This window comes from Drosophila innubila, assembly GCF_004354385.1.
Source record: "Drosophila innubila isolate TH190305 chromosome 3L unlocalized genomic scaffold, UK_Dinn_1.0 0_D_3L, whole genome shotgun sequence".
NCBI lineage: Eukaryota > Metazoa > Arthropoda > Insecta > Diptera > Drosophilidae > Drosophila > Drosophila innubila.
The window spans coordinates 24,011,556-24,292,115 of NW_022995376.1; the positions used below are offsets into that span (position 1 = coordinate 24,011,556).

The 280,560-nt window shown below is 36.2% G+C and overlaps 36 protein-coding genes and 3 long non-coding RNA genes across 59 annotated transcripts in view; 19 read left to right on the forward strand and 20 right to left on the reverse strand.

Moving 5' to 3' along the window:
• The first annotated feature begins 972 nt into the window (after positions 1-972).
• LOC117787031 (adenylate cyclase type 2) lies at positions 973-28,325 on the forward strand. 2 transcript variants are annotated; one of them, XM_034625471.1, is made up of 21 exons: positions 973-1,150; positions 14,405-14,538; positions 14,619-14,816; positions 14,877-14,999; positions 16,019-16,213; positions 16,766-16,993; positions 17,053-17,180; positions 19,431-19,589; positions 20,800-20,932; positions 20,997-21,594; positions 22,419-22,517; positions 23,763-23,881; positions 24,209-24,438; positions 24,500-24,707; positions 24,964-25,271; positions 25,329-25,491; positions 25,551-25,763; positions 25,827-25,931; positions 26,059-26,073; positions 26,956-27,198; positions 27,267-28,325. In XM_034625471.1, the coding sequence occupies exons 1-21, from the start codon at positions 973-975 to the stop codon at positions 27,396-27,398; spliced, it is 3,909 nt and encodes a 1,302-aa protein (XP_034481362.1). In that variant the 3' UTR covers positions 27,399-28,325. The 2 variants fall into 2 exon arrangements, with proteins under 2 accessions (XP_034481362.1, XP_034481363.1); XM_034625472.1 differs by lacking the exon at positions 26,059-26,073 and having other exon boundaries at positions 27,267-27,404.
• On the reverse strand, positions 6,017-7,200 carry LOC117787033. The gene is made up of 5 exons (XM_034625477.1): positions 7,026-7,200; positions 6,932-6,967; positions 6,776-6,858; positions 6,553-6,715; positions 6,017-6,494 (listed from the first exon to the last, which is right to left on the reverse strand). The coding sequence occupies exons 1-5, from the start codon at positions 7,144-7,146 to the stop codon at positions 6,412-6,414; spliced, it is 486 nt and encodes a 161-aa protein (XP_034481368.1). The 5' UTR covers positions 7,147-7,200; the 3' UTR covers positions 6,017-6,411.
• Positions 10,217-11,434, reverse strand: LOC117787032. 4 transcript variants are annotated; one of them, XM_034625476.1, is made up of 4 exons: positions 11,297-11,433; positions 10,998-11,241; positions 10,872-10,934; positions 10,217-10,806 (listed from the first exon to the last, which is right to left on the reverse strand). In XM_034625476.1, the coding sequence occupies exons 1-4, from the start codon at positions 11,372-11,374 to the stop codon at positions 10,301-10,303; spliced, it is 891 nt and encodes a 296-aa protein (XP_034481367.1). In that variant the 5' UTR covers positions 11,375-11,433; the 3' UTR covers positions 10,217-10,300. The 4 variants fall into 4 exon arrangements, with proteins under 4 accessions (XP_034481367.1, XP_034481366.1, XP_034481365.1 ...); XM_034625475.1 differs by having other exon boundaries at positions 10,217-10,821; XM_034625474.1 differs by having other exon boundaries at positions 10,872-11,241; positions 11,297-11,434.
• Positions 28,326-29,719: 1,394 nt separating the features above from the next.
• LOC117787449 (uncharacterized protein C16orf52 homolog A) lies at positions 29,720-30,679 on the reverse strand. The gene is made up of 2 exons (XM_034625981.1): positions 30,485-30,679; positions 29,720-30,412 (listed from the first exon to the last, which is right to left on the reverse strand). Exons 1-2 carry the CDS (start codon positions 30,585-30,587, stop codon positions 30,012-30,014), a joined length of 504 nt encoding a protein of 167 aa, XP_034481872.1. The 5' UTR covers positions 30,588-30,679; the 3' UTR covers positions 29,720-30,011.
• Positions 30,680-32,678: 1,999 nt separating this feature from the next.
• On the forward strand, positions 32,679-35,688 carry LOC117788515 (trichohyalin). Its single transcript, XM_034627299.1, has 8 exons — positions 32,679-32,812; positions 33,056-33,166; positions 33,230-33,322; positions 33,393-33,491; positions 33,562-34,056; positions 34,117-34,330; positions 34,460-35,228; positions 35,573-35,688. The coding sequence occupies exons 1-8, from the start codon at positions 32,700-32,702 to the stop codon at positions 35,686-35,688; spliced, it is 2,010 nt and encodes a 669-aa protein (XP_034483190.1). The 5' UTR covers positions 32,679-32,699.
• Positions 35,689-36,592: 904 nt separating this feature from the next.
• Positions 36,593-38,370, reverse strand: LOC117787020 (ras guanine nucleotide exchange factor P). Its single transcript, XM_034625456.1, has 2 exons — positions 37,933-38,370; positions 36,593-37,864 (listed from the first exon to the last, which is right to left on the reverse strand). The coding sequence occupies exons 1-2, from the start codon at positions 38,226-38,228 to the stop codon at positions 36,661-36,663; spliced, it is 1,500 nt and encodes a 499-aa protein (XP_034481347.1). The 5' UTR covers positions 38,229-38,370; the 3' UTR covers positions 36,593-36,660.
• Positions 38,371-38,926: 556 nt separating this feature from the next.
• On the forward strand, positions 38,927-40,613 carry LOC117787021 (angiopoietin-related protein 1-like). Of its 4 annotated transcripts, none has more exons than XM_034625460.1 (5): positions 38,927-39,085; positions 39,153-39,545; positions 39,609-39,725; positions 39,789-40,282; positions 40,378-40,613. In XM_034625460.1, the coding sequence occupies exons 1-4, from the start codon at positions 39,017-39,019 to the stop codon at positions 40,275-40,277; spliced, it is 1,068 nt and encodes a 355-aa protein (XP_034481351.1). In that variant the 5' UTR covers positions 38,927-39,016; the 3' UTR covers positions 40,278-40,282; positions 40,378-40,613. The 4 variants fall into 4 exon arrangements, with proteins under 4 accessions (XP_034481351.1, XP_034481348.1, XP_034481349.1 ...); XM_034625457.1 differs by having other exon boundaries at positions 38,928-39,085; positions 39,789-40,273; positions 40,341-40,613; XM_034625458.1 differs by having other exon boundaries at positions 38,928-39,085; positions 39,153-39,492; positions 39,598-39,725; positions 39,789-40,273; positions 40,341-40,613.
• Positions 40,614-40,734: 121 nt separating this feature from the next.
• On the forward strand, positions 40,735-42,505 carry LOC117787019. Its single transcript, XM_034625455.1, has one exon. It carries the CDS (start codon positions 40,866-40,868, stop codon positions 42,450-42,452), a length of 1,587 nt encoding a protein of 528 aa, XP_034481346.1. The 5' UTR covers positions 40,735-40,865; the 3' UTR covers positions 42,453-42,505.
• Positions 42,506-44,880: 2,375 nt separating this feature from the next.
• Positions 44,881-49,594, reverse strand: LOC117788516. Its single transcript, XM_034627300.1, has 9 exons — positions 49,576-49,594; positions 49,348-49,514; positions 49,163-49,278; positions 48,977-49,106; positions 46,901-46,992; positions 45,991-46,433; positions 45,820-45,918; positions 45,739-45,770; positions 44,881-45,341 (listed from the first exon to the last, which is right to left on the reverse strand). Exons 2-9 carry the CDS (start codon positions 49,394-49,396, stop codon positions 44,881-44,883), a joined length of 1,422 nt encoding a protein of 473 aa, XP_034483191.1. The 5' UTR covers positions 49,397-49,514; positions 49,576-49,594.
• A 1,556-nt stretch (positions 49,595-51,150) lies between these two features.
• On the reverse strand, positions 51,151-54,547 carry LOC117788517 (transcription initiation factor TFIID subunit 12). Its single transcript, XM_034627301.1, has 2 exons — positions 53,361-54,547; positions 51,151-52,442 (listed from the first exon to the last, which is right to left on the reverse strand). The coding sequence occupies exons 1-2, from the start codon at positions 54,545-54,547 to the stop codon at positions 51,347-51,349; spliced, it is 2,283 nt and encodes a 760-aa protein (XP_034483192.1). The 3' UTR covers positions 51,151-51,346.
• A 1,242-nt stretch (positions 54,548-55,789) lies between these two features.
• On the forward strand, positions 55,790-58,725 carry LOC117788784. The gene is made up of 7 exons (XM_034627650.1): positions 55,790-55,794; positions 55,855-55,887; positions 55,944-56,894; positions 57,518-57,658; positions 57,782-58,045; positions 58,103-58,568; positions 58,626-58,725. The coding sequence occupies exons 3-7, from the start codon at positions 56,257-56,259 to the stop codon at positions 58,707-58,709; spliced, it is 1,593 nt and encodes a 530-aa protein (XP_034483541.1). The 5' UTR covers positions 55,790-55,794; positions 55,855-55,887; positions 55,944-56,256; the 3' UTR covers positions 58,710-58,725.
• A 917-nt stretch (positions 58,726-59,642) lies between these two features.
• LOC117787975 (serine/threonine-protein kinase ULK2) lies at positions 59,643-82,997 on the reverse strand. The gene is made up of 12 exons (XM_034626619.1): positions 82,326-82,997; positions 73,948-74,121; positions 62,887-62,974; positions 62,693-62,818; positions 62,211-62,284; positions 61,986-62,146; positions 61,786-61,922; positions 61,578-61,733; positions 60,317-61,507; positions 60,117-60,253; positions 59,927-60,062; positions 59,643-59,863 (listed from the first exon to the last, which is right to left on the reverse strand). The coding sequence occupies exons 1-12, from the start codon at positions 82,413-82,415 to the stop codon at positions 59,787-59,789; spliced, it is 2,547 nt and encodes an 848-aa protein (XP_034482510.1). The 5' UTR covers positions 82,416-82,997; the 3' UTR covers positions 59,643-59,786.
• LOC117787977 (opsin Rh4) lies at positions 63,808-65,227 on the forward strand. Its single transcript, XM_034626622.1, has one exon. The coding sequence runs from the start codon at positions 63,841-63,843 to the stop codon at positions 64,993-64,995; it is 1,155 nt and encodes a 384-aa protein (XP_034482513.1). The 5' UTR covers positions 63,808-63,840; the 3' UTR covers positions 64,996-65,227.
• On the forward strand, positions 67,592-72,393 carry LOC117787976 (leucine-rich repeat-containing G-protein coupled receptor 6). Of its 2 annotated transcripts, XM_034626620.1 has the most exons (8): positions 67,592-67,728; positions 68,194-68,355; positions 70,158-70,345; positions 70,510-70,763; positions 70,823-71,098; positions 71,262-71,529; positions 71,593-71,757; positions 71,819-72,393. In XM_034626620.1, the coding sequence occupies exons 2-8, from the start codon at positions 68,303-68,305 to the stop codon at positions 71,971-71,973; spliced, it is 1,359 nt and encodes a 452-aa protein (XP_034482511.1). In that variant the 5' UTR covers positions 67,592-67,728; positions 68,194-68,302; the 3' UTR covers positions 71,974-72,393. The 2 variants fall into 2 exon arrangements, with proteins under 2 accessions (XP_034482511.1, XP_034482512.1); XM_034626621.1 differs by lacking the exons at positions 67,592-67,728; positions 68,194-68,355 and adding an exon at positions 69,471-69,535.
• A 1,221-nt stretch (positions 82,998-84,218) lies between the features above and the next one.
• LOC117787974 (pneumococcal serine-rich repeat protein) lies at positions 84,219-91,439 on the forward strand. The gene is made up of 10 exons (XM_034626618.1): positions 84,219-84,372; positions 84,576-84,691; positions 85,305-86,015; positions 86,079-86,705; positions 87,878-89,385; positions 89,923-90,134; positions 90,199-90,604; positions 90,663-90,833; positions 90,890-90,997; positions 91,060-91,439. Exons 2-10 carry the CDS (start codon positions 84,613-84,615, stop codon positions 91,207-91,209), a joined length of 3,972 nt encoding a protein of 1,323 aa, XP_034482509.1. The 5' UTR covers positions 84,219-84,372; positions 84,576-84,612; the 3' UTR covers positions 91,210-91,439.
• A 229-nt stretch (positions 91,440-91,668) lies between these two features.
• LOC117787978 (splicing factor 3A subunit 2) lies at positions 91,669-92,585 on the reverse strand. Its single transcript, XM_034626623.1, has one exon. It carries the CDS (start codon positions 92,503-92,505, stop codon positions 91,723-91,725), a length of 783 nt encoding a protein of 260 aa, XP_034482514.1. The 5' UTR covers positions 92,506-92,585; the 3' UTR covers positions 91,669-91,722.
• Positions 92,586-92,992: 407 nt separating this feature from the next.
• Positions 92,993-101,993, forward strand: LOC117787400. Its single transcript, XM_034625912.1, has 11 exons — positions 92,993-93,627; positions 94,536-96,194; positions 96,240-98,617; positions 98,678-99,000; positions 99,556-99,830; positions 99,895-99,949; positions 100,027-100,220; positions 100,279-100,769; positions 100,837-100,993; positions 101,065-101,271; positions 101,334-101,993. The coding sequence occupies exons 1-11, from the start codon at positions 93,222-93,224 to the stop codon at positions 101,825-101,827; spliced, it is 6,639 nt and encodes a 2,212-aa protein (XP_034481803.1). The 5' UTR covers positions 92,993-93,221; the 3' UTR covers positions 101,828-101,993.
• Positions 101,994-102,384: 391 nt separating this feature from the next.
• Positions 102,385-103,164, forward strand: LOC117789230. The gene is made up of 2 exons (XR_004617846.1): positions 102,385-102,858; positions 102,985-103,164. It is a non-coding gene; the product is annotated as an uncharacterized LOC117789230 (long non-coding RNA).
• A 130-nt stretch (positions 103,165-103,294) lies between these two features.
• Positions 103,295-121,561, reverse strand: LOC117789229 (facilitated trehalose transporter Tret1-2 homolog). Of its 3 annotated transcripts, XM_034628325.1 has the most exons (5): positions 121,194-121,561; positions 114,024-114,073; positions 105,250-105,867; positions 104,390-104,641; positions 103,295-104,324 (listed from the first exon to the last, which is right to left on the reverse strand). In XM_034628325.1, the coding sequence occupies exons 3-5, from the start codon at positions 105,841-105,843 to the stop codon at positions 103,749-103,751; spliced, it is 1,422 nt and encodes a 473-aa protein (XP_034484216.1). In that variant the 5' UTR covers positions 105,844-105,867; positions 114,024-114,073; positions 121,194-121,561; the 3' UTR covers positions 103,295-103,748. The 3 variants fall into 3 exon arrangements, with proteins under 3 accessions (XP_034484216.1, XP_034484214.1, XP_034484215.1); XM_034628323.1 differs by lacking the exons at positions 114,024-114,073; positions 121,194-121,561 and adding an exon at positions 109,840-110,485; XM_034628324.1 differs by lacking the exons at positions 114,024-114,073; positions 121,194-121,561 and adding an exon at positions 109,891-110,483.
• Positions 121,562-124,273: 2,712 nt separating this feature from the next.
• Positions 124,274-127,357, forward strand: LOC117786962 (angiopoietin-related protein 7-like). Its single transcript, XM_034625393.1, has 5 exons — positions 124,274-124,379; positions 124,438-125,477; positions 125,539-125,960; positions 126,019-127,067; positions 127,124-127,357. Exons 1-3 carry the CDS (start codon positions 124,293-124,295, stop codon positions 125,648-125,650), a joined length of 1,239 nt encoding a protein of 412 aa, XP_034481284.1. The 5' UTR covers positions 124,274-124,292; the 3' UTR covers positions 125,651-125,960; positions 126,019-127,067; positions 127,124-127,357.
• Positions 127,358-127,705: 348 nt separating this feature from the next.
• On the reverse strand, positions 127,706-134,125 carry LOC117786961 (ecto-NOX disulfide-thiol exchanger 1). 2 transcript variants are annotated; one of them, XM_034625392.1, is made up of 7 exons: positions 133,845-134,125; positions 132,952-133,548; positions 132,164-132,886; positions 130,805-130,911; positions 128,734-128,835; positions 128,082-128,672; positions 127,706-128,023 (listed from the first exon to the last, which is right to left on the reverse strand). In XM_034625392.1, the coding sequence occupies exons 1-7, from the start codon at positions 133,879-133,881 to the stop codon at positions 127,754-127,756; spliced, it is 2,427 nt and encodes an 808-aa protein (XP_034481283.1). In that variant the 5' UTR covers positions 133,882-134,125; the 3' UTR covers positions 127,706-127,753. The 2 variants fall into 2 exon arrangements, 1 of the variants encoding a protein (XP_034481283.1); XR_004617656.1 differs by lacking the exons at positions 127,706-128,023; positions 130,805-130,911 and having other exon boundaries at positions 128,649-128,672.
• A 620-nt stretch (positions 134,126-134,745) lies between these two features.
• On the forward strand, positions 134,746-138,156 carry LOC117787812 (WW domain-binding protein 2). 5 transcript variants are annotated; one of them, XR_004617702.1, is made up of 7 exons: positions 134,751-134,943; positions 135,411-135,585; positions 135,641-136,004; positions 136,161-136,640; positions 136,983-137,020; positions 137,363-137,463; positions 137,520-137,546. XR_004617702.1 is itself a non-coding variant. In XM_034626429.1 (6 exons), exons 1-5 carry the CDS (start codon positions 134,888-134,890, stop codon positions 136,985-136,987), a joined length of 1,080 nt encoding a protein of 359 aa, XP_034482320.1. In that variant the 5' UTR covers positions 134,751-134,887; the 3' UTR covers positions 136,988-137,020; positions 137,176-137,191. The 5 variants fall into 5 exon arrangements, 3 of the variants coding, with proteins under 3 accessions (XP_034482321.1, XP_034482320.1, XP_034482319.1); XR_004617703.1 differs by lacking the exons at positions 136,161-136,640; positions 136,983-137,020 and adding an exon at positions 137,176-137,276 and having other exon boundaries at positions 134,746-134,943; XM_034626429.1 differs by lacking the exons at positions 137,363-137,463; positions 137,520-137,546 and adding an exon at positions 137,176-137,191.
• A 2,040-nt stretch (positions 138,157-140,196) lies between these two features.
• LOC117787878 (equilibrative nucleoside transporter 4) lies at positions 140,197-144,280 on the forward strand. Of its 2 annotated transcripts, none has more exons than XM_034626501.1 (3): positions 140,197-140,390; positions 141,129-141,690; positions 142,162-144,280. In XM_034626501.1, the coding sequence occupies exons 1-3, from the start codon at positions 140,197-140,199 to the stop codon at positions 143,371-143,373; spliced, it is 1,968 nt and encodes a 655-aa protein (XP_034482392.1). In that variant the 3' UTR covers positions 143,374-144,280. The 2 variants fall into 2 exon arrangements, with proteins under 2 accessions (XP_034482392.1, XP_034482393.1); XM_034626502.1 differs by having other exon boundaries at positions 142,165-144,280.
• Positions 144,281-149,569: 5,289 nt separating this feature from the next.
• LOC117787401 (cyclin-H-like) lies at positions 149,570-150,890 on the forward strand. Its single transcript, XM_034625913.1, has 5 exons — positions 149,570-149,938; positions 150,000-150,201; positions 150,262-150,490; positions 150,547-150,658; positions 150,723-150,890. Exons 1-5 carry the CDS (start codon positions 149,622-149,624, stop codon positions 150,838-150,840), a joined length of 978 nt encoding a protein of 325 aa, XP_034481804.1. The 5' UTR covers positions 149,570-149,621; the 3' UTR covers positions 150,841-150,890.
• Positions 150,891-151,015: 125 nt separating this feature from the next.
• Positions 151,016-157,636, forward strand: LOC117787913. The gene is made up of 9 exons (XM_034626543.1): positions 151,016-151,111; positions 151,174-151,256; positions 151,323-151,782; positions 151,842-151,992; positions 152,046-155,250; positions 155,317-156,306; positions 156,380-156,627; positions 156,687-156,888; positions 156,950-157,636. The coding sequence occupies exons 1-9, from the start codon at positions 151,082-151,084 to the stop codon at positions 157,209-157,211; spliced, it is 5,631 nt and encodes a 1,876-aa protein (XP_034482434.1). The 5' UTR covers positions 151,016-151,081; the 3' UTR covers positions 157,212-157,636.
• LOC117787914 (angiopoietin-2-like) lies at positions 157,230-158,652 on the forward strand. Its single transcript, XM_034626544.1, has 2 exons — positions 157,230-158,395; positions 158,462-158,652. The coding sequence occupies exons 1-2, from the start codon at positions 157,581-157,583 to the stop codon at positions 158,592-158,594; spliced, it is 948 nt and encodes a 315-aa protein (XP_034482435.1). The 5' UTR covers positions 157,230-157,580; the 3' UTR covers positions 158,595-158,652.
• Positions 158,653-162,490: 3,838 nt separating this feature from the next.
• On the reverse strand, positions 162,491-164,186 carry LOC117787895 (bromodomain testis-specific protein-like). Of its 2 annotated transcripts, XM_034626522.1 has the most exons (3): positions 164,080-164,186; positions 163,460-164,019; positions 162,491-163,402 (listed from the first exon to the last, which is right to left on the reverse strand). In XM_034626522.1, exons 1-3 carry the CDS (start codon positions 164,080-164,082, stop codon positions 162,577-162,579), a joined length of 1,389 nt encoding a protein of 462 aa, XP_034482413.1. In that variant the 5' UTR covers positions 164,083-164,186; the 3' UTR covers positions 162,491-162,576. The 2 variants fall into 2 exon arrangements, with proteins under 2 accessions (XP_034482413.1, XP_034482412.1); XM_034626521.1 differs by having other exon boundaries at positions 162,491-164,019.
• Positions 164,187-186,773: 22,587 nt separating this feature from the next.
• On the forward strand, positions 186,774-189,677 carry LOC117787556 (aspartate aminotransferase, cytoplasmic-like). Its single transcript, XM_034626105.1, has 4 exons — positions 186,774-187,214; positions 187,293-187,767; positions 187,826-187,994; positions 189,289-189,677. Exons 1-4 carry the CDS (start codon positions 186,837-186,839, stop codon positions 189,623-189,625), a joined length of 1,359 nt encoding a protein of 452 aa, XP_034481996.1. The 5' UTR covers positions 186,774-186,836; the 3' UTR covers positions 189,626-189,677.
• Positions 189,678-197,628: 7,951 nt separating this feature from the next.
• On the reverse strand, positions 197,629-199,840 carry LOC117787921. The gene is made up of 2 exons (XM_034626554.1): positions 199,663-199,840; positions 197,629-199,010 (listed from the first exon to the last, which is right to left on the reverse strand). The coding sequence occupies exons 1-2, from the start codon at positions 199,802-199,804 to the stop codon at positions 197,791-197,793; spliced, it is 1,362 nt and encodes a 453-aa protein (XP_034482445.1). The 5' UTR covers positions 199,805-199,840; the 3' UTR covers positions 197,629-197,790.
• Positions 199,841-202,587: 2,747 nt separating this feature from the next.
• LOC117788518 lies at positions 202,588-203,460 on the reverse strand. The gene is made up of 3 exons (XM_034627302.1): positions 203,373-203,460; positions 203,168-203,308; positions 202,588-203,111 (listed from the first exon to the last, which is right to left on the reverse strand). Exons 1-3 carry the CDS (start codon positions 203,458-203,460, stop codon positions 202,588-202,590), a joined length of 753 nt encoding a protein of 250 aa, XP_034483193.1.
• A 675-nt stretch (positions 203,461-204,135) lies between these two features.
• On the reverse strand, positions 204,136-208,762 carry LOC117787545. 3 transcript variants are annotated; one of them, XM_034626093.1, is made up of 3 exons: positions 207,297-208,762; positions 206,885-207,008; positions 204,136-206,623 (listed from the first exon to the last, which is right to left on the reverse strand). In XM_034626093.1, exons 1-3 carry the CDS (start codon positions 208,752-208,754, stop codon positions 204,225-204,227), a joined length of 3,981 nt encoding a protein of 1,326 aa, XP_034481984.1. In that variant the 5' UTR covers positions 208,755-208,762; the 3' UTR covers positions 204,136-204,224. The 3 variants fall into 3 exon arrangements, with proteins under 3 accessions (XP_034481984.1, XP_034481983.1, XP_034481981.1); XM_034626092.1 differs by having other exon boundaries at positions 206,669-207,008; XM_034626090.1 differs by having other exon boundaries at positions 204,136-207,008.
• Positions 208,763-212,938: 4,176 nt separating this feature from the next.
• LOC117788460 lies at positions 212,939-215,794 on the reverse strand. Its single transcript, XM_034627236.1, has 4 exons — positions 215,298-215,794; positions 214,121-214,818; positions 213,950-214,062; positions 212,939-213,887 (listed from the first exon to the last, which is right to left on the reverse strand). The coding sequence occupies exons 1-3, from the start codon at positions 215,749-215,751 to the stop codon at positions 213,997-213,999; spliced, it is 1,218 nt and encodes a 405-aa protein (XP_034483127.1). The 5' UTR covers positions 215,752-215,794; the 3' UTR covers positions 212,939-213,887; positions 213,950-213,996.
• Positions 215,795-218,067: 2,273 nt separating this feature from the next.
• LOC117788463 lies at positions 218,068-218,487 on the reverse strand. The gene is made up of 2 exons (XR_004617772.1): positions 218,396-218,487; positions 218,068-218,298 (listed from the first exon to the last, which is right to left on the reverse strand). It is a non-coding gene; the product is annotated as an uncharacterized LOC117788463 (long non-coding RNA).
• A 1,120-nt stretch (positions 218,488-219,607) lies between these two features.
• On the reverse strand, positions 219,608-220,642 carry LOC117787380. The gene is made up of 2 exons (XM_034625889.1): positions 220,511-220,642; positions 219,608-220,438 (listed from the first exon to the last, which is right to left on the reverse strand). Exon 2 carries the CDS (start codon positions 220,435-220,437, stop codon positions 219,742-219,744), a length of 696 nt encoding a protein of 231 aa, XP_034481780.1. The 5' UTR covers position 220,438; positions 220,511-220,642; the 3' UTR covers positions 219,608-219,741.
• A 16,821-nt stretch (positions 220,643-237,463) lies between these two features.
• On the forward strand, positions 237,464-238,430 carry LOC117787604. 2 transcript variants are annotated; one of them, XM_034626172.1, is made up of 2 exons: positions 237,464-238,029; positions 238,089-238,246. In XM_034626172.1, exons 1-2 carry the CDS (start codon positions 237,492-237,494, stop codon positions 238,151-238,153), a joined length of 603 nt encoding a protein of 200 aa, XP_034482063.1. In that variant the 5' UTR covers positions 237,464-237,491; the 3' UTR covers positions 238,154-238,246. The 2 variants fall into 2 exon arrangements, with proteins under 2 accessions (XP_034482063.1, XP_034482062.1); XM_034626171.1 differs by having other exon boundaries at positions 237,472-238,430.
• Positions 238,431-239,827: 1,397 nt separating this feature from the next.
• Positions 239,828-241,198, reverse strand: LOC117788519. Its single transcript, XM_034627303.1, has 3 exons — positions 240,709-241,198; positions 239,965-240,647; positions 239,828-239,900 (listed from the first exon to the last, which is right to left on the reverse strand). Exons 1-3 carry the CDS (start codon positions 241,196-241,198, stop codon positions 239,853-239,855), a joined length of 1,221 nt encoding a protein of 406 aa, XP_034483194.1. The 3' UTR covers positions 239,828-239,852.
• Positions 241,199-241,531: 333 nt separating this feature from the next.
• On the forward strand, positions 241,532-241,859 carry LOC117788133. The gene is made up of 2 exons (XR_004617728.1): positions 241,532-241,564; positions 241,741-241,859. It is a non-coding gene; the product is annotated as an uncharacterized LOC117788133 (long non-coding RNA).
• Positions 241,860-265,705: 23,846 nt separating this feature from the next.
• On the reverse strand, positions 265,706-266,794 carry LOC117788521. The gene has a single exon (XM_034627304.1). The coding sequence runs from the start codon at positions 266,792-266,794 to the stop codon at positions 265,706-265,708; it is 1,089 nt and encodes a 362-aa protein (XP_034483195.1).
• Positions 266,795-279,751: 12,957 nt separating this feature from the next.
• LOC117788522 (putative odorant receptor 69a) overlaps positions 279,752-280,560 on the reverse strand; it is a 1,316-nt gene continuing 507 nt past the window's right edge. Inside the window, exons 1-3 of the mRNA XM_034627305.1 lie at positions 280,081-280,560; positions 279,869-280,024; positions 279,752-279,805 (exon numbers count right to left, since the gene is read on the reverse strand). The exon at positions 280,081-280,560 is cut by the window's right edge and continues 507 nt beyond it. Of these exons, the coding sequence (XP_034483196.1) occupies positions 279,752-279,805; positions 279,869-280,024; positions 280,081-280,560 (690 nt within the window). The remainder of the gene's footprint in view (positions 279,806-279,868; positions 280,025-280,080) is intronic.

Genomic DNA, 280,560 nt, shown 5'->3' on the forward strand with positions numbered 1-280,560 from the left:
CGAAACGTACTGAATACGTGTCGTATTCATTTTGTACAAAAGTTGGCAAATCCTTGCCAGAACGTTGCTGAGCAAGTAGAATTTTAATTTAAAATTTTTTTACATTCTTTGCAACCTTTGAAATGCTGTCGCCATAAAAAAGAAGATAGAGAATGTGTAAGATTTTCAGCTAAAGCTATCTACAGTTGCAGAAATGCTCCGCATATCCTTTGACAACATTCTGTAAGGTCTCACCCATAGAAATGTCCTTTGTGTACTTCGTGTGCTACGCTTACCCCATCGGCATCCCATCGCCGCAGGAGCGCAACTGTGTTAAACTGAAACTTTTCTAATTGAGGCAAAGAGATTGTCAAGTGTAGCACACAGTACACACATACATAATGTATCTATGTTACTTATTTATGCTTGTGTATATATGTGTGTGTGTTGATATTACAGTTAAGTTAAACTAACGGATGTAACAAAGCGACAAATGAAACTTTGCACAGATTTTGCTCTCGTTGCTTTTGGACTTCATGTAAAAAATAGATACACTTTTTGTGCATGTCCTTGGGAAATTCTTAGAATTTGACTTTTTGATTTTAAACAACTTTTGCCTTCCAAGTTGGAACGGAAAATATTTGCAAATTTTGTTTTTGAATTCAATTTACTACTTTACAATTCTTATCTGAATTCAATATTAATTTTTTCTTAAATTAATTTTTTCGCAAAAGGTTAGATTTCGTTTTACGACCTATTGATGTAGGCAAGCAAATATAATTCAATTTCGGTTGCACCCATTTGTACACTTAATTGCGTGTCATTTTACCGGAAGGAAACCCATTTTCATGCCATCTCTTTCAATCTCGCTCAATTTCCTTTTCAGGGGTCGGCAACAAGTGAGTCGTCTTGCCTGCATTGGGCAGACAATCATAGCGTGCAGCTGGCGGCTGTGAGTTTTCGTTGTCGGTTTTCTGACTTTCCTCTTTGGCCATGGTAAGCAACAAGGCGCAAATTGTGAAAGCGGAAAATGGCACGAACGCGTCCATTATTGTAACAGACAGCGGAAATGCAACGCAACCTATGAAGACAACGACAGAAATGACGACCATGGCGACAGCTCTGTCGACATCCCTCGACGACTTGAGCGACCAGGAAAATGGTACAACTGGTAAGTGTGAAAAGTTTTTTTTACCTTCAAGCCCTAATGCCTCTTCTATCTAATCCTTGACAACAAGTCAGGCAAAAGGGAACAAAAAGCAGTAGCGGCTTCAAATCAAATTAGTTTCATAGAGGATTCTTTCTAAATTATTGCAATTTTTGCGAGCTTATTTCTTATCTAGATCAAACGTCTGAATACCCTGTTATCACAGACTGAAAGTGTTTTCTACAAACTACTTCAAAATAATAATTTTTATATATATACGAAAAGATACTTTTACACTTAGGTAAATTATACAACTTATTTTAATATATATAGTTTAATTGAAATTAAATAAAAGTCATCCGACTAATTAAATTTAAATAATTTTCTTAGCTATCGTGTCAACCCTATCCGCGATTTTATTATTTCATCAGTTAGTTAACCTTTGTCCTTGGTTTACGCATTGACCGCAGGTTTCCATCCCAACCGCTTTGGGCTGATGTAATCCCAGTGCTACTTTATTTGGGCTTGTCACGATAACATCAGCCCATGCCCCTTTAACTGCCCACGCCCATTTATTCTGCGCAGTTCCTTTGACAGTCCTGCTCATGTTAATTAAATTCGCTAGAGTTGTAATAATTATAATGCTAGTTCGGTTTTGATCGGCCTACGCTGTCTGCAACCAAAAAGTGGAATTTATATTAAAAATAATTAAAACAGTTGCTTAAGACTTTTACTTTGATTTTCCATAAATTAATGAAGTTTAAATTGTTAAAATTTATCAATTCAATACATGAAATTCATTTGTCATATTATAATAATTTAAACTTTAATTAAAATACAAATCGTATTTATTTTATTTTTAACAAATTATTTAATGACGAGTTAAATTTTTGTGGCATTTCTCTAGGCAACCTGTTGACTTGTCGGTTTATTATTGATTGAAGCGTGAGGGCAAAAGTAAAAGTTTTATGAATGAACAGGCGTCGGAGCCTTCGACTTGTTTATTGATTGAAAATTCGTATGCTTTAAATAGGCGATCCAAAAAATAAAACACGACTTCAGCGAATAATTTGTGTGGGTGTCAGCGTGTATGATGTTCATGACACATTTCAAGGAGCTCGTTAAACCAAATAAGTCAAAAAGTTTATTGAAAGCATTTCGTTAATTGCTTCAATTACTTTAAAAACATTTAAAAAGCAAGAGAAATACCAAACAAAAGTTTTTGGGCTTATTGGGCAAAATTAAGTGATGTTTATGGATTGGGAGGCAACAGGCAAATTCCAAACCGGTATTAATAAAATAAAATAGGCTGCAAATATTTTAATTTGGACAAAGAAAATAACGCTTTGGGGCAATTACAAGTAAAGCATCCAGCCATTCAATGCGACAAGTCTATTAATTTATGTCTGAACAAGGCAACGGGTCAATTGGGTATTATCAAAAATAAACAAATACCCAATGCATGTTTATTGATTAACATTTTGTGACCTTAGAAAACGAACCAAAAATAACAAGAGAATATGCTTGTAACTGTGTGAGTTTAGTCTCTGGACACATATAATCTGTGGGATATTAAGATGTAAATACTTTTCTTATATACACAATATTTATTCATTTTGGTACTCCTTTATCTTTTCCAAATAATAGCAGACAGTAATATAAATAAAATATATCGAAAGACCTATAATTACGTAATGAAACTATTATTAGCAAATATATTTAAATAGATTTAACTTACAACACGAAAATGTCACAAAAAGCCAGTATGTAATGCAGGCAAATATACTAATATTCGCCATAACATTGATATGTTTGATGCAAGAAATTAGACTATAAACTAATAAACAACAAGTTTGCACTGCTTCAAGGACAATATAAATAACCACAGAATATGCCTTTTTCTGAAACAAAATGAATTGTTATTTAGTAAGCATGTTGCAGGTATTTTGACTTACCGTTACAGTGGAGACTATCAAAATTATTGAGGCTACTAACATTAGAAATTCAGATGTAAACAGAAATGCTGTGTGTTTGTTTTGACTATTTGGTATACTTTTAATTTGTAAAATTGTTGTTAGGTTCCATATGTTGCATCCAGACCAAAGTATTCCAAAGATTCCAATGATCATACTTCCAATTCTTAGCGACAAGCAACCGCAGCACTTTTGGACTAAACACATTTCTTAAATTTGAAATTTTTATAGATAATTTGGATTTAATTTGATTGAAAATGCTTAGAGAACTGGAAATGGAAGTTTCTTATCTACTACATAATGCCAACAGATTCCTCTACTTATTAGGAGCATCCACATCAATGTCAACGTGTTGATAACCAAATTTCACAGTCATTGCCCCTGTTGCCTATTACCGACTCCCACTCTGTGTATTGAGTGTGTTAATATTGTTGACTCAATTTTCATTTTAATTCCATTAGCATCTTGATGAGAGAACTCAAAGCTCTGCCACATGGAACTCACATACGCATACATTTACACGATGCTAATGAGGCTATAATATAAATTGCTTAAATTGAGAATAATGCAAAAAGTTAATATTTAAGCTGACAGCACAACAACAAAAAATACAACAACAGCAGCACAGAACTGGCATTGGCATACAGGCATAAAGGAGACGTTGCGCATACGCCGCGTATCCGCATAGGATTCGTGCTGCTATTAACAACAAATTGCTTAAATTGCATATCAACAGCTGAACAAGCAATAAAACATATAGTCTTCCTGTATCTGAGGGTGCGTGTGAAGATTATATATTATGTATACGCCATGTGGAAGACAAGTGAAAAAAATGGCAGATAAAATATAATATTTACTATATAATATGGTATCTACTGTCCGTACTGTCATTATAAAGAAACTTAGCCTCAGATAAATGTGTCGATTTATTTTGTGTGCTTCAGGATGAGTCGCTGAACTATTACCATTTTGGCTACATAATTTAATTTAAATTTAAATTAAGCAATTTATCTTTGGGGCCATAAGACGTTTTATATTTTAAATGCACTGCTTCAAAATAGCTACTTAGCCTTGACAAACTGCATAGCTGTTGGAGCTACTCTTCTTTGGGGAAGTAACTTGGCCTTAAACTTTCTTGCTTAACTTCGCTGTGCTGCGAAAAGTTCAACAACGTCCAAGTTCTTGCCACCGCTTGCACTTTGTTTTAGGGCTTTGGTCTGCTTCTTCGTTACTTTCTTTATTGTTTTAATTGAAGGCAGCTGCTCGGTTGTCGCCTCTGGTGGTTTTACAAATTATGTGCGCAATCAACAGGAAGAAAGTAGATTATCTTTGGTTAATAGACGCCAAATCAGATAGAAAACCTATCCAAAAGTTTCTTTAAAAATGAACAGATTAACAGCTGTGGCTGCTTGCTAAAATTGTATTTATTAAAGTAACTACATAAGGTAAAAGTAATTGTTGAACGATATAAAAAGATTTAGTCCTCTTCTGGTTTTCACTTTCAGCAAGATTTAATCTAAATGAATTTCTTTAACATATATTTAGCTTTAACCAGTAGAGGCCTAATAAAAATTAACAACTGTAAATGTTTAACATTTCTCTGCTTTTTGACATTGTTTTTAACAGAAGCTTATGCTTACATTTTAATTAACAGCGTAACAAGCAAGCGACTGTTATCATTATAAATTTTATAGTAAAAATTATAATATAATTATTATGTTTAATTTTTATTGATTTACTTACAATAATATGATTAATTTTTATATATACTTAAAATATCAAGAAAATAATAACAATTTTTAGCAAAAAATTCAAGTGTTTTATAAAGCATTGTTCCTCATTTTTGGATAAAATATATAAATAAAGTTTTTTTTATTAACATGATATTTTCATTAAAAATATTAAATATTCATTACTAACACACCCCGCATATAACCTTTACTGTTCAGTTTCAAATTAAGAAGAGAGCCTGTAAGATTTTTAAGGTCCTTTTCTTCTCATTAAAAATATCTTAGAAATCTGTTAGTCTCATTTGAACAACAGTCCAGTTGAGTTAAGAATTAATGTTCTATCTTAATTAGTGCACGCGCATGCCAAATGCCCGCTTTCATGATTGATTGCAGTATCAATTTATTTGCCATCAATACTCCAACATCAAATTGAAAGAGCAAAGTGTTGATGAGCCATTAAAAACCAGACAAAAATAAAGAATAAAGAAATCCCTGGCGACACATATGCACACTGTACATACATAGATAACCGCATGGACGCCGCGCAGCAGCAGCTCATCTATCATCACTCGATGGTTGCTTGTTGTATACAGGAATGCTTTTACAGTTTGCACTCTCTGTCTCTCTCTCTCTCTCTCTCTCTCTCTCTCTGTCGCTGTACACACATACATATTGAGCAGCTCACACCCAACGTATTTATAGCATCTTAATTGAATTTCAATTTTCAATTTCGCCTTTTAATTGAATTCAATGAAAAAGTGTCGATGAAACGGTATTCAGTGCTTCGTGCGATGTTTCTCCCACTGTCACTCAGTGGATGCCCACATCATCATCGCCGTTGCTGTTATTGCTGTTTATTCAGCTGTTGCTGCCATTGGGAGCCCTGTCGCCAGTGAATCCCCGTCTGGCGCCAGAGTTGCCCCCCAACTGGCATTGCCATTGGACCCACAATTGGCTTGGTCTGATTGCGCTCATAATTTTTTCACTGGGATTGGTTTGTGACTGACTGAAAAGTTGTAAATTGATTGGGCTGTAAATGTGTGTGCACCACGATAAACAAACCATTTGCCCAGTTTATTGGTAAAATGTTTGCAATTGAACTACATTTAATAATTATCAATAATTTTGCCACTATAAAGAGTTAAACAAGTAATTTCATTGATTTTTCTGTCGTGATTCGTTTTGTAAAAGTACTTTTTAACACTTTTTCATTACTAAGTTATTTATGTATACTATATTTTAAAGTTCTGGTAATATTTAGTGATTTCTTTAAAGCCCAATAAAAGATACATACATAGTAAAAAACACGTTAGGTGTATAAATTGTCGTCGACAGTATAAATAAGAATTTAAATAAATGCAACTTGCATACGAAATGAGTATTCTATTTGTATCTGTTAAAGCAGCTACATCTATGAAATTGCACATATGCTCAGTAAGCTCGAGAAAGTCTCGATATATTAAATGAACTGACTGAGGAAATCCATCATTTATAAAATCTACACTGGGCTATATAAGAATTTGTGAGATATGGCAATTTCTTCGACTTATATCCATTTATATTTACTTTTGTTACACATATTTTATGGAACGGTTTCAACATTGTCCTCCGATGTCTTCAGCTTGTAATAGGAAATAGCAATATAAATGAAATATGGTGAAGTACCTATGATTACATTACGAAACTTTGATTAATAATTTAATGTTAAAATAAATTAACTTACCAAAGGAAAGTACTACCCATAGCCAATATGCAATGCAGGCGCTTAAACTGAAATTTGCAATAACGTTAATACTCATTATGCAAGAAACTATGCTATAAATTAATAAATAGAGAGTTTGCAGAGCAGCAATCACTACATAGACAATTATGAGAAATGACCATTTCTGAAATAAAAATAAAGTTTCTTTAAAAAACTGTCCTAAATTTTTTATGTAGGTTCTTACCACCATGGTGGATATTAATAGAATTATTGACGCAAGCATCATTACAAATTCAGATGCAAGCTGACATGCTCCATTTGGATCATCTATATTCAACAGAAATTCCGAATTTTATTCAATATTGTAATTAAAATACGAGTGAATACAAAAATCTTTTACCTGTAAATACATATTTACGCTGGATAGGAGGATAGTCTAAGAAATAAAACAATTTAAAAATAATTTTGATACATTTTAAGAAAACGCATATTACTATTTAAGATTGATAATATGAATTCTATATTTAACCCGGAGCAGAATATTCCAAATAACGCTATGAAAATGCATCCATTTCTTAAAGATAAGTAATAACAACACTTTACAGCTGGAAACATATTGTATTATTTCTTATTTAAATTTAATTCATACTTTGATTTGATTTGAAAGAAAATGCTCAGGTAGCCAATTATCAAAAGTGTCTATAAATAATTCGAATGAAGCTCTAATTGTTATACAATAAACCTTATTTATCCTATAGTCTTCCAATTTATTCCTAAAGTATTGGTATTCTTATTATTTTATTTATTTTATATTTGATAAACGTTGACAACACGTTAGGTGTGAAAATTGTCACCAGTAGAACAAATAAGACAAATAGAAATTCAAACGCAAATTGCATGCGAAATGAACAGTCCATTTATATCTATGCATATCTTTATAAGAGTATATATCTACCATATATCTACAAATGTACTATATATCCATAACTGGGTCGGTTTGTGTGACTTATTATGCGACACAATGCGTCATGTGGCAACCATTGCTGAAGCCTATACTCACACAAATGCACCCTTGTTTGCATTCATGATGCATGTTCGTGAATTGCTGGCTTATACCACATGAGATATGTTGTACTTAGTGATGGAAATATCAAACAATACTGACGGATTTGCATGACGGGGTTACGTGTATTAGGCGGCATTGCCTAAAGATAGAACGAAACAAGCAGGAGTGCTCTAGTAAACAATGCTCGACTAGCAGATACGATTTACTCACAGCAAATAAAATATTAATGGTACTCGTATGTCTTACAGATTTATTTGTATACTGTATCAAATCGATCTTGCGCTCATTTTATCATAACAGTAGTACACAAAACAGAATCTATAAGAACAGAAGAGAGTGATGTTATTACTTTGAAATTTTAAGATTGTTAAAAGCATCACTTCAGCTTAACTATATGTTTAACAGAATGTTATAAGGCTATGTTATGTTTCAGAATGTTATAATCGGTTCCGGTGCAGGTTAATCGCATGCTGTTATTGCAAAAATTCTACTATAATGTGGGCAGACACAGTTCAGTTTCCATCATGGTTACAGGGTATACAAAGAAATATATGTCTACACATATATAAATATGTAAATTGCTTTGACAGTGAAAATACGACCCAAGCTGAAGCATTGTTGAGATTTCTTTTATTACTAAAATATGCATATTACTTACAATTTGAGGTTGACGATGATCTGTGATTCTGCTTGTTACGCTCGCATTTAAATGCGTACAATGCATGCCTTTTGATTGCGGCGTCTGATTTGAACAGCTTAGGCCACAAAAAAAAGTGTATTTCTATAGATAAACTCTCAAATCTAATTTGTATTGCAAAGCGTTTGTTGCTCGTGGCAAATTCAATTTGCATTGTCACTGATTTTTCATATTAAATTCACATTTGTCACTAAATGCGCATCGCATGTCCTTGTGGGAAGGAAAGTGACGGGATGCAAGGCTATCTATAACAATAGAGAGTAAATGCCACGCTGATGCTACTCTTTCTCCATAAGCTTCTACCATATCTCCATCTCTATTCTACACCACTATGTTGCCTCTGTGCACTTACCATTTTCATGTTCACTTTGCATATTGTGAAAGACTTAAGTTATAACAGCCTGAAAGTGGCTACCTTAATGGACGCAGTTATGGAAATAGCTGTTGAGTAAGTGCATCTGTGTGAAGAGCTTTAAAATTAGAATTTGCTTGAAACTTGATATACGAGTAGCAGCTCTATGTATGAAAAAAGAAAGAATGATAGGAACAAAATATAAAATTCCTTAAAGTTTTCAACTAAGAATAGTTCTTCAACTTTTTAAGGCCATTTGCCAAATAGAAAACTCCGACGTTTTGGCTGATTGACTTCTGCCGAAGACAATGCATAAAGGTAACAAATGTGAAAAGACTATCCTCAGTAAATTGGAAAAAATACTTTGGCAGTCGAATGTCAACGGATGCTCACTGAGCCTTGTCTTTTGTCTTAGGTGGCTATTATTTAGGAGCAACCACACACAACAACAATAACAAATAAGCAGGAAGGAAGCCAGCTTCTGGCTCTAAGAAGAAATTGCAAAATGGTCGCACATTGTGCAAGAGAAATAAGCGAACTACGTGCGCTGAGTGTCGACATACTGGCACAGTGAACCAAATAGAAGAATTTTCTGGTAAACAACAGACATGAGCTAAAGTATATCTAATAAATATAACTGCTTAATGCGATTTGTATATGTATTTTTAGCAACTATTTCCTTTATTTAATTTTACATTAATAAAGCTTTTATTTCCACTGTGCGCAGCTACGGAAATTTTGTTTGGCAATTTGATGTTAACACTCCCCATGGCCAAAAGGCTTCTACTGCTCCTTGATTAATGCGATGGCATGACATCCTCTTACTCTCTACTCACCTGCCATTAGCTGATTCTGTGTAACATCATTTTTTTTTTTATTGTTTTGACTTGTTGTGTCCCCAATTTGTGAGCCACTTGGTGCTGTTGATTTTCGGTCAGCATGAGCGTTATTTATTTGGGTAAAGGTGTTGATTACTTTTGTCTTAACTGCTTGAGCATTTGATTTATTTTGTGGCCGACAGTTAAATCCTAAACGAGTTGGCCGCCAATTAAATCTGTTGGTTTAACAGCATTACAAAATGAAATGTCCGAAGGAAGAAGAAAATTCGGGTTACAAATGTTAATTCATGAAGAAAAATGTACAGTTTAACTTTAATTCAATTTAAAAAATGCAATAAATTTAAATCGAGTGGGAAGTTGTTCGGGAAATCTACTGCAATATTTGCCACGTTAAGTCGAGGCGACTAAAACGTGTTGCTAGACCATTTTGTTGGCCTTGACAGGCGGCACACGAAGCCACGTAAAGCTTGTAATACTTGCCCCGTCTTGAAGCACGTAATTTACAATGTTGCAGCAGGTGGCTGTTGCGTGGGTGAAACAGAAACAGAAACAGAACCAGAAGTAGCACCAGAGCCCGAACAAGGAGTTGCAGTAGCAGCAGTTGCTGCTGTCCTTCAGCATTTTTCTTGTATATTGTTGCATTTTATGTTGCAACCACCGCAAGCCATGGCGTATGTGTAATATTATCATTTTGCCATTTTGAAATGGCGACTGATAATAAAATCGCAGCATACTTTCGTGCGCGCACACTTGAAATTTATTGGAATTGTTGATACAAAAGAAAATAATTAGTTGTAACCCATAATTATCGTTGCTCAAATATAAATTCGAAGAATCTGACGCGTTGTCATCAATCTTTGGCACACGGGGCACTTGCATGTGGTGCGCAGTGCGGTCTTAATGCAACTGCTGCAAAATACATGACCACATAAGGTTGATGCTGGCTTCCGTTGTCGCACACAGTTCCAGCACACGGGGCATCTATAGGGCTCTGTATTAGATCCAGAAACGGGAACCGAAATGGATTCCAACTGTTTTCTCACTTCCTGCTGAAAATTTTGAGGCTCAGTTGGCAATGAAGGAACCACTTCAGTGTTGCTATCTCTAACGAGTTCAGCAACTGTTGGCAGTTGGTAGGTAGAAGGGATTTCGGTTATAGCAGGACTATGATGACATCGTTGCCTAAGATTGGTAGACAGTGTTGTTGAGCGAGAATTCAAATTCCAGTCAGGCCCTGCGCCCGGAGCATGAGATGGCGAATGGCCAGTTGTTGTGAATGCAGAGCCAACCAGATTTAGATCTTGGCTAGTGTCATCTGGGACTTTGGGGCGATTGTCTATAAATTGAAAGCAATTATTTTAAACCAACTCTACAAATCGAACTTACCATTTTGAGCAGCTATTTCAACCCTCGCCAGATTATTCTCTATGGCCTCACAGTCGCGTTGTACTAGAGTTGAAAGAATTAACACTTCGGATCTCTTAGGATCCATATGTTGAATACTCTGCTTACTGCGAGATAGCTCAGCATCCATTTGTGTATAGTCTAAAAGACTTGATCTCCATGCCTTATCGGTTTCATTTCTTTGCAAGTTCAAGGTACTCCGATTAGCATTGAAATGGCCTGTGCTGCCAAAATTGTTGATTCGTTGGGTGATACCATGATCACTGTTGTCGTACGTCTTGTACAATAAATTGAAATAGCGATCGTCTCTCATACATTGCTCTTCCACTGAGGAAGTGCTTTCCAAGTATAACTGTAAGAAATGGAACTTTAATTTTTTTCAATTTCAAGCAGCAGATTCGACTTACCTGTGGTGGCTGCGGCCCGTATGCTCGGCGTATTGAGTGGGACATATTATTATTTGAGTCTCCGTTCGTTCTATACATGGTAATTACTGCAATTTATTACCAAAAAAAAAAAACTTAGAATTTAACTGTTGCCTACTGCTAACTAATTTGTCATTTATATTAAAATTTACAATGTTGCTATGACAGAAAACACTTTTGGAACAGAAAGCTATTGCTTTATTCAAATTAATGTTAAATAATATAATAGAAGGGCACACTGTAATTTAACAGCATACTCTTCAACTTAACAGAATGAATTGAAGGCATTGTAAGCTGACTGTAAATTAACAGCGAAACTGTTATACTTTACATTCTTATTTTAGTTAACAGTGTCTTAAAAGAGATGTGTATGTGTGCTAAAGTATCGACTATCTCGACGCGAAATATTTGATTTGAGGTACTTTGATTAGCACTCAAACTTCAATTTTGTGTGACTTAAGACCACAATTCACAATATCAGACGTTGGCGCCTTAACCCCACATGTTGTCAATCCGAATACAAGTATAGCGCATTAATATTTTGTTGGATATGTGCAATACCTCATATCCCTTCACGTGTCGTGACCTGTCTGTGCAAGCTTTGACATGTGTCTGCACGTACTTAATCACATGGAATTCTATCAAAAGCCGTTGTGGCTTTACATTCACCATTCACCGCATCGTCGTATAAAATCTATGCCAAAAGCCTCGCAAGTCAACAACGCTCTGTTGTCAGCCACTGTCTTCAACTGTTTCGCTTTAGACGCTTTACTTTTTATGACCTACAGCACAGCAATGCCGTAGACATATGAGGGAGCATCTGTCATCCTTTCACACTCACGCACACACAAACACATCGAAACACAGAGACACACCTTCATCTGTGTATGTTCAGCAACGCTTTCAGTTGATGTCAAAAGAATTTCTGTTTGATTGCAGAGAATAAACAAGTGAAGGCAGCCACAGTACACGGCATAGTCTTATTGCGAGGGTTGTTTATAAAACTCTTATACTTAAAAAAAATTTACTCGAAAGCTAAATATCTTTCCTCTCCTGTTACTGAAAAATAATTTTTAAAATTTTAAAATAATTAAATGTATAAAATAAAAATTGTTTTCTACATTATAAATGCTGTTCTGCTGAATTTTATTAATAACAATTAATTTCTAACTATAACTATTTATATTTTAGCTAATTTAAGATGCAATGTACTTTAATATTTAACCTCGTTTTCAAGCTATACTGTTGATTTAGGTTGTGCTCTTTATATTGCTTGTAGTACATGTAAAATTTTACATTCATCCGGTCTTTTGGCGTGGGATTCTTATCCTTAATGCGCGCCTCAAGTTTGTGGTTAAATGCGTTTCATTTTGTTTGTAACGTCCTAATAAAAATTTTGAAATGTCACATTTATTAATAATCATGCACTTGAAATCATTTTATATTGTTTGTTCTTATCTTGTCAATAGGCTATTATTGTGAAGGAGCTCAGGCTCAGGGTTTTTTTTTTGCAGAATCTTGGTCGACAAAAGTTACAAATGATTTTGTTTTCCTCTTCTGTGTTGCTTTGTGTACCTCATTTACCAAATTTGAGTTCCATTAATTAGCTTGACCTGTGTGTTTCAACAGCAGAAGGTCGTCGACAGCCAGACACACTTGACCCTTCAAGTTTATTTGGTCATTCGCCTTTAATATGCCTAAAACGCACTTCAATAGATTCTGTTAAATTTAAATATAAGTATCTTAAAAAATCAATGCTTTAGAGAGCGCATAGACGCAAATTTGAGCATCTGTTACAGGTATGAGTTACTATAAATAACCATAACTCATCCCACAACTTGCGAAGAAAAGATATCGTACACTGTCCAACAATGTTTTTTGTGCCATAAATAAATCAAAGACTTTAAGTGCCACCAATTAGCAGGCCACATGGTTACTATCCATATCGATTTACACACATTCACACTAAAAACTTAACAGAAAACCGAAAAAATATAATAGTTTTGACGTGTTTGGCAATCGAAAGTGCGTGTTGACCTTTTGATTTTAAAGTATTGAGGCGCTCATGAGATATATATTAGTGTGGAAAGACGTGCCTTAGAGGGATATTATAATTTTACAATATACGAATAAGTAATGATTGATTTATCAATCTGCTATTATACAATTTCCATTTTTTTATTTAAAAAGTTAACGACAAGGAAGACAGAAAATAGATTTTTATTTTAATAAAAATCTAAGTGATGATTATATGTTATTTTTATGTTTTTACTCAAAAATAATCATTACACAAGGAAACAAAATTGAACTTTTTGTGTGTTGATTTGAAATTGCAGTTTACTGATAAAACGGCAATTTTTTGTTACTAATAATACATAGAATAATATGGAGAGCATAACATTTACTATATGATTCTCTCTATGTAATAATAATAAAATCATAATTAAATTTTCTATTATATTTTGCATTTTTCTATGTATTTTTGTATTTATTATTGTATTTATTTACAAATTAAAATGTCTTATTCAAAATTAATTTCAAATTTCCAATAAGTTTAAGAAAATAGATTTTTTGTTTATAAATACGAAAGGAAAATATTGAAAGATAAAATGGTTCATTTGTGAAATTAAAAATACCTGACATTTTTGTAAAATTTCCCCAAGTCCAATATTGTGCAAAAAAGAACCATTTATCGTGGAGTTTATAACTTAGGTCGCATTAAGATGCCATATAAATTTTATTTTCGCTTTCAGTTAATGATGCTTTTTATTAATGCAGATTTATGGATGGAAAATGAAATCACGTTCCTATGTATAGTATGTCTATCGATATAAACGGTTTTCATTTGTTATGGTATAATTTTATTAAACAGATTTCTCCTGCAATTAAAGTCAATTGAGGAGAACCAATTGCGGGGCTTGAGTTTCAGGTGTGTTCAGTGTGGAAACGGCTTTCATTTCATAAATGCCACAGTGAAGATAGCTTTTAAGCGAAAATAACATCTGTATTGTACTTGTACTTGAAACTGAAATTGCCCATTTAATGCTGTGCACTAATGTCCAAAGCACTTGACTTTTCTGTACATTGCAGCTGAGGATATACACCTGAACGATTTATATACACGCTATCGTCAGAGGCTGCGTAAGTCGTTGTTCAGATCGGGATTGCTGACATCGCTGGTGGCATGCGTCGTATCCATAATAATTGGAATCGTTTACGAGCAGGTAAGTGCACCACACACTTAGTCCTCCCATTCTCAGTGGAAATGTTAATTTATATTGTGTGGGTCGGGTGGGAATTATAGCACCTGCTGCAGACACTGTTGCTCGTATTGGCGGCCCTAATCTCTGGCTCAATACTGACGGCTCTACAGTCTCCGGCGGTGCTTAGTTCACCAGCAGCTGCTCTGGCTTTTGCCATTGTTACCACCTTCTCACTGGGCACCATTGCGGCCATCACTGGCAACGAGTTGGCTCCTCTGCCAATGTATGCCCTGTTTCTGGTAAGCAACTATCTGAATTGTTGGCAAGGATTTGTTGGACTTATGCCATTGTTTTTGCAGGGGATTCATACAATGCTGCCCATTTCCTGGCCGGTCTCTGTGGTCCTGGCCCTATTTATGACTGCCATTCATATAGTTTATAGAATCGGCACCAGTCCGGATTATGCACCCAATTTACCCATGGTAAGTTATTCCATACGCTATTTACACTAAACTGTGCCATCCTTTGGGATTACAATTACTTGCATCTGGGTATTTAGTTTATTCGCGTATTAACATAGTCAAATATGTCGAAAATTTAAACAAGCTTTTTTCATCCTTTAATTTAAAAGTGTATATATCAACAAAAATTATTTCAATTTTTTTATTTAAAAACCGTATTTGAATTTTATCGTTAATTTTATGATGTCGTCTTCATTGGTTTAAATTTACAATTTTATATTCGTAAATAGTATTAAATTATATTTAAGATATCTGAATTCATTCATCTCACTTTTTACTTTTAATTTGAATTTTATCCTTTAATTAATGTCGGGTATAAACTGCCTTAGTTTAAATTATAAATTACATATATATTTTTGAACAAGTTTAATATATTTATTTTAAATTTCAGATATTTTTTTTTATTTATTTGATTTTAAAAGTTTAACTAATTTTTGTTGTCGACTTTAGCTGACGATAAATAAATTAAATAAATAAATTTACCGCCACTTTACAAGTCAAGTGTGGCTCCCAATTGCCACTTTAACTATTTGTAAATTACAAGTGCCGTCAATTTTTAGTCCGTATTTTCAGTTAGTTTTTCATGTAAACTTTATATGCGAAATATGTTAATTATATAAATTTTCATGTTGCCCAAATGAATAGCCTGGCATTTCAAGAGCAATATCAAATTAAGCACTTGGTTAGTTTTTTTTCTCACCAACAAAATGTTGTGTGTGTGGGTGTGTGTGTGTGCATGTGTTTGTGGCTGCCACACAACACACATTCAGAATGCCAAATGGGCTGCCTGGTATTGTGGCAGCGTTAATTCGCTGCGGCACACACAATTGTATGTTGGGAATTTCGATTACAGGCCAGTGGTCTGAATGGTCTAACACAACTGGTTGTTGGTTTTTGTTGCCGCCTTCCAATTGACTCTTTTATTCATTGCCCTTTCTCACTAAATCTGTCGACATGACCTCGTTTTATTGCTCTGTCAGCTCTTTGGCGAGATTGTGATGCTGGCCAGCGCATCCGTTTCCGGCCTGTACTATCGCATCATGTCGGATGCGGCACATAATCGCACTGTGGATGGCACACGCACCGGGATCGAGCAGCGTGTGAAACTCGAGTGCGAAAAGGAGCAACAGGAGCAGCTTCTGCTGAGCGTCATACCCGCCTATATAGCTGCCGAGGTAAGTTCTGAATTTATATATAGATGTTAAAATTAAAATTTAATATTTTGGGTGCCGATGCAGTTGGTATTTATAAACACAAACAAAATTTCGGAAAAATGCCGCTTTCATCATTTTTGCAAATAGGACTCGATATTATAGTAAGAATGTATTGTTTTTCTTACTAATCATTAGTACAATAAAATATTAAAGCATTATCAATTTTTCCCTTCGTCTTACATGATTTTGTAAGTAAATTACCTGTCCACATGTTTTTGCTTCCCTAAAGAAGATTTGATCGTCCGTCTTTATAGACACCTAGATTTTAGAGAATATAAGAGCTATAGCATTCAAATTTGGATGACAGTCTCCTACAAGACACACGCAAATAGAGATGGTTACATAATGTTTTTACCCCCTTTTTTTGGCTGCAAACTTACTCAATTATTACAATCAATTAACCTACTGAATCGTGTTTAGATCGAATTAATATAGCAGCAGTATTGGCTGTTTTAAATCTTGGAGATTAAAAAATAATTATTTAATGTCTTACATTTTTTTTTTTTTTTTAAGGTTAAACGTAGCATCATGCTGAAGATGGCGGATGCATGTCAGCGTGCTGGCGGTCAAGCTTCCACATCGGCCACTCGCTTCCACGAGCTGCATGTGCAACGGCACACGAATGTCACAATACTTTTTGCAGACATTGTTAACTTTACGCCCTTGTCATCCTCATTGACGGCCAGTGATTTGGTCAAGACACTCAACGATCTCTTCGGCCGCTTCGATCAAATTGCACAGGTGAGTGAATGAATTGTGTGTCATTTATTGACCATATTCTGATACGTTATCTATTGCAGGAGAATCAATGTTTGCGTATTAAGATTTTGGGAGACTGTTATTACTGTGTCTCGGGGTTGCCAATTTCACGACCACAGCATGCCACCAATTGCGTCAACATGGGCCTGCAAATGATCGATGCCATCAGGTGAATTTCTCTCTTTCTCTTTATAAAGTCAACATTGTCGCGCGTTGCGTATACGACATGTATGCCCTTGGCAATCCCTTTTGACACTCAATGTTTGGTGTGTGGTTTTTTTTGTGTGGGAGTGTGTGTCAATGTAGTTGCTGTCAGGACTTGTATAAACATTTGTTTTACTTTCAGCACTTTGATAGTTTCTCTGCTCCTTCGGGTTATAGGGAGATAAGTACATACGCACACACAAGTGTAAACAGAATTGTAAACACACTTTTGCATTGCCGCTGACACATGCAACAATAAATTGAAAAATGCATTGACATTGTTCTCAGCTTTAAAATGGATTTAAATGGATGTCAGCATATCACTTTATAGCCTCTTCTCCTCCTTTTATCATGCCAAATTTAATTGCCCCCAGATAGACACGAGCACATGCAGGCTATGGCTTTATGGCGCCTATTAAAAGCGTATTATGCAATAAAAAAACCTACAAAAAAAAAAACAATATAAAAAAAGAGATAGGCAAGTGCAAAAATGAAATAACATAAAGTACAATACACAATATCGACACAAAAGCAATTTTACTACATGCAAGAATTTATGCTCAAGCAGCAAGTACATAATGCCTCTAAAAGTTGCTCAATTCTATCGCGTATATACCCTAAGTGTAAATGTACTTCGGCAACTTAAAGCTTTTGATTGAATTTCTTTAGAAAATGTATGTATATTTAAATCAATAAACTAAAAGTATTTTCATCATTGCAATAATCGTTCTGATAAATAATTATACTACCCGAGTAGAGTAACAAATGTTCGTTGTGCATTTGTTTATCTTATTATTCTGTTTTTTATTCGATACTGCACAATCATTTCTATTGTGTTGAATATTTGGCTCTGGCTCAGTTGCTTTCTTTCCCTACATTTTATTTAATTTTTCTTTCCTTTCCTTTTCTTTTATTTTTTTCTTTTGTTCTTGGCTCAAAAGGCATTTGGTTTTTCAATCTCTGAGCGACTGTTGCTTTGCTCTTTGGCTTTGTTTTTGCCATGCAACTATGCAGCCCATTGAGCACAAGCTGAGTTTGCAAAAGGCAAGTTTTTCACTTAGCCGTTGTTTTAATCGCCAGTCTCCTTATGAAAATGCCAACTTTTCGCTTGCCACTTGAGTTTCTTTGTGTGTGGCAGAGCAAGGTGAAAGTTTAATTCTGCAGCATAGCAGCAGACGGTCTTTTGTATTCGTTTTTGCATCTCCTTTTGTTGCTGATTGCCGAGCAATGCGACAACGTTAAGTACAAGCAACAATTTGCCGCAAAAGTAGGCAACACTTTTTTTCATTAAGCTGTGCAGCATTATTGCGAGATATTGCTCTTTAAATTAGAATAACTTTAAATTTAAATTTAAAAAAATTATTTGAATTTAATTTTGACAAGAATATAATGCTTAGTTACAAGGTCCTCGGGAAATTATATTAATTCCATGAACTTTACAAAATATGAGTATTGTCTTGTACATATTTCCGAATAATTAAAGAAATTTGGAAACCTTTAGTTTCTTATATAATTTTAAGTGTATAAAAAGCTTTAGAGTGCATCTTATATTGAAGAGTTTAAAAATAAATAAGCTTATATGAACAAACTTCCCTTGTGACTTTGCATAATTAAAGTAAATTTCACAAGTCTTACAAATTAAAAGGTCACGTTTTGAAGATGAACTTCGCACTAAAGAAATCTCATGTTATGCGTATATTCCAGCAAAATCAACAGCCACATCCGTTTGCTCTTTTTGTTGTTATTTTTGTAAGAGTGTCTAAGTATTACACTCGTAAAACAAACAGAACCCAATGACCCACAGAAGAACAAAAGCAAATAAACCAAAAGGGCTCCCAAGTGATTTGTTTTCTAAGACGATTTGTTGCTTTTGCTGCGGCTCATTTGGCCCAGAAAACACACACAATACACTATACTACAGAAACTACCATTTAATGTTAATAACTCAAGGACCTGTTAGCCAAGCTATTACCACTGTGTGTTAACCTGGTCCAGCCGCGTGCCGTATACGAGTAGAGTCATAAAACACTGAATGTGGCAGGTTGTTTTGTTTTATGCCTCATGAAATTGTACTCGGTATATAAACTATATACAACGAGTTGTTAAATATACATGCATACGGTATGACATTCATTGTTTGTACCATTTCCGTTCATTCCGTATTCCTTATGTGTGTTTTTTTAAATATATATTATTTCTATTTCTATTCCGGCAGACACGTGCGTGAGGCGACGGGCATAAATGTTGACATGCGAATTGGCATACACACGGGCAATGTGCTCTGCGGTGTCCTTGGCCTACGCAAGTGGCAATTTGATGTTTGGAGCGATGATGTTACCCTGGCCAACCACATGGAGAGCGGCGGCGTTGCGGGGTGAGTTTCTCTTCTACATTTCTACAACGTGTTGATGACACACTTCCAGCTTGAAAGAAGAAGGAAAGGTGAACTGGTGGGCAGGTGTCAAGGTAGACTTTATAATGGCAATTTAAACGAGTCTCCATCAACGTTGCAATTAAGCCCGTCTCTGGCTTCAGGCTTTACCTTCAACTAGTTGGCAACACAAGGTCAATTTAAGTGGCGAGTGCCTCCTGCAATTAGAGTAACGCCCGCTCTAATAATAGCTTATAAACTGAGACAGCTGACAACTGTCTGTGATTATATTGCTAATAAAGGTTTCTTTCGGAAAAAAGTTTGTACTTATTGTAACCAAAAAGATTTACTTAAGTGCAGAATGTGCTAGATAAATGAAGAGTTTTTCTTTGAATTTTTACTAGGCCAAAAATTTGACAAAAAACATCTTATTTTTCTATAGTTTTTTTTTAATTTTAAAAATTTCTGGCTGTTGTCTAGTGCAATCAGTCAATTAATAGTTTTTATAAAAATAATATATAAGGTGAAGGTAAAGCATTAAATATTGAAAAGCTCAGCATTGGGCTTTTGTATTTTTAAATATTTTACGGATGTACATTAGAAAGTGGAGACAAGTATAGGAAGGCGGAAAAAATACATAGTTTTGTTGTGTAAAAATAATTCAGTTTTTTTTTCAATATGTATTTATTTTTTATAATAAAACAGCTCTTTATCGAATTATATTTAACAACATTCAGAAAAAAGGTAAACTTAGTTTAAATATCAAATGGCTTACAAGGCTAACGTTTGGATCTCATTTCGTCAACTTGCAAATTTACTGGATTTTCAATCATTTTATGAGCTTAAATTACTTAAAAAATAAAAGAACAGGAAGGTGGAAAACTTCCATTTCTGTTCAATTGTCATGCATTTGAGTATCACGTAGATTACAATTATTCGAAATTGAATTGAAATGTGCTCAATGAGCTGAATAAAACTTAGGGGCACATTTCGCGTTTTATGCACGAATTATTTGCAAATGCGTAACAAAGGCATAAATAAAATTACAATCAAAAAACGGAAGTGGCGAGAAAAACAGGAAAATAGAGAGAGATAGAGAGAGAGAGAGAGTAGGTGAAAAAGAAGTCTTCATTTACATGTGAAACAAGAAAGAAATAATATACGGATATAGTATCTAAATACATACATTACTCATACGCACTGTTGTTTACAGTCGCGTGCACATCACAAAGCAAACTTTGGACTTTCTGGGCGATAAATTTGAGGTGGAACAGGGAGAGGGTGGTGGTCGCGATGCATATCTGGCGGATCATAAAATAGAAACCTATCTCATTGTGCCGCCCAAGGTAAGTGTAATGTTTTCATTCCAAGCATTCGGATTTCTAACCAACCTGTCGGCCAACATGACAGCCCGCCTACATGCACAGTGTGCCACGCGTGGTCGAGTGCATCGAGCAAACGGAGCCGGCAGTGGAGCCGGCGACACCGGTGAAGGAGGACGGCGATGTAAACGAGAAGCTTTTGCCCACCGAGTCGCGGTGTCCGGTGTCAACTGCCGTTGATGGAGCCGAGAAACTTTCACCCACCTCGACGAACAGCCAGGATGCAGCGTTGCATGCACCGTTGACCTCTGCCGCGTCCATGTCCATCAAGGAGCTGTCCGAAGAGGAGGAGGATGCGGCTGCCACAGAGCCACTGGTTGCCAAACACTCTGAGCAGGAGATCAACAATGAGCCCATACCAACTATAATCCATCGTGGTAGCGGCGACTCTGCTGCCTCCGAGTCTGCGCCAAAATCGACAGCATTATCGCTGCCTGCCGAGGATCTGTTGAGCATGAGCGGCAGCGAGAGTGGCATCTCCACCAGCGGTACCCCGGCAATAACAACATCCAATGCGGTGAATGCCACGCCCCCAACAACAACGTCAGCTGCTAACACCGCAGGCACAAATAGTTTAACAGTGGCCGACGCTCCTGAGCGCTCTCGTCGCAAGTTGTCCGTTCAAGGTAAGGGAATATATTTCAATCTTTATATAATACGATCGATATCGATGTTAATAATACTTTGGAAAAATTTAAACCAAGAAAACAAACTTCATATAATTACGAATATAAAAATATATTGAAAATTGCATTTAAATAAGAGAGACAATAACAGAAACATAATAACAGACGCAGAATATCAAAGATTGAGAATAACAGAGACATTTTGTAATAGACGAACCAATATACTTGTATATATCGACTTGGATGTTGCTCATTAAAAATATATATATAATGAAATTATCATAGGTATATTGTGTCTCCAAATTTCAAGCTTCAAATTTCAGTCAGTCAGTTGGACAAAGAGATTTATATATATATATGTATTATATATCCTGTTAACAATGAACTCAGATACTTTTTGCTTACTGAGAATAAAAATAAATAGTTTAGATACTATTAAGAATGTCACTGTATAAATATTTAATATAGTTAAGATTAAATTTAATTTAAACTCCAATTTTCCATATTTAATTAAGGTATGTAAAACGTACAGAAATAATTGTCAAAATAAAAAAATATCATTGTTAAAACTTAACTGCACTATTTAAAAACAGACCCAAGTAAATTCTAAATTAAATTATATTGTTTATAAATGTGCAACATAAATATAGACATGTTAATATAATATACAAATTTTAATCTACAAGTAAAAAGTTAAAAGTTTGTATTATCGGACTAAGTTTAGGCTGTAATAGTTCAACTTTAGTAAGAGTATTTCAACTTTGCATAGTCGTTAACTTGTTGAAATTTCTTATTACCATTTTCCATCTTCATCTTTAATGCAGGTCTAATGTCCTTTGCCGACAGACGACGCTCCTCCGGCGCCTTCATCGAGGGACGCAAACTGTCCATCCACAGCGGTGAAAGCTTTCGCAGTCATGCGGGTAAGTCGACTACTTCCATGTGGTTGAGTGGGTGGCTGAGGCTGTGATTGTGATTGTGGTTTGAGGTGTGCTTGCCCATAAAACGCAACAGTTGAAAATCACTTTCGCAAATGAGCTGCGGCTTATGCATAATTTTATCGCTGCTGTCGCAACTTTTGCATCGTAAATTTGATGTGCCTGCAGTACAATTTTTTTTTACGGATTGGCCTCTCTTGACCATGTTCAGAGTATGCGTTGATCAGGTGGTGCACAGCCCAAAGTCTGGACCACACAGTTCCAATGGTAATTAAGCTTCTTTGACAGCCAGCTGAGCTTTGTTCCCCTTGCAGCTGCTGTGGTTTTATATAGGTTTTTATATGCTTTAATCATGCCAAGGACAGAAACGTCACATCTCCAGCTTAAAAATGGCCAATTTGATGGCCTTTTTAATACGAATCTACAGCATGGAACTTGCCGTTGCACATGTTTAATGAATGAAGCTGTCAAAATGTGGTACAAAAAATTTAAAAATATATTAAAAATTGACTATAAAGTCAAGGATTAAATTGAATTACATAATCGTATGATAAGATATCAGGATCTGTAATCATTATAGGTTTTACTATAAAAATTTCTATTTTTTTATTTATAATTCTTTTTGAGAAAAAAAAATAAAACTCACAAATTAATGATTATTTTTATAGTAATATATATTTTTGCTTATAAATAGTCATAATTTTATGAGTTAAATAATAAAATCATAAATTTGAAGATTATTTTAAAATAGAAAAATTTTGGTATACTTCACGCTCTTTGTTTTAACCTTCACATGGATATGTTTTTCTCTGTATTGAACTTTATTATTATTTTTTTTTTTGCCAATTTATGGGATTTACGATAAATAACTTTATTAAAGTCTATAAAGTTTGCCAAATATTAAAGAATATAAAAACAGTCCGCAATTGTGTTTACTAATTGTTTTTTTTTTTCTTCTAAAAATTGAATTGAATTAATAAATCAAAGCCAAGTATTAAAGTCAAAAACAATATAATAAACAATCTAAAAGTGTAATATATTCAATATTCGTTCTCTGAATTACATTTTATACACCATTTTTTTTTATTACTATAAATTAGAAAACACTATTCATTTTTTGTTCTGTTTTATTTTTCGCTAAATTGAATTGACCTGAATTTTATTTTATTTTTGGATTTGTTTTGTGGGTTGACTTTATTCAATAATCCAATGATTGCTTTATGATTTTAGGTCATGTCACACGCAATCGCCCCTCATCGAAGATGACCAAATATGTGGAATGCTGGGGTGCCGATCGACCCTTTGCCAATATTGCCGAGTCCAAGCTGGTGAAGAACATTGGCCTGGCGGTGAGTGGTTTTGCCTGGTGCCAAGGGTCAAGAGTTCAGCAACAGCAGCAGTAGCAGCAGCTGTGCACAAAATTAAAATCAAGTTTCAATTGTCAGGAAATGTCACACAACTGGCTGAAAAATGATTTATACGAATTGGACCAAGTTTTGTAGCTTTGGTCAAAATGGTTTGCCAAATTAAATAAAACAAAAACAAGTTCAGAATTTGAAACCATTGTGTGCCGGCTGCTGTTCCTGTTGCCGCTCCAACTTCTCCCTCTCACCTTATGGTTGCTTGGAGCAACAAGTTAAGTAAACTCTATTATCCCTTACCCTCCCGTTTTGCAGAGTATTGCCATGATTGAATCAAATTTGTTGCCGCCGGAGCGTAAATGTTTTTTTAATTTCAACTTCTTGGGGCCGCCCACGGAGCTAAAGCCATTGACCATGTGGTACCGCAATACGCCTCGGGAGGCCATGTACCGGGAGCAGCCGGATACGCACTTCCGCTATGACCTGATATGCGCCTTTGTCCTCTTCCTGTCGCTCGCCATCGTCCAGTTGATTGTAATTGAATTGTAGGTGAGGTCTAATTCCGTAGTCGATTTGTTTAACTCAGATTTGTATGCAACTCAACAGGAATCTGGCATTACTGGGCTCTCTGTTGGCCAGCTTTATATCGTTGGCTCTGTTCCTCTATCTGAGCAACATGTCCGTGCCGGATATGCATGCCTCGACCACAGAGCGCAATGGTCCTGGCCAGGTTGTGGCCAGCAGCCGCTTTCTTCGCTTGGCCATGTTCATCATTGTCAATATACTCATCTCATCCTGTGCCGTATTCAGCGTGGTAAGTTCAAGGATACTAAAAAGTCTATATATCTACAAAATATTTGATTCAAAAAACTCTTATTTTCACAATTTAAAAATCATACTTAGGGTAATAGATTTATTATTACTTTTCAACTGGGTTAAAACTAAGCTAAAAAGATTGAAAAAAAAATTTTAATTTATATAAATGTGTTCTTGTTTTTACGTAACCATTAAAAATAAATGGATGTAATGATTGCAATGATAAGATAAACTTAAGCATCCTCTATATACAGATCAACTATACGCAGCCCGATTATGAACCGCCCTATGGTTACAGCAATAGCACGAATACCACCGAGGGTAGCTTCAATAGTAGTATAATCCCGGAGGATATGCAAACACTGGACATTGACTATGCCGTACCCAAGGCTCCGATTTTCCTCTTCTGCTGCGCCGTCAGCTTGGCTGCCATTTCAGCTTTCCTACGATCTGGATTTATACTCAAGCTCATAACCATGTTGCTGGCACTGATTGGACAGATGATTGTGCTTCATTATAGCGATCTCTATGTCCAGTACAATCTGGTCCACTCCTACAATGTGTAAGTGTTGACAGAGCAACTTACATTTTATTTATTTTAAATCCATCCAATTATCAGCTTGCCGCTTGAGGTGAAGGGTTTCTTGTTGTTGCTACTCGTGATTGCCGTGTTGCATACGCTGGATCGTCAGGGTGAATATGTGGCACGCACCGATTTTCTGTGGAAGGCCAAGTTGAAGGTCGAACAGGAGGAAGTGGAAACAATGAGAGGCATCAATAAGGTTGCATATACGTTAACCAATTAGCACATTCAATGCTCATCTAATTTTCTCCTTCATAGATTCTATTGGAGAACATTCTGCCGGCTCACGTTGCCACACATTTTCTGCATCTGGAACGGTCCACGGAGCTGTATCACGAGAGTTATTCCTGTGTCGCGGTCATGTTTGCCTCCATACCCAATTACAAGGAGTTCTACGATGAGACGGATGTCAATAAACAAGGCCTGGAGTGTCTGCGTCTCTTGAATGAAATCATTTGTGATTTCGATAAGGTAAATTAAGATCTTCTATATATTTCTTACACCGATCTTTAATTTACCTTCATTATTTTCTAGTTACTTCTGAAACCAAAGTTCAGTGGCATCGAAAAGATTAAAACAATTGCCAGCACCTATATGTGTGCATCGGGTCTAAGACCTGGAAAAGAGGATGGAGCCACGGTAAGTTGTAGCTGTATTCTTTAACCGTCTGTTCAACTGTCTATCTTGAATTAATCAATGTTTCTTTAATGCTTCTTACTAATCCTGTAAATATTCATTATTCGCATTCCGGGCTTTACCAAAATAGTCGCGTAGCTTTGCGGTAAGTTTAATTCACAAAATATCGTTAATATAATAGAGTAAGAAGAAGTCTATAAGCTTACAGTTTATTTAAGTACTTCAAAATAAAATGCATTTCTAGTTTCTTTTAATTTCAAAACTAATTTGGAAGTGTTCTTATTGCAGCTTATTGAAAAGCTGAAATACTTTTCAAATAGTTTTAGTGTAGATAAATCTTACAAATTACCTATAGAAATTTACTATAATTACTGGTTGTACTTATGACATATTTTTCAGATAATCTGAAGAGCTATAAATTTTATTAGATATTTATTTAATATTGTTAAAATTTTTAAAAATCAAAAATGTTTGTGCTACTTTGCTACACATATTTGAAATAAAAAACTTTAATATATTCATTATATTATTTTCCATTTCCTTAAAAGTAAATGCTCCAAAACTTAAACCTTTCTTATCGACCAATACAAATCTCTGTGATTCAGCAACACATTGCAATAAATGCCAAATTTCAATTGGCAGAATGTTATTTACTGTTTAAATGTCTTTTAATCGCTGCTTATAAGTTTAATTAAACTTTTGGTCCACACACACAAATAGAGTGAGAAAGTAAAAGGGCACTTACTAGAGAAAAAGAGAAAAAAAAGGTAGTTAACCCAGCAGTTAAATCAAACAATGACCCTTCATACAAAAGAATCAGGACATGAAAAAAAGGAAAGTGAAAGGGCTTTAAATGAGGGCTGCCATTTGGCAGGGATTAGCCAAAGTTTAGTCGGCACACGCTCAATTGGCTTTCACGTTGGCTGACCAGGCCAATAAAGGCGAATGCGAGCATAATAGAATACCCAAAAGCCAAATAAATGTAACTTTTGTATTCTTTTTTGCTTGTCCCATTTTATTGTCACAGGATGAGAAACGCACCGAAGAGCACAACGTGGTCATATTGGTTGAATTTGCGATTGCTTTGATGTCCATATTGGATTCGATTAATCGCGAATCATTCCAACGTTTTCGCCTGCGCATCGGGCTGAATCACGGCCCAGTAATTGCGGGCGTAATTGGAGCCCAGAAGCCACAATATGATATCTGGAGCAATACCGTCAATGTGGCATCCCGCATGGATTCATGCGGCGTCATGGGACGACTTCAGGTAAACAACATCAATATGGAAATACTATAAAAGACATATGCTTATTTTATATACTTCTTCACTTACAGACTACAGAGAATACAGCTAAGATATTAATGGCCGCCGGTTACGAGTGCGAGTGCCGGGGCCTCACCTATGTCAAGGGCAAAGGAAATCTAGTCACATATTTTGTAAAGACACCATTCGATGGTAAATTGTAATTGAATGCGGCCAGTTAGTAGCACAATTTGTTGTTAATAATGCTATTTATCTATATGTTTAGAAAATATATGTTAAGGCATGTTGTTATTTATTTTGAAATAATTTTAAGAATTTTAAGCATTTAAATCTACGTTGCACATTAGAGCTTATTTTAAGTATTTGTTTTAGTTAGTATTTTATTGTTATGTAGCACAATTTGTTGGAAATTAGAATTCAGATTTTAAAAAAGCTCACTTAAACAGCGAATAATTATATAAATATATAGAATATGACGACTACTCAAACATACTATATAGAATAATGCTATAAGATATTTATTAATTCAAAATTAACACAACAAAAGGAAAAAACAAATGCAATTTAGCCCACCCCGAAAAGAAATAATCAACGCTAATAATAATAATAATAATGACACATAGAATTTAACCATATTTATTGTACAATTATGTTCCAATAGATTTTTCTCGAGTATTTAAATATATTGAATTTAGAACTTGCATCTCTAACGAAATCTATTGGAACAGCGCTTTAATTTATAGATTGTTAACTAAAATATGTGCCATCACAGGTCGAACACAACGCGGTTAATCTTATAATCAACGACCTTAAGCGAAATCCTATCTATTTCTATATGATATTGTATATTTTATATAAATTTTCTACTGTCACATTTTAATATACCAGATGGATCTGCTAACTATTTTGAATATGAAACTTTTTGAATATTTTTTGTTGGTTTTTTTTCGGCAGCTTTAGTGTACAAACAATTCTTATCTGAACATATCCCATCAAATATGGTATACCTCCGATTCTTACTTATGGAAACTGAACCCTATGCATATCTTTGTAATTACTATCCAAAATTTACTATAAACAACAATATAATCGAAATATTTACGAATATAAATAAAATACATTTCTTTGAATATGACAAAGTAACATTTTCTTAACTTACAGTGAACGTGAAGCAATGTGGCAAGGGGGTGCAAGGGGGCAACTGCCCCGGGTGCTAAGATATTAAGAGCGCCGAATTAACAACTTTTGAAATATTTTAAAAGGACAGTGTTGCCAAAAGTTAGGGTGTTGAGCTTTAAATAAAATTAATAAGGAATCGAAAAGCGCTAGGAAATCAAAATTGAATAAAATTAAATTAAATTAAAATAAAAGCTGGCAGGCAATTTTAATACGAGGATGCTAATAAAAACCAAATATTAGAAACTGATAAATAAAACATGAATTAAATTTGTCAATTAAATATGCAGCTTTTTTAATTTCAGACGAACGGTCAAGTGAAGTTCTTAATGATAAACAGTTATTTCTATTATGTGTACGTTTTTAAAAATTGAACATTTTTAAATTCTTCAATGTATTCGTTCTTTTTAATTCAGTGATCGCAAATAATAATCTTCATTCCGGAAACAACTTTCCTCGCCAAGACGCTGTACCCATACTTGGAATAAAGGATACTGGGGACTTGTTTCTCAGTATTGTTTTTTAGCTCATGAATAAACATTATTTCTGACTCTGTATTTTTATAACAGCCCTCGCTGATCGACCGATAATAAAATCCACTTGAAACGTGTCGACTGTCTTCTCATCTTGCACACAGATGTAGTTAAATCTTAACCCACCCTTATACATATGAAATATAGTTTGTATGTTTTCTCGTCTTCATCGGGTCCAAACACCCAACAAAAATCTTGATTCAATTAAAATTTTTTTAGAATACTTTTAATTTTTCTACGTTGGTTAGTTAGTCACGTTGGTCCCAATAACTTTTTGGCTGTTGCCTAGTGTAATAAATACATTTTTGTCTTGATTGCGTCATTAACATGATTCATTTAATGCTGTAGACTAATTATCAACATTACAATAGCAACTTTATCTGCCGAACGGACTACTTAATTAGTTAATAGAAAAAAAAAAAAATGCGAGTGGAACCGAATTGAACAGAACCAAAGGCTGCGACTTTGTCTTATCAATATGGTAATTTCATATATTTTTTTAAATGACGAATTGCGCTGAACCATCAAGTGGTTTCCAGTTGCGATCGCCTTCTATGAGCAAAATGTTAAACGACAACGTGGCAGGGCCTTTTAACGAAGTCAGCAAATATTCCCAGAGATCGGATTTCTGAAACTGTAACACAACTCAAGTGGAGCTCATAATATTGTTTATACAACGCAGGCGCGGACTTGAATTAGTTGCCTTCAATGCGTTCATGATGTGGGTACGATATTACAATTTATCTTCGTGTTCCAAAATATATAAAATAAATCCGTTAAGTTGTATGTGAGTAAATTTATAAAGTTAAGCGGGATGTTTTTTTAATCATCAGTATAAAATATATTTAAAAGAACATACACGTACATTTTAATACAAAAGTGAATACGATTAGGTCTAAGGAGATTTCTATAGTTGCTTCGAGACGGTTTTGTAGTGTTCATATGGCTTACATGTTAAATAATATACATAAACTATACATACAAGAGCAGTACGAATAAAAACAAAACATTTAACAAATCACAGAAGAAAACTGCAAACAAATTGAACTTAATGAGCTAATTATTACAAATCTATATACACACGAACCGTAAGTTAAGGTGCACGTTTTAAAAGTGGGGCAAACAGACTTTGCCTGCAAATAATTCAGACACAACTGTTATCCACAGTGCCAGCACAAACATTATATAGGAAATGCCGATTTTAAACGTATTTGGCAACTGATATGCTTGTCCGCCAATCTCTTCGATGTGAAAACCGAGTGGAAAGACAACAGCTGCCATGCAGAATAGTACCATTGCCGCAAATCCCACCCAGCGGGCATATGGAATAACATTGCGGTCCCAAGTGCTGGAAGCGAGCAGTATTACGGTCGTCGTGATGCAAATGCACCCAATGAAAATGCAGACAAGCGCTATTAGCCATTCCGGTTGCAGGTCAGGCGTATAGCAAACTTGCGGCCGATTGTACAACGTCATGCAGGTCCACATAAGTCCTAGGCGGATATCACCTGCAATACACAAATACAAAACAATTTGTTATTGTTTTGCATATGTTTTGTGTGTTTGTAAATAATACATACCAGCCTCCTCCGTAATTATCCAATCGGGCAGCGCCAGACTCACAATGGCAAATACATCGGCAGCCATGAACAGCGTGGCACTGATTGTTGTTAACTTGTCCATAACTATTCACAATATGCAGTTTTTAAGCAAATCAAAGTCTTATTTTTCTTTTTATTTCCTCTGAGCTCTGCTGCCAGCTTAGCTATTTTATAGCTAGTCTGGCTATTTTCAGAATTAGATGCTATCCAGACAGAAACAGCTATTGTTCCCCCTAAAAACTCGCCAGCACTGGTGTGGAAGTTTGTCACCCGGTCCAAAGGCTGCCACCCTGCAAAGTTTCCCAATCTGGCTAGATTTTTTGTACTTAAAAAAACAAGTACATTTTCGAAATTGGGTGTTTTTCATTTTTGTACTTAATTTCGGATTTTTTTTTGCTAGAATTTTTAAAATTTTTTCAAAATTTTTGTAAGAGTTTTCTCGATGTTTTGATATATTTTTTTTTTCAGAATAAAATTTCTTAACTTCTTTTCCCGAGGGCTGACGAATTTCAAACCTTTATTAAAATATTTACCTTAATTTTGTCTAATTCCCAATTTTTAATTTTCATCAAATAATTAATTGATTTCGAAGTTTTTTTATTTTAAATTTGCAAATTTAAATTTAAATTTTTCAGTGTGGCCACACGCGATCTCTTGTCAAAATAGCTATTTTATAGCTAGCTCTAGTCCAAACGTCCTACAATATGTGTGGGTGCTGCCAACTGACTCAAATATGGAGACGAGCTATCGATTTTTTGTTGGCCGCGCAAATTTTAAAAAAGTCGCCGGTTGCTTTTGAATGGTTTTGCAGGCAACATAATAAATATAATAATGTTACACAGAGCAAGTAGTATTAGAAAAGAACAATAGAATAATTATAAAAATAGTGTAAATCAAATAGATTCATAATTGATATAATTTCGCAAACTGTTGATAATTTTAAATTAATTTACACTAGCTGAAATAAGAATCGCTATTACGGCAAGGTAAAGAAAATACATTATGCGCGTTGTCTACACACTAAGCAGTTAGGTTCAAAGACATTACAAAACAATTACAGTTGCAAGCAAAGGAATTACCAGTGGTCAGACTTAATACGACTGCGGCCGATGGCCATCAATGGGGCCGGGAATTGGGGCGACATTTATAGCGGACACGAACTACGCTGACGTGTCCCTAACGATAGCCAAGCGCTGTTTATCCAGCTTGTGTTATACGTGTTCAATTCCATGTTGATTATTAACTTATTTTTGTACTATCTAACGGATATCTTAAATTAGTTATTCTGTTTTTAGACATTTTGTGCGCCATAATTGTTCGGTCTACGGGTAAAGGTGACGCAGTAGTCACACTTGCATTCATATATCAAACAATATTTTATTATTAGTTGATTTCCGTTGCACTCATTCAGTTTTTGGCTGTGCAACGCGACGCTTGTTTATTTTAAGCGTCGGCTATAAATTCGTAAACACACGAGGTTCTAAACTCAAATTAAACTTCAAAGCGTCGATTCGGGATTGCAAATAAACAGAATTATGCATAACCAATCGAATTTTTTTAGATTAAGACAAGAGCGAAAGTAAGAAGAAAATTAAAAATATATAGCTTCATATAAATTATTTAATTATAAAAATAAATCACAATTAAACACAATTAAGTTAAATAAAAAAAATTGAAAAGCAAATTGTATGCTAATGCTAGACTAAAAAATACCCTGCTACCAATTCTGTAATATAAGTATATTTAATAGAGACGAAGATGAGTGTAAAGTTCTTTAGTATTTTTTGGCCAAGTATAAAAGCCCGAAAAAAAGTAAAGATCAGCTTCTGTTATTGCTGACGTGGGCAAAATTTCGATTGAGATTTGAGGTACAAATTTGTAAAGCGAAACTGTAAAATTCCAGCTAAATTTTAAGAATAACAAGTTTCATAAAAGAATATGCTTCGTTTCCATCAACAAATCTACATATATGAGAAAAAGAGTCTGAGGATTGGTCTGTTTCTTTGATTATAGCACGGACGATAAGCCGCAACAGTTTACATTTGGAGGAACGCTTTGCTTGGCGAATATTACGAAAGCAATATCGAATTTCAAAGCCCAAGAGTCAGACAATTGAATAACTCCGTCAGTTGAATGTGAGTTTTATTGTAAACATTGATATAGAAGCGGTTAGCGCGCTATAAAAGATGAAAGCATGGTTCCCAGTGAATGCAGTTGCCAACCCGACATGAAGGCGTTTGAATCAAGCTCAGACTCTGAGTCCAATTCTACTGTAATGGTAAAAGACGGAAAACTGTCAAGCGATGGGTAAGTTAATGGTATTTAATTGTAATCATAATAACCATTAACAATTGCACAGCAATCTAAAGGAAATTGAACTAAAAAATGGGGATAAACATGATGAGAATAGAATCGATACTGTACCAACGACAGATGGGAGGGAAGAGAATAAATCTGCAGAAAATGCACTTGTGTTTCAAGAGATATCAGCTTCGTAAGCTCTCTCAGGTATAAAGAGTATATATATTTTAACTATGGTTGAATTCACAGATTCGAAGAAGATCAGACATCTGGGAAGGTGGATGAAAGTCAAGTACAGTCTTCAGAACAGAATAATGACGATAGTCCAAATGTTCCACAGAAAATACACTCACTTCCTATGTAAGTTAAATCACAAATTAAATATAGTGAATACTTAAAATTAATGAATTTTCTGGTTCCCAGCATCGAGGAAGATCAGACATCGGAAAAGAAGAAAGAAAATCGATCAAAAGAACGGGAGGTTAGACAACTTGTTGTGGAAGAAAGGCTAACTTTGTAAGATTTATATAAAAGTACTGAAAAGCTGATGGGAAAATAATAAACTTATTAATTTTCCTTTTACCAGAATCAACGAAGATCAGACGTCGGGGAAGAAGGAAGAAAGTCGCTTAAGGGAACGGGAAGACAGACCACTTGTTTTAGAAGCAAGACACTCACTTTCAATGTAAGTACTTTTTAAGATACGTATTATATATTGTAAGCCAAAATAAAAAAAAAATATTCTGGTATTGCAGAGCCGAGACGAAGAAACGTCGTGCGAGTGTTTATTGTGACGGAAATTTATTTATTCCCAAAGAACTGGCTCGAAGTGAGGTGCATCAGCGCAGATATTCCTCAGCTGTGAATACCCTAGATCAAATTAGCAGTAACCGTGATTACTGCATACGTATGCTAAAGTTTCCCGTAGGATTAGGTCGGGCTCGTTATGTGGCCCAACAACTGAGAAGGAAAAAGTCAAAAGAGCGAAAGCTGAGAACAGAAATTGAACTTGAGAGGCACGTGGACACATCGGAAACGGAATTAGGAATTAAAGAAGAACCTATTAGCATTCCCAATATAACTCCAGAGCAATCGGATACAAATCAACTGTACAGTGATGACGAATGTTGCATTGTTCTGGAAGAAATTGTTGAAGCAAATGCGTCAGAGACTGAGGACGATGGGACTGACGAATTGATTGACCGATTGTCCCAGCAGCAGCTTAAGAAAGCCTCTAGCTTGGAGTTAAGGTATGAAAAATATAGATAAATAATACGAAAATTCTTTTACCTAATTACGATTCCTTAAAGACGTCCCAAGGATAATGAATTGCTAGCGGATATACAGGCTGAGCAACATTTACCCATGTTTCGTTGGCATTTTCCAGTCTGCGACGGCAGCAGTATTAAAATGGGTCTCATGGAAGATTCACACAATATGAATGCTGAAATTTGCGTGGGCTTCAGCGAAGTGGATGCCACAGCAACTGTTGCAGCGGCTGAACAACAGGAGAGTGTAGAAGAAGTACCCGAAGTGTCTGCAATTGAATTGGAGCAACAGTCGCAGCAACAGCAACAGCCGCTTCAGCTGTCAGGATCAGCAACAGTAGAGCAACAACACTGTCCAGTCGAACATATTATGGATACTCCGCAGCAACAACGTCAGCAACATGTTGCTGCTGTTCCAAACCGCATGCCAACAGCAACATCCTGCTCTCAATCGTTTGAACCACAAGTTGAAAACTTGGCACTGCGACAACATTTAATGCATCGCATTATTTTGCCACGCATTCACACCGAGGAGTTTCCACAATCGACTAGAGTAAACAATAATACTATAAGTCTGCTGAATCAAAACCTGCAGCAGCACTATGTGGAATCTTTGCTGCCAAGCGAACTGCTGCAGCAATATGAGAAATATGCATTTATACAGACAGCACCACAGGAGCAACAGCAGTCACATACTTTGCGGCAGCAACAATCAGATTCCTTGTGGCAGCAACAGCAATATCAAACCGCATATCAAGAGCAACAGCATTTGGAAGCTAGGCGAGAGGAGCTGCAGCAACTAAACGCGCATTATCAGCGCTTAAAGTGTCAGGAGGATGAGCAGCTAAGGAGCCTAAATAAAACCCTTAAGGATGTCTATGCTGATCGATTGCTCAGTGAGCGACAACATGCCGACTATCATCGAATGTTCATGCACAAAATGGTCGAGAGTAAAAAACAGGAGGAACACTTGCAATCACAGAAGGAGCACATAAAGAGGCAGTTAAAGGCTGAACTTGGCAATTTGGAGCAACGTATTGCAGAAAAGCGACTACAGTTGCAGGAGCGCAACAGGGCATGGCAATGCCAACAACACCAATATCATCAGCAGCAGCGACATCATCAGCAGCAGCAACATCAACAGCAGCAGCAACATCAACAGCAGCAGCAACATCAACAGCTGCAGCAGCAGCATCATGAGCTTGCATTTAATCAGCAGCAACACCAACATTTTCTGCGCCATCTGCAACCTCCTGCATATCAGCCAAGTTTGCAATGTTTTCATTACAATGATGCACCGATTACACATAGTGTTCCCACTGTGGAGGTGCACCGTGGTTCAATGGCACCGCCAGTGAAATCTTTCGAAATCTTGCAACCTGCTGTGGCACTTGGATCGAATCTGCGTACTGAACGTAGCAAAATGCGACGCCGTCATACCATTGATCACAGAGACAACAATGTGATGTTATATGCTCATCCAACGTCGTCATTTCAGACTCTACCACAGCAACAACGGCAGAATCCTCGCAGGACACATGCCACAGCCACAAACGTCATGAATCCTGCTACACAACACTTTGCACTGAAGGAGACGACAAGAATCTCATCTAGGAGCACAGAAGTGAATCAAGCCATTGAACAAACTGCTATAACATCTATCATAAGCAATTATGTAACAAATTATTTAAATGATATGGAATCAAGAAATCCATAAGCTGTTTGGTCAAATATGTTGGCGAATACTAAGTATGCTTCATGTGATTTTGTATTTTATAATTATAATTAATTAATTATATTTTTTTATTATTAAAAATTTAAGCTAATTTAAAAACTAAGCCGTGAGACGTTCGTAACTTTAGAATTTTTAAAACAAAACTTTGCAATTTTTTACCTAAAAAACATTGAACAATTATAAATCAAACAAAAACTGTTTTCAGGTTTTCGTGCCGGGCTGTTTCGACTCGGTCTTTACAAAACAAGTGTCGCGCGTGTTCGTGCTTTTTTTTTAAAAGGGACTTCCAGTCTGGGCCCGACCACAGAGCGTAAAAAATGAAGCCCGAGCCCACCTCTATCTCAATGTGTGAGCTTTCAGCCCCAATTTGACCACCTTGGAATTCGAATTTTGCAGAGCGCCGTCTTATTGCACGGATAAATGATCTCAGCTATGTTGCGTGAACATTTCAGTTTCCTAGGTCTAATGGTTTGGGCTGTGCATTGATCAGTCAGGACAAAGAGTTTAACACATATAGAAGATATTCTTTATATTCAATGAAATTGGAGAAAAGTGATAATATTATACACTACTCTTATTGTAAATTGTCCGAATTATAGACTATTTAACCCTACAACTTTTCAAGATTTTAAGAAATTATTAAACTGAAAAGGATATTGCTTTACTTCGTTCCCTATGAGCAAAATGAAATCTTTTTATGTAATATACTACTTACCAAAGAAATCAGGTTTAATTTATGGTTTACCTAATTATAACAAGTGTAGTTAATGCAACTAATTGCAATTATTATTGATTCCATTTTGACTATATTTAAAAAATTCAGTTTCATTGTATTTATTTTACATTATATATTATCTTCGCTGATGCTGATCGGCACTCAGACGCATTGATGGATGGCAACAGTAATGAGAGCAGCAGGGACAGTGCCAACCTTGGGTCATGAAGCAATTGCCATTTCCATTGCCAGTTCCATTGCCATTTCGATTCCAATTTCCATTGATATTATCCGTTGAGTTGGGAGTCCTACGTGCATAAGAGTATTGCGTCTCTATATTGTTGCGAGAAGCCGCCTTCTTATTGACCAGAATTGGTTTTTTAGGCCCAGTTGCTGGAATCGTACAAGGAATCTTACACGACGATTGCGGCGGAGGTGGAGGCGGAGGTGGAGGCGTCGGCATTGGCGGCTTTGGAGTTGAAGTAGACGAACACTTTGAAGATAGTGATGTTGCTGGGGATATTGTTGATTGTGGAATACAAGGCATAGATATGGCACCGGGCAATGACAACAGCTGTAGGGCAAAAGGCGGCTGTGACTGTAACTGCAACTCTGGGCAGGCCTGTGAAGATCTGAATCCCGTGAGCATGCAGGGCAATTCAAATCGCAATAATGGCTGAGAATGAGGAGCAAATGTTGACTGATGTTGCTGCTGTTGTTGTTGTTGCTGTTGTTGCTGCTGTTGTTGCTGTTGTGACAGCTGTGATTGAAACTGTTGCTGTTGCTGAAACTGTTGCTGTTGCTGAAACTGTTGCTGCTGTTGTTGCTGCTGTTGTTGCTGCTGCTGTTGCTGTTGCTGCAGTGGCATAAAACTGTGAACTTCAATAAGACAGCATGACGGCGCTGTTTGCAAATTTTGATAGGGTGTGGTTGCTGCCGCCTGCATGGGAGCAATTAAGCCACTTAAGTAAGCCAACAACTGATTATCCGCCATAACATTCACTGCAGGAGCTATATTCATTTGTGAATTTATATCCGGCGAAGGTTGATAAGCTGTCGGATAAAAATTGCACTCAGAGGATGTTGGTTGTTGCTGTTGCGCAGATTTTCTACGGCTTCGTTCAAACTTTGCTTGTTTGTTGGACTTTAACAAATGCTCATCAAGGCAGGAGTTTTCAGCAGAAGCTGCTGACTGTGGCTGAGGCTGGGGCATGCAACATGGCATGCAGTCATTACGTGGCATGCCATTGTTGTTACCAGGCGATGCAAAGAATGATAGCATCTGACTCTTATACTCATCCAAATTAAAAGAGTTCGGTATGGGCACATTACAGTCGATGCTGTGAGCAGGCGATATTCAATTGTAGTTATACATATATGTAGTTAGTTAGCTAAATTTGACTTTTACCTTAAACCCTCTGGTCCCTCGGTTACAAAGCACATGCCCACTCGCGGTGTCTCCGACTCACAATTCTGCAACCACAAATCTGCTGGTGGCATTGGACCGTAATACATGTTGCAACACGGCTGTTGTGTTAACAATTGCTGCTGTTGTTGCTGCTGCTGTTGCTGCTGCTGTTGTTGCTGCTGTTGCCCCATCTGAGCTGATTCCTGCTGCACCTGTGCAGACGACTTTCGTAAGTCCAAAATGCGACCAGATGAGGTCGCATTAATACAGTGCTCACAACTTTCAGTGCAGAACATTTTAGCTCGCTCTTTTTTATTTTAGCACAATTTCGTAAACGTTGCCCCACTGTAGTTGTGGCCTGTGCCTGCCGGGCAGCAAGAATTCTCAACTTCTATAATATATCCTATTAATTTAGCTCATTTTAAGACTACAAATTTTGTAATTTAATGTGCACAGTTAAACTATCGCCTACTCAAATAGTTCAATTATGTAAAGTATTCGACTACGAAATACCCGGTAGCTCCATCTTGGCTCTTTAGGTTAATTAATTAGCTATCGCCTACTCAAATAGTTCAATTATGTTAAGTATTCGACTACGAAATACCCGGTAGCTCCATCTTGGCTCTTTAGGTTAACTTACATATGTTAGTTTCAAAGCATTAGAGATCGTGAGAAAATTTTAAATTGTTGTAATGTTATCGCTTGTAACTTATACCCAACCCCAAGACTAGACAAAAGATTTATCCAAATTTCTTAATTTTTAGCTATTAAATGTTTTAAGTTTAGGTTTTTATCTATCAGCATTTCGCGTACAGTTCAAAACTCTTGAAGAAAGAAAAATTAAATAAATAAATAAAAGATTATATTATCGCAAGTGAAATCAGCAGAGAAAGTAAATAAAAGACAGATAGAGAATTGTTTGTCACACGATGAAAGATAGATATCTTATCGATCCACAATTACCTAGTGATTAATATTTAAAGCTGATTCATTAGCTCACTCTGTTTTGGATCATTGCAATAAGTGGACGTGCGCTTATTTAACTGTCTAACAAAAGAATAAAGAAAAGGTAAAATTATAAATAATGGAAGAAAATAAGTCGAATATCCAGTGCAATGAAAATATTTCGGGATCTGACCCAGAGAAGAATTGGGTAAGATAATCTAATTTAATTTAACGAAGCTAGTCCAGAATTATATGATTATTAATAATTTACACAGGTAAATGATTCAATTAAATGTATGATTCAGCTACTAAACATTTTCTTTTCCGCAATCGAAAAGAAATGGCTTAACTTATTGACCTCTACTGATAACTCAATAAAAACCAATATGTATGAATTGTGTCATCTATTATCCACAATCATACATGATATAGATCCAGATACAGAAATAGCTGAACAAATAGCGTGGATGGAACCCAAACTCGAGAAAGAAAACGATCATATTGCGATGATAGAAGGCAAAGAACTTCAGATAGCATTACTAGAATCGAAAATATCGGAAAATGATAAGCTAATAGCAGAGATAGAACCCAAAATTAAGGACCAAGACAAACAAATATCTATGCTGGAGGCCCAAATAAAACTCATGATCAATGAGAAAGATGATCTAATAGCTATGCTAAAATCCAAAATAGAAGATAAAAATGAGCATTTAATTAATGCTGAACCTAAAATAGAGAACCATGAAGAGCACAAGGCGATTATTAAAAACAAGGATGATCAGATAGCAATGCTAATATCAGACATAAAAGATATCAATAGACAAATAAATAAAAAAGATCAAACAATAATCAATATGGAGGCGAAAATAAGATTTGTCGAGATTAAATATAATGAAAAGACTTCACAAATTAGTAAATTAAATAAACAAATCCAAGTATATTACAAAATGCATACTAAATACGAACCTAAAATAAAACTAATACGTTTTCCTAGTCTTGAGCCGTTTAAGCCAACCTGGGACAATAAAATCGCTGGACCAGGTTGGATTGTCATACAGCGTCGAACTGATGGAAGTATCAGCTTTGATAAAAATTGGAATGCTTGGAAAGATGGATTTGGTGATCCTAATGGAGATTTTTGGCTTGGACTGGAAAGGTTGCACAGAATAACAACATATCAACAACATGAGCTTTATATACACATGGTTAATCACAATATGAAAACAAGATTTGCGCAATATAACAACTTTGTTGTGGGCAGCGTTGATGAGAAATATGAACTAAAGTCATTGGGTTCTTATAAAGGAGATGCTGGTGATGAGATGCGGGCTTGTGAAAAATCAGTCTTTTCTGTCTACTATGGTCTGTGGAATCCATATAACTCTCGTCCTCAAATGTAAGTAATTGATTGTTTCATTTTTTCCCTAGAATCACTTAACTTTTATCCATATAAATTTTTCTAGTAACTTCAATGGGAAATTTTACGAAAGAACCCCTACATCGGACGATCCGAAAGATTACCTTTTTTGGGGACGCAAATGTATACAATCTGTACAAATGTTGGTAAGACCGATAGAAAATTCCAATTGACGGTCAAAACATTCTTTGTTAGTTTTATCCAATTATCCTACTTAACCGCATCACTATCGGATAAATATAACTGTAGTTTTAAGCAACATAATCGCCTCAAAGTATGCAGCATATTTTTAACCATTAAAAGTCATGTATAATATGAATAAATGTATGTATATCTAAATTGAGTAAGGGGTATCTAGTAGTCGGTGGACACTTGACGATCTTACTTGTTAAATATTGTCACGCGTTTTTCATATTTTAAATTTTCTTTAATCTAAGTGGCTGGGTCAAATTAATTCCTGTTTGATTGGGTAAGTAGTCCGGTTTTTATTCTCAGCTTGATATTTACAAAAATTCTGATGTCGTAATACCAAAAAAAATTGTTTTTTTCGGATCATAAAAAAAGTACATAAATGTCAGACGGGGCTCTGAATTTTGTGTCCATGGACGCCGTTAATAAAACAGATCAGCGCAATAGGAAACGCAGCTTTCTCATCACTGTAGACGATAATGGGAAGATCGAAGTCAACCCTAAAGATGAGACGCTGAAGGAAACTTGCAACTTCCAACAAAAAAAAAGCAATCTCAAAATAAAGAAGGCATCGCGAACAGGAAAACAGCGGATACGTATAGCACTGATCGAGGAGAATGCGGACAGCTCTGAGGAGGATCAGGAGGTGGCTGAAGACAAGAACGATGTGCTGAGCCTTGATGCGCAGTCCTTTGAGGCAATGCATGATCGGTTTATTAGAATCTACAATAAGAATCTCCACGGCAAGCCGAGCTTTGTGGTGCTGGAGGATGCTCTGGTGCGCAAGCGTATCGAGGATACGCTGCAGGATCACTACAGTCGCACCACCTGCCATTGCCATGCCCAGCAACAGACATCGTCCTGCGACATTGGCGCCCACACAGGATCCCAGACCGATGAGTTCTTGCTGCAATACGCTCTGCGCTCTCAGATCAAGGGACACAGCAGAGGCTGCCAGGCAACCGATGTCAATATTGGGAGTCCCCAGGCCAACAACAGCAAAAGGAACCTCCAGGTACCCTCCCTACGTCGGCTGAACCAAGTGCACCACAGCAATCAATCAGAAGCAACAGCAACGAGCAATACCACTGCACCACATGTAACCATCAGTTTTGTACCACCGAATGCAGCAACCGTGCCTGCTGTTGTCCAACCACAGCAACAGCCACTACAACAACAATTATTGCTGCCAGCAACCAGTCAGAGTCAAGTCCATTGTTGCAGTAGCCACTGCGCTTGTGGTAACTGCAACAATTGCTGTCTGCAATTGCCAGCAAATAGTAGCAGCTGCGCCGCCTGCTTTTTGAAGTCGCAACAGCAACACCCCCAACAGCAGCACCTTGGAATATCATCAAATTATGTAAACAATTGTCACAGTAATTGTTGCTTGTTGAGGCCATCGTTGGCACAGGCCACACTCGGATATTGCATGCCCGGCCATTGCAGCCAGCAGATGTTGCTAGTACCGGAAACATCGACCCAGCAGCAACGTCTGGATTATTCCATTTCCAATTGGCCTACACAATCCTATAATCCCTGTCACTACTATCCGATGCCCACATGCAACATGGCTGCATTCGGAGTGCCACATTGTGCTAGTTGCCACATGCCACAAGCGCAACAACAGCTACAGCAGCAACATGTCTCTCAAACTGACAGCAGCAACATGGATAACAGTTTTGCAACCTCTCATCCTTTAAATCCAACCACTACGGAGCCACAATCTAAATCAGGACTTTCTAAAATGAAGGAGAGCAACAAGCTGGAGCAACCAAAGGAGTTGGGAAACAGTGTCTCCCAGAAAATTAATAAGAAAGAGCGTTCCAAGGCGACGCCATCTAAACTCTACATGGCACGTTTTGGACGCACCTGCTTGATACTGAAACCCAACGTATCTTCAATGCCACCCCGTCTGCACACAAAGCCCATTAGTCGTACCACCTCGGATATGGCTTTGTCACAGAAGTGACAACAGTAAAAATGATTACTTTTTTCTAATAAACATCAAATAGATCCGAAAAATTTCTTAACTATTTTCATAATTAACAATAATAATACTATATATTTAGCAACCGTATCGGGGCACATTACGCTTCCGCCAGTTGATAACACCAAGGATTGATAGATAGGATAGTCCAAAGTTTTTAAGAGATAGTAATTGTTATTATAGGCTTTTAGTTACTATTACACGTAATTGCACACGTAGTAGACAAGCATACTTCAAACAATGAATCCTTTTTATACCCTGAGCCCATTGTTTGGCAGAAGGTATGTAACAGCGGAAGGGGACAGACCCCCCAAGTATTCTTGATCAGGATCAACAGTCGATTCGATTGAGCCATGTCCGTTTGTCTGTCCGTCTGTCTGACCGTCCGTCTATCTGTTTGATCGCGTCGAACTCAGAGACCATAAGAGCTAGAGACTTCAAACTTGGTAAGTAGTTTTCTGGATATCGTACGCAGATCAATTTTGTTTTTTTTTTTTTGGATCGGACCTCTATATCATATAGCTGCCAAATGAACGATAGATTGAAAATGAAGTTTTAGTACGAAAAACTTTTTGGTTTTTTGAGATATCTCGACAAATCTAATACAATATACATCTGGTATTATACATCCTGCCCAAATTTGGTTCAAATCGGAGCACTTATCATATAGCTATCAGTCGAAAATCAAATTTTAAAAAGCTTTTTGTTTTTTGAGATATCTTAACCAAATTGATAGAATATGCATTTTAGTTGGTGTTATACATCCGGGCCAAGTTTGGTTCAGATCGGTTTCCTATATCATATAGCTGCTATAGGGTCAATCGGTTGTAAATCCACTTTCAGTACAGAGTACCTGGGCACAGGGTATCCTTCTGTCCAGCGCGACCGACTTTAATTTTTAATTTTTCTGAAATGCGAATAGAATTCTCTCATAACTTTGTATATTGCTTCTCGCGCTTTGACAACACTAATATAAAATGATTTATTGAATAACTCCCAAATCTATTATCCGCATCCTTATGCCTGCTACGTACATTTGCATAATACCCATTGTGCCCAGTTTCAATGGGCATTTAAAGTTTATAATATAAAAAAATATGTTATCAAAAAATTTTATTCTCAAAGCTAGTAAAATGTTTTCTTATTTGTTCCGTTGACGTCTACTGCGAATGTTGCTATTGTTGTTGTTGCTGCTGTTGCTGACCGTACGCATATGGACAACATGTGCAACATGAACATGGCACACAACAAACAGATTCAGGCGGCTGAAGATAATTCTCAGGTAAACGTTGTATGCCATATTTAAATAAAGTTTGCTGATAAAAACTAGAACGTATATTGCTCAAATCAGGTGCAGGGGCAATATTGCAGTAGCAACATGGCAAACACTGCATTTGTTGTTGCGGCGAAGCTACTAAGCAATTAGTATAGTTGAATAATGCCTTGTTCTGTACATTATTCTCCGGAAGCCTTATGATCTGTGATTGCTGTTGTTGCTCTTGGGGATTTTGCCAACAATTGTTATTGCAAGTATTCTCTTCTTGTTGTTGTAGCTGCTGCTGCATAAGTTGCTGTTGCTGTATCGGTTGTTGCTGAAAGCTCGATAATGTCCGATTGTTCATAAACGGTACATGTTGCTGTTGCTGTGGTGCTATTTGCTGCTGTTGATAGTTCTCCGAGCATCTACCACAACAAATGTATTCGTCCTCTTGTTGTCTCTGTGGCGGTTGCTGCTGTTGTTGATCCTGCTGCTGCTGTTGCTGTTGTATATTTTTTTGATGTATCAGTTGCTGTTGCTGCTGCTGTTGTTCGTGTTGCCTCTGCTGTTGTTTTCGGTGCAGTTGTTGCTCTGAATGCCCACAACAGCAAATACGTTCTGCCTCTTCCCGTCTCTTTTGACCACACTGTGCTCTCTCATATTCATCCAATTGTTGCTGTTGTCTTCTGTCGAATTCGTAATTTGCCTGTTTCAGCTTCTGCTGCAGTTGATGCTGAAGATCTTGAGACATGTTGGTACTGCAGGGGTAAGTGCAGTGATCTACACAGCTCCTTGATTGACGTATTCCTTGTAAACTTCTCATTTGATAATTTCCAAGCAATCCACTTGACGATGGTCCCTTCACATTATGTGAGATTTTAATTACTGAGACTTCTTCTTGATGCCTTAGATCTTTGCTTTTGGAACGGAACACGCGTGGTTTTAAATGCATTACAATATCTTCGTTTGTTGCTTCAATTTGCTGCACATCCTCAAATATTGGGATTTTCTGGTGTTCTGTTTTCGGTCGATTTTTTCTTTCCGAGGCATTTGATTGTGTACGACTGCGGGTTGGCCTTTCATCAGCTCGATCATAAATAGGACTAGGGGACTTAGAACGGTTGGAAGTATCGTTTGTTCTTAGAGAAACTTTTACCGGAGATTCGTCTTTAGGACGATAGTTTCTCTCTGAGACCTTTGGTGGAGATTGGAACGATCGTGACTTTGGGGATTCAGAACGGATTTGAACAACATTTTCCCTATGAGATACTTCTCTGACATCTTCTCGAGAAGTTCTTGGTCTAGGAGATTTGGAACGATTTGATGAACTGCGTGTTCTTGATGGTTCCTGCGGTTTAGATTTGGAGCGAGACGTCCTTTCTGATTCATCAAAATGCGTACGATTACGAGATATTCTCTCATCTGCCAAGGATGAACGTGATTTAAGGGAATCAGAACGGCTTGGAATACCTTTTGGCTTTGAAAAAGATTTAAGTTCGGCCTTATAGGATCTCTCTGGATCTTTAGACTGACTGCGATTGTGGTGTTTTCTTCTTTCATCTTGGTAATAACGTGACTTCGGCGATTGAAATCGGTTTGGAACACCCTTTTCCCTAGAAGATTTTCGAGATTCGAGTTTAAAATGAATAGATTTATCTGATGGTTTGAATGTAGCACGATTAGTTTGATAATTTCGTTCTGAAATTTTAATCTCAGGACGATTTTGACGTGATCTGTATGATTCTTGCGTTTCAGTTCGGCAAGATTCTGTTTTAGGGGATTTTAAACAATTTGATACGTTGTTTTTCATTAGGAACTCGTTAACCTCTGATTCAACTTTACAACATTTGCAGCAAGTACTTTTTTTAAATTCACCTTGGGATCTTGAAGGAGCGACCCAACATTCCTCTGAAAATTTTTCATATTTATATGACTTATCAAATGCCTTTGGATTTATGGAATGCAGTCTTTTAGCGTCATAGTCGGAACGTCGACTATTATTATTCCTACAGGAATTTTGCCTTGGGAATTTAAATTCTTTCCTAGATACGGTGAATTAGCAACTGATTTAACATGAATCTTTGTACTTACCATTCATCAGGCTTGCACATGCCCACCATTTGTCCATTGTCTTCGCTGTCCGGTCGAAATGGCACCAAAACAACAGGTTTTCTCGACATATCATCGTATCTATGGAAGACATTTGAAATTGTTGTTAATTGATGCAACAAATCAATACCATATCTTAAAGCCCGCACTTACTTGGCACAGTTTTTCTGGCAAAACCGTTTGAGGTCACTCCAAACGGTTTTAAAATTTTCTTCATTTATTGCATGAAGTTTTTCCATGTCCCTGTCTCTAGACAATTGCGACTTTTTATCACTCTTTTGTGCAGGATGCGAACTGGGTCTACGAATAAATGCCGCCACATTGTATTCCTCTAAAACAGCAGGCGAATTGTGAGTCTCCTGCCTTAAAAGACGTATCTTTAACTCCTTGACTCCCTTCTTATCATCCAAAACATGATTATCCCCATTCTTAATCCACTCATTAACATTGGGATAATTGTGACGTTTGTTTTTCCTATCACACTTTGTGGCTTGGACATGATCACCTTTCCGCAAATTATTCTGACCATAAACTTTCTTTCGACTCATAGATAGTTTATTACCATCCATATCTGCGGGATTATGATCACGTCCAAGCTGTTTTTTAATTTGTAACATTGGTGATTTATGGGATACTGTAGGAAGACTTGAAAGGAGGGTAAATAACTGCGATTTATTCTCGTTCAACCATTGAAGATGCGTTTCTTTAATAACATCTGAAGATCTCTGACTTTCCTTACTCTTCTTGAAATTATCTTGATTTTCTTGCTTTAACAAGTCAATAAGGCAATTAGCACTTTGTGGCGGCATATCAGCTATAATATTCTGAAGTGTTTCGGATTCTACAGGCTTTCCTTGATATTCTTTAAATTCTGTTTTCTCGGGCTGCGTAGGCGATACGTACTTAGGATGTGTGTTCGTCTTAAGATTTTGGTGCAAACATATTGTCTTATTTTTGTCAATGGTTCTAACATAGGTGGACTTATCAAAAAGACGCGTAGTATGTTTTTCCGAAAACAATTTTATAAATTGCTCTAAGATATTCCAATCCAATTCTGATTTACTTCGTCCTCCAGCATTTCGTTTTTGGATATCGACGTCTGAAACCCTTGGACTAGTAACTGATTCATCTGATTTACTTGTTTGATCATTGGTTCTATGGGAATTCAGCGATTCGTAAGAGTTATTCTTAGTACTGCTATTTCTTAAATCAAAATGTGATGAAGGGTTTTCCGCAAATGAAGCCCTTTTTATGCTACTACTCTTCCCCGATTCATCTGAGGCACTTCCTTTACTAAAAGTATGGAATAACATTGATTCATCTACATTCATTCTTGGTTCTGCACTTATTGAACCAGTTTCTACTGAAGGGTCTACTAGAGTTGCCTGCGATACGGTTGGTTTATACGATCTTCGAGATACCATTGACGTAATCGAGTACTTCTTCTGAGTAACTTTCAATCTTTTCGGTGAAGGGTATACATTTTCTACGTAGCTCCGCGGTCTTCTTCTGACCTGTGATTCACTCGACTTGCTCTGCTTCGATGATGAATAGGATGGTTCTTTTCGGATTTTCTTCGGTACTTCGTTCGTAGACTGAGATTGTGGTGTAGGGCTCTTTTGAGATGGAACCGGATTTTCAGTTAGCGGATAATGTTTAGATTCTTTCTGTGGTTTCTTGATGTCCCCTTCAAGTGGTTTTGGATTATCTTCGGATCCTTTTCGGTAACCCTTATTTGGCCCATCTGGATTATCGCATTCACAATTCTTGGGATTATCTTCGGATCCTCTTCGGTAACCCTTATGTGGCCCATCTGGATTGTCGCATTCACAATTCTTGGGATGATCTTCCAATCCTCTTCGGTAACCGTTATTTTTCCCATCTCGATTATTGCATTCACAACTTTTGGGATTATCTTTGGGGCCTCTTCGGTAACCTTTGTTTTCCCCATCTGAATTATTGGAATGATCGCAATGACAGCCTTGGGGATTATCTGTATCTTCCTTTAATTTATAATTTGTTTGCCCTTTTCGATTATCTTCGAATCCTTTTTGGTAACCCTTATATTTTCCATCTGGATTATTGCACTTACAATTCTTGGGATTATCTTCATACCCTTTTCTGCAACCCTTATTATCCCCATCTGGATTATTGCAATGTTCGCAATGACAGCCTTGGGGACTATCTGTATCTTCCTTTAATAGATAACCTTTTGGCCCTTTGCGATGAACCTTGTTTTCCCCCTCGCTCCACGGTTTTCTTTTTTCAATAACTTTGCATTGACAATTCTTTGGACTATCCATATCTTCGGATTCACTTTTAGGACCCCTATTCTTTCGATTTTTGTTCATACTACAATGACAGCTTTGGTGAGTAACAATATCTTCATTCAATGGATAAGTTTTGTATCCTTTTCGAGGAGTAAAGTCCCCATTGTCTCTTTCGGTCGAATGTCTCAACTCGCGATTTTTACCCATAATGCAATGACAGCTTCTACGATTGGCCATATTTAAATAATCTTCACTTGACTTAAGGAACGACGGTTCTTGCATTCCGATCATACTGCAATGACAGCTTTGGAGACAATCCCAATCTTCAATAATAGAATAATTTTCGGGCCCGTTTCGAGAAGTATAATTTCTTCGCTGGCCATTTGTCATATCTTCAGTTGTTGCGTAATCTTTAGACCCCCTTGAAAAAGTATAATCTGCTTGCTTGGTAGTGGCCATGTTTTCACATTTTGAATAATCTTTAGAATCTCTTGTCTTGCTTTTGATCATATCTTCACTTATCGAATATTCTATGGACCCGTTTCGAGAAGTGTAATCCCTTGGCCTGCTTTTGGCCATATCTTCACTTATTGAAGAATCTGTGGACCCTTCTGGACAAGCGCAACCCTCTGGGTTGGTTTTTGCCATGTCTTCACTTATTGAACAATCTTTGGATCTTTTTCTAGAACAATAATCACTTGTCTTGTCCTTGGTGATATCTTCACTTACTGGAGAATATTGGGAGCCTTTTTTAGAAGTATAATTCCTTGCCTTTGTCTGGGTCATGTCTTCACTTATTGAAGAATTTTTGGACCCTTCTCGAGAGGGATTATTCCGTAACTTGGTTTTGGGCATAGATTTGGTCTTACCATCCCTTCGAGATGTATTAGCCCTGTTTTCTCTATCGACCAACTTGCGATTCTCTTCAGATTGATTTCTATTACTGTTTTTGCAACAAGGACACAGGTATCCTTTTTGAGAAGAATTATTCGATTTTTCCTAAAAATTAAAATGTTGAACGATTATTTATTAATTGAAAAAAACGTTCTACAAACCTTTTTCTTTGAACTAAGCTTTTTCTTCTTCTTTGGTGGTCCAGGTTCTACAGGAGGGGGCTCTTCAATTTCTTCAGTAGGTAGAGGTACACTTGGTCTATACCCCAAAGGACGAACTGTAATGCATAATTTACGTGTCGGCTTGGGTATTATTGGAGCTGGCTTTGGTGGTGGCAAGTTGCGACCTGATTTGGCCAAGACCTTGTTGTTATTGTCAGGAGCTGGCAACGCCATTAGTTCTTGGTTGTTGTTGGTGGGCAAACTGTTTGGAGCAGATGATAAAATATCCCAAGGAGATCCCAAGCAAAGTGCAGTAGGTATGGTAACATGGATTGGCACATTACACTCAAACCTGTGAGGAGATGTTTATATTTAAATTTCCAAGTAATTCAATAACTATGATAACAGCTTACCATAGATCCTTACCTTCAACCGGTTGTGGTGCAGGCTGACTTACTACTAAAGCTTTCCTTTTAAATTTTCCCTTTGGTTTGCTCTTTGGTTTAACCTTTTCCAACAGTCCTGACATAGTAAAACAGGAACCCTGTTTGGATTTTATGGTTCTCAAGTTACTTCTGTCATTGGGTTTAATTTCAGCACGAGATATGTTCGAACCCGATTTTTTCAGCGTGTCTTTTTGCATTTCGATTAACTGATTGATTTGATCCAATTGATTGCAATTGCAATTACAACAGTTCTGAAAAAATAGACAGAGTTAAGGGTAATGTATTTATTTCTATTTTTCAAGGCTGCAAACCCCCAAAATTTTGTTAAAGGTTGGGCTCGGAGGTTCGAGCCATAGAACAAGACATCGGTTCGGTTCGCGAATTATTTTATATACCCCCTGAACCCAAGGTTTGGGTTCGAACCTTAGTTCGCTTTTATGAACAAACAATTTTTTTAACGTTATACATTTTTTTCAACATTTTGAACTAATTTCTATTTATAGGAAATAAAATTTTGATGGAAAATTAAATTTATTTAAAGATTTAAATATTACTTGTTTTTAGTCCGAAGTCGCAAATAATTGCGTAATATTAGAAAATCATAAAATTTATGTTATTACTTTTTTTTCGACGCGAACCTTTAATTTTAGAAAGCGGTTCGGCTTAGGTTCGGGCTCGCAAATGTAAATCATTTCAAAGGATCGCTTCATGATCCGGTTCATGCTTAAAAGCCCGAACCGAACCGGTTCTACGAGGTTCGGTTCAGAAACGGTTTGCAGCAGATTATACCAGAGATTTTACTCTCTATAAGACTTGATTTGACCACTCACCATTCCGAGGGGCCAACATCTCTGATACACCTGATTGATTAGTCGTTCAACTAGAAAGTCATTATCTTTCAGCACATCTATGGGATTTACTGGACTTTGATTTGTAGGTAAAATACATTCGCAAAAACATTTCCGCTGAGGCTCATCAGAATTGGGCGATAAAGCCTTGGAACCTATTGCAGAGCTTGCTGAAATGGATCCCGTTCGGGATGGCGCCTTAGAGGATCTGACGGTGCTCGTATCTGGACACTTTAATTCAAGGTTCGTAGATGGGGATGTTGATGGTGAGGACCCTAAAATAATTTCATTAGTCGGGAGATTAATCGTTGCTTCACTTGATCGAGTCACGATCTCTGAATCATTCAACAGCTGTGCACCACTTTTCTCTAAATTCGTGTCCATAGTGGAAGGTTGACCGCAGTAACAGTTTTTTTTACGATGGCAGCATATTGCATTGAAATTACACATTTTGTATTAAAATAAAAATATGATTACGATAACGCTTTTTGTTTTAATGAAGAATCTGTAATTTGAACGGAATATGTCATCAATCTCATTCAGCCAAGGTAAATCTTTTTGCAGTCCAAAAAAGAAAACTTAAATTTTGTCACCAAATTGTACAAAAATTATTATTTGTACGATTGACAACAAATTCAAGTGATGAACGCTGAAATCCCCAGTGGGTCCTTAAAAAGCTAGACTAGTTTGGATGTACATGACATATCTTAGTGAGTTTATTGGATTAACATTGTATCTTCAATTTTATTAGAGTTGTAAAATGAAACTGGAATTCTTTAACGGTGTACCGAGTTTGTAATGTACCGTACTTTGTACATGAGATTTGTACCGTTCTGCCTCTCAAATTGTACATGGCACGTTACCTTACGAACTCTCCTCCGGAAACAGTTCTAATGACGCTGCCAGCAACGTGGCATCATGAAACGCATCTGGGCATAACGCTGCCGGCAACAGGGACTATAGAAACAATTGCCAGGACACTGTGAAGAAAGCATTCCGGGCGGTTGCTGACTGGGATGCTGAAATTGTTGTTGCTGTTGTTGCTGCTGCTGCTGTTGTGACTGAAACTGTTGCTGTTGTTGTGACTGAAACTGTTGCTGCGGTGCAAGTAACGTTTGGTTCACTGGTACAGTTGCTCCGCTCAATTCGGATTGTGGGGGCATGGAACTGAAACCCAACGACAACACTGTTGGCTGAGGTGGTGCCGGCAATGTTGGGACCACATTGCCACACTGTGGTTGACAAACGGACGGTGGCTGTGAGCAGAATGATACATTGGGCTTTCCAGCACAAGATAACGTTGGTTGCTCCACATATCCGTTTGTTGTCCGTGCATCTGGTTGCGATTCGCACTCGCACTCGCATTCGCACTTCTCCTCTCGTTTATTGCCCTGCACTTGACCTGACGTAGAGGCTTCAGCCGCATCAATTGATTGTGTTTGTTCGTTTGGCTCCTTGGAGCAACCACAAATGTTGAACAGTTGCATTTGCACCTGAGTAATTTGTGCCTGAGCCTGCTGCATCTGTTGCTGCAACTGCTGAGCCAACAGTTCCGTGAGACCATGTTGTTGCTGCATCTGTTGCTGTGACAACTGTTGCTGTTGTTGCTGCAGTGGCTGTAGTTGCTGCTGTTGCCGTTGTTGCATACTCATCGCTAGCTGTTGCGGATTAAACATGCTGTAGCTAGAGTTGCGCTGCATCTGTGGATTTGCATAATTATGTTGTTGTTGCTGCTGCAGTTGCTGTTGCTGTCGGCAACTTGGCCTATTGCAGCCATTGCAGCCATTGCGTCCATTGAGACTCATTCTTGTTGCTGGTTGCGTCTGCATCATCGCCTGTGAATATGGACACTGCAAATTGGAATGCCAACTGGCCCGATGTTGTTGTCCATCGCTGATCGGATACATGTAATGAGAGATTCCAAATTGTGGTACACTATTCCAGCAATTACCCGCAGTTGGCTGCAATCCCGAATCCGCATCAAAGCTTCAAATTAAAGAATTAAATAAATATTAGTTCACTGTTTCAATAATAAAATTAGCACCAATTATTAACTAGAGAAATCTATCGGCAATTCCTTTCACGTTTGGTCCTCGGAAGTGAATAATTTGTACCATATTTTTAATGAAAAATGTACCAGTTTTAATAAAAGTGCACCAAAGAAAATGATGTAACGAATAAAAAAGGAAAAAAAATGTATTTTGAGCACGCTGGAGATTTGATGCTTTAGTAGACTTCTGAATTTCATTTTCGATAGTTTTCCGGCAAGATGTTAAGGACTATGCCAAATAAACAGTCTGTGCGGTTGGTTAAGATATCTTTGTATTTATTAATTTACTTAACGTTGTCTAAAAGTAGTTAACAGGGTAAAAATTATTCATTAAGTGTTAAATACAATTATAAAATAAAAATGGTAATTACACCAAACCCACTTTTTTGGATAGATTTGGGGCCCCATATGTCAGTTTTTTTTAGAATTTTTTTAAATTTGGCTTATTTTTTATTTTTCTTTTAGAAGAGCGCCCACATTTATCATTATGACTTGTTAATATCAAAACCGAACAAGAGCTTTAATTTTTCTAAAAGCTAATGCACATATCTATAATTCATTCATACACAGTTTTAGATTTAAACCAGTAGTTACAGAGCCATCAATTTTTTAATTAAAAAAATGATTATTTATTGCTAAGCTTTTTTTTTCGATTTTTTTTTCTTTAAAATTTAAGGAAAAGAATTATAATTCCTAACTGAATAAAATTGATTTTAAGAAGGAGGTATTCAAAAATGTCATGGATTTATATACTTATGGGTCTGCCAAGTATGCTTTAATGTGTTACACATTCCGTGAAAATTAAAAGTGCCCTTTGCAATGTAATTGAAATGTAAGTTAGGTTTTGACTTTACCTTAAGTAATGCTCCTCGGTTACTGAACAGGACGTGACCAAATTGCTCCCGTTGAGGAGGTTGTTGTTTTTATTGCACTCTTCGCACATCATGACACCGAGATCAGGAATACGTGGTGGACATTCATTGGGATAGCATTGATATACCTTTATATTAGGGAATTCCATGTTCATATTTTGATTCTGTACTTGCTCTTCATCCTCGAAAGCTGCAACATTTTCAGAGCTGAGTTCAATTCCAGGTGCTCCGGCTGCAGACCTAACTACGGGCTCATCTACTAACTCATCTGCCGCATCATCCACTTGAACTGCCTCTTGCTGCTCTATTGTTTCTGTTACTTCCTCCTGCTGCACTTGCTCCGTTGGCTGTACAACAATCTCCGGTTTTTGTGGTGTCTTACTGTTGCTAGTTCTCGACAATTTACCTATCTGACTTGGCACACTTGCAGTTGACATGCGTTCCTTTTTAACACCATGGATTTTCTGCACAGGAGAATTGGATTTTGTATTGGGCTCTACCATTATAAGCTGCATAATATTTGATCCCATCTGAGATTGTTTTGTGCCCACAGCGACCACTTTAACTTGATTATCGTTGTCCTCTTCTGATTCCACATTTACGGGATACTTCGATATGGAACTAAGTTTTGTAGGCAAGGTTGACTTCAAGCTACTGCGTTTACCCAACGGATCTGTGGACAAATGAAGAGGCACTTGGACGTCTCCCTTAATGTTGGGTTTCTTCGTTGGAGGAACATCACTTTTAAAGGGATTGCGTAGAGTGTTACGTGAGGGGGAACCACTTCTGCTGGGCTCCCTGATTAAGCCACCTGTAGATCGTAATGTGGGAGCAACAGTTCCCCTAGTCACATTCGTTGGGGATTTGCTTCTGGTTATGTTCCTATTTTGATTGAATTTGTAGGAACCAGCACCAAATCTAGATGTCGGCACCACAGTACCCCGTACTAAAATCTCGGGGGATCTAATTCTATTCGGAGGAGGCGTTAAAGAATTCCTACCAAATCTAGAGGTCGGAACCACAGAGCCCTGTTTCGGATTCAGCACGTTGCCATTTCCAAAAAACCTACTACGTCTTTCAAATTCAGCTAACTCATCATCAATGGTCGTCGTCGGTCGATGGGCAATACGTTTCTTATGTGAATACTCCGCAGCCGCAGTATACCACATGGGGGTGGTACTCCTCTCCCTACTTGACCTGACATTTTTGCGCATTTTGCTGGCCGCATGCAACAAATTCAACAATACTTCCGTACAAATTTATTTGTCGACATGTTCCGAAATATTATGTACATCTATCGACAACTTTGATCGTCGGAAAAAACTATCGAAGTGATTTTGTACCTTCAAATTCGGTAATTATTGCTACGAACTAATTATAACGAACTTAGATAAAATACATTTTATGACTGTATTGAGGCGTCTAATAAAACATTTAGGAATAAGGCACAAAAAGAGAAAAAAGTAGCGACAAAGCATCTTATAACTTGGTTCTTGAAAACAAACTTACAAATTAGTTTTAACCTTAACATATGGGCATTTCCACGGGTCACTTACGTACATACGTTCGCACGCTTTTAATGTTCAAAAAGATAGAAAACGATAATTTTCCCCACCTTTTTTTTTAGCTTTCTATCGAGTATATACTCAAAGAAATTATCTCTGTTGGTTTTTTTAAATTAAACAAAGTACCGGTCACTAACGTACGATTTTTCCATATGTTTTCCTTTGACTTTTTATGAAATATATTAAATCTTCTTTAGTCATTAACTAGCTTTATTATCTAAACTTAAATGTTTTCTTTTGCATTTTGATTAATTTGTTGTTTCTGAAAGAGATATTTCGTCAAATATTCGTTATAATACATAACCTCCGTTTAAGGAAATGGTAAAAAAAATATAGAAATACTGAATTTAGTCAAAGATGCTTTCGGTATATTCATCCAAGTGAATTAATTTCATGTGTAAATTAATAAATAGCTATTAATAAATATTTAGATTTTGGCTCTGGTTGACATTTCTATGGAAATGCCCATATGCTAAAAAAAAATATGTGTGTAATTTTTGCCTGAAAAACATTTAAAAATATGGTACAAATGGAGAAAGGTGTAGGATAAATCGAATTTTACACTTAACATATGGAAGTTAATATTTTTCAATTTTGAAAGAAGAAAAAAGTCTATTAGATATTGTCAGATGTTTAATAAAAAATGATAAAAAAATATTCCAAATATTTAATCAATATAAGGTAATGTTTTTTATTATTTTCTTATAGAAAACATTATTCATTATGGATCCCCCTAGACTTAAACATCAAATTATTGTTTTAATAATTGATCAAATTTTCTTTTAATGACTTCACGATGAAATTTTAAGTGGACAAATCGGTTTTAAAATGTTTGCCTGTTGTACGAATAAGTAAGTTCAATTAGCTGTCTGATCCATCAAATCAATAACTAATATTAACGTTCCTTAAAGTCGTTTCGACTGTGGCCCATGTTACAGTGGATGGTAACTGTATTTAGTACTGTGTTTTTAAAGCTTTTGACTAATGTCCTGTTATATAGCCCTCCGACGAATTGTTGTTGTAGACGTTCACGTTCTACGGAGTTTCCGAAACAAAGAGGACCCTTTGTTGAGGAAAAGTTTTCAAATTATAATCCGCCTAGTTTTCTGTGCAATACTGATCCTCCAAAACCAAGAGTGAAAGCAAGATCTTGCAGTTGTTCTATTAAAAGTCCAAGGGTTTCTATCATTTGCAAATGTAAAGACAAAGGAATTACGGATTGTAGAAAAATTGGAAAGGATGGCAAACGAGTTTGTGAAAAAACATGCGGAGTCAAAGACAAAGATGCTTCTGACAGCGAATCACCTGAAGGAATGTTTGGCAACGGTCCTGGATCAGTACCTTCTGGCACGAATTCAGGTTACGCACCGGGATCGACGGAATCTGATGGAGACTTAGGCAATGGTCTTGGAGCAAGAACCCCTGGCATGTATTCGGAGAACCCCCCTGAAACGATGGGAAATGGGCCAACAAATGCCGTTTGGCAAGGTCCAGTTGATGGTGCTAATCCTGTAATACCTGTATACGATTTGATTGGACCAAGAAATCTAACAAGCCAAGGACCTGGAAAAAATCAACAACTATCCGATATGCCAGCAGCAGGACTTCCCACCCGACAAATTCCACGGTTTGATCCATGTACGGGCAGAGAATGCCAACCTACACCTGCACAGCTGGCAACTTATGGGCCTGGTCAACCTGGGCAAAGTGGAGCATATGGAATGCCAATGACCTGTATGTATCCCTGCTTTTGTCCACTTCAGTGTTATCCCTGTCCCCCAGCTATGAACGTCTGCCCGCCAATGCAACAAGGTTTCGGACAATCATACACCACAAATCAAACAAGCAACATCAATGATAATGCGAATAACAAAGACAAAGGGGAGAGGGTCGATAAGACCAATTCTAAAAGTACCCTAAAGGAGAGATCGGAAAGATCAAAGGATGTCCGGTAAGTTCATAGTAATGTTGAGGCGAGTTTTCAGGAAAAGTTTTCAATAATGGTAAAAATAAATTAGAGCAAGGTCTACAATCTCCCTCAAAGATCGCAAGAAATTATTATTTTAATTTTTTTGTTAAAAAATGAAAGGAATTTCACTACATTTAACGACGATTTTACAATTAAGAAGTTTTAAATTTTTTTTTTTTTAATGATAATATTTGTTTTATTGTGTCTTGAGTGGTTTCTCTTGCTTTCTTTTATACAAGCAATCAAAAAAAAATGAGTAAATAATGACACTGTTATAGTTGTTTTCCGAAATAATAAAAAGGCGATCCATTTTTTACTATTTTACGAAGTTTAAAAAAGGAAAGCATAGTAATTATGTAGAAATTCTTACAACATTACGAAAAATTTTAAAAAAAAGTCTTAACAATTTCCCAAAATTTGTAGCCTAAAGTATTCTAATAGACTTTGAGGAAGAAATTTTACCAAAGAAAAACAACGCCTTACAAGTTAGAGACCCTAGAAAAATAACCTTCATAATAAACATAATAAAACATATTTTGTATGAAACAATGATTGAAACCCAAATCAAAACAGCTTTTTAAGATTACGATCCTTGGTTTCCTTAGCATTACATCGCGTTCGCCGGATAGTGAAAAGTCGTCGGCCAAGGAGAGAAATATTGCCAAGGCGAGCAAGCCTAATAAGAGAGATAATCAGGAGTTGGAACTTATCAATTGCAGCAATGCCAGTCCGGAACTCATCAAGCGGTGAGTTCAATGTCATATCGGATCTCGGATCGTATCAAAATAGCACATATAAACACTATAATGAAATAGCCCCGTGTACGGGATTGTCATATGTAGGCTCATGTAGACTTTTTATCTCGGCAGCATTTGTGATTCGCTGCAGGTTCCAAATCCGCCAAACAGTTGCTACATCCTGTTGCCCATTGCAATGGCGTCCAAGAGCAAGGACAAGGGTGAGCAGCCTGAGAAGAAGTCTAAGAAGAAACCGGAGATGGAATCGCCCAGCGTGGATGATCCTAAAGTTTCCGTTCCAGCTGAGCCGAAAACCAACGAAAAAGAAAATCCTCCGGCAACGAATGTGTGTAAACTAACCCGTAATTGTGGCTGTAATACGCTAATAACTGGAAAGTAAGTTCCCTTCCAATTGTTAGCCACTTCATTTCACCAATCTTGATTTATTTGCAGATTCGGGGAGAAATCGGAAAAACCTGAAGATTCTTCAGCTAAAAATAGCTGCAGTCCCGGTGCCAACGGTGCTTGCTGCAGTTCAGCCTGCTGCTATAGACCCTGTTATACTTACTGCTATAATCCCTGCACGGGTTGCTTCTATTGGCGTAAAAAGTGTTGTTGCTGCAATGGCTGCTGCAACAATGGCGGCTCCTGTCCCATGCCAAAACAAGCCTCGAGCCCTGGCACAACTTCGGGATCAAATGGATCAAAGGGACCAACGGCATCGCCGCCTGCCAAACAGAAAGTTCCAACTGACTCCGCCAAGGGCACAAGTTCAGGTTCGGCTAGTGACCAACGATTTGCGGCAGGTGCCGTATCGGCATTTCAGCCAGGTGTCCAGGAGCTATACGATCAATGGGTCGGATTTCAACAGCATGCCGTATTCCCTCCAATGTTGCCACCAAGGCAACAACCGCCATTTGTAAGCTCCGGTCCAATTTATTACCGTTCGACACGGATTTATCCATCGCCGTTGCAGATGCACCGAAGGTTCACCTCACAGTCACGTGACCGGGATGAGTCACAATATCGATCGCCGGACATAGATTGGACCCCTCAATAGTGATAACAACAAAAAATTAAAATTTCTAAAATTATTGACAAATTTGAAAGTGAAAATGTTTGAAAATCAACAACTTGCTAGAGCTATACAGCTATCGATAGTTCCGATATCACATGATGCAATTATCGACACTATCGATAGTAGAAATAACTCGTGATTTAAATTTCAAAAATATTTTTAATTGTATCTCAATAAATCAATTCGTTTAAAAATGTAAATTAAATAGATTGTATATTTATTGTTTATTAGTTTTTAATTTGCGTTTGTTTACTTTATTTTATACACTTTCGTATGTGTTTTGTTGTTGTTGTTGTCTGCATATCAGATACATTTGTATATTTATAAGTATAGATCGATCTTATTAAATTTGTGGGCTTTTTGTAGAAAAACTTAAGCTTGTTTAAAATTAATAATTTGTTTTGTTTCTATCGCGAAACCTAACTAAAAACTATGAACATAGCACATTTATATATTTTCTTTGTGTATAGTGCAGCCATAAATATGCGTGTTCTAAATATAAAGTAATACCAAGATGAAATTTTAAATGGAAATGGAAAAAGATATTAATTAAACTCTGCCTGCACCTATGTTCGCATGATTTATAAACATACTTGTAGTTTCAACTGAGTTTGGCTTGCAAATTGCCCTCTAAACATTATCAATGATTATCTGTATCATTTGTGTATCATTTACATATATTAATCATAATAATAATAATATATATATTTTATGTATATACGTTTAGCTTAATTACTATATGGGCGTCGAGCAGGCGTTTTTTTTTTCTTTTTTTAAAGAATTAACAAAAATTATAAAAGATGAACAAAAACTACGTACATACTTCAAACTATTTACATTGGACATTTGTCAATTTGTTTTGTTTTGTTTAAACATTGCTCAAGGTTAAATGATATTGTTAAATATGTGTATGTCTATGTATGTGTGTAGTTCTGCTTTAATCACATGTTTTACGACTCAACTCAACTTATCAGGGTTTAAATAACTTAAGGAATTGTCGACAATTGATGCTGCTTCATCTTTCTCTTGCTTCTCCTCCTTCTTCTCCTCTCTCTTTCCTTAGGCATTCTCATCGGTTACATAGATATATCCATGCTGTTGCAATATGCTCAAACGTTTCTCCACTGCATCACGATCTGCAAAAATGAGAAGACAGTTAATACAGGAGGAATATTAATTTATAAATTAATTGAAATTACATTTATTCAACAGCAATTTGTCCTGTGGATGATTGCATTTCTGCACCAAAGAGTGAAGGAGAATGTGTGCGGTATTATAGCGTTCAAAGCAATTCTTTGTATTCTTCAGCAGTTCATCCAGCGCTGCTGCCTGACACTGCAAGACGAGATTAATTAAAATCAAATTCAACTATCTTATGAAATCACTTACCATATCCAGCGCATAGTCGTAGAGTATTTTATCCGCGGTTATGTTAAATGCATTCGCCTTTTGGAGCAGGCCGCTGCCATTAAGACGCTTCGACTCGAACAATATGCTCCGATATTTGGCGTTCATGGTGAGCAGCGCTGGAAGCATAAAGTTGAGACATTAGAGGGAAGTGTAGAAGTAGTTTAAGTAAGTTTAATTACCATTTTTAACGTTTGATGATGGCTTCAACTGCCCATTTCGCAGCTGCTGTGAGGCCAAATTGAGGCCGGACGATAGCAACTGCAGGGCGCGCACAAGGAGCACCAAACGCTCCGCTCGCTTGCAATGCTCCGGAGCATGGGGTGGTATCTGATGCTGCTCGGCCGCCGTCTGGCTGCCGGCAACCATGAGCGTGGAAAGCGGTGCACAGCGCGAATCGGCGACCTCCTGGATGCAGTCGGTTAAGGCCAGCACAAAGTTGAGTTTGGAAAGGGTTTCGTTGTGCTCGCGATCCATGAGGGTCTCCTCCGACAATTCGGGTGCCTGGAATGCATGCGGCTCACTGCCTGGTCCGCCGGCACCAACAGCCGTATCCAACAGACTCTGCAGTCCGCCCGTTGCACCCAATTCGGGCAAGGTGAATGCACGTGGCCCCAACATGTGATGCTGATTGTTATTCTCCGATCCGCTGCCCGCCGAGCCAATGGAGCCCAGTGAACCAGGCGCTACTAGCAACGTTGGGCTGCCCAGAGTTGGCAATTTGGTCAACGCTGCGGACGGAAGCACCGGCGAACTGTTGCCACTCCTGCGCAACGGCGACTGCGAGTGTCCGGGCGACACCTGCCACGTGCTGGGCGCATGCGGCGGTGGCGTCTCCGACAGCGAGCCACCAGACGCGGATCGCACCCGTGTCGGTGGTGTACCAATGGCAAACTGCACCGCTGGCGGCGAGATTGAATTGATGTCACTGCTCACGCTGCTCTTACGCTGATCCGCCCGAGGCTGCTTCACGCTGATGGGCTGCGAGCGTGGGATTTGATGTCCACCTGCCGCCAATGTGGCCACTGTCAATGGCACGCCACTCTGTCTCCCTGGCGATCCAATGGCAGCTCCAGCCCCAGCATTTGTCAGCTGTCGTCGCGCCGGTGCCGGCACTGGTTTTGGCTCCGAGATGGGCAAACTACTGGGACGTGGTGGACTGGATTGGTTCTGTGTTGCTGGCTGCTGTTGCTGGCGTGCTTGGGCAGCCTGTCCTTGAGCCTGACGCTGATCCTCGGGCAGATTCTTGGGCACCAACACAAAGTCATCCGAATCCTCATGGGAGCTGCAGGAGGCGCTGTTGTTCTCACTATCACAGAGCACACCCACGTTGGTAATGGTGGCACATATGGCCGGATTAGCCACCACAGAAACTGTAATAACAAGTAAAAACGCATTAGTCGAGAAGGCAAGACTACGAGATAGGTTTGCTATTAGATTTACCGGTATTTTCCTCTTCCTGTGCCGCCTCCTGTTCCTCACGCTCCTTCTGCTGCTGCTCGGCCAGCTTGACCAGCTGTAATTCCTGCTCCAGCTGCTGTTGCAATGGACTCTTGGCCTTAACAGGCGGCGTGCCGCTCGACAACGGTGGCATGTCAACTACAATCGACATCGTAAGTTACAGAAATTTATAGACTTCTTAAAAACTTACCCGGCGACACAGCCGCTTTCTTGCCCTGCAGAAATGAATGTACAAAGAAGCTCTCATAGGATATACGATCCTTGGAATTGCGACGCAACAGGCACAGCAACAAATCACGCAAATCCGGCGATACACCATGTGGTATTCTACAATCAAATCAGAGTTACAGATAACAATATCCTTAACTTTTAAAATCTCTTGCAACATACTTGGGCGCCAGATTGGCATTCTGCTCGTAGTAGAACTTCAGTTCGTTGGGTGTTTGTGCATAGAATGGCGCCTTGCCCGTCAGACACTGATAGACAATGGTGCCCAGCGACCAGAGATCGGCCTTGGCATCATACTGCAACGACATGATGACTTCCGGGGCCTGTCAAGCAAAATTAAACAAGATTAGAAACTGAAAATCAGGTCATACAAACAATTTCTCTTACCATATACATGGGAGATCCGCACAAAGTGGCCGCCATGACGCCTTCATTTAGAAAACGCGCAAAGCCAAAGTCAGCTGTAATGATAATAAAAATTATATATTATTTATAAACTTTACTACTCAAAATCTTACTCTAACAAAAAAATAAAAAATGAAAACAAAATAAATAAAAAATATAAATAATATTATATAAAAAAGATTTGCAATAAAATAAAGTTACAAAAATAAATTACTAATTCAAAAAAATAAATAAATGAAATATATTATAAAAAGTTTGCAGTAAAGTAAAGCTAAAAAATAAATAAATAATTAAAGTTAAATAAAGAATTAATCAAAAAAAATATTAAATTTTTTAAAATAATAAATTGCCAATAAAAAATTAAATTTTAAAAGTAGTCATATTTTTGTATACATTTCGTTAACTTAATACTTTTAAAGCAAAATAATTCTTATTTAAGCCAGGTTTTTTAGTATAAGTCGTACCAATTTTTAGCGTTATTTTCGATGGCGCTGGCAGAGTTTTGCCATAATTGTGCGATAGAAGAATGTTTTGTGGCTTGAGATCACGGTGCACAATTCCTTTGGTATAAAGTGCTTTCATGGCACCAGCTGCAATTTAAATAATTTAGATAATTAGATAACCATTTTTATGATAATCATCTATTTGATTAACTTACCTAGTTGTATGAGAAACAGCCTGACAGTATCCTCGCTAAGAGTGCCTTTAACGCTTAGATAATCCGCCAAATCGCCGCCATTGCAATACTACAAAAAGAGAAGAGAAGAAAGCGATGAAGAGAGTTGTAAATAAACAGTAAAAGAAATTATAATTGCAAGTTTAGAGACAAGTTAAACGTAATCACGGTTACCAAGCTTTGGTACAAACGTTTCCCAAAGCTGGTACATTCGTTGGTACACTGTCTCTGTTTTTGCAAAATTTTATTTTTTTAAACAAGAGACGATGATGTTTATATAGTTGGCACACAATTCTCTAAAATGGTATTGTACATTTTCTTTACAAATGTGGTAGGAATTTGGTAATTGAAATAAGTATATAAAAACCAAAATTTTTGTAATAATTTAAGTTTGGAAAGTCATAAAAATAATATAGACACTCGTATAATCAATTTAGAAATCGAATAATGATCAAATTGACATTCTGGATTAAAATCGGTTAAGCGAGTTCAAAACTTTGAAAAAAGTTGACAATCTTCCAAAAAAAAAACTGGTAAACTGGTGCAAACACATACTATATTTTAGATGTTAATTATGATTATAAGGTACTAAATATATTTATCTTAAACGATTTTTACAATACTAGCATAATTACGAACTAGGCTTATTGAAATACTTTAGTAAATGTATCTATGCTATGTTTCTACAAGAGCTTTAAGAATCTGTGGTTCTGGCCTTGTTGGCTCATTGTTAATCTCTGCGAATTGTGGTGGCGTTTGAGCTCGGTTGTTGGCCATTTTAACAAACTGCACAGTTGGCAATAAAAAGTATTTGGCGTCACGCAAGGCCCAAATGCAATTAGCCAAATGTTGACCTGCTAAAAGGTATAAAATCTGCCGTATGTTGAATAGATAGAGCATATAGTAAAAGTTTGAACTGCGGTTTGCAGATACGAAATGGTGGACGACGCAGGGAGGGCGTTGTGTAATGCCAGCGAGACTCCACTGCTGAGGCCGGAGGCGCGAGTCTCGGGCAACGGGGATCTGCAGTTTCTGGGCTGGAATGTGCCACCGGATCAGATACAATATATACCGGAGCATTGGCTGACACAATTGGAGCCGCCGGCATCGATGCATTACATGCTCGGCGTATTCTATGTATTTCTATTCTGCGCCTCGACCGTTGGCAATGGCATGGTCATCTGGATATTCAGTACTTCGAAATCCTTGCGCACACCATCGAATATGTTTGTGCTGAACCTGGCCGTATTCGATTTAATAATGTGCCTTAAGGCGCCCATCTTCATCTACAATAGTTTCCATCGAGGCTTCGCATTGGGCAACACAGGATGTCAACTTTTTGCTGCCATTGGTTCGTATTCTGGAATCGGAGCCGGAATGACAAATGCGGCGATTGGTTATGATCGTTTCAATGTCATAACGAAGCCAATGAATCGCAACATGACCTTTACCAAGGCCGTCGTCATGAACGTTATCATATGGCTTTACTGTACTCCATGGGTAGTCCTACCATTGACGCAGTTTTGGGATCGATTTGTGCCGGAGGGATATCTAACTTCCTGCTCATTTGATTATCTCACGGATAACTTTGACACACGTCTATTTGTGGGCACCATATTTTTCTTTAGCTTTGTGTGCCCCACACTGATGATAATGTACTATTATAGCCAAATTGTGGGACATGTTTTCAGCCACGAGAAAGCACTACGCGAACAGGCCAAGAAGATGAATGTGGAATCACTGAGATCCAATGTGGACAAGAGCAAGGAAACCGCTGAGATACGAGTTGCCAAGACAGCCATAACCATCTGTTTTCTATTCTTTGTTTCCTGGACACCTTATGGTGTAATGTCCCTAATCGGAGCATTCGGAGACCGAAGTTTGTTGACACCTGGAGCAACAATGATACCAGCTTGCACCTGCAAGCTGGTGGCCTGCATAGATCCATTTGTGTACGCCATCAGTCACCCGAGGTACCGCCTGGAGTTGCAGAAACGTTGCCCCTGGTTGGCCATCAATGAGAAGGCTCCCGAAGGCAGCTCAGCGGCATCCATAGCCACACAGGAACAACAACAAACAACTTCAGCCTAAATAATGACAATAGACTAACGACTTTTGATCACGTTGAACCCGTAAACTATCCGGAACTGACATGAAACTGGAAATCTCTATGAATTCGTAATATTTATGCCACTGTCTTATTATAACAAATCAACAATCAATCTTATTTTGTAGAGTAAATATTAATGGTAGTGAATTATTGCAAGTTGTGAGAAGAAAAATACAAAAAAAAAAAAGATATAAATAAATGAAAGCAAAAGAATATGAAGATAAATAAAATCTCTTCTATAATCAAATTGCCTACTATGCGAATGAATTAAGTCAATCAAGAGATGCTCAGATGCGATTGTATCTGAATTATGCATTGGATTGTACTTCCAGTTTTCTTTACGTACAGTTCAACGAGGTCTGTTCTCGTTCCGCCATTCAATTATGGAACACATATTTTAAGTCGTCTCTCTAAATGTTGTCGCAAGGTTAGAGTAAAATGATTTATGACAATTTCTAAGTCAAAAATCAGAAATTTAATGAGCTATTTGTATGGTTTACTTTTATAAGGGTTTGTGATAAAGTTCCTCTTTTGTATTCGACCCCTTTCAATTGCTTAAAGCTTATAAAAGCAGCTGTCCACAGTTCCAGCTTTTGAATCTTGAAAAGTTGAATAGTGGTTACTTTCTGTCATATTATTGTTGAGCTTTATAATTAAAAAGGGATGTAAATGAAATTTTATTTTATAAATATAAATCCAAGATATGAGGATAATTTAGATATTAGAAAAGCAAAATAAATTCTAATACTGTATATTTTAATTTTTTTTTTGATTCAAAGTCAAAGATATTTGATGGTGAGGAAATTTTTACTTATGACAATTTCTTTAACATGGCAAGTCGGCGACCCCAACCAATTATTTAAAAAATTTATTTAATTAATAATTATAAAAATCGTTAAAAATTCATTCAAAATTAATGCTAAGATAAATAATATAGTCTGCGAAAAATTAAAATTTTCACTAATATAATAATTATTTGACTTCTAAATGCTTTGCTTGCTTCAAAAACTACTTTAACAGCCCTCGGCAAATCAAAAGATTTTATTGAATGGATAAAAAACTTGGCAAAGGTAAGAAGCAGATACGAGTTGTTTTTATTTGTGGTGACAAAGAGGATTTGCGGTTGACCTTCAAGTTGCGGACTGCGGTAAAAAGGGATAACAACCGAAACCGAAAGAGAGATACAAAAGACACAGGGAAAGACGGAGAAATGTTTGCCTTGCAAACAGAAAAAGCATTCATGCATAATAAGCACAGAAAAATGTTCATAAATTTGAACGGCCAAATGGGTGGGCTACTTACACTGTAATGAGTAAACAAAGCGCTACTAATAGTAATAATAAAAGTAGCTAGCACAACAACAACAGCAACAACATTAGGCAATTAAAATGACAAAAGATTCTACTTTGGGTTGCGCGGATAAGCAACACACCAAAAGCACAAAAAATGAAACAAATGAACCAAATTAAACAGATACAAAAAAGTCATTGACATGTAAAGCGCACAGCAACAAAAAAGAGAATTGCAGCTAAGAGATAAAAAGAGAAATTATGATAATCAATAAAATTTACCATAAACAGAAAGAATAATGCAAAGACAGCGCATGAGTCAGCGCATTATTGACATATCCAATTGCCAAATTCAAATGCAAGCCATCTAAAGAGAACGAGAGAGGGAGAGTGCCAGTCAGTCGAAAAGCTTGGTCTCTCTTAAGCTTCAACGATTTCAGCATCGCCATCGACGTCGCGAGCGCACTTAGCTCAGTTTGTCAGGGACACTCGTGGTATTCGTTCGGTATCGCGCTGTAAATGTATAATAGCACGCATTCCAAACAAGCAAATAAAATGTTCAAAGCTCGCGGAATTTAAAGTATTCAAACATCAAGCGCTTTATAAAAACACTTTGACAAGGGTAATTCCGACTATAAGCAACTTAATACGACAGCCCCGACTAAAGGTCAACATTTTTCTATCGCCTGTGTAGCGATAAAAACTACATATGTAGTACATATATGTACTTCTCAATCTCTAACTGGGAATTCATTCAAAGAAAGCAACTAAAACAAGTAGACAAAACAACATTTTGGATTACGAAATGGAATTATCTACATAAATGTCAATAATTAAAATAAACAGCCTACAATTAATGAAATATCTCAAAAATCAGTTCGAAATAAGCATAATAACTGGTGAACAAATACAAAATCAGCTGACCACACAGCAAGAACCTTTTGTTTTTATTTAATAAAAGCACAACCACATCAATTTGATAAGATTATGTGATTAAACATTCAAATAAACATTCTAGCAGACAAGTACAAGTAAAACGCGTAATGCAAGGGGAGCAAAAGAAATATGCAAATCAAATATTGACAGAAGACAAAAGACGCGAAAATGTGCCGACACAAAACGTCACTGAAGCGCAGCCGTAAGAAGCTCACTCTCACTTGCTCTCTGCTTTCATACTCAAAGACACCTGCTCAGCGCAAAAGAAATAAAAACAAAAGTTCACTCTCTTTCTTTCTCTCTCTCTCTCTCTGTCTGCTACTGTTGCTACTGCCGCATTTGGCAGCTTTTGAGTTCGCTCAGTCATAAGTTGTCAGTGTACGCGTTAAGTTTGCCTCGCGTTAGTCGAAGTTGCGTTTAACTTGCGCGTCTTTAGTGACGAAAGCTTCAAAATTGTTATTTCTTTTATGTCAGCAAATCATAGAATATGTATGCAGTATTATATATATAAAAATATTTGGCAGATGTTGTGTTGGATAAAAGTAAACAGAAAGTGATTCTCAGTGAATCAGAATCAGGAACTCAACGAAATTGCAAAACTGAGCTATAAAATGAAATGTGATTAAATACGCACATACATACACATGTGTATATGTATGTTACACAGTACATCTCTGTCTTAATGCAGTAATCTTTGTTGTGAGCGGCTCTCTTAGAAATCTTTACTGTTTCAGTTGATCACTCAACATGATACGCCTTTCTATGAAGTTCCCATGAGTCTAAGGCTTAGAATTCCCCATATTTGCTAACAATTTAAAAGATTTAATGAGATTTATATCGTTTAAGTAGTTTGTGTTATACGTGTATATTAAATATGTGCACATAATTTTAAGTGGTTCACTTGGTTTAATTACGGTATTATATAATCAAAATTTCTGCAACTTTTTTCAACAGCATAAAAAGTGAATTAACAATTTCGACAATGACATGAGTTTATATAAACTTGCATAAGAAAAGTTATAATAAATATCTAAAATAATAAAAAATAATAAACAATAACAAAATGCACGTGTATTATAAATTTGGATTACTTTTAATATTTCTGCTGAGCGTAAGGTAAATAATATAAATTAAGACATTTCTTGTTTTTTCCCATTGCCAATTTGCTTAGCCAGTAATATATGCAACTTTTTACCATGTTTCTGATATTGAATTTAATTCATCAAAATTTTGACATAGGGGTTTATTCGTGAGATTCTCCATGACAAATTGATAAAGCTTTTGTATTGGTAATGGGAGTGCTATGTTTTATTTATAGAAACCGAGTGAGGGCAATTACAAAACAGCAAAACAAAGTACAAAGTTCTACATTGCATAAAATTCACGCAATGAAATCAAGTGAGAACTTGTTGAAAAACTTCGGTACACCGAATACTCCCGGACCTTGAACCGGTATTATATCAAATTTTATTTCTTATTTTCTTTTATTTAACAACTGACAACACGGTAACAGTAACAAAAGTTCCACTCGTAATTATTGTTATTATACTTATGGGAACACTTGCCTAATCGAAGAGTTGATAAGGCAAACAGTTGCAACGATAACATATAGCTGTTGATGTATGTATAGATTCACGTACTTATCGATATGTTTACCCAATGCGGCAAGCATTCAAAGTACTCAAGAATACATTTTATGACTCACATATGACTATATATACTTACAGACAACTGGCGCTAGTCAGAAGTTTACTTATATTGATTTACTCCATACATGTATGTACTACCAAAGTCTCAGAATTGTGGGGCATAACAGTTTCAAGAGTCGAATCGGTTGCTTTAATCTATTTACTGCAGTTCTAAATTTAATAATCGTATGTCGTCATCCTTGGCACATATGATAGTCGATTAAGCCATAAAAACTGAACAATTGTAAGATTAGTTACAGTCTATAAAAGATAATATTTACAAGCGGAAGAAATATGATTGGTTAAGGCAAATATGTACTTTAGTAAAGCTCAGATCTATAATCTTTAATTTCTCTCATTCATAATAGATGAACTTTAAGCTCAGACATAGTTTAATATAGTATTTCATTACATTCCGTAGAATCAAAAGTCACGCAATTTAGACAAGTTGTATGTCGCGATTATAAGTCGTACTTGAACTGTCGCCACAGTTAATCACCTCGTAACATTTAAACAAAAATCCAACTGAATGAATAACCTAAATCTAAATCGCTGCTAATGAAGGATTCAACTTGGTCAAAATCTCGACATGCCAAGCAAAAACGAAAGTGAGAGTGAGAATAAAAAGAGACACACTAAGAGAAGAAACAAGCCTCTTGGCAAGTTGTCGTATTTTAGCCATGACGTAAACCGGTTTCCCGTCGGTTTTCATTCAAGCGGTTCCAATAACAAACAAAAGCGAATAATGATAAACAGCGAAACTTAAAAAAAAAAACTATAACAACACAATGTGCAAGAATACAGTATTCTTACGGGCTCGACTTTAATATATCCCTTAATTCGCATACACATTAGAAATTTATAGCAGAATACATTCTATACGTCAATTAAACTAAGAATACATTTATCTATAGACCCCACCCATCATACCCTGTGTGATTTTTACTACAGGGTATTACCGCCTTCATTTGTGTGTCCGTCATGTTTAAATAGGTCAAGTACGGTTTCAGGACAAATTGCTAGGTGCGTTTTTGCTGCCGTTCAAAATGTAATCTTACGTCACTTAAAAATAGGCAAAAAACATTTTCAGCCAATTTTAGAGTATTTTGGCTAAACAACTTGGCAAAAACTGTTGCTAATCAACTGCGGCTTAGCCCAGTTAATTACCCAATATGTGCTATGAGTTCTCATTCTCCTTATATACATTTTTTTTTTTTTAATTTTCAATAGTATTAGTTATACGGCGCCTGCGGAGAACAACGAAAATGGCAACAACAACAATAGCAACGATATCAATGATGATTACGAATATAATGATGATGATTATGATGATACGGATAAAAATCCGGAGACTGCCGCTAATCGACAATTGGATATAACACCATCAACAACAACAACAACATTTCGACCTATTTTTAGTAAGTTCTAAATATAACATTTTCCTATGTTCAAATATGCTCAAGATAAGTTATAAACTCAAACTATTATAATTAAAGTTTAACCATCTTGCACGTTATTTACCATGTTTTATGATTAACAAGTTGTTAAGCTATTTTCAAACTATTTATTTATACTTTTCTAGGTATTCCTCGTCGCAGCAGCCATGTGTTAGAGCCAAGTTGTCCACGCAGCTGCCTTTGCATGGAGGATTTCAAGTATGTCCAGTGCACACATGCTCAACTGACCCATGTGCCACTGGACTTGCCCAAAATGGTAGCAATAATTGATTTGAGCCACAATGACATTGCTGAGCTGCGTGCCGAGGATTTTGCCAATTTATCCAAAGTGGTGGAAATCAATTTAAGTCACAATTTGCTCAAACATGTGGACAAGGAGGTAAGTTAAATAGGTAATTTGAAATGAATTAGTTAATTAACTATTTCTATTCTTTGTAGGCATTCAATGGCTTGGAGCGTTTGCTTCGCCTGCGTTTGGCCAACAATCAATTGACCAATATCGAACCCGACACTTTTGCTGGTGCCACAGACTTGAAATTATTGGATCTGAGCAATAATACCATTTTACAACACACAGATGGCTCATTTGTGAATCAACCCAGTTTAACTGAATTCAGCTGCTCGAATTGCAGCTGGACGTCATTGCCAGAGCAGATATTCATGAATATAAGTGGCTTAAAGGTCCTGCGCTTGGATCACAACGAATTCAAACGGGTAAGTTGCGCGCCAAATGCTAAAGTTATCGATAGTCGAAGGCAGCTGGATATCAAGTTGGCAGCACCGCATACATGCCAGACATGTCTGTATAGTTGTCTCCCTCTATCTGCCGCATGCGCAGCTGACACAAATACTGATGCTTGTTCTTCTCGTTTGACAGCAAATCAATACGAAAGCTTTAACACCGCTAAAGAATATAATTAAATTGAAACTGCCCGAATTGGAACAAGCTAACATTGAGGAGCTTTGCAAACAACTCAAATCAATTGATACCATCAGCTTTAAAAACTTTGATGTTAGCTGCTTTGAGCTCGTTCTCGGTACACCGTTTAACGAGAGTCTCATTCAGGCGACAGACTCGTCAATTAAGCGTGTGACGGCGTTGACCAGCACTCCGAGGCCAGCAACGCCCTTGCCGCCGCGCACAGGTGACAAATAAATAGAATAACTCTCAATTTGAAAGTGGAAAAATTCATATATCGTTTCAACAGCGAACCGCAATCGTAACAACAACAACAGACACATGGCCAACAACGGGACGGCAATTGTGGCCAAAGCGGGCATCATGACTGAAGCAGATGTGAAATCAACCACGGATAAGGAGGAGCCCTACAAGGTGCCCATCTCGCAGGAGACCATTAACACACTGCTCATCTGTAAGTGCCTGTCACAAATTATATAGTTAAATATATAAAAATTTTGTTGAATTCCTTGCAGGCATTTTGGTACTTGCCATTGTCGGCATCGTTGTGGGCTTAATTTGTCGGAAAGACATCGGTGGCATTAAGACAAAATGTTGCCGCACCAGCAAACCAGAGCCAAAGGATCAGGTGCATCCCACTGAGGAAATACCGCTTAATAAGTTAGCCTAAGACGCATGCTCGCTGCCTTAAACTAATTATTTACAATTTACAAATAACAATTCCAAAAAATTTCATTTGTTAAATCAACATTTGCAGCATTTGCCAAACGTTACGAGACTTGCACTCTGTTTGCATATTGTAGTTTGATCCAGAGAAGATAATTGAATTGTAGATGGGATTATAGCATTAGTCACTTAGTTTAAGTCGCTTAGACCACTGTTATTTAGAACATACTCCTCCTACTCACACCTCGTTTTGGGTAACATGAAAACAATATATTTATTATGTATTCTATGGTTACGTTTGGAGCACACATCATATCAATAATATTGACATAAATGTTAGTTCTTAGATTCTTTCGTAATCTTAACATAGACACTTTGCCAATTTATACAATAAACAACAATTATTGTAAATAGTTTAAAGAAATGAATGTCTTTTACTAATGTCAAAATCATTATTAAAGATGATTTGACAAAGTTGAATAGGGAAACAATTCAGATTTTTATTTGCTCGTACGCGTTATCTAAATGTTTGTATCTTATCCTCTCCTACAACATTATCTAGACTTTCTATCATTAAATGCTTTTAATCTCATTAAGTTGGATTATAAAAAAAAACTTGCCAGACAAGTGGGCACAGCTATAAGTGTTTTATATACAATACAATTGTTTATATTCCAGGTAAGGGGAAGTCAACGCGTGCAATTAAATCAATAAATAACACGAGAATAAACTGATTACATTAGAAATTAGAACACAGGGGCAGGAGTTGAAGGGTTCCGGAGTAAAATAAATACACGGAACCGGGTCAAAGTCACACAAAATATACAAAACTAATCGCATGTTCAGTTGCAATTTGAATAAAATACATTTGGAAACTCCAATTTAATTATATCACAGACTTATACATATGCATATTAGAAAGTATTTACAGGAAAAATTAATTCTATATCAAGTTAAATGGGGATGATACCAAACTTTAATGATCATGTCATGATAACACTATCTTATCGAGGTAAATAACTAATGCGTCGCAAAAGACTTTGACCTATTTAAGAAATCGAAATGCCTAACATTTAATCAATGAACATTGCTCGCTAAAAGTATGCAAACACCTGTAGAAAGCCACAAAAAAATAAATAGAAGGAAATTCATTGGGATGAGACTCTAGGAAGTAAACAAGCCAATACGTTAATCAATAAACAAGTAGGTCAACAAATTTAAGTTGAAGGCGGCAAAATTACACTTCAGATTGTGAAATAACAAATACCCTAAAAAGATCGATTAGTCAGATAAGTAATTTTTGTTATTCCATACTCTTAGTTCGATTCAATCGAGAACCTTTTATAAAATACATAACAATTTAAATTAATTAATTAACAGAGTGAGACGGAAAACGTAGTGAGAGTGTTTATAAACAATCTAGAGTTATTTTTATTAGGAATTTCTTAATGATAAATATTTTAAAGGATCATATCAATTTAATTATCGATTAAATAAATATGGACAGATCCAACAATATTTTGATAGTATCATTTATAATTTAGCAAGATAAGTTTTATTTGAAAGTAACTTCCAATTTATAATATCAGATCTACAGGGTATGCGATAGTAGGAGAAGACTATTTAATGACGTTTCGGTATATTTATTTTGTTTTCGTGTAGACTTTGCAACTTCCGCATTTAATTGCGTAGCGTTTTAGCTGAAAGTGGAATGGCGAGGGGGGAACGAGGAGTATGTCATGACGTTAAACTTGACTACGTGCACTTCGGGTGCAATAATGAATATCGGAACAACAACAGAACTGAGTCATACGATGGTGCCATATATCATTAATATTAATCAAATATATACAAGGGTTCTACTCTACAAACGTAAGCATACTATATATGTAAACAACAGCAATGCCAAAGACATAAACAATGATGTAGCAAATATTGGCCAAACTGTTGATAAGGTTTTGTTAAATACTGTACTCACCTCCATGACCAGATTGACACAATCCTGGGACTCCTTGCAATCCAAAAGAGCAACAACATTCTCATGATGCAGCTCCGTTAATTCCTTGAGAATTTTAATCTCCTTGCCGAGTAAATTCTGCGTCTTGATGAGTCCCTTCTTGGTAATGCATTTAATGGCTACCGGCATGTGTTTCTGAAATGTTAAATTAAACAAAAAGTGTTAATTAGCGTTCATGAGTGTTGGTTAACGAACTAAAGCCATTGAACCCTATCAGGGAATGCCTTTTAAATCAAAAGATCAACTCATTGAACTGTTTGATTTATTTCAACAAATTACAAAATATTAAATCTTATATGAGATTATGTATGTATGTTCGAAAAGTTTATTCCACGTAACCACAAATTAAATGCTGATCGCAAAGTTAACACAATTACCGTAAATCCGATTGACACAATGAACAGGTACATAGTCAGTGCAGTCATAGACATATTTGAAGTTTACAATGTGTTTTGAAGTGATTTAATAGTGTGCTCTTAGTAAATCATTAATTATGGCAATCATTAAATTTAGCTAATTTTATAAATTAACATTTGCATTAACTTTTTCGTTTAACATTTTTTACACCAAAAATCTCTAGAGATTTTTTAAAGAAATGCTTTTAAGAATTTTAAAATTTTGGAGTTTACAAAATGTCAGTGATTTCATATTTTTGATATACAATATGTATTTCCAAAGTCACTGAAGTCGACTGCCATAAAATTATTTTAAATTTCAACTATCATTATTTATTAGTAGTCGTGAATTTTTGAAACTGTATAAGTTAAAACTTTTTCGGTTAAGTTAAATTTTTCATACATAATCTTAAAAGAGCATTCAGGCATGTTCTAAAAATGTTCTATAAAAAAGCATAGAAAAAGCAATATTTTATGCCCCAAAATTATTGACTAAAATAAAATTGATTTTCAAATAAAATTAAAATGCCTATCAGGTGTGTTCTACAAATTTATAAGAGCGATAAAGCAACCGAAAAGCAATTGTTGGTCTTCCTGACAAAAAAAAACATTGCTTTCAATATTTATTAAAATGAACTAAAATATCTTTAAATTGAATAAGAATGCAAAGAAAAAAAGTTTGAAAATATTAAATTTGAGAAACAAGAACATTTGATACGGTGGTTTTCAAAAACATTTATCTTCAAAATCCCTAGAGATTTCTGGAACACACGTGTATAGCAAATTTTAAATTTTTCAGTTGTCCCCTGCACCCCCTGCCTACGCGCTTGTTTATTAAAATGTTATATTTGTTATAATAATTTATATTATTGCAATTTTCAATTAATTATTCAATATTACTCGAAGCACACATTGTGAGAATCGCTAAGAAAGGCAGTAAACCAAAAGCTGCGTGTGTTTTGCAGCACTAAATGTGTAAAAACAGTTTATGGTAGCTATGTATACATAACTTAAGAGACTAATAAAGTCAAAAGATACTTGGAAGATTTATTAAATTAAATTAGTACTTGTTGTAAGAGAAGCATTAAAAGCAGCAGCTGCTTGCGTTTTGCAACACTGAGCAATTTCAAAGCTAATTTTATCGCAAAGCTGCCAACACACGCACAGCACACTCGATAATTTCAACTGATGCCATAAATATACGCATAAATAATTAACAACAAGTGCCGCTTGCAACTCAACTGCGTCTACTTACAAATGCAAATTACGGCGTGCAAAATGATACTTGTTCCGTCTACAAAGTCCCATTGCCTGGTTATTAATAGATACGCAAAAACGCATTGAGCCATTGCAGACCTTCAGACTTGGTTAAGATCCTCACTTTACCGTTTAACAGGGGTTTAGTTTAGCATTTAGCGATAAGAGTCAGAGACAGAGGTCCCCAACTCCCCTGTTCACATAACGTTATTTACCTGGCACTTAACCAGCGACAATGACTCTTTGTCTGTGTTTACCTGTCCAACAAAAGAGAGAAGTGTAAATTTGTGTAACAACCTTCCATTTTGCACTTGTATAAAATATGGAATGACGCGATAACTTACCACATTCGATACCTAAATTGACTTTCATCCGCTTAAATAACCTTTAAATCAAATGAAGCTTTAAGACCATATTGAACTCATTCCATTAGCTATTTTCAATATCTCTGCTTTCCTTTCAAAGCTCCCTTATCAAACCAAATGAAGCTGCATATTTATATTTAAAATAATTGATATATGCATTTACTCCACTTTTTTTTATTAAACATGTTTACAATCAATAAATACTCGCAACTTGACCGATAACAGACATTATTTATTAAATGCATCTTTTTGTTTGTTGAAAGTCTATAAATATAAATATAGTAGGGAATTGCTACAGTTTTTGATTAAAAATGTTTAATTGTCGTTGGGTCCTTAGCTGCAGCTTCATTTTGAGATACGATGTTTTATTGAACTGATTACAGACTCTGTCCTATGTCAAAGTCATGAAATGACAAAAAAAAAAGTACCAGTAGCTTACAATAATAAACAGAGATTAAATTCATCTTGTTCCAAAGTAATAAAAATAAAACATTACAGGCAGCAGAATTAAAAAAAAAAAAGTTATAATAGAAAGTTTTAGAGAATCATAGAAACTACTGTTCATTTATATTTTGTAATTTCTCAGAGTGAAAATGTGTTTTTTGCAATGATTTACAATAACTAATCCAGCTGAATTTGCATTATTTCCATTCATTTTATTGCATGTTACTGTTTACGTTTTTAGCAAACGGAAGTTACAACTGTTTTCATTATACAATCAAGAAAACAAAAAGTCATTAGAATAATCTTAATGTGCCTTTCATTAATTAACAACAAAAACTATCGTATTTCAGTCATGTCTCAGAGCTTACACGTGCAGACTAATTTTTTAAAATATGCGCATAAATTGTTCGTTATTGATACGAATGTGGGTACACTTCAGAATCACGAATCCCAAAGAAATATCATAATTCTCACGCAAAACTGGTTTAACGAGCATTTCAGACTAGTTCCAGTTCGGTGACGTTCTATAGATTCTTATTACCAAGTCATAATATGATGACAAGTCCATTTTTTATAATACCCTCTTTTTCAAATGTAATAACATTTCGCATTATCTTCAAGTTTATCTGTAGAGGGTATATGATAGTCGTATGCATTTTATATATATGTTTTGTATTTTCATATCCAGTCAATCACGCGTTGTGCGAAATTAAAAACCTGCGACGTAGTTTTGCCAAAAGAGTTTTCCGCCTGGCGTTTCGAGTTGCTTTCCAGCTACATTTTCACCAGCCAAACCAGTTAGACCTCGTACTATATCTTCCTCAGCCTTAGTGTAAGAGTGTGTGTATGTGTGCGTGTACGAGTGTATATTTGAGTGTATCTGTCAGACACTTTTTGCTGCTGTTTTGTTTTGTTTTTCGAATTTTCTGCGCAATTATTATTTTTTTTTGTTTGCTATTTCTGTCCAAATTTGGTTGTTGTTGTTTTCCTCTTTTAGTTGGCGGCCGTTGCACTGTGGCATACTCATTTCTTTCATTTCCTTTTACACTCCCCGCTTTTGCTTTAGCCTGTGCCTTTTGGCCTTATCACACAGAAAAAAAATAATAATAAAGTCATACGGTACATTGAACTCCACTGAACCCAAATTTCCATTTGTCATATGTGCAAACTAATTTCCCCTCGTCACAAATTGCGCAAATTGTTTGAGTTTGAGGGGTGTGGTGGAGTGAGGATCGTGGAGTGAAGTGTTCTCAGCTTCCGTTTGGCCTCCAAGCGAATCGTCAACTTTCACATTCGCTTCAACACAATTTGTGCCATTTATACAATTTTTTTTTGCATACGCTTTAGATTCGTTTTTATATTGTTTGTTAAATTGGGTGATTGGGTCACGAACTTTGTTATCTTTGTGGGTAAATAAACTTTTGGGATGGCATTGAAGTTAATCGATTGAACAGCCTAGAATTCTAATCTGAATATATATAGATACATTTACTATTAACCATATAATTTTTTAGTTATCTCTAATAACATTTGTCATACTTTGTTAAATTATCAATATTATTAATAAACAGTTTCAACAATTCAGATATTTTTAGCTTATTGAATATGTATATTTTGATATTGGCTTGTGTCCGTTTTCGATAACTCTTTGATAGCATCTGATTCAGTTAATCCAAAACTATATTTTTCGCTTACTAAATGTTTAACAACATCAACAAACCTCTACTAATTTATTATTTTACCAAAAAGAACAACGAAAACTTTTTTTAAGCTGAGAATTCAAATAAACTAATTTATTTTTAGCGACAACAATTCAACAACTTGGCACTATTCTAACAAATTTACAACTGATTAAACCCTTTTAAATGAAATAAAATATGTCTGAGAGGTTTATTAAAACGGTTGAATAATTCTGATTCGATTAGACACACGAGTACCGCCGTCTGATAATTTTCAAAACGCATTTAATGCGGTTGAATAATGCAAAATGATTGCAATACAAATATAATATACAGCTACAATAATAATATTAATAATAACAGACGGCGACAAAATCAAATGCAAAATGCAATTGCACACAATTGTGAGAAGTAAATATGTTAAAAATTATACAACAACGCGAAATGAAACGCGTGCAGTCAAAGTGTCAGACAGATAGCCGGGGTTCAAAGGGGGTCTAACGGCTATTAAAAAAAAACAATGCCACAATACGTGGGTGGTCCGACAAGTAATGAGCCTTACAATGTTAAACAGTTTTAAAATTGTTTATTTATTTTATTTTTCAACCTAGTCTTATTATAAGTCACCACACTTTTTCAAAAGACGCTCCCACAATTCTAATCCCTTCAAAAGTTATTTGCCGTCCGGGTCCTTCAAATGGTTGATATCGAAGGTAATAGCGATCACATTTGATGAAAATTTCTGTCCGTCAAGCGGAACTTTAAGTTTATGATGTAAAAAGAAGTCACTATTGGTTAGGTCTAAAGAGTAAGGAGAGTTCCGAATCAGTTCAAAGCATTATTCAAGAAATTTTGCCATTTCCTTTGTGATGGCACATCATAGCATATTGTTGCGATTTTGTCTGCTGTATCGGTTTGAGGGACATCTGTAAGGTGAATTCATCCACGTTTGAATTCATTAAACCAATTGCATTTGACATTCGCAAACGAAGGAGAAGAGTCACCGTATACAGCATCCAAACGCTCTTTGATTTAGCTGTGCGATTTCTCTTTAAAAACAAAAATCGAAACACCGATCGATATTACTCTTTTTAGATTTTTATAAAACCCGCAAACATGTTTTTTGGATACGATGTCAAATGATCCGAATCGGCTGAAATTTTGACGATAGTAAATGTCTCTTGCGATAGTGGCGACCACAGGGGAAAAGGCTCACTACTTGTCGGACTGCTCAAGTATTTGCTGAAAAGAATAGCGAGGGCATCCACTACTAATTACTGAAATAAAAGATTATACAGCTGAAACTATTAATATTAACTTCGCTCTAAAGTCTATACTATTAAAAAACTATAAGCAACAGCTTTTTTATTTAAAATAGTGCATAAGCGATCGAAAATTTCTGATATCGGTTTTAAAAAATCGTTAGGAATTTAAAAAGCCTTCATATAATGCAGTTATGTTTCAGAGAAAATAAAAGTTATTACTACAATATTCCCATTTATTGGAAATTCGATTAGTTTTGAACTACTCTCGTCTCTTTGCATACGTACTATCACAATATAATGGCATTTTGCATGATTCTTACTCAATATGTGTGCGGTTGTGACTTATGCAATGCAACGAGCACAAAGAGTATCGAATGGAAAGAATATAGAATAAACAGGAACAAAGCGATGAAAATGTTGGAACACGTGTCATGAGTGAAACACTTTGCACATGTGTGTGCGCTTGTGTGTGTATTTGTGAGTGCATCCAAACGATGTACATTAATTTTCATTCATTCATTTTGGTTTCCACAGCTGTAGACGGGGCTACAAATCTGTAGAATTGTGTTTATTTTAGGTAACATGTCTCGCATTGTCTGTTTACAGGGCTGCACTCTGCAGTAGCGAATGTATTTGTATCTGTGGCCAATGTATCTCTAGCCATTGAATCTTTGACATCGTATCTGTATCTTTTGTTGTCTGATATCTGCCTGCACATGCTCCATGCGGTTGACTATTTTTAGAGTTTATAGGCCTTTGTGCATCTGCCTGGCGACAAACTTCTGAGATTAGCGATATTCTGGGTCTGTCTATTGTGCCGTAGATAAATCGAAGGAAAACTGTGTATACAAAGCTCAAAAATCTCAATTTTAACGAGCTACATTGCCTAGACTGGAAATTAGATTTGTATTAAAACTATCAATGCAATAAGTCTTCTTAAATGAAGATTGAATAAACACATAATGCATGAAACAAAACTAAAAAAAAGTTGTATACTTTAAAAATAAACTACATATATAACTTTAGTATCAATTTAATTATATTCAATTCCTGTCTAAAAAACAATAACTTGAATCAAATTAATTAAAGCATAAATACATACATAAATAACTTAACAACGTATTCGAATAAATGGCAAAAATTTAACGTTAATTTTATAATACAAAAGTCACGTAAAAATCAAAGCAAAACTGCAAAAACACATAAACAAACAGAAAGCAAAGCAAATCCGAAAAGCGAATAAAAATGAAAACTTTTGCGGCAACAGCTGCCCGTTATTGCATCAGCTGTTTTCTGTATCCATAAGATACGCATCTTCGTATACAAGCATATCTATATAAATATTTATGTCTTTACCTTAAATAAACACACATGTGTACATATTATATATAACGATTATATGAACAAACAAATTGGTGTGACGCTCGCAATTCAATTTGTTTATAGGAAAAGCTGTGCAAAATCAAAAAGAAAACGAAAGAAAAAAACAATGTCAGCGCTTATCAACCGTAATTTGTTTTGCTTTTGATGTTTTGATTTTGTTTGCTTTTTTTACAGTTGCTCAAGTTCATTTCGGCGTTCTCTTAATTACAATGCAATTACAACAACAATCACCTATAGCACCCACAACAACAACAACAACAACAACAATGTGTCCCATTTATTTTACACCGACTCTAACCGACTATCATTTATGTATTTCTCTTTCAATACGACCTGCCTGTATTGCCATCTCTTTTTCTTCGACTTGGTCTTCTCATTGATTTGTTAATCACTTTTTCATTGTGTTTTCGAAAGAGCTGTAACTTTTGATTTTATTTTGATTTCTTTTTATTGTATGTATTTCTGGCATTTCTGTTGTGTAATTTCCATTAATAATAAGATTTTTTAATTAATTAGTTAAATACAAAACTGTTAAAAGAAATGAGTCCGCAAAGAAAAATCGTTTCACAATTTATTGCAACAGCTGACTCACACACTATACATATTAATATGTTCTCAAGCTATACATATTAATCTGACTCTTTACTTTATATAAAAAAAGAAAACTATTACTTTTAACTTTTTATCATTGATAATTTTTTTGATTTCATTTTGTAGATAAAGTTGTCTAAATCGAACTCAAACGTCACATTCTATTTTGGTATAAAAAAGTGTGTACCTACGCCCAAAACATACGCCTACGAACAGAAATGAAGTGAAGCACATGTAAAATATTTGTATGGCGTTTGACCCTGAAATAGTTCAAAAAACTATTGAAACATACATACACACACACATACAACCATATCTGACAATAATCGTAAAAAGGCCTCAGAGAAGCGTCGCAAAAAGGAAAAAGCGCAGGCAGAAAAAATAAAAATAACAAACGCACGTGTTTGAGTTTGAATAAAAAGAATTCTCTTGAAATATACATTTAACAATAAAACTAATAAGAGATAAGGGGCGCCAAAGTAAGGAAATGAAAACATAAACAAAACAGCTCTGTCAAATTGAGAGAGTGAAAGAGAAAGATTGATAGAAAGGAATTCGCAGTAGTGAGGCAATAAACACAAACAAATGCCTGTTGTTGTTGCTGCTGCTGCTGCGACGCATCAGCTGACGTCCCTCTGCTCCTGCGCTGTCACTTTGTAGGCTGCCTTTTGACATTTGCCAAGACCAAGTGAAAAATGTAGTACTATTAATGTTGGTGTGGGTACACTTTTGTTTTTTTTTTTAAATTGCGTTTTATGCGAATTTTGCATGGCGCATTGGCCCCCTGTGTTCATATTTACTTTGACAATGGCGCATTGTTAATAACTTTGTTGTTATTTTTACAAATTCGAGCCAATCCCACACACTCAAAACAACAATAACACAATACATATACATATGCATATACCAGATAAACAAGTTATTAGACGCATTACATGGCGAGAAATGACGTTTGCTTACCTTGCGATGACGTCCTTTGTAGACCACAGCAAAGGCGCCATGGCCAAGCATATCCTTGGAGCTGTATTCATATTCCCCGACAATATTCATTGCATGCGCCGGCAGCGACGCTCGTCTAATTTCTTTGTCGGATCCTTTCTTTCACTTGCAGCAGCAGCAATAATCGTTCTCTAACATTCACACACACACACACGCGCACTCACACCAACACAATTGATTGGGGGTGTTGTTGGGTGAGGGTTTCCTTTTTCAGCTGCTTTTCGCTGACTTTCAGTTGCAATCCGTTGTGGAAAATCAATTTTTTCGCATAACTCACAGCCACAGCAAGGGATTTTTTGAACTTTATTAAGACTGCTGCTACTTGCCAGCTGTTTATCAACGAGCACTAGCTATAAACAATTATCGAGCGCACACACACACCTGCTCTTTGCTATATTTTTGCTTGTAATTAAATTAAACTCGGTGTTGCTTTGTGTGCTAGTACTGCTGTGTGTGTAATTATTTATTCAGTTTGCAACACACACACTCACACTGACACACGCGCACACAATAAAGATTATTAGCTCACTCCCTGTCGGTCTTTCGTTATTAATTAAACCTTTTTTCCTTAAATTTGGATTTTTTCTTCTCCAAATATTTTGTGTATGTCTTTTTCACTTCGCGATTGGCAATGTTATGAAGTGCTGCCAGTGTGCGAAGGCTGCCACCCGGTGCAAAAGGTTGGTCCCAAAAAAAATTTTCGATCTGGCAATTTGTACCATTTTAGTCAAATTGCAAAAATAGGGTGGCAGCCTTGAATATGAGAAAAAAAATTACCGAGTGCTCGAAAATATTTAGAGGATGAATGCTGTTTTTGTCTGGAAAGCATCTAAAATTTATTTTTACGGTCACTTTAGCAGAGTTTTTGAAAAAATATTAAAAGCTGGAAATATATTTTAAAGTTTTTTAAGCATTACAATCTTGAAAATAGCCAAGGCTAGCTACAAAATAGCTAATTTAGCAACAGTGCTGGGAATTAACATTTATCTACTTTCTTGGGCAGCAAGTATTAATGTTAAGTTACTGTTATACTCGGTAAGAACTGTTCATAAGGGACACCCAGAGTTGTCATACAAGAAATGGTAGGCGATGAATGGGTTAATCGAACTTAATTGAAACGATATGATCAATTTAATTCTTACACAAAAATCCGAAATTCCAAAAAAAAATTTAACAAATAATCTGCAACAATTTTCAAAACTCCAGCTTCAACATTTAGAAAACTGCTCAAAATTTATTACGCAATCCACAGTCTGGCAACGCTTAAATGTATGTTAACGTTTCGTGCCAAGTGGTAAGGTCGTCGATAAGTTTCTGGCTGTTTCCAACCAAAATAAGAGACTTTAAACTGCTCGCGTTAATTGAGGAGCATTTTGCTAATGAGGAGTAATTAATAAATACTGAATCAGTATTAATAACAACACGTTATTGGTCGCTTGTGGCCACACTGGATAATTTAAATTTAGTTAAATTCAAATTTCAAAATGCAATAACATTAAAATAAATAAATAATTTGATAAGAATTTTAAATTCGACAAAAATTCTGCGAAAATTTAAAAATTCTATCTTCATTATTACGAAAAATTCAAAATTATTTGATTTTTCGTGGGTGCAACAAAATTAGCATTTTGATTAAAATGGTAAATGTTGCCAGATCGAGAAATCTGGCAGGGTGGCAGACTTCCACACCAGTGCTGTTAAGTTTTTAGGGGGAGCAATAGCAGTTTCTGTTAACTTCTGTTAACTGGCTGGAAATCATCTAAATTAGCTGAATATATATTTAATATAACCAGATTTCCAGCTAACAGCAATTTTGAAATTTTTCTGGCAAACGAACTCGGAAAGTAGCCAGATTCAACCATAAAAAAGCTAAGCTGGCAACAGTGGTTTACAGCGATATGCATACGTCTCTCGAAAAACGCATTACAATTGTTAAAATAAACAGAAGTGTACACAAAAAATAGTGAAAATCGTGAATTGTACATATAGTACAATAACTAAAAACAAGGCAAGTAAATTGTTTGAAAAGTGCCTTGATTTTAATCGCCGAGCTATTTTTTTTATGCGTGTGCTTGAAACACTCGACACATACATATGTACATATCTATGTATATACGTATTAATATACCACTGTGCATTGATAAGAAAACGCAACAGCATAAAAACGTAGCATTAATTTGTGGTTTGTTTTTGTTTTAATTGTTTTTACAGTATTTTTATCAATAAATACACTGCGTTCTTAGACGGTATGAGTGCGTCGAGTGAAGGTGGAGCGGGCGGTGCGGTGGGTGGAGGAGCTGGTGGTACAGCTACGACAACGGCGCCAGGTAGGTATTTCAAGCGATATCTACTTAGTGTATATGTGTACATAAGTACTTGTTTGTGTATACATAGGTAGATATAAATTATATGTGTTGGCATTAGTATATATACATAACATTTTTCTGCTTTCCGATTGCACGTGTAGGTGTGTGTGCGTGTGTATCAGTGTGCTTTCTTGTTAGTTCTCTTTTGTGCTCGCATACGCGCGCAGTGTTTGTTACAATTTTCTTTTACGTCTCACATTCGCAGCATATGGCTGTGTGTATGTATGTGTATAGTTGTGTTTTCGTGTGTGTGTGCTTATATGTCTGTTTTGTTGTTACTGTGAATTCGTTGTAATGATGCCAGTAAGCCGTAGTATTCGTGGCGTTGCCAATAAGCTCAAATTAGAAAAGTGTTGCTCCATGCATTTTTTATTTTCTCAACATACAGCAACACTAAAAGCCGTTAAGATTCGCACTCATCCACATCCAAATACAAAGCACTTGATAACAAATACAACAACAACAGCAACAACCACAACAACATCATCAAATGTCATGGCATCACCCACATATTCGCACGTGCAATTTCGTGGCGCAATAAACCGATACTCATTACCCCATTTGACACCCTCAGGGCATTCCACAGTGGCCGCCAAAATCACGCACGTAAAGGCGGACGGCGGCATTTCAATAAGCGGCACGCCCATCCTAAGCGGTGGCACAATTAAAGTCGCCACCGCCGGCAATTCGGTTCAAACATCGCTCGGCGGCACACCGATATCCCTGAACACGGGACAAGCAACAACAGCAGCCTCGATCCGAGCCATTGGAGCAGGCGGTCAATCCACCCAGGTGCGTGTCGTCATGCCGATGATAAAGCAACTGGAGAATGTTACCGCCACGGGTCGCACCCAAATCACAGCCATACCAGCGGCTCCAGCACGCAGTGTCTCTAATGCATCGATTACAGTCACCAGGCCGGTGACCCAGGCCACCTACTTGCCACGGGCCAGCGTCACGGCCACACAGATGGGCGGAGTGGGAGTCGGAGTGGCTGGTGCACAACGTCTGGTCACTCCATTGCGTGCCACATCCACGGCCAGTGTCGGTCCAGCGGCACCTACGGGTCTCAGCAGCACGGGAAGCTTCGTTCGCACCTCGCAACCATCGACGGTTATTTCGTCCGCCAACAGCGCCGCTGCAGCCGCCTGGATGCAGAGTCCCACTGGTCAGGTGCAGTTAATACGGGCCATTCATCAGCCCCGGCAAAGGATCATCACCACATCGGCAGGTGTGAGCAGCGCAAGTGTTTCCACCACAGCCACGCCTATCCAGACGCCCACAGGTGAGTGAGCTTTTCCCTATAGGTTATAAACACAATTTAATATTCTCCTGCATTTGATTACAGCGCTTTCCGTTACCGCTGCACAGCCAATGCCTCCACAGCAATCGGGTCCCACGGGTGTTCCTCAAGCTTATGTGGCCACCGTGCTGCCTCCACGACAGCATCAGGCGACACTTGTCTACTCCTCCAATGTATCAGCTGCCGGCTCGCCCAACACAAATCCCAATGCTGGTCCACAGTTTAATCCACGCTTTGCCGTTGCCACACCTCTGGGCAGCGCCACAAATGCTGGTGGCATTGCAACCACAACTCCTGGTGGCACCACCGTAACACCACGTCAGGTGCGTCCCATACCGCTTGGAAAGAGTTTCTCCACCGCCAAGCTGAACACCACAAGCATCAGCATTCGTGCCCCCAGCATACCACAACTCAGCTCCAGCGTTGCACCACCCACACCGGTGAGTGTCTCCGGTGGCGTGACAGTCGCAGGTCGTGGTCCTGTCGGCGCTGGTGGTTCAGCCAACGTTGCTCCCGTCGCCCTAACCGCCAATCTGCCCACCACTCGCATTATTCAACTCCAACAGCCGGCAACTGGCGGTGCCCAGCAAATAATTGGCTCCGCTGCCCGCCTGGCCGGGAATGTCATGCTTCAGCCCTTTCTCATGAGCACCAGCGCTGCTGCTAAAATGGGTGAGTTCCAGTCGATTATGAATATCTCAGGGCATAGTAATAGCATCACTATATATGTAAATCAAATTTCCACTAAAAGTTTGTTTTACATTTCTAAGAAATGTACATTTGTTGCCAATAATCAACAAATTTACATATTTTTAGACAATCAATAAAATGTGTGAGCAAGATAAAAGAAAAAAAAATAAGAAGAAAAATCTTTGTAGTAGAAATAGGTTTTAAATTTATTTATTTTCAACTTAAAACAGTAGACAAAAAGTTATTAAAAGTTTAAACTAATATTTAAAAAAAAAAATTGGATTTTAATTAAGAATTAAATTATATAAATTTTTAAAATCCAAACTAAAAAGAAGTAAAATCAATATATCTGAAGTTCTTTCTACGAGTAACTTATGTCGATAACTTTTTAATATGACTAGTAAATATCATTTCAAATAGTAAAATAGTTATTAGTTAACTTTCATTATTTAAATAAAATTGTATCTAAAACAGCTCTAAAAAACTTTAAATTATAGTATTTAAATGGTTTGTGATATAATTGAATGTTTGTTTATTTCTTTATTCTGACCTGGGATCTTAACGAATATAATTTTTCAAATATAAATTGATAAATAACCACAATTTGGTGGATAATTTACTTTCATTTTTTATTTAAAAGTCACAGAAAAATCTTGTTTTCAATGTTTACAATTAATTTAAATTACAAAAATTATAAATATATTTAATTTTAATTTTTTGTTTTATTGGATTATTATAGTGAAAATTGAAATAGGAGTTTTAAAATAATATTAAAAGTTAAATATTTTTTTTTTAACGATAAAGTTAAAATTAGCTTAAATAATTTTATTAGTTATTAATTGTCATCCCTGTTCAAAACAGACTTTGTTTTATAAATCTTTTATTCAAATAGTTATTTATATTACACATAAAATAGTTATTCCTTTTCACTTTCATCGTGTAAACTTCGTACATGTACTTTCATTTCATGGTATATTTTATACTTGAGGGTTCAGTTGACAGCTCATTTAAAGCGTGTGTGTGTTGTTGTGTGTGTGCATCTAAATGCCACTGGAAATCTTTGAGTATGTCATGAGTTTTGCATTTTCTTTAAAGACCAGTTGAAAATTGAGGAAAACTGAAATTGTTTCAATTGTCTGTTGATTCATCTACAGGAATACGACCGCCGGTGACGATGACCGCAAAGGTGCAACCCTCGTTGACCATCACTCAACTGAATCCAATTAACAAACTGTCGGCGGCAGGCGGGGCAGGTGGACCCACAATGACGCCACAGGGCGTGGCAAGCATCCAGGCTGTGCCGAGTGTTACGGCCAGTGTGACGAGCAGTTCGGTGCCAACTGTGGGCACAACAGGAGCAGGATCAGCGACAGGTGGCGCCACAGTGCTGCCATTGACCCTGGGAGCACGTGGTGGACCCGCCAGCAGCATCTTGACGGGCACACTGACTCCTATTAAGAACGCCAGCGGCATTACTGTGGGCAAAATGATGATGACGCAATCGGCTGGCATCGAGACGGGATCGGGTGGTGGCTTACCACCCGGTGGCACACCCACCAATGTATTTATTCAGCAACGCGGTGGCGGAGGCGGTGGCGTTAGTGTCTCAGCAGCGACAGGCACATCTGTGGCCACATCCTCAGCGGGAGCATCCTTCCTTCCACCGGGCAGCTCTGCCATCTACTACGAATCGATGCCGGCCTCAACGGGCGTCCTATCACTGACCACGACAACGGTGACGCAGAGCACACATACCCATGGACAGACGCAGGCTCAGGTGCAGGCACAGGCCCAATTGGTGAGCAGCGGGGGAAGCAGTCTATCCGTCTCCTCGTTACCTTTTGCCAGCCATGCGCAGTCAGTTGGATCAGCTGGAGGTGGTTCCACGGCCACTTTTACAGTGCTGCCTTCGTCAGCTGGAGCAGGTGGCAGTCGCACCATTGGACATCAGCAGCTCATCATACCAGCGGGAGCTGCTCATGGAAGCGGAGCACCGCCTCAACATATGGTCATACCATTGCACACATCCGTCAAGGTGACAACGGGCGCTGCACCAACAACAACGGGCGGTGGCGCCACAGTCAGTGCACTGCCCATGTCGGTTCCTGTGCCAGTGGCAGCCAACACACTAGTGTCCAACTTTATGCGTAAACGCGACGCAGAAGGATCACCTATACGGGGTGTCAAGAATCTGGCGCCCACTCTGCTCTCCATGAGCAGCAACCCCAACTCCACGGCTTCGGGTGCGAGTGTGACAGCTGTAAATCTAGCTGGTGGCTCCGCCTTCAATTTACAGCCAGTTTCGGTGGCAGCAGCACCACCACAACCATCCACCACGACTGTGAGCTCGGCGCTGACTGTGGAGGCATTAGCCAAAAAGGAAAGAGAGCGTGCCAGTTCCGCCATTGTGGGTGCAACAGCTGGTGCATCCTCTGCATCCACCGCATCGGCATCGACAACTGCGGGCAGCATTGTCAGCACTAGAAATATGCGTGCCGAATCGCCGGCTTCCTCTGATGGATCCACCACAGTGTCGGCAAACTCTTCGCCTGGTGTGGATCAACAGATCCAGGACAGCAACATGAGCGTTAATCGCATGGGAGATGACGCAAGCGGAGCCAATGCTCGTGACAATGCTACACACTTTAATCCAATCAACGAGGTAAGATTTTTAAATGTGGAATCTGCTGATTATATGCATTAAGGATATATTGTAGCAAAGTATGTGCCAGATAGATGCAACACTGTAAAGTATAAAGGTTTTTTTTTTTTTTTATCATGTTATCATACTTTTAGTGTTTTTAGTCCGATCTTTACAATAATGGTATCAAATTTTTTGATTTGAACTACGACTTTTAAAAAATGTTGCCCAAAAAGCGGGGTCTAGGAATTGTAAAAAAAAAACCAAGCACCCAAATAAATATTTTTGATGAGCATTAACAGGCGAGTTAATTTAAAGCTCAGCGACTATAAAAGCCAAAGCTACAAATTTTTAATAACAAGGACATTGCACTGTTTTTAAAAATTTTATAGTTGTCCTTTTTTTAACTATCACACTTCATCTAGATTGGATAAATATTGAAGTAGTAATGGCAAAGTTGTATACTCTTGAAGATAAAATGTATGTAACGGGTATCTTATAGTCGTGTAATTGATTAAAGCGTTCCTACTTGTTAATTTCTCTGTATGTTCTTTTCAGCTTTACGCATCGCATTCATCAACGCTGGCGCAGAACGTGACGCATGCCGCACTGGGAACACGTGTGGGCAGCGCATTTGTGGATGTATCACAGCAAGCGGGTGCACATCATGGGGCAACACCAGGACAGGTGCAACAGACGCGCATGAATGGCACCAGCGGCAGCAGCAGCAGCTACGATGGCTTGGCACGCAAGAAACCGCGACGATCCACGTGAGTTGTGATGGGAATTATGTGAGAAATGTATACTAAATGCTATTTCTTTGTATTTCATCAGCAACGACAGTCAACACTCGAATCAGAGTCAGGCGTCGTTATCGCTGTCGCTGCCACCGCCAACGGGCAGCGTGAGTAGTCACAGCAGCACCACCACACAGGAGGCGGCATCGATGTTCCTGCAACACCAACACCAACAACAACAACAGCAGCAACAACAACAGCAGCAACAACAACAGCAGCAGCAAAATCAGCAGCTGCCACATCCGCAGCTTAACAATGGTGGACTGCTCCTAACCGCAGCTGGCAGTGTTGCCGTTGGCACTACGAACACGGCCAGTGTTCCTGGCGATGTCAACAATCATCGCCTGGTTGGCAGCGCTGCTCCTGCCGTTGCCGGCAACAAGGAGAATGCCAATCCTGTCGACTTTGTGCTCCGACGTCCACGGAATTGTGCGCTGCTCAATGTGAGTTTATCTAAATAATCGAATGTAACTATAATTAATATTATAATCTCCTATATAGACATATAAGCCAACTCACAAGCTGGCCAACAATCATTTCCATCGATACACGGATGTAAAGCCGCGCGAGGAGCGACGTGCTACAGTTATTGATCTGGCCAATCAACCAAATGTTCAGGGCAAAATCAGCGGCTGGAAGCTATATCATTTACGCTCACAAATGGAGGATCTAGTATGAATAATTAAACTACCTTCAAGTAATATAAACTAATATGGATTTTTGTTTAGAATGATTCGGAAATGGTTAGTTTGGGTCAGCTGGAAACCATGTTGAAAGAGCTTGAAAAGGACAAGGAGGCGCATGGTGAAATCGAGCGTGTCAGTGAGCTTCTAAAGGTAAACTCCATTCACTTTAACAAATATTACAACTACTTGATATATATTTATTTTCATTGCAGGGCAACATACAACGCAGCAAGATTATTACCGATGGCATCAACGAGGCACAGAATCAATTGATGAAGATCTTTGATCATAAACCTCACGTCTCGGACATTATCAATCGATTGCAATCGAAACGCAATTTCAAGAAACGTGAAAAGCTATAAAAAACGGATGAAAACACTTTAGCAAAAAATGTGTAAAATGTAAAGCAAATCGAAGCATTCAACAACACGTTGAGCCTTTAGGTATAGACTTGATGTATTTGATAGGGATTGTATATTGCTTAACCTTAACTATGTATGTCATTAGTTTAAAATTAGTCTAATAATTTTAACATTTGTAAGATACAACTTTACAAATACCAAACACCACAAAAAAAAAAAACAAAACAAAACGGAAAAACAACAACAACACACCATATGCAATATTTTTTCAAGTTCTTAAGCAAAAAATACAATTTAACTGAGATTTATATACTTGGCGGTTTTTTAAATGAGAAATTTGAATGGATTTGGGAATGATCTAAATCGTATGCTCATCTCTGTTAAGTGATCTGCCGCTGAAGACTTCTTAGCCTTGACCAGTTCTGTCAACTAATTCCCCCTCGAATAAAAATTATTTTATTTTATATTGATAGAAATTTATTAATAGAAAAGATGTTTACAAATGTGTGACGACTACATGGGTGGTGGCGGCGGAACTCCGTTGAACATGGGATGCATGGCCGGACGTGGTGGTCCAGGCATTGGAAAGCCGCCTGGTGGCCCCAGAGCACGATGTAGGTTCGGTGGCGGTGGTGGTAATATTTTAGGCTCAAATTTGAATGCAAATTGCAAGAAGAATTGTTTGGTATCTCGATTCCAGTGCGTCCAGAATTTGCCCTCTGCTTTTTCCACTTCACGAGACGGCACCTTGAATCCAATCGTCTCGTATGGCTCGGCAGCGTAGAGTAGATACTGCCACTTGCGATCTGGTGGCTCGATCTTTTGCTCATAGGCGGACATGAAACGATGTCGTGGCACAATTCCCTCGCTTATCTCGGGATAGTCGATCTGGAAGAGTAGCGACTGCTGGCCATTGGTAGGCTCACGTTGTTTGGTCACTCGATAACCGGGTCGACCGATTTTTACAAACTTCTTGGGCTCCACTCGCGGCTTCTCCGGTGCCAGCAGCGATGAGGGCGCTTCCTTGGCTTCTTTTGCTGCACGTCGGGCCAAATTCTCTTGATGCTTCTTGCCCTGAGTATGCGCCAAATAGCTGCCCTCGTTGTTGTGCAGTGTTAGACAAAGTTTGCACTCATAGGAGCCAAGATGATTTTTCATAAAATATGGATCCTTGTTCAAATCAATAGTCTCGAGCGCCAGCTGCCGCAGACGTTCCTTACGCTCCCGATTCGTCTCCGACCATGAGGCGACGCCACCGCTACCGGTCTTGCCGCCGGCCCGATTTTGAAAATCCATACTTTCTGTTAATTATTTATAAAAAACACTTTTTTACAGAAAAAAGAGGTAAACGCTGTTTCTGCAAAATGGGGTAGGGTTGTCAGGCAGAGCCAGAATTCGATATGTAGTCAACGCCGATACTTTCAGTTGAGATTCTATTGTTGCAATGAAAAATATCGATTGCCAGTGTTGCACAGGGAGAATAATTTTCCGATATTAGGTGTTGCCAACTTAGCTATTTTATAGCTAGTTGGAAAAATTTTGTATTGCTAGTATCCGAAAATATGGCGATATTAAATAAATTTTCAGCTGAATATACTGCTATGTTTTGCTATTTGTACTTTAAAATCTATGCAAAAGAGCACATAAACAGTTATTTTTCTCTAAAAAGTTGGCAGCACTGTTAACAGCACTAATTGTTAAAGTCGATAAATACTGTGCATCGACCTATCGAGTTGCACATGCTTCAGTCTTTTGTATTCTGTACAAATGTTTAACAAATTTAAAGGTTTTTTTAATTATAGACACTATACAAGTGAGAGTGGAAAGTTATTATAAAAAGAGTATAGATTAATTTAGTTATCTGTGATCTAGAACGTGGCGGCAGCCAGATATTTACAAATGTCACCAGATGTTAATGTAAAATTTACATTGTAAATTGAAGTGTATTGATATTTTAACATTTTGCTGCGTAATTTGCCACTGTACGCTTGACACCAAGTGAAATTGATAAAATGGATAATGATTGTTTTAAAACACCACCAAATATGGTTAATTCAAATCACGCTAAACAGGGCCAGCCCAAAAACAACAATAACGAGATTCCGATGTCTTTGCCGTCGTTAACGCAGTCGCCGTCGCCGTCACAGAAAGCAGCAACAGCGTCCAAACGGATTATTAATAAAATACCATTGGATTTTAAAAAATTAAAAGAAGCGGGCTTAGATAGGAAACTGGCGGAAGTATTGAGCAAGCAAAATTTGTCTTCGACAAAGAAAATTGCATCAGCAACAACATCGTCGGCGTCAAGTTCTGCATCTACTTCCTCCGCTGCCGCTGTCGCTGTCCCTGCCTCTGCAAAGCTGTCAACTGAGACAGCATCCCTAACACAAGCGCAACGACAACATGGACGTCAGTCGGGTAATTAAATTAAATTATTGTCATATTTGACACAAAGCTATAAACAAGAAACTCGAGCCAGATTTTTGTAAAATTGTCTTAGACATATGTCTTCTTATGTCTCTGTTTTGGCTGCATGATTCAGTGATTGCTCGGTGGCGCTGCTCACTGAGTTCGCGCACGTTTTTACAGCAGCTGATTTTTGGTTAGGACCGGGTTCGATTCGGGACATCCCTATGAATAAAAAAAATAAAAATTTTTAAAGCCACACAAATATAAAAAAAATTTCAATTTATTTTTGTTGATTGTATTTATAATACATGATTTTATACAACTCTCAGCACTAACCGCATTTATTAAAAATAAAAAATAACAGATTTTTAGATTAATTAAATTGAATGTTTTATAATTAAAATATAAAAACGTATAAGATTTTATTGACTGCTTGGTAAAGTATACTTTTTAAAAATTTAATCTAAACTTATATCATGCAAGAGCTAAATAAAACTATTTACCATTTGTTTGAAAAATAAATCCATTCCTGGATATATAATATTACCGCATAACCCTATGTGGCATATTAATTTTTTTTTTGAGCCCCATTATCGTTTAATTTGTTCAAGTTGTCACTCCCGACATATTGATGAGGTTTCTTTCAGTGGTGTAGCATGTTAATGTGCGGGTTGGGATGTTACACTTTTTAAAAGTAGACCGTTGGCCAGGGTTCAATTCTCAGTGTAGGTGAGGTCATGATTTTCACTTGAAGTGACTTCTATAAATAAATAAATAAATGTTTTTGTTTTTAAATTGTTAGTAAATTAAATTATAAATTATAGCATATTTAATAAATTAGATTTTAATTTTAAAATTAATAATAAACACCTATATAAATTTATTTTAAATTTGTTCTTGTGTTAATTAAATTACAGCTGCTTTGCCTGTCAGAAAAAAAACAGCTCCTAATTTGGTTGTCGTGGATGAACAAACGCTGCACGTTAAGGCCCTGATTAAAAATAAAATACTTAATAAATTGGCAAAATCTCCTGTGACAACAGCAACAACAACAACAACGACAGCAGCATTGCCGATTATCAGCTCTTCACCAAAAAGCAGCTTTTCGGCACCTATTGCAAAAGCGGATTTAACAGCGCCTCCCAAGTTGCTGCTCAATCTAGTGAATCAGTTGCCCAAACATCGGGCAATGTGTGGCGTCAGGAGTCCACCGACAAGGGCAAGACAACCGGAGTCAACATTACATCCAAAAGTACATCAGCATCCATCATCATCATCAACACAACAAAGGCCACCACGACAGCAGCATACTCAGCCAGTGGAAAGTCCAAATCCAAAACCCTTAATTGTGCTGGAAAACAAGGTATTGGCGCCCAATGAAAAGATCGATGTGAGCGTTTTGCGTCTGCCCAAGATGCACTCGACTGAATTGACTTCCATAGCTGTTCCTTTTCCGGAAAAACTGAGCGAAATGCCGGAGAAGTCCACCGTGAAGGCTAAGAGTGCTCCCCGCTTGGGCGCAAAGAAGATTATACTTAATGCCAACAAGCTGAAGGTGCCACGCGAGCAGCTCGCTCAAATGGCCAAGGACATTAGCAATCAGGCGATGCAACGGATGCCACAGTCTGTCGCAAAACCCATTGAAGATGTCCATTCAATTTCCAGTAACATTACAGGAATGTCTTCCCCAACAAATATTGAAACATCGTTGATTACTTCAAATTCCAAAACGACAAATATTCAAACATCTTCGATAAGTTCAGTCGTAGCTGATGCTTTACCAACTCCCAAGTCGACGTCAGCTAATGTAACGTTAACCACTCCCGCTGAGGTTGCAACTGCTCCAAGCAATAGTAAATCTTCATCATCATCATCTTCCGATTGCTCAAATAATGTAATCTCTGCCGTAGATTTCATAGCACAGCTTAAAGCCAACAATTCCCTGAATCTAACCAAATATATGAATCTATCTGCTGAGGAGATGAGCATGAATGCGCTATTTAGTGGCTGTGAAACTGCTCTGCCACTTCCAGGGGAAAGCAAAGCTGAGGAGGAGTTCCCTATTGGAAAAATATTGAAAATGGAGGACATGGATATACTGCATTCCACAATGAATGTAGATGAGAATGAGTCGAATGTCTTGTGCATCAGTCCGAATGCCATTAAACTGCAGAAAAGCATAGAAATTGAAGAACCAACTGTTGATAATAAAACTGCATCTTGGGAACAAGAATCTGTTTCTCTGAAGGAAACCTCAGAACCGCTTAGTTTAAAAGACAATCCTAGCTTGGCGGCAGCTCCAACTTTGATGGTAACTTCGCCTCAAGAGGAGACTAAGAAGTCTGAGGAGCAAGAAGAGGAAACGCCCTTAGCTCAGTTAACGCCTCTAGCTCCACGACTACCCCTTAGACCCAAAAAAGGTAAAATCAATTTGGTGCAGCGGAATAAGAGAGCAAGTGCTGAAAAATTTAAGAGCCCTGAGGAGACTGTCAAAAAAACAGACATGGAGACTGATCATGAAAAAGATCACGTTAGCAAAGCGGATATCCCAGAAGACTTAAATACAAAACACAATGTAAACTCTGTTAAAAACGAGGAAAATGTAAAGGAAAAATGTAATTCTAATTTAGATAAATTCAGTGAAGAGAATATATCAAATATAGCACATGATCAGGATAAAATATGTGCAGAAAGCAGTACAAAATCTCTTGTTGAAGAGCAAAATATAAAGGAAATAGAAAAAACAAATTTAGATAAAGCTATTGAAAACGAATTTAACATAATGAAAATAGATAACATCACAAAAAATAATATGTCGAAAAAGGAAGAAGTTCAGGATAAATCCGGAGCAAATAAATCTGTTTATAAAAATACAAATGCAGAAATTGTTAAGAATGAAAGAACAACTAACATAGATACAACTATCAATAGCGTTGTAAATATAGTTTATAATATTAGCGAACAACAAATTCCAAAACAGGTAGAATTAAAAAATCAGACGGATAATAGAGAAATTAATTATGAAGTTGTACAGAAAAGGAGTAAAATTAACTTAGATACAGAAATTGAAAGCGAAGTAAATATTGATACTATAATCACCAAGGAAAATGCCCCAAGAGAGGCAGAAGTTCAGAGCAAAATAGATGCACATCGCAAAAATTCTGTAGATAAAGAAGAAATTGAAGAAATTGTAAAACAAAATATTAAAAATAACTTAAATGTAAATGAAGATATCCAGGTAGATCCAGTAAAGATAACTACATGTATAAAAACTGAGAATAGTTTAAGCAATCAAGAGTTGGGCCCTAATGACAATGTGATCACGTCCAATAAAGATCCAGACATAGAGCTCACAGCTTCTGAAGAAATTGCAATTGAAGCAGAATCGGAAGACGCAGCTTTAAATACCACAAAAGAAAGAGACCTAACGCAATTCTATCATCCACCGAAAATGCCAAAGCTTAAAAAAAAGATTAACAATAATGATGAAGTGATCAATTGCAATGATATCATAGCTGAAACAGAACCTACCATATCGCTGGTAAGGATTCTCTCACAGGAGGAACCAACTCCACAGGGTGAAGCTCAATTGCCATTTCGTCAAGATCCCAAGAAGATCATTTCCGCAGAGAATAGTTCTAAGGAAGTAACGGGAATTCAAAACTTGTTGAACAAACTGACAGCGGAAAATGTGATGCCGCCGAGCAAGGAGATCAAAACGGAGGAGCCTGTAAAAGCGCCCAGGAAGAAACTGGTGAAAACAAGGCCTGTTCTGAGTGCCAAGAGAGCATCGAAGGCTGTTTCATCCAAGGCGGAAGCACTGCACCCACGAAAGCGAGCTCTGCTTGCGGAAAGTAAAGCAAATGGAGCACATCGAGTACCAACATCGAGCACAAGTGATGATGATGGGGATATGTTTCATGGTTTCGATAATGAAGCTTCAAGCAGTAAAATAGTTACGGATTTAAAGAATATTGGAACAGACATTAGTGATGATGCCACGCCCGATTACGACGAGACTGAGGAGGATCCTCAGCCAGAGGAAATATCGCTGACCAAGAAACCAAAGACTAATCCAGAGCAAAAGCTAGAGAAAATCATAGAGCAAACCGAAAGCAAGGAAATAGAGGAGAAATCAGAGCCGGAATTGAGGAATGATACTACAGAATCTCTGGATAATTCTCAGCTGGTGGATCCGGTAGACGTCAAGAAAAAGCGAGGTCGTCCATTTAAAAATGCCAACAAAAAGCCAGAGGAAGCTTTGACTGTGCAAGAGACTAAAGACAACGCAACGCCTTTAACGCGTAAACGCAAGCGTCAGAGTAAAGATATTAACAAAGATGATGCACAGTCCGAGTCTATGGAGGTTTTGCCATTAGTTCAGCCGGATTCATTGAGTGCAGGTGAGGAAACTCCTGTGGCAAAGCGACCACGTAAAAGACGCTCTAAAAATGCAACTGTGGTGATAACAACCAATGAACTGGACACAATTACGGAACCGGAACCAGAATCAGAGATAAAGACTGTAAAACGACGTGGACGAAAACCAAAGACGACACCAGATGCCATTGAATCCACCCCAGACACTATGACGACATCCACACCAGATGCATTGATGACATCCACACTAGATGCAATGATAACATCCACACCAACAGATATGGTCACGCCCAAGAAACGGGGTCGTAAACCAAAATACCTTGATCTATTGTCAAAAAAAGTAAAATCCGAGGAAATGGCTGAGAATACAGATGAAACGGTGGGAATTGCGAAACATGAGGGTCCAAATAACTGGCCACATGCACCGGACTTTGATCTCCGTCTGCTGCTGATACGTAATCGCGATCAGATGGAGAGCGGCGAGGATGTGCGCGAGGATGGTCGAGGCGAGGGATCGGAACAATGTGGATTGTGTTTGGTGCGCTGTGATAAGAATGATTGGCAGATGCATCTCAGTGAACACTACGGCGTTGGCTGGACAACTGACAAGACTCCTATGGTGAGTAACAATATCTAATAATAGTTGCAACACAGAGAACTTATCTTAAATTTTCTGTAGATTATTACAAGGGGTATATTGATTAACTGGATGACCAAATATGCGAAAAGAGGCATTCGCTTGAAATGTCGTCTCTGCGAACGATCGTTTGGATCAGGTCTGGGTATGCTGTTGCATCTAGAGGGCTGTGGTGTAATACAGGAGCGCGTTGAGTGCGAGATATGCAAGAGAAGCTACTCCAAGTTATTTATTGTGACGCATTCTCGCACTTGTTCCCAAAGTAAAGAGCTGAGGGAAACCAGCGTTGAGGCAAAACCTGATGAAAGTATTAAAGCAACAGTTTTCAGTAATGCTGGACGCGCCAAGCGACAATCCACAATTAAGTAAGTACGCATTTGACCCTTTAGGACTTACTTTAAAAGTAATGAACTGAAATAAGTCAAATAATTTTTTCTGAGATGAATTTGGGCCACTGAACACAAAAATGAGCTTAGAAACTGTGTAGCAGGTTTTGTTTACCTGTAAAGTGAGAAAATGTAAATAAAATTCAAATATTTATTTTACTATTTAGACAAATATGCCATTTAATTTAACTTGTAATTAAATTTACCTTTCACGAAAAATTAATAGGTTCAATTTATCGGCTAATTTTTAAGTTTTATTCATACAAAAAACTCACATTGTAAAAGATAAAATTAAACGCGGAAAAAATCACATGGCATGTGCAAGAAAAAAAGTACATTTAAAAGCTTTTGAAAGACTTAAAGCATTTGCGAATTATAAGCTGCACTTATAAACAACAGTCAAAAATAATGAAATTTTGAATGAAAAATGATAAACTACTTTTAAGTTATTGCAATTAAAAGGATGAGGCACGCTTAGAATTAGAGGGTTAACGATATCACAGTCGTGCTTATCTCAAATCTCTTCTTTTGCAGAGCTGAAACGAAACTCCAGAAGATTGCGGAACACTTGAAGAAACCAGATGAGAAGGCTAACAAAGATTTCGATGCCGATTCATCGGATTATGATGTAGCCGCCGATAAGGAATCTTCGGAGGAATATGAATCGGAAGGCGTTGACTCCAATGAGGATGCTGATCAAACTAACGACGATAACAAATCGACTGCGGATAGCAGTACTATAAAAAAAAACCGGAAAAAAGGGAAAAAACGATGCTCAAGTGAAGCTAGTGTAACAACATCAAAGCCTTGTAAGTTATTTTTAATTAACGGAAATGAATTAATTTAATAATTTTATTTAATTTATTGTTGCAGCAGTAGTAAAAATCATAAAATCGGGAATTGAGACAGGAGATCGCTGGAAATATTTGTAAGTTTTCAAATCAATAAAATAACTTGTTAACCTTTTTTTTATATCTTTAAAATGTAATATCTTTCTTTATGTAGCATCAAAAAGAACTATACCTGTGATGCGCTATATACTCATCTGTTGCCACGTTTTGAGCAGCTGTTGCCTGCCGCTGCCACAAAACTTTTACCGTCCAGGGAGTCCACCTCAATGCGCTATGCCTATGCCTATGATAACGAAGATAACAACGAATGGATACAGCTGGCGCCGCTTGAGAGTTTTAATACGAAATGTAAGTGAATTCTTTTGTAACTTTAGCACTTTATTAATGTATTTCATGTTTATTTTAGCTGAATATTTTTGCCATTTGGGTAAACCCGTTAAGGAGGTGGCATGGGTTCCGTTGCCTCCGTCTGTTAAAACGCAATACTTGTTGTGCTCACAGCGCTCCAGGATTCATGGATTTACTCGTCAGTTTAAGCACAAGCAAGAGGATGATCTATTGCTGCTTCTGGAGTGTTCAATGTCGTCAACTGAGAAGGACAACACATGGCCATTGCAGACACGTCTACATTATGGCATACATGTGCTGCAGGGACCAGTTAATACCTTTGCATTTATGCCCAGTGGTGGATATGATAAGTCTGCCAATCGCATGGCCCTTCTCGCCGTGGGCAGCTCATCAAGTGCGGTAATTTATGCACTTCCCTTAGAGTTGGCCCATTTAGACAACAATGTCACGTCAAAAGATGCAGTTGTCGTCTTAGAACCTGTGATTACACTCACGCTCGATATAGATAATCCTGTTCAGGATCCGTGTACCAAAATATGCTGGTCACAGGTAAGAGGCATTAAAAAATAGACAGACTTACGGCGTTTATAAAAAATCAAATCTTATTTGCTTTTAGGCCTCCGGTCATAATCTGCTTGTGACTGGCTATGCCAGTGGAAACATTGCTTTCTGGGACATTGCGGATGAAGATGGATTCAATTGCTTTACGCAGAATAATCAACGTCACTTACTTCCAGCAAGTTTCTTTTACTTCGGCGAACGGAACATACAATGTAGACAAAAATAGTTATAGTTTAATTATTTTTTTCTCTTTCTTTATTAATTTAAATTAATTGTATTGTAGTTTTGGATCTGCATTATGATAGCAATGGAGCACACTGGCTGGCGGCTGGCGCGGCAGTTCGTAAATTCTGGGTCTATGACATTTCCAATTGGTCACAACCAGTATCAGTTCTTGGTGATGTTCTTTACTATTTATATATGGGCTGCGTTAGTTGGTCTCCTTTGTGGGAGTCATTGACTATTGGATTTTCCGAATTGACCAGAGCTCGTAAGTTCCTTATCTAGTTAAATAATCAGCATATGTTATATGGTTTTATTATTATTTTGTAGAATTTACACGTTTGGCATCGGTGCATCCTGTGGATATTTCCTCGAGTTCAGTTACACTTGATGTGATGCTTAACAGCATACGTGCTACGCATTTTAACTGCGATCAAATTCTGCTCGCATCCATCGCCGACAATGGAGATGTCAAAGTTTTAAAAACTAATGAATCCAATTCGCAAAAGACGTTAAGACAAAATAGCGACTGCAGCCGTTTAAGCACCACTGAGGCGTGTTGTTTAAGCGACGTTGCAGAACAAAACTTCGTTACACCAGAAGTATTTCAGCGAGATTATGGTCTGATATTCAGACCACTTATACTTGAACGCAAGAAGGAAACGAGTTCCGTTTACCAAAACCCAAAGCGACAACCCAGCTACAATCTAAGAAGCATGATGCGTCTTAATTGTGTGCGCTGGAATTGGAATGCTCCAGCGAGCTACTGGTTGGCCATCGGTGCTGAGCATGGATTACTACGGATCATAAATTGCGAATCATGAGCTACAAACAATGTTAGAGCGCAGAGCTTTTATGATAATGATCGTATTTATGAGATTTTATTTATAACAACGTTGATTGCATTGTAAAACCATTACTGAAATCATTTACATAATATGAATTAATTTATTAGTATTCGTTAGACATTTGATATTGTATATAAAATATATTAAATATGTGTATTTAAAATAGTGTACAAAATATATAGCATTACTAAAAGTATGAAATATATTTAAAAATCAATTAAAAATGTTTATTACATTCATACAAAATATGCGAATAAAAACAAAGAAATTGTTGACATATGAATTTATAATGGAATAAATAATAACTTCAGATTATTTTAGAGAAAACATATAAATATTTAGTAAGTTATAAAAGCTTGCGGAATTTCAGATTTGGGTAGGTAAATTCTTTAATTATATGTTTCGAATCCGCTTAATGATAAAACTATATACTTTTTTTTTGAAACAGATTAAAATTAGGAGTACTACTCGTATTTGACATTAGAAAAACTTACTCAATCACATAAGCTTTGTGAGATAAAGCTTGCTGATATTTCAGAAAATTTATAGAGTGTAGTTCCGGATCAGTGTTGTCCGAACAAATCAAAATTTTAAAACACGAATTTAATGTACAATTTTTACTTATAAAAAATATCACTAAAAGGGACTCTGTAACAATGGATGCGAGACAACAAAATGCTCTAAGTGGCGATGTGGTCACTTTGAACGAGTATCATAAGCGCTTGTCGAATTTACTGGATCGTATGGACAGGCTGGAACAAGCCCTAAAAGCGATTCCGTTAGTTCGTCCTCGACATGATAATGCTATAAAAGGTGACGAAGAATTGGAAGGGAATTCTGTAGAATATCAACAGCTGAAAGAAGATAATGAAGATGTGGTGTCGGTAGAGAAGATGGAGTTCGATGACGAAGAAAAAGATAATGTTAAAGAGAAATTTGAGGGATTAAAAGAATCTGTCGAATAAGGATGACGATGCCTTGTATGTGCTGAAATCGGTATCGACATGGTACGAGTATTAAAAACGACATTTCAAATTTATTTACAACATACATATATTTAATATATTTTTTACTACAAATATATCTGCATCGTGTGTGATATATACACACATGTATATATATAATTTTTTTAGATAGAATTTACATCAATATTTTCAAAATGGATGCAGATATTTTAACAATGATATAACGCATAGACTTTTGAGCTGTGATACGAGTAAGCAGCGAACGCTTTGAATATGTTAATATTGTTGTGTTGTTTAAAAAATTATAAAAATCGATTAGTTAATAAATATCTGTGTCTTAAAATAAAACAGGCTATTAATGCTTAATTACAAAAAAACTGAATGTTTCGAATTGTACACAACAGACAGTTGTTTATCATTGACCTTTGTATTTTAATACACACAAAGCTTTCGAATACACTGCTATAAATACCAAAAAAGAGTTGAGTATGTGTGTATATATTTATAGCACTTACTGTTACAATCTATTGTCTTTTCTTATGGCCGCGTGAAGTTAGCAGAGAAAAACATACAGCTAGTCAAGGTATTTCTTTTTTTTTTTAACTTGTTCTAAGAACCACATTTATAGAAAATAAGTAAAAAACCAAGAAAATGTTTTTCTTTTGCACTGTTATACTTGACTAACTGTATGATGGCGAAAAGTGTACAATGCGCTAACAGTAACTTAACAGAGCCCTAACATACATATATTTATATCTGTCTATTATGCACTTCACCTTCAGTCTTCATTCTTGCAAACTCTCCCTCTCTGTCTTTCCTGCTGTGCACATACATACATAAATAGATTAAATTCTATTGAAAACGGAACTTGACCTGCACTTAACATAACGTAAAATGTAAAAATAATGTAATTTAACAGAGCTCGACTTTGTTTACTTCTTTGCACCATCTGCTGGCTGCAAATCGGAGACATTGCGATTTCCTGCCAGCTCCTGTTGAATCTCGTTCAGACTCTTGCCCTTCGTCTCGGGCACGATAAAGAAGACAAAGACGACACCGACAACGGTAAGACCAGCGAAAAGCCAGAAGGTGGGGCCACTGCCCAAGCCATCGGTAAGATTCTTAAATGTTTTCGTAATCACAAAGGCCAGCACCCAGTTGGTAGTACCGGCAATCGAACCAGCAAATCCTTTGATATCGGTGGCAAACAATTCGCCCATCATCAACCATGGAACCGGACCGTAGCCAATGGAGAACATGATTATGAATATGCACAAACTGGCCACAGGCAGCCAGCCCAGATTCAACACGTTTTCCTCATTCTGGTCCTTCAAAAAGAAGTACACACCGATTGCGGTTGTTGACAGAGCCATTACGATTCCGGATGCGAGGAGGAGAATGCGACGTCCCAGCTTATCGACGACAATTGTGGAAGCAAATGTGGCCACCACTTGCATGATACCAATCAAAATTGTCGACAGACCGGTGCTGATTCCAGTATTTGCATCCTGAAAGTTAAAATAAAATAAAATATTAAATATTGTCGAGTCTTTTTGGCTTTAGTATTACTTACCTTAAAGATGCTCTCGGAGTAGAAGATAACAGCGTTAATACCACTCACTTGCTGGAAGAACATGAGGCCCAAACTGATGCTCATTGCCTTAATGGTAACGGGACGGCTGAGTGCTGCAAAGATATTGACTTGTTGTGCTCGAATCTCGCGATCACTCTGTTGCAGTTCTTCCAATTCAGGTGCATAATCGTATTCCTTGCCACGCAGCCATTGAATCGATTGTACAGCAGCCTCCGAGCGATTCTTTGAAACCTTTTTAATTAAAAAAAAAATAATTTAGTTATGGTAGTAGTGGAGTATTTTGGTAAAAAGTTATTTTTTCAATTGTCTACTTTTTAAAACTTTTCAATTGTTCAGAAACAAATTTGTACAGGACTTAAAAAATTTATAAATTTCGTAAGCTACGGTCAATTGTAAGATGTTTTCACTAAGAAACCATAGTTTCAAAATCAATTCCTGGTCCCAGCATTTTGAATTGAAATATATTTTTTTTTTTTTAATTTTTAGCATGCTATTATTAGTATATCGTTAGTGTTTTAAGTCCGATCATGACAAGATTTGTATAAAAACTCTTGTTAGAACCGGGACTTTCAAACTTTCATAGAATCAAAGAACCAATTGTCCTTAAAAACATAATTATCGTCCGTGCAAGGACTTAAATCATAAAAACTTTTCATCTAAAATAGTAGGGACTGAGAATTGATTTTATCCATATACTATAGTTTCTTGGTAAAAAACTCTTAGAATTGGCCGTAGATTACGAATTTGGGTTACCATATTTTGTGAAAGAATTCCATTCATCCTAATTCACATATTCCCTTTTTTTTTTTTGAGAGTTTCAACTATTGTTTGATACTTACCAAATAAGTGGGTGATTCCGGCATAAAGAAGAAGATGACACCGAAGATAATTGGCAAAATGCCGCAAACGATGCTCATCCACATGACATCGAGACCGGCACCAATGCCATAAACAAACAGGATACCAATGGTGATCATCAATTGAAAGAAGCTTCCGAGGGTGCCGCGAATATCCTTTTGGGCAATCTCACCCGTGTACATGGGAGCTGTGACACAGAAGGCACCGCCAGCGATGCCCAGAATGAAACGTGCAATATACATCATGACCACATTCTGTGCCCAAATCAACAGGGCCCAGCCAAGGATGAAGGGTAGCACCAACAAGAGCATTGTCCATTTCCGTCCAATTTGATTGATGAGAAACCCAATAGGTATGCACACACAGGCGGCACCCAGAGTCATGAATGCGCCGACCCAAGAGAATTCCTCTTTGGTGACATCGAAATTATAGTGGGTGGAACCGTTAACGATTGGGGTCTCTGCTGGCGAGGTCCAGCCGAGGAGTGTACCGGCCGCGAAGGCGCCGCCAGCTGCTGCCAAGGCTGCAACATATTGTGGCAAGACCCTCGACCTATTCTCCGCCGTGTGCACCATGTTGCCAAGTAGATTCTCCTGATCCTGTAAACAAAACGAGACGCGTTAACCAATTGCAACATCAACTCTTCAACTACTCGTAGTTGATATGTGGGTCGTTCTACGAACTAAATTGGACTGTTGGCCGCATCGCATTATCAAATCAATCGAATCGCAACGGCAATAAGTCGTGATAATGCCTCTCTCCCGGCGATTAGAAGCCTTACGGCGATATGATATTGTTGCCTTTACAAGTTTGAGACAAATTTTTCCATTTACCCACAGCTGTCAATTTTAAAATCAAGCCCAAAGCTACAGTTTAATCGAAAGGACTGACTGCTGTTATTTAAGACCCTGGCTTATTGATAAAAACAAATAATTAAAGGGTATTACCAATATTCTGATAGCTCTGATAACCAACAAGTAGTAATTTCCTCAATTGGCCGAGTGCAACAATTTGAGTTTAATGAATTGGTGCTAAATTTGTCGCTATTAAACAATAATTATGTTATGTGCCGTTAATAACCTTTAAAAGACCCCAAAATTGCGAAAATATGAGGCAAAGGAATGTTCAAGATTAGTTTCAACCAATTAATCAAGAGAAATATATTTGTATTGTATGTATTTAAGATAGCCTAATCATACACTATCAAAATGCACTCTAAATAATCCATTGATATTGACTAGCATATGATTAAACATACATAAGTGGTATATTATTAGAATTTTAAGCTGACGATTTATTTTGAGATATCATTTCACAGGTAATCAGTCTGTAATGATTACCTTAACATCAACAGCGTCACTTTAAATATCGTAAAAGAAAAACTAAATAAACTAAATGAAGACAACATTTGCCAGTAGCTCTCGTCGATAAACTAAACTAAATTAAAATAAAACTAAGTAGAGGGCCCCTCCTTTTAATATTTATGTCCATTAAAACTTATTAATTTCTTCATTGATATTATATACGATATGGGGAGCTTTTGGCCACTGAAGCGGAACCAATTAAACAATTGCTGCCTTGGCCCTGGCATACTTCCTGTCCATGAATTATCTATCAATAATTGGTAAATATGTTATCGCGTACTTAATCAAAATGCCGATTACCTAGGTAGTATTTGGAGTAACTGGAATGGTCGTAATTCTACCAATTAATAAACGATAATTCAGAGACACTTTTAAATTTCAGTCAATGGAAAGCTTTAAGTCTGTTTATAAGCAATTAGAAGTCTAAGATTGGGCTCAAGTATTTTATACTTTGATGTAGAAAGATGCAGATAATTATTTAATATAAGTGAGCTTTCTAATTTATTATTACGAGTATAGTCTTCAAAAAATCTCTTCTTTTTATTAACATTTGCCATATTCCATTTCATATTTTCCGCACACAGTCGTTAGGTATCTGGTTCCACTCTCTTTCTCTTACTGCTTTCCTTTTAGCCATTTACTTTATCTTCCTGTCCGCCCACTGAGAGTATGTGGTTAAATCACAACTTCAATCTCATAAATTCACTGCATATGTATCCAATCAATGCCCACGTCTAAGTAAAACGCAATATCCATTTCCGCATATGGCAAATGCTGGCCGAGAATTGCAACCGCCAAGAGTCGTGCCCACGCCCGCTGCCATAACTGTTAACGTGGCTGGGGACACACCTCCAGCTTGGCTGTAACTAAGTCTGCGCCTGAAATCGATATTTGCCAAGCTGTTGGCATATGCGGTCAATTGCGACTGCTGTCAGGGCGCTCTCAACTATATTTAGATTAACGTTAGCCGGGTAGTTAATCGGGCTAAATACTTGTTGGCCACCTACGCTACTACGCCCAAGTGGTCTGAGCCGGGTCTAAATTATAGTCGAATGTCATTGTCATTGTCCTAGACCCAAGTTCATTTCAATGTCACTTAAGAAAAACCTAACATTACTTTAACTACACTTTAATTCGGAGAGGAAAACTTTTCCCGAGCGAACTTTATTTAAATAGCTTTTAAATTCACAACAACTGTCTTTTAGAAACACCTGAATAAATTAATGAACATAAAATTTTATATCAAATGCATAACAAGTTTATTTTTACTCCAATAAAAATTCCTGGATATTTTCAAAATGCAAATATTACATTTACGCATTTAGAACCGGTTATACAGGGTGTCTTATTTTTACGAATAAGAATTTTCTGCTATGCTGAGACTAAAAGTAACCGCAACGCATTGGGAAATTTTTAAAAAAATACTTTAATCTATTATTAGTCGAGTTGAGAGAGATAAATAGATGCATATATATATATATATTAATTATTTATGTTCTGCTGTAAATCTTAATGTTTACCCAAGTTTGTGCTATTCTTAGACAGCTTAACTTTCGAATGTACATGGTGACGCAAATATTTATAGTTATTTTAGTACTCAATCAATTGAATAGTTTCTATAACTAGGTATATCTGTTAATAATAAAATATTTATATTAAATTTAATTCTCTATTTTATATCTATTTTATAAAGTTTGTTTTTTGTTTTCATAAACAAAATAGATGAATTTTACCAAATGTTCATAGCAGTGGCAAAATCATTAGCGTCAATCTTTTAAATGATATTGTAACTTGGCCCTGCCGACTTCATTTTGAATATGTCAGCATTTTTCATATCTATCTTTTGGGCTTATCAGTTATTTGTATAGGGGCACAAGTATACCAAAAAACTTTCTATTTTTGTTTAGTTTTTTTTTATGTTGGACAAGGTCGCAAGACACAAAGATATGACAAACAAAATCATTCATTAATAACAAAAGGAACTATTTACAAAAGCAAAAACGATTTTGCTGAAGCCCCAAAACCGATAAGAGACCTTATCGCAAGAGCTTGCCTAAACGAGGGGCGTACAGATCACAAATATGTGTCTCATTAACAAAGAAAATAATAATATGTGGCTGGGTAATTTTACAATAACAAAATTACAAAAAACGAAATGAAATTTAATTAATCAAAACTTGTTCCGCGCAATGCGTTCAGAGAAATGACAGTTCAATTTTTTGTTTTGAGACATTTTGAATTACATCCGTAAAGTGGATTACGGTTGGGATCGTTTTTGAATGCATGAACTTGTACAGACGAAGTTCTGTACAATACCATTTAGGGGATAGATACAAAAAGAAGGGATAAATCAATGTAACAACATCATAAAAACTGTTCACTCGAAAATTTTTTTGTTTTCGTTGGACACATCTTAAAAGACTTGTACGATGATGTTTTGATAAATTTTTCTCAGACTTTACACATTTTTATATTATATTATTTATTAATACTCTACTACAAGCAGTTGACTATAAAAAAACATATTCAGATAATAAAATAAGACTAAACATTATATTGAGAGTTAACAATCAAAATTAATATTACATTAAATTATGAACTGCAATGAGAATAAGAATTATAAATTTGTCTGGGATATACAAAAATTATAATTGATCCAACATTTGTTGCAAGAATTGAGAAGAACCCAATCAGATCAATAAAGATTAAAAAGGGAAAAAAGAAAAACGCGATAAATTTTCGATCCAATGGTCTTGTATTTTCCATAGGATTAGTTACGAATAAAATGTGTAAATTTGTATTTCTAAGTAAATTTTTTAAAAAATAAGACAAGAACATTAACTTTTTATTCTTAAACATCTGCATTTATTTGTAATGAAGATAAAATTTCAAAAATCTGTCTTATCGATAAAAAATCGCTTAAATTTTAATAAGATCAGTTTGAAATATTTGTTAACTTTCCCGCTGAGAAATAATACTAAGTAAATATTTATGATATTTCCGGTAAAGCTAATGATTTAAGTTTAACACGGTTCACACAGCGCTAATTGTATGCATTAGGTAAACTTCATTTTTTTCTCTGTCAAGGTCAAACATAGACAAACTCTTAGATAGAGAAACATGTGTGACTAAAATAAATAAAGTTATTTTTTGGGGTTTAGTACCAGCACCAGTTAGCAAATATTTTTATATAATTTGGATCTTTACTTGTAGACTGGCATTGTCACTTTGATTGGCATTAGTTTTGACTATTTTTACCGCTTGCCGGGAACCATATTTGGCACCATTTTCGGTGGCCTCCAGCAGGTGGGAGCTCTCCTCATTCTGGGCGTCGGCCTTTTTATTAGGCTCATCGCCACTTGAATTGCTGTAAGATGCGGTTGACATATTGCCGGATATGTATTTGTTAAAATTATTTGTTTTATAAATAAATTGATATTTAATTTATGCTTTTGTTTTTATTTTGATGTGTATTATGTCACTTGTGGATATGTGTTTTCTTTTTATTTAACGCGTTGCTTTTGTTTAGGTTCGTTAACTGATGAAATTAGTTAGTTTTCTTTTGATTTTGCAATGCCAAAGTTGTTGAATAATACGCTAGAAATTTCAATGTCCTTTAACTGTTCCCGACAGACGTTTGTCCTTTAAATGCGTTGCCCACCCACGTAGCACATAGGTCGTGTATACTTTTAGGCGCATGCGCAGTGTGTGGCAAACATGTTGCTGTCCATTAACTGCATTTGGTTGGCCAAGACAAACACGCCGCTTATACGCAATACACACACGAAATGTTCACAGCGAATGTATCTCAGATGTTCAAAAGTATCTGTATATCTTTTTTAACCGCACGCATCGACTGTTGGCTAGCAAATGACGCGCCAAATCATAAAACCAGCAACGCCGGGCTCTGCACTGGATATGGACTTCCTCTCTCGCTCTCTCAGTCTGATTCTCTCTCTCTCTGTCTGAACTGGTCTCTCTCCCTTTCTCTCTCTCTCTCTGTTTCTGGTCCGTTATAAGGTAGGGTGGCCACTGACGCTGTTCCGAGGCTATTGACTTGCAACGGCGGCAACAGAAACTGGAAATTGTAAGCGCCTTTGATTTGTTTTCTCTGCTTATTTTTCGTTCTGCTTGAAAATGCTTTCTTATTTTTGCATCAACAAGAACAACAACATGTGAGTAGTGCAGTTCGCTTTTTACATTCTCTTCAAGTTTCGAGGCAATCTACGAGTTCGCTATAGGGCTAACGATCCTCAGTTTTGTTCCCTTCCATATGACCTCAATTAAGTTACAATGTATGTAAATGCAGGTTTATATGTAAAACTGCACTTACTTAAATAACAGGGATCAATATAACCTACATAAATCAATAGCTAAAATGATCTTCAATTGAGAAACTTGGATAACCTAAAGTCAAGTAATTGAAGCTATTAAAACTCATTTAAATATCATTCATATTATTTATTTCCGCTGTAGAGAAATTTTAGTAAAAGCTTCCATCACATAAATAAATTAAAAATATTTTTTATAATATTATTTTCGAACTCAGTGAACTTGACCTATGAACGTATGGTGTTAACCCCTCAGTTTGCCTTACTTCAATGTCGTATAAACCCTGTCATTGTAATTTGTTCACCGTATAAACATCACAAAGAGAACTACAGGGTTATTTTTATTTAACGAAATCCTTTTATATGTATTTAATACTGTATTTATTAATTTATTTACTCGTTAAACTTTGTTGGTCAAATTTGTTATGCATTTAATTTAAATGTTTCAGATTCTTCCCATTCCATTAGTATATTCGCCACCAGAAAGATGAAAATTAAAAATACCTATAATCCACATGAATTGGAGATAGATATATGTGAACGTGTGTATACGTATGCGGTGACAGTGTAAATATACTCGCACATGCATTTCCATATACAAACACATACGTGCACACATTTCCAGCTATTTACATTGTTTGCATACGATACGAAAATGTATTCGAGAACGAGAATGAGAATTTTCTTTTATGTACTCTTCGATAAAGGCACTCATTCTGTCAGTCTTAAGGCAATATCTGTTTTTCTTTTTATGCACCGATGCATGTGTTCAATGGATCACGTTTGTCTTCCTGATATACTTACAAGAAAACCTAACATAAAAAAAAAATATTTCATAATGAAAATGCGGTATTGAATGAATGAGTGCATGTAAAAACATTTATATAGCTGAATGTGAGTGTGTGAAGAGTGTAAATATTTTCAATTACTTTGTTTTTTTCCATAGTCAACAAATAGGTGAATGCCCTATAGCGACTAAAATATACCCTGCAAATTAAATGTAACCAAGTAGCATATTTAAAAAATCATCAAATTAAAATTTAAAGAATACTTTCATTACGCATATCAAGTCTACCTGCAATAAATTGTTACAGGGTATAATAGGCAAATGAATAAACATGAAAATGCTACAAACGTAAACTGTGGGTTAGGTAATGAGCTCATTATACACGCACATCACATAAATAGGAGACAAACAACAAAGAAACTATAAAAAATAAACTTTCAATTGTACAAAAAACAGTATGTTAGACATGGATAGATAATCGATTTGTTTTGGGACCATAGTAAGCTATAGACCTCATCATTTTTAGCAACTTGGAAAGCTTCTTCAAACTTTGCTCTTGATTTAATTAAATATAAATATTTGAATGATGTTTATGTTTTTAAATAAATATAATATCTTAAATATTTACTCAATTCAAAATATTTGTTACAAGATTTTATTTTTTTAACACTATGGTGACTTAAATTTGTAATGTGCCGTAAATTCTAAAATGTTTTCACCAAGAGTTTTTAGTCCTTCCATAATCAAAAAAAAAGTTTAAGGACAATTGGTCTTTTGAATCTAAAAGATTCTATAAGTCTATAAGTATAAGTTTTGATACCTTTCTAGTCAGGATTGGACTAAAGACACTATAGATATGCTAATAATTAAAAGCGTAAAATTTAAAAAAAAAAACATTTTTCATTTCAAATTGCGTGGACCAGGAATTGATTTTAGAACTATAGTTTCTTGGTGAAAACATCTTAAAATTGATCGTAGACTACCAATTTGGGTTACCATATGTCAAGTTTTTTTTGGGTCCATACAAGTCGACGCATCCTACTGTACAAGCTGTAATTTATTAGATTGTTCAATTTGTGCCCTTTAAGAAGTTTTTTTTTAATGACGTAGTTAATGCATGGGCAGTGAAAGTGAGTACCCCTATATCTTGAATCCACGTTTATTGATAACATAGCCAAGTTGCGTGCAAAGCTGAGACTGAAATACAACCAAACATTTGGCACGCTCCAAGCTTGGGCCAGGCGCACAGAGCGCCTAAAAGCATGCTAGCATTCCACACTCGCATAACAAGTACTCTGAATATATCTGTATCTGTATCTTTTGGTATGTACCCATGGGGCATGACCAGAGCACGCAATGATGCACTCTTGTGTATGTATACTAATTACGGAGCACAGACGAACAGTCAACGGCTAAACGAAGCGAAGGCGAAACTCTAGACTCTGTTACGTAAAGAGCTCATTAGGTTGAAAGAGTCGTAGAATTTAATTTGTGAGCGGTGCGAACGGCGCGCACTCGGAAATACGTCAATGCCAGCGACGTCATGCGAAATGTATCTCACAGATACATTTACATATTTTCATACATTTCGGTTAGTTGTGCGTGTGACGTCACAAGAGCCAGGCCCCAAAACGCTTAGCCAATCGGCAAACAGCAGCGAACGTGCCCCTCAGCATATACACACTCACTCACACGCACACACACATATATTGTATTTATGTGTATGCATTTACATATACGAGTTTCAAAATTTGAGCTAAAATTTCAGTGCTGCTTATTTAGTTGCTGTTGCCCCACACAAATCACGCGATTTTCTGGCGGTTCAAGTGCAACTATTTATGAGATTTTTGCTGAATTGTCACTATTTTATTTAGTTTGACCTACATTTGAACTTGCCATAAAACACGCGTCCATTTATTCGATAAATCTTATTTACTTATTTTCTGTTTTCGGCTTAACTTAAAAATCAATAATCCGCCCTCACCAGGCTGAAGGTCAATGTATCTACGTGTAACATCGGCTGATGTGTCCTCAAGTATGAAAACGAAATGAATGTGGCATAAAAACCAATAACAATATCAAGACATGTCTGCCAAAAATTGTTTAAATTATCACAACGACTTTAATTTTTTGTTTAACCATCTGTAAGTAATTTTGTACGGATGCTAGTACTTTATAACTTTCTTAAGGCAATGAACATTTTTTAAACATAATTAATTTTTTCTTAGAATGTTGAACAAATTTAATTATAAATTAAACTGCAATATATTTACCTTTAATTAAAGATGCAATTAAAATTGCCGTTTGTATGACGTCAGAGTTTCTGTAATTAAAAATAATTATTTAGTTTAAAATAATTTTTAAGTTTATTTATTGTTGTTCATATTTTCATATTGGTTGTGCCTTAAGTGGTTAACGGTCAAAAGCTCTTGCTGTTCACAAAGCTCATAAGAGAAGCTTTTATACAGTTTGAGAGGCATAGCGCTACTCAAACTGTGCACGAAGGGGAGATAGCAACAGCTTGCTAAACTGTAGTAAATAAGCACTTGGTGTACAACGTGATTGTACATAATTTTGTTTTGGAACGCTTTTCGTTAAGTCGCTTAAACAATTAAAACAAACACATGTTTTTAGTTTTATGAGCAAAAAACAGGTGCAAAGTTAAGGGGCTATATAACTGTTACTCTTTTCAATTTAAAATTAATACAATAATAAATTAAAGAATTTATTCGTTAATAAATTTAATAATTTTATTAAATTTTAAGCACCCCTTTTTATTTAGTAGTGTGAAAAGTGCATAAAAATTGTGTTACAACTTATAGTCGTCAAGTGTCCTAAATTTAAAATCCATGTGCTCCAAAAACGTTCTTGTATATGCTTGAAATTTCAACAAGACGGACTCTAATCTCGACTATACTTATCAGTATAACCTAGACAGAGCAGTTGGTCTTATCGATACTTTAACATTGGGTTAAATACAATTGCAATATATATGTATTTATGTGTTTATATAGAATTATTGCCCATATATATTACAACAAGCATCGAATGATATATCTATAATATTCCATGGCTTATCATATTATGTCATATGGATGTTATTCTTGTAGTATGCGTCGCTTAATCGCTTTATAACCCCAGCTAATCTATCAGATATTATGCAGATATGGTGCAGTTGTTTTGGGTTATTTATTGACTGAATATTTGATCAACATACAAAAAACAAACGCACTCTTTTTTTGATTGACAGCCGGCAATAAAAAACCTTACAATTTTCATTTACTAAAATACACGCCCATACTCAGACATATACAACAATGACCCACGCGTTCGTTAACAAGTAATTTCCTTATTAAATTCACAAAAAAAATTAAATATTTGAATAGAGCGCCCGGTATAAACTAGCAGAGCATTTACCTCTAGAATTTAAGAGAGTTTATTAGTGTCAATTGAGCTCAACTTTGTTTTAATAAAATAAATCTTTATGACACTTGAGCTAAGATAAGAAAATCCAAAATATCAACAATGGCACAAATAATGATATCACAATTTGTCTATTATCTACCTATTTCAAGTTACAATTCGTTGTTGTCAAATATAGGTAGAGAAAAATAAAAATGCAAACATTAAAGTTGCTACATGTAAACATATACAAATTGTTTTAAATATAACTACGATTAGTCATTCTTTGATATTTAATTAGTAAGGGTAATATTAAGGTATCAGGGTTTTATATATAAGTGGACTTGTGGTTATGACAGGTTCAGCAATCGACATCAGGGTTACGGTCTTGAATCGAAGCTATAACTGTTCATAGCATCAGTCAACCATGAGAGTTACTAAATACTATGTATTTCTTAAGAAACGCCTAAGTGCAAGCGATCAAGTTCAAAGACTTTGTCTATAGGGTTATAGACTTACAATTAGACAAATATTGAAATCGAAAAAATATATTTTGTATGTATGTATATAATCTTAACTCAAGCGCTGAGATACCCATTAAAAGTACAGTCAAACTTGCTTTTAATAGGAGAGAAGTTTCTTAATTAGAATTGAATTTGGAAGAATATTTCTGGTATATTTATATTTGTGGGTTTTGTTCCAGATCTGGATAGTTTTCTATAGAATAATATATACTCGAGTTAATTAAAGCAAAGTTGTACACACAACACTTCGTTTTAATTGCTGCAACCTCGCGATAAGGACAAGCCCCGAAGACTCAATCAATGTGCAACATGGCGATTATTATACTAAGTCGTAATACTATCTCAGGAGGTGAGTGGGCGACTTTTATAGCGATCGCATGACATTGGAAAACGTCGTTGACAATAACGACAACAATGATAGGCGATGGGCGTCAACAAAGTTCACGGCGGGTTATCAATTCTCCCGGAGCAGAGGCCCGTCGGCTAGAATCTCAATTAAATTAAGTACTTGGGGGATTTTTTCACCGCTTTCCTTTGCTCGTTGCGAATGCTGAGCCCCTATTGCATGGAAAATGTTGTAAAGTCTACCGATCGAGATCTGTGTACAAAGTACATCCAAGTGCATTGTGATAACACAGAACAGTAGCTGCGGCTGATAAGAATAAAGGCTTTTCCAAGTAACTAATTAAACCCTATACTAGATGTAGACACATGTGTTTTATTAGTCTTCCCTTGATATGCAGGCAGAACAAAGGCCTTCCCTTTACAGCTGAGGGTTGTACGATTATCTATAATTACACAAAGTGTGTTCTCTAGCTTTGTTAAGGCACTTCAGCTAAGGGTGCCATACATCAGATTAAGCCTCATTTGTATTCAAACAGTATTTATTTCAATGTCTAAAGATGTCATAAGAATAAAAACTCTATTTTCAAATATATTTAAGCCTATTTTTTATTTCTTAAAACTACATTAAACCGTTTTGTCATTTTATCATATTGGCGTTGTTGATGACCTTTTTATATACTTACATCTACTGTGATTCTTATCTAGGTAATTAATAAATATGTTCCAATAAACGGTTATTAACCTGTTGTTCAACCATCTTATCTACAAAAGATACTTAAATAAATGAAATGCCTTAGTTTGTCAATACTTTAGTCACGTGTCAGAATATTTTCAGATATTTTGAAACATTTCCGGTTTGAAACCTTTTTAAAACAAGTTTAGCTATGTGACTTTTTTTTATTTCTCTATTAGACTTTGATGACTATTCCTCGGTCGCTGTTGTTGACACGGCTTTATATGTCTGATAATAATAATGATGACTTATTGCGTGTTTTGAAACCTAGTTATTGACTAAGTTTTTGCGGTGTAGTACACATTTTGTTATTTGCACCCTTAAGCTGGGTATGGACATAAGATAAAAGCTGTGCGCTAAATGTCAAATCCATATACAATTTTATCTGGCTAATTGAGCAACTGTTTTTTTTATATGGATTTGACATTTAGCGAACAGCTTTTATCTTATGTCCATACCCAGCTTAAATTATAGAGTAAACTTTCATTATATTTTATGTTTCGTAGCCTCCCCAGATCAGATTCAACATATAAAATTTGTTTAGCTTGTTTTCATTCAACATTACTTCCTCATAAGAAATGTACTACAAAAAGTCAGATAACATTAATTAAATCCAAATTTTATTTTAAGAAATTGAAGGAGTATTTTAAATAAATTAACCTGAACAACAAGAAACAAATGAAACGAATAAACCGGTTTACCCCAGATGTAATCGGTTGATTGATAAGCTCTTAACATTAAAGTTTACTTCTCCAAAACAGAAACAGTTGTAAAAATAAACCCTAATGAATATATCGTATATATGTATCTTTATTTGCTTATGGTTACTTTTTGTGCGTATTTTCGTTGCTTTGTTTCATTTTCATACAAAAGAAATGAAAGTACCTATAATTTTTTAAGGGTTATGTATAAATATAATAAACATTTTTTGTGTCATATCGCCGGAAAGACAACAAATTTTTTTGTTTTACTTTGTTATTATCAAATGCAATCAAAATCTCGACAAGTTACTGACATTTGACTGATGATTAACCTTTTCAAAACGCCATTTAATATTGATTTCCTTCTTACATGTATAATTAAATACAATTAGTTAACACTGGAAATGCAATGATAATAAAAACTGCAACTGTAGCTGTATAAATTGTTTGCGACAAGTAAAACAAATGTTTATTTAAACGTCATTAATACTTCTGGCATTGAATTAATACATACTTATTATTTCACATAATGTTAAGGAATAGATAGAATACATTGAAAGAAAAACTGAAAATCTATTTTAAAATGTGCTATTGGTGTAAACAATTGAGTATCAAAAAAAATTCTATTCAGTGAATGAAAGCAAAATTTTAAATCATAAACGAAACATATAATAAAGATATGTTTAATAGCGTGAAGTTCATTATAGTTGAAAAATATTAATAATATATAATATAAAAATTTATTATATTAATATTAATATTAATAAGACGTTGACACGTGACATTTGAACAATTTAATTTAAAAACAAGTGGGAAAGGCTATGGTCGAGATCCCGACCATAGTATTCCCGTTACTTATTTCAATATGCATAATTTTAGGTGATTGTATTGAAATAATAACTTTATTAATAACTTTGGTTAGCTATTACTCCCGTTCTACTTGCCCGATCTTGCTACGGTTAAGCGAGATCATGGATAATATTAATAGATAACGTTAATTACCAAAAACTGTTTTATCTCAAAAAACTGTGGGTGTGGTGGTTTTTCGTAATTTTGGTTATTTGGTTATTGTATCTCTTATAGTCTCTGAGTTCTAGGCGCTCACACGGATGGACAGACGGACATGGTTATATCGACTCAGCTGTTGATGCTGCTCAAGAATGTATGCACTTTATAGGGTCCTTCTCCCTGTTATATACATTCCAACGAACACAATATAACCTTTAACTTATTTTTTAAGTAACGGGTATAAAAATATTATCCAATTAGTTTTGAGCTTTGTTAAGATTTTGTTTAAATTGTAAAAATCATTTATTAGCAATTAAAGCAAATAAAAATTTTTAAGTAAGTGAATGCAAAAGCATTATTTCTAAATTTAAGTAAGTAAGTGTTGCTTACAAAAAACAATAATATGTTCGCGTTCGCAAGATAATCTCGCACTCTCGTACGCATTCATTCAGCTATTGGGTTATTTTGAGTAGATATTTTGCTGTTTTCTTTTAGTATACATTTTATTTTCATACAAAAAACTGTGTAGGCATTATCGGTCTCCCATTTTTAATGTGGACGTCATAGAAATATTTGTTGGACTATTTTTAATGCGGCTTCCTAAGTATGTATTTGTATATTATTCACATAGTATTTAAAAATTTTTGAACTTGATTTTTAGCTAATGAACACAATTTTCGGATTGGTTTTCCTCATAATTGTTTTATTTTATATATGCATATTCCTTCACTTAAATTTCCGTTTTGGCTCACTTTCATTGACTAAAAGGTAATCAGAAATTTTCAATTAACCCAGTGAATCAACTTGGCTAACTGTAACTGTAGCTGGTGCAAATTGTTTACAAATTGGCTGTGAAAAGACCCAATGCCCTGACGTCATCTGGTTACGATTGAACTGCCACGCCCTCTGACGCCTCTGAGTGTCGCGACACTCACCTGTCATTTGCATAGTGCACACGTGACGTTAGGATGTTAGCTTTTGCTGTTACTGGTTTTCCGATTTTCCCCGCGATAACAATTCCAGAAATTTGTAATTTTTCACAATTGTAAATTATCATACAACGTATGAAAATTCCAGACACCATTATTAGAAAATTTATCATATTTCCTATATGAAAAATTACCCTATTGTGGGTGTATTGTAATTAACAATTATTGATTTAAGTCTATTGCTGTGTTAATTATCAATTGAATTGTTTTTGCATTTTTTTCCCTACACTATACCTACAGAAAATTTTGTATTATAACTTTAAACAAATATGTAAAATCATAAGCATCATCTACTGAAGGGTTTTGTTTATATTTTGGATAGGCATATAATTATAGGTACAGAGTATCTTTTAGTCGAGTCCTCTCGTGTAATAAATTTGAACTTGTTTCAATTGCGTAGTTCTATAGAATTTAATATTGCTCTACGAATGAGCTGTAGAGTTAATTATTCTGTCGGTTAATTTTATATTAAGACACTGGCAATACATGTTCTACTTCAAATGTTACACCTAAAATCATTTTCAATGTGATTAAATGACTATCGCAAATTTATTTATTTTTTTTTGGGAACTATTTAATTTTGATTGTAGCTTAATAAAATTCATAAGCCTTATCAGGCAATATCAGAATGAAATCCAAACCACAAAATGATGTGCCATGCACACGAAAACATGAAGTACGTGATTCTCTTCCAATACAAGAAAGTCGAATTTTTCAGATTTAAGCACAATACAATTAACTACAGTTAACGTAACGTGTCATGCATACTTGTATATACATCTACTTATATACATTTAGTTGCAAACTGGGGGATTTTTTCTATTTTAATGGGAAATGTTTCATTTTAATTGTCTACGAGAAGAATAAGTACGAAAATCAGATTGGGGAATTCATTTTATCTATTTGTTTGGGAAATCAATAGGGAACTCTGAAAAACTGAAAAACCCATTTGTTTACGAATTTTATGCTTATTGCAAAAATGAATCAATTTGATTTGCATAATGTTGACAACTGGCACGTTCCAATGTCTCGCGAATTTAAAGCTGAAATCAGCAATGTTTTGCTTGGACCATTAATGTAACACGCCACCATTTCGTATTGCTCAGTTCTAGAATGCATGATTAGGAACTACTCATAATAAATTAGCACTTAAAATAGCACTTAATACTCAAACCCCAAAGGCCTATTTTAATTTAGGTTTATATTTCTTCTGAAGTAAATGTTGTTTATATTTAAGATATCCATTTAACTTATAAACAATTAAATTCTATTTTAGTGCTTGGTCACAATTCCAACATTAAATTACTGAATTAAACCATATTTGTTTGTTTCATTGATAAATTTGGTTTTTTTTTATTTAATATTAAATTTATGGATATGGTACTTACAACCAAGTCATCCTAATATTGTATTACAGCTTTCAAAGTTTATCTTTTAAAGTAATTCTCATCTTTATTTATTGAAAATTTAAAAGATTCTTTAATTGTTGCATGGTCTTTGTATGCTTTCAAAAATTTATGTAAAATATTTTTATGATTGTAAAATCTGCTAGTTATACTCGTATTTTACGATAAGATTTTATCAACGGATTTTTTGCCATTTACTTATATTATCTGCATTTTTACCTTTCAAACTATTTATTTACATTTCTTTTAAGGAAACAGAACACAAATGCCGAAATTATATCCGTTATAATTTAACAGCGCTTTTAAAACTGTACAGAGGCCGAAAAGAAACTTACCCAGAGACTCCAATAACAACAATCACGTGTTTTGTGTTTTCTTTTTGCTTTGAAAGACTTTTCGGTCTCGGCAGCTTCCGGCACTCACTTTGAACTTGAATTGTCCTTAACGGAGGGAAGGAAAGGAGATTGTGGTTGTGTTTTCGATGTTAGCGTAAAAGAAAGCGCGCGTAATTATATTAAAATATTCAGTATTACAAGTAACCAACAAAGGCACAGACGAAATTACAGTTCAGTTCACTTTTTACAGAAACATTTGTTCATCCCGAGAGAACACAAGTACACCTATATTATGGACATGAACATACGGAAAACGAAATCTTTTCAGTTCGTCGCTCTTAACTGCGCGCGACGAATTCTCTAAAGCAACTGATATCGTTGATATGACGGGCCTTCGTTGTTGGATAAGTAGCTCGACAGAATTTCACGCAGAGGCAGCGCACAGTGCCCTGAGTAACATAAATTTCAGTTTAATTGTTCTAAGTGCAGTTGATATATAAATTATTATAATTAACTCACTGAGCAGTTTATTTATATAAATTATTAAATAAATAATAATTGTCAGTAATTTATTGCTGTTGTAAAAGACAAGAAACATTTATTACTTTCCTAACATTTAATTTTGAATAATTTTTATTTTACAAAAAAATCTTAACAGTAATAAAATTTTATTTGAATTTTTTTTTATGTTTGTACCACTTCCTACTCTTAAGCTAAGTAAATATTCATACATATTTTTTTCAACAGTACGAAACACTGTGCGAGGCATCGACGCAGACAAAGCATCAACGACAGAGATGCTGCGTCAAAGTGGGAAATTTACACTGCTTTTGCTAAATGTTGTTATTGCTGTTACAATTTAATCTTAATGCACGACTCTTACTAATCTAATAAACGCTGAGGATTAAAAAAAAAACAACTCTGACGTCAAACTTGGGTTGGAATAAGAATTTGAGTCGCGTGAATTTCGTCATCTCAGCGCACAGGATGAATGTATAGGTGTGACTGAAAATATATACAGTTTGTCAAGAAAGTGTTTTGACAGAATCAAAATTCACATATTTGTTGTTATTTTTTTTTTTAAGTTAACTTCAATGAAAATTATTTTCATTTTTTTTTTCATGAATAATAAATAAGAACTTAATTAAATATCCATGAGGGAAAATGTGTTAGTTTTTAATTTTGACCAAATACTTTCTTAACTAACTGTACCATCTGTATGAACGTGAGTGTGTAGGATTCTGTGGCGGACGCTTTAGTCTGGCATTGTCCTTGGCAAAGGACTTTGGATTCGCATTTCGTCAGAGCTTACGTAGAAACGTAAGCTTCATACGTAATAATTTCTGAAATTTCTCAATGGTGTGTGAAAAGCTTTGATTTGCAAACTCATACAACCTATATATGAGCTTTAATGCAAAATCAAATGCGAGGGCGGTTTGACGAGAGCCTAAAAATCCAATTTATTTAATTCCAGACACTTTACAATTCGTTTTTGTTTTAATAATGCTATAAATCTGCTAAATACGATTTTTAAACAATCGATTAATTGTAGACTGAATAGAATAATATTTATCTGTATTGATAGCTGTCTTGTCTCTTATTATTTAAAGCTTAAAAACAATTTAGTACGCGACATTTGTAATGCGACAAATTTATCCATGGTGATTAAGTCGGTAATTCTCTACACGTATTTATGTATAAATTAATGTAGATAAAGCTATTTTTTTTAATATTAACAATATTGTGAAATCAATACTGAGAAATTTCAAGAAATATGTTGTGGAATTATTGTTTTTTTTAGGTGTGTTCCAGAAATCTCTAAAGATTTTGAAGAGAAATGATTTTGAAAACAAGCGTTCGAAATGTTGGTGTTTCTTAAATGTCAGAATGTCAGAGATTTAATCTTATTGAACAACTTTTTTTATATCTAAAATTCTAAATTTTAATTCAATTTAAAATATATTTAATTTTGTCACATCTGGCAATGGTTTCTTTTTTTCGGGAACACTAACAATTGCTTTTGGGTTGCTAGAACAGATCTGTAAGATTTCAGATTTTCACAACTGTCTGAAAATAGGCTAAGAGTTTATTTCCTCGTGTGTATGCAGCAGATTTAGCTACTGGAAGATCGCTTTACCAGCGCTATGGACAGCAAAATTTTAGTGTAGTTTATTTATTACCTTTTAATATACGATTATTACTTAATCTTAGTATTTTCTTCTATGTTATTCCTAGTATTCCTTCCTTACTAATATTCAATGCTTAAATATATTTGTTTGTGCCGAAGAATTGTTGGCGCCATCTATGAATGAGGTTCACAATGTGCATATAAAAACAGATGAATGCACCCAAAAATGAGTTTCAAGAATTTGGCACTCATGCATAGCAAAGAATTAGAGAAACAGAAAAATACTTTTTGCAGTATCAATCAGCATTTTGTTCTTTTAATCGTCCCCAAAATCAGTTTACTTACCGTCGACAGAGTAATCAATTATTTTGATTTTAAAGAGAACTACAAAATAAGTATGTAAAACTAACAAATAAGTATTATTATTAACAATTTAAACTTACAACTGAATAGATTTAAAGATAAGAAAAGTTACATGATAAAACAAATAAAAATAATTTGTAAGATTGTCAAAATCATACTCAACGTCTTATTCTAAGTAGGTTTTCCCAAGAAAACATGGTTTGTGTTAAAGTATAATTTAAAAAAAGCTATAGTTGAGACCGCCAACTAATTCTAATCTATAAATTCAATACAAGTTTATAGCCCTCTATTTGGGTTTTTTTTTTACATAAATCTTCTCTTTAAGATGGCGTTCTATATTTATATACAACAGCTAAAATGCAAACAACGAAGCCATCGACGCGTTAATTTAAAGGCGCTTTCTACACAGCTTAACAGATAATTATAAGTAATAGGGTCATACGATAACCCTTGTGCGATTTCCCGGCTGTTATTTTTTCTGCCAATAAGAAATATTCTTATTGGTCCATGACATGTCTTGTTTTTTCGCCAGCATATCAGTAAACTCAATAATAAAATTGAATTGCACAGTGGATTTTTGTTTCATTTGATTTGGTCGCGCAACCGAAATGGATCATAAGTGGTTTTATATTTGTGTAGCTTTAATGCTAGCGATATTGGGATCCCCTGTGAGAGCAAACGAAGCTGCTCAAGAGGTATGTAGTATATTTAAGTTGATGTATAACTAAGTAATTCAAACATTCTTTTGTTTAGGATGAGCCAAAGCAAGCTGATGGCATGGGAGAGTTTTGTTATAGAACGATTCTTAATGCGGAGAAGATGAAAAAGGAGATGGCAGTTAAAGATAGGCAGATTGTGCAGTTGCAGTACGATATAGAAAAACTTATATTGGGTAAAGCAGATAATCATTGGAAGGATGAACTCCTTCAGTCCTATAGATATACAATTAACACTCAAAATGCGACTATAACCGAGTTAAATAACCGAATTGTTGATCTTAAGATCGTTAATCAAATTGCCATAAATTTTGAAACAATAAGAGGCGATTTGGGTCGCTTATCGTATTTGGACGATCAGCAATTTAATGATTCAGTTAAATTTCAATTGGCGAAAGTAGTCAAACTTGAATCAGATGTAGAAACTATTACAATAAAGCTTCGGGAGTGTCAGAATTTAACCACGGATACAACCATTAAAGAGATTGAGAGAAAAATCGTTGCTGACGAGCTGTTGGAAACTCAAAGTCGACTTTCAGAGTGCAATACAAAGCTTGATAATCAAAGAAAAGCAACGAGATGTAGCTCTTTTGGCTATGAAAACGGTATACACGAAATTCAATTTCCTGGTATGAGTCCAATTTCCGTACTGTGCAATGGAGAAATTGCAGGTCCTGGTTGGATTGTCATTCACCAAAGATCCATTGGAGATGTTGATTTCTTTAAAACTTGGAGTGAGTACAAAGACGGATTTGGCAACATGGACGGAGATTTCTTTATCGGATTAGAGAAGCTGTATCGCATTACTAATTATGAGCCTTACGAACTCTATGTACAATTGGAGAAATTTGACGGTAGTTTCATGTACGCGCGTTATGACGATTTCGTTATTGGCAACGAATCGGAAAAGTATGCATTGAAAAGCCTTGGTAAAATGACTGGAACTGCAGGTGACTGGCTCAGAAATCAAGAAAATATGAAATTCTCAACATTGGATCAAGATAACGATGATTGGACCGATGGAGATTGCGCCAATAAATATCAGGGTGGCTGGTGGTACAAAGAAATTTCGGGAAGGTGAGTTTAAAATACCATTAAAATACCATTCGTATATTGACGATTTTTTTTATAACTTCAGTAATCTTAATGGCAAATTATTAAAAGAAGAACAAGAATCGGATCAAGCCATGCACTGGGGAGAATCCATTGCCCTGAAGGCTGCGAAAATGCTCATCCGTGCCAAAAACTAAGCGAATATACATTAATTTGTTTTGCACTAAATTGGCAATTTTGATTGAACAGGGTATTCAAAAATGCATACATTAATCTTTAGTGTTTAAGCTTACGCAACAACATCTTACCCAATCAGCAATACGTATCTATGTCGAATCTGATAATAGTTGTATGGTCTACTATAAATACCTCATAATAAAGAACATTTCTAACACTTAGGTGCAGTTTGTGATTTGGGATCGAGTAGTTTATTGCAAAATGTATTTGGCTTTAATAGTGGCTTTAATTGGATCCCGGCTGGTTGCCGTCAGCAGCCAGCAGTGTATGGTAATTGACTCGTTTACTTTGACAGTTGCTGATACTTAATACTAATTGATACTTATAGAATTTAGAACTGAAGATAAAACAAGATCTAATACTGATTAGTCGTCTTGAAGAAAAATTAACCGATCTTGAATGGAAACTAGCTGAAAACATATACAAGGACGAATTAATAACGTCATTAAATCAAAAAATAGATTTCCTTACAAAAAACAAAGAAAACGATTGCATCGAATCTAATATAAAATTAAAAAGCGACGTTGAAAACTTAAACATTGAAATTAGCAGCTGTAAAAATTCAAGCACAACTATTGAAAAGAGTCTTAAAGAGTGTCAGGATTACGTGTACAAATTCCACATAAAGCAATCCACCGCGATTAATCCACCAAGCAATGTGGAGGAGCCTACCACTTTACGTACTACAATTAAACCCACAATTAAAACTCCTACAACAATAAATCCAATTCTGGACGGGCAAAATACAGAAAAACCCACAGTTAACGCGATTACTACAATAAATCCAATTATTGACGTGGCACCTACCAATCCACCAATAAACAATGAGAACAATCCAAATCACGAGGATGTTAGTACTTCAAGTCAATCAAGTTGTATGCCTTATGGATATTCTACAAGTATTCGATATATTTACCTTCCCGGAGTACCACGATTTGCTGCTCTATGCGATGGTAGTACAAATGGACCCGGTTGGACTGTCATCCAGCATAGATACAATGGTGATGTCGACTTTTATAGAAGTTGGATGGACTACAAACATGGTTTTGGCAATCTAAACGGCGAGTTCTTTATCGGACTGGAGAACCTTTATCGAATGACCAATAATGAGCGATATGAGCTCTATATACACCTGGACAATCCCAATGGTGGTGAACCCCTCTGGGCGCGTTATGATTACTTTCAAATTGGAAGCGAAGCTTCAAGGTATGTTTTAAGAAATGTGGGTAAAATGACAGGTACAGCTGGCGAACGGTTGGAAAAACATGTGAGAAAACCATTCGTAACATACGATCAGGATGATTACTGGGAAAAGGAAAATTTAGCTGTTAAATATCATGGTGGTTGGTGGTATACGACAGATGAATTATCTACAAGGTATATTAATAATGCAGATGCTTGAAATAATTTATTAATGATTCATACTTTTTTAGTAATCTTAATGGAAGATATTTCCAACACAGTGTCGATGATTTGGAAGGAATACATTGGGAATCTAATTATTCGCACAAAATGGTGAAAATGATGATACGCCCATACCGTCCTTAAATGTTGTTAAACTGTAAAAACTATATACCTCCATTCATGCTGTCATCCGGTGTATAATGTCATTATTCAAACGATGGCATTGTACTTAATCACAATAAAAATAAATATTATACAGCAAATTTAGTTTATCTCGTAAATGTAGCATAAAATTTAATTTATTGGTTCGTTCATGATTCATTAAAAGCATTTTTTGCAACATTTGTTGGGTGTCTTTCCATAATATGCATTTATATATGTATACAATATGTATTTGTGTACACATTCAATTTTACATTTTAATTGTTAAGTAATTGAAACGGTAGTTTTTTCTCTATGTGTGAGTGTGTGTTTGTGTGCAAAGTACTAGGACTTAAAAAACTGGTCTTATTGATGTGATTGCATCAAACACATTTTTGGTTAACATGTCACTTGTCCACTTACCACTATGCGTACTATAAACGTAACTGTATTAAAGCATTTAATTGTTCTTGTTTGTTAGTTTGTTTGTTGTTGTTGTTTTTGTTAACGTTTGACATTTAGTATGTCTCGATTGCACTTGCATCCAAAGGTTCGTCGGTGAAACCACAGAAACTCCATTTGGACTGCTCAGACTTGAAGAGATTTGTGTATTTAGTTAATATAATAGCGAGCTCCTCGTTGCTTATTAGCTCAAGGGATTTATGTAGCATGCCTCGCAGGTAACTGGCAATGCTGCTAATGTCCACACCATGTGGATGCAACACCAAATAAGCGGAGGTTAATGCTATAACCTTTGCCTCGGCAAGTGCCAGCAATTTGAAGTTATTCTGTAAGAAATAAAATAAAAGTATATATAATTTCTATCCCTTATAATATATTGCGTACCTCTGATGTGGCCGATGTTGCCACATTAACGGTCTTCCGACATGGCTGCTCTGTAGTTTGACTGGATTTGTCTTCTTCAACAACAACTTGATTAGCATTTGAATTGGCTTCCAGCTTCTCGTCATCCTCGATCTCATGGATCTCGACGACGCCGCTTTGATGCTCGATAATACGCACATCATCATCCACTTTATCGATGTCGATTATTTCCAGCTCTGGTGCTGTTTCCTTTCCCGTGCCATTATCCTCATTTCGGCTGCACGAGTCCCCGCTGCTGTAGTCAACATTGGAAGCATTCGAGACACTAGCGCTGTATGCTTCTCTGTCTTTTAGCTTATCCGCAGTTTCCTTGATTTTAGTTTTGAGCAGCAACTGCTTGACGCCGGCCTCCTTAAGATTTCTCTCAAGCTGCTCAATGGTCTTGATGTCTTTCTGCTCGCGTAGCTTCGTCTGCAACAACTGTGTCTGCATGTTACGTATTGTTTCCTGCAACACCTTGATTTGCTTTTCCCGTTGCAGGCAATCGCTACGCTCCACAGACATCTCATTGCGAATGGCCTCCAGTTGACAGCGCAGCGAGTCGTTCTCATCCTGCAGGATATACGAGTATTTATGAAGAGCATTTAAAGAAAGTATATTGATCAGAGCTCACCTTTAGTCCGTCGCTGTCGTAGCGAGTGCGTTTAGGACGTTTCTCGTAGTCATCATCAGAGATTTCCATTTCGTCATCATCGATCTGGACCGTTCGAAGTTCCTGCATGGCATTCCAAAATTGTATATATTCGTTAAATAATCGTTATAAACAAGCCATTTCATTGCTTACGATCGTACAAAATATTCTAGAACCTAATTATTAAATTATGTTTTTCTTATATTGGAAAATGCATCATCAAATTCTCATTTGGTTCTCGGTACTACTTTTCGATCCGTTTACTTACCTCTCCACATTTTTAATTAACTTTTGTAATTTGTTTTTGTTGCTGTTTTGCATAGTTTTTTTTATCAATATTTGTATTTTAAGTTGTTTTTTTTTTTACAGTTTACCAACTAAAATTCACAGCCAATCAAACGGAGTGTAACTTGCAAATGTTTTTTGCTATTTATAAAACTATTAATTTGTTGTTGTTTTATTACATGTTTTGTTGCCAAGTTCATGGGCATTCGTCTATGAGTTACATTTTGTTATAAGTTGAAATTGAAAGCTTATCGGAAAAATTTATGCAAACGCTTATTTAAGTTGCAAAAAGTTTAGAAATAATTATACAAAATTTGTTGCTAAATATGTAAAGCATTTGAGATTTTTAATGTAAGCCTGTAATGAATACTGAAGAATACTGTTCCAAGAGTCTAAAATGGATTGGTTAAATACATTTTCAAGTGCTAGCTTAGTATGGAACAGTTTCCAGTAATAAACAATAATTAAATTTAATGAAACTAATACCAATAAATGAAATACTAACTACAACATGACAAGCGTGACGTTAATACAGATGTTAATTTTGATAATAGAACTCAGAAGTACCAACAAATACGAGTAGAGGTGTTAAATGCTGAATTGTTGAAATTTAGAAAAAACAAAATAAAAAAATGAATGAATATACAGGCCTGTTCCGGTTTTCAGTTATATTTTACGAATTTCAATCCGATAATTTCACCCGAATTTCCCTGAAATTTTCTACGAATTTCCCATCGTATTTCTCTTCTCCAAATTGGTACTGCATATTTTTTGGCAGAACACTGATGGAAAATTTTTAGAGCAAATGAACTTATTGTAGAGATAGAATTTACAATGGCTACAATTTAAAAACCATTCTCTACAGTATTAGAAAAATTTAAAAATGATTTTGAAGCATTAGCACTGATTTTTAAGCTTCGTATGGCAAGCAATAATGTTGCCTAATTCAAAGGTTGAGAAGTTTTCTTTACAGAGCTGTCAACTTCGATACAATTTGATTTCAAAACTAAAATGTTTTGTTTCCATTTAATTAAACCCAATTTTGTTCAAATTAGCCTTTTAAAAAGTGTAGAATAGTTTCATTTTGTATTACGCTCAAATTAAAGCACTTAAATTGTTGTTCAAAATATGTTTCTACTAAATTACCCATTTATTTTCACAAATACTTTCGGAAATTAGAACAGGTCGAGCAAATCCGACAAATGTTTTAGGTTAGAATCGAGGTGTGATGACTTCAATTAATTTAAAACTGAAATAAAAATTTTACAATTTATCTGATGATTCAAAATTGTTTCGAATATATTCCAGTATTTTATAAATATTTGGGTTTCACTTTAATTTTATCCTAAGCATGCAAAATTCATCCATTTGTCTCTACCGAATGTGAACTCACTAGCTCAATGTCAAGTGAATTCAATCCGTAAAATCTGGCCGAAAGTGAAAACCCGAACAGGAAAAGGAAATTCATGTCCGCAAAATCTAGCCGAAAGTGAAAACAGGAACAGGCCTGATATATATTAAGAATAAGATATACAGATACAATATAGGGTGCAGAGATTTCGACATGCAGACAGATATCAAGTGAAATACCAATACTAATTTGAATACTTAACATCTTAGACTTGCAAATGTAGATAATAGGATTGGAACAAGCACGATAACCACAGTTGGACATGGTATGAATGTTGGTTTATATAAGTATGTTTAATAGGGTTACTTCAGCAGCATAACTTGTTGTAATTCATTCTTTGAACATATTTGTACGTACCGTGGCCAATTTCTTCCATTGATCGATGTTTTTTCTTTGGGCTTTGGTGAAATGGTCCCAAACCTTCTTGTGACTAGCGGCATTGAACACTTTTTCAATCTGAGTGACTGAACAATAATGCAATAATATATAATAATATTAAGGGAGGACAGAGGGTAGATATTTTTTTGTTTGTTTTTTTTTTTATTCTTCACACTTTAGCTAGTCTTCGAAAATTCGTTCTTTTAAATAAAATCAGTGAGAAATGATAAGCAGAATAAAACTACTCGAGTTACCCTCGGATATTTTGTATATAATACAGTCTAGAGAGAGTTAGAGAGATTACGCAACAGCTTATTACCTACATACGTTTATGTACTTTTAGGACTTCAATTGCAGTTAGTTGTTGTTGATGATGTTGTTAGTTGTTCATTACAATTGTTTTTCATTGTTCTACAGACAGCCAGAGAGGCGGATGGTGTCTGGTCCGAGAGCTAGGTTGACTTTATGTAGTATACGACTATCTCAGTTTGGCTTACAAACCTTTTGTCTGGACTTACACATTATACATATTAATTCATATGTAATGCCATCAGTTTCAGATTCGTACAGTCGAGGCACAGAGAAAGGAGTCACCGCACAGTGGCATGAAACTATGATATTGCGATGCAAATGGATATTGATAATGGATATTATTGAAACAAAAGTTTTAGTTTTATCGGACACCGAAAAGTATGCTTCAAATTATTAATTTTGGATATTAAACATTTAAGTGTTCATTGAACTTGGAAATTTTATCTTTAATGTTTTTTTTTATAAAAATGGGAAATAAGCAGATATTTTAATTTTTTATTGTCTTTTCCTTAATTAGATAGAAGTCAAATATGTGTGATAAATATGGCTTGAATAACAGATTGAGTTTTAAGAACATTTGTTAATTCTGTAGATATTATGGAAGGAAAATTGGATATTAAAATTTAACTGACATATCTTAATTTGATCGCATTTTCATTGGGTTTCGGCCACTGTGTAGCACTGATGTGGCTGGACTTTTACCTGCGACTGTTGATTCATTTGCTCCTTCGCCTTGCAGTTTGTCTTGTATTTTCAGAGCAAATTTTAGACAGTGAATTCTTGTATGTGTAATTGGTATTTGATTTTGTTTTTGGTTTTTTGGCTTTTCATAGCACGATGACTAAATTTCTAGTGTGTGTGTGTGTGTGTGTAAGCGTGTGTATGTATTGTGTGTGTGGGTGTTTTTTTCGTCGAGACGCTAGCCGCTAACCGGGCGCAACAAAAACAGAAAAAGTTGAAGAGGGAGCGCACCTAAAACCCATCTAAGACTACCGACTAGGAGGATTGTACAATGATTTCACTTACATTGTGTGCACATGGTGCCCATCTGCTTGCGATAGCACTCTCTCGCCTTTCGCAGATCCTCCTCCACCTGCTGTTTGTCCGCATGGAGTCGCCTCACATGCGCATGAGTGCTCTGAATCATTGAGTAAAATACATTTGCATTGCGTTTGGTGCAATCGCCACGCTCAAGCCAAGCAGCTATTGTTTGAATGGCCTTCACAAATGTCTCGTTATTGCGCAAATGCTCCGCCACGGCGGTGGCCTCATGATCCGTATAATGGGGTATGGGAGGCGGCGATTGCGAACGCATGCGATCCAGCGACATGCGTTCCCGATGACGTTGCTCCCGCTGCAGCTGACGTTGCTTGCACTCGTAGTCATACTGATCATCACGAGCCTGTGCATAGTCTACATGCAAGCGTCCAAAGTTGGGCGGCTCGTTTAGGCTGGAGATGCGTAGTCGATAGCCGGATAAGTAAATGGCACGATCGATGGCTGTCTCATGGCGATAGCGTATGTGGCAAAAGTTCTTCTTGGACATGCGTAATGTGGTTATCTCTCCGCATGACTCAAATATCTCCCGTATAACTTCCTCCGTAATGTTCTCCGGCAGACCACCCACAAACACCGTGCGACAGCCGGGAGGACGTTCGCGTATCGTAGGAGGCGGTGCGTTTGGATTTGGTGGAAACAATATACAGTTCTTAGTCTTGATCACCTCCTTCAGTCCTGTAGTAGGGCCGTCTATGAAATACAACTTATTACAATAAGAAATACAAGTTGTAGAGGATATAAAATAACGGTATTACCGGTGGAGAGGCTGGCATCTGTTGCGTCGGTCGGCATGCCTGCTGCTGCAGCTGCAGCCGCATATCCAGCAGCTGCATAATTGTGCTGCATTTGCTGCATGGCGGCCGCCATCATTGCCGTAGGATCCATCAACATTTGCGCACTTGTACTGGCTGCATTTCCCGCTGATCCTGTTGCGCCACTGGGCGTAGTCGCTGCTGCTGTCACCGCTGCTGCGCTCTGTGCTGCAGGAAAGTACAAGTAACCGGGTGGCGTGTGCATCAGACCATTTAAATAAAGCTGCTGGGCGTCGGGTAGAGTTAGAGTTGTCCCCGGTAGCTTATCCGCTGACTTGGCAGCATCCGATTCATCCAGATCGTTGTCATTCTCCAAATCCATTGGAGCACTTCCCTGCGCGTTGTGCGGCTTCAATTTGTTGACCGTTGTCTTGTTTGGCATTGGCGCACTTGCTTGGGCTGAGGAGTTATTGCTGTTATTTGTTGCTGTGGGCGTGGCAACGCCCACCGTGGCAGTCGTAATGGCAGCCGCCAATTGATTAATGAAGTTCGGATGGTTTGGCAAGCTGACGCCATTTGACATGCTCCCAAAAACTGGCACTGCAAACAGGAAAAGACGTAATCAATAGGTAAATGCCGGCAAAGGTGATGAAAATAAAAACAAATAAAAATCAGCTGTTCGTCACGCAACGAAACAAACACCAAAGCGCACTACGCAATGTCTGAGCGCATAAAACGTAATTCGATTGGACGTATAGTATTTTTTTTCATTTGCTTAATCTGCGGGTTTGTGTCTATTTACTTCACTTTTAGCCATTAAAAATGCCACATGCAACTGTTAATTAGCAAGCCCTACATAAAATGCAAACACCTTTTACATTTAAGCAATGACTTACACATATTATCGGCCAAATTTGCATAATTGAATGCCATTCGGAAGTGTTCTCATACAAACTACTCGAAAAATACCATGTTTGGTATAAAAATAGACAAGTCAGTTACGCTACGTTAAAGCCGCGCAAATTTTTCACTTTCTGCATGCGCTAATAGAAAATCCATTGCCTTTCTGATCATTTGTAATTACTTTAATTAATTATTCAGGTTTATTACAACTATTTAACTAATTTTGTCTACGGAGAAACAGCACACTCTACTGTTTTGCGTTCACTGATGCCAATTTAGCTATTTTATAGCTAAAAACTATGTAAAAGTGCCCACAAAACAAATTCAGATGCTTTTTAGCCAAACACTGTTTTGGCGCAAAAGGCTGCCACCCAGCCAAATTTTCTGATCTGGCTCGATTATTTTTCCTAAAGAATTTGGTTAATTTCCAAAAAAATATGAAAAAATTCACCTTTTTCTTACTTTTTCTTATTTTTCGTGCAGAAGTTTTGTTAGAATTATGTCGATTTTTTAAAATCTTTTTTAAAGTATTAAGTTTGTATCTTCTCTTCCCTAGGGATGACGAACTTCGAAACATGAAGGCCAGTTTCGAGTAGACCAAAAATTTCCGCCAGCGGCAAGTTTTCTTCTTCTTCTCTTTACGGCACAGAAATTTGTATATGGAATTTAGACCTACCAGAATGTCTTTTGGTCTACTCGATACGGGCGTTTATATCTAATTTCAAATCATTGAATCTGGTCATAAGTGCTTTTAATGTTTGTTATTTAAAAAAAAATTGTTGTTAAATTTTTAAATCGGGCGCGCGTTTTCGAGAATTGAGAACTGCGTTCCAGGGCTGCAAATAATGCATTAACCAATATGTTTTATTTTTTAGGCGTTCCATTGCGGCGCCGCAGCACTTGTGTACACACTGTTCATGATTCATCAGCTGTCGTCAATTCGAGAAAGTTTAGAACGAAAACAACACGCAAAAACAACGTAATTTACAAAAAATCTAAGAAATCTCTGTTCATATTACTTAGAAAATTTTTCGGGATGTCGGTAAACACGGCACACGCCAATAATGGCGTGCTCATACATGCAGGCGAATAGTAAGTAATATATTTGTGTGCTTTGTTGTGGTTGTTGCCTGAGCAGAAGAACTGACGTCATTAAAAGCCGTCTGATATTTCAATATTGAGCTTAATAGATTACTGCAATTTTAATGTTATGAAATGCACATACATATGTGCAGCAGCACCGAGAATAGGAACAGGCTTGACGTGTTCTTCACAATGAATGTGAACAACAAACAGCTGCTACAAATTAGCGATAAAAATACATCAAAGCCAGTAATATTTACAGTATGTCAAGTTAATGTTTTGACAAACCGTTGCATAAATGCTTATGTTTATGTTTATTTTTTTTTTAAATTAGATAAACCAAATTAGACAAACCCAATTTAAATAAAGAGGAATAAATATTATAAAAAAATAATGAGTATCTTTGTGCGAATTTTTTAATATGTGAATCCAGTTGGTATACTAACTTTATATATGAATTATTTTTAATTTTGCAGCATTCTTCTGCACAGCGATAGCGTGAGCATCGACTTTTCTGGACAGGACAATCATCTGTTCCGAGGATCGAAGCAGGGACGCGTTTATTTGACATCGCATCGAATGATATTCAACAGCAAAAAATCCGATGATGTGATGCAATCCTTTAGCGCACCCTTTGTGGCACTATCTGATGTAAATATTTGTAAAATTTAATATTGCCATTGTACTTATCAGTGTATGTTTTTAGGTGGAAATCGAGCAGCCCGTATTTGGAGCCAATTACATTAAGGGCAAGGTTCGCGCCCAGCCCAATGGCAATTATGTGGGCGAGGTCAAGTTCAAGCTGTATTTCAAGGCTGGCGGTGCCATTGAGTATGGCCAGGCATTGCTGCGTGCTGCAAAGACCGCACAAGGCAACTTCCATCGCGGTGGTCTAGCGGGAGATGATCCACCGCCATATGCACCAGCTGGTGCCTGGCATGAGGCTCCACCACCGGCCTACCAGCCACCACCAGGCTACTATGGCTGGTTGCCACAGCATGATGCGTTCAGTGGTCCGCCACCGAATACAGTGTTTGTGAGCGACAATCCGCCGCCGTATCCTGGCATGAGTAAGTTGCCTTTGGTTTCTCTTAACACTCGGCTTTTGTTAATGTACAGCAATTGAACTGGTTTTAATTGAAATGCTTTACATATCATAACAGACTCACGCTTTCTCTAACTCTAAGGCCCCATTGCACATGCCATTTTCTTTTGATTCTTTATAGCACCACCAACTAACCATCAGGCACCACAGGCACCGTATAATCAGCAGCAGCAAAGTGATGCAACTTGGTATGGTTTTTCAGCGCCGCCAGATCAGCCGCCACAACAGCAGCCTGGCTATGGAGCCCCAGCCTGGAACGGTGGTTATGCTCAGCCACCGCCGTATGCTTCTTGTGCTCCAGCATGTCCGCCTGGTCCGCCTTATGGTGGATATCCTGCACAAGGATATGGCGCACCTGCTCCACCCCATGGTGCATATAATCCCAACATTCCTGGTGGTTTCATGCAGCCCGGCTTGCAGCAACCACAACAACCAAATGGCTATCCAGGAGGGTCTGCTCCACCACAGCCGCAACAACCGAATGGCTATCCAGGAGGCTCTGCTCCCCCACAGCAGCCCCCAGCTGGTCCCGGTGCCGCTGCTAATGCAGCAGGGAGTGCAGCGGCTGCCAACTTTATGGGATTTAGCTTGCCACCCGGAAGTGAGTAAAGATCATAAATATCTCACATTGTTAACCATTCAATCACTTCATTTGTTATCTAGACTAAACGTTCAACTCAAGCAAGAGAAGAAATGTGTGCAAATTGACTTAAAAAATGAATATCACTTAAAACTATTATAAAACTATATATTTGAAAACTATAGTATAGTTGAAAATTTCGCTTAGAAAGGATCATTAAGCACTTACCTTATGCTCCCATATTCCTTTTCATTTCGATGTTGTGGCTAATTTATCCGACGCAATCTAACAAGTTACTAAAATCAAATTATAACTTCCATTTTTGGCATCTGAAACAAACTTTTCTTTTTAATTATTTCACAGTGTAAACTGCAAAATTAACTGTACGGCAAAACAACCAAGTAAGATTCTGCAATGCTCTCTATAATCTACATATTATAAGGTTCAAATTTATAACAAAAGCCGAGCCAAACAGTTTTGCGATTCTGAACAGTAGTTAGTAACTTGCATAACGATTTATTTCTTTCTTTCATTTTTTCCCATGCAAACTTTGCAGGAACCAGCAGCACGCAATATTATTATTATCCTAATTGTTTTCCAGTTGCAAGAACTTTGTGTTTTATTCCAATACCTGTTATATATCCATAAAAAGGATCTGTAAGACATTGTAATTTTAGTGTACTTCTTTTATCAATTTCTATTATTTGAACGACAATATAAATTTGTTGATTTTTCTGATACAGATTCAAAAGAAGCCGAGGCTGCGGCCAGCGCGTATAATACACCCTATAATCAACGCGGACCGAATGCACCTGGACCCAGTGATATGCCGCCGTCATATAATGTATGTAGTTGAATTTTAGAAAAATTTAATATTTACAATTTTATCCATTTTTGCAGAATTTGCCACCCAGCTACAACGATGCATCAAAGAAATATCATTAAACAGCTTATTAACCATTTAAAAATATCTATATTAAACTAAAAAAGAATGGCTCATTCCACTTTTTGTAATTCGTTAACTGGTGGAGACTTGCAAAGCAAATTATTAAATTTCCTTAGAAACCCTGAAAATTGTTTATAAAACATTGCTGTATTTAATTTTTAAGCAATCTCTGTACTAAATCTGGCGCTGCAATATTTGATTCAACTATTGCTTTTATATTAATCAACTGGCAAGAATTGCAAAGATAAACGAATTATTTGTTGTACAATATCGCTTGTTTATTTTATACATTTTATATATTGTCTGTGTGAAGTCACAAGTTAAAAATGCTTTTAAAGTACGTTTTATTATTCTTTTTTTGTTTTAAAATTGTTATTAACTATAAACTATTATATGAATGAAAATTTCGAAGATCTATTGAGGCCTGTTGCAAATTCTACTTTAGGATGAACTCGACAGAAATATGTAGCATATTTTTTACATATATACTATGCTCTCAAGTTTCTGTGGAATTGATTTGAGGGTGGAATTCACAACTAGTCTGATTATTATGTGCATATAAAACAAATATAATTGTATATGAAATATAAATTTTGTATATGTATCTATCACATAAGTAAATGCATTTTTATTGGTTGCAAAATGTTTATGCAGCATGCATTTTAGGGTGGCCTTGGAAATACTGCAAGGGATGACGACGCACGCACTTTTCCAGCAAGCTTAGGTACATAAAGCATTAATCAATCAAGTATATACCATTTTCTTACTACGTCAGTTGATGAACCCGTTCCAGAAGAATCATCATCGTTGTTTTAATTGAACTTTATGCTTGTTTAGGAAACAGAATTCGGCAACATTAACGATGACTTGCACGATAGCCAGCGTCAAGTGCGGGATATCGTTTAAGTTGCAAATTTCTGTACCATATATGTCTTTTAAAGTACACAATCACAAATGTTTCAGCTCCAGTAGATCTATAAATTTGGGCAGGACACCGAGCCGTGCTCATTGCTTCGAGTAATGCTACAGATTACGAGCTGGACTCAGACACACTGTGTCTTCCTCAATTTGTCTATTTCACCATTCAAAGCAATGATAGCTACGGAGGGATATCCCACTTTCTCATAAAATAATTTTATTATAATGTTAATAATCATTAATGCCGTATACTTTCTCTTGCGCAGACGTGACAATTCACCTGTTGAAAAAGTGTGTGTATTTTCTATGTATACGTTATGTGCATAGTATTCGTTTAAGGTATCTATCTATAAATATATTACTAAAGTTGCATACACACTAAGTATATATGTAGTAAAACTTTTGTGAAATTGCATTGGATGCAATGTATTTCGGATAAATACTTCAGAGTCTATAGATTTGATAATTCGCTTGAAACTATAAGGCGGGTATCTGTAGTATGCATTTCTTTTAAACACAATTATTTGCGCCTTTATAACTCTTGAAAATTGTTAGACAGATGCACACCTTGTTTCTAAATTTATTGAAAGCTTGCGAAAATGCAGTGAATGCACGGAACTAACTGTTCACCTGTTGGGGAAGGGTGTGCAGGTATGTATTTGGCATGTTAAATGTATCTAGCTGGAAATGTTAGATATATACATGACTGAAAATTTGGGTACAGATTTTTTATGTATATTGTAAATATAAGTGAGAATTGCATTGGAAGCAGAGTTCGTATTTTTGGAATGAAGAAAAAATTATTAATTTGATAATAAATTAAGTGTACCTGCATTTAAGCGATTACAACCTTTTTATTACCTGTTGGAAGAAAAAAGGGAAAATAAAATTATTTTAAAATGATATATGTATACTCATGTTTACAAATTTATTATATTTAAAAAAAAAACTATTTTTTTTGACAATTATTAACTAATTATAAATACTTGCAAAAAATTTTGTTATGTTTGTTAGGTATGAAACTTACATATTTTTGCTATTAGTTTTCAGAAGAGATAGCAATTGATGTCGACCAGTCAGCTTGGGGTCCAGAAGGATAATGATTTGTTTGGTGTAACGAGTGGAAAATTATGACTTGTTTGGCGATTGCAATGAAAAATCAATCATACGACGCATGCGCAGCTAACATTGTGGTGAGATTGAGATACTTGCGTGAACATTTGTTGGCAAAGGATGGCAATTTAGTTGTGCATGTCCTGTGTGCCAATGCAGCATGTTTAAATAAATCTAGACACCATAAAATGTAAATGGAATGCCAGTGCAGCGAAAAAGGGTTTTAAATAAATATGAAATGCAAAGGAAAGAAAAATTATAATAATTTGCTAAAATTAGAGTAAAACTTCAATTGAATATGAGTGTTGTTATTGGATTTGCATTCGATTAACGCAGTATTGGAGCAACAACTTGCGACTGCTGTTTATCGATTAAAGTGCGTGCCACAAATAGCAAGAGAGACAACACCCTGTATTTCTTGAGTGCATGACGAATATACTCGTATAGTACAACGTTAGTTAATCCGTTGATTTCAACGCATAAATTATGCAAACCTTAATTGAATTGTGCGCTGACTAAATTCGGAAAACTATTCAAAAATAACAACAATATTTGCCAACAACCACAGACAACAACAATAACAATAACAAGTAGAGCATAATGGATGTGGGGGCACAGGAAACCACATACGAACCACTCGAGGGTCGCAGCGGTCGTACATCGGGAAGTGGCATGCGGCATCCGACGAGCATTGATAGTCCCGAATTCGATACCCGCGCCCCCAAGGACCAAAGACATGCCGTCTATCTGGCACTCCTTGCAGCGGGCATTGGATTTGTTCTACCCTACAATAGGTGAGCACCACTCAACTTTGATAAACTCGTAACTGAGCTGAGGAAGGGGCACTGTGAATGAAAAAGAATGAATGAATTTACGAGTGCGAGTATTATGAGTGCCTCTGCTGTGTGATTATAATGAACTTGATTTAGAGAAAGCGGAAATTTTGGTGCCATTTTTAATTCACTTGATACCCTGTAAAGAAGAAATGATAGAAAGTAAACTGTCTTTTTTTTTTAAAGATATTTATAAATGTTAAACGATAAGAAACAGTTCTTTAAAACGTGTTTTAGCCTTTGCAGTGTTTTTTTTTAATGCTGTCCAGGGATATGCATTAAGAGACGCATAACACACTTTATTAAGTATACCATATGAGGTATAGTGGCTGACAGCTTTCTTGATCCACTGCAGTAACATATTACAACTTTTAAATTTATTACTTTTTTCTTTTTTAATTAATATTTAAACGCGGATTTGACCAAATTTGATTCAATTTGGAGTACTATATCATATAGCCGACATAGAAACGATTGATAAAAAATAAACCTGTAGTATGAACATCTTTATTCATTTTGAGATATCTCGTCCAATCTCACAATCGGGGTAATTTATCATTATACGAGCGATCGTGTGAAATTTAAGTACAGTGCTCAGCAAGGGTATCAATTTTTCAGTGTGCCTTCTTCTTAAAATTATTTAAGTTTTCAACTTTGAACTGAAAATATTTTCTACCCACCATTTCATCTCCCCTTCAGCTTCATTATTGCCGCGGACTATTGGCAGGGACGCTTTCCGGGTCGTCCGGTGGCTTTGGACATGTCCATGACGTACATCTTTGTGGCCTTCTGTACGGTTTTGTTCAACAACATAGTGCTGTCGCTGGCTCCGTTCCAGACCCGTGTGCTTTTTGGCTACATCGTTTCCTTTACCACATTGATCTTTGTGGCCGTCTGCGAGGTGGCCTGGCATGCTTTTGCCACAAACACCGCTTATGTGGTGAACATGTCAGCGGTGGCATTAACCGCCATTGGTTGTACGGTGCAACAGTCCAGCTTTTACGGATTCGCCTCGATGCTGCCCAAACAGTATACGCAGGCGGTAATGGCCGGCGAGAGTATTGCCGGTTTTCTGGTGTCTTCCAATCGTGTGGTAACCAAGCTGCTTATCAACAATGATCGCGTCTCGACTGTAATCTTCTTTCTAACCTCCACGCTATATATACTCTTCAGTTATCTACTTCACGTGGCCACGATTAATTCACCTTTTGTTCGATATTATGTGGAGGCGTGTTCCAAAATTGTTCTTAGACCAGATGAGGTAAGTTGGGCAATAAAATAACATATCTAGTGCCAGTGAATTACATTCTGACAAATTGGATGACAAATTAAGATTAAATACTGTTAGTCAAGAAAGTGTTTTGATAAAATAAAAATTAATAGTTTATTTTTTATTTTGGATTGTTCTAAGAACCAAAGACAAGAATAATAAAATTGAAAATAACATATATACATACATACATATAAATAATACAGTGAATTTTCAATAAAATTAATTATTAAAATATTTACCATTTTAGTTTGGTTCAAAACAATGCCTCGATATTTTTATTAAATTTCCTGGCGATGCCTTGACATTTAGAAAAGATTACTTAAGGATTCCTTCACAATTTCTCAATTAAACTTACTTAGCAAATAGAAAATAAATCATTAGAGAAATTACAAATGGGAAATGTCTTATTTATAACCATTTAACCCAATGTGTTTACTCATTGTTGTTTTCTTTTTGCAGCAGGAAATTGACGGAGCTACGAGCAGTACAAAATATGGAGTACTCTCGATGGATGGAACAACGACAACGACAACAGCTGCACCACATCATTCCAGTGCTAATGCCACGAATACGTTGAGCTTCAGCAATCCAGTCTACGAGCTGTCCAATCCCACGGCTGGTGAGAGCATCATTGAGGGTCTTGGACAATTGCCGGAATTACCCGCCACGCCCCATGAGCCAACCACGCCCACCACGGTGGCATTCAAGGTGGAGCATGTGATAACGCCACGTCGCTGCCGTCCCAGTAAATTGGGAGACATTCGCGAAGGATTCGTGACACGCTGGCGAGTGGCGCAAGTGATTTATCCGTATATGGTGTGCATTGCATTGGCCTATTGTGTGACCCTCTCACTTTATCCGGGCATTGAGGTAGAGGTCAATTCGTGCGCCCTGCGATCTTGGATGCCCGTGCTTCTCATGTTCTGCTTCAATACATCGGATGTGGTGGGAAAAATCCTGGCTGCCAGTCCGTATCCCTGGTCACGTCGTCAGTTGGTGCTTTTATCCGGATTGCGTATTGTTCTAGTGCCAATGTTCCTGCTCTGCTGTGCGCCGCGTCATCGTCCCGTCATCTCTGGTGAAACGGCACCCTTTTTATTCACCATTGCGCTGGGCATCAGCAATGGATTGGCAGGAAGTCTGCCCATGATGCTGGCACCGGCAAAGGTTCCCGGCACACTTAAAGAGGTCACGGGCAACATTATGACGTTGTCGTATAACATTGGTCTCACAGCTGGATCGCTTATTGGATACGTTTTCGAGGGAATGCTGGGACCTCAGCTGGATAATCCCTGTCCCTTGTACCCATATACGCCCGCCTCCATAGATCATTATCACGGTCATGTGCCGCCTCTGTTGCCAACGACAAGTGCCACAATGGCGATCAATACAACGCTGTCTCCGCTGCTGCTTAATACCACAATCTCCAGCCTGTCCAGCACTGAGAGCAGCTCCACGAGCATAATTCCTGTTCCCGCATTGGCCACAGTTATTACCACAACAGCCCTGGCGTTGTATAGCACAGTTTCAAGCACCAGCACGGAGTTGATAAATGCCACGGTGACCACGATGCTATCGGCGGTTTCATCATCAGTCAGTGACATCAGCGGTGAACTGGGGGGCAGCACAACAGATCCTCAAACACCCGATGCACTAATGCAGGATATTTAAATCAACTAGGGGAATTGTTTGGACTGATTTGTTAGGCAGGCAAGCAAACATCAAGTGAACGTAATTGAAAGGTATCTCAAAGATACATGTTGGAGCATCATCGTTGGCCAAGTGTTTGCGCGTCAATTCTTTAGCACAGAGGAGCACAGTGTGGGAGAATACCCCAAATAATCTATCCTTTGTATAGCACAATTTGTTCTCTTTCTTAGAAGCGAAGTTTTGTTTGAATTGAGAATAGCAATTGTAAGACCTAACTATGTATTTAGATACCCTATCTACACAAATCTATTTATCTTAGCTATATGTACAACTCCAAGTACTTAGATTTATATAAGTGTTCTCATGTAAATGTAAAATTTACATCTATCTATTCTTCGATATATTAAAAACAACTCGTTAATATGAGAATGATCAACTTTAACATGAACATGAGATGGACAGATCTTAAATTTATGTCAACATATAATCCAACTAAGTGCTATAATATTGATTTCGAGTTATGTATAAGATCAAATTAGATAAGAGAATTCTACATATACGAATGTCTGAATGTTTCCGAGTATAAGTTAATAATTAGGCTACGGACTAAAATAGGCTGGTTAAATATTGGAAGTAAACATATTGTTGGTTACAGAGCATGAATATTTTTATATAAGGGGCTAGACATAAATATTTGGGAAATCATTAGATTAAATATTGATCTGAATGTGGCTCAACTAATCAATATTTTTTTTAAACAACTTTGTTAAGTTTATTATTATGTTAGGTGTGTTCTTAGCTTGCAAATATAAAATTACTTTGTACAGGTGTGTTCCACAATTCTCAAAGATTTTATTGTTTCGAACATACTTTCGATTTTGTGAATTCGACAGCCATAAGTTTATTTAAAATTTTAACAAAATTATTATTTAGTGGTATATTTTATAAATGTAATATTATTATTCAATATTTTTTCATTTGTTTATTTTAGAGATTTGTAGAACACACCTGATTTACACCTATTCACGCGTTACACAAAACTCCGTTCCAAAATATTAACAAATGTCGTAGTAAATAATGTATAAATAGTTACGTAATTAAACAAATAAAAATGTTTGTGTGCTTATATAAACAAAAACAAAAATTACTTAGCATTTTGGTGAATACTCTAATTGACCTTGTTATTTTCATATTTTAATTTTGTAAGTCACTTTTTTTTTAAGCTTCATTAAAATTCTATTTTTAGTTTTCTTTACTTTAAAATTAAAGGATAACTCGAAAAATATTCAGAGTTTTTAATCTTTTTTTGCAAAGCTACATTTATTGAGCATCGTTTAAGATATGATTTATTAAAATCTATGGAGAAACGGCGATATAATAACATTTTATATCAAGGGATGTTTTTGTTGATTTTGATGACTTCCTTGTAGAGCGGCATGACCTTTAGTATGAAAATTTTTGGTGGGTTTTGAGATATCCTAACCAAGCTCACAGGAAATCAATTTGCTGGTTTGCTGTCTTACACATTTTGACCACATTTGGCTAAAATCGGATTACTATATCGTATAGCTGCCACAGGAACGATCGTTCGAAAATCCATCTTTAGTAAAGTTCTGAAAAGTTGTGTTTTTTCTTGAGATATATCAATATCTGGTAATGTGCTATATATATCTACCAAATTTGGATCAAATCGGTTCACTATTCAATATTCAATAGTTGCCATAGGAACGAGCGGTCGAATATCCACCTTTAGTATGAAAAACCTTATTATTTTCGAAGATATTTCAACCAAACTCACACATTGTGTATTTTATGTTGTCTTATATATCTTCACCAAAATTGGTTAAAATCTGTTCACTATATCATATAGTATGATAACGAAGTGGGTTCAAATCGGTTCACCATATCATATAGCTGCCATAGTACTGATCAGTAGAAAATCAATTTATAGCTTAAAAAAAATTTTAATTTTTGGAGATATCTCAATCAAATTCATGAATTGGGTATTTTTAATTGCCCTTTACATCTTAATAATTTAGCCGTCTTTTCATAGATTTTAACGGTAAGCATACTTAACGATGGGTAAATAATATAGTATATATATATATATATATAGATAAATGTAATAGTTCAAATGACCATCTTAAATGCATGTTCTGTCAGTTTATTTAAAATATCTCAAAAGACAAAAAAGTTTTTCATATTAAAACTTGATTTGCGACCGATCGTTCCTATGGCAGCTATATGATATAGTGCTCCGATTTGAACCAACTTAAGTCATAATGTTTAAGATTGGTTAGATTTCTTAAAACACACAAAAAAATTTCATACTAAATGTCATGCCGCTCTAACATATATGAATGTCATCAAAATCGAAAAAACATCCCTTGATACAAAATGTTATTATATCGCCGTTTCTCTATAGATTTTAATGAATCATATCTAAAACGACTCTCAATTAATCCAGCTTTGCAAAATGAATTTTTTTCGAGTTTTCCTTGAATTTTAAAGTAAAAAAAGCTATAAAAATAAGTTAAAAAAAACAACACTTTCTTAATTTAAAAATCAAAGGCTCTAAGATTGTGTAAAGATGAACTACAGATATATTCATTAGCTTCCAGGAAAAGTAATGCTTTTGAATATCGGTTTTAGCATTGTCAAGAAATGATGACAAAAATGGGCGTACCTCTAAAAAACGGCAAGAAAAAATAAATTTTTTTAAATTCTAAAAAAAAAAAAAATATGCCGTCGAAACAAAAATGTTTTTCGTCGTTTGGGGCCCCATATCTATCCAAAATAGTCGGTTTGGTTCAATTCAGATTCGGGCTGTTGCCTAGTGTAATCCAGAGAGTGCCACGACTCCTACACAGACTCACACACATATATTTATAGTTGGGGTCAGTCACTCTGTTATTCTCCCGTAAAACATTTGATATTGATGCCAGTGAAATTATGTACAAATTACTTGTTTTTAGCTCAATTAGAATGCATACATATAAAAACATTAAGTAATGAATTATATTATTAATTGTTTAGCCAAATTTACAAGTAACTGTCATTTGATTATATATTATTATTTATTTTATTTTATTAGTTTTTACTATTTTATTTAGACTTGTATTTTTGAATAATTAATTTAATCTGTAATCTGTATATTGTTTGCGATAATTACACTTTCTGTTTGCTTTTAACTTTTAATTAATTTATTCATAGTAAGCTAAGTTATGAATAACATTGTAGAAGACAGCAAGAAATAAATAAAAGAAAAGAAAACTAAAAGCACATTTTTAATTAAAAGTTTTAAAAACATAGATTAAGATCTTCACATTTCAGCTAGAAATTGGAAAAATAAAAAAGGTCTTGCCTATGTCGACATAACTGTTATTAAAAATTCATATTTTTAACTTGAAACTTATGAAAGTCATCCAGTCGCATCCCCCGTATAGACCCCCCGTATGGCATCATCAGTAGCATTGAATTGACACATGAGTGGACTTTACATGACCATTGACAGAAAATTGTTCAATATATATTTGCGATTCAGCTGTCACATGCAATGGACTTATGTGTATATCCATCACCAGTTGACCACGATCCTTGGAAGACAGCGAAGGTAACAGATGCCGTATTCATTACGTTAGCCCGTTGACAATGCGCTACAGATGACAACTGATTCCGACATTAACAAAAGCGCAAAACAAATGACATAAGCAACGAACTGACAGCCCAACATAACGGAAAATTAAAAGTTATCAAATGAATGAAAAGTGGAGTTTTTGACAATCGGTAATAAATAAATAGATAAATACAAAGAAACAAGAGACTGTTTGTCTGTCCAACTGTCAGATATCTGAGCATTGCTCGGCAACGTCTGGCAAATGCCTTAAAAATGGACTTATGCACTAAGCCAAACCGAATGTGATCAAACCAACAAGTGTTCGAATATGTGTGACAAAGAGAGAGAGAGTGTGTGTGTGTGTGTGTGTGTGTGCTGTGTCCGTAGATTGCTTGTTGAAGATACTTTCGCAAGATTTTATTGATGTCGCTGATTGTGATTAGCCATCGAGTAAAGCGTAAGATTAAGGCAATAGTTCAAGGTACAGGATAAGTATAACTAGAATTACAGCAATTTCACTTCAAATACCCTGTAGTTACAATTACAGGTATGCTATTCTGCCAATGGTAAAGTATGGTGCAATCAAAAATAAATAATTAGAATTTTGATTACAATCCTAATTTATTGGGAGATTTAAATATGACTTATTCAAACTCTTAAATAGTAGAGTAATATTAGAAAATCATAAAATTTATGTAAATATTTTATTTTTATTTAAAAAACTGTTTCGGTTTAGGTTCGGTTTCGCGGGGTAGATAATTTCCAAATTTCAGTTCATGATCCTTAAGAACTACTGCATTGAATTTCATTGTTTGTAAATGCTTTTATTGTAAACTGATTTGTTTTTCGGACATCGATTTATTTGTTTGCTTTGATTGTATTGTAAGCTCGAGCTTCAGTTTAATCGTAAATCGTCACAAAATCTAATGTATTTTACTACATATGTATTTCGCAGTTGTGTGGTCTATTCGATACAAAGAGAAATAACTAACATAATAATAAAAAATAATAATAATAATAATAATAATAATAATAATAATAATAATAATAATAATAATAATAATAATAATAATAATAATAATAATAATAATAATAATAATAATAATAATAATAATAATAATAATAATAATAATAATAATAATAATAATAATAATAATAATAATAATAATAATAATAATAATAATAATAATAATAATAATAATAATAATAATAATAATAATAATAATAATAATAATAATAATAATAATAATAATAATAATATAAAATAATAATTACCGAAAAGGCATTGAAATCTTAAAAGACAGTTGGACTAAGTGTATTAAGCTAGACGGAGACTATACTGATTAAATAAATTGATTTTTGAAAAAAAAAAATGTTTTTTTTCATTGTCAGTCCGGGGAATTTTTGAACGATCTAGTATATCTTATAAGATCTCGATCTTAATCTCAATCATCTATAAATTTTATTTTCCAGCTAAGGAAGTGAATTGCAGACAAAACGAAAAAACAAAGTATAATACCATATTATACAGGGTATTAGCACGCTTTAATTTGATTGGAAACAAAACATTAAAAGGGAATCTCGACTAGCAAGCAGTACACTTATTTAATTTTTGTACTAACAATATTATAGCATGTTAAAACAGGTAAGTTACTTACTTATACTCACGGTTATCACTCAAAAAAAAGAAAAATACGCAAAAAAAAAATTAAATAAAATTTTTTTTTTTTTAAATTTCAAGTATTTTTGTCATTGTCATTTTAGAAAAAATGACATGTTTGGTGTTTCATTTACCTGTCTGCTTTAGAAAGGGTCTTCAGAAGTAAGATTGAGCACTAAAGTTTTTAAGTTTGTATGCATGTACTCCAGACAGAACAAACAATCAATTTATTAATCATCAATTGATCAATTAATTAGTTTACGCTAAGGTTGGTGGATTATCGTTAAGGGACGGTCGAAAAACGAGGTGTGTCGAAGCCTCGGTTGACGAAGTTAGAGTTTTTTTGTCATGTCTCCAATTTTAAACCTAGAACTTTGAAAGTTTTTAAAGAATTATTATTATAATTTAGTCGACTTTCGGGTTTTCATTCGAAATTAAAATATACAACTTCAACTAGGTGACGAACATTCATTTAAATGATCACCTTTATTCTATCTAATTTCGATTAAAAAATTCAAGATTTTCAATTATTGCTAAATGAACTAAAAATAAATTCAAATTTAAATTGCGCGCTGAGCGATGCCATTAGTTAACTACGATATCTATCGATAATTATGAAGGCTAGAATTTCTAAAGTGAATGGCAAGTGTCTTCTTTTAGCTTACGAATCACTGTTGACAGCTTAGCTATTTTATAGCTGGCTCTGGATATATTAAGAGCTCGATTGCAAGCGAAATTTGAAAATTGATATTGGCCGAAAATCTGGCTTATTTAAATATAAATATTTGGATATGTTTTGTATATAATATTTTTTTTAAAGCTATGTAAAAGTGCACGCAAAATCAAAAATAGCTTCTTTTGCTGAAAGAGTTGACAGCACAATGGGCTTGCCAGACCGTTATTTGTTGCCACAGACTAATAAAACAACTTGTCAGCGCTGCTACTAAACTGAATATTTATAGTTGTTGAATTAATAATTTGCAATATGCCATAATGTATCCACTTAGTTCTCAACGACGTTCCTGGACATTTGCCAACGAGGACCAGCTGCAAGCGTTCCGTGTAGAGCAAAACACCAAGTATATCGAGGAACATGCTGCCGAGGCGCCACCATCAGGCAATCTCAACGATTTCTTTCTGACGCCGGCTGAAGAGCGTCTGTTGCTGAAACAATATGAAATTTATTTGGTTGACTTTTGCCGACGATTCGATCCGCCAATGCCGAAATGTGTGATTGGAACAGCGTTTCATTACTTTAAACGCTTCTACCTGAACAATACTCCCATGGACTATCATCCCAAGGAGATATTGTAAGCATTTATTTGTTTACTCATAACAATTAATTCATATTTTGTTTAAATATCTTTTTAGGGCCACATGCGTGTTTGTTGCCTGCAAGGTGGAGGAATTTAATGTGTCTATCAATCAGTTTGTCAACAATATTAAGGGGGATCGCAACAAGGCCACCGACATTGTGCTCTCCAACGAATTGCTTTTAATTGGCCAACTAAACTACTACCTCACCATACACAATCCGTTCCGACCCATCGAGGGTTTCATAATAGATATAAAGGCACGTTTGTTCTCAGTAAATGTATCAACATATTACTAATCAATTGCTTTCACATTTTAGACTCGCAGTAATATGCAAAATCCAGATCGTTTGCGTCCTCATATTGATAGCTTCATAGATTCCACATTCTTCACAGACGCCTGCATGATGCATACACCTTCCCAGATTGGTCTAGCTGCGGTACTGCATGCAGCCAGCAAGGAACAGGAGAATCTTGATAGTTATGTGACCGATTTACTCTTTGTCTCCGCGCCCGAGAAGCTGCGAGGACTCATTGAAGCTGTGCGCAGTAAGTGTCAGCCAATACAGTGTAAACATAATCCATATTTGTATACTTATTTCCAGAAATACGTATGCTGGTTAAAAATTATCAACCACCTGATCGGGAGAAGGTTAAGGCCATTGAGAAGAAGTTAGACAAGTGCCGCAATCAAAATAATAACCCTGACAGCGAACTGTTAGTAACATCAAATTCAACTTTTGTTTATAAACATTATTTTCTGACTTCTAATGGATTCCAGGTACAAGGAACGCTTGCGACGCTTATATACTGATGAGGATGACATGCCTGCCGATGATGCCTCCTTTCACATAGCCGATGTTAGCTCAGATACTTCTGCCATGAATATAAGTCAATAAATTTGCCTCATTTTTGAAAAGAATTAAATAAAATACAAATCCAAAAGTCAGCATTAGCGTAACTCCTTGTCCGATAATTATTTCGATAACATCTCAATGGTTTTTGTCGATATATCGATAAGCCATTTTGGCATTCGCGGCATAAGCCGACATTTTCGAATAAAACAACGAGTTGGCATTTCCAGTGTTGGCGTCCATTGTTTAAAACAAAGCGTAAGAAGTATAATTTAAAATTCAAAATATGAATAATAAAATGAAACCCAGAAGTTCGGTACGTAAATGGTAAATAGTATTGACACAAACAGAAACAATTAATTGCACTTATTCTGATAGCTTAAAAAGGTGCCTGCAGAGGAAGATCAAACAGAGCGGTCAACAAGACGCCGAATCAGTTTTAGCGGCAAAAAGTTTGTAAGGTAAAATTTGTTGACTTCGATATATATTTCCGAATATATTTAAATATATGCTTTTTCTGAATACAGAGAATTCGATACGACAGAGAAGCCCGGAGATTACGACAACTCTTATGAGATATCGGATCACACCAATGGCGACGACAGCTCGCGTCAAAGTCATGTCACTGCAGCGGCGTGTACACTGCAAATTACAACGCGCAACTCAATGCCTATGCCAAATGATATGGATAAGGAAAACACACCGCTGGTCAGTGTAAGAGAATCGATCTCAACGGAATACGATCAACAAAATCGAAACGATTTCACGCTTCAACTGCAGACGAGTGTTAACGTTACGCTGATGCCACATGAATTGACCAAACATCGGCCTCTCATGGATTTGTCAGCTCCCTTGGAGTCTATGGCATTCGACAGTTTATCTCTATCAGATGTGGAACGGGATAAGCTGCGTGAAAATAGTATTTTTAAAATGCCCGTAAGTGATAAAACCATGGATCTTATGCCATATGAAATGGAATTTGATGAGGTAACTAAAATGTTGTAATTCCTTTAACTGGTAAGCTTCAATTCTAACAATTATTCCAGGTGAATCCCACAACACCAGAAAAGGAAAACCTACAAAATACAGTTGCTATTCCCACAGACATGAGTTGTGTGGAGCCAAAGGAAAGAGATGTAAAGCAAAAGACAGTGCTATTTGAAAACAACAATATAACGTGTGATTTTACTGACATTGGTAATTATGACTAAGAAATTACAACTGTCAGTCATTCAAATTTGTGTTTATAGATCCACAACAAGTTGCTGCTTACGATATGGGAGATAAAGATTCTTTGAGCTCTTTGCTAGATGATTCGACGTCTTCACCGTTGATACCATTGGATGTCATTTCTGAAAACGGCATTAGAAGAAAGATGAATTTTCGAGAGCTGAACGAAGCCTTGAACTCTGGACGTATTCAACCCTTTCCCAATGGTCCCAGAACGCCAACCACAGCACGGAATGTGAAGTCACAACGTTTTTGGCATGGATTGGAGCAACAACCAATGGAACAAGCTCGGCCACTGAGAGAAGCCATCGAACCTCGCGGCACTCTCAACTTTAATGAGAGTATAATGATGTCGCCTATTCCTCAACAGCAAAACCAGCCCATAAATGACCAAGCAAATGAACCATTTAAGATGAAAAGTTTAGCTGATGTTAAGCGCAACAATCGATACTCACAGGCGGATGAACTAATGCTGGACAATACAAACTTTCTTGCTCACGCCAAAATGGGAGATGAAACGCAGTCCAGGAATAGCTCCAAGAGTACATCCCGACGTGAAACAACCTATGATAACACTGCAATGGAATTGGATGATATAGAGAAGCAAGAAGCCGCAGTTGCTGCAGCTCTCGAGAAAGCAACACGCCGGCCAATTATCCAACGCATCGCAGCAATGGATGAAAGCGATTTAATAAATTCCACTAGCCAGAATTTAGTCCATGCAGCTACTGCAGATCTGCAGGATAAGCTACGACTCAGTCGTACGATCCAATTTAATGAATCAATTGAAGAGGAATGTCTAAGCAAGGCAACACAGGAACGTAAACAGCTTGGGCAAACATTGCACCAACAGGATGCTATTGAAGATCACACAACGTCCGTAGCTCCTGCCTTTGAACAGGAATATATAATCCGTAGACAAACATTACACTTTACGGAAGCCATAGATGAAGATACGGCGAGCCCTCGCAAGGATTTATTTGCAAATTCGTTAGCTCCTCGGCGCAGACAAACATTACACTTTGCCGAAGACATTGATGAAGAAATGCCAAGTCCTCGACAGGATAAGCATCTGAATTTGTTAGTTCCGCCACTCAAAGAACAGTCGATCCGGCGCAGACAAACTTTACACTTGGCAGAATCCATTGAAGAGGATGTTGTAAAGCCACAACCAGAATTGAAGCCACTGTCAGGAATTGCTGAAATAGAACAGCAAAAAGGACGTGGCAGACAAACATTACATTTTGCGGAAGACATTGAAGAGGATACCCAGTGTCTTTCAAAAGATTTGCATGTAAATTCGATGGCTCCTCCAGTTGAACAAGAAGCTAGGCGGCGCAGGCAAACATTGCAAATGTCAGAACCAATTGAAGAGGATCTAGTTGGAGCACTGAAGGAATTAAAGTCGCAAGCAGTAACTATTCAAGAGGAGCAGCAACCAGGACGTCGCAGACAAACTATACAAATGGCAGAACCCATTGAGGAGGATCCACCAAAGGATATTAATACAATGCCCTCAGCTCCTGGTGAAGCACAGGAATATAACATCCGTAGACAGACACTGCACTACTCCGAAGACATTGAAGAAGACTTTGTGAGACCGCCACCAGAATTACAATTGAGTTCAGTAGTTCCTTCAGTGGAGAAGCAGAGCAACAGTCGCAGGCAAACATTGCACTTGGCTGAACCCATCGAAGAAGATCTAATAAGGCCTCAGGAGAACTTAAAAGTCCGACCAGAGGCTGCTCCTGTGAAAAAACCCAATAAAGAGGATATAGTAATGCCGCAGCCGGCAGCTTCTGCAGTGGAACAGCAGACGGGACGACTCAGACGAACATTACACTTTGCTGAGGACATTGATGAAGAAATGCCAAGTCCTGTCAAGGATTTGCAGTCAAATTCGTTGGCTTCTCCACTCGAACAGCAGGCGAGCCGGCGCAGACAAACATTACTCGTGGCAGAACCCATTGTAGAGGATTTAATTGGACCACAGCATGAATTAAAGTCACAGCCAACCACTGATCCAGACAATCAGCAAACGAGAAGGCGCAGACAAACTATGCAGATGGAAGAACCCATTGAAGAGGATATAGTTAAACCAACAAATGATTTTTCGACAAAGAAAGCAGCTCCTGCTCCTGGACCATTCCAGGAATACAGCATACGTAGACAGACACTACACTACTCTGAAGACATTGAAGATGATTTTGTGATGCCCGAAAAAGTAGCTCCTCCAGTGGAGCAGCAAAACAACAACAGGCGCAGGCAAACATTGCACATGGCTGAATTCATTGAAGAAGACTCCTTCAGTTCACACAACAAGGTGATGCAGACACCTGCTCCAACTGAATCCCGGCTCAAGCATCAACAAACAATGCATTTTAGAGATGCCATTGATGAAGAGCCAGTTGTAAACAACAAACATAGACATACTTTATTAAAGTCAGAACGAATTGAAGAAGACTTAAGCCCTCAAATGGACACAAAGTTCAAGGTGAAACCCAGAGTCACATATCATCTGTCAGAGCCCATTGAGGAAGATATTTCTAGTGGTCCTACAAAGCAAAAACAAGATAAACGGCCCAGACAGACACTTACCATTTCGGAATCTATCAAAGATGATATGAGTTGCATTGATTTAGGAGTGGACATGGCACTAGGTAGTGATGAGGATCTACCAGTCGCTCTTCCAACTGAACAGCGTTGCAACAAGTCGAGAATGACATTTCTTTCCACCTTCGAACCGGAATCCCTTAGTTCAAGATTAAATAAAACTCCAGAAGATACTGGAGGGGAGTCTCAATCCGATTCAGCAGAGTGGTTAGCTCAAATGAATGCCAATCTTCGCAAAACATTGGTAAATCCCATTAAAGTTGAAGGATCTAAAAGCGTTTTAAATTCGATACTCGCTAATCGAACATGTATGGAAACACCCAGGAGAAATAAAACACAACGTGATTGTTTCCACATCACACCTGGTCGCTCCATGATCGAGTATGAAGATCTGGAAATGATGTGTAATAGTGAAAATCCCATAGAGACAGCTAATGATCCATCGACCTACCAACCTAAAGACATGGAAATCGACATGGATGTGTCAAACTGTGGTACACCAATTGTCGCTTCAAAGTCATCAAATTCGTTGAATATCAAACGATTGCCGATTCACTTGACGCCAAACTTTCCACAGCCAAAGAAGCGCAACATGCAGGAGAATCTGAACAAGTTAGTTAGCTATCTATATATAATAACTGTATTACCTAATTCTATATTACACTTTTTGTTTTTTAGCTCACAACTTCGGTTAGATGCCTCAAGACGAGATGGAGAAGATCTAACGCCACAAGCAAAAAATAAATCTCGCATTCCAGTTCTATGTAAAACCTTGAACACAATCTCACCATGGCGAGAAACGGAACCGGAACAGGAACAACTAGATGCCACCGTGCAAATAGTTAGGGCACAAATGATGCGACAATCACGTAGCTGTTTTGAAATGGAGAGCATTTATCCGCCGGAGAATAAGGTGCAATTGGAGGCTGGAGCTGGTGCTGGTGCTGGAATATATGAGGATAATCCTATTACCATATCCGATGTCTCGAGCCATTTTGCGGCGCAGAAGGAATTGGCCAAGCGATCACTTGCCAATGCAGCGGAGGAGCCAAAGAATACCTCAAGCAATAGTCGCAGCTCAAATGAGAATAGCAATAAAAGCTATGCAAGAGCCCATAAAAAGTATATGAATCTAAGTGGAGATACTGTAATCCTTGATGCAGCTGAAGTCATTGATCTGGTGTTCGATGACTGTGAAATCGACCAAACGCGACTCAGTCTGGTGTCGACCTTGCTGGACGAGGAGCAAGACGGCGTTGAACATGGCAGTGGTATCGAATTTGACGCGGATCCTGAATCTGAACCCGAAAACGAACTTGAGCCTGAGGCTTGTCTGGAACAACTTAATCCGCCAGTTGTAGCTGGATCTGTGGATGCCTGCAAGAAATGCAAACATTGCAGACGCTCCATGGATGACACTCAGATAAATGATAACGAATTATCTCAATTGAATGATTGGGATGCAATAGAGGAGGGACTTAAGGATTTGGAGCGTTTGCGAGCAAAGCCAAGCCTTGAAGAGGTCCACAAATATTACGAACTCAAGGAGCTGTCACGCCTCTCCAATGCCAGTGATGCCATAAGCGAAGCAATCCTCGATGACAACGACAAGGAAGAACGCCTAACACTGCAAGAAATGTTGGAGATTTATCAAAAGATATTTGAAGAGTAAGTTAAACCAAAAAAAAATTCGACCTTTTTGTTATCCATTAGTTTTCTTATTCTAAATTCTCTATTGCAGAATGAAGAGAAATTTACCGGAACCAGTGATTCCCACTCCATTCGCAAAACGAGTGGATGCCAAATTACGTGACCAGGTCCCCAGATGGATATTTGATTATCAACTGCAGTGCGATCGTCAATATATAATCACGCATCGAAAAATTACCACATTTAATATTGTTATCAACTATGAGCCGCTTGATATTATGGAAAACTACATTCGTGTGCGCAATATTAAAGCAACGACAACAACAACTTTTCCCAAACGTAAGTAACAATTTTTATTCAAGAATCACAAAAGTTTATACTGTTTTCGTTTTATTTAGGTGATTGGTGCGCGAACGAACATCTACTGGATTTTCAGGTGAGGCTTAAACTGCCTCTAAACCTGCTTAATCTTCTGGACGGCAACGATGATGATAATTTTGTAAAATTTCTAAAGCACGTTGACGCTATTTGTTTGGAGACCACAAAGCTATGCAAAGATCTGAAATTGGTATTGGCATCAAGAAGAGCGCGTCTTTTAAGGTATACAAATATTCATTACATTTAATTTATTATGTTCTTATTTATTTTGTTGATTTTGCAGACAACCAAATCGCACTGTTGTGCGGAAAACTATACGAAAACTTATTCAAATGAAGGATGAAGCTTACATGCGTGTGGAGAAAATTCATTTTCTCATTGAAATCGGTAATGTTGAGCAAATCTCATTCAAGGACATTTTGCAGCCGCCATTGTATCAATTCGATGAGAAGATTCAATTTTTACCCAAGGGGATCGATTTCCTGAACGTCTTCTTGGAAAATCCCGAAGAATATCTTAAACCTATTGTCGAGCCTAACAATTAAGCGCATTCGTTCCAGTTATCTTTCTCTTTAATTACGTAGTTTATTTGTTTGTACTAAATGACATCAGTTTATTAAATGTACATGATAAGGATAAGAATGCTCGCACAAGAATAATTGTGAAGAACAATCACGTACGTCATTAAAAAATTGTAATCGGCCATTATCTACATATGCATATACATCTTATCAAACCTCAATACGTGTATTTATATTTTAAGTTATCATTTTAGTTGCTTCTGAGTCGTTGAAAGTGTTTGTACGATAGAAATAAATTTTCAATTAAACCAAAATACTACAATACTTTGTTAGAAGCAAACAATACGTTGAGCTTCAAACAGTTAAATAAAAAAATTGTAAATTTTCACGGAAATGGCTAATATTTTCGACGGCCATTTAAAAGATATGGATGACTTCGAATCGTCAACGATAAAAAACAAAATGGACAAATTAGAGGAGTTAATTTCGAACTACAATGATCAAATAGCTGCGAATGAATCCTCTATCAAGGACAAAAATGATCAAATAGCCGCAATGGAATCTAAAATAAAATCAGATGAGATTAAAATAAACGAAAGTAATGCTATTCTTGAGGAACACAAATCCGAAATTGCATCCCAAGAGTCAACCATAAGGAAACTGGAACAGACTATTGCTGATTTAAATATAAAATTGAAGAAAAGGGATATCAAGAAACAACTCAACCAAAACGAAAATGTAATACGTATTTATATACCCTATGGAACCACAAGTAGACTAATGCATGTACCTGGCATTGAACCATTTGAGCCAACTTTGGAAGATAAGATAGCCGGATCTGGTTGGATTGTCATTCAGCGTCGATTAGATGGAAGTGTCGATTTCGATAGAAACTTGGCTGCGTACCATGAAGGCTTTGGCGATCCCAGCGGAGAATTCTGGCTAGGCTTAGAAAAGATGCACAGAATTACAACACATCAACGTCATGAACTCTACATTCATATTGTCGATTATGAGAATGAAACTCATTATGCCCGATACGACAAATTTGTTATTGGCTCTAAGGATGAGGAATACCAATTAAAGTCGCTGGGTATTTATTTTGGAGACGCCGGTGACATGATGCGCATGAACGAGAAAGTCAATTTCTGGGTTTGCCCTAAATACAAAAATGGTTGGTGGGACCTAAAAAAGTGTAATCCAAACTGGTAAGTTCTTGAAATACTGCAATTTCGAAAATTATCTTAATATGAAATTCTATTTTAATTTTATAGTAATCTAAACGGAAAATTTTCTAATACCCAAGTCAATGACTGGCACTACCTTTATTGGGGACTCGGAAAATGGGGAAAAGGTCGCAATCATATTAAATCTGTGCAAATGTTAATAAGACCAAAAAGTGATTGATACATTAATAAAATTAAAGTTATTTTAAAATAAAATATCAAACGATAATAAAGATCAACAAGTGCGTAATTTTAAATAAATTATATATTGATATTCGTGTTGTTTTCGTCACTAGCGCGGACTGCCGTTCGCAGTGATTGTTTTAATTTTGCTAGAATTGATCGATATCGAATATGATGTTCGATTCAAATACGATCCTCGTTTTCCTATCTTGTGGGCAAATACAAAAACAAAACGTACGCTGTGGGCATATGGCTGAGCATGCCTGGTTTAGTGCATAAATGCATTTTAAAGGCATTTGCCAGACGTTGCCGAGCAATGCTCAGATATCTAAAGGTTGGTTTTGATTCTTGTGGCACCCCTGAATTTGTCTGTATTTGTACATAATTATGTTAATTATAATTAACATATAAAACGCATACGTGCTGTCAGCAGTCGCCAGTGGATCAGATACGCTCCGAAGAAACATGCGATCGATCCTTTCCTTGACCAATTGTTCCCTTCGCAAGAAATCAGTGGCCAGCAATCTTGCAAAAGGCATCTTTTGAATTTTCTTTCTTCACTTAAGCACTTTACAAACCAAGCAATCGAATTGCCATTCATTAGCATTCTCAAGTAATTATGACAAAAAACGGATAGAAAAAAAAGGACAAAAAAGTGTTTTCGTCGTTTGGGGCCCCATATTTATCTAAAAAAGTCGGTTTGGTTCAATTCAGATTTGGGCTGTTGCCTAGTGTTATCAGACAATGTAAGTGTGTACGACTTCATTTTTTGGATTTTTTTAAGCCAAAGTTTTGCATTAGCTGAAAATGAATTATCCTTTGAGAAAAAATTACCAAATTACCTATAAGCCGTTTTATATCAATCAGCTTATTCTCGTCGAAAGTGTGCGCCATCTTTGAACATTCCTTTTTATAAAGTGTAAACTGTTATAAAACAGAGCTTTTATCCTCTGAAGTGGGGTATGTAAACAGTAGTAAAATGATAAGCTTTTTGTCTTTTTTTGTAAGTAAAAATATATGTGCATAAATATATCCCTCGTTTATTTTGAAAACTCTTCAGAATTATAATTCGATATTTCCAGTCGAAAATTCTTTTAAAAATGGGTTTAATAATTAACTCGCACAATGTCCAAAGTAGTCGAACTTTAACTTATCTTTTTGAGATGTGCTGAATGTTAAACTATTATATTTTGTTTTTATACCCGTTACTTAAACATTAAGCAGAAGGGTATATTTTGTTCGTTGAGGTTTATGTAACAGGGAAAAGGAGGCATCTCTGACCATATAAAGTATATATATTCTTGATCAGCATCAACAGCCGAGTCGATATAACCATGTGTATTTGTCCGTCTGTCCGTTTTTTTTTTTTTGGGAACTTTCGTTATCTATTATTATTATCTATTATCTAAATATCAGCAAGATTGGTCAATAGAAACGGCAATTATGGCTAATTAAAGTTATTAATAATTTGAGCAAAACAAACTCCTAAAAGTGTGTAACGGGTATTCCTATAGTCGGGGTCTCTACTAAACCTTTCCGACCAGTTTTAAAATAGTAAGTAATCTTAAAGACTTCTCAAGCCATTACTTTAATCTTGTAAAATCTATTCCAAATCATATTTTCTTAAGCAAAAAATTAGTTGAAAGCTTCAACTCATCATACATATAAAGATTATTCGTAAAATATGCTAATGTTAATGAAAAGTGAATGCTTTAAGGTCCCAACTTAAGTAAATTGAAATTTGGTAACTGTATCAAGTTAAACCATTGACTTTGAAGTAAGCAATTCGCATAAAAAGGATATTTCCACTCCCTATTATACAATCATTTTTAGGAAATTTCAAATGAAAATAAACCATAACATTTGCTTCACAAATCCTTCTAATATGGAAGGGTTTTATAGCACGTTTCGAGAAACAACCCATTATAGATGCAGTGTTTTTTTGAAAATTAAGGAGAGACACATTTTTTAAATTTGTAATCCCATTAAAATGCCATACCATTTTTAACTGTTCAAAGATGGCGTCCCACTTTTGAAGACAAAAAGGTCTTCGTTTTATAACTGTTTACACGCACCAAAGAGGAAAGTTCAAAGATGGCGCTCACTTAGATGGCAAAAAGCTCATTGTTATAAAACAGTTTATAGCTATTTTTATAGCAAATGAAAACTCCGAAAAATAAAATCTGTATAAGATAGTTTATGGTCAAAAGCTTAAACCTACAATAGATGGCGAATCATCACACATTGCAAGTTGCCAAAATATAAAATATTTTCCCAACAAAGGCTTGTTCAACTTTGATTTAAGTTTCTGGCCAAGTGACACATTTTTTTTGTTGGCCAATTTATTAGCCAAAAGAGCAAGCTGATACAAGCTTATATAATTTTGTTGTCCTATACCACGATTAAATTGAAGTCGCGAATTTAATTTTGAATTAATCTTTAAATCTTATTTCAAATCCTCTGATATACATACTTCCATAGCTGTGTATTAGATGTACATTTCCTGTTACTTAAATTTCCCTTGCAACTATCTTTTGTGGGATTTAATTTTAAACTGTACTCAATAATAATGGAATTTCTCATGACACTGGATTTTTAAATTTACTCTATTTTATTATTTGTTGTTGAAATATTATTGTTATAATACTGAACATATTTTTAATTATATAACAGATAATAGATATAACGGATAACAGATAACTGCGATGTTTTTGGCAACAAAATAAAGTGTGCCAGTCAAAATAAAAATAAGAGGGCTGAGCCCTGGCCGTGCGTACAAAGAAGACAGTCAAAAATTTATAAACCTATTCAGGTGCTACAGATATAACACCAACTAAAAGCCAACCAAAAATCATGCAAAAATGTATGTGTTTTGGTTGATTTTCAATACTTTTGGATTTCGGTGCATTTCTTAAAATAATTTAATATTAAAATCTTTACTGAAAAGGTCCAACTGGACCAACCGCTGCAATCTTAGATTTTCTTGGATAAAACCATGCGGGGCTGCCATCCACAGTCACAACTTAATTTTCATTTAGCTAAACAACACTTCGGAATAACTACTGTAAATTTAAATCAAAAGTGAAATTCTGAAAAGGTTGTATATATAATTATTTTGAATCTACACGCATGACAAGTGTCTGAATAATTCGTCGCTTTGTCGAGAGTCCAAATAAATAGAAATTATTATAAATCAATTAAGGAATATCTAAACATCACCGTTGTGTCCCTCCAACAGCAGAAGCGAAAATAAGTTTCTTATGTTGAATTTAAATTCAAGTATTTTACCAGTATATAGTAAGTATGTAGGTTATTTGAATTTTAATTTCGTTGCTTCAGCCAATGCAAAATCAATGCGTGGCAATTTCCATTTCAGTTTACCTTTTTTTCGTTGGCGGCAAACAGATAAAAGTATGCAAAAGTATGGTTAAGTCGCGAGATACTCGTATTCCGCAACAAAACAGGCAATTATAATTTCTCTTTTGCTTTTTTGGAAAGGAAGTGCAGCAAAGCAGAGTTGATTTGCATTGCTATCCAGGAAAAACACCCACAATCGCTAAACTTACCCCTATGCGGGGCAAAAGAACCAAATAGCAGGCAACAACGACTACTAAGACTGCGGAAGTTGCATATGGAGTGAATTTTATCGATTGAATTAAGCTCGCACATTGCCTACTTTTAGGCGGTTATAGGCACAACCCTTCAAATGGTGTTCTGTTTATCGCTTGGTTGTGTCAATGCCCCAAACAGGGCTAAGCGAACTGTGCCCCTTAAACATCATCGATTTGTAGAGAAATTTATATGCTTGCTGGCAAAACAATCGGGTCGCGAATAATCTAAAAGAAAACAACTTGTAAAATTAGTTTCTCTATAATCTTTTAATTATCATGCAGGGTATATATCAAAGTCGAATCAAATAACTTACATATCAATTTCTAATCGATATACAAAGTGCAACTGAAATATTATGATTTTAAGCATTATTCTAATTCACTTCCATTGCTTTCTTCGCTGCTAGTCAGCTCCAAGTCCGCCCAGAGCATCGAATTGTTCGGAGCATCTTCAGTTTCAGCATCAGCATCAGCATTAGCTTCAGTTTCAACTTCAGCCTCAGTTTGAACATCAGCATCAGCTTCCACATCAGATTCAATTTCAGCCTCAGATTCAGTTTCATCTTCCGCTTCAACTTCAGCTTCAGAAGAAGTTGTCGAATCATTAAGATCATTGGTACAGTCGATGCGAGCCTTCTTCCAGTCTGGGGATTGCGAATAAGAATCCCCAATTTGCATATTATATCCCTCTTGTTCTACTTGAGGAATGGTGTTGACTTCATAGTCCTCTGGTTCATACTCTTCCTCATCAGAAGATTGCTGTGCATACGAATAGGTGTTCTCAGTTTCCTGGTTGTCGCTGTTTCCGACATCATTTTCTTCTTCGCTCATTTCGGATGTTCCCTGGTATTCATTCTTTAACTTTAGTTGAAGTCTGTTTGCAGCGTCGACGAAGACTTCGATGAGATTTCTGGCACGTTCTTCCTTTTCACTAGTATAAGACTTTTGACAATGATCCACGCCGCTCTCTGCCCTTTTGAGTGTATAGAGCACCTCCGTTATATCTTTATCCAGGAGATTGTAGCGCGATTCGGAATATTTGGTTATTTCCTGCTCTTTGGACATGAGACAGTTTTCATAGAGCGGAAAGCTTCCGTTCTCGCAGACCCTATGAAAAAAATAGTAGAGCAGCTTTACCTCAATGTCAAATTTCTTGAATATGTAGTCCAGTTCGAAACGATACTCCTCGACGGTCCTAAAATAATATTTATCGACTTTTTGGAACAACGTATCCCACTTGCCACTGAAATACTTGCAGATACTTTTGTCCTCCTCCCTTGCGATGGACATCTGCAGTTTCCTTATCTGCTCCCTGCATTGACGTTGAACAGCCTCTGAGGTTTTCTCAAAACTTTGTTTACCCGGTGCTCGAGGATCCTTTGTGCTGACTTTTTCCTCACCTCTCGGCATTTTATTGAGTACCCTGTAAAAAAACCTCTCCAGTTTCTGGCAATTACGATATACCACATCGCCCGGTCGATTAAACGTGAAACAGTTACTTATCACCAATCTAAAGTCAAGGATCAGCTCATCCACACGATGATAGTATCGATTCTGTACACGTTTAATGATCGTTCCCACATCCATTGGCCTCCGAATGATGGTATAGTAATTGGGCACTTGCAGTGCTGCCGTATCCACCGGTTCCATAAAGTCCATGGCAAACTTCTTTGAGATCAGCTCATCCAGCAGATACTTCCTCAAATAGTGTATCTTATTTGTGTAGAGTCCAGTCTCGCCCGGCGGAGGCACTACTTCCGGCTGTACTCGAGTCGGTAGTTTTATTTTCATTTTCAACGGTTTGTGGGAAGGCTATAAAAATATAAAACATAACACAACTTTATACACTTCTTAAGAAAAGAGCTTAGTTACCATATCTCTCAGATTCTTATTTTCAATTCAAACAGAGCTAAATATTGTAAATTCTGATTAGTCGCTCAAAAGTGCTGGTCTTTATTAAATCTATTGATACTCAGATGACAATTTATACAATGAATCTCAGATAAGTTCGATTAATTAGCGCTCAGTGCGATTGCAACCATATATCGATAACAATGCAAGTGTTGTATTATTTCATTTTATTTTATTTTTTAATTTGTATATATTAATTATTATTGTTTTCGAATAAACAAAATTCTGTGGAAGCTTTTGTTGAGATCCACAAACACATTTTCCTTGCTATTTTAACAATATCGTCTTTTTGGATAACGGATGTGTGGAAAATTTAATAGACATGCAATGAATTAGCAGGCAGCTTTTCATATTACACTTTAGATTTTAAATTTGAAGTTTAACGCAATGGAAGCATATGATACTTGCTACAGCTGATGTTTTAAAACAAGGTAAAAATATTACTAATTTTAAATTCCATATTAATTGGACTACTAACTACTATAATTACGACTAGACTACTTTCTGTTGTTATTATAAATTTTATAAATAGTGATTTTAATAAATGCGGAAGTTTCTAATTAAACTGGTATATATATACATATTTATGTACAGTTTATCAGCGAAGTATTGGCAAAATTATATTAAAAGAGGGAAATATTTTTGGAATATATTAATTAGTGTGTTTACATGCCTGTTTCTGTTTTCACTTTCGGCTGGATTTTGCGGAAATGAATTTCCTTTACCTGTTCACGTTTTCGGCCAGATTTTACGGTTTGAATTCACTTGACATTAAGCTAGTGAGTTTAATTTCGGTAGAGACAAATGGATGAATTTGGCACGATTATGCTTCGTCATAAGATACATTTTTAATTATTTTTTGCGTTTTAAACTATTTTTAAGTAATCATACCTCGATTTTAACCTAAAACATTTGTCGGATTTGCTCAACCTGTTTAAATTCCCGAAAGTATTTGTGAAAATAAATGGGTAATTTAGTAAAACTGCCCTTGCATGTGCTGCAACGAGTAAATTTTTCGGTACATATGTTTAACAACATTTTGAGTGCTTTCACTATAGCGAAATACAATTTGAAACAATTCTGCACTTTTTAAAAGGCTAATTTGGACAAAATCGGGTTTAATTGAATGAAAACAAAACATATTAGTTTTGAAATCAAACATTGTAGCGGAGCTGACAACTCTATAAAAACAAATTTCTTAACCCTAAAATTAGGCAACTTTATTATTTGACATACGAAAATTAAATATCAATGCTAATTCTTCAAACACAGTCTAAAGTTTTTCTTATACTGGAAAGAACGGTTTTAAAATTGAAACCGCTGTAAATTCTATCTGTACAATCAGTTCATTTTCTTTTGAAGTTTTTCAGCAATGTTTTGCGTGTCATGTTTCGTATGCCGTCTGTCGCTTACGTTCTAATTGACAGGCCAATATCTCCGTAAATATATAAAATTAAAAGTTAATATTTTTGGTGCAGATGCGGTTGGTAATTATGAACACATTTGCATCAAAAAACAAGTTTCGAAAAAGTGGCGCTTAGGTTATAATTATAATTATTTATGCAAATAGGGCTCGATATCTGCTGGTCGCTTTATCTTATTATTTTTTGTTGTTGTACTAATTTTTTCTGTAAATTAAGCACATGATGATAAGAGTTCGATCTAAGATGACTTTTTCTACTTACATTAATTTATTGAAAATATTTAGAGGACTTAGCAAGAATTAAAGCTTAAAAGAGCAACCGACAGCAAATGTCTATTAACAGCCCTAAATGCACTCAAGAGTGCAGATTGTTGTGTTCTGTTGCTGTGTAATTACATGACAGCAACAAAAACAACAACAGCAACTGTAGCAATAACAACAACATTACAAATTACGATAATAATTTCCATTTCTAATTTCCTCACCACGCCGAAGGACTTTTCAGTAGCAAGCTATCGTGCTACTCCCCCTCCACACTTCCGGCAGAAGCAACAGCAACAGCAACAATAACAACAACAGAAACAACAAGATGAACAACAACATTTAAGGACGCGCCAAACGTTTGGCATAATTCCAATGCAGAAATCTAACAAAATGCAAATGCAATCATTGATTTTTCAGCTTATAACGAAATAAGCACATACACATTGTGTGTGAGTCTCTGTATGTGTATGTGTGTGGGGGGGATGACTTTGCTCTGCTTTTCCCTTTCGAAAGGAATTTTAACTGGACGTTATATATATTTGAATAGGGCTCTCTGCCATGCTAAATTAAGAACTAATTTGCCAGCTAAAAAAAAAAATTAGAAGCCAATAAAAATATTTTAAATGTTTGACTTTTAGATGTCTAGCATATAGCTCTTAAGTCCACTAAAGTCGTCTGCTATTTCTACATATATCAATTAACTTCTGTTTTAGCTAAACCATTATTTGGCCTTTTTTCAGCATATAAAAATGATTAAGGTAAAATGTTAAAAAAGAAGAGCGATTATTATCTATATCTATCTATACAATCATGTAAATTATAATTATAAGTATTAATTATTATACTTATTCTTGGTAAAAAAGTTGTTTAGCTTACAAATACTATACTCTCAATATTCGTTATATTGTATGTATAGAAAAACGAGTATACCCTTGGATCTATAAAGTGTAGGGTATAATTTGCTAAATATAGTACTCATTTGGGCAATGCTTTTAAGTTTCGTTTGGTTTTTACTTTCGTTTGACAATTTTTGCGTTTTGAATTCTCAATCCCAGCAAGGACTGTACGGGGAAGAGGAGAGTGTAACGGGACTGAGCAGGGTTACCTGGGATAACTGTGCGCTTCAAATGAGGTGTGCGACGTATTTCTCAATTCCAATTGATGTTGGCTTTTGTGATGAACTTAACCGCAGGGTTGAGTCGAAGGATAACAGTATTCTTTCTTTCAGCTTGCTCTTGTGGCTGCACGTGTACACTGATACCGTTTCCACTGCTACTGGTGTTGTTGTTGCTGTTTTTGTAATTTGATAATGCATTTGATTAAGGAAATGAAATTTTTATTAAGGCTGTTTGCTTATTCGCTTGCTGCCGTGTTTGCTTTTATGTTTATCCAGCTGGGATGTGAGTGTGTGTGTGTATGCGTCTCTGTATCTGTGTCTGTATCAGTATGTATGTGTGTGTGAGCGTTGCCATTTTGTTGCCTGTTTTGTTCTGTTTTGCTTGCCATATTCCACACTTTTCTTTCTTTGAGCCAGCTTTTCCCCCAAGTGCTGCATTTTTGTTTTCGCATAATTTCTTTGAGTGCGGTTGGATCTCTGCGATTTTACGATGCGACCGCCAAAAGGTGGGCAAACTCACGACTCACGGCGAAGGGGTTTGGAAAACGGGCACTCAAATAGTGTGTGTGTGTGTGTGTGTATGTGTGTTTGTGTTTTTGTGTTAGTTCGTAACTGTTACTTGATTCTCCCCTGGCTTTTTTTTATATTGTTGCATGCTTTCCACGTCAGGTCTCTAATATTCACACACAACTGTTGTTTTCACAAGCGTTGTGTTTTCCTACCCTATGCACATAAAATGCGAAAAGCGGGTATCATAATGTTTCGCCAATGCATGTGAAAGGCCAGTGCCAAAACCTACAGCACTTACTATGTTTGTTTTTATTTATGCAAGTCTAAATTATTGTTTTGTTTGCTTTCTAATATAGACCTTGACATAGGGTAATTATCAGTTGAGCACTCTCCTTTTTTTTCTTAATTTTCTATTTTTATTCAAGCTTGCGTTGGCAACAAGTAAATGAATAATATAATTTTTTTCGCAGCTTCAATATAAAAGTTGCGATTTAACAATCCTCATGGTAACTAGCAATGAAGTAAGTAAAGGAGCTTTATTTATAAACAAAAATATTTAATGACAAGCAATGGTTAATTTAAAATGTGCTGTAAGTAAAAATTAGTATTATCAATTTGTATTTAGCATTTAAAATATGCCCTATATTTATTGTTGTAGAATCGAATTAAATGTATAATTATGAAATTTACTAATTATAGTAACTTTATTTGATATGATTTTATTATTCCTTAAATAATGGAAAGAACCGAGATAACAGTCTAGGGTTTTCTCATGTCATAAAGATTTGACACACAGAAATTCTCTCAATAACTATTTGAAAATTTCCGAGTTATATAAATGTTATTTTAGGTATGTTTTATATATTTAATAAATTAACTCAAAATACATCTCATTCAATTTAAAAAAAAACCTTAATACCTTAATCTCACCAAAGTTATATAAATGTGTTTTTAGGTATGTTTTATATATTTAATAAATTAATTCAAAATGCATTTCATTCAATTTTAAAGAATACCTTAATCTTACCAAAAAATTGTTGTTATTCGAAAGCATTGCTTGCTTATTTTTAGAAACACCACCACATTTTGGGTTGCTTTTAGATATTTTTAGAACACTTTTTAGAACATTCCCATGAGCAACATAACTTCGTAGTTAAATTAGTCTTTGTAGTCATTTTAAACTTAATATAAATTAAAATTATTTCGAAAACCAGCTTTTCTTGCGCACTTAGTATACAAGATTATACAGTAGAGTGGGTCATTTTTTTTGCGACAAATGCACAAATTCTTAGAAGGTTTGCCCAATAAACCATCGGTCTAAAATCAAAATAGAGCTTATGAAATACAATTATTTTTTTTTACTCCATACAAATTGACCGACTCTATTATACAGGACTGTTTTACAAATTTTGTACAACCCAAAATGGTGTGTAAAATTAAAGCTCGACACTTCTGTATCTTTTATATAATTTCATGAATAGTACCACTTTTGGAATTCATACTTGACAATTTTCAATCAATGAAAGAGTTTCAATTTCATTTTGTTATTTTATGTGATGTGATACTAATCTAAATGGATTTTGGAAGTTAAAATTTTGTTATCCAGATGTAGGGGGAAGAAGTGCCCCCATCGCCAAGCCCCCCTGTCTATGCCCTTGAATTCTCTAATCTCCAAGAAAATTGTATTTTCATCTAAGGCTGTATTAAACGTCATACGATTTTTAATTTGCATACCTAATTAAATCATAGCTTATTTTCTGCTCTTCAGAATGCTTTTCACTTCACATTGCTCTTTTCTCATTTCACATTTTACATTGTTTGGCAACTTGTTAACGCGCCTATGTAACAACGGAATTTATATTCAACACCATGGAAAAAAACAAGAGAAAGCACAGAAAAAAAAACAACAAGAACTAACTCTAACCCTTCGTACACAAACTAAGTGCGCTCATTCAACTCCAAAACAAACTTTTCCTATTGTTATTACATTTTTTTAAGCTTTGCCGGTCATTGACTTTCTCTCAACTTTCCGCTTGACATTTAACGAGCAGAATAAGCAACAAAAAGCAACTACAACAAACACACGCATAGAAAGAGAAAAAAATAATAATAATAACAGCAGCGCTGCACCGAATGTAAATTTAACATGTTAAGTGTTAAAATGAAGCCTACTTTTGAGCACTCGCCACATCTCCCTCAGCCCCCGCAGCCACCGCATTTCCCACTGCAAAAGTAACAGCAAGAGTTGTCTTAGTTGTTGTTGCTATTGCTGTTGCTGTTGCAAGCATTGTTTTTGTTTTGCCTGCCTCAGACATTGTCCCCGTACAACAAAAGCCCCGTTGATGTTGTACTGTCAAGACCCAGACCTCAGAGCTCAAACCTCAGTCGTTTTCGTTCCTTTCTCAACTTTCCTCCAAAACTAACGCGGTTGCAACGCTTTAAGTAATCAGAAGAATTTTCGCATTTTAACAGAAATCTGTTAAAGCACGTGTCGTGTTAATGTGAAAGTGAACAGCCAACCAATAATAGCCCCATATGTGGGTCATTTGTATAAATTTCCACTTATTGATCAATCATATAAGCAAGCTAAATAATAGGCCTATTAAAAGGTTATCACCACGAGCTGGTCAATTCGGTAGTCCACTTAACTTTAATATGTATAGCATACTTTTTTACAGTGTAAACTTTAAAGTAAAAGTTAAAGTGTGTCAAAAATTTAAAACAAATTTCAAAGTTTGGAGTCTCTATCTCTTAAAGTCTTTGACATCTAGGCGCCCACACAGACGGACATGACTTTATCGACTCGGCTGTTGATGCTGATCAAGAATATATATACTTTAGAGGGTCTGTTACATACATTCCAACAAACACAATATACCCTTTTACTTAATTTTTAAGTAACGGGTATAATAAAGAATCTCAATTCTAGAATAGATCTAAATGAAAATTATAATACATATTCTATTTCTGCTACAAAATACTATCCCAAAAGCATTATCAAAATGCAAGATTCGTATTTGCCTAAAGGATACACCCAAGAACCAACCCAAATCTGCTAATTTTCCCACAATTCTAGCATACTGTATACTAGTATACAATCTTATAATCCAGGATAATAAAAAAGTACCATATATTTCCCAGTTTATAGTCTACTACATTCAATCTTATCGAGCATCGAACTTGTTATCTCTCCTTTTTAGTAGCTGTTAAAGCACTTCTCCTTTCTAGTCACCCCTGCAACTTGTGCTTGCAACACGCTGCGCTCTCAAACATGTTGTCCACGCGCTCTCATAAATGTTATCCGCACTCTCTCAAACACGTATTATCCTTACGCTCTCAAGCTTGTGCTCTTGGCGCGCTCTCAAACATGTCGAGATGTCAAATGTTATGTTCGAATCCTTGATTTTGTCGGCTTTTTACGAAAAAAGGAAATAAAATGCCGACGGCAAAACGTGAAAATTGTAAAATGTAATGGCAAGGTCCTTAGAGACAGACATGAAACCATTTGGCCTGGATGCGGAGACCTGTAGACCTACCTCAAAAGTCACTCATTTGGAATAGACAATAGACCGCAATTACAGACACGCTGCTGGAAATCTGCGATGTTTCTCTCTCTCTCTCTCTGTTTCTGTGTGTGTGTGTGTGTGTGCGCTGAGCCGGCTCAAAGTTGTTTGATTTTGTTTGTGTCTTTGTGTTTATTGTGGTGCGGTTAGCGCTAGCCTGGACAACGGAAACCGGAAGTGGCGCTGCATGCAGCGGATATTGCAAATTATTAACCTTTTCGCTACAATTTCGCTTTTACGTTTTGTTGTTCTCTGTTCTCTGCTGGCATTTGCAAATTTTCAACCGGATGTACGATGTAACCGCCGTAAAGCTATCCTATGTATACAGGTATCAATCGTCCTTTGCGGTTCGCCACCACCTAGAGAAGCATCTGCCAGCAAAGTGATTTATAAACGATTTGCCCAAACTTCCAGTCGCTGTGACCCTTAGTCCTTAGACCTTATCATCAGTCTAAAACCCCCCGTCGATTCCGTCTAAAACTTTTGTGGTCGAGTGTTAAGTGAATTTTTTGTTGTCGGTGTTGTTGTTGTTGTTGTTTTTTAGACAAATATTTGCTAATGAGTTTTTGCTAGACATTTACATTCGACTGGCTCAAATTTCGTGGTCCTTTTCAAAAAATAAAAATACATGGCGTGTGTGTATTTATGTATATACATTTATTTATTTATGCAAATGTTTATTAAAATGTTGTAGGGAGCTCTTATTGTTATGAATAGTTTTGTTTCGAGCTGAAAGTCAAACAAAAAGTATAGTTTACTTTTAAAGCTAAGTCAATCTGATGTCATTGTTTAACTTTCAGATAATCGTCAAACTATGCTATACATATAGTATATATTTGCTGAATTGATTTCATAATAAAATTCTTAATATGACGGATAATATAATTTAAAAGCTTGTAAACAATTTTACTGAAAATGTTTATAAGTAAATATACAAGCTATTTGATTTATTGTGTGCCTTTTAGAATATTTGGGGTTTTTCATGCGTATTTTAATGTTAGATTGAGTGTTTATCTTTCACTAAGACCTACCCTAAAAATGTAATATATGTAATTGCATACAACTTTAGACGAATTCATTAATATTTGCAAAGCTTTTAAAATTATGTGTAGTTTGTTCACTAAATTCAATTAGCATTTTAGCATTCGATGAGAAATATTTGCAAATTATTTGCATTTTTTAAACTAGTTGCATTTGTTATTTTATTTAATTTAAAATATGCAATTTTGTTAAATGAGCCGTCAAAACAAGAAAACTTAATTAGCTTATGTAAAAGCTATAAAAAAATAAAGGCGTAACAAGTTGAAATAATAAAAATAATTAAATTGAAATAATAATTATAACGATAATCAGACTGTTGAATGGAAAATGCAAAGTGATTAAAATAAATTACGCAACCTGCTATTAAATGCGTATAAATGGAATCTGTGCCGACTGTAATCCATATAAATATGTGTATGTATGTGTGTGTAGCCGTTTTGCAAATTTTGCAAGCGTTGACGGGAATTGATAGCCACAAGCCGCGAGTCGAGCCACCAACTGAACCACAAACACACGAAAAGACGAAAGCCAAATGGCCATCCCCCCAAAAAAGCCAAACAGCCTCCTCTCTCTCCCTCTCTCACCCCTCCTCCAACCCATGCTTCGCACTCTGCATTTTGCCTCTCCGCATAGTAAATAGTAGAATGTGAGCTTGTGGCTATGTGGTGGACACCGCGGCGTATGGACAATGCAAATTGAATTCCAATGACGAGATATCATTGATGCGTGCCTGAAATTTGCAATTCGTGTTTTGTCACTCAAGCGGAAACAATCACAAAACACAAAAAAATAAACGTAAGGCAATGAAACATTCGAAACATTGACGAGTCAGTCAGTCAAACCAGAGTGAAAAAGAGAGGGAAAGAGAAACGGGAATTTCAACAATTACATTGGCAATTTGCTGCCCCAAAGCGACCAACGCACTTGAACACGCTCATTCTCCCTACTTGTTCCCTCCCCTCTTAATAAATGCCACAAATTGTTGTACAAGCCGCAGTTGCAGCATCGAGAGGAAAACAAGCAATAAAACGAAACAACATCATCATATTTTTTTAAGTAGAGAGCTTTGTGGAATGGTCATAATATCATTGAAAGTTATATAATGAGTTTGATATTTGCTTAAAGAATGATTTATTTTGAGATTGTAGCTCTAGAATTTTTAGTAATTATAATATTATATTTGCTGAGATAAATTAAATGCCATTTAAAATATTTTTTTTCCTTGTATAAATTTATTGATTTTATTATCTATCCACAATAATATCTATTTGTATCAAGGCTGCAAACCACCAAAATTTTGTAAAGGTTCGGTTCGATGGTTCGAGCCATAGAGCAAGACTTAGGTTCGGTTCGCAAACCGGTTTATATACCTCCTAAACCCAAGGTTCAATTATGTGCAAAAAAATATTGTTTTTGTATATAATTTTTTATGATTTTTATATCGAAGTAAATTTAAGAAAATTATATAATATTAAAGCGAGCTTCGCTAAATCACTGTCAACATTAAAGCGCATTAAAAAAATGTTTAAAAGTTGTCGATTTTTTCATGGAAATCAATTCAATAAACTCGATAGATCGTCTCTTTCGCGAATAAAAAGAATGTAATTATTTTTTTTCGAACCGAATCTTTTATTAAAGAAATAAGTTTGGTGCAGGCCCGGGTTCACGGAGTATACAACATCAAGCTTTCTGTTCATGATCCGGTTCGGATTGCTTAAAAACCCGAACCGAACCGGTTCAACGATATTCGGTTCAGAACCGGTTTGCAGCCTTGATTTGTATATCTGTAGTTCCCCTTTCTTGACGGCTTTTCTTTAAATTTTATCTGTCTTGAAAACAATAAGATTTATCATGTTTTAAATATAAAATCAACTATTAAACAATATCGGTCATATTATTCACCTATTCATATAATCAACATGCAGCTACTTTGTTCGAGTATCTAAAAGATACTTATGCAGTATTGCATACTTTAAGGGTGATTGTGGTTGTAAGCACTCGAATTTCTAATAAATTTAATTGAATTTGCTATTGGGGCAAAACAAAAAAACTTTGTGGGTTTTTGGTGTAGAAAATCGAAAGCTTATTTCATGCAGCAATTACAATATAATAAATATATTTCTAACTAGGATTAATGTTTGTGCTTTTCACACATTTTGTCTGGGCATTTGCTGTGTGCTCGTCGTTCTATTGTTTTTATTTCTTTCGCATTTATATTGTTGTTGTTGTTGTTTTTGTAGTTGTTTGTTGTTCTTGTTTTTTGTTGTATTTCAAGAGGATTTATCGCACTTGGACTGCGGGCGCTTTGTTTGCGGGCACAACTCGGGGACTGACAGGAAAATCCGAGCGACGCCAACCTACCAAAAACTGCAGCCACATCGGTCAGACAGTCGCATTTTTTTGTAGTGGCTTTTGGAATAGAGAGAGGATAGAGGAGAGAGGGTAGAGGAGAGAGGGTAGAGGAGAGAGGGGAAGTGGGCAAAGTTTGGGTATTGTAGAGCTGCTAATGCTGGGCAACACAGCTTTGTAACCGTCTGCTGAATGTTTTGGCGCCAGTTTTGTAAGTCCTTTTAATGCGCCATTCCTTTTGGCCTCAGGGTTTGTCCTTTTTTCCAACCCTACCAGCTGCGTGTGTAGATTGTGCGGCGGAGGTGTTCGTTTTAATTGCATTCTTCTATGTCACTGTGTGTGTGGTGTGTGTGTGTGTGAGTGTTAGTTCTCTTGTGTTAGAAAATTGCATGTCATTTGTCACGAAGCCCATTTGCATTTGCCTAAGCTATATTAATGTATGACTGTGGACTGAGTTGGTGCTTCAAATCCCATTTTGGTGGGTCATTATTGTGTGGATCACTGAGGCCACCACAACTCTGTGGTCCACAAAAGATAAGTGGTCCCTTTGTGCAATTATGAATTAAATTCGTATGAATTGTCGATTCGATTGTTAAATTAAAACTAACTCAAATTTTGCAACAACATTTTTGCTTTTTACTTAGTTTTTGCTGCAGTAATTAAAAAGCTGCAATGCAAAAAAACAGAAAATACAACAGTTTCATTAAACTTTCAGGAGAAAGAACCACGACGACAGCTACAGGTCAACATTTTTATTTGCTTTGCTAAGCGACAGCGTTGCAAGCAAATTGTTGGCTTGACTTTCATTATGAGGTTACGTGGAGGACAGAGGTTGCATGCCACAAACCGTGACAGCAAAAGGACAAGAACACCAAATTGGTCCCTGTTCTTGTGGTGCAAATCGCACACAATGCCTTCTGCCACAAAAGGCTGGACGGGGAACGCCCTTCAAGTGCCAATTAATCAGTTTCTCCAAGTGGACGACACTTTAATGCTAAAAGAGTCAAATTTGTATAATTTTTTTTAGTCCGAACACTGATAAAAAAATTTTGAAAAATCAAGATTTTGGTCTCAAAACTACGAATTTTGGTCTTAAAAATGCGTCGAGAACATAAAGTTCTTAAATTAAGAAAGCACATCTTGGATTTAAGAACATTTCAAATAAAACCAAATTCTTTTTTTTTAAGAATAAATGTGCTTAAAATCAAAAAATAAAAAACTAAAAATGATTTTTTAAATTTATAATTTGGTTTTTTTTTTTTTTAATTTTGACTTTTATGCATTTTTTCCTGTCTTGGTAATTTTATAAATGTTATTTTAATTTTTGTTACTGGTGGGACTCGTTTTCTCTAGCCAGAGCTCCACGGAGCCACTATTTGTTTTATTTCATATTATCATATCATATTACATATTTATACTTTCCTAGAAATTTAAGATTTTTATTCTTGTATTAAGAACTTTGATTTTTCTGATTAATATAGTCTTAAAATGTTCTTATTTTAAGAACAAAATATTTTTTCAGTGTATATGAAACTGGTTTTTTTTTTTTATAAGTAATTTTGCACATGCGGGCTCATTTATAAGGCTTCGATTTTTATGGCTCCGTCCTTGCTGTAAGTTCAAATAGTTTATGGCTCTCATTTTTTGGCACACAACATAGTTACATAGTTTTATGCTACCAGTAAAATGTATAAACTTATTTCTGGCCATAAATATGGCTTCGAGATTGGCCTAATTGAGTGTAATACATGTTGGCCAACACCAAATTCTGATCCACGCCATGCCCTCCACTCCTCCTTCAAACGCCTCCAGTGTCTGATTTTTATATCATTTTCATTGCACCATCCAAACGTCGAGCGATTTGTAAAACACATAAAAATATCTCGTACTGCAATTTGTTCAAAGTTTTCGCATACAGGCAGAAGTTGATGGCTTCCAAGTGGAAAGTTGCTTCTTCAACGTAATATGTGTATCTTTTATTGTATCTTTTATCGTTTATTTTATTTTTCGAAATAGAGACCGATACAGAAAAATTGTAGACACCAATCTATCAGTTTATTCAATTCCTCAATTTTTGATAAATATTATTCTTTTAAATCAAAGAATTAACTTAAAGATTTGTATGTATGAAAGAAGATTTTTTATTGGATATTTTGACCGACTCACTCTTGCTGTTTCTGTCTGAATGACTTTTAAAAGAGATTAGATAAATAAACATAAAAAATTAGTATACAAATATTAAAATGAGTTTCTTATGATGATATACGTGAATTGTAAGAAGCACACAAGCTTGAGATAAACCATTTGTTTACTTAGGGAACTTGTGCACTTGTCTTTGAGCGTATTCATGAGTATTGGCCAAATGCCGCTGTCATTGGGTATAAAGTAAGTTACATGGCTAACTTTTAGGCCAACAATGACAACTAATAAATGAATATTGACAGGTCGAGCAGAACGGCAGAACAGTGTGTCAGACTGTCGGTCAGCCGGTCAGTATTATTTGCCCAGTCATGCAGTTAAAGGAGTCAGAGAAATCGGGCCTATCGACATAAGAACTTGGCTAATCGCACAGTTATTGACTTAATGGTTTTTTTCTTTTCAAGAAATAAACAGAAAACAGGAGAAACATTTCATATTGAAAGGCACTTTGACATGCACGATACACACACACACACACACACACACACACACACACAGACAGGTTGGTCATTTGACAGGGCAAAGCGAACACTTTGCCGCCGTTGACCTCGAACGACTCAGGAGCAACCACAGTCACAGTCCCAGTCCCAGACCCAGTTAAGGTGTCCTTTGAACTGCAAGTCAAGTCAAATGAAAAACGCACCAATGGCAACTCAAACAAAAATGGCAAATGGTTTTGCTTTTGCTTCTGGGGCTTCAGATTTAAGCTTTAGAAGGAGGAACAGAAGCTCGCTTTAAGGGCGTGTACAGACTATAAATAAAAGGTTGACCTCTATTGATTTCATAGCATGCAGAAAAAGGAGCTAAGGGAAAAAAAACGGGCAAGTCGTGAGTGTTTATCTTCAGTTTGTTTGCCTTTTCCTTGCTTTTTACAGTCCCATCCCGTTTCCTGCATCTTTTGTTGAACTTTGTCTCGTTGTCACAGTGCCTACAAATCTCTCTCCCACTCTCTCTCTCTGTCACTCTCGTTTTCTCTCTCTCTTTCTCTTTCTGTTTCTGGCCTACGGCTAATAGAGAGAAATTGCGTTTTAATGAGTCGACAGGTTTATCATTCTTTAGGTTTTTTTTTTGTTGCTTTAGCTTATGTTTCTTTTGTCGTCTTTGATAGCATTATCACAGTGCTATGATCTTTTAAATTATTGCCAATTATGCACAATTATTTGAATTCATTTCTCTCTCTATATCTCCTTTTGAGCTATTTTAATTTGATTTATTTGAAAATAATTGCGCATATTAGACGACCGTCAAGCTGACAAATTGACAGAATGTCTGAATGACACAATGACAAGCACAACACGCAATGACAGAAAATTGCAGAAGTCACTCGCTAATGACAATTGGTTGTTCCTCTTACCTCATATCCTTCTACCAATTCATTCATTCAAATATGTGAGCTTTATTGTAGCAAGCTTAATTTCATATCCCTACCTACGAGTATTTTAGTTTTACAATAAAGAAAATTTTAAATCTGACTTTAATTTGCAAGTCAGTTTAGCCAGTCAAGATCATTATAAAAAGAATCGATAGATCAATTCAATTAAACTTTAAACTTGGATTGTCTTTCTTGGATTTAAAATTTTTCTGCAATGATTCTTTAATCATATTATAAACAATATTAAGATATTATATGAAAAATATTTTAATTACATTTAGTAATTCGAGGTTTAAATTAAATGGTAAGCATTTTGAATATTTATTATGGCTGACTCAAGTTCTAGCTATTTATTTATTTAAAATTGCCAATATCAATCGACTCTCTTCAGTTTGTTTAATTTAGATTTTTTTGATAAGATTGTATACCCGTTACTTCAAAAATAAGTAAAAGGGTATATTGTGTTCGTTGGAATTTATGTAACAGGGAGAAGGAGGCATCTCCGACCCCATAAAGTATATATATTCGTGATCAGATCTCAAAGACTACAAGAGATAGATATACCAAACTTAAACCCACAGACTCCAAATGCGTTGGAGCAGATCAAGTTTGTTTTACATTTTTGACACGCCAACTTATTTACCAACTATAATAGCCTCTTTCTCGTTATCTCCTCAGAACTCTCTCTCCCTTCCCTGAAATCCTCACTTTTCCGATACCTTTCGTTAAATCCTTGACCTTACTAATACTAATAACTTGTTATATTACATTGTACTAGTCTAATATTTATACTATTACTAATACCAACACTAATTTTTTTTAATCTGATTGGGTTTTTTGGGTGTTCCCCAATCGTTGCAATCATTTATAATTTTTGCAATTTTAATTTTTTCTTTACAGTTCATAATTTATATTTTATATTAATTTTATTTTTAATTCTTAACTTAATTTTTTATGCTTAGTAATTTTTTCTTAGCCGACTGCATAAATAAATAAATGAAGAAAAAAAAGTTTTATTTAATCAAAAGTCTATAGACGCATCGATTCTCAGTTTATTTTGTTATTTCGTTTAGAAAAAAACCAACCATTGTTTATTAGTTTGTTTTTTAAATATTTTATTTTTAATTATCTGCTCTTAATTTAAATTATTGTTGTGAAGAATTTGTAAGGAGAATGAAAAAAAAATGCTTGTGCATCAAATTAAGATTTTTTGCCTATACTAAAAGTAACTTGTTGTGGCTTTAATGCAAAAATGATGTTCGAAATAGGTCTACCCAGTTTTTCTTTCTTGATTAACCTTGCCAATACTAGTAGAGAGGCCTGGGCCTGGCAGTGGAATTTGTGGCACTACATCGAAATCTACTATACTCTCAGTATGGAGGGAGTCCGAAATTTGCCATCTTGATTCTCCCTGCAATTTCTTGCATTTTGCGTAGTCCGATGTTGGGCGCAAATTCCGCAGCTTGCTCGTAAATATGCGTGCATATGCATGCCGAATAACAACAACAACAATTTCTACAACAACAACAACAACATTGTTGCTAACACACACGCAACAGAGAAAGCGAGAGAGAAAAGGGAACACATCGCCTGGAACACGGTTACGGCCTACAGTTCGTTTGCTTTACGACTCCATTTGTGCGCTTTTCATTTAAATTTTTTGTTGCTTTCCTTGTTTTTTTTTTTTTGAGTTGCTTTTCTACGGCAAATGCAGCATTTGCTATTTTCTCTGTGCTGTCCCACTTCAATTTGTTTTACTTTTCTTTGGCTCTTTTGAGCGATTTATGGAGGCAGCTGGTACAAAAAAGTAAGGGAAAATAAAAGAAAAGAGAAGAAAAGGCATCAATAGATAAAACCCGTGCTGTGCCAGGCAACAAATTGATTTTGTTGTTTGCCAATTTCTTCGACTACACTCAACAATTGTTGTATTGATTTTAATGGTTTTATTTCTGATAATTTTCATGGTCAAAATTTAAGTAATAGGTTTCATTTGATTTATGTTCGGTTATCTGAAGTACCAGTAAATTTATTGATAATATTAGAGCAGTATTTTTGTGCGCATACTTTTCGATATTAAATTAGTCTTAAAAAAGTGCTTTGATTGTTTTCAGCAGGTTGAACTTAAATATTTAATACAAATTTTAGTGTAAGTAGGTTGGTAAAGTTTATGAATACATTTGATAAGTATTTAAAAAAAATAAATACTTTTGGGCAGAAAAACCAAATAAATAATGTTAAATAAGTAAATGGGATTTCCAATAATTCAATTCTTATTTAAATGCCAACCTTCAGCTGTCATTAAAGTCATCTCCATTTCCGCTAAATATTGATTGATTTCAATGAATCTGCCAACAACAGTCGAATAACAGCAAACAGGTGAATTTGGCTATCCATTTCAATAAATACGCAACGCTCTGATTATAATGTTCTGACTATAGTGCAGAGTAAACTACTTAAGATTTGAGCCTTATTATCCTGAGATAGATACGGGTAGCCAAATAGAAGCATATATATTTACATAATCGTCGGATCAAAGCGTACTGGCAAAGTTGAAAGTTCATTAGTAAGCCATAAAATAGACTATAAATTCATGCATATACAACATATGTATACCACACACAAGCAAACACATCTACACATCCACACACACACACACACATACACACCACGCTGAATGGCTCATTATCAACACCCACGCAGCTGGCAGCGAATCTGTTAAGCAACAACAACAACAAACACAGCAACAGAAAACAGCTGAGGATGTGGCTACGACGCAGTTCAAGTGGTTTTTCCTTTTGCCCATCATTTCTCGCTAAGTGTGTGTGGGTGAGTGTGTGTGTGTGTTTGTGTGTACGGCATATCTTTAGGCGCCATCCAACAACATATCTACATTTAAATTATGCAAGTTGTTGTCTAGGTTCCACCGTCTATTTCTCTCATTCTGCCAGCCTATCTGACTGTTTGTCTGTCTGTCTGTCCCTCTCCTTCTCCTTCTCCTTCTCCTTCTCCTCCCTTCTTTTTCTCTTCAACCATCTGTTTGTCTGTCTGTTTGTTTGTTTGTCCCGCCGCCTAAGTCTTTGACCCAGAAGCACACATTTAGGCACTGCGTCGCGTTTTATGCTCTGCTTTACATACAAACACATCTATATGTAACCAAATGTAGTTGTGTGAGTGCGAGTGCATCTGTGTGTGCGTGAGTGTATAGCAAACTTTTGGGCCAGCTTACGGTTTTCTGTATTTGCACATATTTGTCAGCCTGCAGCAATTTGGCTATATATGTACATATACTGCCTACCTTTCTGGGATTTTTTTTTCTTATTTCTGCCTTCTATTGTTTATTTGTTTAAATTTAACGCAACCCTCTTTTGATCCCTCTTCTTTTTTGCTTATTCTGCAATTTCCATTAATAAATATTTCTGATACAAAGTCAGTTTTATTTTGTGGACGGTGTTTCAAATTATGCTACAACATACTTGCCTAATTCTGTCTCATTTTTTTGGGTTCTCTTTTTTTTATTTGATTCGCAGTCGTTTTTTTTACTACTAATTAAGCTAATAAATGGAAATAAATGCAAAAAATGTGCAATAATTATGCAGAGAAATATATAATTTATTACATTTGAAGTATATATTTTATATGTTGTCGCTATTTGAAATATTTTTAATTGCAATATTGCTTTAGTATTTCAGCTTTGTGATGTTTTCATAATCTAGTCATTTATAAACTAATTTTTAATCATTTTTATTTTGCTAAATAACATAATTGCTAGTTACCTATTTAATTAAAAATTATGAAAGAATGCAAATTATTGAATATATTATCATTCCTCGTTTCAACAATTTTTTAATGTAGATATATTTTATACATTATTTATTATTTTTTTCAGGTTAACATGAATTAATGTAGATATATTTTATACATTATTTATTATTTTTTTCAGGTTAACATGAATTTGATCAAAGTTGATACAAATTATTTCAATTAGTGAAGCTGGTCTTGATTGATTTGACATTGTTTTACCATATCATTACGAGCATTCCTATTATATTCAATCAAAGGTCAAAATAGCGATTTGTTACACTTTCTTTTTCATTTATTTCTTTTATTCCTATAATTTTTTTTTATTTATTTTTCCATTCATTCTCTTACGTTTCTGTCCAGTTTCGGTTCATTTGTTTGCATCAGTCGAGAAAATTTTTTGGCGCTCGGTCGTCGTGTTTTCTTTTTTTTCGTTTTTTCATTTTCACGTTGCTTGAATTTTCTTTTATTTATATTTCGTTTATTGCGCGCTTCGTTTTCAATTTTCATTCCACAATATTTATTTTTTTTCTGTTCTTTTTAATTTTTTATTTTTCCTTTGGGGTGGACAGTGTCTAACCCGTGAGCTGCGTTGCGTGAAATCGCATCAGTTGTACAAACTTTAGGCGCGTTATTTAATTTGCTATTGAGGCAGTGCGCTCCATTTATTCAGTCCACGTTCAGGTCCTTGTCCAGTTCGGTTCTGTCCTGTCCAGTCGGCCAGGAGCAATGAAAAAGTCCGCTCAGCATTTTATCATTGTGTGTGTGTGGGTGCTTGCAGGGAAAACTTTTAGCATTCCAACAATTCTACAAGCTTATTTTTAGGCTTGATCAAATTTAATTACAGCAAGGGGAAAGCCAAGTGCTCAAAGAAAATAACTTGGAAAAATTAGCACCGTTACCATTACCGTTCGAGGTAGGAAAATCAATGTGACCTTGGCAAGCTTAAGTCAATCAGTGTGGGGCCACTCGAGTCATTGAACATGACCCAGTTCGATACTTTCTAAATAATTGATCAGTTGCTTTGGTTATTTGCGCAGGAAGTACAACAGTTTGGACCTGAGAAAGACTTGCTTCCCTCCCCCATTGTGTCAGGTTGTTATTAGCTATTGCTCGACACGTGCGCTAAAATTTGGCCTCGTTGAAGACTCTTAATGTCCTTTGTATCCGTATCTAATTCTAGCTTTTGCCGCTGCCTGTTGCTGGCTCAGCTCGAATCGAATCTCGTAATTTGACGCTATTCTTAATTTGCAAATAAATTCAAAGAATATTTGGCAGATTACCTTTTGCTAATGGCATTCCATTGAAATGGTTCCCCGAAAGCGAGCTGATTTAAATTTGTATAACTTTTTAGGATTTAGCAAAATACATTTCTGACTTATGACCCTTTTTGTTAGAACTACAACTTGACCCTTAAACGCTTATAAGTCTAATTAATAAGTTGAATTATGCAACCAAACTACAGCAAACTTTTTATCAAGTACGCATTTGGGCATTCTCCAACATAATTTATTTAATAATTTTACTTTATACAAGAGCGTATGAGTACATTAAAGTTGTTTATACTTTAGACTCATGCAAACAACCCTAATGATATTTAAATTTTACTTGCCAACAAACTTATCACATTTGGCCAAGGCCAAACTTCGGCACAAGGAAATGTCCTTATTTAGTTGCTTCTTGTTTATGTATTTTCTTTCGTATTTAAGTTCGGACTAGACTTGACTTTGACTTAAAGTGCTTCATAAGTGCCATAAATGTGGCTCAAATATTTAACGAGCCTCTCCTACAGCTCTATTAGGACGATTTTTAGTTTCTATTGCCCATCGCATATTACCCATACGCAATGTGGCCCCTCATCAAAGTCCATGCAGCTGTTTGAAGCTGGTCGCTTATTCAGTTTGATTCATAATTACATACTTATTTCCATTTAATGGACACATCAACAGTTAATGGTCTTGCGGTCGTATTGTGAATGCTATTTGACTTTTTCCTCATATTTCTTTGCCTTTTTTCTTCGTTTAGTTATGCACTTAACTTATCTATTGCTGTTAACGAACACACCACCTTTTAAAGCTAAAAGCTTTAATGAGCTTATAATTTACTACTAAGATTGTAAACGACAAAGTTAACTTTATCATTTTATTAATTATTTTTAGAATTTTCTGATAAAAGCTTTCAAATAAATTTTAAATAATTAATTAAATCTGGGTTTATAGGAAAAACTTTGCAGGCTAGCTTTTAAGGCTCTGTTGTTTTCCTTAAGATAAGTTTCACTTTCAGGGACATTTGGCCATTACTTTTATCATATTGATCAGCGGAATGCACTCAGAAAAGTTCTACTTTTCGCCTTTAACCCAAATCAAATTTGATCGAAGGGTGAGCTAAAAACTTTTTGCGAACTTCATGAATTACTAATACGCTAACGTGTTTAACTTAAACTTTGTTGGACTCCTATTAGTTGGAAGCTGCCTCTTGGAGATTTGGCGGCTCATAAATTATGTCAATGACGGCAAATTGTTATCGGAACATTTGACACATGTGAAACTAACCGAACCCTGTAAATAATTAATGTCAAATACCACAAATTGGCATGAAAAAAAGTTCAAGGTTAACTAATAGGATTACGAATAGCAGCAGGAGATTGCTTAAACAGGATACGTGAAGGATGCGAATATTGTGCATAACGCAAAATGAGTTGTAGAGCTTTCCATATGCTGATTCAAACTGAAAAGCGTGTGTGTAATTTGTGACTGTATGTGTGTGACAGAAAAATAAGATGAGGGAAAAGCAAGGCATTCACACACATACACAAATAAACACATACGCAGGCAACGACAATGCACTATGGTCCGGATGAAGATTTTTTAGGAATAAATTAATAGCTCGAGAACGAATAAAGTTTTTTTGGTCTAGTCTTTTGCATTGGGCCTATGATATAAATACGCAAATGGCCTAGAAAAGTGGGCGTGGTGCCGCCTTTGTTTTCGATTTTGCGATATTTAAATTTTTTGTTTTTCAACCTATCATGACCAAACTTACAGGTTAGGCGTGTTAATATGCCTGTAACGTGTTGGCAAAATTTCATCCAAATCGGACAACTATATCATATAGAAATAATAGGAATTATCAGTCGAAAAGTCATTTTTTTTCTAAAAACTCAATTTTTTTCCAAAATATCTGACCAAACTTATCGTATATAAGTGATATTATGCTCCTCACATTCGGGCTAACATATATCAAGATCGGAATACTATCATTTATTATGTCCTATTGTTCAAATTATTAAAATCGGTCGTGAACTAACTTTTTGTATGAAACTGGAAATTTCTATTTTTTGTCGATTGTAAAGATTTATCATTTATTCAATACGTAAACACGAGTTTTTGTAATTTTCGCCAATGCGCACAATAAAATAAGCCAAAAAATCATCATTTTGGTCATTTTGTCTCATGTGTTGTCGCCACACTTTAAACGAATACGCATTTTATAACGTGAGGTTAGCTGAAATAAAGTGAGATTGTGAAAAATGCGCAAAAATGCGCAACTTGAGCTTAATAGTACAATTTTAGAATTGATCAATCTTCAAAATGCATATAGTCACATTGCTGACAAGTGCTGACAAAATTAGTTATATCTTATAAAAGATAAAATTTAATTGAAAAAATTTTTTTTCGAGGCAAGTTTTTAAATTACAGATGGCAACATATAGCATTTTGATTTTAAGCAACACAGATATATAAACACAAAATACAAACCACAATGAATATAATCCATGATAAATTTTGTTAATAAAGCTTTTAAGTACGTGCTGTAAGAGAATTCAAATTAACCTTAAAAATGCGCATATGCGTTTCATGTGCTCTTTGTTCAAATGAACTCTGTTCAACAGCTGATTGCTGAACAGTGTTGAGAAATGTTAAGATTTTAGTTATGCAACATTTGAGCTTGATGTGTTTTGAATACATCGCCATAAAAATATCGGTACTTTGAACATGTTTATAAAATGACTTAATTCCTAAAAAATCTTCATCCGGACCATAGTGCAATGGTAAACAAGCAAGAAACAACTTTTGTATAGCATACTTTTTAGCGAAATTATTTACATACAAATGCTGATGATGTTGATGAAAGTGGAAAGACGACGACGACAGCGACACAGGCAACGCTAACTAGATGGATGGTGGAGACTCAGCAGGACGAGCAGACAAATAGATGGGCGCCCAAACAAGGACGTCGTCACGCCGTCGGGGCTTTCCAAGGATCCCAGTGCAGGCACTTGAAACTATTGCGAGGACGGCTAAAATGCCTTTACTGCTAGTTCTCTGTTGCAAATACTTTTTTCGGCATACTTCTACTGTAAAGGAACAACAAACGAGATGGGGCAAGTTAGTGACTGCCTCTGTCTGTCTTCCACTTTATTTCTTTCTCTTCCATTTTTACTCGCTGCGTGTGTGAAATGAACAAATTTTTGAGCTGGCAAAATTTTACTTGCTGCCGTTTGATTAAGTGAAGTGCGTACGCCCTGCCAAAACAAACCGCCGTAAAACCCCCCTAGCCCACCCGCGCTGTTCCCAACAATTCAAGTTAAATAACTAGCGTACAATGCCCTAGTGCCATTGAGTGTTCATCTTGCTTATAATGGAAGCTTTAATGCATTAGCACTTTTGAAAATACATTCTTAATTGAAGTTCATATTTTAATGGGGAAGTGATATTATTATTTATTTTACTTTAATTTTAATGCTACAAGTACATAATGACATAAATTATTGCATTAGTCACTAAAAACTTAATCATGAAGAAAAATTTTAACCTGACTTACATACTACCCTATCTCAAACATTGATTATTGTTACAAATATTTATTAAAAATATATAGTTTCATTGTTAAATTTTCATTGTTGAATTTTCTATTTTGACAAAATCTTAACAATTGAAAGTCCAAGCTCTAATCATGTTAATTCTAAAGCACTAGTAGACTTTGCTCCAGCTATAGATATCTTTAGTTCTATTCCAAATTCGAAATTTTATAACAGATTTTTGGCATTTCTCCTTTGATTTGTAAACAAAGTTATCTGCAATGAGCGCAATCTGTGCACTGACGCACAGTGTCCTTCAGCATGGAATCTACAAGTCCAGCACACGTTACACTTCGTCAACAGCCAAATTTGTGCCATTTGCTCGGGTTGAAAGGGCCAAACCCACAGATGAGAACAATGTGGAGATGGCATTTAATTTAGACCCGAATCCCAATAAACTCAATCTCTGTGGCGATTTCTATCGCAATGCTGATGGCAAACCTTATGTGTTTCAAGCGGTTCACAAAGCAAAAGTTGCTATAGTTTGTGATGATAAGTTGTCCCACGAGCCCCAGCCACTACTTGGCAATCCCGAGTTCAATCGAGCTGCCAATGAACTAATCCTTAATAAAACCGCTCCTGCCATAACACAGAATCGTGTAAGTTATAGAATTTATCAATGAAAGATCCCAGAGGGATTATTTCAGATATTCACACCTCATTTGATTCTGCTTCAGGTGCTGGGTATACAGACACGTTCCAGCTTGGATGCACTGCGTCTGGCCGCGCAATTTCTTCATGACAAGATGAGATGCAGTGTCTGCCTGCTGGCACAACCCTGCTCCGAGCACTATGAGAGGATATTAAAGAGCTCTGGATTTATGTGCCATACCTATCATTATTACAGTGAAGACAAGGGAAAGCTAAATATCTATGGATTGGTCGCTGACTTGATGACCGCACCGGAGGGTGCCGTTGTCCTCTTGGATGCATGTGCCCAGAATCCCACTAGCTTAAATCCCAGCATCGATGAGTGGAAACTGATTGCCCACATTGTCAAGTGCAAGAGAATGATACCCATTTTCCATTTGGAATTTCATGGACTGGCTAGTGGTGATCCTACCCAGGACACTTGGCCCGTGCGATACTTTGCTGACTCTGGTTTTGATTTGTTTTGTGTTCAATCGTTTGTCCAGAACTTTGGCCTATACGGTGAGTCTCTTGTATTAACAAACTTGTTAAAGACTTTTAAATTTAATACTTTTTGCAGATGATACTCTGGGTCATCTTATGATCGTCATCAGCAATTCCACTCAAGTGGAGACAGTGCGAAATCAGTTTGAGGCCACTTTAGTTGAGAACAACGCTGAGTGTTCCTCAGTCTTTGCAAGTCGCGTTGTGGCCAAGATTCTTAATAACCCTACGTTGCTTAATGAGTGGTAAGGTCATAATACATTAGTTACAAACATTTTTTTCTGTCGGTTTCATCTTTTTCCATCGAATTTAGAAATTTTTTTATTGATTTGCTTTATTGCATACGGGTATCTTTAAGTCTTATAAATCAGCATTTTATTATCTTATTCTAAAATTAAAAATAATAATATTATTAGTTGATATTAAAATCCCAAATTCAGTTTAATATAACAATTAAAAAAAATATATAAATAAATTAAAAAAAAAAAACGAAAATTGGCATTGTGCACTGTGCGCAAAAAGGGTGAGCTTCTTTTTACATAAGAAAATACTTTTTGAGCAGTGCCGATTTTTTAAACTTTAAAGGTACGCTAATCTAGCGGTTTTTTCAAAAAGTCGTAAAACAAACTTTTCTAGATTTTCGACTGACTTTTCATCTCATTTTGAAAAGTCCACTAAAAATTTTAAATATAATTATCTTTTGAACTAGTTATCGGATCGGTATATAACTCGATCTGATCGGATAGTCGTAGCAAATTTTCATTGTTAGCTTTATATATTGCTAGTCGCCTTTCGCACCTTTGATCATTTTTATTTCCGTTCTTCAAAAAAAAATTGAAATTGAAATTTTTTTTACGTAACTCTTTCATATATTGTCCTTAAACATATAACATAGAATACTATTATAGTTATAAATATATAATTATTTATATTAAAGTGTCCTGGAATAAAACATACACTTTAATAATTTATAATAAAATGTACATTCTGGGTGTTCCAGAAATCCAAACCAACCAAATACGCATACATTTTTGGTTGCTTTTTGGTTGGTTTACTTTCTGGATAAACCGTGAAAAAGTTTTTAATAAAAATCAAAAATTAACAATAATTTTAGTATTGTCAAAAATATTATTTGTTATACCCGTTACTTAAAAAATAAGTAAAGGGGTATACTGTGTTCGTTTGAATGTATGTATAAGGGAGAAGGAGGCATCTCCGACCCCATAAAGTATATATATTCTTGATCAGCATCAACAGCCGAGTCGAGTCGCAAAACTTGAATATTCGTTCGCTCGTCTGTATAAACAAAGGGATCTCAGAGACTATAAGAGATAGAGTAACCAAATTTGTCACACGCAGATTAAGTTTGTTTCAAATTTAAGCCACGCCGCCTCCGCCCCGCGAATCGCGATCTCGACTTTAGCCTTTCCGACTAGTCTTTAAATTAAATTATATCGCAAAGCTCAAAGGACTTTTAGTATTTTTCTGTGAATCCGACCTAACTTGAATATATAAATATTTGCAAACTATTTCAAACAGGACTCTGGCGCTCAAGGAGATACATCAAAGTATGCGGCAAATGCGTTTAGCGTTAAGTAATAAGCTGACAATCCTGAAAACGCCTGGCAACTGGGGTCAACTGAAGGACCAACAGGGTCCACATCTCTATACAAATCTCAAGTTGCCAGAACTGAAGCAGCTACGTAGCCGTCACATCTATGTTCCAAATTCCGGACGCATCAATGTGGGGGCCCTGAAGCCGAACAATGTGGATTATGTGGCTGGTGCCATCAATGATGTAATGATCTCAGTCAAGGCTGACACTGTCAAAGATAAGGACTCAAATTCCAATTCCTTGCAGTGCATGCAACCTTAAATACTGGACATCATTTTAAATTATTTTAAATAAAAACTAAGCTTATTTTTAAGTACATTGTTTTTTTTTTATTAGGCAAATGAAATGCATACTCATTTAAGTAAATTATTGTGGAAATAGCTTAGGATTCATGCAATAAACTGAAATGCTTCACTGTTCCCGAGGAAAGTTTGTTTCTTTACTTGGCCCAGTTGGCAGAATGATGAAAAATGCACTTTGTAATTCTCGTCATCGTAGCACATGACGGCTCACAGCGCTTATAAACGTCACATTAGAGTCAGTTGTTACTGCCAGAGATATAATGCGTTTTGGGGAAAAACCAGTGAAGAAGGAAATGGAAGTGAAAGAGAAAGAGAAAGATGAGGTGCAGGGGTTATGCAACAGCTCGTTAAACTACAGTTTAAAGGATCTGACGTTGAGTATACTTACACACGTACTTGTGTGTTTGACACGCAGTTGCTGGTTTATGAATTTATACTCCGACCCCGACATACGAGAATATATATGTGAACTTTACTCCTTTAAGGCAGTTAAACATTTCATTTTATGGTACAAGCTTAAAAAATAATAAAGATAGTTATAACGAATAATATAAAATAAAGGTTTTCTTTATAATAGGCAAGGATTACAGTGGGAATAACTTTGAGTTTATCTACTATTCAGTAAGATTTCCATACTAAGATAAACTCAATCCGCTTTAAGATTTATAAATAAAGTTATCACGCATTTCATTGAATATACGTCGCTGTTTATTTTAATCGTAGTCTATAAACAGTAAATACAGCGGGTTGGACATCAGTTTAGAAGTTTCAGGTAGTTAGAAACTTGTTGCTCCCTAAATATATTCACATAAATCGAACCCTTTTATATACTAAACGAATGCATGTATATGGGCCCGTTGGCGTATTTAACCGCAGAGGCTATAAATCCTCGGCACGAGCAGTTACAGACAGTAGAAAATAGATTGAAATACATTTTTTATGGCAATCCGCGTATTTGCTTTTACTTTAACTTTTACTCTTTTTTTTCAATGTCCCTTGAACTCTCTGGGGTATTCGCTGGTTTCTGCTATTTGTCAGCACTTTGGAGAAGGGGGAGAAGTCATTTTCAGGGTCAACAGAATGCCTTAAAGCGTTCTAATGAACGCCATTGAGTGAGTAACTTGACTGCCCTTTCAAATCCACAGCGATTGGCGCAGAAGCATGTTCTCAATTCCCTTTTTCTAAGCTTTTCAATTCAATTCAATTGCTTTGACAGTATCAAAAGCAATAAAACTAGCAAGTATGTATGTATGTGAGAACGTATACGACACATGAATGTGTCAAACATTTGGTATTTTTGAGTGTGAGTGCGGTTTTATCATTGATTGAACTTGTTTAGACACCTCGAAAAACTCAAATTTACACTTGAAGTGTCTCAGACGACAGCAGACCCAGTTTAGATTGAAGATGGGTGTGTCCAAATTCCTAACCCTCTTTAAATTCTCCGCTCTCGGTTTGATCAAGTGTAAAACGAAATTCTATTTCGGAATTGGACAAGAAAAATGCCACATCCTGCTAAATGCCCTGATTGAATTGGATTTAGTGAAGGAACAATTATTTAATCAATTGAGTTTATTTGTCAGCTTAAACGTTGAATTCCTTTTGAGAAAGGAAAGGAAATATAAATCGGTGGATTTATTATTTTTATAAGTAAGTGTTGAGTTTTATTCATTAACTAACCATATTGTTCGGTTACTACACTGAAAAAAAAGACCAGCTTCTAAAATCAAGAACATTCATATTAAATATTTTATTCTAAAAAAAAAGCTTTTTAACACCATATTACTAATTCTAAGAATATTAATCTAAAAATAAAAGTTCTTATTACAAGAATACAAATCTTTAATTGTTAGGAAAGTATAAATATGTCATATTTTATTATATGTCAATAGTGGTACCGTGGCGCTCTGGTTATAGTCGCCTTTTCAGATAAAATATAAATATACACATTAAAATAACATTTATAAAATTTATCAAACCAAAAAATATCTATTTATTTTTCTTGACTTAAATTTTAAGAACGTTTATTTGTATAGCAAGAAGTTGGTCTTATTTAAAATGTTCTTATACCAAGATGTGTTTTCTTGCTGTTCTCGACGCATTTTTTAGGACAAAATGCTTAGTTTTGAGACCAAAATCTTAATTTTAGAATATTTTTTCTATCGGTGTAGTTTCTAAGCTTTCAACTTAATCAAAACTGAAGAGATTTGCTTAATAATAAAAAATAAAAAAAATCAAAGACAAGACAAGGATATCGCACAGCTGCTGTGGCATGTCCTTTGCAATTTGTATTGCATCTCTTTATACCTTTTGCTGTCTGATACTCTCGCTATATTATCCTGCACACATTTTTGGTAATCGTTTTACCGCGTTTTTGTGGTTTCACATGCATTTCTCAGCAGCCCGCAACGATACGACCGCAGCGACATGCCAATTGTGGCAAGTGTTGTGGATTTGTGGTGCTGTTGCAAGTACTGCTGCATCTGCCTCTGCCTCCGCTGCCAGCGACTCAAGGGAAACATGCAGGAAAAGCGTTAAAAAGCGCAGCACAAATTGCAGTATGGGAGAAAGTACTCGCAATATTCGTATGTTGAATCGAAACAAGCTGCGGCAGCTGACAGTCTCTTTTACAGTGCTGCTAAAAAAAAGGCATCATATACTTACTATTTCTTACCTATTGTACAAGTGTGTTAAACTAGGTTTATCTTGTTGGTATATGCTTTTATGCTATCTTTTTGTATAGCAGTAGCTCGCAAAATCCCGCTTATCTCAGTCGACTAAGTTTACGATTCCTTTTTTCCAACGCGACATTTGATTAGCTGACATATCTTTTTTTTTTTCTTAACAAATTTATGTTTTGCTTAGCTTGACAACATATTCTGCGCGTTTTTATTGCAGTTGCTCCTTTTGTTTTAGTGGCAATTTATTTTAAACATTTCGTCTAACAGTTTCTAGTAAAATTTTTGGACTTTTCGTAGATTCTGAGCAGAGGTTGTAAACTAGTTTATTTCTTAGGAGCAAGCGAAGCGAAAAAAAAATGGGCAATAGTTTTTACGAGCTGAGAATTCTGTTATAGTTTTATTATTTTGATTCCTATTCTTAGATTACAGCATTTGAGATATTAAAGCAGATAAACAAATGTTTTGAGTAAAGGACATATAACATATAATAACTATAAATACCCGCGACCCGTATTCAATAAATACCAAAAGTGTATTTAAAATGTATAAACCTAGCATCAAAATACATAATCTTTTAAAATTTCTATAATTACTCCTAATAAGTAAGTTTTTTTTCAATTCTAAGCTCTTTTGAGCACAAATCAATAAAGGTTTCACAAATTTTCATTAAAACCGTTGTTCTAAATTTGGCCGAATGGTTTGGCTTTAAGTTGTCAACGCCAAAGTTTTAAAGTTGTGACAACCTTTATTGTCGCCACCTCCAATTTGAGGCAGTTCACTTCGCCTGAGGGGAAATTTGAAACAGGAACAGGAAGGGTGAATAAATTGGTTTCTGTCGCATAAAGCCATTACTTGGCAGCCAGCACAAAGGAGCCTACAGTAGGTATGAATTTTAATATGTGCGAATATTTATATATATAGAATATTTCATAAGCTGCAAAAGAGGCAAGCACGAAAACAAAAACAACAGCCAGGATAACGTTTCTGGTTCTTTGATGCCGGGTTTAAATGGGATCAAAGGGTTTCTCTTTTGTCCTAACCAGTGTAACCGTTGGCTAAAAATTTGTGTACAATTGGACCTTTGATTTTTTAAATGCGTCAGGTTAATAGACCCTTACGCAAGCGAATTCACTGCTCTTTTGGGGTCACTGATTTTGTGTATTCTGCTGCCAAACGGAAAATATTGCAATTGATTTCCTCTCGTTTTTTTTCTCTGAATATGTAAGATGATAGCCATAGTATTTATTGAAATTATTTATTTATTATAGTTCGACCCGATCCCGGCCAGAAATTATTATATAATACAAACAAATTTAAAATTTTTTTTCCATACTCCATACATTTTTCTATGCTAATTTTAGCGATTCATATTTTTTTGCTCTTATTTACGCATTTAATAGGTAAAAAATTAAGCTAACTAAAGATGTTGATGTTAATCGATAAAAGAAATGCGGAAATTACATAAACAGCGAATTATTACAGAAAAAATTCTGGCTTTTTGGTCCTACCGGGCTTCGGGCTTTTTGCTGCGGGCCGAACGAAAAAAGACTCTTTTACGATTTTCAGGCCCGAAGCCCGCGGATTTTTTTAAGAGGCCCGCGGGACACCAAGCACGAAAAGGCCCGTGCCCATCTCTAGTCCGTCTGTCTGTTCGTCTGTATGAACACCTAGATCTCAGAGACTATAAGAGGTAGGGACACTAAACTTGGTATGTAGATTCCTCTATATTGCAGGCAGGTCAAGCTTGTTTTATTTTTTGGATCAGACCACTATATCATATAGCTCCCATAGGAACATATGAGATATCTCAACCAAACTGATACAATGTGCATCTAAATTGGTTTTATATATCCTGAGCAAAGTTGGTTTAAATCGGATCACTATATCATATACTCATGTAACATGGTAAGTACGGGGTTTCCGACAGTCGAGTACGCTCGACCCTTTAGTTCTCCCTGAAAATGTAAAATAATAGCCACAGTATCTTCACAGTATTTCAACGGTTAACCATTAACTACCGATACAAATCTAGCCTTGTTTAATTGACAATAAAATCGAAATTGTGGGTGCATTTATTAAACGATAACATATGTCAAAAATTCGAATAAATTACTATTTAACAAAACAAAAGTTAAAAAACAATCCGTTAATCTCGGTCAAGTTTCTGAAATTGCTATTACATCCATCATTCTGGATTATTAAGATGTTAGCCTTGAGATTATTTTTGAAGTTGCAAATATATTTGAGTATGCAATACAAGTCAAAATTGGATAATCAGGAGGGTAATAATAAATAGTCTTCACTGATAGACAAACAGCAGATGTATCTAGTAATTTTAACCATCTATGTACAATCGTCCATCTGCCTGTCTAGAAGTTGACCTCCTAATAAGCCTACGAAGCCAAAGTAGCCATTAGTTCATTAGCCAAACACCTTTCCAAGGTAATTTCACAGTTGAAGCTCGCAGGATCAGTCAAAGTTGCAAGTTTAGAATTAAGTTTCGCAAGGACTACATCCTCATTAGCAGTGCGAGTGCATTTACTGTTCTTCAGCTGTAACTGAAGGCGACCAATTACCAGTCATTTGCAAATGTGAGAGAAACAACCACAGTTCGACACTTGAAGCCAGAGCCATAGACTTTGTTAGAAATAAATTCGCATTTGCCTAACAATAAGGATATTAGATGTCACAGTCCTCATGTTTTCCTTCTTCTTTCTATAACGAATCCTTACAGCTTGCCATTGCAATTTCAATTGCTATGCAAGTAAAATGAAACGTCAATTTCTCGGCCATTTTCATATTGTATTCAAAGAGTCCTTTTTCTGTCTGTCTCTGTGTGAGTGTGGGTTTGTGTGTGTGTGGCATTGTTCATTGTGTGCACGTACTTTATGCATGCTTTATCCTTGTTGTTCTCGGTTTGCTTCCTTTGAATTGAATTAAGCTCAACTTATGTGGAATTAACTAAATTGTTGTTAAGTGCAGTAAGCTTTATCCAAGATCGCTCGACCAAGTCACCCATTGAATATCGATTAAAGAAATGGATACAGTTATGAATAAACCTCAATTTTTCAATATAAATCATGCCTCTTACATGCGTGCTTCCTGTTGTGCCGTTGTCGTTGTCCCCAATTGACACCCACCCTCCCCACCTCTCATCAATTCCCATGTAAATATCGTATATGTATTATATACTTTTTTTGTCTTTTGGGAAAGCTACGCACAGTTAACAAAATATTTCAACTTGGCTGCCTTTTGCATGCAATCCAAAGGACTTTTCTCATACATATGTGTATGAATGTGTGTGTGTTTGTGTGTATGTATGGCTTCCGAGTCCCAATTCGAGCTGGAGTGTTGGTAGTTGTACGAATAAACGGAAGGATGTAAGGCGCAAGAGAGCCCAGGAAATTATTTATATTATATTTTTATGCTTCAATTTGTATTTAATCCATTTCAATTTTATTGTTTTTGCTGTTTTTCTTGCCAAGATTTTATATGCATTTTAATCAAAATATCAGAAATAAACCAGAAGAGAATGCCGTTACCAAAATGTGGCAATATTAAAAAGTGTATCGAGATCAGGCCGCACTAACAATGCCATGCGGCAAATACGAAATATAAATAATAATTTCCGCTGGTGACCACAGGATACAACATATCCTTCTTCTGCCCAACAACAACAACACGAAGGCCATACGAGACAACAGCTGCGTGAAGTGCGTTCAATTATTATTTTTTGCAGCTCGCTTTTTGTTCCTTCCGCGGTTCTTTCTCCCTCCAGCTTCTCATTCAGATAAACTTTTATCAAGTTTGCAAGTGATACAAAAAAAGCAGAATTTTTGAAGCGAAATGTTATTGCCAGAAAAACGAAAGTCACCAGAGTAGTCGATTCCAAAGTCACGTCGGAGAACATCACGACCCAGAAACACAATACAATTTCTTTATTGTTTCAATCTTTCAACTTCGTTTTGTATTCAATTGTAAAGAGATTGCGAATTGAAGTGAATTGCCTGAGGCTATTTTTAAAACAGAGAAACTTTCGCAATTTAAATGGTAATTGTCCAAGCGATTCCTTTTTGATGAAAGACAAAATCGTAAGAGGGTTAATCTTTGTAAATGCAACTAGATGTTTTTTGTGGGATAATATACTTTGATCGATGTAAAGAAATTAACAATTATTTAAATAATTGTTAACAATAAATAGAATATTATGAAAATCAAAGAATGATATTATATCTTTACATATCTCTTATATTCTTCGGAGTTAAAGTAAAGATTTTAATATAGGTTGAACCCTATCGCTAGCGTAATGATCTTGAATGATGCTTCGCAAACAGTTAATTGAGTTAATATATGTATGTATGTATGTATGAGTAACCATACACGTATCATACCAACCATGTTTATCCCTTATTATTAACGCTCGTGTGATTTTGACACCATAAAATTGGGTCGTCGACTGTGGTCTAGGCTGCTCTCCCCACGTCCTCACCGTTATGTTATGATGTTGCCTTGTTAGCTTGAAGAAATGAAATAGGTCTGTATTACCTACCCACATAACACAATTTGTTCCGCAACATTGATTTAATCCTTTTTTCCCCCAACATCCTTTTTTTTTTTTTGCACACACTCGTACATAAAAGGAGGGAAGTACAAAGGCCTTAGCGTAGTCGTCTGGCACAATTTCTTAAATTTTCCGTTGGTTTTGTTGCCGTTTTCCGGCATTTGCGTCCTTGAATTTCTGTTATTTTTCGCTCATTCTTTCGCTTTACGCATTACCATAAATTTTTGCTTTGCTTTCGCCTTTGGTCCCATTTGAGCTTTCAATACATTTACATTTGCATTTACTGATTTGAAAACGCTGAAACGTACTTCCAACTGCTTTCCGCACGTTTAAAGTCCTTGCTGTTTCGTCCATCCGGAAAGGAAGTGCCAGAGTTGGGGAACAAAATATTATATATATTTTTTTATGTTAGCCAACGGTAAACAATATATGCGTAAGTAATCTCTGTTGACTTAAGAACCTTAAGAATTGATATAACAAAGCAGAAACGAACTTTTTTTTTTTTTTTATATTTGTTGTCGGAAATTAATAAAAAGTAAAACAAGTAATAATTTCAAATTTCTTGCTTTGATGGATTTTTTGTTGTTAACTAATGAAATTATACATGTATTGAAATTATTCAAATATTTCTTGAAGGATTTTATTATATATAAAAGCTTTTTTATATAAGAAATAATAGATTTAATTGTTAATATATTTTATTGTAAAAGAAATGGAACTTATTATAAATATTTATAAATTAATTAATTAATATGAGAAATTTTCTTATCTTAATTAAAATGTACAGTATTCCTTTGAGTTCTTTGAAATATTCTGCAACTTGTTATCTTATTGAGTTTAATGATGAGAAGTGTTCATAGTCCGTATGTCCCTTTCCTATCCCTATGAAAGTAGATCGTGCACCTCTTGCAGCTGTGGTGGCAGATGTCCCACCACTCTAGCCACATCTGCAACGGTGCAGGCATACAGATAGCCCCATACCAGATTTTCAAGGTACAGCCAGCGTAGCCAGGGCACAAGTTCTGGCTGCAACGGGTCACAAATCATGTATGACTCACGGATCTGGGAGAGGGTGGCATGGGGATTGTTGACGCCTATGAGGGCCAAACCACGCCAGGGTCTATCATTGTCGATGAGCAGGCGATAGTAGAGACGCGGCACGCGCAGAACAGCCGTGTTATTGGCATCCGTGGCCAGATGGAAGTCGGTTTGGGCAGCATCCGGCAATGGCATAACACCATAGGTGCCAGTATAAACGCTTACCGACAGGCCGGATCGGGCAACAAAGCGACGCGTTTCGTCCTCGACAATTGCCCAGTGGCCACCATTGAAACTTTGCCACTGGGGCGCCACATTCAGATAGTTAAAGCTGCTTCGCTGTTGACTGGCATAAATCAGATCCCCCTTGGCGGCCAGATGTCCACGTGCCAGAAAAAGGCCCGCCTTCTTATCAAACAGACCTTTCATGTGGTCACCAAGAGTTGCAGTTGCCTCCGCTGCCTGATGCAGCAGTTGCACCGCCCGCTGTTGCTGATGTGTCTGCGAATAGAGTCGCTCCATGTCGAAGCCACAAAAGTGGCCGGCGGTGCTGAACCTTACGCGCTTCACGTGTCGCTGAAAATGCTCGTTTGCCGGCAGCAACTGGTAGAATGCATACTCGGTTTGTAGCTTCTCCGCATCGTGACACAGCTCCAGGGTTCGCACAAATCTCCCCGCTCCCAGGTTATAACCCACACGGTACATGCGTGCCGCTGATGCCACATCACCATCCCCGCAAGGCTGCTCCAAACGTTCAACGGCATACGCCAGTTGTTGGGTGCAGTAAAAGTCCTGAAACTCCCGCTTTCCACCTGTCCACTCGAAGGTGCTGTCATGCAGGCAGCGAGCGTGTATGGAGCTTAGGTCAGGGGTCACATGGTCATCGGTATTGATACTCGCAAAGGCGGAACTGCAGTAGAGCTCGATGCTGGCACCGCGTGGTATCACCAACTGACCCTCTGCATTGGGCAGCCAATAGGTGTCCGTGTTGGGATGCAGGTAAAGCGGCTGTGACCGTTTGCCGTACGGAAAATCATCTTGTATGTCCAGCTTGCAGGGTGCACCTAAAATTTAATTAAATATACATTTTCCGAATGAATTGAGACAGTTGAGTTCAAGTTTTAAGTGGTCATATTTGCATTAATATTAATTTAATTTAATTTAATTTTAATTTACAACTATTCTACACCTAAATAGTATTTAAAAATAAAATAGAACAAATTGAAATATTAAATAAATTTTGATGTTGAAATCTCATGTATAAACAAAGTTTACCAATTAATTCATAAGCTTTAATCACCTTACATTCTGTTATTGATAAGAAGAAATTGTGCTTTTAGTCAAAACAGTTGGAGTACTAGTTATAAAAACAAGCGATTATTATTTACTGTTAGCTTTTCTGTTAGCTTTTCAACTTTTGAGTTAATATTTTTGTAAACTAAAAAAAACTTTTAAACTTTTAAAAACTATGTTAATTATAATTTTACATGTCAATACACTAGTATTTAAATTTCAAATTTTTTTTTATATTTATGCGACTATCATTTAGGTTTAAAAAACTTAAAGAGGAACACTTGTGGAAGCCATTTAATTATAAATGTAATTTAATATTATATTTAGCTATATTAAATTTTTGTAAATTACAAAGCTTTAAAAGAAATATATAATGCGTTAAATATTGAATGAAACTAAGTTTACAGGTAAACATGCACTTACCCCGCTGATTTGTCTCATTTACGTGCACTTCCTCAAAATCTTTGATTATTTGACCCACTTCGGCTTCTGGCTTAATTGCTTCGCGCGCTCGAATCTCAGTCGCCGTCACGATCAACAACAACGTAAACAAAAGCGTAAACATGATCGACAGTGTACCGAAGTGTCAAACACGATGTCCGACATCTGACTAAATAATATGCACGCTCTACAGATGTTTTTATGCTAAAATTTCACTTGTTCTCTTTCTTTCTCTCCTTCTCTCTTTTTGCCATTTTGCTGCTATCTGGATTTTTAATGCACCTCACTAAAGTTAAGGAAAGAAAGAGAGAGACAAAGAGATAGAGAGAGAGCTAAATATCTTATTGTTTATTTACTTAAGTTAAAACCATTTGCGAGCTGTGCTTATTGTACGTAACTGTAAAAAATTTAAACAGCTTTGATCCCTTTGCGATTAATTAAGATTTTATTCACGTTTTAAACTTATAAATTTACATATTTATATTAATGTCAGTTTTACGAGAATCAAAATTTCTAGCTACTCATAATATTTTCCATTTATCATTAAAAACATTAAATTGTTAAATTTATTATGCATAGGGTAAATAACACTAGCCAAATGTCAAAAGTAATCTATAATCACTCCAAGAAAATAGAAGATAATAGTTAATTACAATGATCAGCTTACATATTTCCATGTAAATCATTTTAAAATTGCATATTTTATTCAGTTAATAATTTTTAAATACATTTAAAACAGATAATATATTAAAATTTAAAAAGATTATCCATTGAATCGGTATTATTACGACGCGGCCTCGGTGAGCTTCTTCCATTTACGTAGCCAACAGTGACAGCACTCTCCACATTAACAGCATTCACTTGTTGGGCAAGTGGGGAATAAGTTACACCCACCTCAGTTCCAAAATCTGTTGTTATGTTAAGACCCTGACCATCGTTCCAGTTTGTATTGGGTCGACCATTGATCGAGTATGATGATGTTTGCATTCCTTGTCTACCATTTGCAAAGGTCGACATCTGAGCTGAATATTGATTTCCATAATTGCCATTATTGTTAGGCCATTGACCTTGGTTATTGTTGGCATTCCATTGACCATTATTGCCACTCATTCCTCCACGTGTACCCATTTGTCCCATTCCGTTACCGCTCATTCCGTTTCTTCCCATTCCATTTCCATACATTCCATTCCCACCCATTCCATTGGTACCCACTCCATTTCTTCCCATTCCATTCCCACCCACTCCATTGGGACCCATTGCGTTTCCCCACCGTCCATTTCCACACATTCCACCAGGGCCACCCATTCCATTACCACTATGGCCCGTCCTACCACCCATTCCCATTCCACCCATTCCATTCCCACCCATACCACTGCCACCTATTCCATTTCCGCCAACTTTATTACTATTTCCCATTCCGTTGCCGTGTTGTGCAGCGTCGACCTGTCGCGAAAATTCTTTAATTTCCCGTCTTCGACGTTTCATTCCATTTCTATTCATTCCATTTCTATTTAGTCCATTACCGTTCATTCCATTACGATTCATTCCATTACCATTCATTCCATTACCGTTCATTCCATTACCGTTCATTCCATTGCCATTCATTCCATTACCGTTCATTCCATTACCGTTCATTCCATTACCATTCATTCCATTACCGTTCATTCCATTACCGTTCATTCCATTGCCATTCATTCCATTACCGTTCATTCCATTACTATTTGACACTCCATTACCACCTCGTCCTCCCATTTGATTCCCGCACATCGGATTTCCTCTAGGTCCCATTCCACCTGCCATAGCATTTCCATGCATTCCATTTCCAACCCTGTTGTTTCCACCCATACCATTTCCACCAATACCAATTCCACCCATACCATTTCCACCCATACCATTTTCATTCATTCCATTTCCACCCATCTGTCCAGCCTCTCGTTGATTTCCAAATCCTTGCAGTGATCGCTTCAGTCTTTCCACTGAAGCACCTGAAAATTAAATAGCAGAGTGTATACGACAATGGATATTTGCTATATAGACTAATGTTTAATTTTACACTCCAAAAATATTCTTCTATTATTTTTTATATTTTTTTATTATTTGTATTTTGTGCACTTTGATTAACCGTATGAGTTGTATTCGTTATTGTTGTTATAGTTATTATTGATGTTGTTGTTGTTGTAGTAATCATAGTAAGGTGTCTGAGTAGTCAACTGGTTATTATAGTTAGGATAATAAGCGCCTGGTCCATAATATTGATTAGAATTGTAACCCACTCCGGCAAAACTTCCCACACCAACAGGCAGTATGACAATTGGCTGTGTTATAACTCCAGGCGGAGCTATTGGCAAAGGCATTGGCATTGGCCTAGGCGGTACGGGGGGATAATAGATACGACCCGGCCTAGGTACTGGAAGGGGCCGTGCGATCGGCAATGGCATGGGCATTGGCATTGGCATAGGTCCAGGCATAAATTGTCTTTTGGTAACATTGTGAAATGATTCTGACTCTGAATCCAAGTCAATGAAGTCTGGAAAATCTGGGAAATAGGAAAATCAAGAGAATGAGCTTTGCTCTGCCTTTGAAGCGGTACCCGAAAAGGGCAGATTCACATAGATATTGTAGGAATAATAGCGGGGCGGGGGATTATAGTTGCCGGGATAGTTTGAAATTGCCTGACGACCTCGAGATAAGCCTCTGTTCGGATACAGGTAAGCTGGATAGGCCGGATAAGCCAAGTTGAGGGATAGATACGGATTTACAGGCTGTGCTTGGCGTGGTTGAATTTGACGGGGGACACCTGGTGATATCGGTGGTGGATATAACATCTGAGGGGAACGACGATGCCGCGTTCCAGATGTCAAGTCTGCTGAGTAGAAGAATCAGAAGAAAGGGTCACCGCTTTAGCAACTAAATTGTGATATACATCAGATAGTTGTTGATCAAAGATGAGGGTCTAACTGATGTACCAAGTGGATAGCTGTTTGAAAATCGGGGGTAACAATTGTAGTAGCAAGGCGGTGCGGGAGGCATCAATTGACGCCCATTTCCGGCACGGGCATTGGGGTAAGACGGCACAGACCTGGGGCCAGAGGGCAGATAAGGTGAGGACGGATAATTACAAGTGTAAGGATAATAAGGACTGCAGTACTGTCGCCAGGGCTGAGTGTAGAAGTTCTGATTTTGATTGGGATTAATATTGGGCTGTTTGGCGCCATCCTGTAAAACGACCAGAACATTGGCCTGTAGCTGTTTTGCATGGCTTTCAGCTGGATCAGCGAAAGATTCCTGATTCAGCAGCTCAAAGTCCGTGTGGGGCTTAATTTTCAGTTGATGGTTCAGTTGATGGTTCAATTGGATCGTGCTGGTGATGGGACTATAGATGGGTGTAAGTGTGTTTGCTGTGGTGGATGTGGTGTCGATCAATTGCTGATCTGAAACGGACCAGTTAGTTGATTGACAACTGAAACCAGAAAGACTTTTGACTCACCTGCATTCATTGCACGCTCCACGCATCTTGGATACAATCCACAATGTTCGCCATCCCGTTGATCCCTCTCACAGGCCACATGCGAAACGATGCATCTTTCGTTGCCAGCACAGCTAATATCCCGACAATCCTGTCCAAACTCTGACCAAGTCAAACAAAAGTCAAATGAGCTGAGCTTGAAGATCACAGAAAGTCCTGCACTTACTTCGGTACGCATTAACATGTCCTGAAACTGTCACAATTATGGCCAATAGGCAAATGGCCACTGGGCCAAGGTAACAACTTGTTATCATATTACGACACTTTACAAATTCTGGCTACAATTTCAATAATTCACTGGACTTTGCGCTTTAGGTGAACTCTATTTTATACTATTTTTTGATATGCTTCAATCTCTGTTTTAATTTCATTTTATTTTAAAGCGCATTCAACTCATTAACTGATGAATTAAAAATTACGAATATTAACTTAATTGTCATACAAACCGATTAATTGTAGTTTAAGAGATAGTCAAGGTTTGTTTAATATTTATTTTACTTGCTAACTGAAATATGAAGTGATTATAAAGAGTGATTATTTTTAATATAAAATTTAAGCTGCACGATTAGTGAATGCGCTATACCAAAGCAATTTTCAGCAAAAAAAAAAAAATTTAATAATATTTGCTTTTATAATTAATACCCTACTCTTATAATGTGATCGTGAAAACTCCAGTACATAAAGATAGTGTAATGTACTATACGTTTGAAATTCCAATTTATTATATACCATTTTAATTGTTATTAATTAACGAAATCAAGATTATGCTTCAGGCCAAAGAACTTCGATTCGATTAATTAAGCACTACAACAGATTATCAAAAATAATCGTAGCCCTCTCATAGATATGCTAATGCCAAAGTCATTGTAAATTTGTTGGGGTCAAGGGCTTCTTGAAAACTGGCACATGATATAAACTACAAAACAAACTTGTCTTATCAGTGGACAACAACTTTATCGAATATTAATATTTATGATATTTGTTCTTAGATTAGTTAACTATAAAGTGTGATTTAAATTTATGGGTGTCGTGCTGTCGTTACACCTAGTACTCCATTCGTCTGTAGATCTTCTAGTGGCAAATCCTTGACAACTTTGGTAAATTCTTCGACAGTGCAGGCGTAGGAATAACCCCTCTTTAGATCTTCCTTGGTCCAGCTGATCCAATTGATTTGATCTCCTATATCTGGACAGATGAGATAATCATTCTGAATCTCCTCCAAGCTGGCATGTGGATTATTAACACCCAATAGGACGATGCCCAGGCGACTCTCGCGATCAATGACCACACGGAAGTAGAGCCTGGGCACAGGGATCAATCCATTATTGTTCTCATCAAAGTCCAGGTAGAGCTCCTGGTGAACACCCTGGGCATCCGGCAGTGTAGAGACACCCCAAATGCCAGTATAACAATCTGCGGTGATATTTTCATCGGCCACAAACTTCCTTACGCTATCCTCGATGCGTTCCCAGTTGCCCGCGTTGAAGGTCTGCCATTGGGGAGCCGCATTCACAAAGAAGAAGGTCGCCTGCTGGGCGGGACCGAAGACAAAGTCCGTCTTGGCGGAGAGATGTCCCCTGGCCAGATAAACATTGCCACTAATATTGAAATAACGTGACGCATCCATGTCAAGGATCTGGCTGATGGTGATATTCTGTTGGATTTGCGTGTACTTTCCGTTGACATCCTTGCCGTCATAAAAGTCGCCGGTGATGAAGCTGGGTCGACTAACAGATCGTTGATACTGTGCGCTACCTGGCATGAGGACATGATGAACATATCGGGTCACCTCCTCCAGCTCATTGTGGCACACATCGTAAGTCTGCAGGAAGTCGTCCTGTTCGTCGGCTTGAGCCAACTGGAAACCCACCTCGAGCAGGTTGGTGCCACCATTGCAGGTGCGATTGGTGCGACGAGCGGTGTAACCAGGCCAGGAAGTGCAGACAAAGTCCTCCAGTTGGTAGACACTGCCCAGAACCAGGAAACTCTTTTCTCCCCAACAGCTGGCATTTAGTCTTGTGAATCCGTCAAAACGATCCTTAAAGGAACTTTTGCCGCTGCAGTGCAGCTCCAGGATCTCCCCATGTTTCAGTTCGGTCAGACCCTGCAAGTTGGGTTGGAGATACTCTGCCTTGTTCTGGACATCGCGGAGTACGTAAAGTGGCGCTGGATCCTTAAGATCGCCGTTCACCCGGAAGCTGCAGAGTTGTTCTGGATTGGATGGGGAAACTCCCAGTAGTCCTGAAGTTTGTAGTTGATCCAAAGGCAAATCCTTGACCACAGCTGTAAAGTCTTCGACGGAGCAGGCATAGGCATATCCCTGCTCCAGCTGCGTCTTCTCCCAGTCGAGCCAATCCAGTTGGGCGCCAACATCCTCGCACACCACGTAATCCTGCAGAATCTCCGACAGACTGGCATGTGGATTGTTGGTCACCACCAGGACAATGCCCTTGCGACTCAGCTGGTCAATAACCACGCGATAAACAAGGCGTGGCACAGGTAACTGCTCCGCATCCGCATCCAGATAGATCGGTGTCTGTTTGCCTTCGACATTGGGCAGCGTGGAGACGCCCCAGCTGCCCGCATGGATGCTCACATTGAGCGCCTCGTCGGCCACAAACTGGCGAAGGCTTCGCTCCACCGCCAGCCAGTTGCCAATGCTGATACTTCGCCATTGGGGCACCGCATTCACATAGAAGTGGGTGGCCCTCTGGGCTGATCCATGCACGAAATCCTGACGAGCAGCGAGCTGGCCACGTGCCAAATACAAGTCCCTAGTGCTGTCCAAATACTTGCTGGCATCCAGACCAAGGATCGAGCTGAGTTCCTCCAGTTGATGTGCCTGTCCATAGTAGATGTTGACATCCTTGCCTGTGTAAAAGTCCCCGCGCAGATATCCCGGCTGTGCCACGTCCCGTTGATAGGCGACATTCGCCGGAGTCAGCTCGTAGCGTGCATAGCGTGTGATTTGCGCCTTCTCATCGTAGCAGAGCTCCAGCTGTGGCAACAAGCCCGCGGCGACATTAAAGCCAATCTTCAACAACTCTGTGCCGCCTTCGCAGCGATTTCCAGTGCGTACAGCCACATAGCTTGGCCACGTTTGGCAGCTAAAAGACCTCATGCTGACCTGTTGACCCTCCGCCTCGTAGATCTGATTGCCCAAACAGCGCGCCGTCAATGCGGTGAACCGATTAAAGGGAACAGTCAAGGCGGAAGTGCAGTGTAAATCAAGGCTGGAACCCTTTTCTATTGTGTAGACTCCCGCTTCATCGGGAAGCAGCCAACTGAGAGCACCCTCTGGAGTGAGAAGTGGTGCAGGATCGATCAGATCTCCATTGAGCTTAAATTGACATTGATTAGGGGTAGGACCGGGGGTTGGTGTGACGGGAGAACTGGTTGTGGCAGTTGAGCTGGAAGCTGTGCTGGAAGACTCGGTGGTGACAGTTGGCATAGCGGTGCTGGACGACTCAGTGGTGCTATCGGAAACGGTTGTTGAAGAAGACTCGGTCGTCGCAGTTGGAGTAATAGTGCTGGAAGATTCGGTGGTGCTATCGGAAACGGTTGTAGAAGAAGACTCGGTAGTAGCTGTTGGAGGATTACTGCTAGAAGAATCGGTAGTGCTAGCTAAATCAGTAGTGGAATCGTCCTCGGTGGTGACAGTTGGCGTAGCGGTGCTAGACGACTCAGTGGTGCTTTCGGAAACGGTTGTTGAAGAAGACTCGGTCGTCGCAGTTGGAGTAATAGTGCTGGAAGATTCGGTGGTGCTATCGGAAACGGTTGTAGAAGAAGACTCGGTAGTAGCTGTTGGAGGATTACTGCTAGAAGAATCGGTAGTGCTAGCTAAATCAGTAGTGGAATCGTCCTCGGTGGTGACAGTTGGCATAGCGGTGCTAGACGATTCAGTGGTGCTATCGGAAACGGTTGTTGAAGAAGACTCGGTCGTCGCAGTTGGAGGATTACTGCTAGAAGAATCGGTAGTGCTAGCTAAATCAGTAGTGGAATCGTCCTCGGTGGTGACAGTTGGCGTAGCGGTGCTAGACGACTCAGTGGTGCTTTCGGATACAGTTGTTGAAGAAGACTCGGTCGTCGCAGTTGGAGTAATAGTGCTGGAAGATTCGGTGGTGCTATCGGAAACGGGTGTAGAAGAAGACTCGGTAGTGACAATTGGAGCCATAGTGGTAGATGACTCTGTAGATGTATCTGAATCCGTTGTGGAAGATAACTCTGTGGTGGTAGTTGGCGTAGCGGCGCTAGATGTCTCAGTAGTGCTGGTTTCCGTGTCCAAACCAAGCACACCATTTGTATGCAGATCCTCCAGGGGTAAATCCTTTACTACCTTCGTGAAATCCTCAACAGTACAAGCATAAGAGTAGCCCTCATGTAGATCCTCCTTTAGCCAGGAAATCCAACTCAGCTGATGCCCAATATCTTCGCAGAGAATGTAATCTTTTTGGATTTGTTCCAGCGTGGCGTAGCGATTGTTTACACCGACTAGGACAATACCCTCACGACTCTCACGATCGATAATCACGCGGAAGTAGATCATGGGCACTGGAATCAAACCATTGTTGTTCTGATCAAAGTCCAAATAGAGTTCACGCTCGATGCCCTCCACATCGGGCAGGGTAGAGACACCCCATGTGCCGGTATAACAGTCTGTTGTCAGATTCCGATCGGCCACAAATTTCCGAACACTCGACTCAACACGCGCCCAGTTGCCGCCATTGAAGCTCTGCCATTGTGGTGCCACATTGATGAAGAGGAATGTGGACATTTGCATCGCACCAAAGATCAAATCCGATTTTGCTATCAGGTGACCACGAGCCAAGAACCGATCTTCGGTGTAGTTAAAGTAGGGCGAGGCATCCAGGCCGAGAATCTCACTAATAGTAATATTCTGCTGAACTTGTGTGTACTTCCTATTAACGTCCCGTCCTCCGTAGAAGTCTAGCTCAAGGAAACTGGGACGTGCCACACCAAGTTGATAGTCGTAGCTTGAGGGATAGAGCACGTGGTGCACGTAGCGTGTGGCCTCGGCCAGCTCATCGTGGCAGACGTCGTAGGCTTGCAGGAAACCATCGTCCTCGAGCTGAAAACCCACCTTGACGAGGTCTGTGCCGCCATTGCACTTACGTCCGGTGCGCAGGGCCGTGTAAGTTGGCCAAGCCGTGCAGCTGAAGTTGGAGAAGGGATAGATCAAGCCATCGATGAGAAAGTACTTTTTCTGTAGGCACTGCACCGTCAACTGGCTACGGTTGCTGAAGGGGGCGGCAAATCCCACTCCCGGGCAGAACATATCCAGTAGTTCGCCATTTACCAGACGCACTGTATCCGTCGGATCGGGCACGATCAGCTCGTAGGAGTCGTGACGTGCAAACAACGGCGCTGGATCCTGGAGATCTCCATTTATTCGAAACTCGCAATCACCGTGCACAGGAACACCTTGTTCGTCCTCAACGAAGGGCAACACGCGTGGCAAGCGTCCATCGGCGGACCGGAAGCTGACCAGCAGCCCCAGGATTAGGATCGCAGTCACGTAGCACTTCATAGCAGCGCGTATGAGGCCAATATGCCAAACCCGACATCGATTAAGCACATTCTTATATGGCTTTCAAAGCGCGAACAGAATTATCTTGACATTATCGCTATCGATGAAACGCGAACCTCTTGACGCACTTGTTTATGACCGTTGATTACCGCTTGGGAATTCTTGAATTTCAAATGAGATATGCTCTGGCCCCAAATTGGCTCCGCACAAAATAAGATTGGAAAATCAATAACGGAGAGACTCTAATATTTATATCATAGATTTTTTTATTTTGGTTTTTTAAAAGTTCATTGCATTATGGTAAAACTATAAGTTAACAAGTTACCCCCAACTAAAAAATTATGTCATCAATTACAAATAGTTGGTAGAGCTTATAGGTCAAATAAATACCAATATGACTGCTTTTTTTATTTTCCCATATATGTTATAAATTCTTGTCAAATTGCTCCCATAAACGGATTCTATTGCCAAATATTAGATATGCCTTAATCATAATTCATAAAAAAGCTATTGTTCAAATTATCTATTGATTTTCGGGACTGCTTTTATAAATTGAATAGTCAAAAATTGTTAGGCTATCGATATGTTAGTTAATTACGTGTAATATGAGATATAATAATTAAAATAATCCAACGAAATTTTTTTATTTGTCGTATGAAACATAAATCAGTAGATTCATCATGGGCTTCTCAAAATACAGAAAAAACGTTCAATTACTAATTGATGATTTCAACCCAAAACTGTCAGCAACAAAAGTTTCTCAGTTTTTGAGATTGTGAAATGTATTCCATCAAAATCAAGAACAGGACAACCAAATGAGTGACGGCTTTGGAACAGGATAACTAAAGACTGTTGCAAAAACGATTCAAATGGTCTGCTGACTAATTTGCAGCACTGTACGTGCGTATGAATATCATCAACTGACTGCCAAAATATTTCTAGGGTCAAAGAAAATACAAAAAGTACAGAAACAGAGTAACGTTATATGTAAAAACAAATCAATAGGTAATTGGATTTGTGAGGAAATACAATTTATTCGCATTTGCTGCTGACAGCTGCTGGTCAAACAGAAAGCCATGTCAATAAAATTCAATAAACATGTGAATAGTTCTTCCATGTACATATGTCAATTGAATTGAAAAGAATAATTTATTATAACATGGCACTTGATTTTTATTCTTACTATTCGAATGCAATAGGGTATACTCGTAATAATCTTGTGAGCAAACAAGTACAAGTACCCATAGAGGCAGTCTTATAAAATATAGTTATAAATATGTATATACTAGTAATTGTTGTAAGATAAGTCCCTCAGAATCCATTACAATTAATCTACTCGGAAGAGAATCACTGCGGATGGCAGTTTTCGCTAGTGACGAAAGCAGCACGAAGTGTGCAAAAGGCGATTAGCAATATATACAGCTAATATGGAATTTTCCAATTTTCTACAACTGTCCGATTAGATCGTTGAGTTATTCAACAACATATTATTTCTTGTTGATTCCACTTGTGCTAAGTTCTAATTCTTATCCATCCATGCAATCTACTTCACATTTATTGATAGCCAAACTAGTATTATAACGCATTTTATAACTAGAGCTTAGTGTCATTGACAAATAAACTTTCTTTATACATAGTCCATTAAATTAAATTTATTTCTGTACAGTTTTAAGGAAAAATACATGTCGCTATTTTAAATAAACCAATTAGGCGTATATTAATTTGTGTGCTCTGTTATTTAGGCACTACAATTTTGCCAGATTCACATTAATCAATTTGTTTTGTTTAGGTGTTATTTAGAGGGCCTGAACATGACAATTCGCGCATAAATTCTGATATTCTCAATAAATTATGCTAACTAATGGTAACACATGGCGGATTCGTTATTTTAGTTGTCATTGGCTACCAATTAAATTGGCTGCAGGACGTGGGGAGGTGAGGTGGTTGCATCTGGCACTTGGCTCTTGGGTTAATGGCAACCTTAATTATTATCCTTTTTTCATTCGCACTTCTTTTCAATTTTTGTCCTTGACAGGTGGCTCACGACGCAGCTCAATTAAAAGTGCATTAAGATATCGCATGGCAGGTCACAAGGTTAAGACGCCAGCAACTGCTGAAACTTGATAATTTCTTGCCTGATTGCTGTTGTCTAATGAAAATACATAATTTGATTGGGAAATAAGTGCAACAAATGGCATTGAATATTGTCCGTGCTATCAAGTTTTTAATAGTCATAATTAATGCATTTCTGTACGATTAAATTGTTTAATTTAAAACATTGAAATACGCATATAAATGCATATTAAAGGAGGAGGAAATTAAAAAGAACAGATCTTCATGTCTTTATGCAATATTGCAAGATTTCTTTCTGCTTCTTTTTGGACACAGCAAAGAAGTGAGCTGAAAAGCTCTTGTATAGCGCATTAAAATCCCTCGAATAACACTGATACGCCGTGTTGGCCGACGCTGTTCACGGTGTTGCGGCAGCATTGAATAAATGAAGAATAAATGTAGATGGCAACGCCGCTGATGCTGTCGTTGGCCGAACAGTGGCCACTGGCGGTGATGGCCAACAAGGCGGCTTTCAAGTGCAGCCGGCAGCTGGCAAAAGCGCCGACTGCAAAAGACAGCACCAAACAGGCAAAAAGGGCAGCTATGTTTTTTTTTATTTTTGCGTATTTCCATTTTGTTACCTCCTTCTCTTGGTTTTTTTTTTATAAAAAGTATGTGGCTGAGATTTTTATTTTGTTTTTTATTTATTTTGTGGTGCTGTGCCTTTTGCCAGGCGCAAGAAATTTTTGCTGCTCTCTTTCTTTTAAGCGAAACATTTTAATTTAAATGTTAAAATGTGACAATAGTCAAGTCCCTAAAGGGAGCGATATGAGACAGTCTCATGTGTCGGAGCGTCAGTCAAAGAACGACACATGCAGTTACTCAGGTTGTACCCTACACAACAAAAGACTGGTATGTATGTATACAAATGTAGCAAAACAATAATAACTGTATACTACATAAACTATTACTTAAAAAATTCCAATATTACAAAGTAAAAATACAACAAAAAAATAATTAAAAACTAATAGAAAATATGCTTTTCAAGTTTCAAGCTATATTTAGTAAACTATCTACCTATCTATAATAATCAATTTTATAATACCCTTACGTATTTTAGAAAGTCACTGCAATTTTAACGTCTTATCAATCAATAAACTGAGTGGTTTTTTATACATACCACATTAATTTATGTTTATATGGCTTAATTATAGGGTATTTTAGTGTTACAGTTTCCTTATGTTCGTCAACCTTGTTGCTGTCATTTTCAGCTTTGAGTTGCTGTCTGAGTGTTTGTTGTTGCTGTTATTGCATGTTATTTGAGTGGATTACCAGCAATGTTGAGCGTCCGTTGTCCAAAGGGGCTGAAGAATCTCTCCGATACAGAAAAAGAGAAATACTTTTAAATTATGCCTGCTCAAAATGTTGAATGACGGCGGCGCGAGCTCAACGAGCTTTGGATGAGTCCCAAGTCCGCCGACCAGGCCACGTTTACTGACGGAGACTGTCGGTCTGTGGTAACCACAGCTCAAGTGCCAATTAATAAGTTTTGCCTTTGGTATGCGTTTGAAAACCACCACCACCAGCAAACAACGAAAATCACAATAAAATGAAACCCCTTTTGCCTGCACCGCAACCCTTTGGACCACGTCTCCTCTGATTGTTGTTGATGTTCTACACTCGTTGGTCAGCCTCGTTGTATGCATGAATTATTCAAAGAAAAGGATATTAAAAGCAAATACACACACACATATACGAGTTTTTTTTTTATTTGTACGTATGCCTATAAGTATGTGTGTATCTCAGTGGATGTTGTCGTTGTCGAAGGATGAGAACGCGCTTGAGTAATTGGAAGTTTTTACTGCCGCCTCGTTTGCTTCAATTTCGCTCTTGTTGTACTACTTGTTTTTGTTGTTATTCAGCTTGTTCTTGTTGTTGCCTTTGTTTTTGTTTTTTGTTGATGAAGCAAATTTTAATGAATAATGTGTGGCTTCACACATTGTCATAAAATATTCATGCTGTTAGTATCCTGGCAACAGCATGAATATCATGGGCAATTTAAAGAGCACCAAAAATTCAATATACAAACTGTCTATCATCAGCTACTTCTAAGAGCTTCATTACGACTAAGATTTGCTTTTCATAGATATTTTTGTTTTTTTAATAAATGTACAAATGTACAATGTACAGATGAATATCATTTTTCGCGCTATAGTTCCTTTAATCGTTACACATTGTGAAACTTTAAAAGATTCTAGTTCAAAGTCAATTTAAGCTATCAATAGTATGAGCCGTTTAACATCTTCTAGCAAATATTTGCATAATTTATACTAATTTTCCTTTGTCCTTTTGTTCGAGCTTTGCATAGAAATGCCACGTTTTTGTATAATATAAATATATGTATATAATATCATATCAGGTTGGTCTCAAGTGCATTGTTGCCATTGTTGAATTCTACTTGCTGCTTGCTGCCTGTTGCTGTTTTTCTTTCACTTCACTTTCCGGCTTCTGCTGCCAGCTTTTCCAATGTTCTCAGCGTTTGCACAAACGGGAAATTTTTGCAGCAACAATGTCTGTTGATTTTCACTTTACTCTGCTGTTGTTTCTCTTGTTGGTCTTGTTGTTGTCTGCGTTATCTGTAATTTTGCTGCTGTTGTTCGCTGCAACGTTTAATTCAATGTAAACGTGTTAAAGCGTGCCCGGCATGCGGAAAAACAGAAAAACAGTTTTAAATTGAAACAAATAAGAGATGACAGCTTAACTGACGGATTGGATGGCACCTCTTGGTCATCTGACCACCTCTCTCCCGTATTATTCTCCGGCTGAGTGGCAGTAACAGCATCATCATTATACATCATTTTATACGCATGACGTCTCATTAACAATGAGAATGTTAAAATATACTTATTTAATTTGATTTTAATTTCACCCGGATGCATTGTGAATGAAATTCATTCCCGGCCAATAATCAATCAGACTGAAATCAACTTTAAGCTCTTTAGTTGCTGTGTATTGATCAGTTAAGGAAGATGAATAACGTTGTCGTTGATTTTCAGTCTCTTGCCATCTCAGTCCCAGTTTCTATAATAAACAACAACTCAGTTTTAATTTGAATGAAATATATTTTTTGGCTCATAACTCACCTGGGTTTTATTGCGAATTCCATGTTCTTGATATCTAAAATATACTTTTAGAGTTTCCAAGAATCTGCCTCAAAGGGTGAACAATGCAGCAGACTATTTTGAAATGACCATTGCTATGAGTAGAAATTGTTATTGAAATATTTGTAGAATTCAAAAATAATATTCCCTTACCTCAATGGAGACTGTATGGGTCGGAGTAGGAATTTCCAGCTGCAATGGTTGCTGCGTCACCTCATCTCGGATTCCAATTAGCAACTTGGCGACGTCATCTATAAAATGTTCTGACAAAATTCCAGTTGCAACACGCAGCAGTTGAAGTTGTTTGCATTCACGCACAATTTTGAGTAGGGCTTTCGAAATGTCGCGTCGGCTGGACATCCAAAGACTCAGCTTCTGCAGTTGCTTGAGTTGCGCCAGCATTTCCACACATTCGGCCCTCAAGCAAAAGCATTTCAATTGCTGCAGTCCCTTTAGTTGAACAATTTGCAGCACTTCCTCTGCACTCAGACTGCCTCCATCGATTTCTAAATGTTGTAGCTGCGACCGCACAGCCAGAGATTTGAGCAACGGAGCAAAGGAGTCTTTGCGCCGAACGCCGTAGTGGATGAGTTTCCTCAATTTAGGTAACCTAGCCAACGGCTCGTAGGCAGCAGATTCCGCCATCATGCCAAACTTAAACGTCTCCAGGTTTCCGCAATGAGGTACTATGTCTTTTAGGTTTTTGTCGACACAGTCATAGCCGAGGTGCAACGCCTTCAAATTGGGGTTCGATTTACAGCATTTGGCCAGTACTGAGACACCTATTTTCCGTGTATTTAATTGAAGCTCCTCCAGGTGGCTCAGATGCCACACATTATCAAAGGTCCAATCTAAACAACAAGAAATCAATTAATATTGGACAGAACTTTAGTTTAATTTAAGAAAAGATCTTAATTTAAATTAAAAAAAATTGTTTTTCAATTAAAATTCGTAAGTAATAAATAATACTTATTTACTTAATTAGTAAGTATAATAAGTAGTTCAGCTTTAATTTTCCTTTTTTTAACCAATTAAAAAATTATGTTAATATCCATAGGTTCGCTATACTTGTAGAGCAGGAAAACAAAAAATTTAAAAAAAAATTTGCTTACCATAATGAGTTGCTAAAATTTTCTTCTCTTTTAAGAATTTGTCTGCTGCAAAAATTTGATCAAATGGTTTGTCAGCGGCGGTGTTACAAGAATAATACTGTGTTACCTAGTGTAACAGATAAATGGCAGCGATATCTTTCGTGACACGAGCATAGAGAACTTAACCAAGGTTTATACTGGTAGGGCAAAAAAATAAAATAAATATAAAGTATGCTTACCATCCTTTGTGCAAACTTTCAAGATCTTTAACTCGTTTAAATTCCTGACTGCAGCAAAGATCTTCTCAAATGGTTTGACAACGGGTGTGATAATAAATTCGAGCTGTTTTAACTCCAAGCACTGTAAGTTGACCATGCCCTCCAAGGCATAGCAAAGTGTGCCGAAACAATTGATAGGCGTTTTGCATCCATGTGATCCGTATGCTCGGGAAGTATTAAAATGATCAAGATCGATGGTGAGCGTCTGAACGGATTCGCGGCAAATGCAGAGTTCTATCAGCTGGAGTCTTGTGCTGCTTATGTCGAATGTTAAGTGGCGATTTCGTATACCGTACCGATAAATAAACAAATCACGAAATCGCCGGCAGACTTGGGAAAAATTCTTATAATCGTCCGCTGGCAGATGACTCAGTAAATAGCCAAGACAATCGTCGTTTAAATCCAAAATATTCATAGCGCTCAGTTCGAGAGTCAGCGAGCGACTAAAATAAAATTTCAACAAAATATATATGAAATTGCAAACGCAATCTAAGGCCACGTGTCTTCGGCGTATGAGTAATCGGTAGATTAGATATGTATTTCCCCCCAGCTTGTTTGTTTGAGCGAATTCAGTTCGGCAGACCGGTTTTGCTTAGTATTAGAACTAACCTTACACAATTTCAACGTCCAACGAAATGTAAACAAACACGTATTGGTTTGTTGCATCAGCTTTTTATAGAGCTTTTATATATTGAATAGTGTGCATTGGATAAAGATATAACGAAATAATAAGTTTTTGCTGCTTAACTTTTTTGTATTTCCCAAATTTCAAAATTAAATTGCATTGTAAAATTCTTTTAATTTTTATATTGCAGCACATTGAAAAAACCGCACCTTATCGCTGTGGCGAACGTTATCGAAATATCGATTACAATAATAGATGACGTGCAGTGTTGCCATATTCGCTTTTTTCCCGTCAATTCTGGCTTTTTTCAAAGGCCATTTGCTAGAAAAATTTGCTGACAGCGGGAATTCCGGCTTTTTCTTTGAAATGCTTTTTTTCAGTCTTTTTTTTGTATATTTTTTTATTGCTAACACTGTGTTGTCGATGCTTACCAGCAGTGTTTGAAAAGCTGACAGTCACAGCAGCAGCAGTCGTAAAATTTTGTCTGTGCTGGGCTTCTGCAGCCAACAGTTTTTGCAGTTCTGTTATTGCTAGAACTGTTGCTGCGAGCATTTTCGACATCGCAGTCGCAGCGAAAGCAAAACATTTTTTTATCAGCAGCGCAGCGCTTGAATCGACAACTTCGGCAGATCGGAGCTGTTGCTGCGAGCATTTTCGACAGTCGCAGTCGCAGCAAAGCAAAACTGTTCTTGATCAGCAGCGCTTCGAACTGCGCCGTCGCCAGGCAGTCGCAGTCGCAGCAAAAGCAAAACTGTCGATCTGCCGAACAGCAGCAGACAGCTTCGACACTTTTTGCTTTGTTTTGGTAACTTTTTAACTGTAATCGCTGAAGTCACTTTCGGCGCACTTTGTAGCAATGAACAGATCGTAGACGAAGTGACTTCGGCAATTACAGTTACAAAGTTACCAAAACAAAGCAAAGCAAAAAGTGTCGAAGCTGTCTGCTGTGCTTGTGCTGCGCTGTGCTGTCGGCAGTCGACAGTTTTTGCTTTTGCTGCGACTGCGACTGTCGCCAGTTCACGCAGTTCGAAGCGCTGCGCTGATGATCAAGAACAGTTTTTGCTTTTGCTGCAACTGCTACTGTCGAAAATGCTCGCAGCAACAGCTCTAGCATTCGTAAAACTGCCGAAGTTGTCGATTCCCGAAGCGCTGCGCTGCTGATAAAAAAATGTTTTTGCTTTCGCTGCGACTGCGACTGTCGAAAATTCTCGCAGCAACAGTTCTAGCAATAACAGAACTGCAAAAACTGTTGGCAGTTTTTTAAACACTGCTTACCAGCACCACTAAGCAAATAACCTATAGAGAAGTCATTTCATACCAACGAAAGTGTCCACAATAAAAGCCCTATGCCTTTTTATTGCCGAGCATATATCGTTTGCTCTAGTTGACCATTTCGGGAACCAATGCGTCAAATACTTTGAAGGTGAAGGTAATGAAATTATTCATATCTTATGAATAAAAGAGCAGCTGCTGCTCAAATTTTTCAGTTTATTTCTGAGCAACAAATTTTGCGAGATCACTCTTCCCCTCTCGTTAGAAAATACAGAAAATAAAGGAATTGAAAAACTAGCTTTTTTATGCCTTTTTAATTGTTCAGCTTTTTTTTAAGTTTTTCAGCATTTTTGCATCGTTCCTCCCGTCAAAAACAGCTTTTTTTTCAAATAAAAGCTGGCAACACTGATAACGTGTATGCATTTTGTAAATAGCAGCGATTTCTTTCGTGACACGAACAGACAAAGCTTAATAACCAATTTATACTTGCCGCATCATTGATGATATCGCCAGAATTTTCCCATATGAAACCTGTGGATAGAAAAAGAGTCAAATTTGTCAAGATGCGACGAATGTTCCGGAAGTGTGACAGTATTCGACTTGTATTTAATCGAAATGTAGTACTTTTTCGTGACAAAAATCGAAAGAGTCGATAAGCAACAGAAAAAATTAGGCCAGGAAAACAAATATAATTTAAAAAAACCATGAATCGTGAAAAACAAATGAAAAAGAAGTGAATAGAATCACCAAAGAGTACCCGAGATCCGTGAACATTCTGGTTCACACATATAAAATTACAAGTAAGTAATAAATACCCGTAATAATAATGTAAAATATTTTTGATAATAATTTTTATTTATATGCTAATTCACACACTTTCCTTTTTCTCTATTGAAGAGGCCAGCTATTCATAAACGTCGGCAGTAAAGGAACAAACTGCACAAAACAGACGAACGTTGACTTCGCAAACCGAGATTATAGAGCACTTCAAGAGGACGAACAAGACCTGCTGATATCGTGATAGAAATTGCTTGAAGTCGAGGCGCCGTGGATAAAGAATAGATCCTGCCAAAATCAAATTTAAGAAATTTTAAACAAATAAATATTTATAAATGCAAAGATATCGAATTTTTTATAGTTTGCGCATACTCTTGCGATCTACCTCAGTGAAATTCAAGCAAAGCTGTTTCCTGACATTGGAAAGAATCTATGCGGGAACTCATCATTTCTAGCAATGATAAAATTGAACAAAATGAAGATGCTTTTAAATTTGGCGTTTGCATTCATTGGAGCATTTGTAAGCCTCCTTCCAATTCGCCGAAACCGTGCCTTCAAATGGCCTAAAGCGTTGTTTCCCAGCCCTCAATCCTTTCGTGTACATATCATTCCTCCTTTAAGAGCTCCATTAGCATATTGGTAAAAGCATTGTAATTACCAAATGCACCGTTTAAGAGATTTTCCCTAATTTTGGATCTCTTTAATATCAGGAATTTTTGTTTTGTTTACTTCTCGAATTGTAAGCACTTGCATCATTTTTTCGCACCTTCGATAAAAAAAAGTCCAGAACGATAGGATATCGGTCATTTAAATAAATTAAGTTCGATTACTCTTGAAAAAAATAAGTATTTATATTTAAAATTTAAAAATTTTTATATATGACACATTCAGTATTACTGCCTGAATGTCACGTGTCACACAATGTACGCACATTTTTTGGTAGTCTGCGAACACTGAGATGCCCACGTGACTTCCTGGTCGTCATTTTGTTATCATCAGCAATTTTTGGTTGTGTAGGTGTGGGAGTAGCAGGAGACGGAGCTTGTTTCAGGTTGCAATAAAAAGTATTCCGAACCGTATCAAAAGGCGAAGGTTCTCCGGCACCAATTTTAGGAGGTGATTTACTTAAGCACTTTCCTAATTTACTTTCAGCAATTGATGGAGCCAGAGTTGGACCTAAAACTGGCAACGGAGGATCCTCCAGAGTGCTTAGCTTCTGGGTCGTATCGCAGCCAGAACGAATCCATCTGTAACTGTTGGTCTTGGTCGGTGTTAAGGTGTTGGCCATTGGTAAATTGCCACTTTGATGCCTGTGTTTCATTTTCACATTGTTCGCATGGGAATGTGTCGCCATTTTGACATTCGCTGGTGCTTCCACTTTAAGGACTGGCAACTTCGGTCTAATTCTGTGCGACACCGGTGCACTATTATCAAATATGATGTTCTGAAGAACGATAGAATTGTCAAGAAGAACGGGCATAAACAGTTGCGCCTCGAGACCTGGATACTCGACCAACACAATATTCTTGTCAAGCAAAAGCTTCATAGAGAATTTTAGCTGATTTGTTTTGAAATGCATCATTGCTTGGCCAAATTAATTACGTACAAAACTTTATTACGATTCCTTTACATTACTAGACAAAAAGATAAATCAACGATATTTGAAACGATGTTCGTACATTTTTGTTTCTTGAAGTCTAAAGCATACGTGATATGTTAGCAAAATTGTTCTTAACTGGTGTTGGAATAGATGGACCTATACTTTCGATGGTCGCTATTCTTTGCGTTAGTATCTGATTTTGTTTGTTGCCTGGACTTCTTTTTAGGTCTTTCCTTCACCGCGATCGTCCTTTCTTTGTTAGGTTTATCTTTTAGCGGAAGATATACCAATAGCTTGCTTAGCCCCACCGCCTGAGCTGCTAGAGAAGCAGCCAGAGAAGCAACATTTTCATTACCTTTCTGGTCTCTCAGAGTTTCAGCCTCTTCTTGTATTCGAGACTTCTGGTAGGCAAACTGCGTCAGTTCACAAGCGGAGACACGTTTCAAGGCAACGCAACGACTAGAAATAAGAGGCAAAAATATCTCCGATTCATAGCCGTTACATTCCACAAGTAGCACGTTTCCGTTTGAAATGAGTTTCAACTCGAACTTAGGGTCCAAAGAACTGTGCTTCGAACTGGCATTACCAGGCGATAATCCCGCCGTTGCAGTTACCAACCTTCGGTGTCCAACTCGATTGCATCTCATCAAGGACGAGCGAACGCCAAGTTGTGTTTGACTCGCTTGAATTTTCGGCTGACGGCTGTATATGACATTGGTCAATACGATGCGATTGTTTCTCAGCTGTGGTACAAATATCTCCGACTCGTATCCAGCTGCCTCCACTAAGACGATAGTCTTCTCTGACAGCAACTGTATGCGGAACATGCTGTTATTTGGGTTCTCAGATTACTCAGATGCGGTCACAAAATTAACTGGAATTTGGAAAGAGTCAACGTACGTAGACAAGGATCGTTAACCTTATTAGAATTGTCTTTTCTTGTGGTCTTCTAGGCGAAAATTAGATATGCCTTCTATCCAAGGAAATTGTCGAATTTTGTATATTAAAAAAAAACATGTTCAGTACTGTCAAATTTGTTGATGGGGAAGCAATTTGGGAGAGTATAATTTCTCCACCTTTTTTATAGACTAAATCTACAAGCAACATTTCTATAGCTTCCCTATTTGACGGCTTATGTTCACCCACGCGATATACGATCGTTTAGTAATATTCTTATAGAATCGTACTTTAAATTTCGTTATGAAATATGCAACTTTCGTACAATTAATTGATGTTATTTTTTTCAGTTATTCGCGGTAGTTAAAAAGATAATTAATATTACACTTTCGTTATTCCACAAAAAATAGAACAACAGAAAATTTCTGGCTTAAACAGAGTACCCAATCTATCTCTATTCCACAAAAAAATACTTTTACTTTCGATACTTGCTTTCAGTTTTACTAATGGTCAATTTCCTGCTTCTTTTTTCAAACTTTCACGTTGGGATATCCATTCAATATCGCCCCTAAGCCACCAAATTTAATGGCGCCAATTCGCGTCAGTTTTCCACGAAGCAACCAATAAAGTAAAACCACAAACGAGCCACGTTAGGCTATCAGCGATGTACCAGAATCCAATAGCAAGCATTTCTCCTAATTGTATCAAAGAGCAGGCGAATTTATGGGCCCCAACTATTAAAAGTCCGAGCTTCTGTCCGTGCGCTGGCTGTGTTTTATGTGGAAGTCCGAGGAAAGACAGAAAAAAAAAAAAACTGAGAACACCTCCGACCACTTTCGTCTGGTCAGAGTTGTTTCAGTTGGTAGGTTGGTTGGTTGCCCAGCTCAGCGAATTATAAAAAATTCAATTATAAGCTTTTATAATGGCATCAGATCGGTTACACCTGGTTTCCTCATTTTTTACTTTATTTTATTTCGTTCACCTCTACAGAACAATGCACTTCATCTACTGCTAAAGTCTGTGTGGCTGGCTCAGCATTTCGATTTACCTACAGTTAAATTAAATAGGCGACTTTCTTTTTTGGGTAAAGAAAGTATTTTCGCAGAATTTTGTATTTGCTAGCTTGAGTATAATATGAAACAATATTAAGTATACTTTATTTTTTATTTACTTGTAAATTTATGTAAAAACATTTTGAATTTAAATTTAATTTGATTTTCTTATTTCCGTCAGTTTACCAACACTTTTAGCTGGATCCTTTTATCGTTTGTTTCACAAAAGGTGCAGAAAATTGATTTGTTGTGTTTGACATGCATTTGATTTGTATTTGCTTATAATAATAAAATATATAAATGGTACGTGTATTTCAACGGCTGTCGTCTGGGCAAGTAATTTAATCTGACAAGAGCCAAAAATAAAGAAGGCTTAATGTGCGAAGAAGTTGACAGCAATGTGTTGAAGTCATCCTCACTTCCAGCGGCACTTTTTAGCTGCCCCAGAATAATACATATATTATTATTTATCCTGGTTACACTCGAATCGCCTCAAAGACTCAAAAATAAGCACAACATTTGCATAAGAAAGTGTGAAACTGACTCTGTGTGTTTGAATGTGCCCGTGTGCATTTGAGTGTGTGTGTGAGTGTGTAAGTGTGTGTGAGCTTTCCATAAGCCGTTTTTGCAGTTTTTGACAAATGACTTAAAGCCTTTAGGGTACACAGCTTTGAGAAGGGTTAAAGTAATTTGTTGAGACTGTTAAATATTGAATGTGGACCAGTCGCAAGGACACAAAAACAAACACATACATAATAAAAATTATATATTTTTCTTTACAAGGACAACACAACAAAGCTCCATCTTTTCTGTCGCTCATTTATTTGTTGGATACGAAAAAATAAAATATCTTTTCTTTTAGAATATTTATAGTTGTCTTACAAATGACACTCAAATTTTTATAAACCATTAAATTTCAGATTCTGAATTAAATTTTACAAGCGACTGCCTAATTTAGATGTTCATTTTGGGTACACAAAGAAAAAATAATAGTAGTATACTATGAAATTGCAAATATTTTTGGTGTTATAATATTAAATATACAAATTAAAATCTTACAAGTCTTACAAGATACAATGGTATCTTGCGAAAGTCTACAGATATATTTACGAGAAATAAATACAAAATAAATAACTTCAATTTGTTTATTAATTTCCCAAAAGAACTTCTTTTAACTGTTTTATTAATTATATTTATAAATATCGATGAGCACAAAGTTCCTATGAGATGTAACTCTATATTATCCTACTTAACTAGATAATATTCGATGACCGAAAGCTAATCTTGCTGCGCATTTGACTTATGGCATTATGAGATGGGAATTTTACCCTAACACATACACACATATAACATACATGCACATACATAAGCATTAGACCAAATGACATACTTAGAAGAAGAAAATAATGTTCCAAAATTGAATGATCAACTTAGAAATACTCTGTAGACATATTTGAAGTATTCAAATAATATGACATACATTTTAAGAAAAAAACTTTTAAGTAAAATTGGTTTACCCTTTATATAATTATATGCAAAGAGGGTATAAGAAGAGGCAAAAGTTTCATGCACAGTTTCATTTTGGTTTTATTGCGGCAACTTGGCCTGATGACAATGGTGGTCGAGGTGTGTGTTTAATCCGGAAACTTATTTATGTATGTATATAAGGGTGCATGTGTGTGTGTGTTAGTATGTATCTTTCCGGTCGTTTGCCTGACGCATTTCTCGCATGTGTAAACGGGCAGAGCGGCGAGGCGGACACTTTCTTATGACACGACCGCGTACACTTTCACTTTACATAAGTCCTTTGTAGTGCTTATAGTCTGACACCCTCAATCGTCTTTGTGTGAGTGTTTGAGCCAGCCAGCTTGTATGTGTGTTGACAAACACTTGATAATTCCTTGCATACACGCACTTTGCCTCGTCTGTATGCACGATAAGTAAGTACGAGAGTATCTGCAGGATAATCTTGCGAGAAGAGTGAAGCTTTTGCAGGACTTTCTCGACTGCCTGTTTGTGGCTGCCCGCAAGGGTCTCTTGAATTATTTTAAATTGTTTCTGTCATGCATTTTGATCGACTTTTTATGTATTCATATACGTGTGCACATCTACATTGGAAATAAAATAAAAATAAAATAATGGGCCCTTCTTTGCATTTGCTAAAAGGCCATAAACAGTGATTTAGCGTCTCCGATTCGGTTTTCTATCAGCATTTAATCTGGCAGATGGTTAAGTGACCGATTTAATGGGTTGTGGGTGGATTGTTAAATAGCTTTCCTTTCGAATTTGGATTTAAAATAAAACACTCATCTATATAAAAGAGTTAGATAATAAGTATATGCATGTATCTTTCAGCCCATCTTCCAGGAATATTTATAATACATTTTTTTTAATAAAAATCAGCTTTTTTTGTTTTCATACTTCATACAGATGAAGTTCATAGTTGTTTCCCTATTTGGTTTCCGGTCGTTGGGCATCTGCTTTGTGGCTGATGATGAGCACTTGCTGTGTTAATTTAATTAACGTGCAAATGGCTGCAAATTACTTTCTGAAAAGTTCTTCTGTTTACTCTGGCCGGTTGGCAGAAGGCTTCAGGGCTATAAGGCTAGGCCATAGATCAAAGCTGCTTTCGTGCTGTGCAATGTATATATATCTCTCTCTCTCGCTGTCTCTCTTTTTTTGTGTGTGTGTATATGTGATTTGTGCCTGCCTTGTCAGCAGGTGTGCTATGCTGGATGTGTATGTGTTTGTGTGTGTGTGTGAACCAGCTTCGGTTTTTATAAAGTAGGTCAGTAGTTGTGCGATGCCAATAAAACTTAATGCGTCCGTGTGTGAATGGTATATGGAATGCCGGTATTTGCGCCAGCTTGTTGATATTTTTTAATATTTATGGAATTTTTAAATGACAGCTAAGAGTAGTTACATACATATTTAACATTTCAGAACAACCTGCCCAGAATTGAAATTGTATCATTTATTCGAAATTGCCTCGCGAATTAATAACCTAAAAAAAGAGTAGTTATTGTTACTTAAATCTGTTTGTGGTTATTGTATTTTTAACCTACTCTACATTCAGTTAGATCCTGATTGCCCTAAAAAGTTTTAATATGAAATAGGGCTTTCTCTCTTTTTCTCGCAAATTGAATCTCTTACTTAATCAGCAAATCTCTACATTCAGCTAGATCCTGATTGCCCTAAAAAGTTTTAATATGAAATAGGCCTTTCTCTCTTTTTCTCGCAAATTGAATCTCTTACTAAATCAGCAAATCTGACGTACCATTCAATAGTGCTGAAATCTCATTTAAAGACAAGAAGCTAAGTAAACGCATTTCACAGATAGTATAATGAATGACACTCCACATTCAATACTATTTTAGTTGTTCTTTGATTGTAAAAGAATGAAGAACAGTGAGCATGATGAAGTCATTATATTTCAGCTCAATGATTATTGCCTGGAATCAATATTAAAGTATTTGACAATGGAAGATCATCTCAGTTTCGCAGAGACCTGTTGCAACTTTCGGCTTGTGCTCAAACGCTATGCAAGTCATTCATATTATAATATTATAATAATGCTGTCGATTGCTTCTGAAAATGTACAAAAACTAAGCGTAGATGTTGATGACTTGATTGGCTGAGCAACTGGCGCGCATTAGTTCTTTAAAGAAACTCTCCTGCGGATTCTCAAATCCCGATTGTGTTCGGGTTTTAAGACAACGCTGTTTACTAGAGAAATTACGCATTTCATTACTCCATTGCACCGATGATATATCTGAAATATATTTGAAACTAATCAGGTCTTGTACAAGTTTACGATTGTTACGAATTTTCGATATCAAAATACACAATGACTTTGATATTAAAGTTTCAAAAGTGTTTCAGGAATTTGAGAATAGGCGTCCATTGGAATTGTTTATTTATGGCCATCGTAACTCAGCTATTATTCGAGCATCGCGAGATGTAGATATAACCCATGTAATATTGTTATATAGATACAGAAGAAGTGCTTTAAGTTCGTTTCAAAGTAATGTTCAATTCACTGACACCATTCCAAAGTTCATAAACGCCTTCAGGCAAAGCTAATGAAAAATCTTCAAAGTGAACCGTATCAAAAACAAAACAAACCTCGCATTGGAAATAACATTTTCAATTATGCTAAACTTCGAACTGTTAATTAAATGTGTCAGAAACAATTTTGCAAAATGTTAACTTAAGAGCCACAAAACAGTTTATAATTAGAAAATGCTGTAGAAAATAACAATGGAAATAAAAACCTGAAAATTATTTACATGTTAAATGAGCAAATTTATCTCAAAGCTCTGCTGAGTGCTACGACTTTAAGATACCCTATCTGATCAAATGAAAATAACAATAGCAATTTAGTTATCATAAGTTTACAACGTATTACTTTTAGTATTTTGTATTTGTGAACATCAGCTGCATTTGTAAAAATAATATACCCTGCTGCGTACAATGCGGGGTATAAGCAATTCAAGTGCAAAAAGTGCGATTGCGTTTCACAACAAACAGACAAATGAAATGTCCATGCAACAAAATAGCAACTGTCGGAGTCTGTCGGAAATACATCAAGTGTGTAGGACTCCGAGAGCGTTCGATGAGAACTGCGATGCGTCCAGATGAGATGAGATGAGTGGATGAGCACGGTAGCCGGATAGGAGGTAAAGATGGCCAGGAAGCGGCCAGGCGACAGCTTCCTCAAGGCAACCATTGTGTGTCCAACTGAAACGTTGACAACAACGGAAATTATTGTTTGTATTCTCGTTTTCTCCGTTTTCGCTCCGTTTCTCTTTTCAACCAAGATTAGGGCATGGAGACTTTGCAAAGTCTCGACTGTCGACTACGGCTAAAGATTCCAAGCATTTTCAGCTCCGTAAAGCAATGAAATAATATTTAAGAGCATAAGGTTTCTGTTCATCTCACGCCTTAAAAATTTCAATAATAGTGGGTATTGAAAACAATACAATAAACAATTACAATAAACGGCTAAAAATGGAAAATGACCAACTGATTAGGAAATACTCTGCACACAGCTAAAAAACTCACTTCGGGCGTCTGAATCATTTTCCCTGCTATACACCATTACTAAAAATAATCATCTTTTTTCTAGATACAAATGTCGTGTAATAAAAGTAATCAAATAGATAGCAGATAAAGTTATGAAATAAAAATTTTTACTACTTTAATTTGCTGATACTTATGAGTGGTAAAAGTTGAACAAACATTTATGTGCTCAATAATATAAAAAGTTGGTCGAAAATCATAAGTTAAAGATGGAATTATGTAAAGGATGTAACGAGATTGGGTATTTGGCTAGCCTTAATTGACTTGCCGTTGAAGACTGGATAGACTGGTCAACAAATTGTTCATGTTGTGGTTCCTCAAGTAGGTTTTCTTGGGCATAATTGCATTGTTTGAGAAAGAAGAAACTGTGAGACCTTTTGACACTTTATGGTCTTAGCTTATGTGTGCTGCCAGAAGTGTGAAAACTTTCCTTAAGCCTTGTTGACTCTCCAACTTGGCCTTCAGGCAGCAGATCTTTTTGAACCTAGAATATTTTGATATTTTTTAATTTTTTGCTTTTTGTGAATTTTGTTGAAATTTCTTTGACATTTCATGCAAAACTTGTTAAAGTGCTTCAATTAAAACTTGAGAACTTGTTGACACTTATCGAACACTGTGGGACACAGGACAATATTGTGTTGCCAGGCGCTTGTCAAGCACTCAGAGTGAAATATATTGTATGTACATGTGTACGTGTTTGTATATTAGATCCTAAGACAACTTTCTTAGTTGAACAGCAAGACATTGACTGTTTTACTTAATGTCATTGTTGAGGCCCTGCAGGATGCATTTCTTTATACGTCTCTCTCTTCCTCCCTCTTTGTCAATCTCTTTCTCGTTGAAGTGCTTCAAAGGATTTGCAGCTGTCGGCAAGTTTGCCGATCAAATTTCTCTTGAAGTCAATAACAAAATAAAGCAGAATTTAAAAGCCTGTCAGATTGAATAGATTTCCGTTCAAGAGACTTCTGAAGCTTGCATAATTTTATGCAATTTTCATATCGATGCATTAAATGTGCAACAACTTTTACAACAATTGGGTGTAGATACTTGATATGCCAGTTCCTTGATATTCCATATAATGTAAAGGGCATGTTTATAATTTAATTTAAAAACCAAACGATATGATAAATATTAATTTTTGTATTATATACCTTGTAATAACAAACTTCGCAAAGTCTTTTAATTAAAAATACAAATATGTATTAGTTTGTTTTTTTAAAAACTTTTTATGAAAAATATCATTAAACTTAAATTAAATTGAAATCCAGAACTATCGTTAACCCACAAAAAAACCTCTACACGAGGTAAAAGTCTAGTGACGAACAAAATTCAGCTTAATCTAAAAATTTTAAATAATAATATATATAAAAATTTGCATATTGTATCAGTTTGGTTGAGATATCTCATAAAACCAAAAAGTTTTTCGTGCTAAAACGTGATTTTCGACCGATAGAAAAATGTATATATTCACCTAACAGGTAAAATCTTCCAAACCCCCCAGCCAAAATTTATGTTTCATATACCAAAAAACGCAAAAGCGTTCTACAACATACTTAAATTTAATAAAAATCGTTAGAGCCGTTTTGTCATAAATCGCTAAAATGTAAGCTAAAAAACAGTAGTTCACCTGTAAAATGTTACCTGAGTACTTAATATAAAAAGGTTTAAACGCCTTAACGCCTTTAGCACACCTTTCCAATGATATATAGGACATATCTGTAGCTTCTTTGATTTGGAAACGGTTGAGGTTTAAAATTAGCGGGATTTAGCGTTTTCCCGCTAAGCTAGCGTTTTTTTTAAAAAGTCGTTGAAAACTGACTTTTCATTTCATTTTGAGAAGTCCACTAAAATTTTCAAATTAATTTATCGTTTGAACCGTTTGAATCGGATTTGGGTGAGCGAGGTATCAATCAATTAGAATTTTTTAAAAATAAAATAAAATAATTTTACCAAAAGGCCCCAACAGCCCCAATAGCTGCAATCATTTAAATTTCTCCCCTCCCACTTACACCTCCGTATCTCATGACCCAGGTGAATTAGAAGTTTTAGTTTTCGTTGTCAAGTGATTCTTGTGAATATGTTCTGGAACATGTGTTAATAGCCGGTCACATTTATGATATCATAAGTCCTATCCTTTTTGTTTAAACTCGCTAGATGGCCATCATTTGACCATTTGACTCGTATCATTGCACATAAACTCACAATTGTAATTATGTATTACTGTCAGTCAAACAGCGGTTCAGGTAACCATTATGTATATGATCCGGTACCCAATTTGGCCTAAAACTCGGCTGCCTTATCATATGCACAATGTCGTGGGCCACACTTTGACAATTGATGCCTACTAATTTGTAATGAAATTGATGTTGGCATTGCCTCACAAAATCATCAATGGCATCGAGTTGTCCCTCATTTATTATTAGGCTCTCACGATGAGACACAACCGAGTTATCTGGGTTGATAAGCAATTTGGAGACCTCTTCGTAAATCAACTGTGGCTCACTTTCATTTAATTTGAGTCGTTTCGATGCTTTTCATATGTCGTTCAATGTAACGCCTGATGCCTGCCAATTTAGGGCTGTCGTACCTTTAAATCTTATTCCCCAACTACCAGGGGTGCATGCTCCAAATGATCGAACTGAGCGTGTATTATTCCGACCAAACAGCGATCCATCTGTGGCAGCAGCATTACCATCCGCGACCCCGTATAATCTCAGGGTTCTTCTTTGACCTTTACAGTACTTAAAGCAGATGTACAGATGAAGGGGAAACGTATGTGTCCACATCAGTGTCAAGAAGAAGAATGCTTCAATTTGTGTTAGCAAATATATATATTGATATACTTATCCATTAGTCTTCAAAAATATAGAGGTATCCGACAGTCCCTGGTCAGTTGCCGCCAATGATATGTTACAATGGCATTAACTTGATGAATCATACTTTGATTTTTTTTAAATCCGATTCCAATGAATATATTATTATGCAAAGTCCAGATCCATACTGATTATTTTTTGATCCTGTAAATCGATTATATACATAATTTACAACATAATTGCATTTACCTGCACTATTTTATTCTTTCAGTGGTGGTAAAAACATTTCTGATCTCATCTTTGGAACCTATTAATCCATTATATACATAATTTACAAATCACATACTCTTTGATTGAGCAACACTGGTCTGAGCTCATAGAATGCGATCAGCTGATAACGCCTGCTCCGATTGGGACTTCTCTATCAGAAATTCTTCTATCCCCGTTTGTTTTGAGACTTCTTTGGCAAGAATTCTTCTTCCCTTCATTAAGCTGACTACTTATGAAACTTCGTTGGCAGTGATTTTAAGAAGCTAAGTGAATGTGTATATTTTTTAATCCAGATCACTTTTTTTCTCTTAATAAATATAAATAATAACAGTAAATATTATTAATACGTCTAAGCTTCAATACTAATTGCACGGAAATTGATATTTCCTTCGAATCTAAAGCTTTTCTACAACAGTCTAACCCAAAATCGCTTTGTTTCGGTTTAACTAGACATATATTATCCAATTAATGTACAAGGACGACGCGTCGCTCCTTTTGATACTTAATTGGTTTACGGCAAAGGCAAAGGCGACCGGCAAGTGCAAATGTAAGGTAACATAGACGTAAAGGTGTCAACATCTTAGTTTGAGTGGGGGTCCTGGTGTCCATTTTGAAGTTTCAGCTTGTGGCATCCACTCACGGTTGGCTATATAAAATGGCTAATTGGTTTTCGAGAAAGGTAACATAATTGGCATGTGGCTAACGGCCAATCAGACTGTCTAATTGAATCTGCGCCAAAGGGTTTTAATGTCTTCTACGCCCTTCTGTTTGGGTACGTTTCATTAAGGTAGTGTGATCGATATGTTAGATATATAGATATTTTTAAAATGTTTTAAAAACTTTAATTAAAATTAATGAATTTAAAGAATTTCAAATATTTTAATATATTATTTCTTCAATTTTTAACATTATTAGTAATTATAAATAATACAAAATCGTAGTAAATTAGTAATATATTGTATTTTATTGTACATTTTACATTTTTAAAGACAATATCTACCACCTCTCCTTTTAAAATTTCACTGAAATCATATTAATTAACTGCATAAATATTTTCGATTGGCAAAAAGGGAATAACTTTTAATATTGGTATTTAATACATACATAATTAGTATGGTCCTTTGGCCTGTGGCACATACGTGCACGCATTCGTAATGTATATTAATAAACTGGCTACGAGCAATTTACAGATGAAAAATTCCAGAAAACCAGCAAACATATGCGCATGTATGTGTGTGTGTTTAAAAATTTAACATTTATAGCAGCATAAAAAGGCAAATTGACCATACAATCAGAAAAAATTCAATCACAATTTATGATGTGACATAATTAATTGCAAATTGTTTAAGAAAAAACCAAGTTAGTCATTGTATATCCTTATTAAGTATGTAATTAAGCTAAAGTGCTCAAAGTAATTAAAAAGTCTCAGACCAATGCAGGCATCTTTAATTCAACAGCAAACCGCATTCGGACCGAGATTCATCAATTCTCTTCGTATCTGATGCTATTTAGATGACATGTAATGTTTACTAAACTAAGCTGATACGATAAAACCTACAACAACAGCAAATCAACATTAAGAAATTGTGTCAGAAAAGTGCTGACATTGTCTGATTTCCAATTGCAATTGACCAGACCACAAAATACAAAGTGCAATACATTTACTTGTCCAGTTCTTTGGTTTACTTTCAGATAACCTCCCCGGATCTGTATTCAATGATTTAACTTAATTTCCATTCGTTTGCTATTTGTTTTGGCACTCAACGACAAGCACTTTGGCAATTTATTCGACTGCTCGTTGGCATATTTAATTGACAGTTCCGTAACTGACAACCGACATGCAGCACCGACAAATTATGCCAGTGTGAGCAGAACGCTAATGCACTGGGCCTAAATAATTGATCAGGTATTGTGTCTGAGTTTTCAATGTGTAAATAAGATACTTGCACGCACACAGAGACATGCTTGTTGTTTTGGGTTTTGCATACAATTGACACGCTGCGTATACGCAATTTGCATATAACGCATACGCCCCAAGGCACGCTCAACGCAACAGAGCCACCTGATGCCTTTTGTCTATTAGATGCCAATTTCAATTTGCAGCTGTCGAAAAATTTCAATTGTTATACAGCTGCGAGGGCTGCTTAGAAATTTGCCAATCACATTTAAGCTAATTGAAGTTATCTTAAGTTAATGTCTTCTGCTTCGTATCGAAGCATTGGTTTAATTTATAATTTACGTAATTTATTAGATTATTATTCATGCCGCAGAAGAGCCTACGAAATATCAATTTCATTTTCAAAACCCAAAACACCTGTCCCCTATATTAGACCAGCCGCAATTCAAATTTGATTTAGAAGGTGATGCAAATGCTGTTGGTTTTAATTAAAATGCAAAATAAATAAATAAATAGGTTTACAGTGCCTTGAGCAATTATTGCACTCAGTTTCGGCTGTTTGTCCTCTTAAAGTAGAACATTTCGAAGCCGTAAATAAGATTTGACACAAAAACTGCCACATGATAAAGTATTAAGCTGCATATTATTGGTTAGCAGCTGTAAACTGAGGACAATTAGTTGTAATTTGACTAGTTGGAGCTCATGCAACTGGTATTTATTATTAATTATAATAGTTTAAATAAAAGCAGGCACTCCAATAAACAAAGAATTTAAAATGGTACGAGTCCTTTAAGTTGAGGCAGTTTGAATATGGCAAATATAAATTGTTTTTAAACATTTTTGTATTATTATAGTTGATTGGGTTGAAAATGGTTCATATTCAATTGAAAACTATGTGATTTTCTATTGTAATTAGACCCTGTACTTAAAAAAAGTACGGGGGTCAATTAAGTTTGTTTTAAAGAATATGTGCGTAAGAGGCAGAAAAAGTCGTGGCAGACCCTCTAAATAATATATATTCTTGATCAGCATCAAAAGCCGAGTCGATATAGCGATGTCCGTTTGCCTGTATGAAAACCTAGATCTGGTGTGTAGGTTCTCCTATATTGCAATCAGATCAAAATCGACATAGAAAATTTCATATGCAAATTGGATCGGACCACTATATCATATGATCGAAAATCAAGGCTTAGCTTAAAAAACTTTTTTGTTTTAAGATTTTCGACTCACTGAGGCCACAGTTGGGCCCATTGTTGAGATATTGTAACCAAACTGATAAAATATGCTTTTAAGCTGTTCTTATACATCCTTACCAGTTCAAATTGGTAAGTATCATATAGCTGCCATTGGAGCAAGTAGTCCAAAAAGTAACACCGCGCTCTGCAAGGCCGTCGAGTGAGCTAAATATTTTTGAATTTTTAACAGTCTTTGCTTTTTCCATAGTAAGTACGGGGTCTCCGACAGTCGAGTATGCTCGACTGTAGCTACGCAAGCGAAGCGAGCATGGGGCGGAGCCTCCTAGTTTTCATTAAATACAACGAAAATAAAATAAAAAATCATATATGCACGAATATAAATAATAATTTGCATTTGCTGAATGCCATAAAACAAGTGTAAATATACGACTATATTGCCGGGCATTGAATCATTTGTGTGCCATATGTAACCCCCAAATCCTCGCCTCTCTCCATTTACCTCTTCACATCTGCCTTTCGAACAATAATTTTCACACAGAATTTAACACATACCTGAGTGCTCGAGGAGTCACCAGGACGCAATAACTCTTGGGCTTACCTGGGCAGGCAGCTGTTGAGCGTTGAATGGGAATGGGAATGGGAAACATGTTGCAATGCTGCAAATGGTGAAACTGGATGCAACTGTTGTGGTAGCCGCTGGTGATTAACAGTGAACTGCCTACTAGGCATCATTAAGTCCGCCAGCAACTGGGCTGAGAACCCAAGGAAGCGACTTTTAATGCAAAACTTAAAGCGCAGTTAAAGTTGATGGCTTTCTCCCCGATAGCCAAAGTGAAACTGGCAGCTGCACTTCATTTGCAGGCAGGCAGCTCATTTGTGCTCTCGGGTAGTATTTTTTATTCTTCTTTTACTTGTTTCCTTTGCGTGGGAAAACTTTCGAAGTCAGTTATTCTTCTCTTGCTACCACTCTGTCTCATTCTATCACTATGTCTGCCTCTTTTTCTGTCTCTCTCTGAACATCACGCTGTATGCGTGTAATCTACTCAAAGCAAATAAATTTTTAATGTAGACTAATGCAGAAATTGTGCGCAGAAATTTACCTGGGTTCTGGCCATCTTTCATAACACTAAGCCAAAGGAAAGCAGCTCTGCAACAGGCTCAGCATTTATGCAGCTACACAAATTGGATATGAAATCCTGGACCAAGTTTCCAAGACCTGCAAATTTACGGAATGTAAAACAAGCACATACTGAAATCTCAATGAGATTTCGCTGAGTTTGCAGTATATTTGAGAAATGGAAAATGTGGAAAGTCAAGTGAAGTAATAACATGGAAATAGTCGTTGAACGATTTCATATATTTAGACCGAAAAAAAAACAAAACTGAACAAGAAAATTAGAAACAATTGTCATTAAAAATCATTTGAAAACAAACAATACAAACAAGTTTTGATGCCTCGTCAAAAGTTAAAGAAAATACTTGGAAATGAAGAACAATAGGCAAAACTCATAACGAGACAAAAAGACTGCAAGTCGCCAGTGACAATGACATGGAGGAAGAAAACTGAGGATGCTGATGGAGTCCAGTTTTGGTAATGAATAACTAGGACGAGCAACTGAAAAACTGGCCCAAACATTAACGAGAATCAGCGAAAAACTTGCAACTTGCAGCTTGGACGTTAGTTGATACAGAGAGAACTTGCAACTTGCAACTGGCAACTGAGCAAGGAACAAGATACGAGGAGGGGTGAGGAGGGGAGAGGGGACTGCTGTTTGCATTGTTTGCAAAATGCTTCAAGTAAATTATGCAGAATTGCAACAGCAATAACAACAACATATACAACATCAACAGCGATGGTCGAAGTGGCAAAAAGCACAAGTTAAGCGCACAACAAAATAGAATTTACGTTGGCTTTCTACTTTTTCGCAGTGATGTCTTTGTAGCTGCTGTTGCTGCTTCTGTTCTTTTTAATAAACTTAATAACTTTGCAATTTGTTGTTGCAATCAGCGAAGGACAACAGTGGCCAGAATTGCCATAAGCAGGAATGCAAATGGCCAACGCGGCAGGCGACACATGGCGTATACTTAATTTTCATACAAATTATGCAGTCGACAAGCTACTATAAAATTAATTTCAAACGAACATTGTCAAAACTTGCGTCTAATTTACATGAAAATCATTTTGATCAAACATAAAACAACTTGATTAAGAACTTTTTTTGGTAGCATCTTAAAACAATACAAAAAACTGTCAAATGGAAATACAACAATTTAGATCTTATAAAAAAAAAATATTAAATTTATCAGATTTATTACTCGGAAGGAGCGTTGGTTCTGCCACTTCTAACTTGACTTGACTTGACTTAATAAGCATTTCCGGCTGAGCTTAACCTAAGCTTAATTTGCCTAAAGGGGCTTTCAAAATAAATACAGAAAATGCCAAATTAAAGCTGCTGATGAGAGAAATTGGACGGATGATGCCCTAAACAAGCAGAAAGTGAGGTCTGATGAACAAATTGGATTTGCGTGCAGCACCAAACAGCATAACAAATAGACGTTACGCATACGCCAAGTGCGCCACCGTGTGGACAACGCAAACCGCACAACGGCACACATGGACGCCAGTTGATAACCAAGACAGTGGGAAAAACAAAAATAAAAAAAGTAGGAAAACACTAACTCAACTGGACTGAGCAGTCAGTTAGCTAGTCATGACGTTTAGGTATTTGGCATGCGTGGCGTTAACTGAAGCTGACTGAAGCATGGCCACATCTGATGTTGTTAACCAAATCCCAACAAGAGACTAGTGACTGGAAACTTGTGGTTGATGTCGCCACACACAGATATGGCAGTGAACAGTGAACAGTGAACAGTTAGCAGCAAGCCAAGGTAAATAAATCAAACAAAAATGACAGATTCGGCTACGTGACAAACCAAGTAGCAAGCACAGGCATACAATAGACATAGAGTCAACGTCATTTGGCTACAATGCTCTCAACAGTTTGACTGATTATCGGTCAGCTGCTTATGACACATGGTCCAAGGCGAAACAGCAACTGACTCTCAAGTTGTGCGTGACACAAATTGCAGACAAAAACCAGACCAGTTACAGACAGCACACAACCACGATGTAGATGTACTCGTAGAGAGCTTGACAAATGGTTACCTGTGCCTGTAAGATGTCTCTGTTTTGTGTCTTCCTTCGATGTCCTGTCGATGACATGCCCTGACTAGCAGCTGTACAATATCCACACTTGACTCCTGATGACACACACACTTCATTTTGGTATCAGAGAATTAAAATGCCTCACAAACGTTGCCAAGTTGTGTGATTAAATGTTATGCATTATTTTTAATTTCAACAAATGTTAAGTCATATATTTGTCAGTGACACACATTAATTGTGCTGGCAACATGCAATAGAAATTTAAGATTGCTCCACAATGCTAGTTGACCTCGATTGACCTGCTGAACTCTCACCAGCTGACCCAAGCCCACTGATATACAGTGCCTGTGCATGCGATTTCATTCGAGTGCCTGCAACTGCAGTACTGAGTGTGTAATAAGGCTGCATATATTATGGAATATATATTGTGCCATATATTAGAGGCTTTCCCCCCCTCCTTAACCCAACACTCTGTCTGTGTCCACGCCGCAGGGATTTGGCCTGGCCAAAAATCATGACTACTAGTGGTGCGGTCCTCGACCAACTTGCTGCAGTTGTTTGCCTTGCGGTGATCACTCAATTTGAATTAATTTGCGGCTGTCATCCAACCCAAAATTAGTTTATGCCGATTTGCATAAACGCAAACGGAAACTTTGTGAGCCCAATTGTGGTTACGTGGTGGCAGCTACCTGGCAACAATAACAAATAAAATGGGACACAAGATGGTTTCACTTAGCATTTTTTGGATGCATCTTAAATACGTTTACTATCGGAAATTAAATTCAATCATTATCAATAGCTCTTTGACAAGTGATTATGATCAGTAACTTGGCAAAATTAGATAATCAACTATGGATGTATATAGATGTGCAAGACTTTGTATGCAATTTAGGCATTTTCTACTTGAAAAAAACTGCAGAAAACCCCGCTTCATTGAAAAGCAGCTGGCTTAAGGCCTTGGCCATTTGAAGTTTTGTGGCTTTTGGTGTATTCTGCAAAGTGTGCGAAAAAAAATAAAAATATTTTGGCACTTTGCTTTTGGGCTTTTGTCGACTAATTCCGTTTTTGTTTATCTCTCCACACACCACACACACGCCACACACACACACTTGGCAGTTTTTATGCCGCACCGCATCGCCTTCTGTGACAGGCTCTATGTTGAAAGCAAACTGCAATTTGGTCGCTTTAGAGCTGCCTCAGAACAGCTGTGTCTCCGAATACATATGCTACTTGCTGCAGCAAAGGATTAACGTGCCACAAGGCTAAACAACTGCAGAGTTTTAGTTGCAAATGACACGAAAAACACTTTAAAACTTAACTCTAACTGAAATGGAACTCTTTATTTTTTAAATACTAAAGATTTCTAGAAAGCTGGCCTCGTTTAATCTGTCCGACAGGCGAATACTTTACCTACACTAAACAGTTGTCAAACTGAACAAAAGTTTATACAGTTTTAATCTTGACAAAAAGTATATTTAATAAAATTTATTAGTTAATATATTTATAATATGGCAATGACAATAGACGAGAAAGATCAGTTGGAAATTAAGGCCGACGAAGCCGTGCGACAATTATCCCGGATGCCCGCCCGTTGTCCTGTGGAAAAATGCGGTGAAACTGTCTTCCCATCCAATTTAATGATGCACATGCTGGACAAGCATGCACATGCTTATGAGAACACGAACTCGGAGATATATGACCATATGCCGCTGTTGTTACACTTTGATCCCAAACACTTTGAATATAATAATTGTTGCATGGTCACGCTCTGCTACGGGGGAGTGAAGAATCAGCCGGATAGTCAGCCGGCCCTCAGCTATTTGAGCCTGCCGAATGCCGGGCTAATAAACAGTCAACATAAATATGATAATTTTCTACCGATTATGATGATGGTCTGCCGTACCAGCTGGTTTTCTCAGATCAAGGACAAGCAGCTGAAAAACGAACTCACCTCGAAGAATGGCAACAAAGCTGGCATCTATGTCTTCTGGTTGGTGGCACCCAATACAACCCGCAAGTTATACTACACGCTAACAGCCTATGATCGTGAGTATCATAGCTCTCGCAGTGTCATTCGTACTGTGCGGGATTTTACCATCTGCCAGAATCCCAGCGACTTTATGCCCGACGAGGACAACTATTTTCTACTGCGCGACTCGGAGATCCTTGAACTCATGAGCATCGGCAGGCCAAGTTCCAACACAGACAACAACAAGAAACGCGGCATTCCCATGGAACTCATAATTTACGAGAATCCATTGAAGCCCATCGTGCAGGAAAAGGATCTATACACTAAAATGCCTCACACCAAGGGTACAGTGCATCGCACTGTAAATGGAAAGGTTTCACTCATCAAGAGGCCCTTTTCCAAGACAACCACGTGCATGTAATCTATAGAGTCCTTTTAAATATTATTTGAATGTTTTTTTTTAACAACTTCATGACAATTTTCCTGAAAATTTAAATGTGTGATTGTCTAAAATAAAGCAATAGTTGTGCAAACATTTTAAACATATTCATTATAGTTTTTAGATTTATTGCACAATTATCATAAAAGTATTTGGCAAATTCGTTTGACCACTAATTGCAGCTAGCTATTTGTTTATTCAACTAATCCAAATATGCTGCAGATCTCACTAGGAGAGAGCTGCACGAAGTACAGCTTAATTTTGTGGATTTAATTGATTGCTCAATTTGAAATAGACCAAGTTTGTTTTGTATTTATTTTAATATTATATTTTCATAGGTAAATTCAAAATGTTGGTTTCGGAATTAAAGAAGTTTCCAATGACACTTTGTTATCTATATATATTTGTATAGTAATGAGAATGGAATAATTTTTAGTAGGGATATTAGCAAATCCTTAAAGAAAAGGTTATTGTCTTTATTTATGCAAAAGCTTAATTAGAAACTTGAGTAAATACATATTCCTGACTTTAATCTACAAATGTTTTTCATTTGCTAATTGATAAATTTTTGATTTTTGGCTTATGAATTGCAATTGAAATTTTTGACATTGAACAGACTGTATGTGTACATAAAATTAAAGCCAGAGTTTGAATATTTGTGGCAAGTAACCATGTGTGGAATTTGGATATGAGAGAAGCTCTTGTGCAATTTAAGTGCTCAGCACATAATTATTAAATAAGCCGACAGATGATTGAAAAGCAGGAGGAACATACTCGTAAATCGCCCCAAGATGAGGCCAAAGCGGAAGCTGTACCTTCCTACCTGCCGCAAGGTGTGCAGACTAAGCTGCTTTATACACAAATCCACACACACACACACACACACAGTTGCATACGCATGCAAGCATAAAGCATACCATGTAAATGACGCTAATTGTATTACAATTTGCTTGAATGCCTAAGAGCAGGCAATGGCAAATCACAAACCGCTTAGTTCGTATATTATATGGGTATGCGGTTGGGTCGAGTCCCTGCAAGGCTCGCCAATTGTTGCGCATTTCAACTGCGCTTGCACCACCCATCTACGAGAGTGCAACCCAACCACTTGCCACACATGCAATTTTAATCATGAGAAATAGTACAGCATTGCACCCGCAAATGATGAAGTGCGGCCATTGGATGGGGGTAGAGTAAGTGGTTTCATTTGTGTGGTAGGCAGCTTGCTCACAGTTGAATTATGCCTTTCAATTCAGCTATTCAATGTAATTCGTGGTTGACTAAGAATGCAACCACTACCAATGCCAATACTCTCCCACAAATCTGAACTATTTCACCAAATGTCAACTGTTTGTGTTTCAAATGCCTTTAAACCATTTATTCAAATGATAGACTGTATCGAGTGTGATTTACTTGAGAGACAGAAATTACAAATAAACTTAATTTTTATCATAAATGATCATTTTAATTCAATGTCAGATTCAACAAGCTGGAATGTGGATGCGAAGACAACTAAAATTAAAATAAAAAAAATATATATATTATGTATCCTCTGACTGTTATTTAGAAATCTTACCATCTTGTCGACATCTGAAGTACTCATGCCTGAACCCCTTATCATAAGCTCGAATGGATTTTGTGGTTTAACTCCGTTTCGGAATAAGATCTCAAGTGCATCTTTAATAAAGTGTGGTGTGATCATGGTGCAGAGTGTAATTTTAAGTGATCGCAGTGTCTTGCACTCATGCATTGTAAACAACAAATGATCGTTTTTTAAATTGCAACAATTATAGAGTGACAACTCCTCCAATCGCAAATAAATAAAATACTTAAGGCAACGCACGTCGGGAAGAACACAGGATAGTGATTTTAAAGCTTTCAGTTTAGCGATGCGCATTGCTTCCTTCTGATAGATGCATTTTCCGGGTATTATCAGCTTTTGCAGTTGATAATTATATCTCTGGTCCAATGAGTTTAGCAGAAAAAATGCACTAGCATTCTGATCATGGACTTCCAAACACTTTAGATTGTTAAAATAATCAATGCTCCAAGACTCATTTTCCTTGTGATCGTACAAGTACAAATTCTCCAATTTGGAACAATATTCTGCCAGTTCACAACAGGTTTCTTTATCGGCATTCGTATATACATTTAAGCTGATTAGATTTCTTAGCAGTGTCGAGATCTTTCGTGGAAAACCAGACTCTAAATGGCTGATCTCCAAGTGCTTCAGCTGCGTTAAAAAATTTAACGCGATACCTTAAGGAACATTTTTAAGATAAGCTTATAATATATTCTTTATTTTTGCTAATCTACTTACATCCAGATGTTTCACAGTCAAAATCCCAGAGACTTAGTTTCTGCAAATTTGGCAATTTGGAAAGAGACCAAAGCAGAGATTCGATAAACGCCGGACCTCTCAGTTCAACTTCCTCGAGCTCTTTCCATTGCGGTAAGTAGGACTGTACATATTGAAGATTGTCGCGAGTTAAAGAAATATTGATGGTCTTTAACTCAGGGCAGAATTTTTGAGCAAGCGCGAAAGTCTCAGCGGTCATACAATAACCACCGTCATAGATGTGGTTTATGCTCTTGCCACAACATTCCAAAACACAACGCCAATCAGCAGGCTTGTCCTTTTTGGCTGCTTGCTGACAAATGGTTTTAAATAAGTCAGGCTTGTGATTGATGACATCTGAATTAGCATGGTTAACTACCAGATTCAACTGATCCTCGATATTTACTTCATGCTCAACAATTGGCTCCAATTTCTCCAGGTTGACATCGAGAATATTTAGATTTTCGCTCATGCTTGCACACGACATTTCGTAAAGTTATAATATTTGTACATGACCAGTGCTGTGCAGTGCAATAAACGCTAAGATCGGACGCTCTTATCGATAATTGTCAACTTGACATACAATCGATATGTGTGAATCACTGTAGAAGTTTGTAAAGATTCAATTAAACATCGATATTTTCTTAATGCTATACAATTATCTTTACTTATTATCAAGTTATTATTGACAATATTTACATTTCCAGTCAATTTATATAAAGTACACATGGAACAGTGCTGTACAACGCAAGTCAAAGCTAAGGACGTCGGTCTTAATCGATGGTGCAATCGATAAATTCAAGCTATTTTTATTTTTTGTAAATAACTATAGCAGTGGGTAAGTTTTTACTTTTACGATATCAGTAAAATCTTTGGGCAGGATAAATGTGAATGGGAGAAAAACGATGCCAGTGCTTGACAAATGCACAGCAATAATACCACACCCAACCACCCATCCATTTCACTTCTTTATTCCGTTCTTATACTCGTATTGTCTACTCTGGCTGACTGCAGTTTTTTGTACCCACAAGCTTAACACAGAATATGTCCATGTGCCTTTGTGATATACGTTGGCCATCCAAACTGTCATTTTTCCTGACAATGTGAGCGGCAAGAGGATGAACAAATAAAAAGAAAAGCTTCCAAGAGTCTGTAACTGCAGCACTTGAAGTCTGCGGCATGGGAAAGCTCACTACCAACTCACTTGGATCGCTTTGGGATTAGCCGAAACAATCATGCTACTATCAAGGGTAAAAACTATACTGAAAATGCTGGAGTTAAAGTGAAGTCTCAAATTGACTAGGAGCAATAACAATTTCAATTTATTCAAAAAGTGATTAACATGTTAGTTTATGCAGAAACACACACATGCTAAGAGATTCAAGAGCTTGTCTAAATTTTCATTTAAATTGACTTTCTAATGATATCGAAGCTTTAAAATTACTTGGTAAATTGACAAAATCATGTAGAATTTTCTGACCCCGAGCGATATATGAATATGTACTCACAAAAATACAAACATATGTACATACATCGCTTAGACTAACAGTGATAGCTTTTAAATGTAAACAGTTAGTCTTAAAATACATTTCTAAATATTTAAGAGTTTTAATTTGAAAAGTGTTTATTTATTACACAGAATAAAGTATTGATTGTAGTTATTTGAACAATTTAAATTAACTTTATAATATTTGTCAAGTTTTAGTTGCATTAGTTCTAATATGCGAGCAGACACTGTTGAATCCTTAACTGCTTCTCAATGCAAATCGAATTATACTAGTTCATTATGTATCAGACAGCTTGATGAAAAACATAGTCAATTAGCTAGGATAGTTACCAGACAGGTAATAAATAGCTTGTTAGTGTGTTGATTGGTTTCTTTGCACATAGTAAACAAGCTTCCAAAGACTTTGATTATATTTGCTGTACAAGAACATTAACACTTTGCCGTTAATGATAAATTGCTGTGGAAGTGGAAGCTTTAAGCATAAACAACAACAATAAATGTAGTGTTCACTTATGTACAACAATACCAATATCACACAATATATTATAGGTCGATAATAAAAAAAATTGTTTACAATAAGGTTCCCCAAGGAATCTTTGTTAGTTGCCTGGCATCAAGTTTCTTGTTTACTGCAATGTATTCTGACGTCATAATAGTTATTGTTATTTTCATAAGATTTATTGAAAAGACACCGATAAGCTTGTCCATTGATATTCGTATTTTTGAGTTTGTAAAAAGAATATGAAGCCAGCCTTATACTTGTTGATATTCCAGTTGTTAGAAGAGGATAGTACATTAAAACCAGAATAAATCCTAATCTGAGCTTCTCATAGGGTATCTACTTAACGCCCACATAACATACTTATTGCTGTTTATTGAATTATAAGTACATATTTTAATTTGCTTTGCTACATTTTATGAATACTTCATTGAACTACAAATATTGTAGGACTTTTAAGACTAAATCATGCATAATTTATGGCAACATTTGGTTGGAATTGTCAAATAAAATTATTATTCAACAGATAAATACAAATGTGTCACACACACACGAACACAACAATTGATTTGCCAAAAAATGATTGTATTCCCTGAAATTTATGATGCCATTCGTAGCGCTAAAAATTGAGCAGCTTGAATCTGAGTTTAAACTTAAGCATTGTCTGTTGTTGTTGTTGATGTTGTTCGTTGGGTAGAACTTGACTTTATTGCCGTTGCTGTTGTTGTTGCCTTTATCAGTTGAACGGGAAATTAGAATTATTGTCATTGCTTTTATTACGGTCATAAATTGAACAAAGCCAATGCAAGTGAATTTACCGTGTTGCATTAAGGATGAGTTATGGCCCAGATGGTGTTAAAGTGTGGCTTAAATTTTAATTAGTTTGCTCTTTCAACGTTTTTTATACTGATTGCTTATCAAACACGTGCACTGCTCTGATTGAATGGAACATAAAATAATGAAAAAATATGTAAACAACATCTAGCTTCAATTGTTTACTGTTTAAATTACGTGAATCATCTGACCTTTAATTCTATGCATATCCAAATGGTCACTGTCCTTTGGATTTTTTATTGCATTTAGTGTCTTCTTTTGTTTTAGTTGTTTGGTTGCTAGGGATGTTTGCATAGGTTAACGTTTACTGTCTAGAGATTTCAACAGAGTTTGCATATTACCAAAGGGTCAAGGGAAATCCGAAGGATGAAAAAAATAACCACATATTAGATACTTTTAATATTTATACAAATAAGAATGCGGCGATAATTTACCCTTCAATCAACTCTGATGTATAATGATCGTGGTCGATCATTAAGTTTAACTGTGTTACATTTAAACAAAAAAAAAAACGATATGTGTAAATCGAAAAACTAAATTTTCAATCATCAACTAGGTAATACAGAGCTCAACATATGCAAACAAAATAACTTCTAATTATTTTCAGCTGGGACAATTAGTTATGTCAATCATAGATGTTTTGATTATCAGAGTTTAAATTTTAAATAATTAATACTTATCTAGTTAGCCTTTACAATAAAGCATAGGGAGTATTAAAATAGAAAAGTTTCAGGTGAATAAAAGGCAACTGAAAATGTCCCATGGCATCATCCGAAGCGATCTTAAGCAGCTGTTAACTTCCGAATCTTTCAGAGCAATCTCAAACTCATCTTTACTGTAGAACTCAACTCCTGTCATTCTTCACTTATATAAAAATTAAGGCAGTGGGATATTCCAATTCACCTGAAAAGTCCATTGAATCATTTGGAAATAGTTTCTTAGTAAGTTTCCTAATGGATATTACTTTTCACACTCACACATGGCAATCGGCTAAGAAAGGTGAAAGGTTAATTTACACAAAAACACACTCTCAACACACAAAAACACACACAAGTAGCATACTAGGCGAATACAGACTTGCAAAAATTTAAGAATTTACAAAGGGTTATGCCAAAAGAGACACAAACCAACATACTCGTTTAACAGTTAAACCTCGCTACAATGAGCCTATTTTAAATAAGTTGTTTTTTTATAACATCATTTGATGTTTTTACTCACATTCAATATTTCAAGCTAATGTGTGAGTTTAAATAACAAAATGTCTTATTATATTAATAATTGTTTGTATATAGAACTATCGAGAGATTCTTGTAAGAACTTAAATTGTCATAAAATTAAAACCAATTTTAGCAAAATCTTTAATAAAAGTTGTCTTTAAAAATCACGTATACGCAGTGCCATTATATGAATGTTAGTTGCTTTTCACGTTAGTCTATTCTGTCTCTTCTTCTATACTGGCTTTTCCTTTTTGGGTTTTTGGGTGTTTTGGTTTTTGCTTTTTGTTTTGTATGTAAATGTTTGAACTGTCTGCACGAGTGGCGGCACAAAGTTGTCCAGCAACAATGACAAAAATGGTCGGGGGTTTGCACAAACATCACGCACACACGTGGACACAACAGACACACTTACACATATATACATGTTGCATTAATATGCAAATATGTGAGAGCGCATTTTTGGCGTGTACTCAGGCACTGCATGCCATGCTACTCTTTGTACTGAGCGGTTACTGAAAATATTTTATGCCTAGCATTTGCTTTTTGTTTAGAGATAGAATGAAAATAACTATTATTAGAAATGCAAACATTTTTATTTATAAGCACAAATAAACGCTGGATTATTATACTTAAATATAATCGTAATAAATATTTTTATTAATAGACATATAGACTAATTTATACATATTTATAGTCAAGTGAAGCATAACAAATTTATGTAGACAGATAAAATGTCGATAGAAACTGAATTGTACAAATACAATATTATTACTAAATTTTAATAAATTTAATAAAATATTTGTGCATTATTTACTATACTGCAATTGGATTATGCAGCGTATGAGCAATATTTGTCAATCAGCCATCTGTCTAACACAGCCAAATAACTGTGCAACAAAGCACGTTGCATGCAACATAATGCGATTGTACAGCCCTTCGGTCCGACTGAAAGTCAAGTCATCAACAGCAATTGAGAGGGAGCACCAGCAACAACAACAACAACAACAACAACAACAACAATGAACTTCAGCACGTCTGACAGTCTGTGGGGTAACGTGAAATCGATCAGCTAAGTGGGTTGGTCAAGTATCCAGGAAACTGGCTCTTGGCTCCTGCTGCCTGTTTTTGCTTGTTTTTCAGCTACAATGACAGTGGCAATTGAATTTGCTTTGCGCTTTTCTCCTTCAAGCTGCGATTTGTTGCTGCATAGTTTTTGTATTCCGTGTTTTTGTTTCTTTGCTATGTACCTCTTGGCGTTAACTGCACATTAAACAGCTTGATTGCAGAACCCCAATCAACCGAATTTCTTCTAACTTGTTGTCGACCTGAATCAGTTCTTTTTTAGTTGACCTTTTATTTACGTTTCATTTGTTTTTTCTTTTGTGTTTTTTTTCTTCAACTCCCTTCATTTCCCTTTGGTCTACCGGCTTTTTTGTTTTTACAATTCCTATAGAAGACCCAAATGGAATTATCCTAAAGAAATAACGTGCATTGTTTGTTTTCCTTTGTTACTTTTAGTCTTTCTTACACTTGATTAGAATGGCCTTTGTTTATGTCGAAAAAATCTAGAGTGGAGTATAAGCTGTACTTGGAAATAGGATTGAATTATCAGATTTGACTCCAAGTGATCTTTAGAGTATAACTAAATTAAGTATAACGACTGTGCGCTTACAAAGAATAGTTCCATAATCCCAACTAGTTTTTCTCTTGTCACCTAGACTATTCTCATGTTAATTCTGACTCCTTCACTCTTAATCTCTCTGTCTGTTCGTGTCTATTAATGTTGGATAACAGTTAAGCTTGGCTTACACAATGAATAACTTGTCTGGAGCGGGGCCAAGAAATATATCTTAGACAGCACCGGAAACCACACAGACACACACACACACACAGTGCAAATGCTACTTGGGTTAGATCTTTCGGAAGTCGTATTCGCACACTTGTCGGTCATAACTTCAACTTGAAAGCCGGTTGTCGTTTCGTATTCAGGTGCAAAGGAGACGAAAAGGAAAACGAAGTAGAAAACATTTCGCACTTGGTATACTTTTTGGGTCAAATGCAATTTAAACGATGATACTATTTTTTTTTGTCCCTTTTCTTTTTTGGTGGTGCAGCAAAAAGTGGCTAGAAAATGTGCTGGTGCTGAAAAGAGGGCAAATGAAAAAGCGGAACCGCATTTGAGCCTTTTTTATCGAGCAGCTATACAGAGACAGACAGAGCAGCAGTGCAGAGCAAAGCAAAATTTATATAGCCATACAGCCAGGCAAGAGAATGGAGAATGGAGTCTTGTCTACAGCTGGAGATGGAGATGGAGCTATAGCTCAGGCTGGGGTTGCTTTGGTAGCTGATGGTGGTGGCGTTTTCGGCTGTCGTTGCCGTTGTACAAAGTGGAAAATGTGGTTAAAAACCGCAATACGAAATAAATTACTTTTTCTGCTTTGAGCTGCAGTCCGAAGGCTGTCGTGGCTCCTTTAGCGAAATGCAGCTTGAAATTGAAAGCTTCCGTTACCGCCGCCCAGTGGCTGCCATTTATTTAGCCACCCACCCGACTAACACCCACCGAACATTAGGCCGCGCTCGCCATTGCTCGCTTCCGTTTCCGTTCGCAGTCTCAGTCGCAGTCGACGTCGCAGTTGCTGTCGCTGCCCGCTGAACGCAGATTCTTCTATTGTCTCATTCTCAAAGCGTTGACCGAATTTTGGTCAACTTAAAGCATGCTTTAAGGCGACTTCCATTGTCCGGCCTATTTGTCAGTTCGGTCATCGTGCTGCGGGTTGACGTCCTAATTTGAATTATGGCCATCAAAAAGTGGCTAAACTTGTTACTGCCGCTGCTGGCCCAGGGCCAATGCCATATGGCCTTTTCTTGGCATTCACATACGCTCCGTTATTTTTTCTTTTAAGTTCTGCAAGAACTTTGCCCTGGCTCAAACGGTCATATAATTTGCTCATATCTTACAAAAACAGATTAGCTTTTTGATAGCAAAAAAAGTGGCTAATAGATTTAAAAAATCGCCAATAAATTTTACTGATCTCAAACAGAGAGCAAAGATAGTGACATAAATTTGATTTTGATAATAATCGATAGTTAACAAAGAAATTAAAACCTATTCGATTGTTTTATAAAACTTTTAAAAAATTTTATGTCATAGAAATAATTTTTTCTAAAAATTTAGAAACTGAATCGATTTCAAGGTTAAACTTTGATTATGAAGATATTGCTAAGTAGTATTCGTTCAGCTTTTATATAGTTTGAAATTTGAGGGTGATAGAATAAATCACAAAAAAAAAAAAAACATCTACACGAGGTAAAAGTCTAGGGACGAAAGCATATTTTAGCCCCAAAATTTAGGATATCCAGTTTTGTGACATACAACATAAGGTTTAATATATGATTTTTAAATAAAAATAATTTAATAAAATAAAAAAATTGAGAGTGATAGAATAAATTAAAATAATAAGGGACGATTGAAAATTTTCAATTGTCTTATGTACTGCAGTGTACTGCACCAGTGCACTGGTACAATAAATGTTTTCTATTAAATTGAATATTTTTGTATGTGAAAAGAAAATTACCATTTACTAGCAGGAAACTTTTAAAGCTGCTTTGTTATTGTTATTATTTGCAAGTTAGATAATAAAATGTCTTGTTAAGATAACTGGGTCAATGTCGGCTATGCCAAGACTAGAGTAGCTTTTAATTAGTTTTGCATACACCTAACCACAATTAGTTCAAAGTGTTTTACTAGAAAATCGTATAATAGCAACACGTACAGTTAGCGTCTATATTGACGAGCATTTGTTCCAAATGAAAATAGTTTTCAAAACACTTATCCAACACAAAGGCACACTCAATGGCATTTGAAAATTGCAAAGAAAGTCGCATTAAAGTAAAATAGCGCTAAGTGCGCAACTACAATTACAATTACAGTCCGCGACCTGAACTATCCCTGTTTTCTCCTCTCTTTTTACTGTCAGCTCGAGTCAGACAGACAGAGTTTTCTATGACAATTGTTGCTTGGTCAGGCCATTGTAGTCACTTGGCCTGGTCCGCAGTATTCTGTTCTGTTCAGTTCTCCGTAGTTATGTTCCGTTCTTTTGCCTGAGATTGCCAGGACTGCCATTTATTTGCCGTTTGCATTCAACGAGCTGATGAATGGCCATTAGAAATAAGCACAACGCTCTACGAGATTACCTTAAGTATGCGGCAATTGCACAAGGAGCTTTCTGATGCTGATGCTGATAAAATAAACTGCCCATCGCGCGCACCCTTGCCCCATAATTTATGCGAGACTTGAAACATCTCCCCATTGTTCTTTCCCTGGAATTACAGGACAGGCTGGCAAATTTATGACCCACAAACAAAAGACAGCTGCCGGTCAATATCTAAGAAAACTACTCGTACTTATATGACAACGCACAAATGGCTACTAAATAAACGGAAATTGATGACGCGTAAAAAGCGACGTTGACAATTTTAAAAAACTTGTATTGGAATTGATACCCTGTTAAAACTGTAAAAACAACGGAGAGAAAGTTTAAGTATCAAGTAATATTTATAATTAAAGTTATAGTTATTAAATTTATAAACAAAATCTAAACAGTTTTTATTACATTAGTTTGTAATCGCTAAATACTCGTACAAGATCTAAACATATTTAACTTATTCAAAATATGTATAAAATTGTAGTTTTAAGTACATATATGTTTTTTTAAATTTCATAATCGTTTTTTAAATGTTCGAGAGCTGTATCGAATTTGAGCTGTAAACTACATCTAAATAACTGAAAATTAGCTTTTAAAATATATGTGTAAGAAATACAATATAACGCTAATATTTAACTTAGTTCGTTTACAACACTATTTAAAAATAGTTCTTAGGCGCATTACTGCACTTACAGTGTTATTTATAGATAGTTAATTTTATACTGGTGCTTTCATTTGACGTCATGTGCAGGGAAGCTTTTGATCGAGCTTTTCTTCAGTTTTTCTGGTTGCTGCTGAAGCAAGTGTGCTACATACACATACATTTATCATAATCGAAGTTTTGTGTGGGCTTCAGGGAGCGCAACAACGACGACGAGGACGATGACGACGGGTGCCATTTGTTTCCATTTTGTGTTAACGTCAGCAGGCTGAGCGCGCTGGAACAAAAGACAGAGGCGCAGGCAAAGTTTGGTGACGTCGCTGCCGACGCACAAAAGTAGGCAACGGCAACGGCAACGGAAGTGCAAGTGCCGCTGCATTGACATTTCCGCTTCGCAGAGCTTTTGGGCACAGTCGCAGGAGGTGCCCAGGCTCGTGGCAGCATGACAGGGACGACGATGGAATGGGGGACGGGGACAAGGACGGGAGTATCAAGAAGTTGCACAACTTTGCAGCAGTTGGCAGTAACCCGGGGCTTATTTTGCAGTTGGTGGCTAAAAGAAAAAAGCCCAACAAAAAGTAATATCCAGAGTTAGTTTAATATTATTTGTAGTGCTTTTATTACATTAAAAATTGATTTAGCTCATACTCATACTGAATATCAGTTAGTTTTCGTGTTCTATTTATTATTACTTACTACTTATTCTTCCGCGCTGAGGTATTTAATGAAGCAGTCAAATCTCCGCAGAAATCTTATTTTTCCAGTTCCTTTTATGCACTCGGCTAGCTTTTTGCTAGCTGTTGCCCGATCTCATGCTCAATTGATTTGTTCTGTTGTTTTTTTTTATATATTATATTATATGGCAAGGGAAAAACGCTTAATGTGCACAAAAAAAGGAACCAGAGGGGAGTCAATACTTTTTGCGGCTTGCGGGTTTCTCTGCAGTTCTTTTTGTTTCTGATACGCAAGTGAAATGCAGATAAAGTTGGACCTTTATATAAGTTTATGTATGTATGTGTGGATGAGTATGAATGAAGCTTGCAGCATGCAACATGCAACGTGAACTATATTTCAATAGTCAACTAAGTTTATGCAACTAGTGTTTTCTAAATTAAAAATTCCTTTGACGTAACTTTGATAAAAAATAGTTTAATTTAACAACATTATGAAAGTAATTAAATAATTTTATTTGTAAAGCTGTAGTTTTTTCTCTAATTTTAAAAGAGATACGGAAGTGGGTAGCGAGTGCAACTAGTAGCTAAGCAGAGCAATAAAAATGTTCAGCAAAATTAAACAATTATTTTTGTTTTTTCCAAGTATTTTTTCGAGCTGCCATCGTTGAATTTGCGCTGTTTAATGTATGCAAATTTTATGCTACGCGTGGCGGCCTAACCAACAGCACCAAGAGCACCACCAGCACCACCCGCTGACTGAGCATTGACACAATTTTCCGCCACTCAACATCTGGCGGTGGAAAGCAAAGCAATAGTAAAGCCAAAGTGAACAATGGCCGCGTCGAAAGCTGTTCAAGTGTCAAATGTCTTGGTGTTAAGCGTTTAATTCAGCTTTAAAGGATTCTTCCTGCTCCTGATTGGCCCCGCTTCCGTTATTCTCCCCCACACTTATTTAATTTGTTGCAATTTAAACTTTCTTTATGTTGAAATTAGTTGAATTTTTAAATTTTCTTCGTGTGTCGCTCGTGAGTGTTCTTTCTCCCTAATGTTGAGCCCTTTGTTTGTGCAAATCTCTCCCGCACACTCACACACACTAAAGTTTTTAAGTTGAAATTATGCAAAACTCGCAGCTCTCTGTTTGAAATATTATTACGTATACGCCATGTGGGCGACTCGACGCTCAGTGCTCGCATGCTGCACGTTGCACATTGCATACCTGCAGGCGCCGCATGAGTCAAAAACTTTGAATGCAACAATGCGGGCTAACTGTGCCGCAGCAACTTCTATTAAATTTTCTTACACATTTTTCATGCTAAAATAAAACATAGCTAAGAACCGCTTCCCCAACTTTTCACTCGTACTTAAAATTCAATTTTCGCTCGTACCTCGCACAAGACATGCTACAAAATGTTATAAAAAATTTTAAAGTTCGTGTGTTCATTAACACGCAAATTTCCAAAGTAACAAACTAAATCGACTTATAAAATAGTGAGTATTTCAAAGAAATGCTTCATTTTTAAATGAATTTATTTATTACAGCATTTTGGGCAGCTTATAGTTTTTTTCTTTGAAAAACTCGAAGTATTAAATAAAATGCTGCATTTGCTTAGTTTAATTTAACTATAATTTTATTGACAAATAATTTTTGGTATATTATTATAAAATGATATTAATAATATATAAAATAGTATTAACTTGGAGATTGCTCTCTGAGATTAAGGTTATTCAATTATTTAGCTTATTTGAGAAAGAGGACGAGTAGTTGCTACCATTTATCTAGATCTAATAAATGCCAAGTCTTTATAGTCCCTAAGAACACTCTACAGATTTATTTAATTTCTTATTTTGACTTCCAACAGATTAAATAATTTCCTGTTGAACAACCAATTGAGTTATTTTTATTGCTGTGCAAGCTAAAAGGACAGTTAATTATTAATTTTTATGACAAAAAGATGCAAACAAGCGAATTTTTTTTTTTTGATATTTCTCTTTTTTGCTTTGTGGGCTTCATTGTTATAATAACTTATTTGGCCTGGCTTTGTACGGTTATAGGTATATGAGAATATAGACCAAGATGAAGAGATTGAAAGATATCAAGTTAAGTGCTTTAATTTAGCTTTATAACATTTTAATGGTCCCCGAACTGAAGGGAGGATAGAATTTGTTGCCATTGGCGGAGGCCTTGCTCCGAGTTTTAAAATGTCATAAAATTTTCAACAAGTACTTTAACTTGTTAGCAGGACAAGGACGAATGCGGGTGGTGCATTGAGCTAAAAATTTGAAAATTGCGCCGTTTGCGATAAGCGTCGAGCACTTAAAATGCTTTATTTCCATTTTGAGCTACAAAGCAATTTTATTAGCTTTAGAAAATTACAACAAAGTCGCAAGTCGAAGGCAGCTGCAACACAAAATTATGATGACTTTTTAATTAAGCAACGAAGTGGCAACAAAACAACCCAGCAACGAGAAAAACAGCAACAACACCAAAATTCGTCGCCAAGTAAAAAGCAAAATTGTGCAGATTATTCTCGTGACTCTGATGATGATGATCATAATGATATTGTGATTATGATGATGTGCTGGGCCAGACAGTTGCCATTTATTGTTTGGCCAGCGCCACGTGATGCATAAATTCACAAAACGAGAGCTAACCAAGCAGGCCAAGAGCAGAGACAACACCCAAGGCAAACAGTTGGTCAACTCCAGATGCATATTCATTCCCAGATATAGACGGACATAGCTATAGCAAACGCATTAGATAATGTTGCCTGTGCGCCGTCCTTGTACAGCTGCAAAGTCCCAGATACAGCTGCAGTTGGCAACGGCCTGTCCCAAACAACAACTACTACAAATATGTATAGAAAATTCAGCGAAAAGTCAGTTGACAGTCGAACAATAGAAGCCAAAGCCAATGCCAGAGCCAAAGCCAAAGCTGCAAACATCATTGGATTCCCTACTTCTCCTTATTTAGTTTTGCTCTTTTTGCTTGTTAATGCAGTTGCAAGTCTCCCGCTGTCAGTCATTAATTTTAGCTGAGTTTTCAGCTGTCTAAGCCACAGCAAAAAGACAGACTCAACAGCAAATGTCAAATGCTGCAGCTCATTTACAAAAATATTCTATGTACGGTATATTAATTTAAATATACATGCATATATAAAATCAAAGTAAATTGTAAGTACATTTATTTTTTAAATATATAAACATTTAAAAGTAATTATAATTATCAATTAATTGTCCTTTATTTCAACAAACTTTAATGTAGTGCATTCAGTATTCGCTTCAATTTAGTATTTGGTTTTTAATTTGAATTACACTTTGCTGAAACGGAGTTCGCTTCAGTGTACAATACTATAATACTATAATACTATTATCTATTCATAACTTGTAGACTTGTAATCCTATGAGCTATGAGCCGAAAATAAATACTAAGAGAATTGCATTTTGTTTGTTTTATTCTGTTTTTCGTATTGAAATTTGCTTGAAAATGCTTTTAAATTAAAATGCTAATGAAACAATCAACCCAATGAAAAATGTTTTAGATCATATTTTTAATAGCCGTACTAGGCGTATACGCAATTTGAATTACAATTTAGAAGCATTTTAATGGCTCGTGCTGAGCAAAGACAAAAGCCATATGCATTTTTTGTGCTCTGCTCCCCCCTTTCTCTCTCTCTCTCTCTCTCTCTTTATCTCTTTACCTCTGACCATATCTAAACTGTGGAAAATTATATTTCAATTTCGTCAAACAGCCAAAAACCGGACCAAGGATAAAAGATTCGCATCCCATTGATAATAAACTGTGCACAATTTTGCATATCAAAGCAAATGCAAAAGCAGCAATTAAACTAAGCGTAGATACGAATATATGGGACCGGAAATGATACAGGATGGGGACGAGTATGATACGAGCACTACAACAATTATGCCTGACAGATGTAAGTGTGCATGTGTGTGTCTGTGTGAATTCACACATCTATTCCCCTCCAATTTTCCTCCTTTATGCTCATGTTAAACCTGCATTATGCAAAACACAAATGCGACGCACTCTGTTAATTTTCATGAAATAAAATTCGCACTTTTCCGTGGGTTACTCAATTAATTTGTATAGTTACATAGGTACTGATATAAAATGGTTTGCATAAAGAAATAAACTTGGATTATAATAAATTTAAAAAAAAAATATAATTATAATAATGTATATATAAATTTTGAATTATTTTACTTTTGTTTTCCGCAAACTTTTCTTTTGCACCACGTTCTTTGGGATACGCGGTTTACTGTTTATGTATGCCACTCATTTTCCACACATGAAATAATTATAATTTTGTGCGTGCTTTGATTTTTCGCCTCTTCTCAATTTTCCTGCGTTTCCTGAAAATACAAAATTGCGCAGTACTTAGTACTGGTTGTTGCTGCTGTTAATTTTGATGTCACATTTTAGTGTGTTTGTATGTTGAACACTAATTTGAAAAGCAACTGCCACAGAGCAATAGCTTAGAGAAGTGAATGTTGATTGGGCTCACTTTGATTACTTTGAATTGTGTGTGAATATTGTGAATTTTGTTTTAAGTTTCTGAAGTTAATAAGACAGCGAAACTAATCAAAATCAAATTTATTTAAAGCTGATATCTTTCTATGACTTATTTAAAAACTTATGGCTAACAATAATTAACAATATTAGAAAATTTCCATATTGATTGTTGTAAGTCAGTTCTCCTTTACATTCAAACAATATTTCTCATTATCATTCCATATTTTACTAAATCGCTTGAAATGTGTTACTGAACTTAACTAAAAACTCATCAAGTGTTACTTTGAAAACTCCCAAAAGTATTTCAATAAGCACATAGTCAAATACTTTGATATATTCTAAGCAGAAATTTCTCGTCAAGGCAAGGTGTACACGCCCGTGGGCGTGGCACGTAGCATGTTGCTGAGACACATGTCGTATGCGCAATATTTTTAAATTAGTTTTGCCACGTAATTAATGTAGGTTGAACATGTTCGGTTTCCCCATTGCCTTTCTTCTACATTTGTTCTCCACTTATTTTTGTTGCATTCTACTTTTCTCACATGCTTGACTTCTACTTTATTATTCAGAGATTCTGTCTATGTATATGAGTTTGTGCTTGCTAATGTAATTGCGTAGCTACATATTAAAAATTCATTTTCTTTAAAATCCAATTAAATTTCTAATTAATATGCGTCACATATGGGCTGAAGGAAGTAGATTAAATACAATAGCAACAGCTGCGCATACACACACACTTACAGAAACACTCATCTGACAAGTTACCGGGAAAAATTTTGTAAATCATGCCAGGAAGTCAGAGACAACATACAGAGGAAGAGAGATCCAAGTAGGATATGGTTTAGATAATGGTTTAAATTTCCATATTTGTCAAGTAATAGCGTTTAGTGTATAAAGTGACCTCTGCAACGGTAAATTACCGCAAATCCCCACATATGTTGACAACTGAGCAGCACTTGACCTTTAACACGAGCGCCATATGAAAGTTTATAGTGCTCACTAAGACCAGCTTATTTTGTGGTTTATTCATTAAAAACTGCTTAGTTGGCACACTTAAATAAATAAAAGGAAGTAGATGTGAAAGCTGGAGTATAGGGCACTGTAGAATAAAGGTTGCCGCTCCCTTTCTTCGCATTTATCCGACATGTTGACATAAAAATTACGCGCATGAAAGTCAACATGGAATATGAGTTAAACAAACAACATAAGTGAAACCAGTTTGTGTGCAGGAAAAGCGTTCAAATTAAATTAGTTGCATAAATTGTTTTCCTCCGACCCAATTAAATATTGTAGTTAGGGTGTATATATATATAATAATCTATTGAACCTTAAGAGATTTTGCCAAGTTGGCTAAAGATGGCTTTTACAGTTCTCTCTCTTTAGCACGTCAGTTGTGGGGCAATTGAAATTATTTGTTTAATAAGATAATCGTTAGAATCGATTCAATCATCCGAGCAATTTCAACAGCAATAAATGCCCAATTTCCACTACACAATAATGCAAATTCGAAAGCAATTAACTTTGATCAATCTTCCTATATTCTATTGCGTAGAACAATTCAATGCATTTCAGATAAAATTATTTACTGAAATGATTAATTTAAAGGAATGATATTAAATACATTTATTGAATCCCTCATAGAAGTTTGTTTAGTATGAAAACTACCTGTTTGAGTAGTTTAATATTTTCGGCATATATTGTGGGAATACCAACACCTGTCGTGTTGAATGCCTTTTGACACACATCAAAAAAATCGTTTTGGTCTTCTTTTATTATTTAAATACGAGCTGGCCCTCAATATGTGGATAAAACTGAACAACATGAAATGTGTTGGTTTGGCTTGGTTTGGTATCGCATTCACTAAGCTCTTAAACACATTTTATTTATATTCAGCAGGGTTTCCTCTTTTTTTATTTTATACTTTTATTTATTTCGTTTGCATTGATAAAACATATTTAAGTCTAACCGTGTAATCGTTGGCATAAATAAATATACAAAATTTAAATGTTTTAAGCTGATTTCCGCGTGGAAATGGATGATAACACAATAAGATAATCGCTTTCAAACGGTTTTCTCTTTTTTTTTATTGAATCGTCAAACACATTTTTTCAGCAAAATATAATCTATTTTTTATAAATGTTGCAATATCATTTTGTGCCACTTATTCATTGGCCGCAAAGCGTAGCTAAATTGATTGGCTGCGCATTTCATAAATAATCCGAAAGTTTTATTAAATAGAAAATAAAGACTTTAATTCCCTCTAACCGCTGAACTTAAATGTGTACAATTTATAAAAGAAAAATTAAAATAAAAAAAATGTGTGTACATTTCTGTAGTCAAAAACAAATTGGGGCAATTAATGCATATGAAAATCAATTTGTTGCGTTTGAAAATTATTAATATGAAATTATTGAAATAAATCAAAATATTTCAACTGATGAGCCTTGGCTAAATAATACTCTATTTCGATCAATTAAGTGTACCAATTTCCCAATTTTGTTTTCGATTAAAGTAAAATTTGATCTTGTTAAAGAACAACAGATTAGAACAGATCTTAAAAATGTAAGTGATCTTCTATATGTATTCTAATACTCCTCTTAATATTTTTTACAGAGTACAAAATGAAAAATGATATCACTAATTGAAGTAACCAAGCGGGTGCATCAACCGGCCAGTTGTCAGGTCATATATATGCAAAGTACAACATATAAAAAGAAAAAAACATATCACGGGTATAAACCCAATAATAATATTGAGGAATACCTCCAATGTTAAATGTTCGCATATCTTGTTCCATTTTTCCGATTCACAAAAAATGTGTCCTACAAATCTGGCCGAATTGTGGCAGGCGAAATGACAAATAAAAAACTATTGCATATTTTCGGGGACACTCAACAGTTCCATGAGACATTTGGTCATCTATTTTGGCATAAATACATATATGTACATTCATGACGATATATGTATGATCGCTAGTGTGTATTGAGTAATTGTTATATTGATATACGCGCTTTTTGATTGTGTCAAACTGGTTTGGCGTCAAAAATTTTTGTATGATTTTTGATTTTATTGATTACTGTGCAAACCCACGAGTATTTATTTTTTGGTCAAGGGAACCATTTTTTTGGGTGGGGTCATCAAAACAATCAATGGTTATTTATTGCACTCAACAAGCTCGTTGAATTGTAGCATTTAAAAAAGTTTTAATATTTAGAATTTAAGGATTATTTATGTGTATGCATGTATACGTATTTTTTGAGCTAACTACACAATTCGATTAGGCTCTAACGACCATCAGTGGTTAATGAACAGAACAATTAAATTAAATTGATTTTTAGAGGACATTACTTAAAATTGCTTTTAAATTTCGATAGTTAATGTAAATAAAATTGTTTGCATCAGTGAAAGCCAATCAACGACGAATATACACAATTAAAAATTCTACTCAAAGCTCTATCAACTTCTTTATCAACTATAAAAAAATGTCATTACAAAGATAAAATTATAATTGAAATCAATAAACTTAATATTATTTTGAAATAAAGTTTGCAATAAACTTTTCTACCACATCCGTTTGATTAACTCGCACTTCCGGTATACATATTTATTAAAACAGGGATAAAAAAACTCAGAATCAGCAAACTAGAAAGCCAAAAGAAACTACTGAAATCCATGTTCTTCTGGTTCAACTTTACTTTAGTTTTCGAGAACAAATGATGCTCTGCTCTGTTGATGTCGATACGATAGAAAAACTGTAAATTAGTGTGTGAAATTTCAGTATGAACGCAGCCAAATAGTTTGCAAGTCAAACCGGAAACGAAAAGCTGAACCAGAGAGAGAGAGAGAGAGAGACAGCAGCTGCAGCTACATGACGTTGGTCAGGCCAAAACCAACCGCAACAAAACCGAAAAACCAAAAGCAAAACGCAAACTCCAATTGCAACTAATTTCTATTTTATGGCCTCAGTAACACAAAACATACAGAAAAAAGGAAACTTTTGTTTGCGCTGTTTGCCACATTGACCGCGTGGCTGAGTTTTCGATACGCTTTCAATTTCCTAGCGGGGTCACTTTACATAAGCCATGACCACAAAAAAAACAAAAAATATTATATCGATTCATGAATTTCGACTGTGCAAGGGTGTTTTCGAGTTTTTTTCCATAACCGGCATATTTACAAAACTAATTCGTGTTTGTTAGTGTTTTTAGATGCTTAATATAAGCTCTTTAAACAGCACTTCAAATGAAATTCAAGTGTAGAAAAGTCTTGCTATTTTAGCTTGGAAATTATTAAAAAAAATATCATAATATTCTTCATTAAACTTTAAAATTGTGTTTGAAGGTCAGACTTCTTTTGTACATTTACTTACATTGAAAATTCTTGTAACAATTAATCATTAATTATAATTAATATTCTATAAAAAAGTTAAGTTATAATAATTAAGTTAACATACATATGTGATAATTATATGACTTTAATATTTAATGATTTTATTGCTGCAGTATTTTATACTATCAAGTGACGAACCTTGTTCGCTTTCGGAAAACTAAAATTATACATAATTGTATTTGCTAATAAAATTTATTGATTTGCAAATACATATTGTAATGTTTGCAATCTACTGATTGCTCACATGTTTGTATAACATTTTATTACTCTGTTAAGTTGTTCAAAAATTCGGAAAATCCATTTATGCATTTATTTTTGATTAAGAGAATAGGTCCCTTGGGTATGTTTAAATAAACATCAATAAACCAATTAACAAGAAACAAGCAATGCAATTCAATTTCTGTAAAATCTGCTTTGTGGATTTTTACCGATTACTTGTAAATTAAATGATAAAGCATAAGTTCGGGAGCTATTCTTGTGATACATAAGCGTAATCTACTTCAACAAGCCAAATGAAGTCCCGTCACACAATTATTTGATACAATAAAGTGAGTTTACAGTCGGGTCATATATTCTCGCATTTCTTCTTGTTCTGGGTCACTAAATGAGCGCTTAAGCAATGACGCAAAGCTGTTGCTGCTGCAACACTCTGCGTATAATTAATTTTAAATGTGATTGTGCATGAGTCTCCCCTCATATGTCACGCTCATTTCACATTCAGTTCTTGTTCTGCTCTCTCTGTCTCTCCGTTTCGCCCTTTCTCTGTCTTCCCTGTCTATCTGTTGACAGTTTTGTAAGTTTGCGTTTTTATTTACACAATTTAACATGGCCATATTTATTGTTTAATTACTGTGACAACTTTGAAATTAATTTAACAAACAGCAACAAAATGTTGCTGTTGCAGCCGGACATCATTTGAAGTGCGTAATTAACTGCATCAATTTAATTAGTAATTGTTGGTCATTGGCATTGTATTTATCAATTGGAAAATCTCTTCCAATTATTTGCCATACCTTGGCTTTGTTATGTTTTAATTGAAATCATTGATGGCAATGTGCAATTTAAACTCTTTCAATATTTATATACACTTGTTTTGACTAACTGTACTAAATAAATTATTTACCGTACTCACAAAGCAAAAAGTATTAAATTACTATGGAAAATATATTTGATTAGATCTTTCCAATATATTTTGTGTACGAGTTTTGAACGTTCTTGTATTGAATTTATGCAACAATTATCAACAAGCAACTGCAGCAAAATAAAATGGAAATACTTTTAAGAAAAGAAAGATTGAAGTAAAAATGTTTTATGGTCACACCGCATGCAACGAACATTGCAACTGACGCAAATTCTACAACAACAAGACAAAAAATTTAAAAAAAAAATAGGAAAACAATAGGAACAGAAATGTTTTACCCGTCTGTCGGCAAACTTGACAAGATGCCAAGAACAGCGAGCAATGTTGTGGCCACAAACACTAAAATAGGTGCCTCTGTATATATGGTTGGGGGCGTGGCACTAGAGGTGTGGCAACTGTTGCCGTGCTTGGATTGGTAGGTGTTGCTTAGATAAACTGACATGATTTAAATAGCAGAAAAACTTTTGGAACTCTGACAAGCCACCTGGCACAAATGTAGAAAAACTTCAACACATGGACGCACACACATACAGAGAGAGACATATGTATGTAGATTTCTCATACAAAGGTGTAGTTGTGACATTTTTCAACATGGCAACTGTCATCTTGCGTCTGTCATGTGCCTTTGCATTGTGACATTGTGGCCCTGTTCCTGTTCCTGTTCCTGTTCCACTCTTATCAAGTTGCCCGTTGTTGATTGAATAAACAGACCCAAGCTATATGTGTAAGTGTGTATGTATGTTTGTTATTATTGTGTGTGTGAAAACTTTTTTGACATGCCCGCAGAGTCCAGAGAGGCAGAGACAGAGACAGAGACAGAGTGCTTGCCGCAAGGGGTAGAAGTAGAAAAATAATATTTACATGCCAACCAAAATTGTCAGAAAGCCTTTGCTTTAGCGTTGTCAAGCGGGCTAAGAGTGAACATGAGATGAAAAATGGCCAAAAATACTGGAAAATCTCAATGGAGTCAGCTCAAAAAAAAAAAAATAAACATAAAGCCTCAGCTAACCGAGCTGCTAATAAATCATTTCAAATGTTCTTTAGCGACTGTATTGTGTCAGAAAAGTCATCAAAATGAGTTCCAACTTAAAATACTTTTTTTTTATAAATGTAAAAAATTATTTATTTATGTTTATGCTTTACAATTTAAAGCTGTAAATGTTAACATTTTCCAGTTCATTATTATAGCCCACAATTGTAAAGAAATAATTTACATATATATTTACTTTATAATTAATGCTCATACGCGCTGAATCAAAAAGTCATCAAAATAAGTTCCAGCTCAAAATACTTTTTTTAATTAATGTAAAAATTTATTAATTTATGTTTTTACAATTTTAAACTGTAAACATTTTCAAACGTATTGTTAAAACCCACAACTGTAAAGAAAGAACTGGTATATACAATATTATATCTCTTGTAGTTAGTATTGCGCATACGTGCTGTTGTCAAATTCATACATAGATTTAGATTAAAAACCGCCGTCCGCTCTTATTTTCAGATTTCCATTACCATTTCATTTTACACATTCCAAATTAAAGATCAGAGTTTTATTTGATTTATTTTACAGACTTCTGACCATTTGTAGTTTATATGTTAACTTTTAATAATAAATATTCATTGGAATTTTGTACACACACCCTGCTGCCCTTGTTTAGCACACTCACAGGTTTATAACACCGAAACCTCGAGCTTTCGGATTCTGACTCAGTCAGCAGTTAAGCTGCTTTTATATATATTATTTTTTTTTTGGCAGGTTCAAACAGGGGACGAATGATGACAAATGTTTAAAGAGCAGACATAGCAGCTGCCTAGCCGGACTTTTGGAGGAGGCCTATTCTGGCGAGTTCAAAGGTCAGACGGTCAGAATTGTCGCATATGTTGAGACAGCATCCAGCTGGACACCGTTGGACCGACCGTTAGGTCTGCTCATTGTGTTTGCATGCAAATGACTTTATTTGAATTTTAAATGTGTAAATTGCGCTCGTGTTGCTTGATTTCTCCGGTTCGTTTTCTCGGTTTACGACCTGGCCGTTTGTCACTGATAACGGCGGCAAGTGAAGGACGACAGCCAAATGAAAATTGCAGCGGCATAGCAATGGAACAATGGCCGCAATGACAACAACGTTGCCAACAATGGCAACCAACTACAGCCTCCTTCTCCTTCTCCACATCCATATCCACCTCGATTCCAACTCCACCTCTTCTTGAGCCATGCCAAGGAGATATAATCATTTCCGTTGCCGGCCCACGTACGTCTTTTATCTCTTTCAAATTTTCGTTATTGTTATGCGTTTTAAAAGGTTTCCTTGATAAAGGAGCTGCAACATAAAAAGGTGAAGAGAGTGAACAAAAAAATGAAAAGGAAAAGATGTTGACTCACCTGGTAATTTCCGGCGGCTGCCATTCTTTTGCCGCCACACAATGCGTATACGTAATGCGTGTAATTTGCAAGGGCTTCAACTTCTTCTCAACTTCCCAGAGCACAACTCCACAACACGTTAGTTGTGAACGCCTCCATCTGCTTTTGACAGCTTTTTAATTAATTTCAAATGTGTTGTTTGAGCACCTTCAACGCAAATATTCCAACTACTTTCGAGCTCTTTTTTGGCCATAGAATTCCCACTTGCCAAGTTCATTAACAGTTGAAAGTTTTATACATAAAAAACCAATCGAATAAGTTTTAGCAGAACACATTTAGTACATAATGGCGTAGCTCAGTTTTCCTTTATAAGGTTTAAAACATCAACTAAAAATAAAACATAAATTTAAGATATTAATTTAATAAATATTTAAATAATTCTTTATTAACGCTTGCTGTAATTGTGGTGTTGTCTGTGTGCATAAATCCCTTAATAATTACCTTGATAAATCGGAATTATTTGCGCAAGTTTTGAAGTTTTCATTGTGTTGCATATTGGAGTTGCTTTGCAAAGTTAAAGTTTTGACAATTCCAATATTTAACGGAAAGTAAGTTGGCCTTGTCTCCTGCTTCAGTTGTGAAGATTGCTAAACTTTTTGCCAACTATTAGCCAAATCGCTTGAGCAAAGCGCCAATAAAGCGAATAACTTGTAGCTTTCCACCCACGAACTCAGCAACCCACCACTTGGAAGACTCGCTAAAGAATTACGACAGAAACGCAGAATTTATGATACATCGAGAGACGGCAAGCCACAAGCTCACAGGCTCACAGGACCCAAGTATGGATGCGGAAAACCGCTCAGGCGCTGAAATCGTGTGCGTGTAAACATATTGGCTGCCTTCGGAGGATATTTACGGGCTCTGCCCGTACGGCCTGTGTGTCATTGATGTACGGCTGCCGTATGCCGTTAGCCGTATGCAAAAGGTAACCGTCGGCCATTCCGGTTCTCATTCCCGTGCCAAATGTCGTGCGGAAGACATGAAAAATGGCAAATTAACTAAAATTAATGACAAGCCATGTGCGAATTTATTAAAATTGATACCCGCAGCCAGAATCGTCAGCTTTCTAACTTCATTTACGAGGGATTTATGCGGCTACCTAATCAAATAACTAACCTGACAACGCGCGTGCTTGTTTCTCGTTTCAACTTCAATTTGTTCTTTTCGGCCGAAATCCCAATGGCAACTTGTGTATCAATCAAAAGTCAAATCGATAAGACTTAAGACTTACAGTGAAAGTGCCGATTGTGCGACCTCCCCCTTCAAAGTTTACCCAACCCGGGACTTAACCCGTAAATCATGCAGCTTATGTTATCAATATGAGCATTAAGTTTCGCCACTCATTCATTCATTCAGTCACCCATTCATTCCTTAAACTCATTCTACACAATTTTCTCATCGATCGGGGCGTTGAAGTTCTCAGTTCATCGCTGCGCCTTTGAAGCATTTTATTTATTTATGGCTTCAATTTGCTTGTAAGTAATTAAGCCGAGTTTGTCTGGATTATCGGCGCACATTGAAATTGGCCAAATGCCTGTCAAAATGGCTGGCAGCTTAGGCTGAGCTCGACCGTGCTATAAAAGTTCCAGAGTGTATACTAACTTAGGCAAAAGAAAACTGTAACCAAATTATAATGCACTGCCGGGATAGAAATGATAAAGTTGTTTGGTAAAGTATTACATATAAATAAACAAGCGGAAAGACTGTAGTCGAGACATCGAATACAGGATACCCGTTACATACTTCTAGGCGCTTACATATTTTATCAACTTTCAACAGCCATTAATGATTAATTCTATTTGGCCGATCTTATATTTATTTTAAAAGTTATGGGTATAAATTTGCATTGCATATTTAAGTAATGCAAATAACTGCTGTAAAATGAATTTTTTTTCAAGAGTATAAATAAATTTTAAGGAAATAAAATATTTAAATATATTTGTAGATTCTATCTAGTCGCGATCAGATAATAAAAATGGAACGTATTCAATAACCTATATTCCATAAAGTTAAGAAGCTGTTAGAATTCATAATTTAATAAAAAAAATAAGAAATTAAAACAAAGAAAATAAAGAAGAAGTATGAACTTCCATTCGTTGTTTCAATCAGTCGAACGATCAGTCAAAAACTCATCTTTAGCATGAAAAACTTTTTTTATTTTTTAAGATATTTCAACCAAACTCACAAACTGTGTATTCTATATTGTCCTTTACATCTTCATCAATTTTGGTTCAAATCTGTTCACTATATCATATAGCTGTCATTGGACCGATCGGTCTAAAATCAAGTTTTAGTATGAAAAACTCTTTTGTTTTTAAAATATCTTAAACTGATAGAATATTCATATAAACTTGGTTTTAAGCATCGTTACCAAAGTTGGTTCAAATCGGTTCACTATATCATATAGCTTCCATAGGGCCGATCGGTAAAAAATCAAGTCTTAGTTTGAAAACATTTTTTGTTATTAGAGATATCTTAATCAAACTCATAAATTGAGTATCTTTAAATGTCCATAAAAAGAAATCTATCCAAAAAAGTGGGTTTGGTTCTTGTAACAGACAATAAAACAGAGAATGACAATAATAAGCGTTTTTTTTTCGAAAAAAAAACTGATTAAAAATGATTTCAAGAGAAACATTCGCTTTGAGAAAAGTGAAAGCTGGAATTTCCCAGCTTTAAAATTGCTCTCCTTTAGTTTAATCAGCTGGCAATTAGTTTTTAGTTTTTATATTTTTTTAATGCAGCTTTTTTTCTTATCAAATAAAATATAAAATATTTAATGCAAGCAATAATATCGGATGTAACAAATGCAAGGCCGTTCTCCAATGTCAAAAATTCTTTCACTAGTGCTAAGGCCTATTTGAGAGTCCATCTAGCGGCATTTCCTTTACAGATTCCTCTATTTGGCCTGCTTTTTCTTTTGGCCAGGCATTTGTCGCGCCGAATTTAAAGTCATCACGGTTGTTTGATTGAATTGCGGCACTGAGCTCGTCTTGCGCAGTGAGATTAGGCTGGAGCGGGAGGCCTTAATTTGGGATGCACACCAGTTATCGAACGTTGCATTCTTACGTATTTCGGCTTGCAAATCTTTGGTGGCACGATATTCCTCCCAATCGGACGCAATGCGAGTCATGATTTCCTCGCCATAGACCAAAAACGGTTGGTTAACGCGCTCTACGTAATCCTGGACCATCTGGTTGAGCTGTTCCTCGATCAGGGGCAGTTTAATGCTAATGTGATTACGTTCTCGCTCCTCACCAAGCAGCTGTCCACCACGATTGCGATAACGATTGGGTTCCTTGGCTTTCTCTTCAAGTGCCTCCATTCGTGTCCACAGTTTGACGCGCTTTGCGTAAAGTTCAAAAATGGCAATGTTACTATTGTAATACCGTTGAAGATCGGCCAACTTCTTCTCCAAGACCTCCAAGAGGTCCTCTGTGCAGCATTCTTTTCGATATTTATGTACTGTTGGATATTGTAATGTCATCTCGCTCCATTGATTGATCTCTGCCCACAAATGATCGACGAGAGCGTTGAGATTCTCATGGCGAAGCGTTTCACAACGTTGCAACTCCAAACTGAGCAGCTCATAATGGTGCTGTGTATAATCCTCAGTCTCACATAGTTTATCGATTGTCTTCTTGTCCGTCAGCCCAACTTTCTCCAGGGTCTGTGAAATGACTCTGATTTTCACACGCATCTTGTCCAAGGTTTTGTGCCATTCCTGCAATCGCTTCTTGGCACTTGCCTCATCGTGACGACGCTGTAACTCCTCCGTTAAATGAATCATCAGTTCATCCAGTTTATATTGCTGTTGCGACAACGTCTTGCTCTTCGACTCATCGACAGCAGCTTTACTCAGCTGCTGAGACAATCTTTTTGACTTGTCCAGCAAACATCTGATATCCATTTCAAAGTTGCGCTGCTTCTGTGTCCACATCTCACACAGAGTATCCACATTCATTTTATCCTCATCTGTTTTTCCCATATTTATATGATGTGGCTGTTGTATATACTGCAAATGTAAATTGTGTTTAAATTTGTATGAATAATAACTATTGAAACCAAAGCATATGTTACTTTATGTCAAGATTTTTGAAAGAAATTTACTTCGTGTATAATGCTAAATAAATCGGAGCCTTTTTAGTAAATTCATCTGAAAAACAACTGCAATCTCATTTTGACCATAAGCTTCAATGTGTTAAAAATTCTGAAGCTCTTAAGAAAAGATTTCATCAAACTTATAGTCTTACTGAAGGTTTCTTAAGTCACTTTCAAGTAAAAATATACGTATAGTATGGAAAGACTTTTACCTCGTAAAAATGTATTATTTGTTAGATATTTTTTATATATTACTTTTTTAAGGTGACGGAGGGTGCGAAAGGCGACTAGCAATATATACAGCTAATTTGGAAAATTTGCTTCTACTGTCCGATCAGATCGAGTTATATACCGATCGAAAGGCTTAGTCCTAACTAACAAAATGACATACTAACCCTTGCTTACTCACCTGGTTCATGAGATAAGTTGGTGTAAGTGGGAGGAGATAAATTTAATTGATTGTAGCTAATTGGGCTGTTGGGGCCTTTTGGTAAAATTAATCAATCAATAAAATATGGGGCTGGAATATGCTTTCGTCACTAGACTATAACCTGGTGTAGAGTTTTTTTTTGGTGTGATTTAATATTAATTGTTGGTCACTTGATATCAGCCTGTTGTCACAAGAGCTTGATTTGTTTATGGCACAACACTAGAAAAAAATCCTAGAAATGTCAAATAAATTGCGGTGCTGACAAATGACAAAAATAATGTGAATAATACCGCAATATAAAACCCAGATAATAATTCATAGCAGGTAAAAAAATATAAAATTTTATTAAAAATTTTGTGCACAATGTAAAAAAATAATCAAATGTTGAGAGCATATAAAATGCTCGCACATGCAACATGCTCAACAAATTATTCAAATGAATTGAAGCAAACGCTGCAGTTGGCATTCGAGTGGATTACTATTCATTGAAGCTGACGATGCTTTTTCCCCAGCTGCTGTGGTCTGCCAACCCGATAGTGATGTCTATGATGGACGTACATCAACCGTGCATGACCACCGTTCGCGACCCTTCCTGGGAATCAGGCCAAGGGTCTGTGGCAGTGATTTAAATTTGCTGCAGCTTCAAGAACGTAAAAAGAAAAAAAGGAAATCAACTAGCCGCAGGCAGCAGTAAAAAAATCAATCAAATACAAAACCACGAGCGTAATTAATGTTGAATAAAGCTGCGCTGAGTCCTTTTATCATCCGTGAAGTCCTTTACAGGACAAGAGTCTAGTTAAAAAGCTTCTGTGTGGTTAAAAAATTGCAGTATAAATTGAATATTGCTCCGCCTCGAAAATTCCCTTTTGTGAAATGTAATTTTTATGAAGCAGATAGTGGCAAATATATAATAAACACAAGGAGAACTAAAAATTTTATTGAAGAATTTCACTATTAAAATACAAAACCATAACAGAAACGTAATGATAATAAAGTAATCTAAGGTAAAATAACAAAAAAAAATAAAACAAGGGGGCTCCGCCCCCTGCTCGCTGCGCTCGCGGTGATGTATGAAAGGACAGGTTTATGCTCGCTACCCACATCATCGCGGCAGTTAGATTTTGTCACCATTAATTAAATAAATAAATACTTAAAAAACTTCAATTCGTACAGAGGCATAATTTAATTGACACTGTTAAAATAAAAGAATGTTAAAATAAAAGAAAATTTAACATACTAACCATCAAACATACATAAATTTAAGCAAATTTAACATTTATAGATTAACATAATTTAATGAAAAAATGAATTAACAGAAGAAATGTATATTAACATAAAATTAATTAACATAACATTCATATAACACGTCTAACATAAATTATACTATGTTAATATATCATTGATGTAACATGTATAACTAAACTTATATTATGTTATTATAACATTAACATAACTTGTGTACCTGCTGTTACCCCCACCCATCCAGACTGTGCGTACCACGGCGCGCAAATCGAAACTTATTTGCTTAATATATTCGTTGTTTATTGTGGCTTAAATTTGAAACAAACTTGATCGGCGTGATATATAGAAGAAGATATATAGAAACCTGTGTGCCAAATTTGGTTACTTTATCTCTTTTAGTCTCTGAGATCCTTTTGTTTATACAGGCGGAGGCGGAAGGGGGCGTGTCAAAAATTTAAAACAAACTTGACCTGCTCTCTTACATACATCTCAACGAACACAATATACCCTTTTACTCATTTGTTAAATAACGGGTATAAATATAAATTTAAATACGATTTTTAGATAAAATTGCAGACAGAATCATAAAAAAATTACAGATGAAAGAGAAGTGGCTATAGATATAAATATTCTTTCAGATTTAGTATAGCTATAAATGTTGAATTACCGTGACAACTTTGTTTGCCTTTGTATACATCTTCTCTGTGTGACTTTCCCAATTTCTAATTTAGTCCTTTGCTTTTAAACAGTTTCGCCCACACATTGTTAAGCTGAGCTAGGCTCTTTCTCGATTCTTGTTACGGTTTCCGCCGTTTAGCGCTGTTTGAATTTCCGCTGACAAATGAACTGCTTGCCATGCAAATCGCCACATATTCAATAATTGAAGTCTGAAAATGAGGGAAAAAATGTCTGCCACAGTACTTTTATTATCATTTTCATTTTGTGCTTCCGCTGCCAACACCTTTTTTGTCGTTCTTGTTGTTGTTGTACAAATTTCGCTGTGGGGTCGCACATGTTTCCTATTCGTTAACGCAATTTTCTTGGTCTATCCCAAAATGTAGGCAACATCTTTGTTATTTTTTTCCCGCGCTCACTTGCTGAAAGCAAATTGCGCACATTTAAATGCAAAAATCGTCGACAGTTGCGTTTATAACCATACGAATCTACATAGGTGTTAGTGAGTGTGATGTTGGGTTATTTACTGGCTGTCTTCTGCGTTACGAGTACTTTTTGTTGGATTTATTTACCCAAGATTTATGTGACTGACACACTGCACACCTTTCTCTAAGTGTGAGTGACTGCGTGTGTGTGTTTTATGAATATGTATGTGTTCATTATGCTAGATTATTGTTATATGAGCGGAAATGGAGCAGAACTTTGACTGCATTGTATAAGTATGAATACTATTTGAATATTCGCACTTTGTTAAGCTCCGCGTAGTAAACATGTGCAGTCTGAAGTATGACTTGAATAGTCAGAAATATTTCTTATGTATTTAAATACAACTTTAATTTAAATGTTTTTTTAAATATAATTTGAAGTACATTTTTTTGAAGGAGTCAGTTTATTTATTTGATTATTGGCTTATCCTAGCGCTACAAGAATTAAACTTTTTAGTTACTGCGCTAGTCAATTAAATATGTTATTAATCAACATTTTAAAATAAAGGTTACATTATTATTAGATTTAGTTTAACATTAACAATTCGAAAAACAATAGAGGGTATCACAGAAATTCCTTCCAATTAAGTTTTCCTTAAAAAGTAAATTGTTTTGAGATCTGATATCAATATTGAGATAGTCCTCGAATTTTGTCAACTTAAAACTGAATCCTTTGCTCTCCGAGTTAAATGATGTTCCGAGTTTTGAAAGTGGTATTGCTGTGCCATCGCCCGAATAATTGCAAAATTTTTATAAATAATAAAAAATGTATTTTCTTAAGTTTAGTTGATTTGTAAAATGCAGAATATTTCTATTAATTTCAAATCGAAAACTGAAGAATCACACAAAAAAAATCTTTATACGAGGTAAAAGTCTAGCGACGAAAGCATATTGCAGCCCCACAATTTCTGATATCCATTTTTGTGACGAACAAAATAAAGTTTAATATAAAACTTTTAAATAAAAATATTTATTAAAAAATTGATAAAAAAAAAATAACACGAAAATGGGCATTTTGCACTGTGCAAAAAAAGGATGAGCTATTACGAACATAATAAATACTTTTTCGCAGTGCCGAATGCCAATTTTCGTGTTATTTTTTTATCAATTTATATTTTTATTTAAAAGTCTTATATTAAACTTTATTATGTTCGTCACAAAATTGGATATCAGACATTTTTTCGCTAAACTTGCGGGTTTTTCAAAAAGTCGTAGAACAAACATATATAGATTTTCGAAAAGGAATAAATCCCCAACATTACTTCTAAGCTTTCTTAGCACTTTGATACAAACAGACAAACAAACTAACTTTTCATATCATTTTGAGAAGTAGACTTAAATTTTCAAATTTTATTATCTTTTAGACCAGTTATCGAATTTAGGTAATCGAGGTACCAATCAACGCATATTTTAAATTAGAATTTTTAAAAAATAAAAAATTTTACCAAAAGGCCCCAACAGCCCCATTAGCTGCAATCATTTAAATTTTGCCCCTCCCACTTACACCCTCTTATCTCATGACCCAGGTGAGTAAGAAAAAGTTTAAGTATACCATTTTGTAAGTTAGCACTAAACCTTTCGATCTGATCGGACAGTCATAGCAAATTTTCCATATTAGCTGTATATATTGCTAGTCGCCTTTCGCACCCTTCGTGCTGTTTTCGTCACTAGCGCAAACTGACGACCGCAGTGATACTTTAACAAGATTTAAAAATTTACGGGCTTAAAAAAATTTATGGCGAAATCAAAAATATCTATCTGGTCTTTGAAAACCCGTTCCAAAATTTGATAACAATATTCGCTCTTGTTCTTTACAGTTTAATTAAATAAGCTGTTGAAATATGTGGAAAAGTGTGCTAATAAATTTCCCGCATTATCAGACAAAAGCGACAATTGCATAAATTTAAATAATTGCGAATGTTAAGTAGAAAGTACTCGACATTTTTAGTAAATTGTAAAATTTATGCCAAACTGCATTCCCCAATTTACAATCATTGATGCGGGACGGTGGTTGGGTGGTTGGATGGTTGAGTGGTTGAGTGGTTGAGTTGACTGGATGGCGGGTTCATTTGGGCAGCTTAGCGCAGTTTTTGCAATTGCGCTTTGTACACGCTTTGGACCATGGATTTAATCTGTGCTTCTGCCCAGCACACAACATTGTCATGGCAGCAACAATTAAGCCGTGCGTACAAATTCTCCTGCAAATTTCTCATTCATTGCCCGTTGGGGCCTATGGAACCGCAAATGCGAACACGCCCAATGCAGCCGGCCAACAATTCCAATTGCAGTTCCATTTCGCAGCTGTTACTTGGCATAATGAAAGCAACTCACGGGTGACATCCATTCACAATGGTCTAACCCTTGTCACTCCACTTGCCCAGTTGCCCCATTAAACCAGAGGCAACCACAACGCTGAGGACGATGACGATGGCGATGGCGATGACAACAATACGCCGATTGGTCCTGTGATTAACTGCATCGCAGTTGTGCATTTTGAGTTTTAGCTTTTAATTCTAAACAGCAACTCGTTAAATTGTGCCACTTCTTGTAGCGGTTAACCGCAGAAGCTGTTGAAAGATTAAGAATCCCAATGTTCCTTAAAGTATTATCTATTAAGCATTGCTTTTCGTGAGTTCATGGTTCAAGACATCTCCCTGTGACATTTGATCTGCTCATTTTCTAATTGCTTGAGCAACATGCATCGAAATCAAATTACATCCAGCATGATACTGAATGAAATGTCTGCTTCGATTGACAGGCAAAGTTCTGAATCTGTCAATGAAATGTAAGCAAATAACCCAACCAACATGAGCAAGCATCACACATTTAATCAGTAAAACGAAGCAGAAGTTAATGAAGGCAGTCAGGCAGTCGTCTCGGTACAAAGATGAGTCCTGGCCGTGTAATATCAGCACTTTGTCTACGCATTCGGCTGCAAAAGTTTTTGCAGGTGTCTACTACAAGGCAATCGCAAATTAATATGCCTGAAGGCACACTTAAAAGACCATTTTCATAAATACGTCTACATGAATAAATACATATATGTACATATCTCAGCAGCGCACTTTCATAATGATTAAACAGACTGACATTTCATTACTTGGATACGAAAATGAGCACAGGCATCGAAGTATTCATAATATGGGAAGGAAGGTCTATATTCTTAAATTTTCTTTAATTTTTTATATACGTTGTTTGCAAACAAAGTTATTCAAATTATCTGCTAATTTAATAACACACATAATCGCTAGAAAAATGAAACTTTTCAACAATTATACTATATACTACAATCTTGTATAGTATTTTAAATAACTTCTCTAAATTCGACAAACCTTAATGAATAATTTTGATATTTTTTTTTCAGCAGACGCTAATGAACTTGTTGTAGTTTACCAATTACCATGATAACCAAATTAAATTAACTGTTAAAAATGTACATATTGAAATTAGTCGCTCAATTACAGCTGAATAACTTAAAAACAAAACTTAATACAAAATAAAAATATTCTAACAACATGTATAAAATATTGCTTAACTCATACTACAACTGCTCATTGCAGTTTATTGCTTTTTTTTTATCTGCTGAACAAAACTTTTCTAAACAAAAGCAAATAAACGTGCAAAATTAACGAATTGTTGAATGTGTGCATATTGTGAAAGTTTTTTCTGCATTTGTTTTTGGGTTTAATTGAAAAAGTTGATCAGATCGCAACGTCTATTAGTTTACCATTTTTTATAACAACAAGACTAGTTTTTCAACAGCTAAATAATGTAAATACAAGATAAAACTAAAACTAAGAAAACAAAGTTATACATAATAAAACTAACATAATATATTTAAAAAAAAATTGATTGAAAAGGTATAATAGCTTATATAAATAAAACAGAAATCATTATTCATAAAAAGTATAAATAGCATATCATTCATTATAAAAAGTCAAATTTCTTCAAAAACTAAATAATGCAAAATTTTTATCTTTTCTGGTCATGTTTGCCTGTTTTCAAACAATGGCTTTATGCCAATAGCAGGCAGCAGTTTATAAATAAGGAGTAAAAAAAAGTAAAAACGAGCAACAGAAAGTCCAATCACTGAACGAGAAAACCACTTGAAAAGCAAGCAGAAATAAAGGAGGTAAGACAACATCGGAGCACCCACATAAGTAGTTGTTAGTATAAAAACTAACACGCAGTATGGCAACAATAATAACAAGACAACAATAGCAACAAGAAACACGACTTTCTGTCTGTATGTCCGTTTTGTCTGTTATATAAAAAGCAAAATAATTGGCGTGTCAGACATTTTGTTACGCCCAATTTAAGTGCTTCCGTCTTTGCATGGCAGTCAGCTCCGCTCCGCTCTGCTCTGCTCCGCTCAGCACAGCTCTGTGTGGCATGCAGCGGCAGACTAGTGGCAAGTGCATTCAGAAGAGGAGGCAACGAAAAGTGGGAGATGAGATCATGGGTCGAAAGTCACACCAATCCTCTTCGCAACCCTCTGCTTGGTATGCTCGGAGAAATTGGGTTTCCAGCAGAAGTATTTAAATGCTTTTGCAACTATGTAACATTAAACGCAGTGGGAAAAAGCAATTCCGCATAATTGCTTTGATTTATTAAATTACATTTCTTAAACAATTTACATAACACATGAGACGGAGGTTTGCTTGGAGGGAAGTCTTAATTACATCTAAATAAATATAATTTTTATTATAAAATAAATTACTCTCCCTCTTCTAAACGATTACTTTTATTTAATACTAATTGCAATAATAATGTATCATTGATTTATATTTTATAATTATTGGGAAGTCATTCATTGAAACTCTCATTTAAATTAATCAAGTGCATTCAACCGGCATATTGACATTGTCGTCATTTATATACACATACAAATATTAATATTATTTTTTTCCTACACTAAATTAAAATACATCCGTCCGTTAATACCGTTGACTGCGAAATAATTAATTTCCATAACAAAATTTACATTAATTAAATATATCACAATGGCAAATGTGAATGCACATTTAAATGTAAATAATTTAATGAAACAGTTTTTAATTGCTTCGAGGCAATAAATGCAATTAAGATCGATTAAGAGAAGACTATAAAAAAACACACTGTACGGGATGCTAACAGTAAATTGAATGATTTAATATATAAAACAACGAAGTTTGCATTAGATATTTACAAAATAACTGTTCAAATAAAAATAATTTATGGATGAGAAAGAGACTCGTGTTTTTATTTTAAATTTTTTAGCTTTAATAATAATATTTATTTTCTGTTAGTTTAGTGAGTGAAGTGAATCGCTGTTTGCTTATCTAAGTAGGTGGAATTTAAGAAAAACCTATACTTCTTAAAAAATAATGTACATTGCCACATTAAATGTTAAACTACGAAAAAATTAAATGCCAGCACAGTTTTGGTGTTCAAAAAACAAACCGTTTGCGAGTTTGCATGCGACGTTAGCGTTCACCAACCAAGCCATGTAATTACCAATACGTGTACATACACACACACACACACACTCGCATACATAACCTATACTTTTACTCACATAAATGTGTTTAGAACTCTTGCACACTTCCGTTTAAAACCTTTCACTTCCGCTTTACAGTGCAGTCAAAATGTATGCAACAAGCAACAAAGGAGAAAAAAACGCCAAAAAAAAAAAAAAACAAAAGTATGTAAACTTTTCGTATCGCATGTGACACGCATATGCAAATCTTATTTTTTAACTTTTTGTTTTATTTATACAAACGTTTGGGATATAAATGAAGTCTGAAATATTTTTCCAAGCGCTGGAAAGTTTGCTACAAATATTGAAACTGTTCTCGTTGGGGAATCCAGGCTGCAGATTGCGAATGCGTATTATCGCTTGTAAATTATGGCGACAAAAAAGCAATCAATTTTTAATTTGCGTTTAATTAAAAATATAGCTGGCGAGGTGCAATTTAAAATGTGAACGGGCCCAAAAGGCCGTCGCTGCCGTCGCCAGTGTCAATAATGTATTTCGACGCGATGTCGATGTCGAAAGTTAGCCAACATGAGACGACGCTTAAATGACAGCAACCAAAATCTGGTTTTGTTGCAATCAATCATGGCCATGGACAGTGCCAGTGCCAGTGCCAGTGCCAGTGCCAGTGCCAGTGCCAGTGCCAGTGCCAGTGCCAGTGCCAGTGCCAGTGCCAGTGCCAGTGCCAGTGCCAGTGCCAGTGCCAGTGCCATTGCCAGTTTCCTAACACATTCACAATCATATATGTATACGGTGTAGCATCGTCAGCGGTAATTGGAAATAGGTGGCGTTGTGATTGCGTGGTCAGCGTCAGCTCATGCCCCAATCCCTGGCTGACATATGGTTGTTCACACGCAGCTGAGATCGAACCCACCGCTGCATTGTGGTTGCAACTCAAAAAGTTTCTCATGACACTCACTCGTTCACTTTGATGACTTTATTAGCATGCAAAGTGGCGTATACTTGATATGCGAATAATGAGCATACGATTAAATTGGCAAACAATCAGTAAACAACTTATAACCACTGAATGATGGCTTCAATTTGCCAAAAATTGTTGAATTGTAAAGTGAAATGTCAAATGATTAATATATATGCACCTGTTGCCAGAGATTATCTGAAGTGAGACTCTTTTTACAATCCAGTCGCAGCCCTCCTACAAATTATAGCTCATAAATTTAACTTGATTCCCTGGAATGGTGGCCATTGAAAACATCCATTAATGTTAATGCAAATGCGCCAGGCGGCCGTCTCCTCTGCCGCTTAAAAATGTCACAAACATGAAATTTAATAATTCTAATTTGTTAAATTTATGAAGTTTATTACTTGTTTAATAGACATAAATGCTATGGTGCCAATGCCATCCCGTCGTGTCGACTACCACATTGTTTCGAATCTGTCGTACCAGAAACAGAAACTACCCCAGCACCACCAAGACAAACCACCCCACACCATACCACCAAAATCCACGCATATACTTACAACAGCAGGCGCCAAAATACATATAACCGTACATTAGATAATCATTTGAAATACAACGACATTTTTATACACTTATTTAAAAAATTATATTAAGATAACTATCAGTTCAGTTCCAAAAATCTCTTGGGTAAAACCAACCGTTCGTAAGGTAAGAGATTACATTATTTCGAACATGTTTTCAAAGCCAAAAAAACGGCTACCTCAAATTTACTTCCAAATTTAATAAAATTATTATTTTTAGGTTTACTATATTTTATGTAATAAACAAATTCATTAAAAATGTTATCTTTTCATTTTTATATAATCTAAAAAATAATTTAGTTAAACTCAACAGATATTACATTTTGTCAAATCTCTGAACATATTTTAATTCAATTCAATAAATACTTATTTTGTCAAATCTCTTAAAAATTTTTTAGACATTTGAAAACAATGGCTTTGATTTGTTGAACACACCTGAATATGACTGAAATAATTTTTGAATTTTTTTTACCACGAATTGCTTTTAAATGTGAAATTTTTTGAAATTATTTATTTTGAATTTTTTAGTGTATATTAACTTCGACTTGATAATTATTTTATTAATATTTTTTGTTCATATTTTTTTCTTTCTCCTGATGTTTTTCGCAGTGGGAACTTTGTTTTTTTTTTTTGCATTTTTGCTGGTGGTGTTTTATTATTTTTATTATATTTTGCCTTTGTTTTGCAATGCGGCGTCATGTCGCACTTGGAGCATAGGCGAGAATTCGCCACTGTTGGCTACGTGCGGAAATGTCTCTAAATTGTGTGTAAAAATGTTTGGCTTTTTGTGGGATTTGCTTTCTCTGTCTCTATTTTACTCTGTGTCGCTTTGTGCCCTTCTGACACCATATGGCCCCAGCAGATAAGGCTAAGTAATTGATGGAAATTTTGAAAGTTAAATGCAAACCAAATGCAGAATATCTATTAACTTAGGACACATTAAAAAACTTGGGCCATGCAAGGACTGTTCCTTAAAGAGTAACTCCTTTAAAAACTGACTTAACTCGCATGCTAACCACAAATGACAATCTGTAGTTAGTTGAAGCTGCAGTTGAGGCTTACTCCCTTCAGAATCTGTGCTTAACTATGAAATTGAGACTTGTTCGTTGACTACATTTTGCGGTTTACTCAGATGGCACAGTTTTTAGCACAGGGGGGGATCTGCAAAAATACATGTACCGTAACGTGCCTCACTTTGTTTGCCTAAAACTTATCAAGGCCATTCTAAGTGTATGCCCAGAAACTGGCAGCCAGAGCAAACAAGCGGCTAAATGCTTCAAGCTGCATTGATCTAGCTCCATCTCCCACATGTGGATTACATGTACGTATAGTCAATTGTCGATTTTCTGTGGATATTGTGCACTCCTCTGGATGGCTTTCACTGTATCTGTGTATGTGCAGAAGGAGGTTTGCTGGTCATTTTCACTTGATTGGGCAATTTCCAATTGTACATTGTCTGAGCGACCACAAGCTGATGGCTAAATTAACTGGCATATATCGCATTTTCCATTTGGTTGTGGTCATGTGCCTCAAATGCCCATAAGAAATTAGAAAAAGAGACATAAACTGTCAAAGAACAATGTAGATGACAACTCGAAGTATAATATCCACAATAAGATGATTTCTTTTCAGCTCAAGCATTTCAAATAATTCAAATGCAATAACCATTTAACAGTTAAGTTAATGTTCAATTGAATTAATAAAACATTTGATTTTGTCTACGAAACATTCATATATTTTGTGGCAAAAGACAGTCGCTTAAGCCACAAAAGTTTGCAGCAAAACCATAAATTTGGGTAGTGCTCACAGAAAATGGAATACGAGTAAACGGGAGCAAGACTATGGTCAGAAGGCCCAACTAAAAGCTGTCAACAAGGGCCAAATACAAAAAAAAATGCGCTGCTTATGATTAATGATTTACGCACAAAAGCAAACCCCGAAGAGTAGCAACAACATAAGAGCGAGATAGATGGCAAGAGGGTGAGAGAGAAGGATAAAAAAAACGGCCTTAAAGCAGGCAACGTTGAACGTCAACATCCAGAGGCTTTGGAGCTGCGGCTTTCAGTTTGTTTGGCTTTACAGGCATCGTAGCGTGTATTAAGGGAATTAAAATGTTATTATATAAAATAAGAATGAGGGCCATAGCTTTGGGTAGAGCTCTGAGGAGGGTGACAAGTGGTTGCTGCTGCTGTTGGGCCCAGCCACTGATCCCGGATAACGATGCGATAATCACACCCGGCACAAACAGCACAGCTACCATATGAAAGACGGACCGGGAGACAGACAGGCTAACTGAATGAAAGGCAGGTGACTTGTGCATAATTTTAAATTTTCACATCTCTTGTACTTTATAAAGAACTTAATTTTACGCTCTTGCATTCAGCAACGTGAATTAGCTGGAGGTCTGAAAGACAGGGGAACTGAATTGTCAAATAAATTGTAAAAAATTGACAAACTTGAATCAAAGTCACACAAGCTGCTCCAATTTATAATATAAGCATTAAATTTAAAGCTAAAAATTTAATTTTATTTTTATGGCATATTATAACCAGCAGAAATAACAATATCAATTTAAAATATAAATCAAATTATTTAAAAACAATTCGCATTAAATGTTTATTATTTTTCTGAGGGGTAATTTATAAAAAATGATTAGTCCAACATTCGTTGCTAGGATTGGGAAAAACCCAGAAAAGACCCAATCAAACCAATAGCAAATGATAGTGAAGGCTTAGCATCTGTTGAAAAAAAATGTAAGAATACAAATGCCTTTTAAACAATAAAATTATTACGTACCATTAAAAGGTGGACATTGAAACTAGGAGAGAAACAAATGACACATAGATTCATCTAATTGAGCATGACAATCGTTAAGGTAAGCAGTTGATAAATGATCTTAAGAATCTATTAATTAAAAAATATGACAATCATACCATAAGAATATTAAGTAAACGCACCATAAAAACGGTGACAACTAATTCCATGTAGGTTAATCTATTTGATCATGGCACGAAAAAAGGTAAAAAGTTGATAGGAGAACTTGAGCATCTGTTAAAGTAATTGCAAGCACGATAATGTCTATGAATCAATAATAAAATTACGTATACGCACCGCCATATAAGTGGCCATTGAGACAGGAGTAAAGTTGTAAGTGCGCAGCACACGAGATTCGCGGGACCGCATAATAAAGAAAAGAATCATCCTGCGATAATTTCGATCGCCCTCATACCAATTGTTGTAAAACGCGGCCAACATCAATTTGTCACTCTAAAATATGCAAAACATGAATACTTCTATACATATTTGAATACAAATCAACTTACAGTCGTAGTGAACTGTGTTCCATTGTAGCAAATAAAGATGGTAAAAACAAGAAATGATAACAGTCCCACAGAGTATTTAAAGGCAGCGGCCAGATCGATCATGACCATGGCAAAGCCCATCAGACAAATGGCAATCGTCGAAGTTGCAAACGTACTTAGAAACATAAAGTTAAAGATGCGATTGATATCGTTGGCAATGTGCAGAAGGTGACAATGATAGGCAATCATTTCTTTAAGCTGTTCATTGGCATCCGGTTGACGAGCATCCAGTGTGTTGAATTCATGGGCCAGGGCATCGAAGTGCATCTGCATTTGTGTAGTGAAAAAGCACAACAAAAATTGGCTGGTCATGATGACAGCCACGCCAGACAATGAAGCTACAGCCTGACACAGATAGGAGGCAACAAAGCTTGGCATCGAGTTCTCTGTAACGAACAACTGCCAGGGATACCACGTATTGGATTGGGTCTTGTATATGAT

What these genes read in the sequence shown, in the direction of transcription:
- LOC117787031 (XM_034625471.1), top strand. Translation starts at nt 973, where the DNA reads ATGGTAAGCAACAAGGCGCAAATTGTGAAAGCGGAAAATGGCACGAAC. An exon ending in CAGTTGATTGTAATTGAATT is followed by an intron (nt 24,439 to 24,499) that starts GTAGGTGAGGTC and finishes GCAACTCAACAG; the next exon opens with GAATCTGGCATTACTGGGCT. An exon ending in CCTGTGCCGTATTCAGCGTG is followed by an intron (nt 24,708 to 24,963) that starts GTAAGTTCAAGG and finishes CTCTATATACAG; the next exon opens with ATCAACTATACGCAGCCCGA.
- LOC117787033 (XM_034625477.1), bottom strand. Translation starts at nt 7,146, where the DNA reads ATGTTTCCAGCTGTAAAGTGTTGTTATTACTTATCTTTAAGAAATGGA. An exon ending in CATATTATCAATCTTAAATA is followed by an intron (nt 6,968 to 7,025) that starts GTAATATGCGTT and finishes TTTATTTCTTAG; the next exon opens with ACTATCCTCCTATCCAGCGT. An exon ending in ATGGGTAGTACTTTCCTTTG is followed by an intron (nt 6,495 to 6,552) that starts GTAAGTTAATTT and finishes ATGTAATCATAG; the next exon opens with GTACTTCACCATATTTCATT.
- LOC117787032 (XM_034625473.1), bottom strand. Translation starts at nt 11,374, where the DNA reads ATGTATAGAACGAACGGAGACTCAAATAATAATATGTCCCACTCAATA. An exon ending in ACGGGCCGCAGCCACCACAG is followed by an intron (nt 11,242 to 11,296) that starts GTAAGTCGAATC and finishes CATTTCTTACAG; the next exon opens with TTATACTTGGAAAGCACTTC. An exon ending in TGAAATAGCTGCTCAAAATG is followed by an intron (nt 10,822 to 10,871) that starts GTAAGTTCGATT and finishes TTCAATTTATAG; the next exon opens with ACAATCGCCCCAAAGTCCCA.
- LOC117787449 (XM_034625981.1), bottom strand. Translation starts at nt 30,587, where the DNA reads ATGGACAAGTTAACAACAATCAGTGCCACGCTGTTCATGGCTGCCGAT. An exon ending in GATAATTACGGAGGAGGCTG is followed by an intron (nt 30,413 to 30,484) that starts GTATGTATTATT and finishes TGTGTATTGCAG; the next exon opens with GTGATATCCGCCTAGGACTT.
- LOC117788515 (XM_034627299.1), top strand. Translation starts at nt 32,700, where the DNA reads ATGGTTCCCAGTGAATGCAGTTGCCAACCCGACATGAAGGCGTTTGAA. An exon ending in GCAAGACACTCACTTTCAAT is followed by an intron (nt 33,492 to 33,561) that starts GTAAGTACTTTT and finishes CTGGTATTGCAG; the next exon opens with AGCCGAGACGAAGAAACGTC. An exon ending in ACATCAACAGCAGCAGCAAC is followed by an intron (nt 35,229 to 35,572) that starts ATCAACAGCAGC and finishes TCGTCATTTCAG; the next exon opens with ACTCTACCACAGCAACAACG.
- LOC117787020 (XM_034625456.1), bottom strand. Translation starts at nt 38,228, where the DNA reads ATGTTCTGCACTGAAAGTTGTGAGCACTGTATTAATGCGACCTCATCT. An exon ending in GAGGGACCAGAGGGTTTAAG is followed by an intron (nt 37,865 to 37,932) that starts GTAAAAGTCAAA and finishes GCCTGCTCACAG; the next exon opens with CATCGACTGTAATGTGCCCA.
- LOC117787021 (XM_034625457.1), top strand. Translation starts at nt 39,017, where the DNA reads ATGGAAGAAAATAAGTCGAATATCCAGTGCAATGAAAATATTTCGGGA. An exon ending in TCAATGAGAAAGATGATCTA is followed by an intron (nt 39,546 to 39,608) that starts ATAGCTATGCTA and finishes GCTGAACCTAAA; the next exon opens with ATAGAGAACCATGAAGAGCA. An exon ending in TATAACTCTCGTCCTCAAAT is followed by an intron (nt 40,274 to 40,340) that starts GTAAGTAATTGA and finishes AAATTTTTCTAG; the next exon opens with TAACTTCAATGGGAAATTTT.
- LOC117787019 (XM_034625455.1), top strand. Translation starts at nt 40,866, where the DNA reads ATGTCAGACGGGGCTCTGAATTTTGTGTCCATGGACGCCGTTAATAAA.
- LOC117788516 (XM_034627300.1), bottom strand. Translation starts at nt 49,396, where the DNA reads ATGGCGTTGCCAGCTCCTGACAATAACAACAAGGTCTTGGCCAAATCA. An exon ending in TAATACATCTCGAAGGGATG is followed by an intron (nt 46,993 to 48,976) that starts GTAAGACCAAAT and finishes GAATTCCCATAG; the next exon opens with AACCAATGATCAAACAAGTA. An exon ending in TGCCAGAAAAACTGTGCCAA is followed by an intron (nt 45,919 to 45,990) that starts GTAAGTGCGGGC and finishes TGTCTTCCATAG; the next exon opens with ATACGATGATATGTCGAGAA.
- LOC117788517 (XM_034627301.1), bottom strand. Translation starts at nt 54,547, where the DNA reads ATGTGGTATACTGCGGCTGCGGAGTATTCACATAAGAAACGTATTGCC. An exon ending in ACCGAGGAGCATTACTTAAG is followed by an intron (nt 52,443 to 53,360) that starts GTAAAGTCAAAA and finishes TTTAATTTGAAG; the next exon opens with CTTTGATGCGGATTCGGGAT.
- LOC117788784 (XM_034627650.1), top strand. Translation starts at nt 56,257, where the DNA reads ATGTTTGGCAACGGTCCTGGATCAGTACCTTCTGGCACGAATTCAGGT. An exon ending in AGTCCGGAACTCATCAAGCG is followed by an intron (nt 57,659 to 57,781) that starts GTGAGTTCAATG and finishes TTATCTCGGCAG; the next exon opens with CATTTGTGATTCGCTGCAGG. An exon ending in AATACGCTAATAACTGGAAA is followed by an intron (nt 58,046 to 58,102) that starts GTAAGTTCCCTT and finishes ATTTATTTGCAG; the next exon opens with ATTCGGGGAGAAATCGGAAA.
- LOC117787977 (XM_034626622.1), top strand. Translation starts at nt 63,841, where the DNA reads ATGGTGGACGACGCAGGGAGGGCGTTGTGTAATGCCAGCGAGACTCCA.
- LOC117787976 (XM_034626620.1), top strand. Translation starts at nt 68,303, where the DNA reads ATGCACGTGTATTATAAATTTGGATTACTTTTAATATTTCTGCTGAGC. An exon ending in ATCACAACGAATTCAAACGG is followed by an intron (nt 71,099 to 71,261) that starts GTAAGTTGCGCG and finishes CTCGTTTGACAG; the next exon opens with CAAATCAATACGAAAGCTTT. An exon ending in GCCCTTGCCGCCGCGCACAG is followed by an intron (nt 71,530 to 71,592) that starts GTGACAAATAAA and finishes TCGTTTCAACAG; the next exon opens with CGAACCGCAATCGTAACAAC.
- LOC117787975 (XM_034626619.1), bottom strand. Translation starts at nt 82,415, where the DNA reads ATGAATATTGTCGGGGAATATGAATACAGCTCCAAGGATATGCTTGGC. An exon ending in GTGTCAATCTGGTCATGGAG is followed by an intron (nt 62,975 to 73,947) that starts GTGAGTACAGTA and finishes CTCTTTTTGTAG; the next exon opens with TATTGCAATGGCGGCGATTT. An exon ending in GAAAATAACGCTAAAAATTG is followed by an intron (nt 62,285 to 62,692) that starts GTACGACTTATA and finishes TTATCATTACAG; the next exon opens with CTGACTTTGGCTTTGCGCGT.
- LOC117787974 (XM_034626618.1), top strand. Translation starts at nt 84,613, where the DNA reads ATGAGTGCGTCGAGTGAAGGTGGAGCGGGCGGTGCGGTGGGTGGAGGA. An exon ending in AAGAAACCGCGACGATCCAC is followed by an intron (nt 90,135 to 90,198) that starts GTGAGTTGTGAT and finishes GTATTTCATCAG; the next exon opens with CAACGACAGTCAACACTCGA. An exon ending in GTGTCAGTGAGCTTCTAAAG is followed by an intron (nt 90,998 to 91,059) that starts GTAAACTCCATT and finishes TTTTCATTGCAG; the next exon opens with GGCAACATACAACGCAGCAA.
- LOC117787978 (XM_034626623.1), bottom strand. Translation starts at nt 92,505, where the DNA reads ATGGATTTTCAAAATCGGGCCGGCGGCAAGACCGGTAGCGGTGGCGTC.
- LOC117787400 (XM_034625912.1), top strand. Translation starts at nt 93,222, where the DNA reads ATGGATAATGATTGTTTTAAAACACCACCAAATATGGTTAATTCAAAT. An exon ending in CTTAAATACAAAACACAATG is followed by an intron (nt 96,195 to 96,239) that starts TAAACTCTGTTA and finishes AAAAATGTAATT; the next exon opens with CTAATTTAGATAAATTCAGT. An exon ending in CCAAAATATGCTGGTCACAG is followed by an intron (nt 100,770 to 100,836) that starts GTAAGAGGCATT and finishes ATTTGCTTTTAG; the next exon opens with GCCTCCGGTCATAATCTGCT.
- LOC117789229 (XM_034628323.1), bottom strand. Translation starts at nt 110,019, where the DNA reads ATGTCAACCGCATCTTACAGCAATTCAAGTGGCGATGAGCCTAATAAA. An exon ending in GTGACAATGCCAGTCTACAA is followed by an intron (nt 105,868 to 109,839) that starts GTAAAGATCCAA and finishes TTTTGTTTACAG; the next exon opens with GATCAGGAGAATCTACTTGG. An exon ending in ACTCCGAGAGCATCTTTAAG is followed by an intron (nt 104,325 to 104,389) that starts GTAAGTAATACT and finishes TTTAACTTTCAG; the next exon opens with GATGCAAATACTGGAATCAG.
- LOC117786962 (XM_034625393.1), top strand. Translation starts at nt 124,293, where the DNA reads ATGGATCATAAGTGGTTTTATATTTGTGTAGCTTTAATGCTAGCGATA. An exon ending in CAAACGAAGCTGCTCAAGAG is followed by an intron (nt 124,380 to 124,437) that starts GTATGTAGTATA and finishes TCTTTTGTTTAG; the next exon opens with GATGAGCCAAAGCAAGCTGA. An exon ending in TACAAAGAAATTTCGGGAAG is followed by an intron (nt 125,478 to 125,538) that starts GTGAGTTTAAAA and finishes TTATAACTTCAG; the next exon opens with TAATCTTAATGGCAAATTAT.
- LOC117786961 (XM_034625392.1), bottom strand. Translation starts at nt 133,881, where the DNA reads ATGGCATTCAATTATGCAAATTTGGCCGATAATATGT. An exon ending in AGATGCCAGCCTCTCCACCG is followed by an intron (nt 132,887 to 132,951) that starts GTAATACCGTTA and finishes TGTATTTCATAG; the next exon opens with ACGGCCCTACTACAGGACTG. An exon ending in CAACATCGGCCACATCAGAG is followed by an intron (nt 128,024 to 128,081) that starts GTACGCAATATA and finishes TATTTCTTACAG; the next exon opens with AATAACTTCAAATTGCTGGC.
- LOC117787812 (XM_034626428.1), top strand. Translation starts at nt 134,888, where the DNA reads ATGTCGGTAAACACGGCACACGCCAATAATGGCGTGCTCATACATGCA. An exon ending in ATTTAGCTTGCCACCCGGAA is followed by an intron (nt 136,641 to 137,362) that starts GTGAGTAAAGAT and finishes TTTCTGATACAG; the next exon opens with ATTCAAAAGAAGCCGAGGCT. An exon ending in ATATGCCGCCGTCATATAAT is followed by an intron (nt 137,464 to 137,519) that starts GTATGTAGTTGA and finishes CCATTTTTGCAG; the next exon opens with AATTTGCCACCCAGCTACAA.
- LOC117787878 (XM_034626501.1), top strand. Translation starts at nt 140,197, where the DNA reads ATGGATGTGGGGGCACAGGAAACCACATACGAACCACTCGAGGGTCGC. An exon ending in TTTGTTCTACCCTACAATAG is followed by an intron (nt 140,391 to 141,128) that starts GTGAGCACCACT and finishes TCTCCCCTTCAG; the next exon opens with CTTCATTATTGCCGCGGACT. An exon ending in TTGTTCTTAGACCAGATGAG is followed by an intron (nt 141,691 to 142,161) that starts GTAAGTTGGGCA and finishes TTCTTTTTGCAG; the next exon opens with CAGGAAATTGACGGAGCTAC.
- LOC117787401 (XM_034625913.1), top strand. Translation starts at nt 149,622, where the DNA reads ATGTATCCACTTAGTTCTCAACGACGTTCCTGGACATTTGCCAACGAG. An exon ending in GTTTCATAATAGATATAAAG is followed by an intron (nt 150,202 to 150,261) that starts GCACGTTTGTTC and finishes TTCACATTTTAG; the next exon opens with ACTCGCAGTAATATGCAAAA. An exon ending in AATAACCCTGACAGCGAACT is followed by an intron (nt 150,659 to 150,722) that starts GTTAGTAACATC and finishes AATGGATTCCAG; the next exon opens with GTACAAGGAACGCTTGCGAC.
- LOC117787913 (XM_034626543.1), top strand. Translation starts at nt 151,082, where the DNA reads ATGAATAATAAAATGAAACCCAGAAGTTCG. An exon ending in AAATGAAACCCAGAAGTTCG is followed by an intron (nt 151,112 to 151,173) that starts GTACGTAAATGG and finishes TTATTCTGATAG; the next exon opens with CTTAAAAAGGTGCCTGCAGA. An exon ending in ATGCAGGAGAATCTGAACAA is followed by an intron (nt 155,251 to 155,316) that starts GTTAGTTAGCTA and finishes TTTGTTTTTTAG; the next exon opens with CTCACAACTTCGGTTAGATG.
- LOC117787914 (XM_034626544.1), top strand. Translation starts at nt 157,581, where the DNA reads ATGGCTAATATTTTCGACGGCCATTTAAAAGATATGGATGACTTCGAA. An exon ending in AAAAAGTGTAATCCAAACTG is followed by an intron (nt 158,396 to 158,461) that starts GTAAGTTCTTGA and finishes TTAATTTTATAG; the next exon opens with TAATCTAAACGGAAAATTTT.
- LOC117787556 (XM_034626105.1), top strand. Translation starts at nt 186,837, where the DNA reads ATGAGCGCAATCTGTGCACTGACGCACAGTGTCCTTCAGCATGGAATC. An exon ending in CTGCCATAACACAGAATCGT is followed by an intron (nt 187,215 to 187,292) that starts GTAAGTTATAGA and finishes ATTCTGCTTCAG; the next exon opens with GTGCTGGGTATACAGACACG. An exon ending in CCAGAACTTTGGCCTATACG is followed by an intron (nt 187,768 to 187,825) that starts GTGAGTCTCTTG and finishes TACTTTTTGCAG; the next exon opens with ATGATACTCTGGGTCATCTT.
- LOC117787921 (XM_034626554.1), bottom strand. Translation starts at nt 199,804, where the DNA reads ATGTTTACGCTTTTGTTTACGTTGTTGTTGATCGTGACGGCGACTGAG. An exon ending in AAATGAGACAAATCAGCGGG is followed by an intron (nt 199,011 to 199,662) that starts GTAAGTGCATGT and finishes ATTAAATTTTAG; the next exon opens with GTGCACCCTGCAAGCTGGAC.
- LOC117788518 (XM_034627302.1), bottom strand. Translation starts at nt 203,460, where the DNA reads ATGATAACAAGTTGTTACCTTGGCCCAGTGGCCATTTGCCTATTGGCC. An exon ending in ACATGTTAATGCGTACCGAA is followed by an intron (nt 203,309 to 203,372) that starts GTAAGTGCAGGA and finishes TGACTTGGTCAG; the next exon opens with AGTTTGGACAGGATTGTCGG. An exon ending in GGAGCGTGCAATGAATGCAG is followed by an intron (nt 203,112 to 203,167) that starts GTGAGTCAAAAG and finishes GGTCCGTTTCAG; the next exon opens with ATCAGCAATTGATCGACACC.
- LOC117787545 (XM_034626090.1), bottom strand. Translation starts at nt 208,754, where the DNA reads ATGAAGTGCTACGTGACTGCGATCCTAATCCTGGGGCTGCTGGTCAGC. An exon ending in CCAGCACTATTACTCCAACT is followed by an intron (nt 207,009 to 207,296) that starts GCGACGACCGAG and finishes AATCCTCCAACA; the next exon opens with GCTACTACCGAGTCTTCTTC.
- LOC117788460 (XM_034627236.1), bottom strand. Translation starts at nt 215,751, where the DNA reads ATGAATATTTTGGATTTAAACGACGATTGTCTTGGCTATTTACTGAGT. An exon ending in GAAAGTTTGCACAAAGGATG is followed by an intron (nt 214,819 to 215,297) that starts GTAAGCATACTT and finishes CTTGTTGTTTAG; the next exon opens with ATTGGACCTTTGATAATGTG. An exon ending in CCCATACAGTCTCCATTGAG is followed by an intron (nt 214,063 to 214,120) that starts GTAAGGGAATAT and finishes TTCTACTCATAG; the next exon opens with CAATGGTCATTTCAAAATAG.
- LOC117787380 (XM_034625889.1), bottom strand. Translation starts at nt 220,437, where the DNA reads ATGTTCCGCATACAGTTGCTGTCAGAGAAGACTATCGTCTTAGTGGAG.
- LOC117787604 (XM_034626171.1), top strand. Translation starts at nt 237,492, where the DNA reads ATGGCAATGACAATAGACGAGAAAGATCAGTTGGAAATTAAGGCCGAC.
- LOC117788519 (XM_034627303.1), bottom strand. Translation starts at nt 241,198, where the DNA reads ATGAGCGAAAATCTAAATATTCTCGATGTCAACCTGGAGAAATTGGAG. An exon ending in TGACTGTGAAACATCTGGAT is followed by an intron (nt 240,648 to 240,708) that starts GTAAGTAGATTA and finishes ATGTTCCTTAAG; the next exon opens with GTATCGCGTTAAATTTTTTA. An exon ending in CTTCAGATGTCGACAAGATG is followed by an intron (nt 239,901 to 239,964) that starts GTAAGATTTCTA and finishes TTTTAATTTTAG; the next exon opens with TTGTCTTCGCATCCACATTC.
- LOC117788521 (XM_034627304.1), bottom strand. Translation starts at nt 266,794, where the DNA reads ATGGGAAAAACAGATGAGGATAAAATGAATGTGGATACTCTGTGTGAG.